Source organism: Morchella importuna, assembly GCF_003444635.1.
Source record: "Morchella importuna strain M04M26 chromosome Unknown Morimp01GS052, whole genome shotgun sequence".
In the NCBI taxonomy this organism is placed as follows: Eukaryota; Fungi; Ascomycota; class Pezizomycetes; order Pezizales; family Morchellaceae; genus Morchella; species Morchella importuna.
In genome coordinates, this window is record NW_025763449.1 from 63,712 (window position 1) to 265,726 (window position 202,015).

The following is a 202,015-nucleotide window of genomic DNA, read 5'->3' on the forward strand; positions in this document are numbered from 1 at the left end:
GCCACTCCAAATAACTCCATAAGTGCAACCTTTTAAAGTCACAGCCTAGTGAGAACACCATTCGAGTAGGTGCAATATCACGCTACACATACATGTACCTTAACCCCTCCCCCCCCCCCCCCCCACAAACTCTTAAGCCATAGCCTTGTGCCAGCTGCAGGTACACACATTTCTTCCACAGTTTCGAAAAATTGAGCCCTGCACCCCGCATGTCACAGTCCGGCGCGCGCGGGCGGTCATGCCCACAGTTATGAAACCTGGTAGCTGACTGGCAGACAGATCTGAGATAAAAGTGTTGCAGCTGACGTTGTTGCATGTTCCCAACAAAAAAGGGTCTTGTACTACTGGATTCAACAAATTTATTTTCTTATTGCGCAGGATTGGCGTATGACCAGTAGAGTATATAAACCCCGGCAGTAGTGAGCTGTAGTCTCGATTGCTGTCTTTTTGTGTGTGAACGAGCCTGTATCTCGCTTCGCTGCCGGTGTGCGTTACGCTACGCAGCTGCCGGCGGGGTCAATGATTAGGGCGCAGGTTATTTATTGGGCGCTCGGTCATACTCAACGACGTCGACCGAGACTTCTTTAGCTTCTATCATATGTTGCCCGATATCTCCATGGTACATCTCGCCCGCTTTCCGGATTTGGAGTATAAGAGGCAAGCGGAGGTCAGTGGCCTAGCTGCCGGTACTTGGAGGCTTTAAGCATCCGTGGTTGCGATTTTTATCTTTATGGCATGCAGGGTCGTTGCCAGATTTAAAACGATCTGTATGTTTGGTATCTGATCCATCTAGCCTTTTTCTTTTCTTTTCTTTTAATTAATTACTTGCATGCAGCCTTACGGCTATGGCAATTGATCTCCATCTAGCTTCCTTTATGAGGCCAATTATTTTATTTTGGTCCCAGGGCTTATGCCTAGCTAGCTTGACTCGTCTTAAGTGAACTAAAGATATATTTTTTACTTCCTCGCGGGAAATCTTGTTACCTAGGATGTAAAGTACATGTAGTTGATATCAAACAAAGCACCAACCAGAGCCGAGGGGAAATAATACATACTTCTCCGGTAAACCCTGATGGTCGAGTGGCGAATGTCTAGATGGGCCAGGCCGCTTTCTTAGGCCGAGGTGCTGCAAGACATTGTGCGTTCCAATGGCTACATATGACGAGACCAAACTGCTGGGTGAGATAATTTACTAGAGCCTCTAGATTTATATGATATTATTGAGAACAGGTTGTCGAGCCGCCTACATGCCATTATCCCTTGTCATAAGTATAGTTCCAGTTGTAGTATACGTAACTGACAGTCATATATGCCGTACAGCAGTATGGAATATTATACAGCTTAGTCCGCGTCCTGGCAAGCTAACCGCTATTTCAGATATTGGAAGCCATCCCGTGGATATTTTTGGAGGTTTGTAGGCGTTCAAATGTGGTCTGTAGATCCCTCAGGGGGGTGTATACAGAGTTGTTATGAGCCGTTTCTATGCAAGATCTGTAATTTATCTTCAAGGCTTCAGGTTTAACATCTCCAGAATATCCACGGGATGGCTTCCATTGTGAGGTTACGATCGACCTAGCCATATAGCAACGGAACTTGTCAGGAGTGCATGTTCTGCTACCAAAATATTTTAGGGTTCTTGATTATTCCTCTCCGTAACACATCAAGCCTTCACAAGTCACATTAATAGAGTCTCGATCAGTGTGAATAAATTTTAAAGCTCTAGATCTAGCAATATACAATACCCATGAGGAGCCTTTTAATTGTGTATAGATTTGGTGGTCAATTTGGTGATAGCGCGGTGTGGATTGATTTATACGAGCGTGAATATTTCGGTCCGAGCAGATTATTTTAGATCGTGATATATTATATTATTGGGGCTCTAATATATATATATATAGGATGACAAATATCACAAAAAGTGGTTGCTCAAACACTGCAAGCCATCCCATGGATATTTTTTGTAGGCGTTCAAATGTGGTCTGTAGATGCCCCCAAGGGGTGTCTACAGAGTTGTTGTGAGCCGTTTCTATACAAGATCTATAATTTATATATTTATCTTCATGATCAAGGTTTCAGATTTAACATCTTCAGAATATCCACGGGATGGCTTCCACTACCTCCAGAAAGAACCTCACATATTGTGCCAAGACGGCCGAATATCGTGATATTCGTTGAAACAGGACGCATTTCGTGCGTGCATATATGTAGATACTATTAGGCCACAATGTTACACCTTAACGGCTAGTTGCTAGTATACCTATAGTTGTTAAATTATATCATGAGATATCACTCGTGTGTCTAGGGTCCGATCGGATCGCAATACCGCTAGCTAGTCGCTTGACTTTTCCGTGGGTAAGTCTATATGACCCAGGGGGGGTTTCTTCCGGCCCTTGCCTTGGGAAACAAACCTATCATTCATATCAGCCTTATAATATCCCGTGCTGATCATGATAGTAATTGCCGGATTTTTTTTATTCTGTCTGATGATCTAAATCAGGCGAGGAGGCGAATATGTCGTAAGATAGCAAGGTGAATCGAAGCAAAGTAAGGAATCAGATAGAAGAAAAAATCAGGCGAGTATTGATCAACCTGAGCATTCTCCACCCTCGGAGGGTTTGGTGGGGGTTGTTCTTGGTAAAAGAAATCTTAGTGTGCTCAGCTCTTATCTTGCACCAAGCCACTAAATCTTGATATCGGGGTTCGTCGATCATATCATATTAGATACATGTAATTTCTCCGAGGTTAGTGAACCGTGTATGTACATGTGTAGTTGATCTGTGTCATGGATTATGACCTATATTATCAGAGATTGATCATCATGATGCAGGGTGGAGGGTTGATTGATTGATTGACTAATTTGTATGCACCGATGGGCAGAGGATAGCTGAAGGGGTACAGAGGGGTACATGAAGATTATATATATGGAAGTATTCTTGTACCCAGTGCACGTGCGGAATGTTAACATTCCGACAAATATCGGGGAAAAAACCCCGACACTCTCCACTCTATTTCCTATGTCGGTATCTGAAATACGATGCGGGAGTCCGAGTTATGATACGTATACCGGGGCCAGAATAAAGCTTAACTTTCGCTTCGGAAGCTAATTTTGTGTCGGAGCCTATATAATTATAAAAATCTTTATTTTTCGTATTTAAATTGGGTTCCGACAGTTCTCCGACTTCTGACGGAAAAAAGTTCTCGCCTCGAGTAGGAACGATAAAACTCCAGCTCCTCCGGATCCTGTAGGAGGCCGGCTGGATACGACTAGCCTAATGTCGAGGTTATATGGGAGTACTAGTACATATATATAGGGCACACAACATAATCCACGTACATAAAGGGCAATGAATGACTCTGGGCGTCCCGACACGTAATGTAACCTCATGACTTGCCGAGGAAGAGATCGACTCCGCTATCAATTGAAGGACATGTGATATCATATCACCATGGTTCAGCTGAAGGCCGGGGGGGGGGGGTATTATCTAGAAATGTTGTGCACGTGCAGTGGTTAGTATTGAACGAGATTAATATAACTATACTTTAGAGTATGCTGTAGCACGGGCTCTTGCTATAGCTAATTCTGTCATGATCTATATATGGTGGTTGGTACTATGCATCATAAACCATCACTCGCGTATCATGGAGTGGGAGGGCAGGGGGTGGGAGGAGCTAGTGCGAGATGGGGAGATGGAGCTAGCTCATAGCCTAGGCACCTCGTTCCTTCAAGCACTCTAATCCCTTCGTGAGTTTTCAGGACCGGGCACTAGTAAGTAGGGTTACCCTAGTGTGGCCGGCCCGAGACGAGTAGGAAGAAAAGCTTGACTTGACTCGTGATAGCAGCTGCTCGATTTGTCTCGACTTGTAAAAGCTCGAGTGGCTCGGGCTGAGCTCGGGCTTCTCAGTGGCCCAATATGGGAGTTCCAGAAGACATTCTAGATCTTTTTGGGTATTATATACATATGTTGTTAGGGTTAGGGTTCAATGCCTTAAGATTGTATAAATCAAATGGCGGAATGCGGGAGTATGAAGAGAGATAACACTCAAAAAGCTCGAGATTTTCAAATCGGGCAGTGAGAAAAGTTTGAGCCAACTCGACTCGTGAGGGTGGCTGCTCATGGCTGCTCGAGCTAATCCGTGTCATCGACCACAATAGGTTATCACTTAAAGAGGTGTTTTACTAGTGATGGACACAAGACGAAAGGTCTCAAGGCTTTGCCCCGAGACACGAGACGAAACAAAAAATAGCTAGACTTAGCTATAGATAATACAAAACAAGACAAAATAGGACTAGGAAAAGTCTAGTCTCTCGACTTTTCGAAACATACGAGTGATCGTCTATGAGCTACATATCTGCATCAAAACCTAGTTTTCTGGCTTGGGCCCTCAAAATCCCATCTTTAAAAAGTTTAATTACCGTCGTTTAAGAAAACACCATCTTATAATCACAGAAACTGTTGATACGAAATTAAAAGATCAACCTGATGACCCTGACACCTAACCCTCAGTCTCGAGACTTTGCACAACACATGACTCGAGTATTGACAATTCTGAGACCTCCTTCTGGAATTCACGAAAAAAAGACGGAACACCCTCAAGTATCTTGTTTTGTATTGCACCCATAACTGTGTTTTTAAACCTAACCCTCACCCCGCAAACCTGTTTTGATGTGATCACGTGAGGTCACCATTGGTGACTCCTCCTTTACTTATTCTAGCGATTCTGGAGTCTGGAAAGAGTTGTGTTTAATGGTTACCACCACAGGACGGATGGGAGTATCCAAGCTGCAAAGCTGGCTGCGCGATACTTTCTCTCCACGTATACAGTGATATTAGCAATGGCGTCCATAGTCTAGCCTAAGTAGACGTGTCATCTGTGCGTGTAAAGTAGATACATCTTGTAGGCTTTCATCCGATCCTCCTTCTCATATTGCCTATATTGAGTCTTCCTACTATATAGTACGTACACTCTTCCACATTCGTGTAGATAACGTAGAGCTCATCAGGAAGCGATCCATTATACATTATCTTCTGTTGATTGTAGACCTATCCATGTGTGAGGCCGTTCTCTCTCTTATTTGTAGCATATTAAAGAGGTTTGAATCTGACTAGCTGATGAATCACCAGCCATCACTCGTACCAAATTCTCCAAACCACACATTTCCACTTGAGCACCTGGAATCACCTTGATATCAAGCAGATCCAGAAACTACATGTAGAGCACACATCGTACAGAAACATCCAGGAATCGCATCACATAGCACAGCCCAACGGTCGAGTCATCCATAACGTCGACCAGTCACGTGGAGCCAATGATCAACCAGCCCTGCCACCGCGCTGTCTTAAGCTACAACAACAACCATCATATGCATCATCACCACAGCTCACTCACTCAACAACAACACTCTCTATATTCCACTCACGACTCACCCTCCATTCCATTGCGAATTCCCCACAACACGGCCACTCAACACGGTCCCTGCCAAGCCACCCACCTCCGGGTAACTGGCAGCACCCCCAAGCTCTCTGTCACACAACCATAGTTACCTCCGCCGCCGCCCGTCGAGAAAGCTGGAGCTCTAAAGGCGATTCTACAGCTCGCAAAACTCCCACAATGTCGGGCGGAAACATTCGAGGGTAAGTCTCTCTCCCGTGCAGCTCCCACCCACTCACTGGTAGGGCGCGCGCGTGCACACACAGCTAACACACTCTGTAGATTTAGCTACTTGGAGGTCAGTCGGTTTTCTCGGGGGTGCCGCGCCGCCGAGCGAGCGAGCGAGCAGGAAGTCACTTGTGAATGAGTTGAGATGGAATTGACACCGCTATAGAACCTCCCTCCAATAACGTTCCGCCGCCTGTACCAGCAGCCCGCAACCTCCCTTGCCATCTTCCGCCGCATGCTCCCAAATCTAGGTACGCGCACTCACCCACCCATCCGGGGGTACCTCTCACCCCCCCTCCCCCACTCAGCAGTACTAACTCCCCCCAACAGCCAAAGTGATAGTGACCACCCTCCTCTACAACGACAAGCCCATCCCCCTGGCGGACCTCGAAGCGCTGATCCGGCCTGAATCACACCGCCAGCGCGAAGACGCCTTCAGCAAGCTGCGGCGGCTGCACATCATCGCCGAGGCTGCGGACGGCATCAGTCTCGACCCCGTGTTCAAGAAGAACTTCCGCCTGGCGCTCACCGGCGGCGGGTCGCACCACTCGTTTGGCGTGCCGTGCAACACGCCCGACAAGAAGAACGTTACGGTGGCCTTCCTCGACGAGTATGCGCAGAAGAAGTTTGAGAGCATCCTGCACTTCATGGTGGGCACGCACAACGACACGAAGCCCGGCGACGGCGTCATTGAGCTGCTGTGTATCGGGAAGCTGATGGAGCGGCAGTATGACCGCCCCCGTACCCACCACGCTCCCGAGGGGACAAAAAGGCTAACAGCAGCAGAGGCAAGGGCACCCAGGCAACAATCACAAAGAACGGCTTCTCCTTCCTCCTCCAGGAAGGAAACTCCCAGATCTGGGCGCTGCTGATCCAGTACCTGGACTACGCCGAGGACCTCAAGATGGAGAAGACGGACGTGCTGCACTTCTTCCTGATGCTCGGATCGCTGGAGCTCGGGCAGGCGTACGCCATCAAGACGCTCACGCTCACGCAGCGCACGATGCTCACGGACATGCGCGACTACGGAATCGTGTACCAGCGCAAGGCATCGTCGGACCGCTTCTACCCCACGCGCCTGGCGACGACACTGACGAGTGAGAGCGGCGGACTGCGTAGTGCCAGTCAGACGATGGACGTGGCGACGGGCGCGGATAAGGCGGATGATGAAGGGAAGGGATTTGTCATTGTGGAAACGAACTATCGCGTTTATGCCTACACCAGTAATAACCCCCCCCCCCCCCCCCGGGGGGCCCCCAACTAGCACAGCAGCAGTACTAACATAAAATAGACTCCCCCCTCCAAATCGCCGTCCTAAACCTCTTCGTCCGCCTCACCACCCGCTTCCCCAACCTCGTCTCGGGGCGCATCTCGCGCCACTCCATCCAGGAGGCCATCAAGATGGGCATCACGGCCGACCAGATCATCAGCTACCTAACCGTGCACGCGCACCCGCAGATGCGCAAGAACCTCGTCATCCTCCCGCCCACCGTCGTCGACCAGATCCGGCTGTGGCAGATTGAGGGCGAGCGCATGAAGGCCACGCAGGGCTTCCTGTTTAAGGACTTTACGACGGCGCAGGACTTTGAGGATGTGGCGAGGTATGCGGGCGAGCTGGGCGTGCTGAAGTGGAAGAGTGTGCAGAAGAGGTGCATGTTTGTGACGAGGCATGAGCAGATTGCAGAGTGGTTGAAGAGGAGGGCGGCGGGGGGGAAGAGGTAGTGTGGGGGGGGGGGGGTTGCGCTTTTTTCTTCTTTGTTTCAGTTATAGCGGGTTTTTCTGTTCCTATTGTTTTTTCTCAGTTCTCTTCTTTCCTGTTCTGCTCAGTTTTTGTTACTCTTTTTTTTTCTTTTGGGAAAACACCGGGCATCAATGTACGCACCTATTTTTACGGGGCCGTGGGGGGGAGCGGAGTATATTAGATACGAAAATTTGGTAATTATTAACCTGTACTTTTACGTAGTAGTTATACTACCTATATACTTTCATAGCTAGTTCGATTCCTGCATACATGCAATGCTGATTCGATTATGGTGCACTGTTCAATGATTGATCATGACCATGGATCCATGTGGGGAAGCTTCACGCTGTAGCTTACAGCACCTCGATATTATATACACATGTATAACCAGCTTTTAAAAAAAAAAGAAAACAGGCCTCATTTATCGTGTTATAAGAGGAGGGTAAGCTATGATTTCGTCGTGGCTAGTATTTAAAAAACCTAGCGGTAAAAATGGCTCCGAGTGGGATCATAAGATGTCACTCGATTAATACCTGGCCGGGAGAGTAGGTCGGTGGTGGGCGGCTGCGGATGTTCCCTCGTAGTTCTACTTGGTCTCCTGGGGCCGGTCTGTAAGTCCGGATGTACATACATACACTGCCTGCACTTCAGCGGTGAACTAGTAACTTCAATAATACTAGGCTAGGTATGTGCTTGTAGACGAGGAAGGGGAAGTATGTTAATTTAGTTGGTATAACTTCCTCCTACGCATGACTGCATGGGGGATGGTGGTTTTTAGTGAGGAGCGACTCTATCGGGTTTGCCCTTTGTTTCAGATATAGATACCGAGCGTGTGTCCTTCAAGATGGTAGTTAGGGTAACGGTGGAGGTGAGGTCTCGCTGTCAAATAGGTGTCCTCAGCTATCCGGTCCGACTCTGCTATAAGCTATAAATTAATCAGCCTGCACATATACATATGTAGACCAATCTAATAATCCGTCTCAGCCCATCCTATATCCACCCCAACAGAGAAGAGGATAATCTCTCCTGCCAGCTACATGTGGCTAGGACAACTGCAACCCGGCCCTGAAACGGAGCTAGCCAGAAACCTACATACATACATGTATATAATCCTCCGCAATTCAACAGCAGCCAGCTAGTATTCTCCACCGAAAATCAAAAACACTGCCTGTTTATCGGGGCACCAGGTTCTATCACAAGAAGCTGAAAGTTAGTCTAGGAAATATGCCCATGATGCAGGTCATTCGCAAAGTTCAGAACTAGGACCTGCTATCTGGGTCTGGCCTCCTTCCATCGCGAAGCCGGCCGGCAATGTATCAAGTGTGCCTCTGTGCATTCATCACTCACAGCGAAGTCTTTTTGGCTAAGCGGGTGTACTCCAACACCGAGTGATAATCCATGAGTATGTTTTGTAAATTCGGGCCGGGGTTCATTGATCGATAAATTCATAATTCAGGCTAGTTTTTGCGTCCTATATTCCTTATTCTGTACACTACTATCATACCATTTCTCTGTCTATTTTTTACTCTGGATTACTACTAACGAAGGCGAGAATCAGTATTAAATGAAGCTCAACTTTTGGTCCCATAACTCCCTGGAATTGCAATATTTACAACCGTCTATTTATTTACCTGTGGACCAACCGCCCATCTACTTTCTCACAACCTCCACCACACACCTCCCCACCCCCACCTCCCTCTCCTCCCTCACCATCCTCGCCACCCACCCCCCCCTCGCCTCCACCACCTCCAAAAACTCCCCCACGCCCCCCCCAACCCCAAAATACATCCTCTTCGCCGCCACCAAACCCCTCCCCCCTTCCTCCACAGCCCCCAGCAGCACATCCGTAAACACCCCCAGCGTAGCCAGCGAATAAATCGTCTCAGACCCCAACACCAGCCCAAACCTACCACCACCCCGCAACAGCGCCAGCATCCCCTCCCCCACCCACCGCTCACAAACTCAACACCCACCCCGCAGCCCTCCAGCGCCGCCACAAACTCGTCCACCAGGTCCCGCGTCACCTCCAGGTCCCCCTCGTCCTCCCACGCCGCCCCAGCGCGCAGCATGCACCACGCCAGCAGCAGATTCGGCAGCGTCACTAGCCGCAGCACATCGACGTTGTAGTCTGCGAGCGTGAAGCAGCAGGGCGTGCCGCTGGCCAGCGCCGCCTGGAAGAGGTGCAGTGAGGGTAGCGCTGTGCCGCAGCCGAGCTCGAGGACGCGCGTAGGCGGGGGTGTTGGCGGGGTGCTGAAGAGGTGCTGGACGAGGTCTAGTGAGCACTCCCAGGACTTGAGGCCGCCCTCGTAGACGGAGGTGTGGATGTCGGAGGTGCCGATGAGCGCGGTTGGGGCGGTGGTGGTGGTGGTGGTGGAGAGTGGGTCTTCGGACATGAGCTGCATGCGGACGTCGTAGAGCTCGCGGCGGGGGAGGCGGATGTGCGGGGTGGGGTGGAGCGTGGTGTAGGAGATGTTTGGGGGAGTGTGCTAATCTGGGAGGTGTCAGCTGTGGGGATTGTGGTGGGGGGGAGGGGGAGGCCGCACTAGTGAGGCGAGTGTGTGGTGCTGCGCGGGCGTGGTGGGGGGGGCGGCTGTGGGGGCGGCGGCGGCGGGCGCGGCGGTCATGGGCGTGTCATCGTCGCTGTCGCTGTCGCCGCCGGTGGAAAAGTTGAATTTGAAGGCCATTGCTGGTTTGTGGTTTGGTCTGGCTGGCTGGCGGCGGGGGTTGGTTGGTTGATTGGCTGCGGGCGTTTTTGGATTTGCGCATGGAGTGGACGTCTTAGTCATCCAGCGTTAGGTTGTGGGAATCCGGGGGTGTGATCATTGACACCCGAGACACCGTGAGGGACCTTTGATTATGGCTGTGGGGAATTACCAACGAGTAGATGAGACGATGATTACTATGGCTCTAAACAGGTTGTGTGTATGGTTATTATATGTGCATCGCCCGCAGAGTCTCCAGTGCCAGCTACATACACTACATGTACTTGGCGAAGAAGAGATGGCGTGACAGCATGTCCTCAATCATGTCGTATAAAGCTCTAGCAGTGCTGTTAGTATCATCGTAGTCTGTCTTCTCGATCTTCTCCAATAGCTAGGTCTTGTTATTACCCACGGTAAAATTAATACACACCAATTACCCAGTGCGTCTCCTCCTCTCCTCCTCCTCCTCCTCCTCCTCCTCCTCCTCCTCCTCCTCCTCCGTCACGGCCCCTCACCCGTCTGCAGCCGAGTGATATTCCAAGACTCACTCGCCCCCTTCTCCGCCAGTGCCAATGGCCGCTTTGCGATGCATCACATCGCTGTGTGTGCCCGGGTTTCTATCTGTGTCTCGCTGTCACATGCAACCAAGCTTCGCTTCCCTTCCCAAGAGCCGCAGCCGAGTGGGGCCGAGTTATGGCATGTGGTGAATGAAGCAAGCAAGACATCTTCTTCTTTCTGGATTCTGTCCGAGACCCCGACGCAGCCGGTCGGGAAGCTAGGTTTTCCCACACCCGCTGCCCTCCTTTCTTTGCCTCTCTACATCTACGTCTATACACCAGCTATAAACGTCTACCAGCTGTATAGCTCAACGTCTTCGTCTCTGTTCTACGCGTCTCGTATTATATTCAGTAGTGCTCCAATACCCAGCTGTCTAGAAACCCCTTGAGACAGTACACACCCACCCACAGACACTATGGCCGCCCCTATAGCACCCTCAAAGCTTCAAGCCCTCCAGGTACCTCCCCTCCCCTCCCCTCCCCTCCCCAACCCACCCCTCCTCTCCTCCACCCACTAACCCCCCTCCCCCCAGGAAACAATCACCACCTTCCTCCTCGACCCCCGCAACCACGACCTCCTCACAATCCTCAAAGGCCTCCGCAACGGCCTCGTCTACGGCACCAAAGTCCGCTTCCCCCACGCCCTCGTCATGGTCCTCCTCTTCCGCACCGGCACCCTCCGCTCCAAAGCCACCCAGATCCTCACCGCCACGCGCACCCACGCCACGAACCTCGGCCTCTTCGTCACGCTCTACAAGACCACCATGCTGGCACTGCGGCACCTCAGCCCCACGGGCAAGGAGCGCAGCGCAGACAGCTTCGTCGCCGGCGCGCTCGGCGGGTACGTCGTGTTTGGCCGCGGCGGCAGCGGCAACAGCGTCAATATGCAGATTGTGGTGTATGTGTTTGCGCGGGTGGTGCTGGCGCTGGCGAAGCTGGCGGTGAGCGATGGTCCGCTGTGCGTGGTGAGGGCGAGAAGGCGAGGGAGGGGGTGGGCAGGGTGGCGTGGCCGCTGTTTGCGGGGGGGAGTTGGGCGATGGTCATGTGGTTGTTTAGGTGGTATCCTGAGGCGGTGCAGGCGAGTATGAGGAGTAGTATGGTGTATTTGTGGGTATTCCCTTGTGCTGGTTTTTGGAGAGTGTGGGATGGTGCTAATGTGTGGTGGTGGGTGTGATAGGTATGATAATGCGGAGACGTGGACGGGGATTAGGGACTTTTTGATACATAATAAATAGACGGGAACGGGCGGGCGTTTGGGGAAAGGGGGGTTTTGCTTTGGGGCACTTGGGAATTGCATTGTGGGTGTATGATAGATACATTTATACTTGGAGACGGCGCTGGTCCTTTATATTCCATAATGTACCACACACGCCAAAGCGCTGAGCTACTAACTGACTGTCTGACTGACTGGCTGGCTAGAATTGAAATGAGAAATAAATAAAAAAATATACAATACATTTAGAAGCAAGACTTATTTACAATACAAGAAACGATATCGTATACTCATTCCATCCATCAGTGAAAATAAACAAAAAGACTCGTACAGAAAAGGTATCAACAAGCTATAACTAATAGTAATAATAAAAAAATCTAATTTTAATACAAACCATTAACCTCCCCAGCTGCAGCTGAGTAGACATCAAGTCCAGAGCCCCCCCAGAGTCAAGCCCCCCACCTAAAACCTACAACCTCCGCATCTCCACCTCCTCCCCCCCGACTCCACACTCGCCCTCATCGCACTCGCCCCCGCGCTCGACCCTGGCCTCTGATAATCCACACTCAACCTCCCCCTATCCACCGTCCCCGTCCCCGTCCCTGCCCCCGTCTCAACATCCACGCTCCTCTTCCTCGCGCCAAAAAACCTATTCCGATGGCTCACCACGCTGCCCCCCGCGCTCCCCGCCCTCCGGCGCTGAAACCCCTCACCACCACGATACTCAGAGCTACTCCTTGACGTCGTCCTTGCCAGCTCCGCCTCCGCCTCTGCCGCCTCTGCCGCCTCCTCGCGCTCCCGCTCCTCGAGAACCTTCACCATCGGTATGTGCTGCTGCTTCCGCCGGTCCTCGAACACGTCGCCTGAGTCGTCGGAGGACGCAATGTCCTTCACGCCCAGTGAGAAGTCGACCTTCTTGCTTCCGCTGCGGCTCGATGAGCGGCCGATGCTGGTGCTGCGCGCGAGGTCTGGGGCGGGGGCGTGGTCCGGGCGGAGGATGCCGGATGGTGTTCCACCGCCACCCCCGGGGATGAAGGGCGGTACTCGCCGTCCTGCTTATCTGGGCCAGCGCCGCGGTCGAGTACGGACTGCTGCAGCTGGTCGTTATTGACGGATTGGAGGAACACGGGGTGGGAGCTCTTCTGTCCGGGCCAGCGCATGTTCGGCGACTCGATGCCGACGTCGTCGACGGCGACCATGAGCGCGCACATAAACTTGTTGCGGCGCTGCAGGCGCACGAGCTCGTTCTGCCAGTTGCTCTTGTAGAAGAAGACCACGTTGAGCTTGACGCTGTGCATGTCTGGGATGTCGCGCAGCTCCGTGATGATCTTTGGCTGGTACTCGCGCTTCTCGGCGGTGACGAAGGCCAGCAGGCGCTCGCGGAGTTCCTCAATCTGCTCGAGGGAGGTGCCGAATTTGCAGACGACGGGGATGGCCTCGGCGAGGCCGCCAGAGCGGCGCATGTTTAGCACGAAGAGCGTGTTGAGGAGGGAGTTGGGCGCTTGCACGACGTGGCCTTCGAGCTTTTTGAACTCGGTGTACATTAGCGCGATTTCTTTGACGAAGAAGGTGTCGATTGTGCCGGCGCCGGTGTTGTAGATGTCGACGCGGTCGCCGACGTCGAACGGGTGTTTGACAAAGACGAAGATGATGCTCGCGAGGAACTCCTGCGCGGTGGCGGAGAACAGCCAGCTGAGCGCCAGCACGGCGCTGGAGGCGGAGGTGAGCACGTTGGCGGTGGACTTTGAGATCAGGCTGAGGAAGACGAGGATGACGATGACGGCGACGATGAAGGTGAGCACGTCGTCGAGCTTGCCGATGACGCTGTCCAGGTCCTTGAGCGAGGCGGCGATGGCTTTGCGTTCGCGCCCGATCTCGACGCAGGCGAGCTCCATTTCTTCGCACGAGATGTCGCCGTTGAGGTCGCGGTCGAACATGACGAAGGCGGCGTCGGCCTCGTCTTCGGAGGAGAAGGCGTGCTTGAGGTCGTCGGCTAGGACATTTTCGCAGCCGTCGCGGATGAAGGTGCGGTAGAGGCGGCGGGCGAGCTATTGGCGGGGGGGTGGATATGTTAGTTATGGGTAATGATATATCATACATATAATGACGGTGTGTTATAGGTAGGGGTCAATGATCGGACTTACAGCTTGGCTTCCCTCAGTGGTGTACAGCAGCGTAAGCACGACCTGCTGCGGCGAAGTACTCTTCGACACCTGCTTCCCCGTAAAGTCTCCCGCCACCTTCCCAAACACATCGCCCACCTTATTAAACGTCTTCTGGGCGCCGGCCCTCGCCTGCTGCAGCCTCACCAGCGGGGTCCTCACACCACTCGCCAGGTTCGAGTCCCGCTTCTCGTCCAGGTCGCGCTCCTTCTCAAACAGCTTCGAGTACGCATACAGCTTCGCCAGCGAGCCGATCTGGAACTTGTTGAGCTCGATGCGGTCCTCGTAGGTGCGCTGGTGGAAGCTGATGGCGATCAGCTGGATGATGATCTTCTCGGCAAAGTTGAGCACCGTGGCGACGAAGAAGCAGAGGAGCACGATGTTGGCGCGGTTCTCCCAGTAGCGCGTCGACTTGTCGCCGTTGTTGTGGTGATTGGTCATGGTGGGGAGGAAGGAGACGAAGATGGCCAGCCACCAGAAGAAGAGTGTTGCGGGCACTTCGAGCATCCGTGCCATGTCTTTCCATTTTTTGCTGTTGTTGGTGAAGACGCTGGTGAGGAGGGAGAAGATGTAGGGGAGGCATTTGGCGATGATCTGGGGAAGGGGTGTTAGTATTGGGGAGCTTGGTTTTAGGTTATATAGGGGAGGGGTATTACTCGTGCGGCCCAGAGGGAGAGCCAGACTACTTCAAGCCAGACCATGAACCACATCAGATACACATCACCAACCGCAGCTTCATGAAACACCAACCCTCCCAAAAGCAGGGGAATAAGCAATATCAGCACCAGTGGAATGATATACGTGAAATACCGAATGATAACCGATGATTCATGCACCTATCAAAAAAAAATTTCTTTTTATCAGCTGCAATTTCATTGATCCAAGAAAACATCAATCCGGTATACTTACAGTCTTCATAAACTGCGCAAACCCATTCTGCGGCTTCTCCGGCGGCCGCCACACGCCCTTGCCATTATCATGGACGGGGTTCGTTGCAATATCAAAATCGTCGACGGGATCCACCACCTCGCTGACCCTGGACCTGGAGCGGTGTCTCCTGCTCCGGGACCTATCCAGCCCCGTGGCCGACGCGTTCGTCACCACGCGCTCCGCTTTCAGCAGTTCCAGGTCGTCGTCGAGCCGGTGGCTCTCCTCCCGTTTGCGGGATTGCGAGACATGACGGTGTGGGTTGAGGTCGTCGGAGACGGTGGTGCCCGTGGTGGGCCGAAGGTCGTGGAGCTGGTGCCGCGTGAGCGGCGGCGAGTCGGTGTAGGTGTGCGAGTCGGAGGATGCTTCGGGGTGCGGGGCGGGGGCGGGGCGGGATTGGGGTTGGTAGCTGCCTGGTGGGCCGAATTCGGGGTAGGAGGGTTCGGGGATTTCGTGCATGGGGGTCGACATGGCGGTGGATGGTGGTGGGAGTGTCAAACTCTAGTAGGCATTGAGGTTGGGAGTATATATAAAGAAGAAGAAGAAACAGTCGGAGAAGTATCGGCTTCCGGAGGGGCCGCTTCGTCGACGCAATTATAACGAAATATATCAGGGAACAGGACTAGATCGAAGGGAAGGATAGGAAGCGACTGTTCTAGGGATCAGAGGAGATCAATCCAGGGATCACTAGTTTGGATTTCAAGACAGAAGATGGGAATTGTGGGATTGGGATTGGGATTTTTTTTGTTTAGTGATGTTTTGGTTTCCTATGTACATGGACGAAGGACATGGCCCCGTCTTTATACCCTACTGGTAGTAGTAGTATCTGGTAGAGCATTCTGAAATCCCCCAAGCTATATCATTATTAGCAGAGGTGCTCTACTCCATACTTTCACAAAGGTAGATTGGTCTGGGGAAATGAGATGTAGGCATTTCTAATAGATACGCGTACTATGTGTGTATGTAGAATATTCAGGGGAGAGAGACGCGGGACTTGTTGATAATTAGATGCTCTAGATAGAGTACCTAGTTGCATTATTTTGGGTATTTTTTCACCTCTTCCCGCCGGAAGGCTCCCCATCGGGCACTGATGTACAGACAGCAATTCTCTGTGCAGCACAATCGGGGAGGGTTAAAGCAAAAGGGAGCACGAAAGACGATGATCATTTGAAAAAGTCCAAAATGGTACAGACAGGAGGGGACCCTTTGGGTTAAGTATGACGCCACTGTCGTCATAAGGTTTGTCGATCCCGGATTTTTGGGAGGTGGGTGGGTGGTGGTGGTAGGGAGAGACCAGATGTGCCGCCGCCGGCTGCAACTGCAACAGCGGAGGGCGTTCGTTCGTTCGATGGGATGGACCCGGTGTTGGAAGGTTGGAAGTTGGAAACGGGAAACCGTTGTGGATTGTTGACAGGGTCCACTGGAAGTCAGGTCCACCAGCGCCGGGAGAGGTCGATTCCGAGCTGTCTTCCCCCTGCCGAGCCATGTGCCTCGAAAGCCACCAAAAAAAGAGAGGCACCTTGATTTTATTTATCCGATGAGTAGGTCCGATGAAGGCTCTCTAACCTTCAATCTCCCAGATGAAGGGCGAAGAAGATAAATCAAGGCTGCTCGGTGGGCTCCGTTTGGCTGGCTGGCTGACCGTCTCTCTATTTCTTTGTCTCTCTCCCTGCGTCATATCTGACAGGGACCACACCACATGTAAAAATGGAAAGGGAAAGGGCTTGGATACGACTCGTCGATTCCTCTAAACAACGCAGAATGCCAAGCATCCCCGTTCCCCCATCTACTGATCAATCATCCATCATCCTTCTTTTAACTCCTCTATCTAAATTCTTTCTTCCTCTCTGGTCTCTCTTGAATTTTTTTTCTCTCATTTTTTTTCTTTCTAAATAACGAACTTCTCTCCTCCACATTAAATTCTCATATTATTCTGCTGCAAATAATGAGGGGTGAAGTAAGCAAATATTCTAATTCTAATTCTAATTCCAATTCCAATTCCGCATATCCCTGACCAACGATCGTCCTATCTATCTATCTATCTATCCATCTATCTGTTCCATATCCTCGCATATCGTGTCGCTTATGATGATGCTGCCCATGATCGGATCTTATCCCATTCACTTTGATCCCTGGCTTGTTGACAATAATAATAAGTAACAATAATAACGCACGCACCGTCATCTAACCTCAACTCTTCTCACCTCCGTAGATCCTCCACGTCCACGTCGGCCAGGCCGGTGTGCAGCTAGGGAACAGTGCGTGGGAACTGTATGCTCTAACCTCTCCCCCCCCCCCCCCCCATAGTTCTCCTCTCCTGCTCAGTGGGTTAACTTCATAACTCCTCCCTGTGTGTGTGCTGCTCCAGATACCTCCTAGAACATGGCCTGGGAATGGATGGTCGTCCAGACCCAAACACAACCGCAGAGGGCGGCGGCTCAAATGAGACGTTCTTCTCGGACGCCGGGAATGGGAAATATGTGCCTCGGTCCATTTTCGTGGACTTGGATCCCTCGGTGGGTTTTTTTTGTTTGCTCTTAGCTCTTAGCTGTTGCTGCTGCTGCGGGGGGGTGAATATAAGATAGTTACTGCTGCTAATGCAGAGTGCATGCAATGCAGCCCATTGATGAGATCCGGACTGGCCGCTACCGCCAGCTGTTCCACCCCGACCTCCTGGTCAGCGGGAAAGAGGATGCAGCCAACAACTGTAAATAGAAACAATCTCAAATTATATCATAGCAAGCCGCAACCCAAAAAAAACTGCTAACGGGGGGAGTAACACCCTCTAGATGCCCGCGGCCACTACACCATCGGCAAAGAGATTCTCGAAACCGTGATTGACCGCATCCGCCGCGTGGCCGACAACTGCTCCAGCCTGCAGGGCTTCCTCGTCTTCCACTCATTCGGCGGCGGCACCGGCTCCGGCTTTGGCGCGCTGCTGCTGGAGCGCCTCTCGGCGGACTTTGCAAAGAAGTCCAAGCTCGAATTCGCCGTGTACCCCGCGCCGCAGACGAGCACGGCCGTGGTGGAGCCGTACAACGCGGTGCTGTCGACGCACAGCACCATCGAGAATGCCGACTGCACGTTCCTCGTCGACAACGAGGCCGTCTACGACATCTGCAAGCGCAACCTGGACATCCCGCGCCCGGACCACGACTCGCTGAACCGGCTGATTGCGCAGGTGGTGTCGTCCATCACGTCGTCGCTCAGGTTCGACGGGCATCTGAATGTGGACCTGGGGGAGTTCCAGACGAACTTGGTGCCGTATCCGCGTAAATGACCACCCTTCATGAACACTTGTCTTTGTTAGCAGTCAGTTAAATACCAAGCAAGTTACTGACCACACACAAATAATCTCCAGGCATTCACTACCCGCTGATCAGCTATGCGCCCGTCATCTCTGCGTCCAGGAGCTCCCACGAGTCCTTCAAGGTCTCTGAGCTAACGTTCCAGTGCTTCGAGCCCCACAACCAGATGGTGGTCTGCGACCCCGCGAAGGGGAAATACATGGCCGTGGCCCTGCTCTACCGCGGCGACGTCGTCCCGCGCGAATGCACCCTCGCCGTCGCCTCCATAAAGGCGCGCGCCAGCTTCAACCTCGTTGAGTGGTGCCCCACGGGCTTCAGTATGTCACACATTCTTCCCATCCTGAATTGAATTGAACCCCCCCCCCCCCCCCCCCACAGAGGCTAATCATGGAAAAACTCTTTGATGGATGCAGAACTCGGCATCAACAGCCAGCGGCCCATGTCGGTTCCCAACGGCGAGCTGGCGTCAGTCGACCGCTCGGTGAGCATGCTGTCCAACACGACGGCGATCGCGGAGGCGTGGTCGCGGCTCAACCATAAGTTCGACCTGATGTATGCGAAGCGCGCGTTCGTGCATTGGTATGTGGGCGAGGGGATGGAGGAGGGGGAGTTTTCGGAGGCGAGGGAGGATCTGGCGGCGCTGGAGAGAGGTGAGTGTTTTTTTTTTTTTTTTATCCCCGGGCTGTTTTTGATATGGGGGCGAGTTGCAATTGCAATTAAGTTATATGCTGATGTGTGTTTTGGGGGGTGGGTAGATTATGAGGAGGTTGCGATGGATAGTCCTGTGGAGGAGCATGAAGCGGAGTATTAGTAGGAGGGAGGGAGAGGGAAAGGGTGTGACATCGGTCATTTTTTTTTGTTTTTTTACGGTTGTTCGAAACGGCACCCCCTTTGCAATTGCTTACTGCAAGTGTTGGGAGCAGCAATAATGATACCCGCTCTGTAATCTAAAAGAAAACGGATTCACTTGAAATTTATGCCCCGCGATAAATCAAATTTGGGTACTTGGAGCTAGAAGAGAGAATACCATGTTTTAGTGACATTTACAGTCACAGTCATTTAGCGATTCTTTGATCTGTCTTGTTTTAGCTAGCTAGCTATGTGCTTTATGAGTTGTTCTCTCTCTCTCTCTCTCGATCCAAGTGCAGTGCAGTGCAGCCTGTGCAGCCAGCAGGAATCGCACGTGTTGAGTGGTCGTTGGAAGACTGCAGGGGAGCGGTGGATGGTGGGGTGGGGTAGGTAGGTTAACTCTAGCTGTGGTGGTGTGTTGCTGCGGCAACGGGGGACGTGCCCGTCTCTGGCCACTCAAGCGAGACGTAAACAAAGGAAAGTGAGCGAGAAAGGCAAAAGGCCATTTTCTCGCTTCTGCTCTTTCTTTTCTTTCCTTTCTAAGGACAGAAAGAGACAGAACGAGAGAACGAGAGACAGCAGACAGCAGACAGCAGACAGACAGCAGACAGACAGCAGACAGCAGACAGACAGACAGCAGACAGACAGACAGACGACTAACCACGACCACGATCACGATCACGACCATCCACTATCCCACGATCACTACACCACTAAACCACTACACCTCCACCACTATCACTACTAACCACCACTGCTATCCTCTCTAACCACCACGACCATCCATCCATCCACCCATCCATCCACCAATCCACCAACCCATCCAATCCATCCCTCATTGCTATTCCAACTAGCCACCCCCCCCCCCCCCCCCGTGAATATACCCACATGTCGCTAGTCGATCTCTCATCTAATTATTAAAGCAAATAAAAATCGAAAAAGAATAAAACAGAAACATCTCTTTCACCACCCCCAACAAAGAAACATCTGCAGTAGCTGCACCCCAGAAAATGACATCAATGTCAGCAACAGTCTCCACCCCCTCACCCCTCTCAGCACTAACCCGCCCCGCCAAACAAAGACGCCAAAGCCCCTACCTCACGCACTCGCGCCGCAGCTCGCCGCTCTCAATTGGCCGCATGAACGACTCTGACGAGGACGAGGAGGATGACGGAAAGGCCCCGCAGCTCAGCGCACTCGCCCAGATGCTGCTCAACGACTTCCCCGAGTCGCAGTCGGACCGCGGATCGCGCACACCCACCGCCGACCCCATGCCCGGCGTCGAGTCAGTCATCCCCCGGAAGCGCATTAGCTGGGACCGCTCGCCGCCGCCGGCATACCGAAACGCAATGATGGAGGAGGAGGAGCCACACACGCACCGCCGCAGCAGCAGCAGCAGCATCAGCCCTGACTATTCTACTGCCCGCGAGCTGGTCACGCCTGCGCCTGGTGGGAGGTACTCGCGGCGCGTGCTGGCCTCGGGCGGGTCCTCGGGTAACTCGGAGGAGCTGAAGCAGCAGCAGCAGCAGCAGGAGGAGGGCCAGAGTTACTATGGGAGTGTTGCGAAGCCCAGCGCGAACCAGCTGACCATGACGATGCAGCCGTCTACCACGGCGTCGGCGATCCGGTGGAAGCGCGCGGGGAGGGGGCTCGCGGGGGGGCTTGCGGGGCCGCCGAGGAGGGGCCCGAGGAGGGGGAGTGACCCGCAGGATATGGAGGGGTATGAAGGGTATGCTGTGGAGGATGCGGGCAGCGAGCATAACCCGGTGGAGATCAAGGAGATGGATGAGCCGAGCTCGGGCTCCAGCTCAAAGGGATTTGGGGGGAATACGAGCATGCGCGAGGAGACGCCTGTGGGCGAGGGGTCGTTCTCAATGATGTCGAGGAGGTCCAGGCGGTCGAGTCCGGAGACGTCGATGCAGCAGCAGCATCCGCGCTCAATGAGCCTGTTTTCAAATAATACCCCAGAAGAAATACGGTCCGGGTCGCCAGACTCTTCAAGGCGCTCCTCTTCGTCGCGGGCTGCGGCGGTTGCGGCGGCGGCGGCAGCAGCGGTGCCCCAGGTTCTGGCAGCAAAGGACAAGGAGAACATGCCCCCGCCACCCACGTTCCGGCGCCCCACGTCCACCGTGCCAGCTTCAAAGCGGCTGAGTTTTGCCGCAGAGGAGGTCAAACCTGTCGCAGCAGCAGCAGCAGCAGCAGCAGCATCTCGCGCCCCGTCTCCTGTGGAGGAAAAGGAATATAAATCGTTCGCCCCGACTCTGGCAGCGGCAGCAGCTGGGTCGCCGGAAAGGAAAAATGTACTGTCGATGAAGAGCAATAACACGCCGCTGCGGCCGCCCCCGCCGCCGCCCCCGCCGAAAATGTCGATGCTTGAGGCGGTCACGGCGAGTGCGGGGGCGTCGGCGACGGCGGCGCAGCAGTCGTCGAGGAAGCAGCGGTCCGTAGTGCATGTCAATGGGAAGCCGTACAGACGGCTGGACGCGATCGGGAAGGGCGGGTCGAGTAAGGTGTACAAGGTCATGGCGGAGAACTTCAAGATACTTGCTATGAAGAAGGTGACGTTTACGGCCCAGGACGGCGAGTCGGCCATCAGGGGCTACAAGGGGGAGATAGACCTGCTGAAGAAGCTGGCGCATGTGGATCGGGTGGTGCGGTTGTATGATTGGGAGATTAATGATGCTAAACAGTGCTTGACTATGGTAAGCCACTTCCTCACTCATTCCATTTCCGCCGGCATGGTTTTCAGTGTCTAATCTTGGGTTTTTGGGGGACCAGTTGATGGAATGCGGTGAGACCGACCTAGCAAAGGTACTCATGATGCGCCACAACAACGAAGACTCACAAATGGACATCTCCTTCATCCGCTACTACTGGCGCGAGATGCTCCTCTGCGTCGACTCCGTGCACAAGCTCAACATCATCCACTCAGACCTCAAGCCCGCAAACTTCCTCGTCGTCCAGGGCCGCCTCAAGCTCATCGACTTTGGCATCGCCAACGCCATCGCCGACGACACCGTCAACGTCCACCGCGAGTCGCAGGTCGGCACCCTAAACTACATGTCGCCCGAAGCCATCGTCGACATCAACGCCGCCTCCGGCAAGGCCATGGCCACCGTCGGCGCACCCCGCCTCATGAAACTCGGCGCCCCCAGCGACGTGTGGAGCCTGGGCTGCATCCTGTACCAGATGACGTATGGCCGCGGCCCCTTCGCGCACCTCACGTCAATGTACCAGAAGATCAACGCGATTCCGGACCCGAACTACGCGATCGACTATCCGGCGACGGGGATTGGCGGCGCGCCCGTGCCGCCGTCGCTGGTGGCGACGATTGATGGGTGCTTGCAGAGGGATAAGGCGGCGCGGCCGACGATCGAGAGGATGTTGGCGCTGGAGGACCCGTTTTTGAATCCGGATACGTATCGGCCCGTGAGGGAGGGCGTGGTCGATATTAGTTATGAGGTGCTGAAGATGCTGATGGAGAATACGGTGGAGCATGTTAGTGTGAATGGCGCGGCGGATAAGGAGCGTGTGGCGGCGTGGGCGACGGATGTGTATGCGAAGCTGGAGAGGAGGATGTGGGAGTCGAGGGGGGGGCAGAGGTAGTAGCGGGGGTTGGGGGGAGGGGGGGAGCGTTTTTTTTTGTGGGTGCGATATGTACCTTTATATTTTTTCTCTTTTTGTGTGTGATAGTTTGCGGCCCCTTTTGGTTTTTATAAACATACCCAGTTCTTTTTTTTCTGTGAATTATGTCCTCTTTTTTTCATATTTTTGGTGGGAGTCGTTGTTTTTTAGGTTATGATGGATGGGTTTGGTTCCTTTTTTTTTTGTTAATGGTGGTGTTCTTATTATTACTTTACTTACTTGACGATATTGCACTGATGACTGCTTTCCCTTTATCATTATTTTTTCCTTACCCCTCTTTTTCTCCTCCTTTTTGATATATGTACGTTGAGGTGCGTTGAGGTGCCGTATTATTATCCTATCCCCCTTTTCTTCTTCAGGATTCTTGTTTATTACTTAGGTTTATTACTGCTGCTGCTGCTGCTGCTGCTAGCTAGGTGGTATACTATCACCATTTGCGCCGCCTCTGGGCGGTTTCTTCTTCTTTCTCTACCCTTTTCCTTCTTTTTCTTCTTTCTTTTTATTCGTTTTGTTTACTCTCCTGTACTGGCAGGAGTTATATAGGGAGTACGTACCTAGTAGGAGCTGTGGGCGCGCGGGGGGGGGGGGGGGGGCGCCGGTGTAGGTATTAGTTATTACGATTATTACGGGTTGGACGGTCGGGGTAGAAAAAAATAAAATCGTTACGAATAAATACGAATAATAATATATCTACTAGAGCGAGATCGAGAGTGCTGTCGAGTGATGCTGGATGACGCGGTCGGCGCGGCAACCAGCCAACCAACCAGCAGAGTGGAAGTGGAAGTGGAAAGTGCAGACATGCAGGTACGTACAACTGGCTAGGCTAGCGAGCTGGGCGCGTGTTGGTAAGGGGGCACGCACGCACGCACGCGAGCTGAGCTGGGTTGCTAGAGCTCTGATAGCTATTTACATATCTATATACCTCTCGAGCTCTCTCTGATCTACACCTCGACAACAACACCATCATCATCATGGCAGATACAGCTACAGCTACAACTCCCGCTACCCACGACCCCATGGCCACAGCCACAATACACTCCCCCAAGCTCAAGACTGAGGGCAAGACTGAGCATGAGGACAAACCCCATCCTCCCTCTCCTACAACCGACCCAGCAACGAAAACAGAGCCTCCAGCTCTACCACCACCACCACCACCACCAACGCCACAGACCGACACACCGCGACTCGCCCGCCTCGCCCGCCCCCCGCCCCCAAGACCCACGAGCTAAAAGCCAAGCTTCGGAACACCACGCAGCGGGTATGCCCCCTTCCTCCCCCTCCCCACCCCCTCCCCACCAGCTTCCCCCCACTGCACCCCATGTCTTCACCCCAACTAACACAGCAAACATATACAGGACGACATCAGCGCGCAAGAAGCGCTCCGGCGACAACTCAACAACGAGCGCAACCGGCGGACGCGGCAGCGCAAGATTGAGCGCGAGATTGCCAGTGGCGTGCGGCATAAGGACGGTGAGTCTCTGTTTTGATGAAGGAGGTGGTGGGAGAAGGGAGAAGGAGAAGGGGCTAATGGGTGTGTGTAGGCAGGGTTAGGAGGTCGACGGAGAGGCCTTGGTGTTGATGGGGTGGGATGAGGAGGGGGAAACTGGGGGGGGGGGGGGTGCGGCGGGATTGGGATGGGATTGGGATGGGATGGGCGAGTGATGCATAGTGAATCACTCGATTGGTGGTGGGTTGGTTTTGGGGGTTTAAATACTAGGGCTGCTTTTTTTGGGTGGATTGGGCTTTGGCTGGCGCGTGGTTTGGAGAGATTTTGTTTGAAGGTCGAGACCGATTAACCAAACAATAGGTTGGATTCCAACCAACTGAAGCACAATTGAGTGATACTAAAAGATGCTATAGCTAGCAAAAGCCGCTCTGGAGGGATCAGGATATTCTGCTTCTTTAATGATAATATTATTATAGAATATATCCATTGTTCTGTTCTCTCTCTCTAGCTACTCGCGGGTTGACCTCACTCCCACCGCCAAGCCATGCGGCTCTTCCAAACTCTTGGCACACAACCCACGCAAAAAAAACTTCCATATCCCACCACTCTACCTTCTCTCTCCCCCACCATCAACAATCCTACCCCACCACACAATGCCCCGCACCACCGGCACCCGCCCACCAGGCACTAACCGCTCCCGCGCCCGCAACAACCCCAAAACCCGCTCTCTAAACGCCTTCTCAATCGCGCAATCCACCACCACCGACAAGCCCAGCATCCCCAGCCGCCGCCTCGGACAAGCTCCGTCCAAGAAGCACAAAGCTCGCAAGCAAGACTCCGACGACGATGACTCCGACGAAGGCGCTGGGGGCAGAAGCCGCAGAGGCAGAGGTGGGGATGAGAGCGACGTAGATGGCGGCAGCGACTCTGACGGCGGCCACTGGAAGGTCGGCGTTGACAGCGACGACGAGAGCGACATTGACAGTGACGAGGCCATGGGCGAGAGCGACGAGGAGCGGTTCGCGGACTTTGCGTTCCGTGGGAGCAGCTCGACGGGGAGGGCGAAGAAGGATAAGGGACGCAGTGGCAAGGGGATTACGTTGGATGAGAGTGAGGATGACGATGATGACGAAGTGGAGGATGAGGATGAGGAGGACGGGGAGGGCTTTGTGGACCTCTCTGATATGCTGGATCGGGCGACGCCGAGCGATTCGGAGCCTGAAGACGACGATGATGAGAAGGTGAAGAAGACGACTGGGAAGAAGCAGCAGCAGACAAAGTCGAAGAAGCGTGCGGCGCCGGAATCTGAGTCGGAGGAGGAAGAGGAAAGCGACAATGGGCTGGATCTGGAGGAATCAGTGTCTGAAGACGACGACGATGAGGAGCCCTCGGACGGCGACGATTCTGATACAGACTCGTTTGCGCACTTCTCAGAAGAAGACGACACACCCGAAGACCCCGCAAAGCTCGAGGCCCTCCGATCCCTCATCACCGCCCTCCCCTCAGGCTCCTCCAAGCACGCCGCAAAGCGCGTCCGCCTTGACGACCCCAACGAGGGCAAGACGCCCAACGAATACAACCTCACCCTCAACGGCGATTCCCAAAAGCTCACTCTCGCCGACCTGATACCCACCATCGCCGACCCCAAGCTGAAAAAGTCGCTCAAAGTCCTCGACGACACCACCACCCCCGCCGGCACCAAGAGCACCGGCATACAAGGGAGGCTTTCCGCGCCGCTGGCCAAGCGCCAGCAGGACCGCATCGACCGCGCCGCGGCATACGTCAAGACGAACGAGACCCTCGGCCGCTGGGTCGACACGGTCAAGATGAACCGCGAAGCGGACCATCTGCACTTCCCGCTCCCCAATGCGCCCAACGCACCCATCCAGGCGCCCAAGCGGCTGCTCTCCATCGCGACGGCCACGGGCCGCGCGCCGCTGACGGCGCTCGAGGAGACTATCTCCGGCATCTTGAAGGAGTCGAACATGCAGTCTGAGCGCAAGATTGCCGAGTTTGAGGAGCTCAAGACAAACAAGCTGTCGATCGAGGAGGTGCAGAAGCGGACGGCGGAGCTGCGCATGGCGCGCGAGCTGCTGTATAGGGAGGAGCTCAAGGCGAAGCGCATCAAGAAGATAAAGTCGAAGGCCTACCACCGCGTACATAAGAAGGAGCGTGTGCGCCAGGAGCAGGCGATTGAGGAGGCGCTTGCGCTGGAGAGGGGCGGCGTCGTGGATGAGGAGGAGATGATGGAGCGGGAGCGCAGGAGGGCGGAGGAGCGCATGACGCTGAGGCATAAGCAGAGTAAGTGGGCAAAGGGGATGAAGGAGTCTGGGCGCAGTGTCTGGGACGATGAAGCGCAGGATGGCGCCATTGAGATGGCAAGGCGCGCGGAGGAGCTGACGAGGCGCATCAAGGGGAAGGATGTCCGCGGCGAGGGCGAGGAGTTTGGGGAGAGCAGCAGCAGTGAGGAGGATGAGGATGACAATGCGTTTGATAAGGAGGGCGTGGAGCTGAGGAAGAAGCTGATGAAAGATATTGAGAAGGCGGAGGCCTCGTTAGGCGTCTCTTCGTCCGGCAGCAAGCTGGGTGGCCGCTTGATGGGCATGAAGTTCATGCAGAACGCAGAGGCGGCCAAGAAGAAGGAAAACGACGCCCAGTTGGAGGAGCTTAAAAACTCCCTAATGGACGGCGACAGGCTGAGTGGTGTCGAAGATGAGGAGGACGAGGAGCCCAAGCAGGCCAGCGGCAGAATGAAATTCAAGCCCGGAAAGAAGGAGAAGCCCGCCGCCTTCTCCAAGGCCACCCACAAATCCGAGTTTGAGGAACAGGACTTCAGCGGCCAGGAACAGGACGACGAAGAGGGCGACGAAGAGGAGGACGAAGAAGTCACAATCGTCAATAAAGCCAACTCCGCCGCCTCCTCCACTGTAAAGAATCCCTTCACCGCACCACCCAGAACCACAGCCGGCCCAGCCGGCGGCAAGCACCTCTCCTTCGGCGCCCGCAGCGCCGACGACGACCAGACCCCCGCCGGCGGTAACCCGTGGCTCCCGCAGGACGCCGCCGTCCCGTACATCAAGCCCAAGCAGCTGACGCTCGCCAGCGGCAAAATCGAGTCCAAGACCGAGCGCAGCAGCAAGAAACTCTCCAAGGCCAAAAAGGCAGCTGGGCTAAAGAACGGCGACGACGCTGGCGAGGTCGAAATCGACACCTCAGTCACGCTCAAGCTGGCGCCGAAGACGGTTGCAGTCCCCCACGACGACGAGGACGAGGAGGTGGACGATAAGGACATCAGCCTGATCCCGGCCAACAAGGGCGGGAAGGCGGCGAGGTCGCAGCGGGCGCTGGTGAAGCGGGCGTTTGCGGGTGATGATGTGGTGATGGACTTTGTGAATGAGAAGAATGCGGTCGTGGAGGAGGAGGGCGATCAGGTTGTCGATGAGAGTGTACCGGGCTGGGGCAGCTGGATTGGCGAGGGGGTGAAGCCGAGAAACCCGGACCAGCCGAATAGGTTCCTTAAGACCGTCAAGGGGATTGCAAAGGACAAGAGGAAGGACGCGAGGTTGGCGAAGGTCATCATCAACGAGAAGCGGGTTAAGAAGGTATTGTTATTATATATTCCTCTACACTTCCTCCTCTTTCCTGTCCGTTCGTGTGCGCTAATTATGATGTTTTTTTCTATTACAGAACGTGAAATACCACGCCTCGGCCCTCCCACACATGTTCGAGACCAAGCAGCAGTACGAGCGGAGTCTGCGCGTGCCCATCGGGCCCGAGTGGACCACAAAGGCGACGTTCCAGGACTCGACGATGCCCAGAGTCATGGTCAAGAAGGGTGTTGTTGTGGAGGCTATCTCTGCGCCGTTTAAATAAAATAGGGCTGTTTAATTATTTTTTCTTAATTCCTTTTTTTTCTGTAACTCTATTTGTGGATAAAATTTCCCTTTATTTTTTTTCTTTTTTTTTTTTTTTGCTTTGGGATTTAAAAGTTTTGCGGGTTTGTTGTTGTTGTAAATACATACAAGTATCCTCCGGGTGGTAAAAAAAAGTTTGAATGCGTGATGGCGGTGGTGGTAGTGGGGTAATCATTTGAGGAGATGCTGCTGTAGCTACCATGAAACTATAGAGAGGGCTGTTAACTTGAGCAGTCCTGGTATATATGTACTCTAGTCTGTTCACAATTAAAGACCTCGATCTTATTCTCCAAGATTAACTCGTAGATAGATAGACCAATCTGCCTGGCCCGGATAACAGCACTAACGTAACGTTTCGGTATTTTTCGAATTGGCCACAAACTGTTTTACAAGACGGAGCTAGCCAAACTGCCGTTGAAGATGTCAGTATATGTGTAGTATCGGGGAGGCACTTGAGTATACATGTACTTATAGCACGTGTTGAAAAGGTTGATCAAACGAGGCCGACGAGACGGAATAAGTACGAGATCGACAGTTAAGTGACTTGATTCTGATCTCGACAAAGAAACTATGTAGCTACTTGTACTTGTAGCTATATAGTCTCGGATCGGACAGCTGCTGTCTTTGACATGACAAAGACATACAGGTCTCGACATGACAGCTCACCTGTGCCCGTTCGACATTCTTTGAAATCCAAATATCGAATAGCACGGCGGCGCCCCAATATCTACGAGTGATACCTGATGATCATAACCCACCCCACACGCCAACCACCCCCTCCCACCAAAACCATGTACAGGAAAAAAGCCAGTCAATGGAAACAGCCGCTCTACTACCTACTAGTACTTATTCTAGAAGAGTATTTATGTACCCTTTGGGTATGAATGTTCCCCGATCGATCACAAGTCAAGTGACATCGGCCCGTGAGTCCGATAGAGAATATCCTAAAGGCCCTTCGATCAAGCTCCTCTAGAAGTAGAGTACGCATGAATACACTACCAGAATCAACCTGTCCTCTACCGGGGAGAATTGGGGAAAACTGCCTACCTATCAGGGCCCTCCTAGCCTGTCTTTAATTCTCGGGCTCTTCCGGTACATGACTCCAGTCTTGGCGCCATGAACAAGAGGAGATTTGAGCCTCATAGGTATTGTCAATACCTCTGGGACTCATCCATGCGCACGTCCTCTACCGCCATAATCGCGGTGAGCACGGGGAACACCGATGTGCGATATGTATTAGAAATGCGGTTTTTGTGGAGATCACAGGGGAGGGTTCAGTGCCTACTCTGTACGTCTGAGTATGGTATATTTATAGGTAGAGGAAATGGGAGGCTGTTGGATGAGGCATATTGGTCTGGTTTATATCTTTTGATAAGACCATAGAAAAACACAGTTTTTCCAGTACATACATACATGTATGTTCATGGTATGGACCTTTCAATGACTGCCTGCCGCGGTCTAAGCGTTCATCTAGAGTATCGATACCGATGCCTCTATCCACTCAAGGCAAAGTAATTAACACCCCCAGTTATCCATACTATGCTTGTCGTCTAGCATAGAGTACCTGTAGCTTCGGATTAACCGGCCAGCGGCGGTCGCGGGATGAGTTAATTATTTCGTAGGTCTCATCCCACGCCTAATTCCGAGAGACTGATGATGGGCCATTCCAGAAGTGTTTCTCCTCAATGTCATTTGCCAGCTGGGGTGAACCAGAAACCGCATCCCCAGAAACCTAATAACCACTCCCTGGTGGGTTGCGGGAGGCGCCGAACCTGCATAAAACTCAGACTTGGAGACCTCAGTTGCTAGCGATGATGGGAACAGATTAAATACTCGGATACCCAAAGTCGATTGATTCCAGAGCTTGATTTGCAAGAGCATGGAAGAGTTGAGTTGCAATTATAATTATGCATAATACACCGCTGATAAGTCGACAATTCCTCGTCATTTGAGGCACATGGATTTCGATATATGTATGGGAATCCAATTAAACCGTGGTAATCTAATAAATGACTTACATTGCGACTAGTCTCTAGCTAGTAGTGGCTACTAGCTATTAATATAGCCCGTTTTCTAGATTCATCATATGGTGCTCAAGGCTCAAGCGCAACACTCTGGGGTTGTTTCGGTACTCGGTACTCTTCTTGGACTTCGTGGTAATTGGACGAGGTCAATGTGTAAGTGCGCCAGGGTATCCCTTGGATATTGAAGACTGCGAAGGTTGAAATTCCTGTCCATATCGGTAGAATCTGGTATTGATAGTTATGTATGCAGGTATGGTGGTTAGAGTAGAGTAGAGTATGTAGAGTGAAGTAAACACTGTTTTCTCAAATATTGTTATCGGAGTTTGGGGGCGTAAAGTGAGGTGCAAACATGCTTGAAAGTGCAGTTATAGGGGCCCTTGCTTAACCTTGTTTCTGAGCCGCTGACGTCCGAATGGAAGACGACGAGAAGGGCGCCCTCGGCGAAGGGAAAGAGCTAGGGAGGGAACATGCTAGATATTGCGGCAGTTTACACTCCTCAGTAGAAACTGCTCTCGCTTTCTTTCTCCCAGCGTGATCAAGGGGGCTCGTGGTGTCATCCAAACGTTCAACGCCCAACGTCCAACGTCCAACTGTGAATATCAGACGTTGAAACACCTGCCCATATGAAGCGTTGTTCATACACAATGCACACATGTAAGGTACACCGTACATACATAGATCTTCAACCCACCACCCATCCTTCAGCGCTTCTGAATGGGCAGAGGCGCTAAATGAAGCCCTTGCTCTGCTGTACTCAGACATGTCGCCAAACCAAGCACAGGAAGGAGCCTATCGGCTTGGCGTATCTGATACAATGTTTACCCCTGGCATATTGCTCCTGGCCCCACCGATCAACAGCGCCTTCACCCTTTTGTCTGCCCTCACCGGGCCATGATTGGGCAGTGGCATCCCCACGCTCGCCTGTTGGTTCATAAACCGACATCTAAGGCCGTTTTTTGCGCGCGGGACCTTTCCTGGGTCTTTTCCTCTTTCTCTGCAGGCCCCCTGGACGGAGCTTAGAGAATTTCATTTTCTGTCTCGAGTCTTGAAGACCGAACACCACCACAGACTTCTCCCCTCCACACTCCCTTAACATCTCACGCTCTTTTTACCTGTGTTGTTGCATAACAGTTGGCTACCCAGTTTTTTCTCCCCTCCAACCCGGTGTGTTGGAAGAACCGTCCGTCGACAATCCACTTGAAATCCCCGTGGCAATAAACTATTATCACACACTCTTTTTACAGCAGCCCGCTGTCACTGATTTCCCCTTCCACACGGACCGCCCATGAGTAATGAGAAATACCGTCTCATGAGGCTCTTGTAAATCACCTTCACACTCATTAACTACTACTGTTTGGACCCACGTCCAAATATCACTCATTAACAAACAAACTACAACTCTGTGCCGGTCACAACAAATTATCACCGCTTATCCAGCAAACATGTCAGTCCTGTCGTCGAGTGAAGAAGAACAGTCCCTTGGGGTCCATATCGCGGATATGGATATGGAGGATGAGGCGGATTATCGCAGCCCGTTGTTTGAGAAGTATGGGGCGGAGATAGGAGAGGAGGAGGTTTTGGAGGAGGAGGACTTGTTGAAGAAGGCGGATGGAGAGGTCTCGAGTAAGGATAGGAAGCAGCTCTGGCTAATCTACTCGTTGCATTTGGCGGAAGCGTATGTTCATCTCTCTCCCCACTGAGTTGCTCCAATATACTTACTGACTGACGTATGGGCAGTATTGTTGCATCGAGTCTTCAACCGCAGCTATATATCCTTCTTCGTGATAGCCAGCTGTGTGGAAGCGTCAACTCTGCATACTGGACTGGCTTGGTTGAGACGGTTTTTGCTCTTGGTTCAATTGCGGGTAAGTTCCTTTTCTTGAGGATGTTGGTTATAGTGAGTAAGAAGCTAAGACATTTTTAAGGGCTTTACTGGGGATGGATGGGAGACAAGTTGGGCCGACGACCTGTCGCCCTAGTTGGAATGTTGGGATTGTCAGTATCATGTGTAGTCATGGGCTTTAGCAACGGTCTGTTGAGCTGTTGCTTGATCCGCGCGTTTGGCGGGCTCATGAGCTCTTCGATCCGTGTGTCCACAGCGACCATGATTGGAGATGTCAGCGAGACGTCAAGCGCGAAGGCTCGCAACTTCTCCAGACTACCCCTTGTGGCTACAGGTGGTGTTATTGGACCTCTTATCCAGGCACTTCTTGCTCATCGTTTCTCGTCCGAAAATGAGATTTGGAAGAGATTCCCTATTCTGAGCTCCCAGCTAGCTTGCGCAAGTTTGATGTTTATCATTTTCCTCATCAATTTGGTTTTCTCAAAGAGGTACGAATTAATTTCGATTTGTTTTTTCCCTTCAATTATTTTCTATTTCCTTACTTACTGTGAGTACAGACTCTACCAAGCACCACTGCTGCCGAGAATCTCGATGAGGAAACGCAACCGTTGTACGGTCGCCGCAGCGATTCGTCTGACTTCTTGACCGAGAAGGACACTTTCCTTGGCCAATCAGAGACGACGTTGGCGACGCCGTGCCGCAGAACCACGTTTTTCAAGAACGACAGACCGGACCCCATGAGATTTAGTGAGATTATGAAGGCGCCATCGTTGATGATCCTCTTATGCTCCTATTCTTTCCTTTCGCTTCACTCGGCATCTTTTGACCAACTACTGCCACTCCTTGGCAACTCACCGACCGAACACGGTGGACTTGGGCTGCCTTGCTTCTTCCTGTCATTCGCTGTTTTGTTCGCCGGTATCGCTGCCGGTACAGTCATCTATTTAGGGTTCGCCAAATCGGTGCAACGGTTAGGATTACTGAGACTCTATCGCCTATGCTGCTGGGTCTTCCCCTTGATCTACATTGCGACACCTCTCGTGTCTAAGGTCGCCCGGAGTTCTGAGATCGCAGTATGGGTTTCATCTGCGAGCTCAATTTTCACAAAGACACTAGTTACTGGATTTGCACAAACACTTGTCGCATTTCTCGTCACAAATGCTAGCCCTGATGCATACAGCCTTGGAAGCATTATGGGCTTCATGCAGGGTGCGACTGCGTTCCGGTCTCTTGCGGTTGCAGGGACTGGGGTTGCCTTCTCGCTCAGCGATGATGTCTCGATCGAGACGACAAACTACAGCCTATGGGCAGCGATGACCATCATCTCGCTCGGCGGCGCTGCTGTTGCATACTTTGTGAGGGACCACCCTACCGTTAGGGACTATGAGTCGAGTCTCAAGTGGGAGGTCTGCTATGAGAGCACCGAGGATCTTTCTCTATAGAGAGCGTTTGCATCCCAACGTGGTATCTCCACATAACGGCCTCGAGTCGGGCTTTTCTTTTTCTTTCCTTCTGTCTGTACTCGGGTGGCCTTTTTTATCATGCCGGGGCAAGCTGCCGCGGTGCCTCTTTTTGTTGATTAACACGGTCAAGGATTGATCAGGGGATGTTTGATACCACTTTTAACTTGAAATTTTCTCAATTTCTTACTGGGGGAACCTTTGCTTTTCTTTTTTCGTTGTTGGGTTAGCGGGGTCGGAACATTGGTGGGGTAAGTAGCGGAGCCGGGGTGTACCGGTATAAATATTTGCTTGCTTGGTAGGGTTAGTGGGAGGGTTGGTCCGGTGTGGTACGATTAAGCTTTCTTTAGTCTGGCTGGTTGGTTGGTTTGCTTGGGGTTCTTATTTTTTGGGTTGGGAAATTGTGGATATTGTTTTCGCTGTAACAAATATATGGAGTGGAGGGCTGCTGCTGAACTTTTTAACACTTACTTTTTATTCCCTAGTTATCTTTTTTTTCTTTTGTCAAGTTCGGGTTCCCTTTGTATCTTCTAGTCTGTATTGCACCTCAGTTAGGGTGCCGATAGAGAATCTTGCAATGGATTTTCGATCTTCCTAGTACCAAGGCCAAGGTATGTTCGTGACACTTATTTCTTAGTAACGGGTTTGAAAGCCATCAAGCCATCAAGCCATCATAGCACCAGGATCTTTTATATCACAGAGTAGTGATGATACTCTATATAAGATCAACATTGCAATGTGTATCGGTAGATGTATACTCGGTATTTCTTTTTCAGGGAAGAAACATGATTCATGAAGCGGGAAAAAAAAAATTAAAGGTGGCCAAGATAACTTTAGAGTGTGTATGTCTCCTTGCATATGGGATCTAGAGTGGAAAGTTACTCTATTTTGCCGTCATATGGAGCGTGCAGGATGCACTATGCAGTGCGCCGCGTGCAGCAACCCTACTTTATTTCAAGGGTCACCGTATGGAGTTAAGTACTGCCGGGCCCTGGCAAGCCATCGATGGTTGATATGCTCGTGCCTAGTACTGCGCATATCTACGAGTAGATAGAGTTGCGGATATACGATGGTTACCATCGGCTAGATATCTTATGAGTTCTCATTCGACCGATAGACACTATCTCTCTATGCCATGCACTGGTAGGAGATGTCTCTGTACGTGGTTGAAGCTTGAGGGTCTAGAAGGTAGGACCGTACCTATTCCGGAGAATACAGTGAACTGTTATGTATTCAGTACAGACAGCAAGGGCCCGGCATGACCTCCACTGACGTCTATGGAATACGAATTTACTTCTATATCAGGCACTTCCAAGATATACTCCTGCGCAGAAGAGTTGTGGTGGTGGTGAGGGAAAATGCCTGAGTTGTTGTAAAGCAGGTACGAGTAGTAAATTGTGGATTTGTCAGGTGAACTGATTTGTAAGGGTTGTTACGGACTCGGAGGAACTCAACAACGGGGAAGCGGCGGGGAAGAGCTCTAAAAGTTGAGGGTGTGTAGGCAAGGCTTGATGTGTGTTAGGTTTCTAACTCCCGACGGATTCAGTCGGAAGCTTCCATCAGCTGCTCCCGAGATGTCGCCATCGATTGGTGAGATCTATTTGAGAAGGGTGCAGGAACGAGCTTCGATGCATACATGTAGCTACTCCATACATTGTCAGCTACTTGGTAATACAATTTTCTTTTCCTTCCCACTCCTACGTGAGTCTTATAAAGACCGGCATTTTTCTTCGTCTCATCTTCTTTCTCCCTCCCATCTACCAGTCCCTCTACTACACTTTCTTCCTTACTCGAATTCTCTAAAGATCTCTTTGTGTGTTTAAGAATTTCTTGCGATTGTACCGGTTTTCTTCACTTTCTCACTTGGTTGCCAGCCTTTTTACCCTAAACGCCACCATCTACCCTCAAGAAGCCTCACAAAAAAGCCAATTCCTCACTAAAATAGACAATGACTATCCAATCGATTCAAGATGTACCTGCCATCGATGAGGAACCCCGTTTCGCTAAGGACAACCGTGGATTTGGTACCAGGGCTGTTCAGGCCGGTTCACCTCACGACCCTGTAACTGGGGCTGTTATCGCACCTGTATGCCCCCCTTACCCCGCCATGCCCTGTTTGGGAGCAATTAAAAATAAATAAAATACTAAACAACGCTCTATTGCAGATTTCCCTTGCTACCACCTACGCCCAAACAGCAGTAGGAAATCCAATCGGTCTTTACGAATATTCTCGTTCATCGAACCCCAACCGTGACAATTTTGAGAAAGCTGTAGCTGCACTCGAAGGCGCTAGTTACGCTCTCGCCTTCTCATCCGGATCTGCAACCACTGCTACAATTCTTCAAAGTTTGGCAGCTGGTAGTCATGTCATCTCTATCAGTGATGTCTACGGCGGTACCCATCGTTACTTCACAAAGGTTGCAGCTGCCCACGGTGTTCGTGTGTCGTTCACGGGCGCCATCGAAGTCGACGCAGAATCCATGATTGGCCCAGACACCAAGCTTATCTGGATCGAGACCCCAAGCAACCCCACATTGTCGCTGGTGAACATCAGCGCAATTGCAGAAATTGCGCATCAGCATGGAATTCTTGTGGTAGTTGATAACACTTTCTTGTCGCCATACATCCAGAATCCTCTCAACCATGGAGCTGATATCGTCGTCCATTCGGTAACCAAATATATTAACGGCCATTCTGTAAGATTACCTTTATTGTTAACATCTTAATATTGAAACCTCGCTGACCTGATTGTTAGGATGTCTTAATGGGTGTTGCTGCATTCAACGATTCGCAGCTTAACGACCGCCTCACGTTCCTCCAAAACGCAATCGGCGCGGTTCCCTCTCCATTTGACTGCTGGCTTGCCCATCGTGGTCTGAAGACTCTTCACCTCCGTGCAAAGGCCGCAACTGAGAATGCCACTGCCATCGCTACTGTCCTTGAGTCCTCGCCATACGTTCTTTCTGTCAACTACCCCGGCCTCAATTCTCACCCGCAGCGCAAGGTTGCCGTATTGCAACACCGTAAGGGTATGGGTGGTGGTATGGTCTCGTTCAGAATCCAGGGTGGGCGTCGCGCCGCCGAGAGGTTCTGCCAGGAAACCAAAATCTTCACACTTGCAGAATCCCTCGGTGGGATTGAGAGTCTTTGCGAGTTGCCAGCTGGCATGACCCACGCTGGAATCCCCGTAGAGGCGAGGGAGAAGAGCGGTGTTTTCGATGACCTCATTCGGTTGAGTGTTGGTATCGAAGATACTGAGGACCTGGTTGATGATATCGTCGGCGCACTCGAAAGAGTCAACAACTACGTCCAAGGAAATAAGGCTTAAGCTGTCTACCAGCTTGCTTTTTCCTTTCTTCAAAGTTTCGGTTTGTGTGTTTGCATACATAGAAGGGCTTCTTTTTTTCTTAATCGGGAAGGGGGCGGGGCTACCTGATAGATCATTAATTGCCTTTTTCTTCTTCTGTGCTTTATGTGGTTGATAGTTTTTCTTGTTTTTTTTTTCTAATTTCTTCGGGCTTTATTGATTCGGTAATGGCGTTACGAATTTTCATTATACTGTTAATATAAGCAGCTGGGGATTGGTCTCTCGGTTTTACATAGTACTTGATAGTTACTCTACTTAGAGATTAACAATAAACTGGAGTCTTCTATTGCTGAATGACGTTTTTGTCAGGTATTTGATATGGGTGTACACGGGCCGATTCCGGAACATTTCTCGATCAACCGTGTGGTTGGCGAATATTTAGAGTTTGTTGGGTTTCCCGAGGATTTACATAGGAATTTTGGGGCCCAAAAATATGCCCGGTCCGTTAATAAAATGTCATATCACCTCGTATTACCCTTCCAAGCATCAATCATACCAGCGACGGGGATAGTCTGTTATACGTTCTGACCATTGAAAGGATCATCTATCAGCAGGAGAGTTAGTGAACAGAGTGCAGAATAGAGTTTGCGGGTTTAGCAAATCTTCACAGGTTTATACATCGTCGGACGAGCTATAAGCAAAGACTAAATTCTCGCCAAGCAGCCGGTTGCCCCAGACGTATGTCGGTTTCCTTTGATACCATACGGGTACTTGCATGCAGCCATGACGAAAGGTGGGTATCAACTCCATTTTGGCAGGCTGCCGTTTATTTATAGTGCCAGAAGTGAGGGTAAACTGAGACCGCGAGTTTGTCGCTTTATCTCGGTATTAGTACTGCGGGAATGTCAAAATATTGTGGTAACACGCTCACACTCGTTTCACTATATTCAAATAGTAGAACTGACCTCATGTTCGATGGGATCGGGAGTCAAGAGTATTTGTAGACATGTTGAGCGTGTCTTGATATGTCTCAGTGGCACTTACATACATGTAGTATTTATCTCAAGAAATGGTCACTCCAGTACTTTTTGTGGCATGTGAATTTCCTGATCCAAAACTCTGTACTTGTAAAGGTGCCGGTGGTAGGTCTGGTGGAGTCTACCTATAATGGAGGGTACTCGTACTTTAAAGGACCTCTGTTTCAGTTCAGAGAATCCGCCCTATACAGCGTTCAAGAACAGAAACTGTTCGGGTGTCGTAAGACCAAGAGGTGTTTGGTGGAGAAAGGAAAGGTGCCACCAGACTCAATCACAGCTCAGCACTCACTTTCCAGTGCGACAAGAGGGTGACCAAAAATCTACATCACCAAGTTGCGAGAATTGGATACTTTTACGCGTTCGCATAATCGAAAAAGAAAGAAAGAAAAATGGGCTCTATTGGATATATATCATTGTCCTCAAGATCCCTCGAGAAACCTAGTAATACAGACAAACCGCGCGCGCCTGAAAAAATGCCCTTCGAATTTCAATTAACCATACCATTCCGTCCCCTGACCCTGAATGTCATTATATATACGCCCTAGCTAACAAACCAATCCCACGTCAGTCCGTGAAGTGAAAACCTTTTTAAACTTCAATTCTTGTTGTTTTCCGTGCCCAAGGTGAAATAGTTGATCGTTTAACTGAATTCCTCGGCCTTTCCGGCAATCAACAATCCGATAATCAATCCAAATAGTCCCAATACACTGCCAAAGATCTCAATGACAAGGATCTTGACGAACAGGGCCGCGTCGGCAGCATCGGCAAGGGCTGCAGAAGAACCAGTGATACCAACGGCAATACCGCAGACAAGGTTGCAGATACCAACAGTGAGGCCTCCCCAGAAGATAGCCCAGCCTGTGTAGTAGTTCTTCTCGGTGAAGAGAAGTTCTGCTGAGGGTACGTTGCCAAGTTTAGACGAGAAGACAATACCTGTTTACGAGGCGTCAGTGGAAGATGGCAAACAGAGAGGCTCTCTAAAGGAGTACAAACTCATAATAACCCCATAAATGGCGACAACTTCGCAGAAAATAATAGAAATCAAATTCTTAGTGCGGATGCGCGGTGCCCGTACTCCTCCTCCAATTATGCTGGAACCAGTGACGAAGATACCCCTGCGACGCCATTGTGAGAAGTGAACCTGTGGCAGAATGTGAGGTGCCATACCATGCTGCTCCCACGACACTAAGGCCTATACAAAGGGCCACTCCCAGCGAGGCCCATGCGTATGGTGATGTTTCTTCGAGAAAGCGACCGACCTGGATTTGCGTCCGTAAGCATACGTCCACTTAGGCGAGAAATGGAAGGTTGTGAGGAAAATAGGAAGAAGGCGTACATTAAAAGCTTCGCCGTCACCATTGAAGAGCATATCTATCTTTCTCCATTAGCTATCTAGACTAGTGACGACACAAGCCCAACTGGATAAACTCGAGGGGCGCGGCAAACAGGACAAACGTACAAGTTCCGACAACGACCACCGCAGTGGTAAGGCCTCCATAACGAGAGTAAGAGCCGTAGTACCCCATCGTTATTATATTCGTAAAGAAGGAAGTCAAAATGTGTAGGGTCTGTAGGCGGTTTTCTGTAGAGGACGTGTTTTCGTGGGTGTTCCGGGGGTGATTCGTGATGTAGAGACCGTAGCAATCAGCTTTGGTCGACGTGATGTGAGGCTGGGTGATGTGGCTAGTGCGGTATTATGTCATCCGCTTCAATGAACTGTGGGTCAACCTCTAGGACCTCCTACTCCATCTTCATCTACATCTCCATCCATCCAGCTGCGTCTTCATCTCCATCCTCGTGGGAATCTCCATTAACGCAATCTTTCCCATCATTTCCATCTCAACAGTGTCTAGCTCATAACTTCCCCCGCCTTTTAACGAAAAACCCCACGACCCCTCCAACATGGGTTCGGACCCTCAATATGCGTCGTATCCCAACTTGCTCCTCTCGCAACACATATTCACTCTAAAAACTGCCTCCTTGAGCTCTAATCATGCCGCTGCTCAAAAAACTTTGACTGCATCCATCAAGGAACACTCCCAGGCGCCGCTGTATCGCTACTTGGCGCACCCAGTGGATGGTATTCTCTCGGGCAAGATTGATTGGGACGAAAAGTTCTACGAAGAGCTTAAGAAAAGCAACGATGATGAGCTCGAGGGGTATGAGAAGGAGCTAAAGGAGGTAGAGGAGAAGGCCGGAGAATCAGAGGTCGTTGAAGCTATGGGAAAGAAGGCAGAGTTTTGGGCCAGGGTTGTCGATAAGGTGGGCTATTACCTTTATCGATATTTCCAGATTGATATCATATCTGTGGCTACTTCCTGTGATCCAGGAAGTGCTAGTTATCTAGCTTCAAGTAAATCTGACTCTTTTCATTCTTAGGAGAAAGCTCTCGCTGCCTATGAAGAGTTGTACACAAAAACTCCAACTCTTGGTGCCAAGATTGACATAGTCCTTGCCATAATCCGCATGGAGATGTTTTACGACGACAAGATGGCCGTAAAGAAGAGTGTTGAGCGTGCTAGACGGTACTTAATCGCTCAAATTTAGCTTTCCCGCGGGAACTGGCATCTAATTTTGTTTATAGGCTTATCGACACTGGTGGAGATTGGGATCGCCGTAACCGCCTCAAGTCCTACACTGGTCTTCATCTCCTCTCAAGCCGTCAATACGCCGAGGCCGCGCCACTATTGCTTGATTCACTATCAACCTTCACATCCACCGAAATCTGCACATACTCCTCGTTAGTCCTATATGCGGTTCTCGCCGGTACTATATCATTAAACCGTGTTGATTTCAAAGCAAAAGTTATCGATTCGGCTGAGGTTCTGGCCGTACTTGGATCCAAGAGTGGTGGGGCTGTATCTGTGGGTGATGTCGAGATGATTGACGCCGACATGGAGAACACAGATGGATATTCTTCGCTAGAGACACTGGTAAACAGCTTGTACCTATGTGACTACAAGAGTTTCTTTGTGGCACTTGCGGAGGTTGAAGAAAGATTCTTAAGTAAGGACCGCGTATTGGCTGAGCACAAGGCTTGGTATGAACATCACCCAGCTCCCAATAATTTTAGATAAACTAACATGGATACAGGTACGTTCGTGAAATGAGGAGAAGATCTTATGCACAGCTCCTTGAATCATACCGTGTTGTCGGACTGGAAAGCATGGCTAATGCCTTTGGTGTTTCCGTTGAATGGCTTGATCGTGACCTTTCGAAATTTATCCCATCCAAAAAGCTCAATTGCACCATTGACCGTGTAAATGGTGTCATTGAGACAAACCGGCCAGACGATAAGAACAAGCAATACCAGGATGTTGTAAAGCAGGGAGATCAGTTGCTTACCAAGCTGCAAAAGTTCGGTCAAGCTGTCAGGTTGAGGGGTAGCGAAAGAGCCTAGATTAGATCATAGATCACGTTGTACTTATTTGGGGATTTTGATAGCGAATATCAAGCATTTGCTCTTTACAGCCTGAATCAATACATTAGGATGTTTGTAAAAAGGGAAGGAAGGTGCTGGTGTGTTGAAGTAAGAGCTATTAAAAGGTATTGTTAAGTTACCTTTGGCTCTGTTAATCTTATTAGATCCAATTCATCCTTCATTAAAAATCCGGCTCTAGCTAGTATTAGCAATTAGAGAAACGAAATACTGCGGTAGTGGGCAATGGAATCAGCTTGTGCTACTTCTTAAGATAAGATTTATGCCTACCTATACTGAATTAGTAAATATATATATCATGTTGAGGGGATGTATCTAAAGCTACTCTCCAAATGATGTTCATGTTAAGAGGATACGTGACTTACATCAGAGCATCACAGCCATTTTAAGCTTAATGCTCACTAATATCAATATAAACTTATCATATCAATGGCCTCTTTTTTTTACTCTTTTTTTGGATGGAATTGCCATGGCCGAGCACGCGACGTTACCCACATTAAGACTATAGATAATATGATATTTCCCAATGAGTCTTTGGGAGATACAGGCAGTTGTATGTTAATGCTTAACTTTATTGAAATCTACGATTGTCGAATACTGTTGATCTGTCGCTACTTGTAGATACCAATGCAGTATACCTCAAAAAGCATCATGGAAGAAATAAGAAGTTGATAAGGTTCCTAGTCGATCATGAACACTTTAGATATTGCTGTAGCATGCAAGGGCCCTCTAGCTCCGCGTTCCAGCTATATGTACCAGCTCCCAAATATGATCTTTTGGGGTCAGAATCGTATAAAGAGGCCTCGAGGCCCAATTGAAACTTTGGCGATTAAATCTTCTTTCTGGAGGTATGTTCAAAAGAAAATAAAGTTTTAAACTCTATGTAGTTTTCGCTAACCTACTCCAACCACTTCTCAAACCCGGGCCCTTTCCTCTATGTATTGTGATTTTCCGGGTAGGGACAGAACCCTCAATTGTGATAAAACGAGCCCCTTCTATCAGCTATATCTACGCAGATGTAAACTTCGTCTGCTCACTCAAACTCTCTGCTCGGTGGCTCTTCTCTGATGCATAGTATGCCCATGCCTTCAAGCTCTCACTCTTGTCTCTTTTACCATCTGAACCAAGGCCGTTACAGCCACGCTGATTAAGTATTACCTGTCAGTTTATATTCCGGGTCCGATACTCGCGCGTTAATTAAGTCCTGAGAAATTTTGTGAGGTCGTTGCTACCAAGAATTCTCAGAACTTAATTAACGCATGAGTAAATACCATACCAAATTCTATTAGCTATGCGATTCCGAGGACACCTAATACTAAGCTCCTTAAAGGAAGGCGGTTTCGGCTCGAGAGCTACATTCCTTGCCACTTAAGGCTCCAATCTAAACCTTATTTAAGGCATAGCGCTCTAGACCAAAGTCCTGCCTCCCAGTGCATTCGAGCCGTATTTCCCATCACCATATCAGGGTTACTTTGGTACTATCCTCACTAAGTGTATCAAGGCCGTCTAATTCTAGAATACGAGGGACTTCAAGATACACCATACAGCCAATTGCAAGTATAGTACCAATACCACCCCAGTTTAAGCTAGCAGATCGAAGTGGTCTCCATCCATCTTCGTTTTTGGGTAGCACCAGCATCCCAGAAGTACGCGCTTCCCGAACAAACCACCGAAATAAGGCCGTCAAAACTGGCTCTATTATCCCGAGGATTGTCCGTTATCGTATCCACCACCCCTCCGGTGGTATCATCCTCTGCTGAAACGCGTGAGCGTGTTGATCTTGAACGGATGGATGAAATAGCGACTAGCTGCTGAAAACAAACCCCGACAAATTTGGAAGTTTCGACGCCGCGCCTGGAATAGGCATGGATTTGGAAATCTGTTCTCGGAAGATCGCTTGCTTGCCGACAGCGGGGAGGTATCCAACATTATCCACGCCCACGTGGCAGGCCCTACTATTACTGCGAAGTATAAGACTATAACCGGTAAAGTGTGCCTATAGTTGAATTCGCGGTATCATGGAGGGGTTTTGAATTAATGGAATTATGAGTTCGGACGTCCGATCTGCGGTCCACTATGCCATACATGGATCTAATCAAGAAGCCAACCATCACCTAGACGAGTTAACTATCATTGGTGGCAGGTCACTATAAGAATGCTAAAGGAGGATGTTATTCGAGTATAAGGTTCTTTAGAGCACGTGTGGTTTCGGGAAGTTTCTCACCTACCTTAACGCTCTATCCGGCGTGTGATTATCGATGCCAAAGAACAATGTCCAGTATTGTATCTTGACGTTGTCCCGAACAAAGACCAGTGGGTGTAACTAATTACTGTAGTAGTGAGCCGTATCGACTGGTGGAGTTGGGCGGGGTGGTACGCCTGTCCGGGAGAACATGTGGAGAATATCGCAGTGAGAAGGCGGATTCGAAGTTTTTAAAGAGCGCGCGCGATTTCTAGAGAGAAGCTAGATGCCTACTGCTAAGATCGGCACTTTCGCGGCCACATCCCCTTCTCTGGACATAGTGAGAAGCACTGGCCGCCCAAACTTTTGAGGTTACAAGCTTCAAGAGGCTCGCTTTAATATTACCAACATTATTAACGGAGCACTGGACTTGTTTCCTAGATATGGCCTAGTAAAACAACTAGGCACGAAGTCAAAAGAGTAGATGACTAATCAAATATTACACGGCCATCTCAGGATTAGTCTGTAGATCTGACAGCGCTAGCCCAAAATGTTGGTTACTACAGACCTCCCTATGCACGGAATTCACCAAGATATCTTTAGCGTACCGGACATCCCCTATTTATTTCGCAATCCGAATCCCCCGGCGAGCATTCTGGAAGTTCTCCGGGTTAGATGTTTTCCTCGGCAAATACCGTCCCGGTCTACGGATGCCCGAAACGTTGCGGTATGATATAGGTGGCTTTTTTTGCTTTCTTTGAGTGGCTGAGAATAATGTAAATCGCCAGCACGGGATATCGCAATACAAAACCGAAACCGAAACCGAAACATACGGACAAGAACTTCTAGGGCTTACACTCACATACGGCACATTTCGGTTGGCCAAGCGTGACTCGGGAATAACACGAAGGAAATAGAGTCTTTCAACAAGGCAAATGATTTCTCTTTCTCTTAGGAGTGATGATTTGTGTTTTGTGTTCAATATATCACGCCAGCGACATGGTTGGCCGACCTCATACCCCTGAATTACGGGGATCTTGATACATCCTTAAGTACCCCGAGTACAACTCAGTTAGTCTAAGGGGTAGCGAAAAATCAAGCTCTTCCAACCTGTAGATCGGGAGCTTGCGTTTCTCTTGGAGGCGCCTTGTCGGTGAATGTTCACCCTGGAGTCATCAGCTTGGCAACGGATTTCTCCAGTTCACGGGGATCAATGAAAAACCCTGGTGTGTATTCATGTCGTTCGTCTCCCCTCTGGATGGGAGGTTGTTGTTGATATCGGCAAACTTATTTGTCATAACACTTCGGTATGTGCCGTAAAAGCTGGGGTAAAATGGGGGATCTCAAGGAGATAGATTGTGTCAAGAACATGATTTCCTCTACCTTAAGCCTTACGTTACCAAGATAGCTTTTGGTTATCATACAGTGCGTACATCTGCAGTTATAATTCCGTGAAGGCCCTGGATAGGAGATAAGGCCGACCCGTGGATCACAGGGAAGAAGAAAATTTTTCTCGACCTCCAACTCCCATCCGATCCCACTACGCTTCAGATTCCCGAGCCGCCATGCAATGCGCTGCAGTACGAGTCATGTGATTCGGGTGATATCCTATGATCTCAGTTGCTTGACGATCCTAGAGGAAACAAGAAAGCATTCTCCGGGTCGAAACAAAACAAACAAGAGTCTGGGCTATTCTATGATATTGGTGCTAGATCGTTCTGTACGTGTACTCTACTGTCCGAGACATTTATGTCGGTCGGGTTCACAGACCTTTCCTCCGGATGTTCTATCCTTCCCCCTTCTTTTTTTTTCTTTCTTTCCTTCCTTTTATACTTCCGGCCAAACATACTTGTAGGGTGCTGGCCCCGTGAAAAAGGGCCCCCCAACTCCTAAGCTTCTCACTTCCTCCATCACCTCCCCCGCCCCCCCACCCCACGATGGCACCTCACCATCTGGCAGGGTCCGTGATCTGAATCAACTGTAGTCCTTGGTAGATCACTGCTTTTGTCTTGACATCAGTCAGTTACAAAATTACACACATAATTATATAACCGCAACTACAAAAATAAAAAAGCTTAAAAATAAAATGAGGTATGAAAATGATTCGCACATACATTTAGTGGTTGTGCACACTCCGTGAACTAAAAACGGGACAATATGGAAATAGGCTCAAAACATTGTGCAGCGTTTCTCACTTGCGCACAATTGTCTATGAAGCATGCAAGGCGTGTTGGATAAAAACATGTAACAATCCGTGGCCAGCCCAGGTGGGCGTATAGTTTTCGTCGATTATACATGCGTAAACAGACATGGATTAAGATACATGTATGTCGAGTATCATATAGATGTCTTAGGATACTACATGTATGTACATACATGTATGTGCTCTCTACCCTTGAGGCTTTAAACAAGCATTCACAGGCGAAGGTCAGTCGGTAACTTGCAGGAAACGGGGCAGTTGAAGTATCAGATATCAAAGGGCTAGTAACTACTGTAGCTTCTTAAATATGTATATTTTTTTTAGATTCTCTGTGGTTCATCCACACGATCGATTGAGTTTCTCCTAGTCTTTCCCCATCGAAAGCCATCCGGCCCAATTACCCTGTCCTACGGTGACAACCTATGAACCTTATAAACAAAAAAGAAAGTACCCCGCCTAGAGATAACTCAGAGAAAGGGTAACTTAAACCAGAATTTTTTACATATGCAAACTGAAAACAAGGAATGCGAGTGAGGAGGAGGGGAACGGGCGGTGAGAGGAATGAAAACGCATAATACGCCAACCTAGTAAAAAAATTCAAGAAAGACACCAAATCGCTTGCACATATGCAGCTAAATCAAGATGAAGAAACCCGAAACAATAGCAAAACGCATAAGAAAATGACTCGGTCTCGCAGACCAACGCTGCATAAAAAATGAGCAGCCCAATAATATACCGGATTTCATGATAGACGTGAAGTTAAAGAGAATATAGCCACAAAAGAAGAGGAAAACCATGCGCCGCCAACCCTGATGAAAATAAAAAAAAAAAAAAAGAGAGAGATTTTAAGGAAAGCGAAGAATTTCGATGGATGACCGCTGTAGTTCATGCTACAGGGACGACAGTAGGAAAAGAAAATAGACATGTGAAATAGTATAATAAAAATAAAAAAAATAAACTCGATTCCAAGCGCCAATCGCTTGTATCACCGACTCCCTCCAGTGATTCTTCGCCAAAGTCGTTTCAGCCCTGAATCCGAATCCTTCCCTGCATTTCCCCAATCGAATTGCCCGGCGTCAGAATCACTCACTGGAGGTAATTCTTCAAGCGCCAGAGGGTCGGTATCCTTTTTCCATCCGTACAGCTCATTTTCATCCGCTCGCAAATCCTTCCTTGTGAGCGTCATTCTCAAAGTCATCTCCCTGTTGCCGGGCTCGGCGTGCAGGTAAGGATCGAACAGAGAGCCATTGTTCATGCGCGAAGGCAGAATATTTGTACCCATCAATGGCTCACCAAATTCACTAAATTTATTGTCCCTAAGTTTGTGATAGGCAAGCAACTCATTCTGCGCCGAAGATGTCTCAGTATCGTCGAAGTTGTCGAAGAGGGGACTATCGAGGGTTGAATAATCATCAAGCCCGGGTTCTACCCTGCGAATAGTTGCCGAAGTGTTTGGTCGGCACTTGAAAAAGTCCTTGCATCCTGTTGCTGAGGGGAAACCAAACTCAATAGCCTCATCAAATTTCTGTGGAGATGCAAGGTAAACACGGAGTTTCAGTCGCGCTTCTGGGTCTTGATAGTACGCCGCATCTTTATCGACCGAATGAATACTTCTCTGTCTAGAACCGCCCATACTGTGCGACGCTGGACGACGGGCTGATCCTAGCGACGGCCGGCTGGGAGAAGATGAATGCGATGAAGGTGCTCTATATGGTCTTGAAGACAATGACATTGCCCTCTGGATAGAAGGCTTCCCCAAGGGTTTTGCTACTGTATCGCTTGATACTTGGCTGTAAAACTCATCCAACCGCAAATCCAAGGTACCATCTTCCTCCATCCACCTAAAAGACTTCCTAATTTCTTCCACTGCATTCATCCCATCCAAGTCCAGGGATGATGCTCGGGATGTTGAACTTGATGACAAGCTGTTTAAGGTATCTAGGCTCCGGTTTGCCTGTCGTCCAATCCTGTAGATAGTTTCATCTGCTGCATCCACAATTATGCTCTCGCACTTGCTTGCTAACAAGATACGTTCCTCTCTCGAGAAGTGCTTCCTCCTAATAGTCTCGGGAAGCTCGAGATACCACTTAGCATCTGCTTGTGACAAAATGAACTCGTCGGCTGTTGTACCAGGCGGCCTGTTTAATATAAAATTCGATGCTTGAGGCAGTGAGGAGTTGCTTCGAAAGCTATCGAAGGATGGCCTGGCCCTTGATTTTGGCTTGTTGTGCTTTGCGCTGTGTGAGCTCTGGCTTCTACCATGGCTAGAAGGTGGTAATGAGGAACCAGTGTGTTGCTGCTGTGCATAACGAAGTCTTTCAAGCGACGAAAAGTACTGCACAAACGAATCGTTAGATCGAGATCCTCAGTAGAAACCTGTACAATTGGATCTTGGCCAGAATAGGAGCTAAATTTCAATGAAACAATATTAAAATATTATTTTTGGACTTACTTTACGTCGAACAGCAGGCGGTAGGTTGTCGAAATCAACAGGATCCATTGCGGGAATAGGTGCCCTCATCTTCATTTCTGGATTGTTTGAACTTATTCCAGCAGTACAGCACGATACACGTTTGAATGTAGGACGAGGACCTTCGTCTGATGAAGAAGAACCGTCGTAGAGAGAACGCCTTTTGGAGATCTTACGAGTCACTGCCGGGGTATGATGCCTCGGTGGGCGAGCAGGATGTGATATAACTGGGCGTGCAGAAGGCATTTTTGTGGGAGATGCACGTATTGTGTATTTTTGATATCCCTCTCTCGTAAAATGGTGGGTGTGGGTGGGTGGGTGGGTGGGTGGGATGAGAAGGAGGGATGAGGAGAAGGAAGTAATGTTGGATGATGATCGGATATCAGACTGATAGACGCTGGAGCTTACTAGTATGGTTTGACTTGCAGTTGAGGGGGGGGAGTGAAGATCAGTAGCTGTTGCTTCTTTTCTTGCGTATCCAAGGACAGACAGGCTCCAATCTGCATCAGAGTGTTCCTCCTTTGCTGCTGCCTGGTGTTAGTTACTGCTTGGTACCGTCCCGTTTATGGTCAGATGCTGCTCTGCTGGTTTCCCCAAACTTGAATCGAAGAACGCCAGTGCCCTATCCCAAGGAATTGGAAACGGGAAGGGAGAGGGGGAGTAAGTAGGTGAGATATGGGTTATTCTCGCCACGACTGGAGGAATGGGAATGAGATGGGATACGGCCTGCAGGAGCAGAAGACGTTCCTGTGCTCACTCCGTAGTGTCCCGTTGGTTGAGTTGAGCTGTAGGTAATAGTAATGCAGAGTAGTACGCTTGGCTGCTGCCGAGTTCCCTTCTTGACACTGGGACTGGTGGTGTAGGTGGTGGTGGTGGTTGTGGAGGTGCTGCCTGCTGCCTTCTGCTTTCTGTCTGTCTTTCCCACCCCGGTATGTATGTACCGGTACCAGATAGAAAACCCAACTCGATGTGTAGGGAGGTAGCGTAAAATGGCTAGCTATGTCTGTCTGTACATGACAGTATGTATGAGATGTCCGTCTCGGGGGCATTACCACAGTGCTCTCGGCTGAGACACTCCGTTGAACGTCAGGGCCCACCTGCCAGCGAGTGCAATTTTCTGCATCGTTTTGATTTGTTCGTGACGCAAACGCCCTGCACGATGCGGGACCGAGCCAAACATCGCGCACAACGCCCACACTGGTGACCTGTCGTCCCACAGCTCGCTTGTTCAGACTCCAGGTTGGTTAACCCGGCAACTCCCCAGGCAGAGTAAAGCACTAAGGGCTCGTACCTGAGGCTAGATCAGGTATGTACCTTGGGGCATTAACATGGAGTACTCTAAAGGTATGGAGTGGAGGTAGCTATCTCGACAGGCAAGGGGACCCCCCTCTTCCCCATAAGACCCGGGGAACTATTTTCCTTTAATTCCGAATTCTACAAGACGCATAGCCGATGGGACTCTGCTCTAGAGTACCTACATGTTTTCATTGCCGTACTCTACGCACATACAGCAAAGTACTATTAGTAGGCACGACACCTGCCCCAACAGGAATGTGTATCTGTAGCCTGTAGGTAGAGCACATACTCTATGTGTGTAGGTACAACCAAGCACTCAATTGGTAAAACAAAATCGCCAGAATCAATTTTTCCAGGCTCTTAGCCAACAATTGCTGCGAGATTCCCTTCGAAATAAGTAAATAAGTATACGCAGCGTGTATCTGTATGGGGGATTGTGGAACGTTAGAGCGCGAATCACAGTGGTGCTGCCGTCTATCACTAACTACATTAGTCTAGCAGTCCTAAATTTGGGCAGGGGTAAACTACCAGGTATACTAATTGAGTAAAGTGGGGTGTGTTGAGATGCAGTTTAGGTCAGGGGCACGACTGGCTCGTGCGCATACAGAAAGTAATCCGTCAACGACGGCGGTGCGCAAGCCGCCAGCGTTAATTGTTCCTATTTTTTGATTCCTCAACGACAGGAGGATGGTTCTGAAAATTCAAAAAAAAAGGCTGAAATGATGTCTGGCAGTATGTGTCCTGTGCACAGTACCGCGCATATAGGTATATATTTCACCAAAGGCGGCACTGAAGTTATCATGCGTATGTATGTTCTAGATATCTGATAATATTTTTTGTTTAAGCACCTTATCTAGATCTCCCTGGTCCATACTGTAATCACCACAAAGTACATGAAGTAAGGCTATAGGTTCTATCTCCTACTTCCCTTACCTACAATGCAATGGGTACTATTGCAATTATTGACAAAGGCATAGAGATATTCACCACCATGGCCACATAGGCCCTATGTATGCATCATGGCATCACTGACTCCGGCTTCTGGATGTTCCTTCCCCCCCCCCCCCCCCCCCGGTCAATTTTTGCGCATATGTTTACTCAATTTGGTGTAGAAGTCTCGACTTTATCGGCGCCGATATACCCAGCCCTAGACCATCCCAAAGCTTTGAACACTTTCGCGTTTGGACCGGGGTTTCGACACTAGGAACAAACAGATCCCCACTGTAGAGCCTTAGTTTTATTAGGCATCATGCCACTTTCAAAACTCCTCATCTCCACGACTGAATTTGCGGTGGAACCGAGAGAATCCCATTCCCACTTTCTTCCACAACCTCGTTCAGTGAGTGTAGCCATGCAATAAAAGCCACGCCGCCGCCGCAAGTTATAAAATGTCTCAAGGCTCAACTTTCCCCCATAATACCATGGATGGTGCTTACATAGCCACGTTTTTGCCTGCAAGGCTAGCTCGGCTGCAAAAAGGGAAGGGAGGTGGGAAAATTGTTTCGTTTTGAGATATGGCGCGGAAACATTTTTCGTCATGAAGCATGATCTTGATTCGATGCTGCCGCCGGACCCAAATTGATATTGTTACAGCACTTTTACTGTTGGCAGCAATTGAACCCCGCAATTCATATCCTAACCAGCTTCGATTACTTTCGGTGAACCTGTTTTCGAGGTCAATAGGGCGAGCGCCTAAACCAACCAACAGGAGGCCTTCCCCTCACAGCCCTATAAACAGGAGATCACTCCCTTGACAAATCTGGAGGTTCGACCAACCACATGAAAAGTGTGCCTTGAAATCAAGACGCGTTTTTTATTCCTGACAGCTATGAGGGGCATCTGCATTATCTGTGATCTGCCCAATTAAAAACCTGGCCGATTGGTTTCCGGGGAATCATAATCTCGGGGCTCGTGTCGAGATTCGAGCATGAGCGAAGAAGCAAACAAACAAATAAACAAATTAATACTAACTGGATGAACTCTCGCTTTTTCTCGAAATACTCCCCCACCATGAGGATCCTAGGAACTACTACCCACATAGGCATCATCATGCGAGAGCTGAACATGCTTAAGGTACGGACTCAAAGAGAGATCCGCCGAAACACCCCTAAAATGGTTGTCTCAACCCCACGTGAGCACGTTGGCTATTCGTGATGCGTTGATACGTGACTTTTCGGGAAGAATAGGTCGATCCTTGCTCTTTTCCTTCACTCTACAATAAAGAAGCCTAAGCCCCTGCAGTAAAAAGCTCACGAAATATTCCGGCGATAAGCGACCATCTTTTTGCTGGCGGTGACCGCAAAAATACCCCCTTAAAGAACAGGGAGGATGAATATTCAAGAACATGCTACGCCGTAGCCTGGTACCTGCTTAACCTAGGAAGGCCCCTGTATAAGTGCGTTTTTCGCGGTGAATGTAAGATTTACAGTAAACGTCACAGCCGTTTGAAAAAGTTAATTACGGATTGTGTAAAGGCTGATATGGCTTTTTTGTAGCACTCATTGAAGATCTTAGCATATACGAATTTTGGCCCCAAATTTGGCCTGCTTTGAAACAAATGTGTCGCTGATCATGGGTCATCGATGGATGGATCGTGCTACGTCTTCTGGCGGCTAACTCGTATGTATGGCGCTATTCAGATAGGTAGAAAGGTAGATAACTCTACATTTATCATTGACTCAGATATTACAGGTTTAGAGGTCTTTTTTTTTCTTTCTCTTCCTTGTCTTACACCTGGGACCTACCGGTGCTCCAATTATTGATCATTCCCTATCTACCTAGTGCCTCGGTATCCCGTAATATCACCGCTCTCCAGTGTCATGGCGCCGGGTACACGTGAGCATAATTTTTAGTTGCTAGATGGTTTTGGACAAGATGTGGAGCCTTAAGAAACGACGAGCCATCTGAGACTTTCCCAACAATCATTTTGACCTTGGTACTCTATCACTACATGATGTTCCCGTTCGCTAGCAGTATTTACCTCCGATTTCCCCGCTCTTGGATTTCTAAAAGATTTACTAGCATCGAGGCGATGTAAGCCACGATATGCTGTGTAATGGGTTCTTCCATTGGGACGCTGATATTACCTAGGTAAAAGTTAGTTATGCGCACAGACCGACAATGGCGACAATTATCTAGACATATAATTTGACGAAATAACTGCTAATCGGCGGTATCTACCCAGAATACTTGGGTTTATGTGTATTGGGCCTTTAGCTCCGGATCGACGGGTACCAAGAGCTGTCCGTGATATGGGTTCGGTGGGAGGCTCTTGAGAAGATCATAGCTGCACGGTCGTATGACCTGCCTGATACAAGTCAAGATTATGGTGCACAGCAAGACATATGAGACTCGAATGGTTGGTAGTTGATGCATAACTTTAGAGTGAAGAGGGTCATCTTGGAAATCTGTGCATGTGTGGTCTCAGGATGGAGATGGTGCAGCTGCAGCCGCCCGATTAGTAACAAAAAGTATCGTGCAGAAGACCTCGCAGAAAAAAAAATGCGGGATGATGTAGGTAAGTTCCTTAGCTGCAAGTGTTTCAAACGGCCTCCCTAACTGTTTGGTTGCTCAAAAGTTAATCGTGAGAAAATGCGAGTGATAATCTGTGAATCTATATATATGGAGGATTTATTGCTTCGTCATGCGAGCTGTAAACCTGTTGGTACGACTTCTGTGCCCCATCATCTACATATGCAGTGGTTTATATCCAACGGGAATCGGTACTTTATTATACGTCTTTGCAGTTAGTATCCCGACTCTACCGATACGCTGCGAAATCTAGGACGATCTGTTATCTGGATTTTTCACATTAGCATATGTATCTTCGCAGCATCATGTAGGTACATATGTATGACCGTGCTCCATACAGTGTGATGGGGCCTTCGAGTGACTGCCATGTGTTGCCTATCGATCTTTTCGCAAGTTGCTGGTAGTTGATGCGATTTTGGTACCTTTCCTAGTCTGGGGGCCATCTATCCAAATTTGTGCGCCGAGGTTGTAGGATCAATTAAGTGATACGTAAAGTCTCTTTTGAGGACGTGCATAATTTTGGGAGTCATTTTACTAAGTTACCCCGTGGGTCTAGTAGGTTACTTGGCACCCTGAGACTGGCCTTCTTGATGGGAAACACCGCTTGAAAACCTAGACCTGTGTAGAACTTAATCACCGACCCCGAGGGACAAATTAGGCAGTAACATGATTCGAGTGATAATAAACGGATAATAAACCTAATTTTAAAACTACCGACTCCCTATCTAAGTTTTTGCACAACATCGCTCTGGGTCTCGACCTGAAGAGTTTCTAGAGTACTCAAAGGAGGACTAGCGATCTGCAATTGTGCGCATCAGTACTAGTGCTATCGTGACCTTACTTGATTTACTTGGCAACATAGATTGTCTTTATCGGTAGCACCGACACCCAAGCAAACCCCACCCACCACCAGCTCCGACTGCCTATAGAATCACTCTGTACATTTACTCCGCAATCATGAGCGATCTTATCCACGGACTGACCAGCATCGAAGTCGCAGAACTTACAAAGCGGACCATTGCAGCTAAAGACGTCGCATACTGTAGGTGTCTTTTGTACTGCTGTTGCTGCCGTGGTTAAGCTTCACGGCAGCTTTCTCGGAAGCCATGTTGATATAAGTCCTTCCGAACCTAGGTCCGTACTCAAACTTCCAGGTCGGTTGCGCTCTGCTTTGCGATGATGGCTCGTGGGTCATTGGTGCCAACATTGAGAATGCCTCATACCCGGTCACCATCTGCGCCGAGAGGGTGGCTCTGGCAAAAGCGATTGTAGGTTCAAACTTGAGATTTGCAGAACGCCTTGGCCTGATACTGACATGAAGCGAGGGGAGTTGTAGACAGAGGGGAAGAAGAAGTATAGGGCAATTGGTGTAGCCACAAACATTACCCCACCAGCATCACCATGCGGTACGTACGAGGCTCTACTTTTGAAATTTTCACGCTTGGAACTACACAAAAAGTCTTAATCTAATCGGATCAATAGGAATGTGCCGTCAATTCATTCGTGAATTTGTGAGTCTTGAGACGCCTATTTTCATGTACGACAAGAACGCAGAATACGTGGTCAGGACACTAGAGCAGGTGAGAATAAAAGAAGAAGTCATAATCACTCCTGGAAGTTTTTAGAATCATACACTGACAAACTCCTTTCACTTTGTCGTCGTCAGCTCCTGCCTATGTCGTTTGGCCCCGATGATCTCAACCATGCTTCGGAGCTCCCCGGCCATAGCGATAAGAAATAAGTACAGAAATTAGAGTACTTTACAGCTTGGACCATTTGATGATATTGTAGCGACGTCGTTTATATAAAACATCCCATTTATGTATTTAGGGTAAAAATGATTCCTAGTTAAACTTGTCTGCCTAAAGTTTTGGGTCTTCGCTTTCGAACAGATTCTTGAAAGCTTGTCCAACTTCCAACGAAAGATCGAAAGCTTGTAGAGCCCTCCCCTTTTTCTCATACGCCAGCCGTGAACAATTTCTTGTCATGGCTGAAGCACCAAATGCTGACAATGCAATCAATTCAGAATCAGATAAAGAGTTGTCATGTCTAATATAAAAAAAATCCCGTCAATACTTGAAATAACCGGGAGTATGTGGGTCGTTTACTTACTTCCAAAGTCTATCTTGATATGCCTTTTTCCAAGCCAGAAAAGTAACCAAACATCCTGTCAACGTATCGCCTTGACCTCCACTTCTTTTCAATCCCCCCTTGAGATCGCAGACCATTGTATGTTTCCCATTGGATATATAATCCTTCGACCCTTTCTGGATAATAGTAACCCCCCCAAACGCCTTGGCAAGCCTTGAACAGACTTCCGTCTCGTCACCATGAGAAGGCTCGATCTTCATGGTTTTACACAGTCGCTCAAACTCGGCTTTGTTCGGTGTTAAGATTGCGTGTGTATAATTTTGGACTACCGACGGATGATTCTGGACTAGGAAAAGTCCATCCTACCGCAAACTGAGTATCATTTACTGCTGGAACAAACTAGGATACTTACGGCATCTACAACAAAAGGCATTCCTTTCTTCTTCGCTGCTTCTATGATCAATTTGGCCGTATCTTGCATCAAAGAGTCTCTCCCTAACCCTGGTCCAATGACGATAGCATGAAGCCGGTCCAGCATTTCCTCAATCTTGGTGCTAATCTCCTCGGCCGTATCTGTCCCTTTCTCGCGGTGATGCGACTGCCGCATGTAAGGATGTACCATGATATTAGGAGAATATGCTTTGATCACCTAAGGAAAAGTTATATGTCAGAAGGTAGTTTTGAATTTTAAGATATGAGAATATCACTTGAGCAGCTTGAGGTTCGCATATAACGTGGGACATATCCGCGCCTGTAATTCAAAATTTAGCTAAGATCACCAGTGGTCAGTTCTGTGTGTAATACATGTACCCACCCATCAACGCAGACGCATTTGCAGAGAAAAACGGCGCGCCCGTGTAGCTAAATTTGGCAAGTAAGCTGTTGTGACAAAGTCAACGAAAGTAAGGGTTTCGAAAACTAACTCTTCAGAACCACCAATTACGGCAACTCTTCCCTGCTGTCCTACGATAGGTGAGATTTATTGACCTCCTGTGTTTTGATTTTTACTTATGGACGAAAGATAAAACCTTTGTGCATTGTTTCCAATAGAGGAGGAATGAACTTCCTCACCCTCATGAGGAGCTCTTTGGGCGTTGGTGTAGGAAGTGGTGGCATTTTTGCTGGTGTTTAGAGGAATCGAGGAAATTGGTATCTGATAGCTTCAAGTCAATGAGGTTTGTGGTGAGGTTTGAGAAAGAAGGTTTGTTGTTTGGTTCTGCTTATTGCTTCACGGAAACGGCGTCAGTATGACGTAGGGACCTGTGCGGGGTGTTCCGATTATCACGTGAGAGCATTTACAGTGAATCATAGAATATCACTCGATATCTGTTTGGTGTTGTGTTTGAATTAGCGATTTTGATAGGCCTACATGTAGTTTATTGGCTGGGACAAGGAAATATTCTTTACCCTATATGTGATTGTAAGTTTGCAATTTGATAAGCTCAGTTAGGATGTGTATGCGTATTTCAGGCACGAGCTTAATCCAGTAGTATCTACTGATAAGAGGCTTTAAATGATATTTAATGAGCATTCTATATGCATTCAAAAGAATGCAGATTTTAGTAGACGTACTTTAGTGGCTTGAGAGTTTGACTAGTTTTTGGTGCCACGCATATATCCGATCCCATTTATTTTCAAGGGTTCTTGCAAGCTTCTAGATATTCGATGTATTCGCAACTCAGACCAAGCGTACTTAGTGAGTATGAATGTCGTATTAAAAGCTATCTTATTCCTTTGAAGTCAGGAATCAGGAATGACGCTCATCCCTGTGTAACTGTGATGGCTTTAATCAAGAGAATATACCCGTTGACAAGGATTGGGAGAAAGATGTCCTGCGTTTGCAATCTCAGTGGCCTAAGGCATCACAAGCCACATTAATTATTTGACGATCTTCTAGATCTACCGACTGAATCCTGTTTGCACCCATCTCCCAAGAGCGCATTTTGGTCATTTGCCATAGAACCTGTAGCTAATCTTCTAGAATGCCAAGAATTAATTAAGTGAGCTGCCGATCACTGACGCAGGGCTACGGCAGGATCAACAACTTATAACTAGTATCGCGGGTATTCAACATTCGAAAATCCTGCAGCCGGGTTCTATGACGTTTATCACTCAAGGTTACTTTCAATGTGATTGAACACAGTAGATCTATATAATAGGCCGGAATCTGACCCTCATCCCGACCTCTTTTGTCCTACATCTTCCCAGAAACCTTTGCAATACAATACTGCATCCAATCTTATCGCAACTACAAATATACCTTTACTTTTATCTCAAATCATAATCAACAACATGCCTTTGACTACCCGTCGCGCACATGCTACTCGTAGCACTACTGTTGCTAGAAAGCCATCTTTAATGTACCGCCTTACACACCCTGCGGGAACCAGAACAGTAGGGACCAGGTCAACAGCGGGGACTAGAGCGACCCGCAGAAGAACCAAGGCTACTGGTCCAGCCCCAGTATCGACCCATCGTCGTGCTCGCACGAAGCCTACCCTTGGTGCTAGGATTCATGGTTTGTTACATAACTTTATTTAGTATCAAAGCTCTACGTACTAACATTAGAAAAGGTATGGCAAAGAAAGTTGCTGGAACTCTTACAGGGTCCAGGACCAAGAAAGCTCAGGTAGGCACTCCCCTAATCAGCTAATCAGGTTGTATCTTTATTATTCCTTGCTAACAAGCTGCTAGGGAAACGCAATGGTGAACGGTAGAACTCCCGGATCTCGCCGCAGGAGACATTTGTAAATTTTCTAGTAGCCGAGTTACTAGAGTCGAGACTAGACATTAATTGCAACATGGCCTGCAACAACTTCCGAATTTCTTATCTTCATTATCTTTTACACTGGTCTTTTCTTCTCTTCTTGGTAATAGTTTGTTCTCATTTGTATTTGTACGATTATGTAGTTTTATAACGAATCAATGAATCACGAGAAATCCTCTATAACCTATAATACATGCAGTAACGGTAACTCTATGATTATGGTTAATGATATTTGGAGCTCAGGCCAATCCCGCACCATGAATACATGTATCTACAGTACTAGCAGTAACGGCAACGGCCGTCGCCGAAGGTCATCTGTCCTATATGTATGTACATGTATTTAGAGCAGAGTGCTTTACTTACACAAGTACACACATGGGTATGCCAGAATCTCGGGAAACCCCTACAAACCAGATCGGCTACAGGCGCCTCATAGCTGATACTGCGCTACAGGATATATTTTTCGCTTCTGGTACGCATTCAATCCCACAGTGACAGACGGTACATACTGTATGTAGGTACAGGTACTACATGTTCTACATACATATTCTCTTGGTTTCACCTCGTTTTCTAGTTCCGTGATCTCGGCTGCTACTACTTATGGCAAACCCACCCGGCATGCGCGTGAGGTTCAAGGTATTTCAAGTTTCAAATGCCATGGACACAGTTGGTTTGTGGTTTAACAAAGAACTAGGTGTCTCAGACACTTTGTTTAGTATCTCGCTCAAATATCTTGAGCTTCATCAGCACCCTTATAATTATCCTCGAACACTACCGTAGGTACAATATTTCCAGAGATCGAAGACAGGTCTGATGACCACTATCCAGTGATGTACCGTGATACTAGCTAGGAAGCACTGTAGCTATCAACCCCATCCATGTAGGTACAGTGTAGTTACTTATCGGTGCCCCACCATTTTTCCGGGCGGGGCCACTTGGCGCCGACTCGAGAAACGAATCAAAAGACGGTGACCTAGTCTTCATCTCTGGGGATATTCCCCGCAGGTACAGATCCGTACACCTACTTGAAGTACCTCCTCCTACATAAGCTTTCGACGTTCCACATTGCACAGAAGCAGCCCAGCTTCTACCTCCCCCTCTTGACATTACACCGCCGTAGAGTCCGATTGCATCTTCATCCCCAATTCCCCAATCATTTATCGTAACTTGCCTTTTCTAAAAAGGACCGTCCTCAGCAATGCCATCTCCCGACAATGTACCTTTGGTGGCTTCCCCGGACGGCTCGGAAATAGATGAGGATGCATCCATGCATCGTGAAACATCCACTGATGGTGGGAGTATCGACCAAGCGAATAATGATGGGGTTCTTTCATCGTCGCCCGAAGATGATCACGCGGAAAGAAATTATAACGGCGGGAGGGATGGGGAGAGAAAATCTGCTTTTTTTGACTACAAACAAGAAAAAATATTGAAGCAAACAGATGCGAAGCTGTTTTACCAACCGCAGCAACCAGGGGGCAGTGGGTGGAATTCACCTATAATGCGAGCTTCGACCTGGGGTGGTGGAGGGAATGTAAGTAGAGCCGCTAGCGTCAAATCAATCAACTCTTCATACCAACACCCTAACCCGCATTCACACGGACATCAATATTTGGGACCGGCAGCAGGAGCAACGATTGGATCCAGTGTCGCAGGTGCCAGAGGTATGGGTGCACCAGTAGCTCCAGTGGGATTGGCCTCCCTCGATAAGCCCAAGGAGCACGAAGGTATACAGGTACCAGAGATGAGCCGTTTTGACCCTCACGGCGTCATATCAAGTGCCCAAGATCTGGCACAGCCGCATGACATTGCTTCTTCGCATGGAGAGGCCCCAAGTGCTCCAAAGGGATCATATGTAAACAGTAGGTACCCTTGGATCAAGTATCCAGTATTCCAATTTCAACCAGGGGACAATATCAGTAACTCGCTTTCAACTGAAATAGAAGATCCTGTACTTTCTAACGAGCTTACAACTATCTATACCAATGTGCAAAAGATCTTGGACCTTCGCCATAAGTATTTGCGGGTTTCCCTCCAAGGCCACGCCGATAATCCTAAAGACGACCCTAGCTGGAAGATTTACCCACCCCCACCAGCTCCTGTCTGGGTTGAAGATGCACAACGTCCTTCGACTGCTCAAGGCGAAGGTTCTAGCAACACTAACTGGGGTACTAGTAGTGGGGAGTTGAGACCAAGAGCTGAGAATGAGAAGAAGGGAAGAAAACCAGGGCACAATATCGGGGAAGACTTTGTGCTTGAAGAGTGTGAAGTCCCTACGGAAGATGAGATGGAATTTAAGCTTGATGATCAAGGCGTATACCAGGTGTATGAAAACAAGAAAGGTATTCATCGAGCTTCTCATGATGTAAACTTGGGCCGTAGATCTAATGTGGCATTAAAAACAGCGCTTGATGTTGGCATGCCAATTATTGCTATTCCAACGCTCCGAGAGTACTATATGGATCTGGATCAAGTACTTGACATTTCCAGTGATGGCCCAAGTAAAAGTTTTGCCTTTAGGAGATTGCAGTATCTGGAGGGGAAATGGAACTTGTACATCTTGCTGAACGAGCATCAGGAAATGGCCGATTCGAAGGTAAGGGACTTTTCGGCTGAGAATCAATAGTTTCAATCCTGACATTAATGTCAATTGCTAAACTTTTGGATAGAGGGTGCCACACAGAGACTTTTACAATGTCAGAAAGGTCGATACGCACGTTCATCACTCGGCCTGCATGAACCAGAAGCATCTTTTGCGTTTCATCAAACATAAGATGAAGAAGAGCCCTGACGTTAGTTGAAATCTCACTATTGGTATCGTTCTAAGTGCTGATTTATCATTGTAGGAGGTTGTGTTGTTCAGAGATGGAAAACATTTGACCTTGGCGGAGGTGTTCCAAAGTATCAATTTGACTGCCTACGATCTCAGTATTGATACCTTGGATATGCATGTTAGTAAAAAATACTTGGATTTTTCTTACCAAATCTTTACGGCGAGGCAACTGACATTACCACAGGCTCATACAGATTCCTTTCATCGGTTTGACAAATTCAATCTGAAGTACAACCCAGTCGGCGAGTCACGTTTGAGAACCATTTTTTTGAAGACAGACAATGATATCAGGGGCCGCTACTTGGCAGAAATCACCAAGGGTATGCGTAATTTATACAACGTTCCATTTTCAGTACTAACAGTGATATTCAGAGGTTTTCGTCGATTTGGAAGCCAGCAAATACCAAATGGCTGAATACCGAATCTCAATTTATGGCCGCTCTGAGGATGAATGGGATAAACTAGCTGCATGGGTCGTAGACAACAAGCTCTTCTCCCACAACGTCCGCTGGTTGATCCAGATCCCCAGACTTTACGATATCTACAAGTCTACCAACCTCCTCAGCTCATTCGATGAACTTATTCGAAACATCTTCAAGCCTTTGTTTGAGGTTACCAAAGATCCAACTTCTCATCCAAAGCTTCACATCTTTTTACAAAGAGTTATTGGTTTCGATAGTGTAGACGACGAAAGTAAAGTAGAGAGAAGGACGTTCAAGAAGTTCCCATTCCCCTCAGCTTGGAACTTCAAGACAAACCCTCCTTACAGTTACTGGCTCTACTACCTTTTCTCCAATATTGCCTCTTTGAATGTATGGAGAAAGCAGCGCGGATTCAACACATTTGTTCTCCGGCCTCATTGTGGAGAAGCAGGAGACACAGATCATCTTGCTGCCGCGCTTCTTTGCTGCCATTCCATCAGCCACGGTATCCTGTTGCGCAAGGTCCCGCTCTTGCAGTACATCTTCTACCTTGACCGTATTGGAATTGCCATGTCCCCTCTGTCTAATAACGCACTTTTCTTGGCGTATGATAAGAATCCCTTCCTCTCGTACTTCAAGCGGGGATTGAATGTGTCGCTATCAACAGACGATCCCCTTCAGTTTGCATTTACAAAGGAGCCATTGATCGAAGAGTACTCTGTCGCCGCACAAATCTACAAGCTGAGTGCTGTTGATATGTGTGAGCTTGCCAGAAACAGTGTGCTGCAATCTGGATTTGAAGGTGCTGTCAAGGCGAGGTGGCTAGGAAACGACTTCCACCTGCCGGGTGTTGCAGGAAATATGATGGACAAATCGAATGTTCCCAACATCAGAATGGCTTTCAGGCATGAGACCCGGATGGAGGAACTTGCAATGTATGTTCCGTTCACATCATAAAGCTTACGAGACATTTTAGCTGATTTATATTTATCTAGGATCGAACGTTACACGTCCCAGGCGAGTTCCCAGAAGCCTTCCCACGCCACTTTGCCGACAAAGCTCCTACTCCCAACTTCGGCCGCACAAGGATCACGCCCTCACTCTCCCACAACAAGCATGCAAACAAACCCAACCTCTGTAGCCAACTTCTCTACTACCGCATCAATGGGAGGACGACCAGCTTTCTTCGAAGCTATTTCCCCGGGATCATCTAGGCTGAGCACATCATTTACGCCTTATGAGATTTTCCAAAACCCCATGAATACTGGCCTAAACATTGCCGGTACCGATAGAGGACAGAATAGCGTCGATGGCACTCATACTCCCACCCACCCAACCCTTTCAAGGGCCAACACTCTCGCCACCAGTACGGCGATGGAGGGTGGGGGTTCCAGGAGCCCCGGGGGGTACATTGACGGCATGAAGGATCTGCATATCAGTGGATCTGAGCCGCGTGTTTGGCCAGGGGCGTTTAGCAGACGTCAAACCGGTTTGTCGGAGAAGGAGGGAAGCATTGCCAAGGCAGAAAGGTCTGGGAGTGTCGTTGAAGAGACTCCAGACGAGGCTTAAGTTAAGGCATTGTCGATTACCAGGCGTAAGGAAATATTCTTTTATTTCATTTTTTTTTCTTGCCGTTTCTTTTTTTTACTAGGCACAGTTGTCATATCTTGCAATGTTGCGCAAGAAATACCACGAATGATCATGAACTTTCTTTTTTACCCCCATCTTTCGTTTTGGTTTGTCTGAGGTTGTTAGCATAGCATATCCGGTCCGGACGAGGTTCAAGGCGTACGTACGTAGTTGATTGGGAGAATTGGGTTTACTATTTAGAGAGTTTTTCAAGAAATAGTTACATTGATCGCGTATACACGAGTAACTGTTCATATGCACCATGTGTTAAACATAAGATTTATCCAGACCTCAGATGTGCGGAAAGAACACGTTCATTAGCAGCCTGAAAACGTGTGACTATTCACACATGCGAGTGACTATCCATGATGCCAGCCGAAAAGGCCTTCGGGACAAAATATCCCGGGATACCGATCATTTCCCCCGGAAGTCTCGGCAGCATAATTGGCAATTCTGGTTAATGAGCAAAGGGCAGATCTGCGGGTATTAATAAACATTTGCTGTTTTATACATATGTGCACCAGCATGTTCCTGCAGATGAACTTGAACAATCCTGGGTATGCATATATGGGGACATATAGCCCGAAGGGAGCACGGGCTCTTGGAAGAGCTTCCCTTGGGCCCGGCGGAGGAGGAGCTGTGTTAGTAGCATTAGCACCAGTAAGTAAAGTACCGCTTCGATAGCTAATATCCAGCTATAAAACCGTTCCCCACATCCACAATGCCAGTCCAATAACGATCCCCCAATAACACCTACCAGCAACCTACCTACCAGCCAAAATGGCACGCCTCCACCATCTCCTCCTCCTCTCTGCGCTCCCCAGCGCCCTCAGCACCCTCACCCCCTACTCGGGCCCCCCACCGGCGCACCTCACCCGCACCCCCCTGGGGTTCGCGCAGCACAGCACGGGCGGCGGCCTCCCCCCCGCCGCCAACAGCTCCTACATCGTCACCACCATGCCCTCGCTGCGCGCCGCGCTGCAGCTCCCCTCGCCAAAGACCATCTACGTGAACGGCACGCTCCACGGCAACACCATCTTCGACAACGGCACCTCGGCCGACTGCCAGTGGTACATTGACCACTCCGCGTCGCCCGCGTTCAACTTCACCATGTACGTGCTGAGCCTGAACGAGACGTATGTGGCGGCGGTGAATGCGGCCGTTGCGGCGAACGGCACGTGGGAGGGCGGGAGTGCGAGCGAGTATCGGGTGAGGCTGGGGAAGATGAATGGGTGGCGCGGGCAGGCGCAGAATGCGCAGAAGGCGTGGGAGGCGGTGGAGGTGGCGGGGGGGACGAGTTTGGTGGGGTGGGGGGAGGGGGAGGTGGAGGATGCGCTGGTGGGGGTGAATGTGAAGCTGAGTAGTGTGGATAATGTGCATGGTGAGTATTGTGCTGTACTGGAGGGTGGAGGGGAGTGGTGATAGTGAGGGAGGGCGAGTGGTTAATTGGTGTGGATTGTTGTAGTAAGGAATCTCCGTATCGTGCCGCCGCAGGACTGTTTTCCGGCGCCAGAGACGTATCCCGCGACATGGTATGTATTTAGCAAATCTGATCATTGACCACCCCAACCCAACCCAACCTTCCTATCAATGGTCCGTAGTTAACCCGCATGTAGGAACGCAAGATACGACGCAATCTCGGCCGTCACGGCGACAAACATCTGGCTCGACGGGCTGATCCTCGAGGACGGGCCCGAGGACGTGCAGCCGCAGCCATTCCTCGACGGATGGCTCGTGGACAGGTTTGATGGGCTGTTTGACGCCGAGGATGGATCGGATAACATCACCTTCTCGCACGTAAGACATCCCCCTCTCTCTGTGACTGCAGCGCAGTGTAGCTTCGAGCCCCGATGACCCCTGACCTTCTTTTGGTGCATGAGCAGAACATCGTACGCAACCACCACAAATCGCTCCTCTTCGGCGGCGGCAACAAAGAGGCCGACCGCGACCTGGGCAAGATGCGCTTCACAATCTACGGCAACCACTTCAACAACAGCGACTCGCGCAACCCGCTGATGCGCTTCGGCACCTTCCACATTGTCAACAACCTCTTTGACTCGACCAACAACAAGGCGCCGCTGTTCCCGGCCTCGAACGCCACGGACGGCGCGGACGCCGACACGGACGTGCACCCGTTCCAGTACCACCTCGGCGTGTACAACCAGAGCAGCGTGCTGGTGAGCGGGAACGTGTTCCGCCAGGAGGGCAAGCATGCGCAGGACACGAGCAGGGTGTTTACGTATAGCGATTTGACGCGCGCGGATATACCCGCGAGGCTGTGTGTGAGGCCGGATGAGGGCGGGGTCGGGGACACGTTTAATGGCGCGAGCGTGGATCTGGAGGAGGTGTCGAGGGGGATCTTTGAGTACCAGGTCGGGCTGGGGAAGGCGGTGGAGGGCGGGCTGGTGTGGGGGTGTGACGGCTTTGGGGAGACGGAGGTGGCGGGCGGGTTTGCGAGTGCGGAGGAGGTGGAGAGTTATGTGTTGGCGGAGGCAGGGAAGACGGGGGGCGATTGATGTGGAATATCTGTTTTTGTTTTTGTTAGTTTATTAGTTTTGTTATTCCCGTATTCGACCTTGATATGTGATATGGTGTTGAAGAGTGTGTGTATTTGATGCTTGACCCCCCACTCTCGCTTATCGATAAGGCCCATCCCTCTGTCTGTAATATCCTCAGCTGCACGAAATACCCCGCGGGCAACCCCACCAAAAAAAACCGTCCATAAGTGATAATACTAATAGATACCCCATTTATTCACCCAAAACCCCAATTCTCCCCCCCCCCCCCCATAGCATATCTTCAGCCATGGACGCCCGCCTGTACATGCTCAACGTCGAAAAGGACCCCACCGAGGCCACCCGCATAGCCACCCAGTCCGCAAAACGTATTATTACTTCTCATTACCACTATACCCCCCCCCCCCCCCCCACAGACAGCGCAATCCATAGTAACATACATATGCGCACTCCCCAGGTATCGAAAGCAAAGAGCTCAAGCTCCTGGACGTCGTGCAGTCGCTCGGCGAATACCTCATCGACGAGGACAGGACCGTGCGTGCCAAAGGTCTGCCCTACCATGCCCTGCCCGTCCTGCCCCTTCCAGATGATAATTGCATGATTGGTTAACTAACACCTTCCTTACAACTACAGCAATCTCCTACCTCTCCGCCGTCCTCTCATCCCTCGACCCGAAAACTCTCACCCGACAACATGGTTCGCCTCTCCCTCCCTTCCCGTACCCAAGAGCTAACCACGCAATGCCAGTGGCGGTAATCGCCCAATTCCTCTGCGACCGCCTCGACGACGAAAGCGGGCTCAAAGAAACCAGCACGGGCCTAATTGCGCTGCAGGCCATGGCGCGCTTCGGCAAGGACGAGGCCGTGGCCATCACGGAGGCGCTGTGTAAGGTGGACCTGGCGAAGCACCCGCAGGGGACGCGCTTTGTGGTGCTGACGCTGCTGAACGGGTTGATGGAGAGGCATAGGGACGGTATGTTTTTTTCCGAGCGCTCTTCATGGTAGAGTGGTAGATGGCAGGGTGCTTGCTGACTGTGGATAGCGCTGAAGAGTATGGGCGGCAAGTTCGTGACGGGGCTGGTGGACCTGGTGGGCGGGGAGAAGGATCCGAGGAATTTGATGATTGTGTTTTCGGTCGTCAAGGTTGTGCTGGTGGAGTTTGATATCGTGATGCATGTCGAGGTGAGCATAAGAAGAAGAAGAAGAAGAAGAAGAGAGATTATCCATAATACTCAAACTAACCAACACCCACCCCATCCCGCAGCTGCTATTCGACGTCGTCTACTGCTACTTCCCCATCACCTTCCGCCCGCCGCCCGACGACCCCTACGGCATCACCGCCCAAGACCTCAAGAACCGCCTCCGCGCCTGCATCTCCTCCACGCGCTACTTCGCCGCCCAAGTCTTCCCGCAGCTCATCGAAAAACTCGACTCCACCTCCCCCAGCGTCAAAAAGGACGTCCTGCAGACCATCGCCGCCTGCGCCGCCTCCTATGGCGCCCCCACCATCGCAACACACTCCGTCCAGCTCTGGGACGCCGTCAAGTTCGAGATCCTCAACTCCACCGACGAGGACGAGCTCGCGCAGGAGGCGCTCAACGTCGCCCACGCCATCGCACACACCCTCTCCTTCGGCCTCAACACCGCCCCGCCGCCAACAACCCCGCTCGCGCGCTTCCTCAAGGGAATCGTCAAGGAGTGTCTAAAGCTGCTGCAGGAGCCGCAGCAGAAGCAGGCGAAGCCCGCGGGGCAGATACTGGCGAAGGTGGCGACGGCGAGCGCAGCGGCGCACGCATATGTGGTGCAGACGACGATGCCGGCGCTGCTGCTGATCTACAGCGACGCCGAGGGGATCGCGAAGCAGCGGGCGCTGCTGGAGGTGCTGAATCTGCTGCTCGGGAGCTCGGTGGAGGTGTATGGCAGCTGGGGGGACATGGCGGCGTACCCGGCGCTCGAGAACCCGATGGGCGAGTTCCGCGAGAAGCTGTTTGAGATGTACTCCAAGGCGCTGATGGGGTCGTCCAAGGAGGAGGGCGGGTTCCGGATCACGGGGCTGCGGGGGCTGGCGCTGCTGGCGCGGCTGAGGCGGCTTTTGGAGGAGGGGGAGGTGGGCATGGTTGTGCAGTATTTGGATGAGGTTGCGCTGGAGAAGGGGGAGAAGGTGGAGTTGCGGGAGGAGGCGTTGAGGGGGTTGAAGGATGTGAGCAAGTTGAAGCCGGCGCTCATCATGAGCATTACTTTCCCGGCCTTTATGGCGCAGCTGCCGGATTATGATGATGATGAAGCGGGAAGTGGCGCTTATACGGGCACGCTGGAGGCACTGGCGAAGCTGAGTCTGGAGCGAGCAGTGTTTGAGATCCTGCTCACAAGGATGGTCAACAAGCTAGAAGTGATCCTGCACGGTATGTCACCCCCAACCAACCCCCTGTAGAAACAATCATTGACCCCCCACGCCAACACAGGCGGATGCGGCCCCGCCTACCCCCGCGCCATCCTCTCCACACTCCTCTACGTACTCCAAAACATGCCCGAGCGCAGCAACGCCGACATGAAAGCGCACTTCTCCCGTCTCGTGCCCTCACTCCTCACAAAGACCGTGCTACCGCTCATCGGCGACGAGGGCTCCCGCGTCATGGCCGATGACTCGGTGCTGGACGTGAGCGGACGACTGATCAACACCCTTGTGCGCGCGCTGGACGTGGAGCAGCAGACGGAGATCATCGGGCAGGTGTTCAACCTGTTTGTGCGCAGGCAGCCGTGCGAGTACATCCCCGCCGCGAGCAGGGAGCGGGTGGCGGCCGAGTTTCGGCCGTTTGATGATGAGGCGGCGCCGAAGGAGCAGAGCGGGTGCTTCATCATCTTTGCGTATGTGCTCGCGGCGATGAGACGAGAGGTGAGTTTTGCCCCAGCCAACCCCCCAACCCAACCCAGTCAAGTCCAGTCCAATTTTCATGAGTGAACAATCATTGACCCAACCCCCCACCACCAGATCCCCCTCCCCGTCGACTCCCTCACCACCTTCCTCCGCACCACCATCCACCAAGCCGCACACCCCAAGTCCCCCGCCCACCGCATGAGCCACCTCCACACCGCCTCCCTCCTCACCAACAAATGGCTGCGCACCCCAGACGACACCGCCCCCTTGCAAGACCTAACCAACACCCTCCTCGCCCCGCTCCTCTCCGCGCCCCCCACCGCCCCCTACGACGACCATCTCGGCAACAACCTTCGCATCCTCTTCTTCCTCGCCAAGGCCCTCGTGCTCCGCGGCGACAAGCACGGCATGGACATCACGGCCGACCTCGTCGCCTTCCTGTCGCACCCAACCTACGGCGCAACGGCAAGCAAGGGCTTCGCCGCGCTGCTCGGCGACGACGACGACTTCCTCACGAGGCCCAACCACGCCGTCGTGCGCCTGCTCACGAAGCAGCGCATCTTTACGTTCTGTGTGCCCAGGATCGTGGATGGGTTTAGAGCTGCTGATTCATGTACTTTCCCTTCTCCCCCTAAAAAGAAAACCTCCCCTCTGTCTGCCAAAAAAACTAACAACCCACAACAGCCCTAAAACCCCCCCACCTCACCGCCCTCTCCAACATCCTCCGCAGCGTCACCCCCGCCGTGATCCTCCCCTCCCTGCCCACGCTCCTCCCGCTCCTCCTGCAATCCCTCGACCTGCACGACCCCTCCGTCAAGCTCGCCACCCTCGACACGCTCATCGTGACCGTGCACGAGTCCGCCGACGCCGTCAAGGAGCACGTCGCCTCCCTCGTCGGCCGGCTGCTCTCGGCGTGCTGCGACCGCGGCGTCAATCCGCCGCGGGTAAGGGCGAGGGCGCTCAGGTGTCTTGCGGCGTTCCCCGGTGCGCTGAGGGGCGAGCTGGTGTTGCCGTATAGGCGGCAGGTGGTGAGGGGGTTGGTGGGCGTGTTGGATGATCCGAAGAGGGGGTGAGGAAGGAGGTGTGTATTATCTGGCTCTCTTGTTTTTTTTGTTTTTTTTTGTGGAGTGAGTGTGGGCTGACTTTGGGGGGGTGTGGTGGTAGGCTGTTGATTGTAGGGCAAAGTGGTTCGCGATGGATGAGCCTGAAGCGTAGGTAGGTATAGCGGGACCATCATCTGTTTTACACATAGATTGCGGGGGAAGAGGGAAGAGGAAGGTATATTATTGTAATGGACACAAAAGTTAGACTCAAAAGTGTATTATATTCACAGCCCATCACTCAACTGTACCCTGAAATCATCTGTACCCCAACTACTTAGCACTAACTCGTTTACAGCCTAGCGCGTAAACTCGTGCGGAAATCATGAATCGGTCCGGAAAGTGAAGCACCCGTAGTAATCAAATAAAGAATAGCAGCGGCTCCTCAGGTTCTTAAAAGCAAAATGACTAGAAAAACAGACGAAAATAGCAACCAAACATATCGAGACCCCAAGCGCCGCCAATAAACTGCTACTAATACAATTCTTATGGGAAAGAAACTCCTTATTCAAACAGGCCTTTACTCATCCTCAAGCTCCTTTGGTTTCAGGTGGTCTAGCTTCAAGTATTCGCCATTGAATGCTCTGATAAGCCACTGGCTGAGACGATCGTAGACCATCCTGTTTGCATTATCTGTGATAATAAATCATAACCAGTTAGGGTTTTGCAACACGTAGGGGGCGATGAATGGACTTACGGAAATAAATTGAATGGTCAGAGTCGGGGAACACGTGAACATCATAGTTTTCCACACTAGCAAGGTCCAATTTGTCCAGCAGTGTAAGGGAATTCTGGAGATGGACGTTGTCATCGGCAATACCATGCATCAAAAGGAAGCGAACGTTTTGAGAGATTGCCGTCACATTGTTAATTGCCGAGCTTTCGTAACCGTTAGGGTTGTTTTGTGGGGTATGCATGTAGCGTTCGGTATAGATCGAGTCTGTTTTATCCACAATAAGCTCTAGTCATGGGGAATGCATAGCCGAAAACTGGGCTAAAAAAAGGACAGCTTGGAGCTATCATTGAGTATGGCTCTAAATACTCAATTTTGCTGCCAAGATGTGCTTTTTGTTTGTCTAGTCCTAAGGGCTTTAGGATTATAGGGAATGGGAAACGGGCTTACCATAGAATCGCCAGTCGGTAACGGGTGCGACTGCCATACCATAAGAGAATGTCTGGCCAGCATCTTGTTCCAGAGTTTTGAGAGTCATGAAACCGCCATAGCTCCATCCCCAGATGGCAATTCGTTCCTCGTCAACATAGTCCTTGGCTGCCCATATCTTTGCAGTCTCGATCTGATCATTTGCTTCCCAAAATCCCAAGTCATCTCGGACAGCGACACGAGCCTTCCTCCCGATAAATCCAGTTCCTCGCCCATCTACAGTAACGACGATATACTCAAGGGCTCCAGCAATATAGGCTTGGAAATCTATCTGGAAACTCTTGGTAACAGACTGGCTGCCTGGGCCACCATAAACTTGGAAAAGGACAGGATACTTTTTCTTCGGGTCAAAGTTTGGGGGGCGTCGCTCAACAACTTCCAAGTCGAAGCCATCGATATTTACAGTCGAGTAGTGGAAAGTGGGGAGTGCATATGCCGCTGCAAGCTTTGCAAGCGCTTGATTCTTCTCAATATCTTTCTCGAATGAATCGCCTTTTTTGGACTGTGTGCTGACTACCTTTTGCCAAGGAATATCGGGTCCAGAATATGTTAGTAGGGCATAACCTGCCAGTTTTGAGAAGGAAACATCATAACGGCCGTCCTCAGATACGTTCGTCAGAGCGCGTTTGTCAGACCCGTCGAGTTTGACACTATATACGTGTCTCTCGATGGGGGAACGCTCAGTAGAAACATAGTAAACCAATCCGTTTTCCAAATCAATCGCGGAAGGGGCGTCAACAACTTCCCATTGACCGGATGTCAAAAGTACGGGCGCTGGGTTGTCAAGAGGAGTAAAATATGCCAGATGATCATATCCTTTATGAATGACTGTGTCAATATATCCGTCATATTTCCGGCCTTTAGAAGGATCCGCAGGAATATATTTCGTATTTTGTGTCTATACCATGGTTTAGATCTTGTTGTGTTTCAGAATTCGGTATAGAGATTTTACTAACCACTTCAAGCCAGCCCCCATCGAGCGATTCAACATCTACTTCTCTCACAACCTTTCCGGTCCGTGTACTAACATCAATCAAAGCCATTTTTAGAAAATCACTTTCGCGATTGGTTTCTTTAATGAGGACATTTTCCCCCCCAGCCCACAAGACTTCTGTAATCAATCTATCCTCATCAGAGAAATCGCCTTCAATGTCAACAGAGAATATTTGCTGCTTCTCCACATCGTAAAAACGCAGATCAACCACAGGGTTGGGTGCGCCAGCTTTTGGGTACTTGATGAACTCGAGTTCAGGATAATTTTCCTGGCCAGGCTCAGGGATCTCGCCTGAAGGACGCGAAACGAAATACTGAATTGGATATTCAGGGACCTCTGTCTCATTTGTTCGCAAAAAGGCAAGGTGACCTCCGTCTGCGCTCCACCAAAGTGCTTTATTTCCAGAGAATACTTCCTCTTCATAAACCCAATCAGGAATACCATAGAACAACTCTGTGCCGCCATCTCTAGTAATTTGTGTGACTTTGAATACATCTGATGTGGTCTGTAGGTCTAGCTGATGGATGTATAGGTTGTTGTCAAGAACAAAGGCGATAGAGTTTCCCTGAGGAGACCACACTGCCAACGCACATCTTGCCTCTGGGTCAGAGGGTACAAGAGGCCGAACAACTTTTGTGGCGACATCATAGATCCAATATACAGCAGTGTACGAGTGGCGCCAATTCTAAACAATTGTTAACATAAAATAAGGCCTAGAGTCACAAGACGCGAGAGAGCTGTACCGATTGAACATCCGATGCCACGAGGACGCGTTTTAAATCCGCACTAGGCCACACTTTGGAAACATGAATCGGTTGTCCATTGCCATGCAAGGACCTGCTTTGCATTAACACGATCGTATTGCTGGTATTTGTAACATCGTGTACCTCAAGGAAGCTATTAGATGAAGGGGGATTCTGTGTTAAAAGCAAGCCGTCCTCCGAGCCAGTAGCACCGTCGATCCATTCAATCTCATGTCTCCTACTCCTCCATTGCCCCCCATGACCTGATCAAGTGTGATAGTCTTCCCCAAATTTGATGGTAGTGTTGAATCGGGGTTATCTGCCCATTTGTAATGATCTCTAGCGATGTATACCACAAGGGCCAGAGCCCAAGCTCCAACCATCACAGCTCCAAGGATATACACTGCTCTTCTAACTCTCCTTTCAGCAGGCTTCAGACGGGTTTTTCCACCCTCAAGGTCATCATCACCGTGCTTTTCCCTGTGAATGGGTGCCGCTGGGTTGTAATCTGTGTCATCTCCATCACGGTTTATCCTTTCGAGAATAAGGGAAGTGGTTGAAGTGGAGTCTATAGAAGACCTAGGAGAATCACTAGCTTCTCCAAGTACTCGCGATGGTTGTCCCTCCACGTCCCGATAGGGTGCTGGATCGTACATTTTGTATAAGGTGTTTAGGGTGAGTTGTTCTCCAGTAGAGCACAACTCCAGGTGGAAGAAGGATCTTAAGTTACTGGGAGAAAACTTGACCCCTGAGGATGTGTGAGGTGGCTTAAGCCTGTCCGGTGAGATCTACTAAATACATATGCTTGGAGCTTCTCAGGCGGTTAGGCATTTCATTAGGCGATTATCGCTAGTTACATAATCAACGCGAGTCTGAATCGAGACTATGGAGACATTTGATTCAGTATTAGAGTTAGGGATCATTAGTAATCTTTTGGGGGTGTACATACATGCACATCACACTTCATTATTGATCATGATAAACCCATTCGGGTTCGTGTGTTTCTTTACCCCATATTGGAAGGTTCCTAGGACAGCTTTTTTATGTACATGCACGATTCCGGTACCATCCACCTAGCTATCCAAACATTTGCAAATGCCGTCCCTTTGTTTCTTGACATCAACCTAGCTGGCAACGGCAATTGACTAGATCATTATAGTTATATATTCTTCCAATACCCACGGAGATCCACCAAGTTCCTGGTATCCTTTTATGCTCGGAGTAATCAGTATATATATATTGTTTACGAAGCCTTTCTTTTGACAGTGGCCCGTTCTGCTGATCTGTTATAAATTCGCCCTACTACAAAGGTAAATAAATACCTTCAAACAACGGGATCTAGCTGTGAATTTACCCTGGCGAAGTGGGCCTTCACGGCCCATCGTGTCCTACCACCCGAGTGCAATGGGCCCTTGGTTGGCATGAAAATCCTTCAATGACATCCCTAACCTCTCAAATACACTCATAAAATTAATATCTCTATAAATCCATGTTACCATCTTAGGCGCTCCTCTCCTCAAACCTTCTAGCACTTATTCCCACTTACTAGGTGCATTTGGGGCCTTTTATATAGGCCTAGAGGTTTGTAAACTGATGATGAAGACATTTGGATTCCATTAAATGATGAGGGTGCCGGATCATGTAAGGTTAAGTGTGGTTTTTCATTTTTTCCAAGTGAAATTACCTTTATTACGTAGATGTGCTTACATTACCTGGGACTTACATGTAGGTACATGTGCTTGTATTCAGGGCCCCGTGTAATCATTACCAGCAATGAGTAAGCTATGATTAAGCATTGAAATACATGTAAGTACTACTTTTGACCAAACTAACTGTTGAAATTCACGGTAAATACAACAACCCACTGCCCCCACATCACAACTTTTTTCTAATATCTTGACCAACTAAAGAGACACATAGATTTTTACTTCATTCGTTCAAACATATATTTTGTTGGGGAAATACAGTTTATGCGAATGGGGAGCAAAGTAGCAAAGAAAGGGTGTACAAAAATGCTATGAAGCCAAATTTACCATGGGAAAAACATGAAGCTTATGTCTACAAGAAAGATTTTACGAAGCTGACAACAACGTCTTTCAGCTTGGCCTCAGTTTCCTTGGACAATGCACCCTCCTTGTTAATTGTGTTGATCAGTCCGGACTCGTTGCTCTTAAGGTGGGCAAGGAAGTCTGTATGGCTGTTAGCTCGTACTCCTATATCCATTTATACCATATACCGGAGATACATACCTTGTTCGAACTGGCCAATCTTGTTGACTGGAATGCTGTCAAGGTGACCGTTTACACCAGCATAGATCAAAGGAACCTGCTCCTCAACGGCCATAGGGGAGTATTGCTTCTGCCTTTAATGGTGTTAGAGAGCGACAGTACATCAGCGGGAATATATAGAACATACTTAAGAAGCTCAGTGAGACGTTCACCACGGTTCAAGGTGGACTTGGTGGACGCATCCAAATCAGAACCGAACTGGGCGAAAGCAGCGACTTCACGGTACTGGGCCAAGAACAATTTCAGGGAACTAACTTCATAATTAGTGACTGGTTGATAATGGTTTGAACGACCTGAAATGCATACCCAGCGACCTGCTTCATGGCCTTAACCTGCGCAGCGGAACCGACACGGGAGACAGAAAGACCGACGTTGATAGCGGGACGGATACCCTTGTAGAACAACTCGGACTCCAAGAAGATCTGTCCATCGGTAATAGAAATGACGTTGGTGGGAATGTAGGCGGACACATCTCCTCCCTGGGTCTCAATGATAGGAAGGGCAGTGAGAGATCCACCACCGTGGCTGTTGTGCATCTTGGCTGCACGTTCGAGGAGACGAGAGTGAAGGTAGAAGACACTAGGATAATTAGAACCCGAATAAAAGCCCTAAGAATTGTGATCCACTTACTCTCCGGGGTAAGCCTCACGTCCAGGGGGACGACGAAGCAAAAGAGACATCTGACGGTAGGCAACAGCTTGCTTGGACAAATCGTCATAGATAATGACCGCATGCTTTCCATTGTCACGGAACCATTCACCAATGGCACATCCAGTGAAGGGGGCAAGGAACTGCAGAGGGGCGGCCTCGGAAGCTGTGGCGGCAACGACGACAGTGTACTTCATGGCATCGTTCTCCTCAAGGGTTTGGACGAACTGAGCGACGGTGGAACGCTTCTGACCGACAGCAACGTACACGCAGTAAAGCTTCTTCTTCTCGTCGGATCCGCTGTTCCAGCGCTTCTGGTTGAGAATTGTGTCGAGAGCGACAGCGGTCTTACCAGTTTGGCGATCACCAATGATAAGTTCACGCTGTCCACGTCCAATAGGAACCATGGCGTCGACGGACTTCAATCCAGTCTGGACAGGCTCCCTGACAGACTGACGGGGGAGAATACCAGGAGCCTTCACTTCGGTACGTCTCCTCTCCTTGGCGTTGAGAGGGCCCTTTCCATCAATGGGGTTACCGAGGGCATCGACGACACGTCCAAGAAGTGACTCTCCAACAGGAACGTCAACCTGATATAAAATTAGTAAATGCAATCGTCAATGCAATAGTATAGAATAATATGGCATTTGAGAGGATGAAAGTGCAAAAGGTACTCCATACAATTTCACCGGTACGCTTGACAGTCTCTCCTTCCTTGACAAGACGATCGGAACCGAACAACACAACACCGACTTGGCCAGCCTCCAAGTTCAAGCACATACCCTTGACACCTGATGCGAATCTAATAAAAAATGAGTAAACATGTTTCATGTTTCATCAATATATGATTGTACTTACTCAACCAATTCTTCGGCCTGAACGTTGGCCAAACCGTGAACTCTGGCAATACCGTCACTATCGAATAGCCGATTTAGCGCTGCTTGGTACAGGTACATGATAGATTTAAAAAGTCATAATCCTACCCAATAGACAGAACTCTTCCGGTCTCAGCTAGGCCGGCTTCTTCAGAGACACCTCGGATCCTCTGTTCAAGGATGGAAGAAACCTCTGTTGGAGATGCCTTGGCCTCCCCGGCATAGAAGCGGACATGGCTAATCATGGCAGGAGCGACATTGCGTGCCTAGTTACAAATAAACCAAACATCAGCATTTTATCGCTTGATCAATGATTGAAACAATTCAGAAATATCTCGGGTTGTATCTGAAGTCAATTGGCTATGAATATGGTATTTTCCGGATGAAAAAAAAACCGGTTCCGGAGGGCCGAGGATGAATTGAAATGAGAAAATTCGACAGTAGAATCAACGTACCGCGACGATTCTGCCAGCAGAGAAAGCCCCGACGGAGCGGGTAGACTGACGCAGGGCCGATCTAAACATTGTTAATGATGATGGCGATGATGATAATTAAGGTGGGTGGGAGGGTGGGGGGGAGGTGTGGTTGAGGGGAGAGTTGAGTTCTGAGACCACAGAGAACGGACGGCGGGGGAAAGAATGAATTTTGCAGACGAGGACAAGCCAGGCGGCGGGATGGACGGACGAGTGGTGGGCAGCGGCAGAATTCGGAGCGAGCTGTGATTGGGTGTGGTAGTGTGGCATAACTAGACTAATAGAAATACAATAGAATTGTAGGTACAAGATGTACCTATATCTGGCAGTTACAGTCAGCCATCGAAGGTTTGGATGCTGTCCTAGTGCAGCCAAGATTCTCAGTCCTCCTCTGATGTGAAATTGTACCTACATGCTGTACCTATATGTACATTACTATGGGATACTCTAGCTCAAGGACTGATACATGTCTCTAACTCGAGTAAAGGATTATGACTTTGTACTTACTCACGCATGCGTCATAATAGAAGGGAATGCGTGCTATCGTAGTAATGATACAGTAATAAGTGGTGTAGAAATATATGCTGATTTACAGTAGTTTAGTCATTTTACATCTAGCCCACTGAAGAGAAGATTATTAGATTTATTTTAAAGCTGAAACCTTTCAAGATCTGTCTGGCAGCCTGGACCCAAAGTATATGTGGTTCCATATATAGATTTTGAGGTTCTCCATCTCTGGGTGTTATGTAATTCCAACCGACCCTGCAACAAAGCCTTTGTAACTGGGATGGACTTAGTGCATACGGTACTGTACCTACATACCTCACATCATCAGTGAAAGCTTCAAAACGCGTTACCTACCTGCTATCTCCATAGTATACCCTCACTCTCCTTCAACCCCCCAACACCTCAACCCTCCCGTCGGCAGGAGATTCTTTTCAAAGGAACAAAGAAACTACCGAGTACCCTCCAACCAACCGTTACGACTAGCTACAATGTTCTTCATACACGAGCTTCAGCGTACTATCACGCTCCACCCATCTTATTTTGGCCCTCATATGCGCGAGTACCTTATCCACAAACTTCATGCAGATGTAGAAGGCTCTTGTACCGGTCGATACTTCATCATCTGCGTGATAGAACACGATAATTTTACTTTAGGGAGAATCATTCCAGGCAAAGGAGATGCTGAGTTTACGATCACTTACAAAGCTGTTGTATGGCGGCCTTTCAAGGGTGAGACAGTAAGTTCACTTTGCTCTCCTGTGATATGTTCTCGCCAGAGCGATATTGCAGTCAACTCACCGCGCTGTTTTCTCCCAACAGGTTGACGGAGTTGTGAGCTCTGTCAATAAGATGGGATTCTTCGCCGAAGTCGGCCCTCTTACCGTCTTCGTGTCTAGCCATGTAAGTGCCGCTGCTCTCTTTTGCAACGTTCCTTCTCACTAGCCAGCTCATCCCTCGGGAAATAAAATTTGATCCTACCTCGAACCCTCCACAATTTTCGGACAATGGCGACCAAATTATCAACAAAGGCTCCCAGATCAGAATCAAACTTATGGGGACAAGGAGTGATGTTGGGAAAATGCATGCCATCGGCAGTATCAAAGAGGTATATTATTCAATTCGGCTACCGTTGCTTGTTATTCTAACGTGCTAATCAAATCTCTAGGATTACCTTGGGTAAGACCGATGAGAAAAATCCGAGCCCGATCCAAGTATTCATACTGACCGTTTGATAGGGTATTATAAACCATATGCTGGTTACGGAATTCGGCATCACTGTCTTCGATGTGGTCTATACTTTCGGTTACCATTTATAACCATATCCCAATTTCTGCACGCTCTTGGACGTTTCAACTCTCACGTAGGCCTGGTTATCTGACTCAACAGGGTTTCCCTACATGTTTTGCTTGTTGATACTCCCAGCGTCGCAAGCGTGTAAAATCGTTTTCCTTGTTGGCAGGAGGTTTCATATATTTCAGCCATCTTGCTCAGGGTGTTGGCTATCCTATTTTTTTCTTTCCTTTTTTGATACATCTTTTTGTTAGCCAACCGCTCATCATATCCTCGTGAAGGATCGCAGCTGGCCGAGAAGTGCATCGAGTTTGAATTGGTTTAAACTCGGTGGTTTTTCTTTCTCTTTCACCCCTCTACGTCTAATGCCCGTGATTGGTTATCACTGTAAATTATATATCTACTTCCCCCCTTTGCCCTTTTCCTTATCTATTTTGGAGTTTGGAACGAAAAGCACAGTTCAATGTCCCTGTTATGCCTGGGTCTTTATGGAATTTTCGAGTTTCTGAAAATCAGATCCGCCCGCTTAATATGTTGTCCTATCGACTAGCAATATGTAGTAACGTCTGTAACACTGAGAAGACGGGTTAAAGTCAGTGGTTCAAAGAATATATTCGAGCTCAAGGAGGTAGATGTAAATATAAGGGAATTTGGACAATGGATATGTCTTCAATAGGATCCAAGGTTCAGGTTCTCGCGGGTGTGTGGACCATAACGGCGGAAGTTTTCAGTCAGACAATTACAATACGAACAAGATAACGTCAATTTAACGAGTTAAATATCAATCTAATTTCATATTCTCAAAGGGCTTGAAAGGCTTGTTCGCTTCGCCCCCATATACATGATTGATTAGCCATAACCGAATTTATTTATTCAGCTATAGCTACATACCTATCTATTAATCTCCTTAATTGAGAAATCCGCAAGCAAACCAGCTAAATAACTTGATTTGCAGGCCCAGATTTTTGCAGACGAACGAACACATGTTGATATATAGAGGACCAGACTGTATGGGTTGCAACTAGCAGATAACCATGCCAATGATTGATTTGCAAGTAAAGGTACAAAAAGCTCTAATGGATTTTTGCATGCCAGTTTTGGGCTTAAAGTTATAAAGCAAAGTTTTAGAGACTCAAGTACATGCAAACGTGGTATGTAGATTATGCTGTAGTTGATAGGGAATCTAAATTCAGGCAGAAAAAATTATTCAAGGCTGGTAGGTATAGACATACATACGTACCTGGCAGTAATAAAATTTTTTTTTAAAAGAAAGTTGAGCGTGGCCTGAAATGAATGGAGAGAAAATAGAGAGACAATAGAATTGTGTTTCAACACCACCAGCAAGAAAGAGAATTGAAAAGCAAAGAAAGAAAGACAAGTGGTATTATTATAGCATGCTCGCTGAAGTGGTGATGCTAAGTTGAAGTGAACAAGAAAAGAATAAGTAGAGAGGCCAGAAGCAATGCAATCGGATTAGATGCAAACAATTAATCCTCCAGAGATTAGTCAATACCGATCAAAACTACTCTTGATACTTTTATCGGCGCCTCTCATATCATCGATATCTTCAACTTTAATTATACCCCTCCTCCCCCTTCCTCCCCGGCCACAAGACTCGCCCTTCCCGTACGAGCGATCAACCATCTTCCTTTCGGTCCCCTCAAATGATTTTACTTGTGGCCAGCCTGGTACTGACGGGGTCGCGTATGACTGATGATAATCTCTATCTTTATTCCATCCACAGCTAGTTTTATACTGGTCATGTTCAGAGGTGACATGATCCCTATGCAAAGACACGGGCTCTGTTTCATAAGAAGGAGCCATTTCTTTATAGGAACACCTGTTTGAGACCACAGGGCTTCGCAGTCTTCCTCTATAAGCAGCCTCTCTCACTGGCGATCGGAGCGGCGGGTAAGGGCGGTATTGAGTTGTTGTAGACTGAGGGGGAATCAAAGGGTCCCTGGATGTTGTTGGCCCTCTATAGTCAAACTCATACTGAGCGACATAACACCCACCTGAAGGTATGGTCGAAGGTAATGGCGGAGCAGGATACACCAATGGAGGTATATGGGACCACTCGGTACCCCGATAACTCTTATAACTCTTCAAGCTATAATAGCTGCTTGGCAGTGGCTGTGGAGGTGGCGGGCGAGGAGGAGAAGCAGGGGAAGGAAGAGTATATTTTGTGTCATAGTATTTATTGCTTTCCTTAAGGTACAAAGGTTCACTATACTTCTCTTTCAAGTATGCTGACTGTTGTCGAAGAGTTTTATAGTCGTCTATGTCATGGGACCTCTTGCTAGTATGGCATGACGCAGTGGGCGAATTTCTTAAATATGATATTTTGTGTAGCGCTGTCTCGGGCAACCTAAACATATTCTGACTAATGGGACATTTGGAGCGTGCACATCTAGGCATCGACCTTCGGTCATGTTGGTTACTACGGGATGCTGGTGGTTCAATCGGAAGATTGTGCTTCCTGGGCTTGTTTGGTGTGATCTGAAGACTAGACCGGTCGTGTTCGAGGATATTATCCCTATCCCCCTGATAATAGGGATCAGGCGAGTAAGCTGAAGAGTCATGTGCTTTTTCTGAAATGACCACCGAGGTATGTGCTATTTCTTCTTCTTTTTTGCGATCTAGTTGTAGATTATCCCCCGTATTTCGAAGGAAATTCTCGAGAAAAAGCTCTGCAGCGGTCATTTCTGATTTGTCGGCGCACTGAGGTGATTTTGTTTGCAGTTCTGGCTCATGAATTTTCTTGAGAGATCTACATCGATGTCCATTGCTATTAACGTATGATGGACGTTGGCAATCGATTCCAATGTGTAAGTCTTGCTGGGGGCTGTGATTCGTTCTAGCGGGGGCTGTAGACATTTCCTTATGATTGTTCAGCCGTATACCTAAGTATCAATATCAAAGTACCGTTAGTTGACCAGCTATTGATTGGTATACATTCATGATTAAATTCTAAGGGGGACTAGGAGGAAGCTTTATATGAAAAACTTTCTAAGGTAAAACTTTACCTTTCTGCTCTGATCCTATCTCCTTGAGTGGATTACAGATATCAATATTAATATGACCTTCAGACGGAACCCCACATGTTGCCTCATTGATTATACCGCTAGAATTCACTCCATGGAACGGCAGAGGAAATGCTAGCGGGAAAACGCTTTTTAGTAAGCTGTATTTCTCTACGTCCATCCCTTGTGCTTGGCTTATCATTCCAATAACCCTTGCTTCAGGTAACTTCACCATTTCTGTTTTCCAGTCCGGTTTTGTCATGGCTCGATTTCGCAATATATGGATAGTTTCGAAATGCTGAAGTAACGCTGAAAATGTGAAAAGCCTTCCAGCTCTAATATTGCCTTCGGCTGTGGGCGGCGGAGGACTCTTGTAGCACTCAAGACAGAGGAGACCATTTGTATTTCTTATAGGCTTCAAAGATTTATATTCCTTGAGTGCCTCAATGAACACTGCTAATGACGGCTCGCAAGAGAACTTGTTCTGAAAACTAGGAACGATTTTGGAGATGAGATAATGAACTCGAACAGACGATGGAAGGTCCTTGATGCCAGAAAGTTGAAACCAGGCGCTCCGAGAGTCCTGAGCTATTTGCTCAAGATAGATACAGTGAGTTTGACTGATGGATTCAGACTGTGGGATTCCCTGATGCGATTGTCGGTGATGAGGAGGATAGTTGTAACCAGAATAATTTGAGAAATTATAGGCTGCATGCGATGTATGTAGACCGACAGACACTGGGGCAAAGATTCCCGGAAGTTGGTGCGTTATGGACGTTTGAAGAGACGGGTAAAATTGCCATTGACTAATATTCATGTCCGATTGGAAAAAAGGAACAGCTGTGGGGTAGGAGATTGGATGATCAAGTTTGAACGGCAGCTTTTCTGGCCAATCAGCCCTCCAGTGAACAACTATTGACCCAAAGCTTAGCTGCGAAGTGTGTTTAGCAGCATAATGCTGTATAGCACCTTCAAAGGCGTAAAATCTCGAGTTGTGCTCGCACCCACTACAAGCAAATAGTTCCCTCCCAAATTGGTCTGTCAATGGCCTGATCTTATTATCAAACACGAATTTCATGTTCTCTAGTGTCAACCTTCGAATAGTAGGCACTTCTAAAGTTGCTTTACCAACTCGAGTTGTAGTATCAAGAGGATTAATACGGTAGGGATCATCTGTGGAGTAAGGGGTTTCCTCATAGAACCGACGCCTGCAATAGCTCAAAACATCAACTGCGAACTTCGGGGCAGTGTCTTTTGTGATGCAGCCAAGCCAATGTTTGGTAATTTCATCGGCGTATATTATCAGCCTTGCACGCACAGGAACCTGGAGTTCATCCCATTCAATTTCTTTTCTTTCCTTTGCTTCTTTTTGCTTCTGCTCTAGAATCTTTCGATCTTCATGCAGCAACTTTATCTTTAGTGGGCCGGTTTTTCCATAGCCCTGTTCATATTCATCTGAGATTTGTTTTAATAACTTAACTTTGAGGTTTTCCCACGCGTGCTCAGTGAGAGGAAGTGGTATCTTGATGGCAGCTTGAAATGCCGGTAACTGAGCCAAAAGCTCGGGCTTTAGAAAAGGTCTCATTTGAAGACAGCGGAATTCGATGTCGGCGCGACGCTTAGATTTCACTTCTAGTGCTTCGTGGACAGTATGCTCTACTTGGACAGAGCCCGAAACCTGAGAAGAATCAAACTGTTTGAAATCTGTGAAAGGCATTAGCAACCAATTATGGACGCTAATTTCACTGCGGTAAATGTAGGACGATTTTCGATGATAGTAGGGCCAATGATAGGTAAAATGTAGGGGGAAAGCTGGGATCTCAATAAAGGGTCCATCATACAGTTCTTAACTCCACTAGCACTTTCCGGTTCACAGAGCAGAAGGCCAGCTTTTGACTCTATACTCACGGCACTCGATTTTGTAACTGAGTTATTGTCGAGATTCACGCTTGGATTTTGATGCAGGGCAGGCCCTTCCCGGCACTGGTCATCATTGTGAATATTCCCAGGCTGCACAGTATATTCTTTCTGTAGAAATTCTCCCTGTAGCAAGCCAAGCTCTGCGCTGTTTCCACCTGGATAGGAACCACCTGCGTACGCTGATCGGGAATCTGACCCGTTAATCTGCATATTTTCGAATCTTTCAATTCTTATGATATCTAGCTTATGGGCCATTCCTTCAGCTTTCAGGCCTTTCAACCATTCTTCCTGGGCTCTCATATCCTTTGCTTCTTGATATCTTTCGAGCATGTCTTGAATATCAGCATTCCAAAATATTCTCGTTAGACCGATATTTGGCTGGTAATGTGTCGAGTTGGAGATCCAGTTATTGCGCAAGTCAACGATTCCAAATGGTAAAGGGGTCAATAAAACGTCAGGGAATGACTTAGATGAGTGAAGCAAAAATTCCTGAAGAAGTACAACGATCAACACTGAACGCTTGTAGGGGCGTGGTAATCTTGCCCTCACCTTTGTAGTATTTTCCTCCAAACACACTTTACAGCATCTCACCCGGAAAGGCCAATAAATCACTGCCTTTCTAACTTTGACGTTTGGTGGGCTGCTACTATGTTCTCTTCTGGACGCACCTTTTTCACAAAGCATGCACCCAGTTCCCAGAATAAGACTTAACATCTCCCATTCAGCCAATCCAAACACGGGTTTTGGGTGGTCTGGGAGAAATCTTTTTCTGCTCCTTTGCCAGATATTTTCATTATCCAAATAGCACTTAAATAACTTGCAGGTACGACGCTGGCGGCCCAACTCGGCCGGGGGTAGCAGGGAAAATATATTGGCCCATATAGCTTCTGGAAGTATAAAACAAATGGGCTGTTCAAGGGGCGTTTTCGGGTTGAGAGAGGTAGTAGCCCTTGCTCGCTTGAACTCTGCGGGGCTCCTATTATATTCGCAGTCGGAAACAGCACGTTTTCGACTCATAGCTTCAAGATTGAGAGCTTCCGACGTATCAGGGCTGAAAGCAGAAGAAGAGCTCGACTGTGAGTTACCAGTATATATATCCTCTTCGGAGCGGTAATCATCCCCTTCTTCGACGCTCTCGTAAAACCTCTGATGGACAGTAGTGCAATTGGGACTAATGTGAATCTTGCGGAAGGCTGTCATATCCAGAGTTTTCTCTAGGGGAGTGCCTTAAACTGTGGACTGCTGGCTTGGTAGAGGAATACGAGAGGAACTATAGAGGATGAAAGAAACCTCTTAGAGAGTCGAGAAATGAATTTGACAAACCAAAGCTTCAACCACCGAAAAAGTACGTACAGTCAACACAAGAAAGCTCAAGGAGTTGGCAGGGTATTTGTATTGTAGGCGCCGTTTGTAGGCGGGAAAATTGTAGATACCTGTGCCAGTATGGGGCTACGAATTGATGTAAAGGGTGAGTAGGACCAAGAAATGTGTAAGGATATGTACAGCTTACAGCTAGCTAGGTCTGGGTGGCCTGTACCTTCATACGTCAGAGCTCATAGCTAGTGAATCATGGTAGGGTAACAACTATAGTCCTTTCCGGGTCAGTGGCGAACCTGGTTCAATGGCGAGTTGCACTTATTGGAAGGACCTCACTCAGTATACGCGCAAGAGTCTATCTTCAACGCATTGTAGGATTATAATATTGGGTATATAATTAATCTGTCCTTAATTGGGTCATGCAATATCTCTACTATTCTATATATGTTCAATACAAACAAACGTACAGGTAGAGAGAATCATGACTTAGATCCCAAGAAACTTTAGACACATGTAATAAGGAAGTAACTAGCCATTTTGCATGGCTATTATTCGCATGAGACAGCATGATCTTGCATTACCCGGCTGGCTGAGTCATTTCACTCAACCAGTTTCGCCATTGTCCCGGAAAATACTGTAGCCACTTCACGGTAGTTTCCGTCTTGGCATTAAACTTTCGACTGAGCCTCAATCTAACCTTCAATACCGTCATCGCGATAAATCAATTAACCTGACCAGAATGCTCCGACGACTGGTCATACCATAGCTACAACACCGTACACACAGCTAGTAGCTATGTTTATACTTGTGCGACTTCTCCAGGCCCAATCCCTAGAACAGGAGCAGCACTGACGGAGAAAATTGTAGTCCAGCTTCACTGACCTAGTCATAATCGATCCCCAGGACTTCTCAAAGCCGACTGTCGATGCCCTTGAGGACCAGATCAACACCAAATATGCGAACAAGGTTCATTTCTACCGGGTTATGTAGCCTTGTACTAAGCTAGTTGGCTAATAGGTGTGGGATGTGTACAGGTCGTCTACAACATTGGGCTCTGTATCTGCCTATGGGACATCCTCAAAGTCAGCGAGGGCATGGTAGGGCACGGGAGTGGTTCTGCCCACGTCAACGGTATGCTAACACCACTCAATCTCTGGCTTCTCTTCGATACTGATATTGGGGTGTAGTTGAGTTCCGACTGGTCGTTTTCCGCCCGTTTAAAGGCGAAGTTCTCACAGGCCGTATTTCCTCCTCCACAGCACACGGGATCAAAGTACGAACAGATTTCTTCGACGAGATTTTTGTTCCTCACCGCTTATTATTTGAGGGCACGACCTTCGATGGTAAGGAGCAGGTTTGGATATGGAATAACGACGGGCAAGAGTTCTACATGGACAAGAACGAACTCATCCGGTTTAGGATTGAAGAGGAACAATTTGTTGACCAGCTGCCGATTCCACCCCATCTAAAAAACGATGAGGCGAGCTTGCATAAGAAGCCACCATATTCGCTTACGGCTTCTTGTCAACAGGCTGGGATGGGGCTTTTGCAATGGTGGTTGGATGATGAGGGTGAGGGCGAGGAGCAGGAATAATGTTTTGGAGTTGTATGTAACAAGATAATATAAGCCTGTATTTTTACTTACAGGTTCTTATAAGCCAAATTTTCTGGACTTTGCGTTCCCTCTCAAATTACATATGTCGTGATATTGATGTCCATCACGAAGACTATCCTACGAAATTAAAAGATTGGTTCGGAAAATAGTTGCCAGAAAAAACTCCCCAAGGAAATATAACTAACTCGGATTTTGTATTATCACTAGGGTTTGAGACTATTGAGTCAAAACACGCATGCTGAGTATAATATCATAAAGAACAAAAGAAAGCTCGACGTTTTCAAAACTAATATCACAATTCGAATTGAAACAAGTCAATGGTTCTTGACAACCATACCTAATCCCATGCACAAAAGGCTAACATGCAAATCACATCATTCGTTTCTCAAAGCTCATCATCATCATCACTTCCCAACAGCTCGCCTTCATCGTTGTTGACAATCGAGTAATCTGCCCCTCTCGTAAATGACTGTCTGCTAGTGTACCGCCTCGTCCTGGTAAACTTCCCACCAACCCAAGTGCCAATTGCCTGCAATATTGTGGGAATCGACACAACAACCGCTACGAGAGCTGCAATGACGATGATAGGATATCTAATAAAAGGGCTCTGTCCGCTTGAGTCTTCCCCAAGCCTAATAGCACCAAACCGACCATCCAATATTTTTGTCCAGACGAACCAACCGATTCCAAACGCGGCCGCAATAGGTGTAACCACAGCGAGGAAGAGCATAAATCCCTTAGCGCCGCGCCCCCGTTTTTTCTCGAAATCTTGTTCGTGTCCAGGACAGGGTTTTGGTGTGGTTTTCTCGAGTTCATGGCCACCCTCGCAGGTGGAATAAGGAATGCGGCGGTAGCCAGTGGGTTCAAAATACTCTATCGCGTTTTTGTCCTGTGTACAGATGGCCTTGTGATCTGGAGGACTGTAGCCCTTGACCAAACCACAAGTTCCATCATTTTGTCGTTCATAATTGAAATCACTATGCAGTAGCACAAGTCAGCAATCAAGCCAAGCCAACACAACCTAGCAAAGACACTCGGATCACAGACCATTCAAAATCTCGCTTCTCGCACGGGCAATTCTTTACAAATTTATGCGAATTTTCGAGTGACCTCCCAATATAACAGTTGTGTGATGGGATTTTACGGGCGTACTCTATTACGCGCCCAAATAGACAACCGGGAAGGCCTGCAGGGTGCTTCGGCGACCAAACTTCGAAATCGTCACTATTCGCTTCATCACCCTCCTTTAATTCACCTGTATAACATGGTTAGATATCAATATCTAGGGTTAATTAATTTCCGCAGAAGACTTACATTGAACATCCGTGATTCCAGTAAAATCAAGTTGAATTGTCAAAAACTCGTCGCCGCCACCCTCTTGTCTACCCCAAAGGATAAACTTTCTACTCGTATCAGTCGGCAGCGTTGAGATATCTTTGACAACAACCTTCTCGTCCTTGTCCGCAAATATGTACTCATGCCAGTTTTCACCCTCGTCAAGGGTATACACTACACGGTCTGTCGCAGCCATCACATCTACGATGACAATGATGGAACCTTGGTCACCATACTCCCACATATGCTGTCCCTTTCTAACCTCCTTCCATGTGATGCCGCCGTCCCTGGTCATAAAGGTATCGCCGTCTCTATAACCTGCAAGTTCTCTTCCGACGTTCCCAACACCCAACATTAAACCAACAGCAGAGCCAGATGCGAATGTGTCCCTAGGATCAATTCGCTCGGTGTAGTGGTGTAGATTTAGATGGCAATCATCTACATTTTTGGGATTGCAGGAGTAGTCCTTGTTCTCAGAGTCTTTCCCCTCGACTTGAATGTATTCCCATGTTGCTCCATCATTATGGGTAATCAAACTTTCCAGCTTCTTTCTCTCCCCATCTAAAGCTTTCTCCGCATTAGTAACACGGTTTGCGATGGCAACTCCCTCAAGACTGTGCATTTTCTCGAAATCGACGAAACCAAGTTCGTTTCTATTCACGGCATCAAGAGAGAGGACATAGTTTGTGCCGTTGGAATTTGACTTCAGAAGACTTCCGTATTCGAATCCTTTCTTCGGGTTGACAGTTACATGCAAGAAAACGGAATGTGTATTCGAGTCCAAGACTGTATATGCCGTTTGGTGGGGAACATTGAAGTTATGTGGGAACTTAGCTTCGGCGAAGTTATAACCATCGACCGATGCCGACGCCTTTAGAGAGGTTTCATCCTCATTGATACTTGCAACAACAATAAATTCGGCCATTGTCGCATAACCGATAATGTCATCGAAGTGCTTTTTTTCATCATCGAAAAAGTTGTCACTAGCAACAAGTTCAATGTTGCCAGAGCCATTCTCCTTCGCGTCATGTTGACAGAAAATCAACTTCTCGGATTGGACCTTTTGCTTCTCGCCACGAACCCACTTGCAAGCTCCAACGTATTCAAGTAATTTATGCCACTCAAAACCGTTGTCTTTGGTATAATAAGCAACTGCATGACAAGTTTCTGATTTGTCGCAATCTGCCTGGCCGGTCCAGATGAGCCAATTCTTTTTTGTTGGGTGAAAATCCATTACTTGAAGGTTCCGCCTGTTAGGTTTTGAAGGGACTTTGTCCATTTTCTTAAAATTGCGGCCGCGATCTTGGGTGTACCAAACTTCGGCATCTGGCGTAATAAAATAGACAGAATCGTAAAAGTAGGTGTTGGGGTAGATCGACACAACCTCGACATCTTCGAGAATTCGCTCCCATTTTTCACCATGATCATGGGTGAGCCAAATCTCTTGCTTCTCTGTTCTCATTATAATAGTCTAGCAAGGTCAGATAGGGTTAGTTGTATTCGACCCGCAATAGCTAAGATGCCCTACCTCATCCTGGTTACTAGAGCTATCTGATTTCTCAAGATAGTAATACTCTGCAACTTGAGAGCCCGGGAACGATTTCTTTCTATTAACGATATCACCGTTGGACGGAGGCGCAGTAGCAGCTAGTTATGTCTGGTCAGCCTTTGCACAGGAACAATTCTGAGAGATTTTTACCATCTTTACAACTTGTCTCCACCTTCTTATCCAAATCTTTCCCACCCTCACAATTATTGCCTGGAATTTTACGGTAACCACTAGATCCCATGAATGTGTCTTCAGGCTTCTTGCATTCCCCGGCGGGTGTGGAAAATTTTGCGCCCTTCGCCTTAACACACTTATCCTTTCTCTTTCCATTTTCCCTGACATAATTGAAGTCACACTCAAAGTCTTCTTCTGTGCACTTGCAAACATCTTCTTGAGGTTCGGGATCCTTATAAAGATCGTCAATATAGCACTTCGCGTTTTTCTTCCGCCTCCAGAAAAACTGTTTGTGACCCATCAGGCAGTCTGGCTCGCCATCCTCATCAAGTCGAGCGTACCACTTTTCGAGGTCGTCATTTTTGTCGCTCTTATCAGACTTACACTTACGATCAAATACGTTAGAAAAGTCAATAGAGAAAGCAATAGTTTTTCGGTCTCTATTAGTTCCAATAAGTGTGAAGAACAGAGATGTTGAGTCCGGCGTCGTTGTAAGCAACCTTGCACGGACTTTTTCATCCAGCTTGACTGAATCCCAATCATCGCCGTGGTTAATTGAGTAGAAAACCTCGTCGGTCATCTCTTCATCGTTGATAGCGACAATAATTGAGCCAGAGCCTCCAAACTCATACTTGTGGGCTTCCTTACGCACACGGTTCCATGTGAGACCCGCGTCATCTGAAAGATATAAATCACAATCCGTATAGCTTTCGAGGTATTTGCCAGTATTTCCAACCCCCATCAGAATTCCGGGGGCTGGGCTGGAGAAAATTCGCCCCCCATTTGCTAATGCGGTGACTGAAAAAAGGTGAAGATCATCACCACCCTTCGTCTTAAGAGGCTTCCAGGTATCAAACTTTCCGTCATCGAAAGAAATCCTTGAAATGACTTTTTTCTGCGCGGAGCTACTCTTGGCAACTTCATCGGCGTTATCCACTACGTTTGCTAGGATAATACCCTGGATATTCTGTACTTGTTCAAAGTCCACATAGCCCTCAGGAGCACGGTTGGTATACTCAAGGTTTTTGGTGAAATATGTTCCGTTAGAATTGCTGGTGAACAGGGAGCCCATGGGGTTCATAGGCTTCGTCGTGAGAACGTCTACCTGGATGCTATATGGTGTTGATTCCAAAATGGTATAAGCATCCTCTTTAAGCCCGCCATGGTCATGGGGGAACTCTGCACGGTCCCAGTTAATTGTGTCATCAGTAACATAGCTGCATAGCACTTGTCAGCGTCATAATATATACCACTGAGACTCAAGGAGATGTGACATACAGTGCCATCTCATCTGTGCCTTTGCTCTTGACAGCGGCAACAATAAATTTCTGTACTCCTGCGATACCAGCCAACCCATCAACAGTGCTATAGCCATTTAATTTGGGCTCAACCTCAGTATCAAAGAAGTTATCCGAAACTACTAGTTTGCGATGTTCTGCGAAGCTATCTTTGCCATTAACAATACAAACTATCGTGTAGTCCTTCGCTTCACTGAAGATTTCGGTTCCGCGAGCAAAGATACAGCTATGGGTGTCATCTCTAAGCTGCTTCATATCGCTGTCGAAACCATCCTTTGTATAGTATGTCTGCAAGCCGACATACATCAGCACCATTTATGCCGAGAGAGCCCTAGGAATGAACTAACTCACCACTTCCTTGCAATTGAGTCCGAAGAAATCATCATCTTCGCAGATTCTGCCAGCGTAAAGTATCAAGTTCGGTTTTTCCGCATGAAATGAGAAGGCTGGCTGAGTATAAGACGCTGGGTATTTGGCCTTGAACTTCTGCCAGCTCTTGCCCTGGTTTTTGGTGTACCAGTGCTCGGTATCTTGTCCCAGAATGAAGGCCCGCTTCTTATCGAACGGATGCTCGATCAGATCCCATGCATCACCCTCTGGGATATCCTGTACTTTTTGCCATTTCTTCCCATCATTATCTGATCGCCAGATGTTTCCCGCTTTCGCATCTAATGTTAATATAACCTGCATCACAATCAGCTTATAATCCGGCAGAACACAGAATAATATCTCTAATGAGTAATACCGAACTATCATCGAAGTAAAAGAAGATTGCGGGTATGTTCTCAAATTCCTTTGAATTCACTTCCGGACCTTTTGCATAAGCAGCCTAAAAGCGTGACATATTCTGTCAGCTATCACAACGATATATTCAATCCATTATCAAATTCTTACAGTAGATAGTAACGCAGCTGCGAGCGACCAAACCCTCAGCAGTTGCATATTGGGCGATATGAATGGAGGAGAAGAGACGTTTTTAGGCCGCCGATCACAGAGGTGACGCTGTTGGTCCGAGCACAGATATCGATAAGTTTGAAATGGTGGCGAGGTTCACTCCGAGATGAGGACACGGTTTGATAAAAAGCTTGATAAACTCTTTTTAAAACAAGCAGATAGAAACGAACCTCACACACAAAGCATGGGGAGGTCGCAGTGGATACAATGATGAGGATGAAGATACGTTGCTGGAGGTGGGGGGTCTACTGATAGAAGGGGGGCGGTGGGTTCGAAGTTGCTTGAGTCTTACCTAGCCTGCGGCTGAGACCATTGGTGGGACGCGTGTATTGCGACTTTGACTAATAACAGCTTAGGTGGCCGCATCTAGCGATCTGCAGCAACAGTCCTCTCATGTTCATGCCATAGATCCTGGCCCTGACATCGCCAGTGCACATATCTAGGGTAAGCCGTCAGAAACTCGTGTTTCGTTATTTCCCTTTACCTTGCTTTTATTTTAGGCCAGGCGCTGTTTCAACAGTACATGTATGTACCTGCATGATATTGGAGCGCTTACATACAAGCATCAAACGTTACACTTAGTACTGCCATTGTAGTAAAACAGTTGAATTGATTGCAGTGACTCATCACTTGAGGCTGTTGATACTGTTCTACTGTTCTACTTAGAGCTTTGCTTTCCCCGATATGTATATGTATATTAGATTTTTTAATAGCTATGCATACTTTGCATAAGCAACAAATTACGAAGGCAAACATTGAAAGATTGATTTAATTGTGATACAAAGATTTACTTTAACCACTAATATTTGAAGCGATTAATGTAAGGGATGAGAGCGAAATTCTAAAAGCTACGAAGATAGCTACCCGGAATGAAACACAACGCCTACTGAAATGCCCCCCCAGCATGCGCCATAAAAAAACAAACAGTGAATATTTAAAAGACCCAGAAGGACCAGGCAGGTATAAGAAGGAACCAAAGGCTTATAGTTCACGAGAAGCTCCCTCCGAGAGAAATTTAGCTTCTGAGGTAGATGATTGACCACCATATACCCCTTGTATCGTAGTAGGTTCTTTGGAGGCCTCATGGGCCCGGGGCAGTTCTACCTCATTTCCAGCTGTAGCCAAAAGCCATAGTATCACTAGTATAGATATGAAGCCCCACAACAATCGTATCCTCCCTAGGGCAACATTAGCGACATTTCAAACAACCCACAAGGCTATTTGGAGTAAAATCACATACGAGAAGCCCTCTGCTTCCACACAAGCTCCATCTCCTGCTGCTTATCGATTTTACTTTGTACATTCTCTAATCTCTTCCTGTAAGCCTGTACCTTCATTTTCTCTGCTCCGAGCCGTTCCTGAAGCTTTTGAATCGAAACCAGTTCTTCTTGGAACCTTTCGATCCCTTTTATCTGAGCCGCAAATTCTTTCCGGCAGCCAATATCGCCGTTATCGAATTCCCGGAGGACATCCTCTGCTGCACTTCCAAGATGCTTAAGCTGTTCGCCCATCGAGCGGATCTCCTGCAGTTTCCGCGACACCGCGGAGTACGTGGTCTCTAAACGTTGCATCTGCCGCTTACTTGTTTCCTGAAGGTCGCGAACGGCAGTGGAAACCTCTCTGGCTAGAAGATTAGAGTGCGAACCAACGAGGCAAACAGACATCACGGAGACCTACAACTGCTGCTCCGACTGTAACTGTAGTGAAGGACCCCTATCTCTTTCCCAGTCTCGTTCCCTTTCCTGCTTCTCCGCCATATCGGCTTGCAACGAGTCTTTCCAGCTCATAGGCTGTGAGCTTGTATCTCTATGATCCTCCATTTCTAGTTCCGCCGCTACTCTGACACGTTCATCGTGGTTTCTGTGATGGTGGCGTTTGAAGTTGAGTGTGCCTGCGTGAGTGTTGGAGCGTATCAGAGGTGCAGGGGGCTTGATCTTGAAGTCCCCCATGTTCGTTGGCTATGGTTTGTTTGTAGGTGTTGCGAGAAACGACAGGCTGTTATTCAACTCCAGGGGTGCCAGGCACATGCTCTTTCGGTGCAGTCCCACAGTCTCGGTAACTAAGCCTTTGCAGGTTGAGAGCTGGCCACTAAAGGCCCGTAAGGGGAAGTAATGCAGGTCCGGCCGTGAAGAGGCTCCTGCCGATGCTAGTGAAATCCGGGGTACCAGATGCAACCTAACATTTCGGATCTCAAGCACAATACTGCGCACAGTGGTACCATAGCCACTTTAATGTTGCAAAAATAGCTTAGATGTTCTCTAGAATAAATTACAGCTGTATCTCGCGAGTTCCAAGAACTACGTGCATACACCTAAGAAGCATTCCGAAAACATTGATGTCTCACAACGATTTTGACACAGGGATACATGTTTTAATAATGCCCAATATTGATTGCGAATCTTGTTATGTACATCTTCCTATATCTAGCCTAGCTACACATATATATACAAGTAGGTACAATTAAAGGCAACACAATGTCTCTAGACACACATATTAAGCCACTGTTCAAATTCTCGATCACATACATACATGTAGTTATGCTGAAATTTGAAAGTGGATTTGCGCGAGTTTACGCCTGCTTATAGTTCTGACTAGTCATTTTTCTGGGCCACATATAAACCCAAGATATAGCTTCGACCGAGTATTTTTCAACGTAATGTGTTCTCACATAATTTGATAGGTCCACCAACGACGTATACTGAAATTAGGGATTTAATTTGCATAGCGTATTAGAGATTTGTCTCCAGTTATGGCGATGTGGACGAAACCGTGAAGGTAGACCACTGGGGATCGTCTAGGGCCACTAAACAATCACTCTCTTCTTTCACTAGAATTCTTATTTCACAGATTTATATCTCAACCAAACGAGAGTAGTTTTCAGTAAATTTTCCTGGTAAATTATCCTGTTCCGCAACAGGAGATCATACAACTTTTCGGCATATCGTACAAAGGCAGAGAGACAACGACGCGCAAGGATCTAAAGACCAAGTAAAAGAAAATAGAAAAGGAATGATGAAGGATGGTATACGATCACCTCTCCTTCAATGCCTTGTTTCTCTTCTCACGCCTCTTCAACCTCTCTACTCTCTTGGCATGCATCTTCTCCGCAAGCTTCTCATATCTCTCCTTCTCCGCCTTTGCTTCCCTCTTTGTCTTCAAGGCTGCTATCCGTACCTATATACATTTTTACTCGTAAGCTTTCATGTCCTTAGCCTGGGATAACTGATACGCACCACTCTAGCAGCTTCCTTCTCTTCCTTGAGTTCCTTCTCCCTGGACTTCATTGCGGCCAGGGCCTTTCGCTCTTCAAGGCGGGCTTCCCACGTCTTGCTTGTGCCAGCTTTAGGCCGGAAGGCTTGCTTGGCGGGTTTCCATTGCTTTCCTAGTTGATTGATAATATCTTAGTATTGTCATATTTCTGTGTGAAGAAAAATAATTTATCTCCGAATGCGCGATGAGAAAATGGAGGGGAATAAGAGGGGCATGATGATATTCATTAGCATAGAGAGGTGAAATACCATTCTTTCGGGCACCGGCGATGGGCGCAATGGAAGCACCGACGATATCCTGCGCTGCGGGGGCAGCAGTTCCTACTGTCTCAGCCATAATTCGTTTTCTTCAGTTGTAGTCCTCGTCTAATTTCTTCTCGGTAGCGATCGGAAAGTGAATTGGAGGGCCTGGTGGGTTGTAGTGGTAGTGGTCCTGGTGGGGGGGCAGTGGAGAAAGCTTGCAAGCTCGATAACTTTGTGTGAGGTAGAAATTATTTTAGAGATGTTGCTAATAGAATCTCATCAGATGATCAGATTTGATATGATTAACCAGGATCTGTGCCGTGTTATCTGATTGCATGCATCGTAGCCTTTCCATTTGTGGGTGGGGGGAAACAACAACTGCCAGGAACTGAGAAAATTTGCAAAGTGGCTTACAGAAGTGGGACTTTCTTCTCCATTCACTTCCCCGATGAGTACTGAAAAAGTTTGGGGGTCTCCCTAGTTCTGCTCTATATATTACGGATATTCATATGCTTAACTAAACTCGCACAATCCTCCGTTTTTGACAGCTGCTGGTCTAACAGAGGCAAGGTCAGGGTTTATTTTCCTGCACAAATAATCCCTCGAACTTGTCGTCAGCACCGTCACTCATCAGAGCGACATTTCGCTGCCAAAGCGTCCCTTCTCCTCCTCCAGCTCATCAAAACAAAAAGGAGAGGGCTTCTCCTTTTCCTGCTCCCATTGCATCTATTCTTTCTTTCTTTCTTTCTACTTTCTACTTCTGTTCCGTTACATCAATATTACTATGACATCCGCTCGATAGCTTTCTTTATTCTCTTTTTGTTGTGGTAAAATTATTACCAGCTCTTTCAGTCCAAATTTCCTATACCCTATCTGCAAGATAACTGGACTCCCGTAAAGTACCGTACCAATGTCTCAGGAACCCATTCTTCTCGATGTCGCAGCGGCGACCAGTATTCATTCAGAGGCTGCAGCCCTTACCGGCTTCAAGGACCTATTGTTCGGCTCGGTGAGTTTGCTGGTACTACAAATTCAAGTACTTTTGAAGCTCATAGGAACTGCGCTCAGATTGCTGGAATGATTGGCAAGACCATTGAATACCCATTCGATACTGTCAAGGTATACCTGCTGTCAAAAATTCAGATCACAGTATGACATATTACTCACCTCCGGCCTGCAGGTACGGTTGCAATCGCAACGCGACGACGCCCCACTGCGATACCGTGGACCACTCGACTGCTTCCGGCAAACAGTAGCGCAGGACGGAATCCGAGGCCTCTATCGTGGAATCTCGTCGCCTCTGGTAGGAGCTGCTGTTGAGAACTCGGCACTGTTCTTTAGCGTAGGTGGACTCTTTGCGCCCAGAGGTTGGTTGCGTCATAACTAATCATATGAGACTTTTAGTACAACATCGCGCAAAGCTTCGTCAAAAAGACCCTCTACCCGGCGATCCCAGAGAACGAAAAACTCCCGCTAAATGCGCTAGTCTTCTGCGGTGCCGCCTCAGGCGCCTTCGCCTCCTTCATCCTCACCCCGATTGAGCTTATTAAATGCAAAATGCAAGTGCAGACGATTGGGTTACAGCGCCCTATCTCCTCCGGAGCCATTCCTAGTGCAACAGCAGGAATCCATACTGCAGCGGTCCGCCATGCGGGGCCTATTGCGCTTATTGGAGAGGTGTACCGCGTGTATGGGGTTCGCGGGTTCTGGCATGGTCAGTTTGGAACCTTCCTTCGGGAAACCGGAGGTAGCGCAGCGTGGTTCGGAAGTTATGAATATATGAGCGGGATGCTGCGTGGGTTGAGTGGGAAGAAGACGAACTCTGCTGGGGAGCAGATGATTGCCGGTGCTACGGGTTTGTCATCTCCGTTTTTATTTTCCCACCCATATGTCACGATGATGCTGACGGTATACTAGCGGGTGTAAGCTACAACTTTATGTTCTACCCTGCAGACTCAGTTAAGTCTCGTATGCAGACCGAAGCCATCGGCGCCAAGGGTGATAAGATGGAATCCTTCTTCACGGTCGCAAAGAAGATGTACCAGGCCGGCGGCATCAAGCCTATGTATAGAGGCTGTGGCATCACATGCATGAGAAGTGCGCCCTCTTCAGCAATTATTTTCTTGGTCTATGAGAGCTTGAAGTCGTATTTCGCTTAATAGACTTTAAAATTTTGATGGTTTCATTGGAGCATGGGCCGGTTACTTGATCTTATTTTTCATGCGAGCTGGCTGGCTGGTTGGTTGGTGCATATCATTTTATATTTATTCTGTTGTTTGCAGTACTGGTTTTGGCGTTAAAAAGGCACCATGGGAGTGGAGCACAGATGTATCAAGGTTTTTAGTTAGGAATAGACAAAATTTGGCTTCTAGAGTATTCTTCCAAAGGTTCTTCATATTGCATGTGACAGAGGCAGCCGAGTGATCGCCTATGATCGTAAACTCTTAGCATAGTCTCTATTAATAAGATAATCGTATATCAATATGGTGTGCTTCTTATGAGTATAGTAGCACTTCGCACAGTTTAGACGTCGGGAAAAATAGGGACCCTCGGATGGTCATGCAGCGTTACTATTGGCAGGAGGTACGCAAACCAGAAAACTAGTGTGGTCCATGAGCCGATCCGGCTCGAGCTTTCGGCTCGAACTTTCGGCTCGAGCTCAGCGAGCCTCACCCTCCAGCGAGCCTGAGCCGGCTTGAGCCGTTTTCTTTAAGGCTCGAGCTTGATCTCAAGCTCAGTTTACTCGCTCTGAACTAGGCTCTAGAAGCCATCAAGGAAGCCAGTAGGAGATTTATGCCTACTAGAATGCTGAGTTAAATAATAAATCCTTTCTCACGGTATTACCCCATGAAATGAAGCCTATATCTGCCATTTTACTACACCTAGTGTAAGAATAACCTGTTTTTTTCATCATTGACCACCGGCTTGAGCCAATTTATGAGCCTGTCACCAAATCTCGAGCCTTGCGAACCTCTGTCTCACGAGCCGAGCCAGCTCGAGCTTATATGCCGGCTCGGCTCGGGCCGGCTCATGGACCACACTACAGAAAACCCATTAACAGAGGGAGGTATATATAGCAAATATATCGTAAGTGATCAATTCTAAACATGCATATTAAAACCGAGTCCTTCGTTGATTGAAGAATTCTTAGGCGGAAGGAAAGACATATGGGGTTCTGGTGGGCTCAATTCTAGTCCCTAGGCCTACTGATGGTGACCCCTTGTGGTAGAGATCCACGCTGGTACCATCCATAGATCCCTAGACCCCTAGCTCCCCACCACTTGACCGTTAGTCCCGATGTTTGCAGTGGCCGTTTCGATAGCCTTAGCTAACCTTTGGTTTCTAATCTAAGCTGGCAACGCATGATGGCCCGTAACGAGCGGCTCAGTTCAATGTTAAAGATTAATCTTAGGGTATTTCGTGCCATATATATTCAAATAATCGAGTTATCACATTGCTCTCCATTAGCGTGGTACACCCATCAGCATCGCATATTGTAGCTATAGTCCGTAGGATGTACTGGCTCAAGCTTTGACTCCACTAGCTGAATTGAATCTTCTCACCTAGTGAGTTGACTCAACTTTAGTCTTTTCCCTCAATGCCGGGTACGTCTACACTCGAGCTGTCTGCATGCGAGTATGAATTAAACAAAAAAAAAATACACTCGAGCTGTGAGTGCAAAAGCGAGTGATATACTATGATTAACCTTTGTCAGTGGCAGTGATTTTCTTATAAGATCTGGCGTAAACATCAAGGGTTTAAAGAATGGGGAGCCCTGGTACGGCCCGATAAAACTGGCCAAAGATTGATATGTCTCTATAAACGGCAGGCCCCGGCCGGCCCCGAGTTCGTTATCCTGAGAAGAGAACATGTAGAGACCGTCATATTTGAATCCGTCATCTCTAGTCATACATTGTTACTTAGGCTTGATATTGTTAAATCATAATCAAATCTACCGTCCTAATTCCCGAATAAGACCGTCACTACTAAAATACACTCTAATCTTGCTAGTTGCTAATATAAAAGTCTCGAAGCTTTACGCGCTTTAGCGTACACCGAGCCGAAGGACTCAGGCCTATGCCCTGAATCACCGGTGGAATGACTTTTTTACACAGCTTTTGAGTGTTATTCCGGATCATCCTATATATATTCCCTATCTAACCATATTGTACAGCGGTGGGTATTAAGTCATCGGACGGCCTAGCCACAATTTTGCCTGCAAACGCGTATTTTGATGGCGTTCTGTCTGATCACTTATTACCCACCGCTGTACCTGTATATATTAATACTGGTAACCTTCACTACACGTAAATCCTTCCACTTAATGTCAATTGACATAAAAGTTTATAGATAGATTTTCAGGTCAAGGAGAAACTGTGATATCTCGATTGAAAAGAGATTCTAGCTCTCGGCTTGATCAATGGTTTAAAGCATAAGGGTAGCAAGGATAACGCGGGGCCGGGGTCACTTTCAACTAGATTGTTGCATGCTGGACTACGTTTTTAAGTATTAAAGTGCTCTTTTGATTACACCTTTGCTAAAAACATTGGCGGAGGTGATCCGCCCTGTCCAGGCTGAGCTATAGAATATACATATACTTATACCCTAAGGTAAGGGATATACATAACAGTCATCAACAATCTATATACACAATCTCCCTGTCCCACCAGCGAAGCTAGGCAATTCGGAGAGAGACACCTTGTTCTAGAAGTAGCTGCTTTATATTAACAGGGCGGCATTGCAATTTAACAATTTAACTTTTCTTGAAGGTGGCACGCCAGCTGGACCCTGGTGGGTGACACCATCCGTAAAAATATCTCTAAAATAAAGGAATAAAATCGTTCTTATAAGATTATAGAGATTTAGTATAATGCAATTGGTTCAGGGTTGATTTAGCTCTGACAAAATAAATTGCACAATCATTTGAATCATGAAATGTCACGCGGATTAATCTCTCGAGGCTTTTTCGTATCATCTTAACCGCCATACCATTCCAACCTCAACAGACACAAACGGACCATGAATTTGCGGTTTATCGAACCCCAAGCCTTTATAGAGAAGCTCTAGACGACATATATGGTCATATCGATAGCTCCCTACCAGTCTTAGTGAGCGAATTGACAATCTGTAGGAGGCCCCTGTACTGGCCTCGTCAATTCTTAGAGAAATACACGGGGTCCCAGAGCTGCACGCGAGAGGCATGGGCAGCCTACCAGTGAATGAACCCGCGCGCAGAGCCCCTTCTCACAAGGTAGGTATTCATAATAGAGCAGGTGATCATATCCTCTCGACTGTTCACAGGTTATGCTGTGGGATGTATTCTTATGAGCTCCAGCCTAACTCCGACTCGCGGTGCAGGGAATAACCTCTGCTCAATTTTGTGGCTAGAATGAGGCTTGCACTTACTTCATATCCCAGATCTCTACCTGCGCCGGCCCTAAAGTCCCAGAAACCTGGCCCAGACTTAGCTAATAAAGGTGGGCTATATCCCATCCTGACTCAAGAAAAAAGGTCCAGACCGCCACCGCGCCCCCATATAACTCTAGGACCACATACTAGTCAAGATCACGACTCCATAGATATAGTAGGGATATCAGTACATGTAGCTACCTAATATGCCGCTCTAACGAGGCATTGCAACGGCGACACTGTGGCAAAAGAGTGTTCGCAAAGCGGCTATATACCTCCCAGTCTCTCATATGATCATGATATTCTGGATACGGCACAGGCAACAGCGGGGATCAAGTTGAAGTTAAGATGAGAGTTTAAGACCGAATTGCAAACGGACCTAGGCCGGATGCGCAGCTAGCCGTTGGAGGAAATCAGTACTGCTTGCATCGCTCAACTTGTGTCGGATTTACATACCACTGGGCTGGCATATATCACTTAGCTCCGACTTCAGATAAAATCAATTGATCCACTTAATGTTTGGGCTTACATGTATCTAGATGTAGTACACGTACATGTAGCTTACTGCATGTGTATAAGGCCATACATTACCTTCAGTGTACAATGTACATGTACCTACCATAAGGCGATGACGCAAATTTCCACTTCCTGGTAGCTCGACGGAGGATGCCTACAGCGAATCTGTATAGCCAGATCTCAGATCCGCACTTTTTTCATTATAGGTGTTAAACTGGTACTGTTTGACAAGCATTTTACAACATCTTTGGGGTCTTGATCTCCATTTCTATTTTTCACTTACATACGTACACTCTTACCTCATCATCAACAGAAACAGCACCGTTATTCATGTCGTCGTCGTCATATATCACCTCTTGGCCATCATCATCTAAAACGGATGCCTCTTTCCTACTCCCCACTTTTCCTACATACGCGCTCTTTGAAGAGAAATACACGGCTAAAGCTACTCAAACGTCCCCCGCTGCGTAAGATTAGGAGTTGTATCGGTTCTGCAATTAACTGGTCTGCTGCTGTTACGCTTCACGGCTTATCACTCGTTTAACATGAATATCAAAATTGAGGTAGCTCATGATCAGGGAATGAGGTTCACAGTTCACAAAATCTTCTTGCTTCTTACAACTCCTGATCCCTGATTCTTAGTCTTACAAACTTCCAAAGAGAGTACAATGAGCTGATCCCGATATAATGGACTAAAGAATGGCGTTACTCTACCTAAGGGTATCCCTTAGAGGCAGCCATCTCTAGGTTTGCTATCTAAATTGGGACGTATGTTCATGCGGAGAGCCCCAACGCCTAGGCGTCGACTCAATCGACAATCCCGCCCTCAAGACCCTCAGAAGGCATTAATAAACTATCCGATATGTTACCGACGGCTCGCTTACTTATAGTCTTGGATACATGCGGTTGCTCAGGGCAAGGATAGTTTGTATGGAGTGGCGCCGTTCTCTCATACAAATAATCCTGTTTCCATCACTTGCATTTTCTGGTTCTTTTGCTGGTAAGCAAGTAGTTGCGCATGGGTCAATCTCGGTGGCTGGGAGATTTGAAAAACACAGGCACTATATTCGGGATTCAGTAGGTGCTTTATTCGCAGAGCCGCTACTCTGCCTTCTCTAACCTCAGGGCAGGGCAGAATAGGCGGTGAGGTTCCGTGAGATGATTCGGATGGAGTTCAGGGATGAAGTAGCTCAGACTCCAGAGTATTACACCATATGTATGCTCTACCCCTTCTACCCAACGGCAAGGATCATAAACCCTGTTGGCGGAATATGCCTTCGGTATATATCGAGTTCCGACCTTTAAATTCGTCTGATGGATTTTATGCCGCTTATCTGCATAGCAGGCGGTTAAAGCTGGTCCGTGATAAATGCCGTCAACTAGCTGCATATCATCCTAGTCACTTTCCTCATGGCACGTGAGGAAACAAGAGTAACAGCCGAAACCGTCCTTTGCTTTACAGCTATATTTATCTTCGCAAAGTTGCCTGCATCGTTGAAGCTGTCCTACAGGAAGTACCTATGGCGTGTGGCAGAGTTTGTACCACAGGCGACATCTACAATTGTAGTTACATCCGGGGAACCAAATGTGGCAGCGCGCCTCATTTAAGAGGGAGAAAGCTTGGTGAAATTCGAAGAGATCAGGCATTAGACTAGTGGGAGTATGATGCAGTGAATTCACTTGCATAGGCGCTAGGGTTCATAAATACATGTACCTACTCGCGTCTAGGATAAAGAACCAGAACATGCAAATGCCTACATGTACTTGTTTACCACGAAAAGAACCAGAAAATGCAGTTGCTCAGGGCAAGGATTATTTGTATGGAGTGGCGGTGATCTCTCATACAAACTATCCCTGTTTCCGTCACTTGCATTTTCTTTTCGTGGTAAACGAGTAGTTTGTATGGCAGCTCAGCACCACTCCATACAAATAATCCCTGCTTTCTCACTTGCATGTTCTGGTTCTTTTTCCCTGACGCGAGTAGAGTACTTGGAGAAAAGTTTATTTTTTGCACTTGCAGCTTGATTTTGCCCTTGGTATTATGTGCTTCTAGAGTACGGATACTCTACTGTGGAGTGGAACAGTGGAATAGTGGACAAGATTTATCCTGCAGTCGATCAAACTCTCCAATTTGAGTTTGTGAAACCTGGTGTGCGGGTTTGGAGAAAGGCCTGCCGTTGAACACGAAGATTCCCAATACCCCTTTACGACTACATGATGTAGAATAGAAATCTACTCCGGAACATCAAAATCTATCTCAACTAGAGCAGAATTTCACTAAGAGTTATCTACAAAACCTTTTAAAAGAACTTTGTTATTACAAATCTAGATAACAGCACGGGCCGAGTAGGTCAATTAAGCTAGATTACATGCGCCACTTGGTAAGAAGAACCAATTCAGGAAGTCAGCAACTTCATTTTTGGTTAAACAACTCGACAATTTTGGCGTAGCATCGGGGCTGCATCCGTTTTCTGTATGTACAGAAATAACCGATCAAATGACCTGCCGACCCTATAGATCTAATGGCATGTCTCGCAACCTTATTTATGTAGGCGAATTTACAGAACAAAAGGTAGGTGGAGTACAATATGTATGTAGTTTTGTTGCCTTATAATTAACATAACACAACCGTATTGCAAAACTAATTTACTGTAGGTATGTATAGTTCTAGGACATAAATCATCGTATGGGGCGGCGTAGCAACGGGTTTCGACACCTCACGCCCCATCATGACTACCCACCCAGCAACCACAATTGACCCTTTGGAGAGCTGTTTTTTTGTATAGTTGTTCAATAGTAGCTAAATAAAGATAATTGGACATTTAATATCTTGTATACCAACCCCTTGCCTTTATAACAGCTCTATTCTCCTAGACATGCTCTCAACTAGCTACCAAATCTCTAGAGAATAAATCATCAGGTAACAGTTCCCAGCAATGAATTAGACCTTCCTCCATGAGGGGCTTCAATACTTAAGGTGATCTAGTATCATATCCCAAATGGGGGTAGTGTTGATGGTAAAGCTTCTTGAGATGTACTTAAACATGTTCAATGGGATTTAAGTCAGGGGAATAGGTAAGCTAGTCCTCCAGAACATCTACCCCACACTCCTCCAACCGCTGAGTTGTAAGGGTTGTGGTGTATACCTTTACAAACTTAATAGTTGTAGGAGCATGGGGTACACTGTCTCTGGGCGCCATCGGTGGTTGTGGAAAAAATTTGTGGTCAGGCATTGCAGTCAGGCGTTGCGGCGTTGCGACCTCACACCTTCCGATGATTTATGGCATCGCGCTGTACATATAGCGCGCGGAATATTGGTATCAAGTTGCGGTTTATTCCAAGAACTTTGTCTTTAATTGCCGCCATCATTTCGTTCTGGCGAATTGAATCTTATAGCACTGAGGATTACAGGGTTTTCAATCTCCCTATGAAATCAAAGGAAAGGGGTGTCTTCCATAGGGCTGGGCGGCGGCTTTTTATCTTGATGGTCGGCTGGATATATGATACGATGGCACCTGCATGAGTCAAAATTCAACACCCCGAAGACCATACTACCCATACAGCTAGACCCCTGCCAGGAATGCTGGAGTATTGGTGGTTGTCACTATTTTGGACTTCCGGTGAGCATTACACCTGCAGTACTTACTTCATCCAGCATGGTGGTCCAACTATTATACCAACCAGGGAGTTACTTGGCAGTAACAGATCAGCCCTATGGGCCTATCAACCCTTCCTTTCCAATTCTGAAACGCTACGATAAATATCTACAGAATAGAAAGGAATTGAAAATTAAGAGGGGAAGAGGAAGAGGAAGAAGAAGTCTTCTCTTATGCTTTGATAACAGAGACCAACCCGAGAAATTAATCTACTACTACATAGTGACACTCGTGTTACTGCCACTAGATGTGGCACATACATAATTTCATTTCATACTAGTTGCCAGGAGCGTAATCCCTTAGTAACTGTATGATCAACACCAGGAAAGGAAGCCAACACAGCCGTCCATCCACCCCTAGCCAATCCAACGGGCCCTAATTTATATGGTGGATAATAATAACTACAAGCGATCCCGTGCTGAGTGAGGATACTTAAGAAGAACCCTTGGTGCTTCTACTTTTATTGCTCTGGTTCTTTCTGTTGTTGGTTCTTTCTTTCTACGTTTGCTTTCTTGCTTTCTTGCTTTCTTGCTTTGAATTTCTTTGCACGAATATACGAACGGGGCAATTAAAACAAGAAAACAATAATCATGAGAATCCCAAGTACTATTTTGCCCCGGGCGACAACTCAAGCCAATTCTACAATATCAGTTGACTTTGTACACCCAACACTCGAGATGGAGGATCTCTACCTATTGCCCTTAACAGTAAGTACCCAAGGACCAAAACAATAAAGTAACAATGAACGATACTAATGCTCCAAACCAAAAAAAGGTCTCCAAGCCCAGCGTATCTTTCCGGACTATGCTATCAAACCGTCTCACCACCAGCTGGTTCCCCCTCGCCGAAGCCTGTAACAACACCGGTCCCGACGATACCAAGCCATGGTACAAGTTTCTTGAAAACTGCTATGAGAATCAACTCCTTGACCCTTCAAAGTCCACAACAATAACACAGACACCCAACGGTGCATTCTCCGTACCCAGCACCAGCGAGCGTGCGGATCAATGGGGTGAATTCTACCAGGGCTCGGGAGGCACTGGGACTGATACTATGACGATTGCTGGGGTTGATATTCCGGATCTTGAGTTGAACTTTGCGACAGGCATAAATAGCTCGCATGCGCATGTGGGGTTGGCAAAGGGTTCGACACTGCTGGATAAGATGGTTGAGCAGAAGCTTATTAACGCGAGAGCCTTTTCGTTGTTTGTGGGGAGTGATGTGAGGTATTTGCAGAACTGGGATCCGAATGCGAAGGTACGTTGATTGCATATGGAATCTCTCATAGGCAGGGCCAGGGAGAAAACGCCGAATTTTTGTTTGCGGATATTGGGGGCCGGGGTTGACATGAGATGGTCTTTACTGCAGGATGCGAATTATCCTGGATCAATCGTTTTTGGAGGCCTCGATTTCGCAAAACAGAGCCAAACGTTCATAAGAGGTGACCTTGACACGGATGGGATTCCTCAGCTCGATGTCACAGGCATAAACGTCCATGCCGAGCACGCGGTATACGACATTATGGGGGGTCTGGGAGTCGGTACATATGATGCAGAGATCGATGTCTCGAGCCCTTGGATTTACGTTCCCCAGGTTGCTGCTGGTACGTGCCAATGATCCCACCCTCTTGTATTTTTGCTCGAGGACTTTTGCTAAACCCGGGTTCTTTGCAGAGGCTATTCGTGCTAAACGTGACAATGACTGGAACTCCTCGGGTGATATCGTGAGCAACCCTGTACACCTGGGCAATATCTCCATGACTGTGAAGGTGAAGGGAGTTGGAAATGGGGGTGCATCGGAGGTCAACATCACATTTCCAGAATCAAGTACGTACCCGCACCGATTCAATCCCAAAATCGAGAAATCCGAACGTCTGCTAACAGATTTGGTTGTAACATAGTTTGGGGATGGGACAGGAGTTACTACACGGTGCCCCAAGTCACAAAGGACAAATACTTCCCGTTCCTGATTAACAAGTCCAACTCCCGCGCAAGGGTTATCCTTGGAAGGCCATTCCTGAAAGCTGTCTATCTTGTGAGTTTTTTGATATACTATTATTTATATATATATCTCGGGCGAGTGTACTCACGATTTGGATCTTCCCCCGTAGGCAATCAACTACGACAGCAACGAATTCCAAGTCGCCCCCGCCAGCTACTCCTCCAACTCCCAAATCAAACCCTTCAAAGCCGTCGCCGCCGACGGCAGCGACAGACTCGAATCCTTCCCCAGCCTAACCGAAGAAGAGATCGAAACCCTTGCAACGGCAACCGGCACCAACCCGACGTCGACCGCTACAATCATTTCCGACCCCAGCAGCCCCAGCAGCACCTCCCTCGCCGACTCATCCTCCTCCGGCTCCAGCACCCCCACCGGTGCCATCGCCGGCGGCGTCGTCGGTGGAGTCCTAGGCCTCCTTGCAATCGCAGGCCTCATCTTCCTGTTTATGAGGCGGGGCAAGAAGAAGTCGTGGGTCGAGAACAAGGAAAATGTCCTGTCCACGCCGTCAACGGCCGGGCTGAGTCCCGACGCGATGGGCGCCGCTGCCGCTGCCCCCCACCACCAGGGGCAGCAGCTGGAGTACTTCAAGGCGGAGCTCCCGGCTAGCACCGAGAGGCCTGGGGAGTATGCGCCGCTGGGAGAGCTGCCGGCCGGGTCGCCGACGGAGGTGAAGCAGGGGTACTATTATGAGCCGGAGGTGGACCCGCAGGAGGTGCCCGCGAGTCCCGTGGTGCCGGGGGCGTTTGTGCATGTGCCGAGACCACCGCAGTCTGCCGTCCCCGGACAGGAGACGCATGAGTTGCCGTAATCGGGAAGGGGTGTGTGTTATAGTGATGGACTTAATGTTTAGGGGGTGTGGATAGTTTTGTATAGTACGGCTTTTTCTTTTTTACTTGCTGCGCGCATGCATGTAGATCCAACGCTCGTTTGTTGTATCCTTTCTTTTGTCTGTCTGGAGCGGCGTTTTGTATATACATACGATAACCTATAATTCATGATAAAGGTAAATACAACCGAATCTCTCTGTGGTTATGCACATGTATTCTTGAGACATCTTAGCTAAGCTTAAGTGTAGCTTAAATGCACCCCCGGAACCTAATATTTGGCCCTGTCCTTGCTCCCGAGAGGAGTGTTCTTTGCATTAGTACATATGTACGTGTCCGCGGTTCGCTCCGGGCCGTGCATGGAATTCAGTTTGCAGTCGTGCGTATGTAGGTTACGGAACCTGGTACCTTGATCATTGCAGCTAGCTGTCTTGGAGAGGAAAGCTAGCAAGTTTAAGGTTCCTTCCATGCTGCTTGTTCAGGTACCAATGACTATACGTAGTTATGAGCCGGTACCGATACACGGGATAATACATGTAGTATACAGTGAATTCGCTCCCCCCCAAAACCTCAACGAGGTGGATTCATGGGATATCACTCGACCTCCCGATTTTGGAGACGATGTCAATGTGGCCTTCCGGGTGTACTGTGCCGGGCGGGTCAAGTTTTGGTAATATTGCTCTAGTCTGGCCATAAACCGGGTCATCTAGAAGCATCCCAATGTATTTCCGTGTATGTACCGGTAGTAACACTTCGCCGAAAGTTTTTCTCTTCCCTTTATTGTGATATTGTCTACTTTTTTTTCTTTTTTCTTTAGTCTCCCTGCACGCCTTTGTACGTCTACTCACTTTTTGTCTGCTATGTCAATACCACCACTGCGACCTCCAGGCTCTATGGATTCGGAGATATATATTACCGCCCATGCCAGTAGTAGGTCTTCAGCCCGTCTGACCCTCTTCTCTTAGCAGCAAGCGTGAATTAAACAAAAACAAAAACAAAAACAAAAAGTCTTAGCAGCAAGCGTCTTGGCGCACGAGTGACACTCCATGACCCCACCTCACCAATCCTCATCTAAAGTCCTAAATTTCGCCCCATCCTTGGCACTTCCAGCATGAATAACACACTCCCCAATCACCTCTTCCCTCCCTTTCTTTCTCCATAAACACCAGGGGTCAGTGACCCCACCAAACCATCCCCCGAGCCTCAGGGCCGGGTGCGAGATGGGGCGGGGAGGTCACTGGCTCCTGGTGTTTGTGAGTTCCCCCCCTCTCTCCTCCCCTCTGAGGAGTAGAGGGAGAGGAGGGTGGTTGTTCTCCCCGTCGCTGCTGGACAGCGACGGGGGATTGGGGCTTGTGCTTGCCGGGGAGGGGAGGCCCCCCCTCATGGCTGGAAGCCCTTGTGTGCTCCCTCCTGCGCTCCGAAGGGAGGAGGAGGGTTGAGCAGGGCTCGCCGAGGGGGGGGGATACACCCTTCCATGACTAGGGACTTTGTGTCGGCCGGGGGGAGGGGGGGAGGAGAGGGGGGGAGGGCCGGGCAGGGAGGGGGAGGGAGGGGAAAGGTCCTCCTATGTTCTGAGCCGCTGTGCTACCTCCCGCCCTCGAGAAGAGGGGGAGGTCGGCCGGGCTCACCTGGGGGGGGGGGGAGGTCGGCCTCTCATGGTTTGAGGCCCTCGTCCTCCGAGGAGAGGAGGGGGAAGGGAGGGAGCGCGCGTTCGCCGCGGAGGAGGGCCCCTCCTTGGTGAGCCTGGCTCATACCTCCTCTCTTTGAGGGTAGGAGGGGCGCAGAGGCTTCTAGCTGTGTGGTGGGGGGTTCTCCTTCCTATGGCTGGAAGCTTCTATGCCCCCTCTTGCCCTCGAGAAGAGGAGGCGTGGGCCAGGCTCGCTGAGTGGGAGGGGATGCTCCTCCAATGGCTGGAGGTATTTGTGCCCCCCGTACCCTCGAAGGGCGTGGGGGAGCGGGGGGAGGGGGATATGAGGGAGGGGATAGTACGAGTGCGCGGGCGAGGGGAGCTCTGAGGAAGGGGAGGGAGCTCCCTCTCTTGTGGCTGGAGCCCTTGCCCCCTCCTGCCCTCGAGGAGAGGAGGAGAGTGGGCCAGCTCGTCTGGGGAGGCCTCACCCCCTCCTCCTACCTCTGAATAGAGGGCGAGCCAGGGGGAAGAAATCTCCCCGCGCGGCTAGAAGCCTCTGTGCCCTCTCTAGAGGTCGGGTGGCCGGCCCGCTGAAGGAGGAGGGAACCCCTCCCTATGCTCAGCAACGTCTCTGCTCCCTCGTCAAGGGAGCAGCCGACGCTCTCACCCTGTTGGGTTCCTGGGCGCTGCCGAGGGCCCAAAAGGGATGAAAACGTCGGTTTTGGCGTAGGCTGGCTGGTTCGCGGGGTCGAAGGCCCCGAGGCTATTTGCCCGAGGGGAGACCGACGAGGTCATTCTCTGCCCCTCCACCCCCCCTCCTTTTAGCTGTAGTATTGGGGCCGCGGGGTGGGCTTTACGCCCCGCCTCACGGTGGTGCAGCAGGGCTCACACCGGGGTGTTTCGTCTGCCCCTCCTACGGTACGGGGAGGGGCTCTATTTCACACACCGCGGGGGTAAGAGACAGCATTTCTTGCGTCCCTGTTGGGTCTTGGGCATCGCTGAGGGCCCTAAAGGGATATTTAGTGTTCTCCCTACCTCCCGCCGGCCTAAACATTGAACCGCGCCTAGGAAGTAGTTGGTAGCGTATTCCGCCTCCTCTTAGGCTGGGTTTGGTGGTGAGGCTGGATGTTAGTATACGTATATAGATACCGCGGGGAAGCATGGATCTCCGAGGGGTAAGAGCTAGAAAATGGCCGGAGGCTGTCGGAACGATCGTTCCAGGATAACCGCCATTTTCTTGCTTCTACCCTGGAGAGATATCCTGCAGAGTGTGTTCTTTCGCAGGGATTTCTAGTTAATGTACTTGAGGCTCGCATATATGTTCGAAGGGGACTGCATATATGGCGTATTGACATGTTTCCGGCCCTTAATTAACGATCTCCGTAGGCAAGCAAAAGTAAGCTGGTACGTACGTACGCGTACATAGCCTCAAATCCCGTGCCCAGGAGTTTAAAGTCACCCACCCCCGTAGACTGTATTGGTCTGTAGGATTTTTTTTTTCTCTGCGTGGGATTGTGAGATTGTGAGTCTATCTAATCAATACCTCACCCCCCCCCCCCCCCCCCCCACGACCACCACCACCACCACTACCACACCAGCTTAAACCACGGGCATAAGATGGAGGCCGGGGCATGCCAAATATATGCCACCACTAGCTTTGTCCGTGACCCCATCACCAGTACGGAGGAAACTATATTTATTACTTTAAACCACGGCCAGTAAATAAGTAAACCCACAAATGTGAAAACAGGATACATTCCATGCAAGCACATGTACTACTGCATGTCGACCGTTTCGCACGTCAGTACTCTGGTCATAGGCCATCACTCGGCCCAGTCAAACACATATAAAGTAAGTACGGGTGCTTATCCATGACGCGGCAACCAAAAAAAAAAAAAATTGTGCCCGACCCAACAGAATCCACCCCGCGGGGGTTCAGAGGGGGCTGGGTCACGGGTAATCACTCGGTTAGGTTTAATGAGGTACTGTGTGGAGGAGGGTGTTTTTGATTGTTTAGGTTACAATACCGGAAAGGGGTAGAAATTCACTACCGTATTCCAGCCAATACGCTAGTGATGCTGTAAGAATACGGTATTGATACGGTATCGATATGGTATTCTACTTACGAAGCTGGTTTAAACCAGTATTCTTGACTCAATACCGTAGCCCCACGGTAGCAATTTTACCCTCATTTCCGACACTGTAGGTATGCGGGTACTGTTTATAGAAACTACAATTATCCCCATACCCCCTCCTCCCCTCCCCCCCTTTCCCTGCCGCCCCCAAAATAGGAAAATAAAAAGTGAGAAAAACAGAAAACAGAAACAGAAACGCCTTTATTGTGAGACACGACAAAAGAGAGAAGACAGGGGAGACAAGACAAAAGAGAAGTAATAGCTATCTGAGCAGGCAGAGTAGATATAACACTCTTCCCCTCATATAGCCCTACGGTAGTGTGTTTTTTCACGGTCTTCTAAAGGTTATTAGGGTTTTGAATTGGGACTGGGGGGGGAGGAATATATCCCCCAGTAAAAAGACTCCCACCGCACCACCACGAGCAGCTAGTTACTGCGTCCCCGCCGCCCGCCTCTTATCCGCAACCTTCTTAATCGCTACCGCACCCCCGCCGTCAGCACAAACCCTCCAAAAACCCCCAACCCCCCAACCCCCCAACCCACCCTCCGCACCACCCACCCCCCAAAACCACAAAGAAGAACACCTACCAGCAGCCCACTCCTCCCCCCTCGCGCCATTCTCCAACGTCGCGCCCCCCACCGCCACCGCCGGCATCGTCGTCGCGCCCGTAATCGCGCCCCCGCCCGCCGCCGCCGCCGTCATCACCACGGCCTCCTCGCCAGGCACGCCAAAGCCCGCCACGCGCCGCATCTCGGCCGCCTGCGCCCCCTTCATCCACTCCACGAAGGCGTCCACGGCGCGCGTGTCCTCGTCGTTGCGGTCCGTGAAGATGTTGAGCGGCCGTAGTAGCCCAACGTGCTCGAGTGCCAGCCGGACGTCGGGGAGCTCGGCGTGCGTGCGCCCGGAGGACTCGGCGAAGTCGCGGGTGGTGCTGCCGAGGAGGGTGAGGTAGCGGGAGAGGATGTCTGGGGGGGGGGGTGTGTTAGTGGGGTGTGGGGGGGGGAGGGAGGGAGGAGGGGTGGGGGAGGACAGTGGGGGAGGGCATACCAGTGACAGCATCCAGCACCGAGGGCTTCGCGGTTGTGAGGCCGGCGGCGCGGAGCGCCTGTGCGGCCGAGACGCGGAGGAGGGCGAAGAAGAGTTCCTGGTCGCTCATTCCGGGGGTGCTGCTTCCTGGTCTTGGTCTTGCTCTTGGTCTGTGTGTGTCTGTTTAGTTATGGTGTGTGGAGAGGAGGTGTTTGGGGGTTAAAGATGATAGATTGGTTTGCAGCTCACACCGGGAGGGGCCCTTTCATGGTTTCCCGGGGGTGTTTGGGGGGCGGGAGTGTTGCTTGCGGGTTGTGTGAATCGCGTTCTGTCTGTGATTGATTGATTGGGTGCGTGCGGTGTGCAGCAGCAGCGGTGGTTGAGGGTTGGTTGAGTGAGTGAGGTTTTGGTGGAGTTGCAGTGGCAGTGGCAGGGGTGTGTGGCTGTGTGGGTGGTTGCTGTGGCTGAGACTCTCGAGTGTTGCAGCAGTCTTGGTTGGCTGGCGGCCGATTATTAACCACAAGGGTCAACGATTGATTTGCAGCTTTTGGAGACGGTCGGTTACTACTACTGCTAATAATCACACTGACTCGATTGGACTCTCAATGCTTGTTGTCTCTGTTTTTTTTATTTCCTTTTCCTATTACTCAAAGAAATAATTCATAGAAAGCACACAATCATAAATAATAATAATAATAATAATAATAATAAAAAAACGACTAAACAGGCTTAAGAAACAACCCAAAAGAATGATTACCAAAAAAACGAACTAAAACACCCTTGATTCCACAATATTTTCTCCCCCCGACCACAAAAAAAGGAGACCAGAAGAACAAAAAAAGGACGTCAAAAAAGAAGTCCAGGAAAATAAAATAAATAAATAAAACAAAGCCAGATAGGCCAGAGATCAAGGAGAGAATCTCTCCCGAATTGCACAAGGCCCCAATCAGTACCCAACAGCGCCCTGCTTCTTTGAGAACAGCGATGCAAGCGAGTCCTGGACCTCAAACTCCTCAATGACGGCGCCAAAGCCGTGGCACTTGACCTTCAGCACCAGGCCCTCAGCCAGCGAGTTGAAGTCGTTCATGTCCAGGTATGTAAACTGCGGGTGCTGCGTGACGAGGACCCAAACACTGTATTTCGTCTGATAATTAGAAAAAAGACCCCAACCCATATTTTACTACTATTATATCCTCGAGAACGTGGTGGGACTAGTAGTAGAAAGGAAGGAAGGAAGGAAGGAAGGAAACACTCACGCAATCGGCGTCAACTCCCCCTCCAGCTCAAACCTATCCTGCATATTAAAGAGATCCCACAACTCGTTCGCCGCCAGATCCCACGTCTGCGCGCCCCACGGCACCTCCGCATGCATCTGCTCCTGCCCCTGCTGCTGTTGTTGCTGCTGTTGCTGTTGCAGTTGCTCTTGATGTTGCTTGAGGTACAGCGGCTCGGGCGGACACGACACCATCAGTCGGTGCCCGTGGAAGTCCGCCTCGGGGTTCTTGTCAATATTCCCAAACATCAGCTGGATATGGTCCATGCACGGCTTCTCCAACCTATAGAATCGAATCACGACCCGCACATCTTAGCCTCACTCTCACTTCCCACTTTTCTAGCTCCGCCTTCTCCACCACCACAGCCGCCCCCAATAATATATACAACCCTCCTCCTTCTTCCCTTCCGCCCAACCCCCACAACTCCCACCTCTTCCTCATCCCCACAACATCCCCCCCCCCCCCCCCAAACCCTCTCTCTCCCCATCCACAAACACACACACACACACACACACCCAAACACACCCCCTGGCGGTAAGACTTACGCCAATACAAAATCAATGCCAATCTCATTATACGTCCTCCCGAACCTTGCCACCTCGGGCGGCGGCGGCGGGGCGCCGCCCTGCTGGCCCAACACCGCGGGGCCCATGGTGTACCCCGTCTGCGGCGTGTACGCGATACCGTGCGCCTCGAGGATGGCGCGTAGGCGTGCCGTCTCCTCGTGTAGCCGCTGGTTCTCGGCCACGACGGCGGCCTTCTCCTTCGAGATGCGGGTGAACTCGGCGGCGAGGCTAATGCGGCGTAAGGATTCGCGGTAGAGCAGGTGGGCGGGGGAGAGCGCGGCGGGAGGGGAGGAGGAGGGAGAAGAAGAACAGGGGGGAGGAGAGGGGTATGGGGAGCGGGAGTGGGGATGGGGATGGGCAGGGGCGGGGGCAGGGCTGAGGGTGGTGGTGTGCATACCGTGTGGTTTCAGCCTCGAGGTTCTTGGTGTAGGACTCCTTCCTTTCGCGATGCGTCCTGTGGGCGTGGGGCGGAGGGGGTGGTTGTTAGCCGGCATTGCTTTGCTTATGGTATGACTTTTTTTGGAGGAGGTAGGGGAGGAAGGAGCTGCTGAGGAGGCTTATGGGGGAAGGAGGAGAAGGGGAGAGGTGGGCTGTGAAAGGAAGGGGGGGTGATTATAAAGAAAGAAGGAAGGAGTATATGATATAGCTAGACTGGGGGGGAAGAGGGGGGAGCGTACCTTTGCGCCTGTCTGTTCAGTTCCTGGCGCCGAGTGAGCGCCGGCTTGGAGTCGGGCTTGGGGCCCCGACGCTTCGGTTTCTCGCCATCTGCCAGCAGCGTGTCGTGTCAGCGTGCAAATCCAAATAGCCCATCATTTTTTCCCCTTCTTTTCTTTCTCTCCCTCTTACTGTCTGCCACCCTCAGTCTGTCTCTCTGTCTCTGTCTCTGTCTCTGTTCCTCCCCCCTCAGGCTATCTGGGCTGGGTATTTGATATCATCTAGCCTAATAGTAGGCCAGGCCCAATATCAATAATACCAGTATAATAATGTAGCTAGCTTAGCTAGCTAGGCCTATGGGGTACTGTCCGCCGCCCCCCGCCGCCCCCTCCCGTCACAACCCGTCACCTTGCCGCAGAGTGAGGCGTGGTGGTTGGGTTACTTCCAAATACTTGCATGCCCACCCAGGTTCAATCACCCCCCAAGACCAAAACCACAATTAACCCCAACCCACACACCTCACGGGCCAGTAGGTGGACCAGGTAGGCATGCAAGACATTGCAAATCACCCAGAAAAAACTCAAATCACGAAGGAGGTGATTGGGCGGGGTCGGCAAAACCTGCCCTCCATGACATAAAAAAAATGCAAGTAAGGTACGGCCAGATCCGCAGATAGTTAAGACAGCAGCAGGCAGGCAGGCCGGCCCGGGATGGGAAGGGAAGGGGTGCCAAAAAGGAAAAAGGGAAAAAAAAAAAATTTAAAACAGAAATATCAGTTTGTAGATGGTAAATACCTTTCCTGCGAGACCCAAGCCCAAGCTTAAGAAAGTCAAGGCTAAACCTGCCTGAGTTTGAGCCTTCGGAGCTCGGCTCTAGTTACAATTAGTTAGCTCTTTTTCTTTTGTTGGGAGGGGAGGGGTAGGGGAAGGTAGATTCTTTTTTTCGCATTTCGCTTTCTTTGTATGGATGGGGGCCGGGGATACCGGTGATCATGATGTTTAGGGCTGATCACGGATAGGACGGTAGATGGGGGGTATGACATATGTAGAGTAGGGTAGTAAGGGTAAGGGTAGGTATTTGGAATTCATAGATAGACATGTAACTGCCATCATTGGCTAGCTTTTGGGGGGGGGGAGGGTATAGTAGTAGGGCAAGTTATAGTATTGTATAGGCAGCGAGTACTGTAAGGTAAGGGTTCTTCGATCTTCTTTTTCTTTTGTTAAGAAAAAAAAAAAAAACTACTCGACTCACGCTCTGCGGGACTCGTCTGATCCGAGGGCGGCGGTGACATGCCCAGATCGTGCATATGATTTACAACATGCGGAGCAAGCTCGTTGTTGTCCGACATTTCAGGAATGGGGGGGGGGGGGGGTCGAGCGGGTTTTGGAAGGGGAGGGGGTTATTTGGAATCTTGTGCTTTTCTAATTTATTTTTTGCTAAAAAATTTCTCTTGTTAGGCTAGATTTGGAATTTTTGATAGGGTGCTGCTCTCTAGGCCCGGGGTGTGGTGTGGTGGTGGTTTGTGATTGTGGTTTGTGGGTTAGCCGTGGGTTGCCGGTAAGAAAAAAGGTTGAGAGAGATTTGAAGTAAGTATTTGGAATTGTTGTTGTTGCGCTTTTTCGGTTGGTAGAGAGCGGAAACTGGTGCGTGCGCGGTAGATTTGGAAGGGAAGGGGGTGGAATTGGAATCAAGGGGAGAGATAAGTAGTCGGTGTTTCTCCCGTGTGCCCTTTTCCTTTTCCCTTTATTGCTAATTTGAAGCTGAGCTGCGAGCTGCGAGCTGTGAGCTGTTGGCTGAGCTGAGCTGAGCTGAGCTGTAGTGTATATATCGCGATAGTAGATGGTAGTGGTAGTGGTAGTGGTAGTAGTAGTAGTAGTAGTAGTAGTAGTGTAGTAGTAGTACTGCTAGATCACTGAACAGCCTTTTTTTTTTGAGTACTGATATTTTCCCTCACAAAACCAACGAAAATGAGAAAAGTTTACCCACACAATTTCAAAGCAAGTACGTGTGATGCCGTAGATAAATTCTTCCTTTTTGTTTTTTATGGTCGCTGCAAACAGAATTCTCTCTCTCTCTCTCTATGGTAGTATTAGATTGATAGAGAAAGGGATGGTCAGGTCAGGCAACAGCAGAGCTTGAGGAGAAAGGGCCGGGGTGGGTCGTGTGGGGGGGGGGGGGGGGGGGAATAGGCGATGCGATCTTCTCTTAGCAGGCTCGGCGCATATGCAAGTTGACAAATACTCGAAACGCTGTTTTTGGGGGCGGGTGTGTAACCCAGAGTTGAGTTAGGTGGATTTGTGTGGGTGGGTGTTACGGACAGGAGTGTGGGTTGTGTTATGTCTATCCTGGATCCCTTTATATACCGCCTGACCCAAGGGTTCGTATTCTTCGTCCTCCCCTCCCGTGATCTGGGGTGGTGGTTGAATGCAGAGTAGAAGGCCGGGAAAGCTCGAGAGAGGGGGGGGGGGGTGCCGGAGATTATTTTTCGATAGAGTTCAGCAGCGAAAAGCAACGTTCGGATCGATCTGATCTGATCTGGGCTGGATGGGATGGGGGGTGGGAGGAGGGGCGTGCAGTGAGTGAGGGCACGGTTAGAGTGTAAAAGTAAGTTACTTAGTGTCCTCTTAAACCCGTCCTGTCTCTCTGTTTTTCTTCTGCTTCTTCGAACTAGATACTCCGTCGGCCGCCCTTCATATATAAATACCAGAAAAAACCTCTGCAGACATTCGAGGAGGGCGCAGCAAAGCAGGATTATATTAAGACCGGACCGGCGTGTTTGCCACCCATGCAGCGTGAAGCTTCTTTTGACGTCGGGAAGGAAAGCCATACGTGGGGATGGAGGGGGATCCGATCGAGAGAGGGCGGAGCTACCTAACTCTGGGGGGAAGGAGAATGAGGGTCTGGATCTATGGCGTCGCACCGCCCCTGCCGGTTTTGATGCTCGGGAGCGCGAATTGTAAGTAAAACCCCCCCCCCCCCCCTGTGCATCAGGAATCAGATTCAGGATGGAGATATCCGAAGCTGCCTATGTAGTGGGGAAATTGGATAGGACGGTGGAGGGGAAGGGGGGGAGATTTGATGACGGTGGTGGCTCTACTGCTACATATTCACACCTAATTCTACTCTATTCTACTGCCATGACGCCGGTGGCCATGGAGGACTGATCTGATCTGAGAGACAAGTGTGTTTCTGGGGACTTGCGTTCTGGAAACACGCAGTAATTGCCAGCTACAGCTTCAATTGTAGAACACATGCGCACCGCCAGCCAGTAGGAGGAGGAGGAGGAGGAGGGCTTCCTCTCTACCCTGGACAGTGAGTGAGTGTGAAGGCTCCCTCCCCATCGTGGTCTCTAGAGTGCCCTTTGGAATCTTGCACATTGTTACATACATCTCAATTATTGATCTCCAGCCAGAATGCATGCAGTGGAGATCGACCATGCGGCCCGCGATCTGTCCTGATGTGCCCAAATATCATCCCAGATCCTTGGTGTTTCCAACTAACTCCATGTATTTAGTTGCACCTACAAGCTCTGACAGCTCCAGCATCAAAGCTCCATCTCCCCCCTCCCCCACCTCCTAATTAAAACAAAGCCAAAATAAACTAAAGTTTCCCCACTCCCCCCTTACAAATGATGGCTCCATCCACAAGATCCCCGGCAGCCATCCTTCGAGCCCTCCTCTTTTTCATCCCCTGGCTGCTCCATCTCATACTCGCAAACATCCTCCTGACGCTCACCCTACCCTTCTCATGGCCGTTCCCCGCCCAGATCTACGCGGCAAACTCGCAGATCGCGTACACCGTCTGGGCGCACATCCAGCGCTGCTTTGAGCGCGGCCGCGGCGCAAAGATCACTGTTTCCGGCGATGCCCTCCCGCGCGGTGAGAATGCGATAGTGATTGCGAACCACGTCTCGTGGACGGACTTCTACCTGGTCCAAGCGCTGGCTGTCAGGGCGGGCATGCTGGGGAGTAGCAGATACTTTGCGAAAGCCTCGCTGCGGTGGGTCCCGTTCTTGGGGTGGGGGATGATTGCGCTTGGGATGCCGATGGTCTCGAGGAATTGGGTGAATGATCGTAGAGAGTTCGAAGCTCTTTTTGAGGGTATCAAGAGTGCAGCTCTGCCAATCTGTAAGGAGGCCCCTTCACCCCCGCACCACCACCAATTGATCTGACATGTTCTTGATCGATGGACTGACACCCCATATAGGGTTAATTGCGTACTCTGAAGGCACTCGCTTCACGCAGAAGAAATGGGAGGAGACCAAAACCTTCTGCGAGAGCCGTGGGAAGCCAGTCTTCCCGCACGTGCTCTACCCGCGCTCCAAAGGGTTCGTGACGGAGGTGCAGAACCTGCGTGACAGCAGCTCGCACATCAACCACGTCTACGACCTGACCCTGGCCTACTCCAAGGCCGGTGGCAGTGGGGTTAATAAGGGGTTCATGGATGCTCCTACGATCTGGGAGACGTTTGCCATGGCGCGAGTCTCGCCGCCGTGGAGGTTCCATGTGCATGTTCGTAGATTTGAGATCAAGGAGCTGCCGGAGGATGAGGAGGGGCTGAGGACGTGGCTGGAGGAGAGGTGGGCCGAGAAGAGCCGGATTTTGCAGGGGATGGAGGGGAGTGGACGGAGTTTGGAGGGTTGGGGGAGGTGGAGAGCTTGGTTTGACGGGATGGGACGGGATTACTTGCGTAGCCTGCGGATTAGATTGAAGCTTTAGTATTCATTGTAAGCCTGGCTATTATTCAAGACCCTGGTAGATCGGGAGTTGGTAGTAGAAATGATTACTACTGCAAGAAATATTATTAGCCAGCCCTCTTTGCAATCACGCCTCCTCCGAGTGATTACTCCTGATGGGCCCTCAGCTCATGTACTCTCTACTAGCCACCGTCGTTACGCAACACACACGTTAAATAACTCTCCCCCTTGAGTGATTGCTCCTGACGGGCCCATAACCAACATGTTGGTTTTCGCTGCCCATTCCATTGTACGACCACTGCCAAGCACACGCTGCCAGCAACAAAACCCCACCGCACCAACCCTGCCTACTTGTCCCACAATTGACAAGACATCAACAGAATTAACCCGAACCAGCCTGTGCCAGAGTACAATCAGTCCCGCACACCTGGACAGCATGTCTTCCTCCTCCTCCACCTCCCCCCCCGTCCCCAAACCGCTCTTCCACGCTGAGCTCCTCCCCCTCATCCGCTCCGTCACAATCTGCATAACTCTCCCCACGCCGTCCACGCCCACCACCCGCCTCACCCTCACATCCCCCACCGAGCTCCTCCTCGCCCACAACGGCACATCCACGCCCCTCCCGCTCCCTGGCGCCGTCGCCATCCGCGTCGCCGCCGCAACCCTCCGGGCATCCATCCCCGCCGGCGAAAAAACACTCTCGTACCGCCTCCCCATTGCAGCTCCCGCCGCTGCCGCACCCCCAAGCACAGAGCCCGCCGAGAACTATGTGCCGTGGTCTGCACCTGTCCTGGTACAGGCGGGGAAGAGCGTCTCGCTCATGTGCAAGGCGTGTGCGTGTGTGATTGTTGACGGTACAAGCGTGAAGAATTGGAAGGATCTGCCGTCGGGGAATTGGGCGGAGATGATGGAGTTCTGGCATTGCCATAAGCCGGGGCCTGATAAGAAGAAGCAGCAGCAGCAGACTAATGGGGTTCATACCAATGGTGTTCATGCCAATGGTCATACCAATGGTGGTCATACTGCTGCTACTGCTGCTCCTACCGCTGCAGCCGCCGCGACGAATGGCGAGGGGGCGAGGTATGGTGCTCTCCAGGGAGGGTTTGGGGCCGAAGCTGGCACGGTGCTAGTGGATTTGACGTATTTTTTGGTTGCGCAGGCGGATTGTGTCGGTGTGCAGGTTGTTGAGGTAATTTCCCATTCTGTTTGCTTCTGTTTTTCCCTTCTCTTTCTTTCTTTTTTTCCCCCCTTCTCCTTCTTTTTCTTTTGTGTTTTCTTTGTGGAAAGCAAACGGGGGGCAAAAAGAAGGTCAGTAGCCCACATCAGTGGCTATCTGCATCGATACAATTGCCCCAGATCAATTGTCTCTCTCCTCCCCTTCTCGCGGGGCCTGTCCTGTGAGGATGCTGTGGTAATGGCCTGCTCTGTGTTACCGGGGGAAGCAATTCCCTCAGGCCTACGCAGGCGGGCGTTTCCATGGCGCCCGGGACTCTTGCGGGCGGGGGAGCGGCGAGAGAGCGGCGGTCACCTCTTTCCCCAAGGGGAGGTGGTAGGGCCGCTGGAGAATCCCTCTTGGTTTCACCTCGCTGCTGTAAGCTGCAGGCAGCGGGGGAATGTTTGTGAGGGACATTACGCTTTTTTATTTGTGGTCTTCTCTGCAGCTCGAGCTGTCATTTCCCTACCTAAACAAAAAAAAAAAAAAAAAAAAAAAACGTCCTCTACGATGATAACTAAACTAACTAAATGATTTTTAAATAGTCAACCCAATACCCGCACGGCCTCTACTGCACAAACTGCAAAGCCCACCTCGGCGCCACGGACCCGCAGACACACAGCTACAGCCTCAACAAGTGGAAGCTCAAGCTGCACCTCTCCGCGCACGGCATCAGCGAGGAGTACTCCTACCCAGTAGAGCCCTTCCTTTCCGCCAAGCTGCTCGCGCTCGCCGAGGGCGAGGGCGTGCGGCGCATGCTCATCTCCTCTTCTTCCTCACCTGAGGAGAAGAACAAGCTGCGTCTGTGGCTGTTTAGTACGGACGTGAGGTACACGAGTAGCGCGGTGGAGAGGCCGATGAGGGCTGTCAAGGTGTTTTATCAGGAGGATGATGGACAGGTGGGTGGAGATGGACAGCAGCAGCAGCAGCAGCAGCAGCAGGGGACGGCGATGGGGAGTGGCGGGTTCGAGGAGGTGAGGTTGCAGGGGGAGATGGTGGTGGGGTTGAGGGAGAGGTTGGAGGAGGGGTTGGGGCTGGAGGTTGCGGCCGGGGTCGGTGTTGGCGGCTTTCACGGGTGGAAGGTGGGCTATCTCATGAGGTTTGAGAGGGAGAATACGGTTGTGAGGGGGTTGGTTGGATAGGATGGTCCATGGGTCATGGGGGGTTTGGGTGGGTGGGGTTTGGGGGGGTTGGGGGGTTCTTTTTCTGGGCTTTTTTTTCGGTTTCTTTTTCGGTTTCTTCGGTGCTGGGTTCTGGTTCGGTGACTGGGTTTCTTCTTCTCCTCCTATCTTCCTGGTTGGTTGGTTTTGCTGCTGTGCTGCTCCTTTCTGTTCTGGTCTTTGCTCCTCTTTTCGGGTCCGGTATCTTTTTTTTTTCTTTTCTTTCTTTCTCAAAAAGGGTGTTTAGATGGATACTGTAGTTAGACAAAAAAAGATAGCATTAAAAATAAAAAGTAGCTTCTGGTAACTATCTGACTCTGGGCTGCTGTGCATGCGTAGTAATAGTAGTAGTGAACATCAGTAGTACTAATGATGGGCGGGAGGGTCAATGATCGAAAGACATCAACTACTGGTTATGTACTTTGTTTGAAAACCACATTTTACTATACTAAGAAAACGGAAATGATCACCCCACATCTATTCCCCCCGCGCTCCAAAAAATCTATCTAAACAACGTGGTATCTCAACTGCAGCAACTCTCTATCCTCCCCCTCCCCCCTCCCCTCCCCCTCCTCATCAATCCACCTTCTTCCCACCCGCCGCCGCCGCCTTCTCCCTCTTCACCCTCTGCCCCTCCAACGCATACAGCCCGCCGCCCGCAAACACCACCGCCGCCCCCAGCCCCACGCCCCACCCAACACATTCCCAAACACCCACACGCTCACCACCACGCTGACCAGCTTCCTTACATTCAGCACCACCGTCACCGTCAGCGCGCTCGACCTCGCGGCCAACAGATTCACGCCCCGCGAGCACACATAGTGCGTTGCGGCGTTGGCGAGCAGGTACCAGCGCAGGCCGCCGAGGCGGTTCCATTGTGCGCGGATGGAGGGGAGGAGCGGGAGGAAGAGCGGGAGGGAGAGGAAGTGGCTGTAGAAGAGGCCTTCGCGCGGGTGGTGGCCGAAGGTGTGGTAGGTGCGCTCGATGTAGAGGCCCATGAAGGCGGAGAGCACCTGCGCGAGGAGGAGGATGAGGAGGCCGGTGATGTAGGTGCTGGTGGGGGTGGGGGTGGGGGAGGTGGAGGTGGAGGGCGGGGGAGGCGGGTTGTCGCTGTAGGCGCAGAGGGCGATGCCGAGTGTGAGGATCAGGACGGAGAGGAGTTGCATGCGGGTATATCTACGCCGTGTTTATCAGAAAAACCGATTCACTCCACCCGCACAGCAACAGCAAGAGAAGGAGAGGGAAACACAAACCTCTTCCCAAACACCCATCCCACCACCAACGTGGTCATGCTCCCGCCGCTGCGCAGGATAATGTGCACGGGCACCGAGATGCGGAAGCCGAACGCATAGTTGTTGAGCACCGACACGCTAAAGTACAGCAGGATCTGCACCGCCCAGCGGTACAGCGGCACCGCGTTCTTCTTGAGGAGCGTGGGCGAGTGCCGGTCAAAGTGGTGGTGCAGCCCCTCGAGCGCGACGAAGAGGAACTGCGCGAAGGTGAGGAGGTGGCCGCTTTGTGGTTCGGTTCTGGGGGGGAGTTAGTGCGGGTGGGGGGAAGGGAGGAGGGGGAGGGCGCACTTGATGATGGCTTCGAGGGCGAATACCTGTTGCGCCGGGGCGGTGGTGGGTTTAGCTTCTTCTTCTTCTACTTCTGCATCTCCTTCATCCTCTTTTTATCCTTCCCCTCCTTCTTTACTCGCTCCTCAGCGCCGCGCGCACAGAGAGGGCCAATGATCGGAAACTCACGTTTGAGCAGCACCCCCCAAAGATCAGGCTGACCATGACCGCCGTCTGCACCCACGCCGGCACCGTCGCCTGCGCAAGCGCCGACAGCGTCGACACCCCGCCACCGCTAGTTGCGCCGTCGAGGCGCGCGCGGGCATCGATCTTGTTGATATCGGCGGCGGGCTCGGAAGAGGTCGCGCGGCCTTTTGCCATGCTGCTATGTAGCTAGATGACTAACCTATAAACGGGGTGTTAGAAAAGAGCAAGCTCAGGCAGAGTGGGTGCAGGATGGATCGATGCTCACCAAGTATGTGTTGTATTTATTATATTAGATGGGAAATGATCGCGATAACTGGAATAGAGGGAGGACTGTAGAGATATAAAAATTCGGCAGCTACGTACTGTAGCTAGCTAGGCATGTAGTAAGAGGACACCTGGCTGGCTGGCTGGCTGGCGAGGTTTTGCGCGTTTGTGCAGGGAACAGGAATTGGGCGTCTCGCTTATCGGGCCCAGTGAGTGGAGCGGGGTGAATTGAAAGGGTCTGCAGTACCAAGAATAGTAGAAAACCGCATATCAGGCACTGTATGTATGTATGTACCTAAACCAGTTTATTGCACCTACATGTACTTCTGCATACGATAATTTAGCCAGCAGCTGCGGACCTGAGTGGTGGACCGAGTTTTGCTACTCCTCAGGGTTGCATAATTATAAACGCCCAAGTACATAAGGTGCATGTAGTTTATATCTGTGCCCCATTTACTTACAGCTAGACCCCGCTCCCAACTAACTACACCATACCTCAACCATGCCCGCCGCAATAGCAGACCTACCAACCACCCCCAACGGCAGCTCCACCACCACCGAGCTTGTCGCCGTGACGGGCGTGTTTGAATTATCTCAGGTGAGGTACACGCAGTTGTACGTTCCTCTACCTCTTCTTTTTTTTACTCGGGGTGTAGTTCTGACCGGGGGTGTGCCTGTAGCTACTGCGAGGAGAACATATACCACATGATCCGGGACCATGTGGCGCCCGAGCTGTGGGAAGACTTCTATGTGGTCTTTATCTCGAACACTGAGAAGCGTTAGTTTTTTTTTTTTTTTTTTTTTTTTTTTTTTGGCTTGCCTGCCTTGCTTTGTGGGATATGGGTGCTCGTGTGGTGGCTGGCTGGCTGGCTGGCTGGCTCGAGTGACAACCTGAGAGAGAGAGAGAGCTACAAATGCTAACCCAGTCAAACCTATTCCAGGCGTCGCACTGAACTTCCAGAAAGTAGATATACCTCCTCACTGCCCCCATTCCCACAAAAACAAACCCACTAACCCCCCCCCCCCCATAGGTCTGCACCACCCCCACAACCCCCATCTACTGGGTACCTCCCCTCCCCTCCCCTCCCCCTCCTCCTCCCCACCACTAACCCCCCGGGGGCCAGGACTACCACGTAATCCTCCTCCACCACCCCCGCGCCACCCCCCACACCATCACCGTCTACGACCTGGACACAACCCTCCCCTTCGGTCTCGCGCACCACCACTACTTCACGCACACCTTCTTCTCCACGCCCCCCGACACCACCGCTCCGCCGGCAAGGTTCAAGCTCGTCCCGGCGGCGGACTACATGCAGCTGTTTGCGAGCACGCGCGCACACATGTGGCGCGAGGAGGTGACGGAGGAGGGGGACCGAGAGTGGCGGTGGGTGGCGGAGCCGCCGGGGTGGGCGGCTGTTGTGTCGGAAGGTGAGTTTGCTTCGTTCTCTGTTCTGTTTTTTTGGGGGGCGTTGCGGGATGGGGATAATGATGGCAGCTGATGAGGTGTGTGCGGGGCAGAGGAGGGGAGGATACGTTGGAGAGGTTTTTGGACTTTGGGCATGAAGGGGATCGGTTTGGGAAGGTGTATGGGGAGGGGGAGTTTTGGGAGGTGTTGGAGGGGATGGTGGGGGGTGGAGGGAGTAGTTAGCGGAGTGGTTAGTGAGGTGTAAAGTGTGGAGTGGAGAGTGTGGAGAGGCTGTTTTGAGGGTTGTTGCTGTGAGGATAGCTATGTATATATATATACAAGCTGGTGGTATGTAGGGTGTAAATGGGAATGTCTAGACTTCATATTATTAATAATAGTCTAATAATGAAATCGAAAAACTGGCTTGCCTGAACTGGAGAACTGTGCTTCGTGCTAACAGTTTCACTGGCATGGGTGTAAGCTCGTGACAGCGAGACGAGTCTATATGCTAGAAGAAAAAAAAATCCTAACATATCCACTCGATGTTTAGAAACTGAGCCAACAACCAGCTTCCGTAGAAGCAAGCTGGCTCCTGGGGGAAAACAACTAACGAAATAAACGGCCCATATAAGTTGAACCAATGCGAGTGACATCTCATGATTCACCCGGTGCAGTACACACCCCCCAACAGCCACTCACGGAGACAGATACGGCGATGAATCCATTTCTACATTAACATTATATAGGAGCTTCTAACGGTCAGCAAACTCCTCTGGAAGACTAGCGGTATCGAAGCAGCTACGAAAATATGGAAATAGTTCGCGAGATGGAGACATGAGAGAGGCGGACAAGACGAAAGCGCGGAAGAAGAAAGGAGAGAACTAGGGTACGGATGGGGAGCGCTGAAAAGCGCTGAAGACGAGGAATAGGACAAAAAGGATGATTTCTAGTGTTTTTTATTTCCTATGTCAGATATACGTGAGAGGAGGTGGAAGAGAGTGGGCAGTTCAGGGGTTATTGCCATAACTGTAAGGTTGCATGCAATTAATGCATTAAACAAAAAAAAATAGGAGCTTCTAGAGAGACTCTACAGCTACGTACGTACGGAATCATTGGAGGAGGAGGCTTTTAGAGGGTCACTTACTTACTACATGTAAGATTAAGCCAACATCACAACACATTACCACACCTAGCTGAGCTCGGGTCGAACCATAAAGTCAAACCGGGGTGTGTCTACTCATGAGTACTCTAGTCTGCCTTACCATCTTTGGCATTCTATGTCCTCAAAGTATTGTACCTCTTACCTCTACCTCAAAGCACCACGGTCCACGGGACAAAGCCAGGTACTTACCCATAGAACATCAAGACTATGGGCTGAGCAGTCAAATCTATATCACCCCCGAGAATCTCCCAGGCACAGCCCGCATCACAACCAAAGTTTTAATCCCCTTCAGGCCCTCGTCATCGCCCAGAGCCCAACAGGCACCAAAAAATTGGCTATCTTCCTCTCAAACATAGGGCGAAGAAAGGCCCCTCCTCACAGGGGGGGGGGGGGGGGCGTTCTGTTCCCCTGTTTCCACATTGTGGCCAGGACGGCCTCACTCGACGAGCACTCAGTGAGTGCACGCAGCCAAGCACCAAAGCAAAAGTCCTGATCCCTTTCAGACCCTCGGCAGCGCCCAGAGGCAAACAGGGACCAAAACTCTAGCTCTCTCCCTTCCCCGTGAAAGGAGGGAGAAGAAAAGACTCCTCCTCGAAATGAAAGGCCGCCCCCTCCCCCGATACCCGCGTGGCGGCCCGGGCGGCTTCACCCAACGAGTGCACGCCGCCAAACCAGTCACAACAGCCAAACCAAGGTCTCAATCCCTTTCAAGTCCTCGGCAACGCCCAGGAACCAAAATTCTGGCCCTCCCCCCTCCCCTCACCTCCCCCGCCCCCTTCCTCTCCGCCCCGGCCTCCTTCCCCTCCTCTTCCGGCCCCTCCGCCTCCCACCCCACGCCAAAAAAACCAGACCACCTCCCCTCCTCAGCAAGCACACCCCCCACCAGCAATTGCCAAGGTTGCCTCGCCCGCGAGCTAGCCAGCCCTCTCTGGCGCTCACGCAGCCAGACGCCTGCAGCTCTCGCTGGCGGGGTCGTGCCCGCCGGGAGGGGAGGGGAGGAGAGTCAGCCAAAGTTCCCCTCGTGTCCCCTGTAGGGCCCTGGGCACTGCCGAAGACGCCACAGGGGGAGGAGAACGACCGACTTTGTGTGGGTGGGGGGATTTCTCCCACTCTGTCCCCCCACCCAGAAAACTCCTTGTCGGCCCTGGGGTCCCTCCCAACCCCAACCCCAACCCCAACCCCAACCAGCCGCGGACACCGCCGGCGCAAACACACCCCTTCCCCCTTCTCCCAGGGCACTACCGCCTCCAACCACACCCCCAACCACACCCCCAACCACACCGGAGAGTCAAGAGGGAACGGAGTATAGTGATCTGCCTGCCGCCTAGGAGATATCGAAAACGAATCTGGGTCATCGAGACGGGGAGGAGCAACATTTAAGCTAGCTTGGGGTGAATTCGTTCCACAATAACGAAAGACGGGATTCTAGAGAGCTACATTTTTTTCTTTTTTTTTTCTTTATTTTTTTTATTTCTCAAGAGGGCGGGGGATGAGGCGAGATGAGGTGAGGTGAGAGCGAAGTGCCACAGCCGTAAGGCTGCATATATGCACTTACATGTATTGGTCAGACCAATCAATCTTCGTATAGTCATAGACCATCACTCGGATGCCAAGAAACCCCCCTCCAGTCAGCTTCCACCTCAACGTTGAGGCCGTGGACACACCACCACTTACACCATACCCACAACTCCCGGTTTAAATGGGCACAAGAGCTAACTAACGAACCACCGAACCAGCCTATGAGGACAAGCGAGTGACGGTCCATGAAGCCACCACACCATTGCCACAAGTCTCACCTTAGAATCGGTGTTTCACTTGACCAACTACCCGCAGCTCCCCAGGCGGCACGCACACATCACCCGCCTACAGCCTACAGGATGGACTACATAGCCCTTAGGTTCAAAATAAAACATAAATTCCCTTTTAAACTTTTATTCTCCAAGAAGGTTCAGACATGCAAAAGATAAAATCATATAAATTTAGATACCTCCCCCTTCCCCTTTCCACACACACACACACACAAGAGCGCACACCAAACCTTTCCCAAAGATCTAACCAGCTGCCATGACGGCAATGCATCCGTTCTTCCCACCATCCAATCCAATCCACCATATCCGTCTGTACATGTAATGCTGTCCCAAGATAAAAACCCTATTGTTATGTAATGAAAAGAAGAAAAATAACGTTGCCATGCAATTTAAAAGGGGGCCTGATCAAATTAGTCATAAAGAGAAATATGGAAACAAGGGAAAAAAGAGGAAAAGAAAACGATATCATCGATCTCCCCAGTCATGTCTGGTCTTATGCTTGGTTCCCGGGATGTGTGACGTTCCATCTCCTCAACTCCTCCTACCGCCAGCTACTCGGCTAGGGAAAGAATAAAAGGACAAGGAATTTTCCAAATAGCTTATCCCACCAACCTACAGCAATAGGGGGAGGGTTTGAAAAACACGAGCAGTAAACGACAACTAAAGAGTAGAGATAAAGAAAAGGTCCATGCAATTGATAGAAACAAAAAGCAAAAGCGAAAAAATAATAAAAACAAGCATACGACACCGAACGACCGAGGACCAAGCAGACCAAGCCAGAACAACCCTATCAAAATGACTCCCTAAAGGGAGAGAACCCATAGAAGAATTTTTACGTTAATTCTCGTATTTCTCTTTCAATGCCATCACTCCATCAAATACAAGTCAAACTTTGCGTAGCCCTCCCATTAAGCAGTAGTACCTGATGGTGGTCCCTCCAACTCAAGTTTCATCACACCTCCCTTGTGCTCACGGGCCTCCCTCAGAAGATTGCCAAAGTATTTGACAGCCACCTCACTCTCCTTCTCAAGCTTCTTCTTCTCTTCTACTGTCCTGCCCTGCTTCTCAATACTTCTCTGGAAAGCTCCCCTGAGTTCCTCGGCGGGGAATCCAAGAACCTTTCTGCATTCCTTCATAATTCTCTCAGAGTTGGCGTGGATGTAATCAATGGCTTCCAGCTCCTTGCGAATCTTCTTAGCAAGCTTTCGGGGGACAGCGTTCGGAATATCGGCGATCAAGAACCAGGCACCGGCGGCGCCAGCAACAAGAAGAGCGGGAACTATCAGTTTACGGGTAGTGCGAGGGCCGAGCATGCTAGTGGCCTTCCACAATCCGTCGATCCAGCTGCTCACGCCGAAGAGCTGCCCTCCAGCCATAGTGGCAACAGTGAGACCCATGCTCATACCGGCAACTTTCTCCTGCTTGTCAAAGTCGAAGAAATCAAAAATGTTGATCTCGGTTTGAATGGTCTTGCTCAATTGGTGCCTCTTGCGGGAAAACATCAACTCCTTGCGGAAAGCCTTCTCAACATATTCGTCCCCGAGGTGCATGATTCCGAGGGCCTTCATTGAGTTGATACCTCCCACAGTCTGATTTCTGGCGTATTCTTCGCAAATCGTAACTGACTTTTGAATCTTTTGTAGCATAGCCTCCTTTGTCTTCTCTGCGTAAGCAAACGCCGAAAGAACTCCATCGTATTCAACAATAGCCTTGTCGTCGATGTGGGCAATTGTGGCGGAAATGTTCTTGCGTGAGAATCCATAGACGTTGTCACATGTCTCATCAATAGTGACTTCAACGTTATCCGAAACAGCAGTACGTGCTTGGACGGATTTCTGGAATTCAGGTGTGATTGTCGACAATTCGTCTCGAACTTTCTCAAGTTCCGCTGAGGTAACGTTGATGTTTACTTCTGCTAAAGTCTCCAAATCGCCAAGAACGTTCAACAAGTAATGCTTGGCTGGTGCCAACTTACTCCTCGCCCTCTTCTCTAGCACAAACCTCCTCAAGCTCTGCTCCAGCTCGTCAAACTCCTTCAACTTAGCACCATCCTTCCCTTCAATAACAGCATTTGACGATACAAAGTGCACGAGCTCCTTGGCATCTTGGTGAGTTCTGGGTGATAGCTGGGCAACTTGTTCGAGGATAAGTCTCTGACATCTGGCCTTGTCCCTGATGTTGTCGAATCGATTAACAACGATAAAGATGTATGCTTTCTCGTTAGCAGCAGCCTGGATGAATTCCTTTGCTGACAGAGTAAAGTGGTTTTCGGCGCTGACAACAAAGACGACAACATCGATTTCCTCTTGTCGTGCAAAAACAGCTGTAGTCTTAATAGAATCAAGGTTAAGACCTGGTGCATCAATAATTGCAATATCAACGACCCCATTACGCAGGAGAGACTCGTCGATTGCCCGGACATCTTCAACATAAATCTTAACCTGGCAGTACACATCGTTCTCTACAACAATCTCTTCCAACTGGTCGAGGGAATAGACATGGTATGTGCTGCTATCATGTCGATTGTAGAGAGCACCATTGATGGGAATAGCATGAACCTCCTCAACCGATGAGTTTTCGCGGGCATCGAGTACTTCACAGAAGATACTGGTGCATGGTTGTTGATCTTCAGGGAGTACCTTCTTACGGAGAAGGGCGTTACAGAAAGTCGATTTTCCAGCGTTGAGATCACCAGTAACCAAGACCTTTGAAGAGGTATCCTCAATACGATCCCGGAGGAGCATCAAGTGCTTTACGGACTGCCCAATCTTTCCATCCAGTAACGAGGCGATAGATGACTTCTCGAGAGAGTGTACAAGTTCGGAGGGCGAGAGAGCACCAAGTTTTAGATCAAGCTTGAGGACGTTAAATTCCTGCGCAATTTGTGGTGTAACAAGACGGGGTTGCTCGGAGGTTTCGGCCTCTTCAGAGAGTGCCTCTGCACGCTGCACTGCTGGGTAAGTGGCGGGCCATTTGCTATTCGCAGTTTGGAAGTTCTGCATATCAAACATTAGCATGTCACATGCGACCACATTGTTTAGCCTGTTTCAACCTCAAACTTACCTTCAGTGTCTCGACAGTTCGGCTGATCCATCGTCCAAGAGCAACACGATTTTGGTTGCTGTAATGAAATGTTAGAAAAGGCTCGAAGTAATAGATTAAAAGGTTTAGAGGATGGGGTTCGTACAAGTATAATTGGTGGACATGACTTGCCCATTGTCTTCTTTCGGGATCCGCTATCATTCACGTCAGTATCGCCACACCTCGTATGCGATCGCATCGATGCCACTGGAGAGGCAAAGAAAAAGGGAGAAAAAAGCAGTCACATAACCACACAGGCAACTTACATGATTGTCCAGGAAGCACTGAAACCGAAAACTCGCGGTCGCCATCCTCAACAGATCCACCGTAGCCGGAATCACTGTTAGCGGGGCGTTGCTGCTGACTCGGGGTTTGGGCATATCGAGACGACATGTTGTAAATGTTTGATGAGAGTGAAGATTCTTCTCTCAAGTTTGACAGACTCTTGTAGGTCGTCAGTCGTCAGGGGGTGGAAGGGGGGGGGGGGGTTGGTAGTATAAACGAACGGATTCGTTTCGATTCACAAGCGTGAGTGATAAGTGGACTGGGAAGAAAGGAGGAGGAGGGGAGGAAGGGAACAAAAAACAGATCTAGGGGAGGGAGTGGCGATGAGTGGGTGGGGTGACGAGAAGGTGCAGGGTGAAGGGAGGAGGGTGGCGCCTTGCCCTAGAAGGTGAAGGTGTGTGAGATTTTCAATGGGTCCACCATCCAAGGTTTTCACTCCGTTCTCCACCAACGAGAATCGCTGACAGGGTAACCTTGAAATCATGAATGTGACGGTTTTGCGAATGTGTAAACCCCGCAGTCAGGTTATACCGGTAAGTGAGAAGATTTCCAACAGAATTTTTCGGGCAACTGCTGCCGCTCTCCCCTCGGCCCTTCTGTTATATATACTCACTTTCATGCAAGCCTGAAGGCTCTAAGAGTTCATACTCCAGATCTATTTACAGCTGCAATAGACAACTAAAATTTTAAACAGAGTGGATTTAGGGTAAGTTACCCGAGTTTGATGGATATCATAATTTCGGTTGTGGCCGGAGCGGCGAGCGGGTTTAAGAAAGCGGGCAGGGCCCATGCCTCTCATCCCTTCCCTAAATTAGAAAACCACTACTCACGCGAGGTATCGTAGTGCAGAATAGTTATGTAGTTGACAAAACGTCATAAGATACATTGCATAGCATCCTGTCCAAGGTATGTAGGTACTCTACTCTATTCTGGAGTAAATCTAACTATCTCCAGATGAAATCCCATCTGCAAGCATGATCGATATGTTCAAATAAAATGATCACCAGATGATGAGATCAGCAGTACGTAGGGCTAGGGTTTTTCGATTCTTCCAGAATTCCCCCAACTTCTACCGGAGGAGGGAGGCAGACAGCTGTGATTGGGCACATCCAGCCCCACAACGATTAATTCGAAACACACTTGTGCTCATGGTGTAACTTCTATCTAAGCCAAGGAAAGGAAAAAAGATAAACACCCTTTCCAAGCAACCTCCGGGCAGCATTATTATGCACATAGACACGCGCGCACTTTTCTAGTTACAGTTCATCATGCAGACAAGGCGCGCAAAACAGAAGAGTACATAAAGGGTATGGGGAGCAGAACATCAAAAAAGAAGCGAGAAAACCAGAGTGGATATAATATAAAAGGCAAAATGAAAATGAAAAATAACAAAAAGGTCTTTAAAAAAGGGTAAATTACACATGACGACGATGACTGATGGTGCAGAAGCATGCTCGGAATCCTCATAACTCAATACACCAGCACTTGTGGCCCAGTCTTGAATCTCGCCTTTTTGATGAGCCTAACTTCCCCGGTCTTTACCCCTCCTTCCTTCCGACCGACCTCTCCCCCCCATCCCGGCCAAGATTCAAACATTCAAGTGCCGTGCCAACCAGAAATTCGACTCAAACAAAAAAATAGAAGAGAAATGGAGTTGAAGACGAGAGGAAAAAGAAAAAAATATTCAAGGTATAACGCAAAAAGAAACTAAAAAACATGAACAAGTGAAATTGAGGGGAAAAAGAAGTAAACACCAACATATCCACCAAGCCCCGCTCCCCGAATATCCAAGTATCGCATACCATACTCCAATCCCAAATGCCAAAAAAGAGAAAGAAAGAAACTAGGGAAAGAAACCAAATAAGTGGCATAGAACAGTTTGTTAACAAACCTGGCTCCCCAAATAAGTGCCACAAAACTCGCCTGTGTAAGTAAGCATGAAGGGTAAAGGGAGAAATAAAAACGGCCAAAACGTCCCAAGCCATGAATGAAGAAAGGAAAGGGTTGGTTATCAATGAATTAAAATAGAGAACCCATTAAACGAAGGTTGAACAATAATGCTCTGAAAATAAAATACTTTTTTTTATCCATTTGCCAATATCCCACCTTATTACACCTACTGAATTTGGCCCTTAGATTAGGCCAGTGACACCCATAGTGCCTTGTTGCTGCTGTTGACGGCCTTGATGATTTTGGCTCGAATGATTTTGACCTTGTTGGCCTTGTCGGTTACCCCATTGAGCTTGATTCTGACCATTTGGGGGATGATGAAGGACGCCATGATGGTTAGGGCCGTTAGGACCATTCTGACCACCATGGCCATTTTGTATAGTGTTCTGACCAATATCGCCCTCCTGGCTTGAACCGGAATTCCCACGACCATGCCCTCGGTGGTACTGGTTAGGATTACCACTTGGGGCATGGGCGTTCGGCGGAAAATGTTGGCCAGGTTGGTTAGGTTGAGGCATACCAACATGTCTAACTGAAGATTCTTTTTGGATCGCAACATTTTGAGATGGATCGGTATCTACACGATGGAAGACGGGGGTTGTTGGGGCTCTACCATCCTTAGACCTTGGTGGTGAACTGGTGGTTTGAGGAGTTCTCCCTGGAGCCGGTCTATTAATAAGGTCGCCATATCGTTTCAAGATGTCTTTAGTTGTAACATCCGCGCCGTTGGCAAAAAGATTGGAATCGTTCAGTATTGATAATAAGTCCTCAGGAACCTATTTAGACAACCATTATTAACAACCACCATTTAGATATGCCTATAAGCTGGTTTCTTACCTCGCACATAGTCTCATTACATGCTATTAGTGTGTGCACCGCTTCAATAGCTAGAAAACTATCGTCCATGCCAGCTTCTTTCTTTTGGGAGTATAGAATATTCGGTGTGATAACAGTAGATAGGTTGTGGACGTCCATCTTACTTCCAGACTCTTCATCAATGTGAGAGAAAGACGCAGCCCAATTTAGGAAAGAAAAAAGAATTTCCATAGTATCTCTGTGGCTTTTGGGAAGCAAACAACATGTGAGATGAAGTATGCGACGCTTTTTCTCTTCATCCATGATTTCTATCACGCTGTCAGCAATCCCAGGTGATAATATTTACTACAGGCTATTACTTACTTTGAGAAGCCACGAACAAACGATGGAGCTTGAATGTTAGTAACGGATCCGGCAATTCTCTTAGGAACTTTTTCAAAAGCGCTGCTATTTGGACAGGGCCCCAGCCGCTCATCTCTACTTGAGTCTCACTCCGATCTATTTGGTCTGCGAGTTCTTTCAGTTTTCTAATATTGCCATTCTTTCGGAAAACACCCTCGACAGACATATCTGAGACATTCAGTAGGAGACCTTTAACCAGAGTAACCGAAGTATATAGTATGATAGGATCTTACCCATTTGACGCATAGCCACCACGGCGTCGTCTAATATTTGAGGTATTCGTAAAGTTCCGGGGCCAACACCCATGCTCGATTCAGCGCCGTCTCGCTCGACTAGCACGTCTAGCGCCACGCCAAAGACACCTAGTGTTTTTGTAAGCTTCTTGTTTGACATGATGTTCCTGACTACGGCGGCAAAAACACCTTTCTTTTTGGCACCCTTTTTCTTGTCAACTGGTTGGAATGCCTTTCCGAATTTCCCCCAAAATGTTTTTTTGTTGGTTTCTATCAGTCCTAACAGTTCCTCCAAATTAAAATAACCTTCCACCAATGGTTCCATTGAAAGAACTGCAATATGTCGCACGATAAAATAATCGATTGCAGATAGTTCCGAAAAATATCTTTTTGTCCTAACCGGTGGTGGCGGAGGTTCTTGTTGGCTTCCCATATCTCGTAATTTGTCAACTGAGAGATCTCTTTGATGCCCATTAACAAGTTTTGGCTGACCTGGTCCATCCGCTTCTCCATATGGATTGGGCCGGTGGTGCTTGAACGCGTTTGGCCGTTGTTCCCGGGCTTGCTCAGCGGCAACAATTCGCGGTATATCGTCAAGAGTTAGCACTTTATCATCGCCAAAAGTACGAGCCTCCTGCTCATCTCCATTATATTCCCTGTCCTCAACTATGTGAAATTGCCCTGTATTACGGCGCCTATCAACTTGGTGTCCATCCGAGGATCCTGGTCGCACACTGTCTGCCTCCGGCCCTTCGATTATTCGGGACTGACGGGCTTTCTTCGCCGAACTTCCAAGCTGCCGGTCTAGGCGGGTCGATCGTAACCTACGGATGTCGTTTATCGTGTTGGTGTAGGCTTCAGTTTGTTCCCCGCGTTCCCCGCGTTCCCCACTATACGACTTTGACCGCGTATCTGATCGAAGTAGCGGAGGTTCAATATTACCAAGCTTATGACCCTCGCTGGAATCGTAACTCCGAAGATTGGGGTCATCTACCAAGTTACAACTTATTAGATATTCTTTTTGGAACCAACAAGCATATAATTCGTACCTGATGTATGCGGGAGTGTCCCTCCTTGCCTAAGTCTCAGTAATAGCCGGGCAAGTGCCACACGTAGAAGATAGACGTATTGTTTTAAGCGTGTTACACGCTCAAATGGTCCACGGGTGTCCGATACTTGAGAGGCACAACTAGTGCAGAAAACACATTGTTCTGCTTCAAACCACGTGGTCTCGTCAAGATGGCCCCTCAATTCCCGTTTACAGTTTGAACATGCTAGGCAACTCATGTGCCACCTCTTATCATCAAATTTGGCACACTCCTCCTCAATGGTGGTGCGGCAAACGGTACAGAGATCAGAATGCTGATCTGCTAGGTTTTCCGACAATCCCTGCGTCGATTCAAGAGATTGTTTTGGTTCTTTGGTGGACTCTAAGTCAGATAGCTCTTCAAGAAACAACCTTAAAGCATCAATGTTGTTGTGCTCTCGTTCCTACATACCGGTACGTGGTTAGATGATTTTCCGCTAGACGAGCTTTCGGGTGGTGCATTGGGAAGCGGGAGCTTAGTACCAATCTTAAGGAGCCTTGCAGAGTGATCCGTATCAGTAGCTTCAGGTAATGTGCAAGGCCAGTAACAAGCGATAATAGCTCTTGTGTAACACCGAGTTTTCTTACACCGGTTTCTTGAGTTTTCGAGAGAAGACTAAAAAATGCAACTATCTTCTTACACAGTAGCTTTGCTTCTCTGGAGTAAGACAAACCTGTTTCGTGTAGTAATCAAAGAGTCAGCTTTATGACGTATGTCTAATAAAAATAGGTATTTGTGGTGGATTCCGCGAAAAAGGGCCAAGCGCTGTGCATCACAAAAGAACGTACCCTTCACTGACATGCCACTGAATTGAGCATCCAAGTTATCTGCGGAACCGAAAAGTATTTCGACATGCCAAATGAACTTTTCAGCCACGAAGACGCCGTCTACATATGCTCCATTAGAGACATGTAAAAGCATGTCACTAATACATGCTGCAGAAGATTCTTCGAAAGATGATAATACACTCCAGATACGATAGACCTTGTCTTCCATTTTCTCCTCGGCATCCCGAACCAATGAGCGCCTCTGAGTTGAGGGGTCCTCTACAGATGGCGACTTTGGTTCTCCGGTTTCCTGAGGCGCAAGCCGAACATTCCAAAACTAAAAATAAACCAAATAACATAATATTAGCGGTTATTCTTGCCATTTGAACGAAAATATTCCGCAAAAATGCCCAGAAAAGCACACAATATTATAATAAAATTTGTAGAGATAGTATTTGCAAAAATCCCCCTCCAGCTTCTCGGAAAAAACCGACCTTGTGTATCATATAGCACTCCGGGTGCCAGTGTTGATTCTGTCCATTCCGAAAAATTTCCACAAATTGCTTTAGAATTGCGGTTTGGCATCCGTTGCACCGGGCTGCAAATTGGGTTGAGTAGTGGTAATGACAGTAAACTTTGCCGTCATGCTCATAGTAGGAATCCTGTGGCCCAAACACTGTTGGACAAACACAACATGTAAAATGCTCAATATGGTATTTCCGTTCTAGGGCAGTAATGTATGAGCCCCTTAGCGCTCCACCACATTCATGACAAAGAAGGTCTAGGCGTCTGAAATAATCCGTTTCGCACAGTGGATATTGGCCTTCTCCTTCCTCCTCGTCCACGGGGAAAAACTTGGAGGCTACTGTTACTCCGCAGTCCTAAATCAAATTAACAGCAAACTCTAGGAACAAAATCACATAAGGCTGAACAAAACTTACCCTGCATTTAAAACAATCCAAGTGAAATGTTCCGCCCAGAGCACGCACAAATTGACCTGTTAAAGGACCCTGACACTTTCCACAAATTCGAGTAGTTTTAGGGGAGCTCCCATGAGTCGGTCCGACAACAACACCCCCTCCTACAGGTACAGGCTCAGTTGGGGATGTAGGAGAACGATCATCAAGCTGTCTGTTTCGTGATTGGGAGGTTGAGGGACTTGGTAATGTGGTCGTGAGTTGAGGGAGGTCTTGCTGTGAATCGATTACAGGACGCCCAGGCCCGTCTGATGGTGCAGACATGTGATCTTTAAAAAAAGGTTGGCTCGTAAATGTGGAAGCAATTTCAATATTCTCGACGGGGTTGCCTAGCTGCTCAGTTGTCGAAAGACTGGTCTAAAGCAAAATGAAGGGAAAAAGTAAAATTAGAAAGAAAATAACGAGGGAGCCCTAGATGCAAAGCTTCGGTTGTAATTATTTCTCGCTCGGCGACCGATGAGATTGGTAACAGAACAGAGTTGTCACGCACGCCGAGTTTCTGGGAGCTTAAAAATTAAAATTTAAGCGTTGCTATTTTGACGATACTGGAGGAGGTCGTCGAGGAGGAAAGGGGTGGTTATGGGAAGAGCAAGGGAGCCGGTGACAAGCCCTCGGCGACAATGGCCCATGCACACACACACCCAAAAGAGCGGGGGGGGAATCGTGTAGGTATGTACGTGAGAGGGGGAAGGCAATGCTAAAGGAGTGGTCAGTCTTTCTATCCACCAAACAACTATTCTATGGCGAAGGATGTATCTATCCAGAGCAGCGGAGATGGGATGCAGCAGCAGAAGCACCAGCGGTGGAGAAGGGATTGCGGAGGAGGAAGAGTGGCTATTTTGGGGCTGCGGGAGAGGTTGGGTGTTTGAGGACAACCAGACAGACAACCAGGGCACGGCTGCGTTGTGGGGAGAAGTAGGTGAGACTGGAAAATGAAGCTAACAAATTCCACGACTGGAAGAGCAGAGCAGAGAACTAATCGACAGCGGGCGAGGCCAGAATGCAATTGCAACCGGAACAGCACCGCCAGCCGCAGGTACCTAACGCCTAGCACGCGACAACCAAAAAGATCGAGACACGAAGAGCGTCGACCTTTTTTGTATATTCGTCTACGGTTTTTCTAGATACATGCCAGGTTCTGTTTCAAAAGGTTCTCAGCTAGGTAGCAGCGCCCGTAGAACTGGTGCACTGCAAGGGACAGAAGGCTGCAACTTTGATATCACAACACTGTAAGCGGGGGTTCAGAGGATTAAGCAAGTATTGAGCCACTGAGATACAGATGGAGCGAGAGATAAATCCATCTGGAGGCTGCTGGTGAATCCCCAGGGACGCCGGTTGCTGAAACTCACTTGTTTGATGGGAGTGTAAAAATAAAGATAGATCGGCTGTTCAGGTTACCCATGGTACTTTAGGTGGTTGATGTCAATGGAGATAGAGAGGCGGTGCGAGACGGCGAGTGCTCACTGCATGAATGATGGTCGCTCTACGAGGTTGTTTGGAGGAGAAGACTTGAAGGGTCCCTCCTCTCCAAACTCGGCATCGCGGGTGTGGAGGGGCCTCTTCCCTAACCAAATACGGAAAGGCCTGCTCTTTGTCATCTGCCAAGGGCAGAGCTGCACGATGGGTGATGCTTGTGTAGTCGTGCTGCACTTTCTACAGCTGTTTGCTGTCTGTGAGTCTTCCTGCAACTCTGAAAGTACTAGATTTGCACCTATTGGAAGCAAACAGTGAACCTACTACTTTTCTCCATCTCCCTGCTTACTTTTGTGTCTCTTCTCCACACTTCAGCCTTGCTTGACCCTTGAGCTTGGTGCCTCGCCTCTTCCGCAAATACCTCTTGAACTCCCTTCTTTAGGTTCCCAGCTCTTGAACTAATCTCTCTTACGACTACTTTGTATCCAGCCAACATGAACCAATCTATCATACGTCTTACTAGGGTTTGTTACTCCTCTGAATCAATAATTATTCTTATTCCCCAAGAACCCCTCATTAACCCCGCCTTATAGGAGCTCAGCGAGATCAAAAAGTCAAACGACCTATGTGAGCTACTTCCCTGCTAATCATTACATCGCTTCGAATGCAGTTTTAACATCGGGCTTTCAGCTATCGCTGTGGCATGTAAAGACTCGGATGTCCGAAACGTCAAAGCCATCATCTTGGGACCTCCAGACACGCCATACGAGTTCGGTTTCTTCGAGGTTTTTATCCCAACTCACGCCTCTTTTTCCTTTATGTTCTTTTGCTTCCATTCCTCAAGCTTCATTCAGCCCCAAATAGCAGTAACCTCCTAAATATCGCTCCATTATTTCACGCTAACTCCAGCTGCTTTTTCAGTTTTCACTGAAATTTGGTAGAGGTGAGCTGAAATCAATACTAACACCCTATAACATGTGCCATGTCTCCAAAAAAATGCAACCTTGAGCTCATAATGCTACTTCATAGATTACCCTGCAAAGGCCCCGGCAGTTAATTCCTTAACAACAAATTCTGGAAGGTGTCGATTTAATCCAAATATATATGCGGCGGGAAAGGTTTGCTTGTAAGTTCGCCTATATTTATCGACTTTGTCCTAGAGCTAATCTTACTACAAAATCAGATCGATCTTAGGGTAGGAATTTAAAATCCACTACAAGTAAAGAGCGTTACGCTTACAGTTATCAAATCAGAACATGGAGAGGAGATCGTGGAGAGGAGTGGTCTTCAGCACAAGGGCTTGAATCCATTCTAATCTCAATCCAGAGCCTCATGTCCTCTAACCCGTATGAGAATGAGCCCGGTTTTGAGAATGCAAACCAAGATCACGATAAAGAAAACATGAAGGCGTATTGTCTCAAAGTAATTCCCAGATTGTTACCTATGTTATAGACAAGGTGCTTATTTATGTTTCCAAATTTCCAGATTCGTCACGAAACACTCCGTGTCTCTGTGATATCCAGGCTTGAAGAACATCTTGGCATCAATCCAGACGGCACAATTCAATCCGTGCCTAGTCCAATGGAACAGGACGCATATGACGAAGACTCTAGTATAGTTGATCCAGAAGCCCCCGCAGTGTTTGAGCCTTTCAAGGATCTCTGTAAACGCCGCTTTCTTTGGTATTATGACTCTTATGTCGCTTCCATCGCCACAGAGCGTGAGAAGGTCACGGAGAACCAAGTATTCGCTAGGATGCCGTTTGAGCACTCTGGAAATGCAATGGAAGGGAAGTTCTTGTACTCCGAGTTGGAAAGAAGACTTAGATTTATCAAAGAGCGGCTTGAAAAGGAGACTAAGGATTGGGCGGATGAAGGGTTGATTCTGAAAGGTAAGGAAAGTGGTGTTGCGGCAAACTTGCAGAGGCAGTTTGAGCAGACAGTGGAACACTTCAAGAAAGAAACCTCCGTCACACTAGACGTTGAATTGGTTAATGGAAATCCGTTCCTTTGGCGAGTTGTGCGTGAAAATTCCAGACATTATAACGCATATGTATCAAACGACTAATATATTCATCAGACCTACTTTGGACGACCGATGACAAACCTAGATGGCGGTCTATTCACTTTTGAATTGGCATTCAGTCCAAGGTTTCCAGAGGAGCAGCCACGAGCGAAATTTCTTACACATCTTTATCACCACAGGATCACAAGTATGGATGGCTTTAAGATACCCTCGAAATATAGCTTGCTAACGTATTGCGAACCTAGCCGATGGTATTCCGTGTTATTCCCCCCGAAGATATGATGATGGGCGTCATCACATTGATGCTATCATTCATCTCATGGAGGAAGAAAATCCACCCTACGATCCACGTACGCAGGTCAACCAAGAAGCCTCAAAATTATATTGGGGCTCTAAGGAGGATAAAAAGGAATATAATAAGAAGCTCAGGAGGTAATTTTTAGTTCCCCAGCTCGTTCTCTTTGATAAATCTCTAAGATGTCCTCACAGATCCGTCCAAAGGTCCATGGAGTGTTAGAAAAATGGTGACATTGAAGGTGCCCAACATGGAAAACAAATACCCATGATATGATTGATGTTTAAACCCTGGAAGGAAGAACTTAACATCGCAGGTTAACAGGTCTAGACCCTGGTTAATTCCATCTATAGATTGCCCTTCAATTATTCTTATTTCAAAAGTGCTGGGAAAGTATTATTTCCGTAGTAAAAGCTAAATTGTGCAGAATTCGGGATTATTGCTGGAGGGGTTTTTTCTTCTTGGTGAAATATCGGTTTTTTTCTAAGGGATGGTGGGTGGCGTTGGATTCATTTTTACGGTCTTTCTGTGTTGAAAGTTTTGCGATTTGAGATGTCCAGATAAGTAATTTCAATCAGTGGTTTTCTCAAAAGGAAAAATTGATGTCCTAAGCCACCCTCCCCTCGTATAACCTGAGTAGTGACAAATGAGAAAGCTGTCAAATTTCCCTCAGTACTACATGTATGAAATTCCCTTCAAAGCACATACATGCTATACAAAGACAGGCCAGTTTGCGGTCCATATCCCCTGGGTCTACATTGCACGCATATCAACGTCCTTGGTGGCTTTGAAATGCCCCGAATGTCGGGTAGAATAGTACAAAGTTGCCTATATAAGTTTAGCTAGCAATTATTCAGCGAGCCAAATTCATTTTGCGAGCCTTGGAGCTTTGTCCGGTATATATGTCATAGTCGCTGGTAGTCAGTCTTTGGCATATATCTGGGTATAAGAGCGCTCTACGTCTGCACTCAGCCTGAAGCTACATTCCCATATTATGGATCAAAGATGTACCTGACTATATGTACATATACGCATAGTATACTGTATGCATATAGTGAAGCGAATTAAATACCCTGGAAACTGGAGAGATCGAGCGAACCTCTTCAATAACTTACATTAGGTCCATTGTTTGTATGTTATGTATATATCCAAAGAAGAGCAGGATCATTCGGGGCCGAGCCAGCCTGCTGGTAACTAGTTCACTGAATAAAACGAAAGGTAGGCTAGATAGGAGGTCATCGTGCTGTTTTAAGTTTAGTAATCATGGGGTAATGATAATATTTACGGGATCAGTGTCCAGAGACGGCTTAGCGCCAGGGTTAGGTCTAGCGCAGCTTTAAGCAAGATTTATTAATACCGTCTAAGGCTTAGTCTACTATATAGCCATTCGCTGAGACTAGACGGTCTATCATGCTAATTCGAGAAACATATGTACTTAGGTGCAACTCTGACTTTACAGTTTCGGTCAGTTAAATTACTAGCAAAGACGCAAAGTCCTCGGGTCACGTATAGGCTATTTTCTAGCATTATGGTGGGAGGAATAAGGTTAAGAATCACGGGACCCGGAGACTTTGGGTCTTTGCTAGTACAACTGGTTAGTCGTGATGGGTGGCTGGCCTCGTGCGACATGCGGGCGAGGTTTACTAACAACTTACTAATAGCCAATAGGTCGAGAATTCAGGAACCATATCATGTCTATATATATGGCTAGTAGTGGTTTAACCCTCGGAATGCTTTCCATTAAAGTTGACTACACGGATGCGTTCACTGATCGGACTATCATACATGTAGTACAGTGAGAATGCATGTTGAAATCTTGAGTCAGCCTGTAGTGTATAAATTCAGATGTGAACAGGGTAGTAAAACCACCTAGACATAATAGTGCGTTACTACCTAATCGGAGATAAACTCGCGGTGGCATCATAGAGCTTCGGAAAGGGTACAAAATTATCCTAGCGCGTGATGTATGATCATATATTATCACTCGTTACAGTTCAAGCGAATTTCATGACTTTTTTTTTTTTTTTTTTTTTTTGTTTAATTCATTAATTGCATGCAACTTTACAGTTATGGCAATAATTTCATGACTTACTACAATGGAAATTTTTGAGAGATTGAAAAGAGTAAAGGAATAAGCTAAACAGTGGTGAGAAAAGAAAGTATAGGACTATTCTTACGCGAATTCCATCTCATCCGGCCCATTGTTATTGTTAAACCCGATATCATCAGTCTTTTTTAGCATTGTGAAGACAAGCGACTCTAGACTTCTAAAAATATTGCTCTCACCCTCGTTATATCTACCGATGAGATCGCCTGTTGTCCACAAAACCTCTTCACCAATCTCGAGGTTTGTGTTTTGTTGCAGGGCCCTTTCAATCCTGGTTGGAATCAGAGCGAACGAATAATGAAGCATGCCAGAATACACCATGTGCAACCTAAACGATATGAGCATAATTCGCTAAAAAATTAAGATTAAGGAACTAGAGAAAGCTGTGTGTGTAGTCCACGAGGTCATCAGGTCGGGGCACAAAATTCTCTTGTTTAGACCCTTGGCTTCGTCTGGCTTCGGGATATTAAGCCTCGGTGTGCCTCAAACCCTTGGAATCAATGCGAACTAGAGGCCTCGTGGGCTACAACGGGAATGGTTTATCTTACCTGTCATGAGCGACGGCCTTATATTGCTCGGGTACTCGCTTGCTACGCCTGATGATCATCTCCATTACTTCTTTGCAAACAAGGTCGATATCTTGTCCTTCTGTGACCTTTTTACTAATGCACGGGCGCCGAGTTTCCCGCTTGACGATAACTCTGTCGACAGAAAAGTCTTTGCCCCTCACAAGAAAACTGACGTTTGGAATATCAGAATCACCTGGAATCCAGAGACTTTCGAAAAGATTCTTGAAGACGGGCGTTTCATTATCAATGATCTTTCTCCCAACGAGAGCAAATCTGGCATCCCATGACCTAGAACAAGTTCAATCGATTATCCTCATATGAATTCGAACAGACAAACCTAAGAGGATGGGCCCAGTAAACACTACCAAATGCTTGTTGGTCGCCGTAGATGGTCGCCTCAAAAGTTCTGGCATTAACCTCCATGATACTATTACACAGATCAGCGACAGTGTCCAGTAAGAGAAAAGAAAAGAAAGAGAAAAAAAAGGTGGGGGGGATTAGAAGTGAAATCATACTAGTTTTTCCCCTTATATTTACAATGAAACTCGTAGGTAACCGTCTTTTTGATATGGTCCGGAGAAAAGAGCATTTCGGCCTTGCTCATTTTTAAGTCGGAGATAAACTCCATGTCGAAAAATTCGGTGGTGATTCTGAATGTGTGTCATATTAGCACTCATATCTTCAACATCATAGGCAACAAATGGCTTTACAAATCAGTAAATATCGTTTTTATCTCCGGGGCTTTCGTTAACGATTGCCACCACTCAGTCCAGTCAATACTGCCCCTGGAGAGTGACTTGGGAACATCGGCTAAAATGATACGTCCTAATCTTCATAAAGTAAGCACTCCAGGGTATTCAAACGTATATGTGGTAATTCGACTTACGAAGCTTCGAAAGTAACGTGGCCCCGCCAACTACGAATATGGTCAAAGCTACCAACATGAATATATCAGTATATTGCCACGGCCAAATAGATATCCTAAGTTTTACCTCTTGCTAATTGTATCATAGAATTTTAAGCTGTTTGATTGTTTGAGCCTACATCTCGTCAATATTGTAACATATGTGTACATGCATGTAGCTGGGGATAGATGGTAACTTTTTGCTTTGATCTTGCCCGTCAAATAAGCCTCTGTGGCTAGGCGCCTTCTGTCTCATAGTGCTCCGAATTTCTCGAGTATCTGCCTCTGAGACACCTTCCTTATCAGAAGCTTCGGTGTTTGTTTTTGGCTTCCTCGTTCTTGGTTGTCTGACTGTCCTTGAAGCAACAGCGCCTATTTGTTCCCTTTCTACAAAGGAACCATGTATATTAACCGCCCTCCCAATACCAGTTCCAAGATGCCTCTCTGGAAGACTGAAAGCGTTAGATATAACGCTATGAGTTTTCAGCGAGGTGTCGCCCTCGCCCTCGTCCTCAGCTTCGACAGTACGATCGAAAGCAGCAAGTTCTTTATATCCGCTAGATATCACACTAGCTTTTCTTCCCTCTTCTTTCGGGCTTTCATGTTCTTCGAGGAGCGCTTCTTTACCGGCTCTCACTCTAGGAACACGTATGGCACCGGTCATGGAGCGTTTCGATGCCCTTTCGTCCAAGTCTACACTTTCTGGTCGATCACCAAGTTCAAACCCACCACCGACCCTAGGCTGTGTTTGACGTGCAGGTTTAGGGGCAGGCACGTCTTTGGTAATAGTCTGTGCTGCTGCACCTCCAGGAGTATTGTATTGGCCTACAAGATCTTCGGGGTTGAGACCTGAGAGGTCAGGGCTTTCCGGTACTTTCTTAGAGACTAGCCTCTTAGACACATTGGTCGGGTTCATATCCTGACTACCCCAGCCATCAAATATATACTCCGCCCAATCACGTGGTGCAGATGCAGATCGTGTGAATGCTGCCCAAATGGGTGCTATTGCAACATCACATGGGAAAAACCGATCCAAGTCAGGATCGTATTCCAGAAGTCGAATAAGGAACATCTTATCAGCGCCATATGTTTGCCATTTAGACTTGTCATAAAACAGTGTCGTCCTTTGCAGCTCACTCTGCTTCGATAATGGGACTAGCTTGAATTCAAACTTCCTCTTTTCCTCGGGATGAACCAAAATTACAGAGATTGGCTCAAATCCGCGTTTCTTCTTGGGATTAGTCAAAGCTTAATTATATATATATATTTTTTAGGGAGAACCTACGAAGAGTTCTTCAATTTTTCTGAGTTTCTTGAGGACTTTCTCGATTGTCGGGCGACTGTTGGCGCCAATCTTGACATTCCTCTTTTCCCAGTCTGGGAAAACAGCGCAATAGCACACCTTTGCAATTTCATTCGTGAGACTATGTCCATCATGGAGATGTAACATCAAACTAAAATCCGCCGCTGTAATCCTTGGTTCCCAATATTCGATGCATGGATAGTTGCCAGTCATATCCGCTAACGTAGAGGGGTTTTGTATGGTATATCTTGGATCTCTCGAAGAAACCTATTCTAAATTCAGTCCCTGCAATAGCTCTCCTTTTAAAATAGGCTTACGATGTCATTTTGCTTCTTATAAGAATCTCTGGGTTCATCTTCTCTTTCTGACCATTCAACAGCTGGTGTATTAAGCTTCGTGAGCCTAGAACGGTGGATGGGCGCATATTCCTAGACCTAACTCAGTTATTGCGAGGTATGTACAAGAGGGGGCCAATACCTTTGGTGTACGGCGTTTCGATGTCTCTGTATCGATGGCTTTGCGGATCAACTCCATGAAATTCGTAAATGCAACTTCAGCATGACTCCTATCCCCTTCTAGAACGAACGTCTAGAGGTGGGTTAGCTTGTTATTTCGGAGATTAACAAACATCTCTAGGGAAACTACGTGATTTATAGGGTTGAATTTGCACTCAACATAGTTCGCATAACTCTCTTGCCTATATATATGAACTTAGGAAATGTCCGCAAACAGAGAGATTAGGTTGGCTTACTTGTAGGCATTGATGAGACTGTCTACAGCAATAGGGCCATACTCAAAAACCTAAATTGTTGATTTCTTCAGCAAACTTCAACTTCGTATAGATCTCAGGACTTACCGTGCGGATCGTGACAACTATACTAGGGTCGTCAGCCATGGCTAGAATATAGAGCGCAACTAGAAATCCTATTTGAAACAATTGTTAAATACGAATTACCACTGGTGAGAGGTAACGAGCGGGGGCTTTTACTTCTGGTGATGGAAAGATAACTTGTAACTTAGTAAGTTGAAAGAAGGCAGGGTTTGAGAGGGAAAGACGTTGGGTAGCTACATGTAGCTTTGGTGTTAGGGCTGGACGCCTTATCCGCCTTGGCGTTATATTGAGCCTCAAATTTAGAGAAAGCACTACATGTAGTAAGTACATGTACTTGCCGGATTCTTTATTGAGTCTGACTCTTTTACTACTCCAAATCCAGCAACTACATGTAGGTGAAAGTAAGGGGAAGCCTCCTTATGAGGCCGTTTCCCACTACATGTACTCTAATTCCAGACCCAGTAAAAAATCCAGCAAGTAAAGTACATTAGAACCCATGCACAATCGAGAAGAACACCCAATAAGATAATTATGGTTATGCCCTACTACAAAGAAAATGTGGATGTTCATTTCTACAAGTAGTATAAAGTACATGTAATGCCTTATTACAGTGGAGTCTCGATAATAGCATATGGTCGGGAACGTATTTTCGTGTGCCACTATCGGGGATATGCTTGTATCAGGAACAACTTTGCCCGTACCGACTCGTTTGAGATTGCCCAACTATATGCTACTATCGAGGATATGCTATTATCGAGGTTGCTACTATCGGGACTCCACTGTATCTCGGGAACGCCTACATTCTAAGCCCAGAGCATTACATTACTTGGCTTGATTGATGTCATAAAGGGCACGGGTGGCTCCTTGTAGATACATACGACACGGAGGATACAAGCTCAGAAACCCCACTAAGAACTAAATATATTTGGAGCTCCAAATATCTCCTTGTAGCTTGTAGCTCTAAGCGTTCTGAGGCATTTCTGTTATAAGATTTCCGGATCATGGGTGGTCACTCGAACCGTCTAGACAAAGATAATTTTGCGCCAAGGCTTGATGAACCTCCTCGCAAAATCGATATCCTCGTCCTGAGACTAACTATATTCCGTATGACAGTATTCTAGCTAGAGATTACCAACGGCATAGTGATAAGTAGGAGCTTAGATCACCTCGTGAATTTGGCACACGTGGGAAATAGAAAAGTAAACACAAGACATGTACAATAGCGATGGAGATAAGCTGATCTGTATGTAGTATCTAGTTCTACGATGCGTATCTCCCATAGATGTATGCGAATAATTAACTAGTTTAGTCCTATCCGCAACAGAAGGTCGCAATATATACAGAAGAATAGCGGCACTAGCTACAATATTTGCCAAAGACCTCTAGATATGAAGTTGTTAGATTAGAATGAAATACTTGACTTGGGTGAGTGATATAGTTTCTTGAGAAAATACCAGAAGAAAAAAAAGAGAAAAAAATGAAGTCCCGAAATGTATAAACAGAAGCCTTAAGATACTGGAAGAGAAGAAGAGACATAAAAGAAAAACAGATGTTGAAGAACATAGGGTGTAGCTAGGGGAATAGTACGCTCGCCAAATGAAGGTAAAGAAAGTACTAAAACACTACATGTAGTAATCATTACCGCAAGATATACTGACAAAGAAACCAGAACACACGAACAGATAATAAAATAAAAACATTGGCACAATCTCCGAAATATCCCTGTAAGAAAAAAGATTCCGCCTCTTCTATAGTACACATGGGCATAGATTGATCAAGATCCCACCTACCCCTCCTGCAAGTCCTCCTCCGTGCGATCTAGACAATGAAGAAGTTAAAGCAAAATGTAGTATAAAAGTGTAGAAATAACACCAACTTGATCCCTTCAGAATCCCATCCAACACCATTCAACCACCGTTCCCCTGACCGAGCTGGGCACTTTCGATATCCAAAAAAAAAGTAAAAAAAACGAAAAGCAAGAAACGAGAGAGTAAGAGACGAAAACAAAGAGAACTCCGTTTTGTGTGCTGTCCAGCCAAACCCCGTCCCAATGCTCCTAATTGATCATTTCAATTCTGCAGAACCGGTCTGTCCCCTAGTATGAAAATCACTAGATCGAACTTAAACATCAACAACCATACAGTAGTCGCCAAACTCCTGCACCGATTTATGAGAAATACACCATCTTGCACATGCGTGATGTGACTACCCCTCACAATGCAGAATTACTCAAGTCTTCCGCAAGTCCCTCTGAACAGCCATAACATGTCGTAGCTTTCCAAGTGTCTCTTTTGCATCAGCCAGAATCTCATTTGCTTCCCTCCCGGTGGCCTCCGCCCTTATCCGTATATCACCAACCTCTCTCTCGGTATCATTCATGGTCTTCGTGTATTTATCGGAAATCCGATTCTTGGCGACCCGCAGCTTTTCGACCTCTTGCCTTTGTTGTTCAATTGTGACCTCGAGCCGCTTCAGTAGTTGGTGATCTCGCTCTCGCTCCGACTGTAAAGCTTCTAGCTCAGCTCGTAACCTATCAACTCTTGTCCTATAACCTTCGTCTAAATGCTTCCAACTCTGTTGCAGAACTTCATATTGATTCACTGCCTTTTTTCTTTCCGATGTCTCATTGCTTAGGGTTGTCATCAGCTCCTGAACCTTCACGTCACTTTGCCTAACAAGCTCGTGAAGACTCGAGTCTGCTTCCTGACGTCTCGACATCTCTCGTTCCTTCTCCGCCTTCAATTCTTCGATCTTGCGATCCTTTCGAGCAAGCGAGGTTTTGTCGACATTGGTCTGATGTATGAGATTTTCGTTTGTGCTCTGCAGCGAATCCCTCGATGACCGGATAGCCTCCTTTTCCTTCCTCTCCTCCTCCCTCGCCGTGGTCTGTGTCTTCAGGTCCCTTTTCAACCGATCGTTCTCCGCCATGAGCCTCTCAATCACCCGTCCACTCTTTCCGGTCTGAATCCGATTACCCGAGCTCTGCTGTGTCGTACCATCGAAAATGTCGCCATTCGGTCCCGGAGAGATTGACAATAAGTCAACCGCGTCTCGGCCGTCAAGACTTCTCCTTTGATCTGGGGTCCTCTGGCCATCCATATCACTACTGTTTCTCCCGTCGGGGGTTACAACACCGGGCGGCAGCGGCATATCATCGTCGCCAGAGGTGGGCGTGTTGCCGTTCATACCGGAAGTAAGTTGTTCAAGTTGAAATATCTCTTCAGCTCTATCGTCTGTTTATTTCTCCGAACAAACTCGATTTTGTCGGAGAGGTTCTCGCGTCAGCCCAGAGTTTCCCGAATTCAGTATGTGTTCTGTTCTTGGTAATTTTGTTTTCCTTTTTTTCCCTGGGGAAGAGAGTATTTGTTTAGATGTGTGTAATTTGGATTGTTTATGGACAGACTGAGAGAGCAGCAACAAGCAACAGACAACAACCAAGGGAAGGGAATTGGTAGGCACCCCCCTCCTTCCTAAATTCCCTACCTGGCCGGGATCTGCTACTTGCCTCACTATTTATGGTCGCCCCAACCGCACAGACATCTCTTGGGGCGAAAACGCGGTAGCGAGGATGATGATGATGAGGGCAAGAGCAAAAGATGGGAAGGGATAATACATGATAGGTAGGAGATAGGAGAAGATGAGGTGAGAAAGGGACCAGGAGTGGAAGAGTGGAGGATAGACTCACCAATATCGTTCTGCAGAAGGACTTGTAGACACTGCAACTCTTGGAATTGTTTTGTCATGATATCTCTGGGCGGGTGTAATAAAATAGAAGAAAGAGTAAATTTACGTAGAGGAAGTGGAAGATATGGCGGCCATGCGGTACTATATCTACATGTATCACTCTCTCTATTTCTTCGCTTATGTATGCCCCTCTATCTACTTGAGTCCTTGCTGCGCGCTGGGACACTTGCCTGACAGGCTCAAGGGGTCGGAACCAGTCTGGGTTGAGACGTCGGCGGGCGTCTGTCTGACTGTTCAGACTGAAATTTAAATCCTGTGGTGAGTGAGGCTCGTTCCCGCTTTCTTGCACTTACATACACAATCTTAAAATAATCACCCCCGGCCGACAGCCAATCCCTGAGTCTATCTATCGTTGAAACGTCTTCCAGAAGATTTTTATAAACATTATCTCATGCAAGGACTGCAAGGGGATGAGCAGAAGGGGCAGTCCCATGTCTTATATGCAATATGCCCATGATTTCTCCACAGTTTCACTCCACTGGGATGATCATGAATATCACCATCGTCATCATCACCACCGCCATATTCTGGTTAATTGTTTGCGTTATTACATGGCATTACTAAAACGCGAAGAGGAAATAATAATAGTAGTAGTGATACAAGCTTCCCGATGACATTTGTAAGATAGGAAATAGAGCAGAGGAAGAATATAGGTATCAGCACATTCAACCATCCTCAACCAGTGACAAGTAGAACATCAAATCAATAATACGCAACTCCGGCCCATGCTTTTCAGGAAATAGTTCCACAATACTTCTACACGGAATCAAAAAAGAAGCAGATGTTAGGTAGGGGAAACGAGTAAGATATAGAACGTAAAAACTAAGCTACCATCCCCCAAAGCAATTATACGGTAAGGCTTAGTGCTAGTTAATCGTGGCTGTTGCACCATTCCTCTGTACCAGAGTGGCCGTCATGCCATTTGCATTCTGGGTGTTGTTCTGCGCGTTATCTATGGCAGCAAGGGCCTCCGGTCTCCATTTTTGCAAGAGCTTCTGAGCTTGAACACGGACCTCGACGTCTGTAGGAGACTATCAGTTCAATGTTTTTAGAGTTCTGGTAAGAAAAGTTGCAACTTACGGTTCTGGTACAAATCTTCGAGGACATCCATGCACATATCCCTGACCGGGGGTCTCAACATCGCCAAATAACTGCCATTGGTCAGTATCCACCATGTATATTCAAATGACGAGAGTGATTACGAACTGTAGCATCTGAATTCCCAGCATAGCTCTATCTGGGTCCAAACACAGCATTTTAACCTTCTGCATGAGCTCTACCGTAACCTCTGGGATCTCTGAGAGCAACCTCATAAAGAGCCTATCTTTACTCTCTAAAAATGGAAAGATCCCATCCATAACTTTCATCATCCATTTGCGGTATTGCGGCTCCCTATTAACCCCCGCGCGCGACATCACCTGGTCATTATACCATTCCTCGTTGAGCCATGACACAGCAACATCCATCCTGCCTCTGAAATCGGCGATGACAAAGTTGTACAGTTTCTCGCGGATCGCTGTGCTTAGGGCAGTTGGGACTTGCATTTGAGCGATTTCTCCATTTTCTTCATCTTTACCCTTCACCTCCTCCTTCACAGTATCAGGCGCAGTATCACCCATCCCACGAGTTGCTAGTCTAGTAAGGACAGCGATCCAACCCTCTCTATCCCAATTACTAGCCGCTAGCCTATTCGCTCCCAGCTTACTTTTCCGCGAGATGAGAGAGGTCTTATCAAACTGGTCCACAACGGAAAACATTCTGTCTATGGCCTGGATAGCTATATCATGCATTTCCTCCGGGGCAAGTGAGGTTGGAGGAGGGAGACGGAATTTCCCGAGTTGGAGCTCACGTTCCTCTTCCTCCTCCTCTTCGTCTTCTTCTTTTTTTTCGATATCTCTTTGCTCTACTTGCTCACCTTGCGTTTCCTCAGCCCCCGGTTGAGCAGCCTGGCTTACTTGACCATCTTGTGGAATTGGCACGGAAGCTGGTGGTACATACGCCATAAGCGCAGTATACCGGCTGTTAACCGCCTATATAACCTGCCAATCAGCAACCTCCCTAATTCGTAAAAGGGAGAAACATAAGAAAACATACCGCGATCGCCGTCTGTAAAGTCTGCTGACTCAAACTGTTGATACTGCCTACAATGATTTGTAACACCAAATCAATTGGCAATTGCTGCCCATCAAAGCTAGTCATGGCTACATCAGTCGAAAGCGTATAAAGCTGTCCATAAGTCATTGGTCCAGTGATAACAGCAACAGGTGGTGGCGGGGGTGGTGTAGCTGTGGGTGTGATTACAGCCTGCGCCTGCGCATTCTCCACCTTCATCCTCTTGATCGCCTCGGCCTCAGGCTGGGTCTGGGTAGGGGCTGGTCTCTTTCGAGATAACTCTTCGAGGACCTCAGCTTTTGCTTGCGAGAGACGAGTGATGTGTTGAGAGATCTTGGCCGTGTATGGGCCGTTCTGGTTCGCACTATCACCGAGGAGTAGAGAGTCAGTGATCCCCATCGCCGCATTGCTCCTTCGCAACTAGAATATGTGGGGGCAATACCGCGCAATATTCATCAACAACACCCGTACCGTCTTCTCCATGCACTGCATCATGAGACGGTTTTTTACAGTATTCGCCTTTGCGATGATGGCCAGCGGGTTGAAGTTCATCACGGCACTCAAGATCTTGTGTGCGAGTGGGGCGCGCGTCTTGACAATTACCGACAAATTATTCAAGGTTGCCGTAATGAGAGCAGGATCACTATAGACAGATTGTCGAGAAATTGATCATCAATACCTATAATATTATCTACTGAGGGGTTTGCGAAGGAGGGGGGGGGGGGGGGGGGGGGGGAGTAGTAGATGAATGAATGAATTGATGAACTAAATGAGAGTTTTGTCCAACCTTGGATCCTCATGGAGAATACTTAGAAGCCTATCGAGTAGACCTTGCGCCTCCGCATCCAGTGCAGGCAAGGAGAGTACAGGGTGGTTAGTAGGGACCATAGTCAATGATATCTCTGACCTGTCTGCAAGCTATACACCCCCGACCAATTCAGCTATTAGTGACGTCGGGAAGTATGGAAGGGAGCATTATCAAATAAAGCTAATACAGAAGAAAAAACACTCACTCTAGGGTCCGTGACTCCCCTCGACTGCACCAATATGACACGCTGGACAAACTTGATACACCCTAAGCGCACACCCACTGGCCCTGAATCCCAAAGACTCAGAATCTTGGATTTGATCATGTCCATTTTGTCCCATGTAGCTTGATCATCTCGATTATTGCACCTGGAAATTTAATAAGGGCAAGAAAAGCACTCGGTCTCAGTAAATCGTTCCCCATGTCATTGCCTTCTTTTCCAGAAAAGCAACACCAAATAAAAACAAAAAAAGAAGAAAAAAGCAACATGGAGCGCAGGAAATCAAACTCAAGTGGACGAACTAGAGTCTTTCCTTGATTTAGGGGAGTAATGGGCTGGACTGGAAATAAAATAAATGGATAGAGTGGATAGGCAAAGGCAAGAAACTTGAACTTCAAAAAACCAAAGCAGTGGTGGCAGCAGCACGTACATATACCTGAACACCAGCGGATACACACTCGCACTACACTGGACCACACTCTTGAGGATGCCCGCCTCCTTCTCGTCCATCAACCTCACCATAGTGTCCAAGCATGTCACGGCCAGACTCTGCTTCTCGTTGATATCCACCACGGGCGTCGAGAAGGTCTCTGCAAGGAAGTCAGCTCCCCAACGACGTAGCTCCACGATAGGTCCAGACACGATAGGCAGGATCCCGTGGAGGACTTGCGGCCAGTAGACAGGGTCGCCGAGGACTAGAGCGCGGGCATCGCCCAGTTGACGGAGTTGGTCGGCGACGGGAGTGGCGGCCATTATGAGTGATTTCTTCTCTTTGGGGGGGATGTTTTATTTGGCCTGCGAAATGTACTTCTTTTTCTTCGAGCCTTATGGCCTGTTTCTTTTCTTGGCCAGACTTGCCTGGCTAGCTTCCTGTTCTTCTCTCTCTGTTCTGGCCTGCTCTAGCGGGTATGGTACGTTGCTCTATTACGACGCGAAAATGGAAAAGAACTGGGAGGTTGGAAGGGGAGGATGAGATTACAGGGGCAACAGTGTAGTAAGAAGTGAGGTAGGTAAATAATAGAAGCCAGCACTGGCAGTGTAAGAGGAAATTGAGCCGCTTCCTTCAGCCTTCCCCCCTTCTTAGCTTTGCTCCAGGAAATCTTATCTCCTCGAGGGGTTAGGAAGCAGAGGTATTATTATGTTAGTAGTTTACCCTCTGGAAGAAGAAGAAAATGGATCGATTGCGAAAAGATTGAGATTGATGCTGTCGGACGTCGCTTTGTTGAAGGTTCGCGAGGACGTGTGCAACACCGGGCAACATATTCTATTGTTGGTGTGGCGCGTTTGTTGGAAAATGAAACGCCTGCCAAGGAAATGCTTTTTAACCAGCCTCAAATATTGAACGATACAACAGACTAGAGCTACATGTAGATATGAAATCGCAGATGCTAAGTATTATTTGGACACGAGAGCTGTACTAATAATTTATACAGAATTGAGCGGGGAACTAAAGACTGCTCCGTTACTACACTAAATTTATAATGTCTCCAAATTAACCCCTCCCAACTTATCATCCATAACTCATTTTCCTAAAGGTCCACTTGTGATAGTACTAGTGCCCACATTCGGTGTCTTTGCAGGCTGGGTGGGTGCATCTGGTACTGTTACATCCTCAAAGTTGTCCTGGGCGACAGCCTTGATTGTGTAGAGGTCTATATATTCCTACATGTCAGCAATCGTGCGTTACGATTCTCTATCTTGATACGACCAGGGAACTCATTACAGATTGACCCAGTCAGCGCCAGAATAGCGGCGCCGGTGAGAAGGTTCTTGACCAAAAAGGGTTTCCGAGCACGAATGAGAGACGGCCCTTGTGTATAGTCGGACTGGTAGTATGACGAGCGAGGGGCTCTATTTGGAGGGACATGCGTAAGCTTCCTCACTTTTATTCACATCGAAGCAGGGGGGGCGGGGGTGTTTACACTGGGCCTAGGAGTCTTCGTGTAGGTATCATTGTAGGTCGGTCCGTCCGTTCAGTTTACAGAATATGTTTGACTCAGTCTCGGTGGTGTTGGTTCAAACGTCAAGAGGTTTTAGTGCAGCGGCGGTCGCCGACGTTGCGCCATTACTGACGCAAGTCTATGCAGACCTCAGAACGCCAAGCTTCATCTCTCTACTGCTCACGTGTTTGGGAACCTCGACAGGCGGTTGTCAGGCACATGTATCTAGCCTTACGAACGCTTAAAAGTGTTTTAATAACGTCACTGGAGAAACAACATTATGACGAGATGCCCCCCATGAACCATAAGCGTGCGAGTGATACTCTATGACGGAGATCACGCGGTGCCCCTATGTTCTATATCCCCACGGGAGCTATATACATGTATGTAGGTGCCTCGGAATTTATATAATTCTGTGACCGTTCTGGAAGTTGGGAGGGAACCCGAAAGTCCAGCGCGTTGCCGAGAAAAGCCGATAAATGATTTACATCATTCACCCCGGCCCAACCCAACTCAAGACATCCAAGCTTTGCGGCTCTTCTTCAATCCCTGTCTGGTAATACAACCGAGCTACAAGCCAAGTTTTTTTTTCTTCACAAATCTCTGTAATTAACTGAATATAACAAAAGATGTCGGATTACATATATCGCCCACCACCGCCCCCACCACCACCGACATCTTCCAACAGCTCCGGGGGTAACGCAAATCGCGGGGGATACAATGCGAACTCACAGCGCGGCTCTGGAGGCAATCGCGGCAATAGAGGGGGAGGCGCACGTAGCGGAGGCTTCAATCGTGGTGGCAGTGGTAGCGGTGGTGGAAATGTTAGTATTGGGGGAGATTCTAGTCTATGTCAACAGTACCAGCGATCCCCCCAACAGCAGCGGCAACCACATCCACTACCTCAATTACCATCAGCTGCACACTACAATCCAGCCTTTGTAGTACAGCAGCAACATCAGGAGCACCATGGGAATCAGCAATGCCAGCAATACCCACTATATCAGCGGCAGCCACATCAACCATATCAAAACCACTATTTCAACAACAACCCAATCTACACAAATCCACAGTATCAGTCATCACTGGGCCCTCCTCCTCCTTCCCTCCCCCAGCAGCAGCCACATAACCCATACCTCTCATACTCTCAAGAACATTACCAGTCCCAGCACTCGCAATCCCTACCCTCAAACCACCTCAAATGCAGCAGCATCCACCCTTCCCCGCTGCCGGCTGGCCTACTCACTCCTCCTATGGCCACTTTAGCCCGCCTCCCCAGCCGCCTCCTAGAAAGCAGCAGAAGCGGGAGCGTGATGATAAACCTGATATGGACGAAGCTACATGGCTCTCTCTCAACGGCGGGAAGCTCATCGGGACTAATATTGCCCCTCCGGAGACGCCGGAGGAGATTGAGGCCTGGATCGCGCAACGAAAGAGTCGATTTCCGACTGCGAAAAAGATTGAGGAGAACCTGGAGAAAAAACAGGAGGTAGCTGCGAGGGCAGAAGCAGAGGCGAAAAGGGTTGCTGCGCAGCAGAAAAAAGAGAGGGACTTAAAAGCTCATGCAATCGGGGGCAAACGAAAACGTGTCACCGCTGATACTGGAGATGGAGATGGCGCGCCACTATTATTAATGGGCTCAGACATCGACAACGACTACGACACCAATGCCTCTGACTCCAACTCTGACAATGATGGTGCACCGCCTGAAATCACATCCTCAAAAATCAAATCTACAGTCCCCGAATCCGCAATCCGAAAGCCGGAGGGACAGGGCTCCAAGAAGTCAACTGGGCACTGCCGTGATTTTCTGCGCGGAAAATGCGCGAAGGGCGATCGGTGCAGATTCCGGCATGATAAGGAGCCAGCTAAGAAAAGGGAAACTAAGATCGAGGAGAAGAAGACTTTATATCAGCGGGTATGTGTTCTTTATTAGTTATGGGGCTGTGAACGTATGGGTTAGGGTTTGATGTCTAACGTGAGTGATAGCTTGTGGAACACGATAGGGAGAAGGAGAATACTCTTATGCTACAGATCATTCAGTACCTGATTGACAAAGGGCAGCTGCCAGAGGAAACATGACCCCGTCAGGTATAGCAGAAGACTTCATCCGACACTAAGTAGTATAAATTTGCTGTTAGAGTGTTTACCGCGAGGGTGCCCTTTCTTGTTCTTAATAATTGTACGATAGCCGCAATATAAGATAGAATACATAAAAGCCTAGTAAAACAACAGAAACCAAGTAATTTTTTTTCCATCAGAATCATTTATATTACAAACCTATTAGACCGTATTAATCCGTTTTTCTACTTCGCATTCTTTACCTTCCACGCCTGTGATCTCACAACCGCTCTAGCTCTCGGCTTACCAGCCTTCTTCCCACTCCCCCCCTTCTTAATCCCACTATCTGTATTAGCCGTAGCTCTCAACCCCTCAAAAACGTCACCTTGACTCTTGAGCTGTGCCGCTGCCGCACGTCCAAGAATTTTACTTGCACGGTTCAGCTGGTCCCGCTTGCGGGGATCGACTTTAGGTTGGTAAATAGATCCCTTTATGTTGTCTCTTGGTCTACGGGGGGTAGGGTCAGGGCGACGATCACGATCATTTTCAGTTGACCTTTTTGCGTTTCGTTTGATAGCTCTAGCGCGCGTGACGCGAAGTTTACGATCATTAGGCATGCGTTTTTCATGGAGCAGAAGGGCCTCGTCGACAGCCATTACGTCCTGTGACCATGTCAGTGGGTTGGTGGTGGTGTGGGCGAATGGTTGATATACATACCTCAAACTGAACATAGGCAAATCCCTTTCCAACGTTTGTTTTGGCATCCCTAACAATCCGTACACTTTCAACCTTCCCCGCGGTGGAGAAATGCTTCCAAAGACTTTCCTCCTGTGCCTCGAAATCCAAATTTCCAACGAAAACACATCGTTTGGCATCGTGAGGGGCTGGGTGTGCAACGGAGTCGACACGGATGTGGCGGTCAAGGAGAACAACGCCGTTGAGTTTTAGGGCTTCACGAGCTGCAGCGGCGGTTTTAAAGACAATGTAGGCGTTCAAAGTTTGTTGCTTCTCATGGAACTTATGGGTGATAAAGGCAGCCTTTCGGGGAATTTGTTCAGAGAAGGCGATGGAGCGGAAGCGGACGCTCTCGATAGGGCCAGCGCCAGTGGTAAAGTGAGATTTGAGGAGTTTGTATTCAGGCTGCTAGAGGTTAGTTATTGGGATTTAAAGTGAGGGTAAGGTGGGTGGATTTGACTTTTGAGGAAACCACTGTAGAGGGGACGTTTCCAAGGAAAACAGTCCTTGCAGCTTTATCGATCTCGATTTGCTTTTCATCTCTCAGAGTTTCGTGCTTAATTTGGAACTCTGACTCTTCTTTCCTATCACTTTCATCCCCTGAACCATCCTTTTCACTCTCCGGAACACTAATCCCGGCCTTCTTTGCAAGCTGTTTATTCCTCTTCCGTCTCCTCTCTTCTTCTGCTGCATCTTCTTCGTCCTGAAGCTTTCGGAGGTAGGCGTCCTCAAGTTCCCCGTTCTCTTCCTTCCGTTTCCGTTTCCGTTTCTTATCTGTTATTGTTACTTTGGCTACTTCCGGGATTGGGTCGGTAGGATCCTCGGTATCCTCAAGATCGGCAATCTCTTCATCAACCTCCGAAAGATCGGCATCGGCATCGGCATCGACATCATTCACCTCATCATTGTGCCCCTGCTCTTCACTTCCCTCAGATAGTATACGGGCAGGCTTTGCGGGGGGCTTTACAGCACCAAACTACAGTAACAAAGAGTCAACAATGTATCCTTATTGAGTAGGATTAAAGGTGAAATACGCACGCTCGACTCAAAGAGAGAAGCCAATGAGGGGTCAATTTTCTTTTCAGGAAGAGTCGCAGTTGAAGTCTTTTCCTTCTTGGAAAGTTTTTCTGATCTGTCCTTCTTTCCCATTGCTGTAAAGTTTACGGCGGGGTAAATATGTTGATTGGAGGGAAGCAGTCTGGTTGTGGGAGCGACTTCTTTGAATTTCTCCGGCTCACACTTTTTTTTTTCTTTATCGGCACTCGGTGTTGAAGACGGGCAAGGGTTCCTGGCGTGTCAGGTGGAGCGGGTAAAAAAAGTTTTGGGATAAGTGCAACAAAGTGCGCGTGACAATAGCGTTGTTGAACTGACAGATTGGCAGGGCAGTCAGGATATTTTAAATACATGTAGGCAAGGGCAGGCACACAGCAAGAGATTTGGCGCAAAGGTTTGGTTTCAACGTGAATTTTCCTCTGCCCCCGGATTTCTTGGCACTCAAGCCGGCAGCAATATCAATTTTCGACCAGTTCCGCACACGCAGAACTGTTACTGGGATGCGTGTGTGATATGGGCGGGTGTGAGTGAGGGAGTGAATGAGGGTGGGAGTGCGTGAACGATATGTGGGTGTGCAGTGGGCGCGGTGCTGCACTACATGGTTTGTATGTGTGGATTATTGGTATTGTGTGTGAAGCTCAAATTGGGCAATAGAGAAGGTATTGTACATGTAGTTTTGAGTGAATGAACGATGATGATGGCCGGGAGAATAAAAAGCAAGCAAGCAAATAAGCGTTATATAAATAACATGAAGTAATTAAAAAAAGTACATGTAAAGTACATGTATCTATGTGGAGTGAATGTAAGTGATTTTGAAGTGGTAAAAGATGCGGCTTCATGCTTACTGCCAGAAAGGTTGTGGACAGTGGGGGGTCGCGCCGTCCATACATGTAAAGAGTTGCTTGCTTGTTGGTGCCGGCGGAGGCTGGGGGGGGGGTACATGTGGTAGGGTGTAGGTACTGCGGTGTAGCGTAGGTATCCCTCGCCCTTCTCCGCCGGTGTTTTCCTCTTCTCGCTCACTGTATGTACATACCTGGACGCTTCCACGAAACAACTTTCCCCACCAGCAACATCCACCTCCTCGAAGGTCGCCCCATAATCGCCTTCACGGCCCAGTGTTCGCCATCCGTCCGTCCGTCGTCGATAGGCTACCTGTACATCTTCCTAGCCGTATCGTTCATTCGAATAATCGAATAAGTTGTCTTACTACTGCAAACTCTTCAGAACGCTCCATCTCCGCCTCTCGCTATCTGTGTGTGTATCTCTGAGGCCTGCCTCCTTCGAGACGCTCCACCCACTCTTGCTCGTCATAGGAGAGAAAAGGTGCCCTTTCCCCTTCCCCTCTCCCCCGGCAACTCTCGCACCATTCCGAAAAGAGTCCGATCTTGTTCCCTTATTCTTTTCATCTGTCGCCGTAATCACTGGTCCTTCTGCACCCTGATCCTTCCCCTACTCACCAATACCCATTCTCACTCACGCCCACTCTTAATTTCCTCATCTTTCCCTCCTCACATTATTCAACTAACTCAGGCCCAGTCTGTGTTCCCCCCCCCCCCCCCCCGGCCGTATATTCCCGGCACGAACGCTTGTTTGGGGCGGCTCTTCTGAGTCCCTACTTCATCTTGGTGTCAATCGTTCCATTAGACGTCACCATCCTGCTAAACACAACAACCACCACCTCCTCCTCTTCCACGGCTCTCACTTCTACTCTTGCATCTACAGAGTCCGTCTCCCTGTAGACATCTCGCTTCATCCGCTGCTCATAGCATGACACCAGCTCTAAAACGCGGCAGCAGATCTCGTCCCTCCACCATAGCTCTGGAAGAATCTGGTACCACTCCTCCTCGTATTCTCCTTCTCCCTCAAAGCCCTCACTCTCCCCGCACATATTCCCTGTTCCTATTTGGATATCCTCGCATCTGTCTATCCCTACTACCTACCATCCTACCCCCTCCTTCTCCTTCTCACAAGTCGGCCAACCTCTCAGGAATCTAACCAAAGACTCCCCTACCTCCTACTACAGCAGGACGGCGGCCCCGAAAGCGAACGCGTTCAACTAACTCGTTGCCTTTATCCTCCGAACCACCTTCAGGCGTCCTATCTACCCTCAACAACCGCTCTCAATCACTTCCTCGCTCTAACGCAACGAAGCTACTCGACCGCCGCGTTGACGGCCCCTCAGAAGACTCAAAAGTGCCGATCCTCTCTGATCAAATGGCACCAGACGCTACAGCTGTCGAAACACAACCCCTCTCCGCCGGAGCTCTGGAGAATTTGAACGGCCCACCCCGCCCCTCTCTCTCAGGAACAAGACGAAAGCATAACGGTCACGCTTCGGACCGCGACTCCGAGTCTAGCCTCAGCGACATTGGCGAGGATTCGGAGGCGGAAACTGAAAGGCTACACAATTCCCCGCTAAAACAGAGACCGAAATTTGTGCAACACAGGAAAGATTCAACATCCACAACACAAGCAATCGCGATCGAAATGCCGGTTAGGAAAGAGGTGTTGCTTGATCAAGGGGATGTTTTTGCAGATGACGCTGCTGATGATTCTACACCCTCTACACCTACACAATCTAGCCCCAGCAAAAAGCGGAAAAGAGATTTTCAAGAATCGCCTATTGTACGACCTACGGAAGAGCCGAAAACAAGACCATCAACACCACCCCCTAAGAAAAAAGTACACACCCCTCAAGTACCATCAGAAAATGGCAGTGTGAGCACGCTGGAAGGGAAAAAACCAAACTCGGACGACGATGAACATCCTGCTATAACTAACGGAATTCGCCAGGAGACCCCAGTTCCAATTGTGACTAACGGTAAGGACGTTCGGCCAGTAAAATCAATTGTCAAGGTTGCTACATCTGCTGTGGAAGAATCCGATAGCAATCCGGACCAAGACCAAGAATCTGAGCGTGCTATTGGAATTGAAATTGAAGAGAATACAGATGTCGCGGCTCCCATAGTGCCAGAAGAAGAGCATGGCGATGCTGTTGATACGATCGGGGTGGATGACGAAGGTAAGCTGTGTAGTGGTAAGAGCATTTTCGGCCGGCTTTTTTTTTTTCTAATAACTCAGATTTAGAGCGCGCATTAAAGAAGAAAGCTGCTATGGAAGAGCTCGCGGAGATAGAACGTGTTTTCGCACACCTCAAAGATAGGTTAGGACTAAGCGAAGCCGCCTTACTATGACGTAAAACGTTTTTGCTGACACTTGGCAAAGAATTTATTCCGAAAAACTGCGCAGAGTTGAAATCGAAATGAAAATGATACAGGATGGCACCCACCCTGAATACGTCGCCCAGAAAGCTTGTATCGACCAGAAATTAGATGAAAAAGAACGTCTAGCCGACGCCCAGTACAAGAATGGTATGGAGTCTCTAGAGATTGCCACCCGAGTTACCAAGGCCCAGGTGCATTCACAGTATTATCAACGAGTAAGAGAATTACGAGAGAATACCCTCAATAAATGCAGTGAATTGTGGTATCATATTCAAAGAGAACGGAGGGCTGGTGATACATTAGTTTCAGGTTTGTCTTGCCTCGTGGTTTTTGTTTGCTTAAGCAGGGAAGTAACATGGAACTACAGAATACACCTATCGGATACCAGATCGTGCAAGTACAAGGATACAGCACCGAAGACAGTACAATTGGGAAGTTGCACTTCTGACAGGAATCTCTAAACACGTTGGTTTTCCAGCTGCCCCTGACGTCTTGGGGGCATCTGAAGAAGAACGGGCGGAAGATTTGGAGGCCATCGGAGTAAGTCGTTTTTTTTTTCTCTTTTCGCTCGGTGTCCTTCTTGGAGCACGGGGGATGTGTAGCCACGGGTGAAATTCTAATGCTTCTTTGCAGATCGCTCCACGTGTACCTGTGAGGGCAAGTGCAACCGTACAACCACCTGTATTACGCGACCGACTGCTTGATGATCATTACGAGAGGCCTCAGCCTATTCATTGGTCCCAAGTCCAACGACACTCGCCGCCATCTCCTGCACCCCAGCCTGTTCAGGCCCATTCGCATCCCCACGTACATATTCACCATCATCATAATCGAAGACATGCCGCGTCTGGGGTGTCCAATCAGCCTGACCAACCTCTTTTCCTTAAACAGCGTGTTCCTTCTGCAGCAGGTTCGGCAAACCCTAGTCATTCCCAGCCTTCAAATGTTCCATTATCCGCATTGCTGCAAAACGACATAAAGCAAGAACATTCTTCACCACGACCTCCATCTAGCCTCGCACTTTCCATTCATGGCGGAAACAATCAAAATCGTTCTCCTCAACTAGTACACAATCACCCCCAATCACATCCCTCTCAGCGTCCATTACAGTATAACTACTCTGGACATCCGATGCCGTCACATCCACTGCAACCACCACCTCATCAACACCATAGTTTGTACGCCCGTTCTAGTAGTATAGAATCACATCCAGCTCCCCCACCAGCACAAAGGATAATTGATTTAGGGAGCCCGGCCCCTGGGGAAAGGATATATGGGAGAGAAGTCGAAGCACCGGATGGAGGATTGAAGAGGCTGAAAGAAGAGAGCGATGGTTCACTTGGAATGCCCACGGCAACTATGAGGTTTCCCTCACGGATGAGTGGTTTCTAATATGACTTGGGTATTGCACGTAATGAGTGTTTATAGGGTCACTGCGGGGGTCATGCTTAAAGATTATGGTCGGGTCTGATTTACTACTGGCTTTTGTCTGAATACGGGGATTTTTTTTTTTTTACACGTTTGGGAGGCGAATTGTGTTATGGGTACAGTTTACAAGGAAAGGGGATTAACACCAATCCCCCCTCCTTTGTGCATTATTTATTCCGTCTGGTTCTTATATCTTTACTACTCCGGCATATATCGGGTTCATCTATTATCTGCTAGCTTTTTGTCAGGCCTTTTGTGTAAATCGATTTTCCTCGGGGGGTCTTGTTTTGTTTTATTTTGTAAACGTGGGCGGGTGATATTTTGGTATTATCTTCCTTTTTATTTTCCCTCTTTCTTCATTGTTCTCCCATTTCCTTCTTTATACTTAGGTTACTCCTCCTCTTCACACATCCATTATCCCTAACCCTGCCTCTTTTTATAAGACAGGACTGACTTGGTTTTTGTTTTGTGTTTATTTTTTAATGTGGAGTATGTGTCTGATATCGTTATGATGGCTTGGTGCGTGGTGAGTTGGGGCTGTTGGAGGCATTATTTGTGCGGAGGAGTTGTACGTATGGCATGGGGGCTAGAACCTGGGATTTTGTACAATCACTCCATATGTGAAGCATATCTCTTTTGAATCTGATGCATAACGGCTAGAACAAAAGAAAATGGACACGACGTAGACAAAAGATGTGGGACAAATCTACATTGGTATAAAATTACAGCCATTGTTGCAATGAAATGTTATCCGCCAAGCAGGCATCGAGTATTTCTTTCTAGGAATATATAATACCGTAATCTTTGACTATCCAGTCCAACGATTTTGACTTGTGGGTTCAAGAGGGTTGTTTTACCGGAAGCACCGCAAGATCGATTTCAACCTGCTGGTTAGAACTATAGTAGTATTAACCTACACGTAGGTATAATTAAGATAACGGCACTGTAGGGATATATCTAAGTCGGGGGCATTCAATGAGTTATTAGATGTAATAAGTAACATATATAAGTGGAACTGTCGAGTGACAATGCATGATGCGCTTGATTACATTTTTTTGGTTTAATTCACTAATTGCATGCAACCTTAGCGCTTGATTGCCCATAATGTTCCTGCAAAAAAAAAATAGTGAATTCGTCGTAATTGACATGTATTTACTACCAAAGCCAGCATTTATAGCTGTAGAAAGATTGAAAGGTATCGAGAGGATGAAGTTTGACAGTCTTATACAGTGCGATCGCCCTTAGCGGTACAGAAAAGTTGCGAGGTTCTACCCTTATGATAAAGCATAAACCCTTACAGGGAATTGAGGGTTAGGGCTTAGGTTTGGAGAAGGGTGCAGTCACGGCAATACTTTTGAACATAAAACAACAACCATAGGAGCTATGGAATAACAGAGTATTCCAAATCAAGCCCAAGATGGTGACTTCCAATCTGGGAGCTTGCCGGTTCTCAGGAACTGTTGATTGGACCACTCGAAAATTGATCTCTGTGAAGGCCCGCCTCTTTTCAACCCGGGAGTGTTTGAAGTCATTGTTGTTAATAGCGGTGGGTTAATGAAGAGTAAAAGGTCCAAATTTCACCTAACCCTTCCTTTTCTATGGGGTAACGCAGGTACTCTTATAGCAAATAATCGGCAATTTACCTTTAGAGTTGCGTACGAATTATTGGGACCGGAACCCTCTATCTCTATAAGGCGAATACCCTTATAAGCCGAACTCTTATAGGGAGATCGTAGAGTACAGGGACTTTAAAGTGTTTTCTGTGTTGACTATTTGAGTTTTATATATGTTCGTTCCCATACAAGAGATGAAACTTCCGTTCCGGTTCCATAGCTACATGTATATATGGAAAAGGGGTAGACTACAAGTCTGTTGGCGAGTATGCGATGGTAAATACGAACGTAAAATGAGTATAAGGCTTACAAGTTGCGTTCTGCAGCAATTTATTTAGCAGAGAAATGACGACACCGAATGAGACTACAAGGTTATTATGACTCTATCTATAGAATTCAGTAGTTTAGATCAAAGCAAGCAGTAAAGTCTTAAAATGAGAAAGGGAAATTTGTTATCAAACATTTGCCTTTAGGAGGCCAGACGGGGCCCCCGTGAATGAATATAAAAAAGTTGCAACCCTAAACACGTACCAATTACACCGCCAACGTGTTGGCGAGGTTTAAACAGCACAAACTCCCGCCTGATAACCCCAAACATACCCCGAAAGTGGAGAAAGAACACAGGTACTATAAAGTACACCTACCGACCTGTAAAGAACTCAATAAAAAGTAGGAGGGAAATGAAATAAAACACAGATACACAAAACTCCCTTATAAATCCCCATCTTGACGAAAAGAAAGGAAACAAAAAAAAAAAAAAAAAAAAAAACGAGAACACCCATGACAAAAGAAAGCTGGGAATAATGCATAGTCGGGTAACGACAGGAAATAAAAGCGAGGGGAAACGCATGATATGGTAGTTTAATGAATGAAGATAACTGAGGAAATAGTCATCTAGAAATCAAGGCCGCACAATACGTTTGCTCAATAGTAAGTGCCACCAATTCTTTCCGAAAGGTTTGGCGATGAACAAATGCAGAAGAAAAAACTCCGCCGAGATATACCTAATTGATCCGCGCCACATCCTAACCCCATTAAAACGTTAACCCGATCTCAGATCGGGACTAGATTATTTCTTGGTCGTCTTTGCGGCCATTATCTTCTTCTTTGCAGCGGCCTTCTTTGCAGCCAGCTCTTTCTCCCTCTTCTCTTCTGCTTGATCCTCTAGAATAGCTACTCTCCTGCTTCGCTCCTCCTCTTCAAGCACATCAATACCTGCAGCTTCCATATCACTTCCCGAATCATAATCAGATTCGTAGTATATGTATCTATGTGACGATTGGTTGATTAGTAAGCCAAATTAAAAATCATTTGAGCGAATGTATAAACGTACTTTTTTCCGCCGCCACCGTATCCACCACCGCCATATCTCGGCCCGCGTGCGGGCACGTCGTCTTCATCGTCAACAACGAAATCGTCTTCTTCATCCTCCTCGTAGGTGTCATAGCGTCTACCATTATTTTTTTTGGAAGATGTAAAGCCACCGGCTCTACCGCTACCACCACCATATCCGGTGTCTTCACGCTTTCTTTTCGTCCCAGCTTCTACAGGGCCTCCATTCTTCCCCCTATCTGGGAGTTTTCCTTTCCCAGCAGCTCCCTGAATATTCCCTACAGATGATCTGCGGCTGTCAATACCTCCGACACCTTTCTTCCCAGCTGTCGTCTTGACGGTTTCGCCGGATTTTTTCCCGGCAGAGGTGCCCTTTTCATTGCCCGAAGCAATGCCCGGGCTCTTACTATTCCTATCATTCCCAACCACTCCTGACTTTCCAGCCTTCTGCTCTTCCAGCTTCTTCTGCCATGCACGTTGTTCCTTCACTTGAGGTCGGGCTTTATGTGTAATTGTTCCCGAAACCGACTTCTTCTCTGCTTGGGCCTGTGCTGCCCTAGCCAAGAGTTCTTTATAACCAGGCTTTTTAACAGTCTCTGTTGGCGTGTTTCCAGCAGAATTTGTGCCAGGTCGTGTTGTACCAGGTCGTGCACCAGTAGTTGAAATTTTTGGAGCAGTTGGCTTATGAGTACTAGCTGATGCTGCCGTTGTGGAAGCCGGGGTTGTTTTTTTAACTTTAGCTAGAAGCGCTGCCCGCTGCTTTAACATTTCCATAGAACTTTGTTGAGGGTCATCTACTTTGCGTTTTTTAACGATACCGCCGACATCTGTTTTTGAGGATGGCACTGAAGAGATGCCATTAGTTCGAGTAGCAGTATTGGTAGTACCGGTAGTACTAGTAGTAGTGACCGGTTTTGATATTGATGTAATCGGAGGCCGGGATTGTATTGTACTTGTACTTGTCGTAGATGTAGTTGTTTTAGAGGCTGAAGAGCCATCTATAAAGCCACCCAAAAACAGGATATCGTCAGTGACAACCAATTATATTTTAAGTGTTTACTCATGCGTTCATTAAATGGTCGGAATTCTTAGTAGGGATTTGGTTGCAACGATATCCGACCATTTAATGAACGCCCGAGTATAGTTTCATAAAAATAGAACATATACAGGAAGGGGGCAACAGCAGAGCAACAACGAAAAAGGCACTCACTCTGCTGAGCAACCAAGGGCTTCTTATCGCTGTTAACTCTTGACGGGACTGGCCGTGAGGCTGCAGAAGAATTTGTTCCAGCTGCCACCGTAGGGTCAAAACGGCTAAGGAGCGAGGAGATGCTGAACTGGATTACGAATCGGGCGATGACCGCGCGCCCAGCGAGTTAGCCCGAGTTGACGCTGAGAGTGAGAGGAAGGAGGGGTGAGGGTGTACCGTGGGGTCAGCGTCGCTAAAAACCATCGTGAACTAGGGTTGCGGTGGCTTTCGTAGTAGTAGTAGTAGCAGTGGTAGTAGTAGCTGTTCTATCTTAGTAGGTGGAGGTTGAAAAGCTGATGTGGTGTTGGTTATGGGGAGGTGGTTCGGATGTTGGAAATTTCGAGGTGGAAAAGCCCTGATTGCTGGCAACAGCGACCACGACCACGACGGACAACCAAGAGAACAGCAGAGCAAGTCGCGTCAACAACAACGCGGAGTGACGCTTTCGAGAGAGCCTATGTGGTAATAGCTGGCGATGTTAAAAATGAAGAGCTGATTGGCGGAAGAGGATCCTCTCTTCGGTGTTGTGTATGAGCCGGAAGGGGGAGTCTTCCTCTCCCATTCAATTTCTTTGTTCAGTCAGCCACAACTTTCCGCCACATGAGTCAATGTTTAGCCACATTTGGAAAGCCACATCGACAGAGCCACAGACGCAAGGGCTATAACCCTCGTAAAGCTTGAAGCCTTCACCAGTCACACCCCCACCAAACACCATCATCAGTCTGGAAATTTCCGGAGTGAATTGTTTTCACCTCAACCTAACATCACGACATTTCCGAACAACGAAGAGCTTTCCCCGGTCCCTTGCGGTTAAACTGATTGCTTCTCTTGTTCATTCCACTGTAAGTTTTTCACAATATTTCTACTAGGTAAATTGTCACTAATATTCGCCAAGTGACAAAATAACACAACCACAAAAATGAAGCACCTTGCTGCCTACCTCCTCCTTCAGATCGGTGGAAACGCCTCACCCTCTGCCGATGACATTAAGACCGTCCTCAGCTCTGTCGGTATCGATTGCGATGGTGACCGTGTCAGCTCTCTCCTCAAGGAACTTGAGGGCAAGGATATCAACGAGGTCAGCTATAAATCCTTCCCGATGGCGTAGTAAAGGCGGATGCCGCCCAGGAATAGAGTTAAAGACTAGAAATTTGCAAGGTCTTTTGACGGTGCAATTTTTCCAGTATTGATCTCTATACCCGTGCATGCGGTTTCATACATGACTTGGAGAATTTTTTACTAATTGTCCAACAGTTGATTGCTGAGGGGTCCTCAAAACTCGCCTCCGTCCCATCTGGTGGCTCTGGTGGTGCTGCTTCTGGTGGTGCCGCCGCTGCTACCAGCGGTGGTGCTGCCGCCGAGGCCCCCGCCGAGGAGAAGGAGGAAGAGAAGGAGGTCAGTACTAACCTATTATCCTCATTTACCACGTATCTCAAATTTTCTAATGCTATTATAGGAGTCCGACGAGGATATGGGTTTCGGTCTCTTCGACTAAGCGGGTCGCCTTTACGAGCACCAATCGAAAGAAATAAAAAAAAAAGTTCTGGAATGTGGCCGGAAGGAGGGGAAGTTGTGTCTTGTGGATAACCCACGGATCTGTACATTTTATAGATTTGTGTGTGGGAAATAATACAGCGGAGGCGCCTTCTGACCTACTAAGTTTTACGTGCACTAACGATTTTGCATTGCCGGTTTGAAGTTAAAAAATGAGTGATAACTGGTAGCTGACTCCCAAAGATACAATTATCCCCGTGGATTCATCCAGGCTTCATTTTAAGACAAACAGGGAAATCATTCCTAATTGAATTCCAAGTTTTTTTCAGGGAAATAATAGTACAAAACTCCTTACGTACACTTCCCAGCTGTCCACCCATTGCCGTTCACATTTCTGCCACCACTCCCATCCCCCCCTCTTGGACTCTCATAGTATGTGTCCATTGTCATACGCCTAGTCTCTGCCTTCCTTAGACGCTTGGCCAATATCATCTCAAGCGTTTGACCCAGCGCTGTCGAGTCATATAGCATCCCTCTTCCCTCAACTGGATTTCTCCTCCCATAAACCTGAAATGCATCAATGCCAAGCGCTTTCAGTTCGTCATCATTGACCATTGGTGCTCCATTGCCGACCAGGTATATGACATGTGTCAGGTATCTGTTCCAGTCCTGGGGTTTCGGTTCCTTATCCTTAAAGGCAGAATCAGAATATGCGCATGCTTGAGCTACTGCACGAACAAACTCGGCTGCCGTGAAAGAAGCGCTATCAGGCCCCGTTTCCCGGTCATGAGAACCGTTTAAGAGAAGAATTTTTGGAGTATTACGCCCAGTGGCTGCGAGAGCCATGCCAATGTTACGGAGGACAAGACAAGGGATAAGAGAAGTGTATAAACTCCCGATACTGTAAATTATTGCCTGAGAGTTTTCGATGGCCGTAAGGACCTTCGGATTGGCATGGGGCCTGATCTCTTGGCCGTATGGATTGATGTACCATATCCGTTCAATCCTAGACGGCATTGCAGTTTCTTCGATTTTACTGAATTCGATATTCTGGGTTCGGAGGGAAGCTAGAGAACCGGGGAGGTTCGCATCTTCCTCTGGCTCTTCCGGCTCCTCTTCGAATACATCAAAGTCCTTTTCAGAGCCATTTTTAGAGCTTGGTTGTGATTCTGCAGGGATGGGCAGCGCAGACGGGTTGGATGGATGGGAAATCTGATTTTGCCCGATAATAACGCTTTTATCTGCCAATCCTGCAGCTATATGGTGGGCAAAGTTTGAGTTGATGGCTGGAATGACTTGCACATTTTCCGGGATCCCGGTGATGGAGCGAAAAAGATATATAGCCGATTCGAAGGAGCCAAAAAAGATACGTGCTCCAGTCAGGAAAAGGTTGCCAATTGAAGCGGAATGAAAGTTGAAGGAGGATTTGGGACGTTGACGTTTGAGGAGTTCGAGATTCAGGAGGACGAAGAATGAGCGGAGAAGTTCACGTTTTTCGGACGATATCTTAGAAGGAGATTAGAGCCTTTATTTAATTTAACAGCAGGAGAACTAACATGCTTCCAAAGGCCGTGTGTGCCTTCGACAAGGGCAAGCCACTCAAAACGAGCTTCATCGTTAGAGGGGGGAAGACGGTAATTAAGAAGACTCTTAATCGCTATTAACTCGACATCTTCTGTGTCTTCGGGGACTAGCCTGATAAGACGACCTATAAGTAGCAGCCAATAGATAAGCTTTGAATCATTGGGGTTGAACCCTTGCGTCCACGCGCCCAAAGGAACCAAAAAATATGCAGGTACGGGTACATACTTCTAACATCTCCAATACCAGGGCCACCAAATACTCTCAGAATCTCAGAGGTGCTACCACCATTATCTGAAATCGGGAGAACAAAATCCAGTGCTCGGTTGCCTTTGCTTGCAAGGGTCTTGAAAACATCGATAAGATTATTAGCTGCGCTGCCTCCACTAAAAACAACGAGGTGTTTTTTCGTCGACATCTCAATATTTTTCCCTGGAAGATGTAGTAGCCAAATAGGAAGAAGCGAAAAAAAGAGAGAAAAAAGCCAGGTTGAAAGGAAAGTTCCCGCAAAACAATACCCGAGCATGGCCCGGCTCTTATATAGGATAGAGTAGCTAGCAGGGGAAACCTAGGGGAGGGGGAGATAAACCATTTTACGGAATGTCTACTTTTAGAAAACGCCATGGTCTCCTGTTCGCACGGTTGAGGGCGAAACAAATCTAATCTGGCTAAATGTCGCGTGGAATCTCAAGGGTGCAGATTCATTAAGGGTTAGGGTGGAGCAACCATGACAGCACCCGTGTCCTTGAACCAGGTCAGAGACCCTGGATGTGTGATATTCTGTAACATTGTTCACGACCAATAGTGCTACACGGTGATGGATATTTTAAAGTACTTTCCAGAGTAAGGTGGAAGTGTATTTCTGGGCTAAGCAGGATAGAAAACTCCAGCCGTTGCTTCGTCTTCATGGTCATTCTTCTGGGCTTAATATAATTATAATCACAGGAGTACCTCAGGCGCAATGAAAGGTTCTGGATTAGTCATGCTACATATCTCACTTAGCTAGTCTGTATCATGTAGGACATCAATACCCCGCCATAAACAGCAGAACAACACCTACTCCAAGATGCATTCTTCGCTGGTCCGTGTTCAAAGTGTCTTTAGTTTCTTTACAACAGTTACATTCTGTGTCGCTGCCTTTATAGCATTGTCAACTGTTCTTTCCCCCACAAACCCAACAGCTACAGTCGATGTTCGCAAGTTTCGTGTGTAAGGACACCTTTCCATACATGTATTTACTAATTACTTAAAATCGAATTTCCTCCTAATCATGACTTTGATTATAGGATAAAGGGCCGGGCTCACCAATATTATGCCTCAAAAGTGCAGGAATACGCATTCATTAACTTTGATCTTGATGCTGGTACTTTTTTAACTTGATTTACATGTGAGATGCTCGGGTTGGCTTACACCCGTAGATCTAGGATCTCTCTTCAACTGGAACACAAAACAAGTATTCACCTATATATCTGCCTCTTACCCGGGCTCTAAATTTGTCAATCTCTCATTACCTCCGTCCCTTGATCTACTATCCCTGACAGCTAATCTCACATCTATTCGATAGTCTGAGAATGAAGCTGTCATCTGGGATGCAATTCTCCCTCACCGCTCAGCTTCGAGACTCCACCTTAAGAATGAACGCGCAAAATATAACATCAATGATATAACTGGGAAATTTTCTGATCGTGAGAATATCACACTGAGCCTTTACTGGAACGTACAGCCACATGTTGGTGTGCTGACCTGGGGTTCAGTCGGACTGTCTGAGGCGTTCACGTTACCGCCTTTGGAAGGTAAAGAGAAGGTCTCGGCAAAGAACTAAATTATGACAGGCGATGAGAAAGAAGGATATGCAAATTTCTGGACCTTGATTTGAGTTATTACTACCAGGACTGGTATTATTTCATTATTTATCAATGATGGGTATTGGTATGGGTTCAAACTAGGAGATTATACTTATGTGTTTATTAAAGAGGAAGTACTACTAGTAGTATTGGCAATGCCGTCTGGAATACATTCACGATGTACTCGAAGCTCCGGGTATATAGGCAAGAACCCTAGAATTAGAATCTGGAGTAACCCATTGTGATTTAGGAGACGAGCTATATAGGGGCCCCGCTTTATAAAGATTAGGCCGCCTGAGGCTAGTAAGCAGTGTTACTCGCCTCAAGAATCTCTAGGTTTATACATGTGTGTATAACGTGCAGTAATGAGGGATTTACGGGTATAACATGTACATGTAAATACTTAAGCAGTTGTGTTGGTCCCTTTTTTATTTTATCCTCTAGAAACGCGATTCTTGAATTTGATGATCATGAGGGATCTAGAACTATTCGTGCCGGGGGCATGAGCTCAGATTTATAGATTCCATATATTAACAGTAGCTACATGTATTTACAGCTAAATACATTTATATAGAGATCTCTGATCACGCCGCGCCGGAATTCCCCCAGAATGCCCCAAGGCAAAGATTTTGTAGCCATGTTAATATCGAAACGGGCATCCCGAGAAAGCCAAGACACGAGAGTCTCTTCACCCCTCTTAATCATAACTGATACCATCATAGACTACAATTCATCCCGAACTCCGGATTTGTCGTCCGACCAACGAACCCAGTGAAAGGTGCGCATGTTTTATGGTTAAAGCTCACGTATTGAAGTGATATGATCGAAGGGCCAGCTAGAGTTATATTTGTTATACAAACTACATGTAATTACATGTAGCTATGTTAATATTTTTTGGGGAAAAGACCATAGCGCTTTCTGGCCTGCCATTTCCTCTAATTTAAAGTAAATTCTATGGCCCTGATCTTCCCACCAACTCCCGTTCTTTTATGGCGGATCAGTTGATGGGCGAGTGATATTACATGATTTCAAACCTGGTCTCCTATCGATTCTGATCGCTCGCCGATCGCCGGGTCGCAGGCCCGATAGATTTTTCCGCCCTGTATCGAAAACTCATATGTATGCGGGGTACCTTCTCATCCACATGAATCCCGCCCGCAAGTCAATATTTGGGGGTCTGGATTTTGAAATATGTACCTCACAAAATTTTTTTGCCAACACTTGAAAATATGGAGAAATATAACTACACGGAAATGAAGAAAAATAAAAGAAACGCCCATTCCAGTGCAAGATACCCACAAGAGACAAAAAAGGAAATACGCTTTCATGGAAACAAATCCGCAGAGAGAGCGTCATCACGAAAAAAAGAAAAGACGGTGCTGAAAAAAAGACTTTAGAATACATATAACAAGTGCTTAAGAAGAGTAAAAATTCCTGTTCTACCATGTCTGGGAATCGTCTCCATCATCCATCATGGCAAGTACTGCAACTTCAGTCTGTAACATCCTCTCAAACTCGTCCCTCTGAATACCTGCAGCCTTGGACAACCGGTAAAGACTTTTGATTGTGCTTGAAATGTGTTGCTTGACCCCAAGCTCACTCTGCACTTGTACTGCCGCACTCTCCTCTAACTTTGTAATCGAGTTTCTGGTTGATGAGGAGGAGGACGCAACAGATATAGGTCGGGGCGCATGTGTTACTGAAGTGTTTTCATCTTTATTCGATAGGAATGACGACGAGAGTACCATTGGAGGGGTCGTTGATGCTGTATTCGCAGTAGTCGTTGACAATGGGGAATATGATTGTGAGTTTAAAGGCATTGTGATTGGGTTGGAAGATTCAGCCGAAGTAAGTTCGGGTTCAAGGGCCGGCTGTACATCTCCATATCTTGCGTAATATGAATCCTCAGATGGCATATCTGTTTTTTGCGGGACCATTGGGGTACGTGCAGGGGTGCGGTCATACATATCCCAATAATCATCATCCTCACCCTCGCCCTCGCTCTCATTTGCTACGGGTGCCTGTTGTGAGGCAGTAGCAAAGGATGCCGACGGTACCACTGGAGACTTGTAGGCATCGGATTGATCATAGAAGGCCTGATCAGCTTCACCGACCGATGCGTACCATTTTTGGTTTTCAGAATCTTCCGTGAGTCGGACATCTTGGATTTTCCAACCATCATCCTCGCCATCTGGATCGTTTCCAATCCAAATGTAGGTGACTTCTACATCAAGCTCCAAAAGTTCTGCACATGCCCTTATGGTTTCTTTATCTTGTCGATGGAATCCTTTCAAACTTGTTTCGCCAACCTCAAGCTCACCAGATGATGGATGGGGAATGAATTCTTGTGTTGCCAAATGCGCAGAGAGTTTGGGCCCTGCTGTAGCAGACCATGTCAAAAGAGCGAGCCAGGTCTCTTCGACACTAGAGCTCGAGTTGCGAGCAGGAGCAAGGAGTCGAATTCGTTGGCGAAGAATTGGGGACAAAATAGGGAAGAGAGATGGTGGAGGTTGCGGGGATGTGAAGGCGGTGGGAATATGTGCCAGGAAAGCTGGAAGCAGCTCTGACAAGATCGGAGGAGTAATGAAGTTAACCATTGTTGCAACGGTGAGTATCTAAATAGGTGAGACTTTGCAGGAAGAATTGTCGTGTGGGGGAGAAAGTAATTTATAGAACTTTGAGAAGTACTAAGATCACAAGGAAACTATCCTGCAACAAGGTTAGCTAAGTGCAGATACAGTAACTGGGCTATAGGGCTATTTGATACCGAGGGTTGATGAGTCTCTGAAAAGCAAAAGCAAAAAAAAAAAAAAACGGTCCTATTTAGGTTGAAGGCTATTTAACAGCGAAAAATATGTATACCCGCTGCGGCTGTTTAATAGGTAATGTAACTACGGAAGATCTGACCGAGAAGCACAACGACGCCCGGGTTCCCAGATCTGCTGGTGGAACAAGTGATGGGGTAATCCTTGCACGAGTTAACGCAAGAGATAGAGTAGATGCTAATTTTCCAGGTGCTGTAGGGGGGAAAGAAGAAGAGGATAAATCCTTCGTTTGTCATAAGAAATAAGGGTTCTAAGGAGGCTCACCAAAGTAAAGGTGTAGAAGATTATTTCAGAGCACGGTTGGTAGGAAGGATTAAGAGCATTGGTTGCTCTGCAGAAGATATTGGGTGAGTGGATGCTTGTGTCCGGACAAATGGAAGATGCTCGCGACGAAAGCTCGGTGCAAAGGATCCTAAAAGGCGGGGGAAGGTCCTTCATAAAAAGGACATCCGGATGAGAAAGCCATTGGCGTCACACGGGCATATCATCACCATGATGCGGCAGTGCACTATATACATGTATTTTACATGTGAACTCGCTCGACGAGCGAAATCAAGCCCATAAATATGCAAACTCTTCAGATCTGAAAGATAATCAGAGGTATATGTAGCTATATGTACTCTACAAAGATTATATTTTAATATATTGTTACTAATAAAGGCCTTTCTCAGTTGTATCCCATCTACTAGTAGAGATATCGACACCGGCACGTGATTTTGTTGCCCTATCTATTTCACTCGGGGTCGCAGTATTTGTTTGAACATGGTCCATTACATACATGTATGCACCGCAGGTTGCATGTCTTGAAAATCTGAAACTCATCATAGTACGGCAGTGTCAGCACCTCAGGTGCCTAAGCTTACTCAATTTACCACTACCACTGCAACCGCTGCAGGGCGAACAAAGCTATGGCCCAGGGGAGCTTCGAGGTCTATTTGGTTGGTGTGGCTTGTGGTGGCAGTTGTGTGGCTCAAGATTGGACGGAACTGGCCAGATTCTTGGCCATCCATAACCAGGTATCAAATCCTTAAGGAACAGAGAGGAAGACGAGGAAAAAGGAGTAACATAAACAAGTATTTCAGCTGTTGTCTATAGCTGAAAATCTTTTCTGTCTCTAATTCTTGCTTACTTCGCATCCCCTATTTCCTATGATCTTGCCTGTTCCTGCATCCCCTGCTTGATCCCGATTGCCGGAAAGCTAAACGTCAAAGTTGGGCATCAACCACACACACAACATCTTCCATCCCCTCTCAAGTTCCCTACTGCTTCGTCCATCGCCATCACCCTTACTTTTTTTTCCCTACCTTCTCTTTCCTCGTTTACAGTAGAGTATCATGGCGTCTCCATTCTTGGGAGTGTATACTGCTAGTTACGCGTACACTCCCCAGGGAGAAGGGGAGTTGGCCCTAGAAGAAGGTGACCTTCTCTATGTCCTGGAGAGATCTGACGATGATTGGTGGAAAGTAAAGAAGAAGGTCAACAACTCTGATGATGATGAGCCCGTCGGCCTTGTGCCTGCCACTTATATTGAGGAGGTGAGCTTTCTTGTGCACTTGGACATCATGTCCGCCGAGAGGGGTTCTTTGAGGAAATCTCCACATTATCGAAGTCTATAGAGCTAAGCTTCTGCCCATGATAGACCAAACCTGTCGGGAAATACAAGGCGCTATACGAATATGCTCGACAAACAGAGGAAGAGATATCCTTCGACGAGGATGTAATTCTGGATGTATATGACGCTACGGATCCAGACTGGTGTCTCGTGGGTCGTAATGGTGAATATGGGTTCGCTCCGGCAAACTACATCGAGAAGCTAGAGGGACACGATGCGGACGATGCACATGGTGTAGAAGATACCGCGCCATCACCTGCATCTGAGCACGCCCCGGTAGCTGCAGCAGCTGCAATAGTTAAGCATGTTGCGTTTTCCGCTCCCCCAAGAGAGGATTCACCACCACCCCCTACTCCTCCTAGACCTGTATCAGAAGATTCACGCCCTCGCGAGCTTCCTTCTGCCAATCTTGCCAGTATTATGCAGCATAGGCCAAATCAACACTCCGTATCTTCTAACAGATCCCCTTTGGCTTCACCAACACTGGCGGCACCGCCGCGAGAGTCAGCTTCCGAGCGACATCATGACCGCGGCTCGGGACGTAGATCGAAGCCAGCGCCTACCTTTGCGCATTCGGATTCTGAATCCGATGGACCCTCGCTTCCCATCCGGCGTCCCGGTCAGCCCAGATATACAGGGGAGAATACACATAGCGCTGATGACACATATGCAATTCCTCCAGGATTCCAGACATATCCAGTTCAAGAGGTTGATGAGAAGAAGAAGAAGCGAGCTGCCACATTTGGAATCGGGGCTACTCGTGTTATTCTCTTGCCCGATAAGAGCAGCCGTCCAAGAGAGGAGTGGTCTGTACAGCACCTTAAGGGTTATAACTCAGAAGGAAAACATGTTTTTATCGATTTGGAACAACCAACTCGCAATTTAGATCTCCATGCTGGTTCTAAAGATGCAGCAGAGGATATTATCAATGCACTTTCAGAAATTCGAGGCGCGTATAAACAGGCCGGCCTCGATGAAGTCGTCGCAGCGGCGACAGGTGGAAGGAAGAAAGACATCGGAACTATTCTTTATGATTTTCAGGCAAAGGGTGATGACGAAGTTTCGGTAATTGTTGGCGATGAAGTTATTATCATTGACGCTACTAGCGAGGAATGGTGGCTAGTCGAGCGGAGAGTTAACGGGGAACGAGGGGTAGTACCAGCTAGTTACATCGAAAGGGGAAGAAACACGGCTATCACCCCGGGGATCATGGCCTCTCCAGCCGACCCTCGAGATAGAGTTAGGTCGCAGCACTCAAGCAGTGGGAATGGAGGACGAAGTACTGGGATACCTACTAGGACGAGCAGTTTGGCCGGAAACCAACACAGGCCAGAAGGCAGGAGGAGTAGGCCAGACAGTACCACAGTCTCTGATAGGACACAAGCCACGTCCGGAAAACAGAGTAGGCTTCAACCATCTCGTTCACGTTACAGAAAGTCTGAGGCTTGGGGTGCAGTCCTGCTGACAGCTACAATCACAGAGCCAGATAGTTCTCAGGTCCGCCAGTGGACCGATCGCACAGGGAACTTTAAAGTTGAGGCGCAATTTATTGGATACAACGATGGCAAGATAAACCTTCACAAAAGTAATGGAGTTAAAATTGCAGTACCTGTGGGTAAGATGTCACTAGAAGATTTAGAATATGTGGAAAGAAAAACCGGCATCTCTTTGGATGAGGTTAAACCCGTGAGTGCCTTCACGGCGAAGAATCGGAAGCCACAAACTGGTATTAGTTTTGAGACAAGTAAATCTGCGCCAGCATCATCCGCATCGCCTTCGCTTCCATCTTCTACTTCCCCAACGAAACAAACAAACGGAGGCTACGACTGGTTTGAATTCTTCCTGAGTTGTGGTGTGGATGTAAACAATGTTCAGCGGTACGCAACGGCCTTCGAAAGGGATAGTATGGACGAATCAGTTTTGGAAGACATCCAGCCGGAAGTCATGAGAATGCTTGGGCTGAAAGAGGGTGATATTTTACGGGTAAACAAAAAGCTGGATGAGAAGTATGGAAGAAAAAAGAAGAGTGTCGCACACTTTGACGAAGACAGGGAAGAGGGCACAGGATTGTTTTCAGGCCCTGGTGGTGCCTTGAAGAATAATACACGAAAAGGAAGACCAGCCCCGGCGGTGCAGACACCAGGTTCGGTGGACCCGGAAGCTTTCAAACAAAAGAGCGATTCAAAATCACCAAGGGCCTCTCCGGCACCTGCTTCTCAGACCCCACCTCCTGCTCAACCTGCTGAAAAGGTGGCTGGTGGTTTTGATGATGACGCATGGGCACCAAAGCCGACTACTTTGAAGCCAGAATCACCCGCACCTCCTCCACAGCCCCCTCGTGTAGCCTCCCCAGCAACGCAGCCAGCCCCTGTACAACAACCAGCGCCTACTGGGGCCATGGGCGACTTGCTATCATTGACTACCCCTCCATTACAACCAACTATCGCAAGTCCTCCTCCTCAACCTGTTCCTGTTCAGCCTGCCCCTGTTCAACCCACCCCACAAATCCAACAGCCTCCAGTAACGCAACCTCCCCCGTCATTTATGACTAGCCAGGCCACTGGGATCAATTATGGAGCTGGTAACATTCCATTGGCTCCCCCCATCCCCAACCAGTTTGGAAACCAGTTCACGGGAATCAATCAGCCCCAGAACCAGTACACAATGGGAAGGCAACGACCTATGGCACCAACTATGACAGGCACAAGCGGGTTATCAATACCCCCTCCTCCGCAAAGGCCAGGATCGGCGCCCCAGAACTTCACCCCTGGCATGACCTTGCCTCCACTCACACCCTCGTTCACGGGTCAGCCTGGTATGGTGTCCAGTTACGGACAAATGGGAGCACAGCCAATGCAATTCCAAAACATGGGCATGACGGCCCCTATGGCAATGCAATCTACGGGGCAAATGTACCAGAACATGAACAATGGCATGATACCTCAAAACACAGGAATGCCATACATGAATATGGTCAGTCATGCCACAGGCGGGATTCAGCAGCCTATGCCACATAATCCATTACAAGCCCCACTCATCAATCAACCAACGGGACAATTGCAGAGCTTCGGCCAACAGCAACAACTTGGCTATATGTCTGCGCAGCCTACTATGAACACTGGAAGAGGCATGAGCGTTAATTCACTCTTGCCACCGCCATTGGTACCCAATGCAACTGGTGCTCAACAATTTACAGGGGCTAGGCCCCTAGTTGCACAACCAACAGGACCTCCGCCTAATGTGAAATTCGGGGTTAATTCAGCGAAAAAGCTAGTGCCACAACCGACAGGAAGGGCAGATTTGACTAAAGCTAGTATGTTATTACCGTTTATTTTCTGGAATTAACATCATCGGGTACATTTACTAACTAAGGTATTTTGTTTTTAGCTCCGGACAACCCATTCGGATTTTAAGTTTCGATTTATGCGCGGGTCTGCCCGTTGGAATGTGTAGGTTGATTGAGAGTATCGAAGACAGTGGAGGGCGGCAGATGGTGTTCGATTAGCTATGATAATGTTTCCTTTTGTCAATCGTTGACTTTATATAAACTCTCTTCTATTAATCTGTGTGTACGCCTCTACAGCGATTTTCATCAATCATGAATGGAAGAACTTGTGTTTTGGTAGCAAGAAAGTAGCACTCCTTTTTCTTCTTGTCTGTGTTGTGTCTTTCGTTCGTTGATGCTCACTTTATACACGCCTATTTTGTTGCCTTTTTTGGACTGATGCTTATATTTATAAGTTGATTATGTGCATGTCATACCCTATTTTTGCATCTGAATTTGGTTTTTCTTTTTTCTTTTATTTTTTTTCTCCCGACAAAGTTTGGTTTACATCTAGCGATATTTTAGTGAAGGCGTAGCATATAGAGGTAAATGCGTTCTAGGTATAATTTTGAAATTTTTTTACTGCTTGCGGTGACATGTCGAGTGATTTTCCATGAGCCTTGAGGTTTCGGAGCGTACAGGTGCTACATCTAGTTATGCCTCAATTGTTGATAGCGAAGCGATTATCTTGCTCACACTAATCCCAGACTGGAATCTTATCAGTATATGCCTTTATATATCGTGTTCAAAGATACACTTCGGTATGAGCGTTGCGTTCTCGGACCAATGATAATGCGAGGACCTCTTTATAAGGAAAATTTGGTATTCTATCGTCTTATCGAATAAATTCGACCCGCAAGACTGGGGTTTGAATTAGCTACGGGTTATTTAATCCCGGAGGGAGAGCATATGAATTTGAAGTAAACGTCGTGCAGTCGGAAACACCTTCGGGAGCTAGTCTAGAATTAACGCTTTGTGTTGCTTCTAGAACCTCTGTTGCAAGTGGGGAAGCCAGATGGGGTTACCTCCGCATGCACTCGGTTAACATGATGCGAGCAAGGATCGGGGTTGGGATGTTTTTCTCGGTAGACGAGTGACTTTCTATAGTTGTAGGTCCACACTTGCCCGGAAGGCCTAGGGCAGTGGGGGGTCTATCTCTCTTCCGAGGTTAGAGAACGGAGGTTGCGCGGGTGCAACCGGAAATCGTTTCGTCACAGTTTCCCTGCTCAGTGTCAGTGAGGCTGAGGGAACTGTCAGTTGACTTCCGTAGGGTTCCTCGTTTAAGCTTCCGAGTTGCATTTAGTTCCGTAGGTAGCTTCATATTTAAGCTTCCCCTTCTTCCCTCCTTCTCTGTGATAATTTGGTTTGATTTTTGATTATCAGTTCTGAGGAGCGAAATCACCAGCAATCTACTTCCGACATATGTAAGTTTGATCTTCTTGCATTGCGTTGCGTTACTTGCAGCTTGCTTCTTGCCTCCCCTGTAAATAGTGGGGTACATGTCTTATCAGTAGTCCTTTTATTGTTTACTACTAGCCAGGAGCTCGAGCTCTAGGATGAATTATAAAGCTAACCAAGTACAGAAATAACCTCTAGACCATAAAAGTTCGCAAAAATGGGTGTTCTTGATATTTTGACCAGGAAGAAGGGTGTCATCGTTGGCGACGATGTCTTGAACGTAAGTTACTAATTGTTAGACCTAAACCTTTAATTTTTAAGCTTCTATCGGAGTTCAATTACTGGTATACTGATAAATTGCTTTTGGGCGATATATAGCTTTTCAAATATGCTAAAGAGCACAAGTTCGCCATTCCCGCCATTGTATGTATTTTATACAAGTGATATACCGAGGATGATTTTGGTTTCTGATCACAGGTATAGAATGTCACATCCTCCTCAACCGTCGTTGCGTCCCTGGAGGCCGCTCGTGATGCCAAATCACCGATTATCATCCAGATGTCCCAAGGAGGGTCTGCCTACTTCGCTGGAAAGGGTGTTTCCAACACTGACCAATTTGCGTCAATTTCCGGTGCCATCTCCGCCGCTCATTACATCCGTAGTATTGCCCCAGCATACGGGATCCCCGTCGTTCTCCATACAGATCATTGCGCAAAGAAACTGCTACCATGGCTGGACGGTATGCTTGACGCCGACGAGAAGTACTTCGCCGAGCATGGTGAGCCTTTGTTCAGTTCCCATATGATCGACCTGAGCGAGGAGGACAAGGAGCACAACATTGCCACAACTAAGAAATACCTTGAGCGGGCAGCACCGATGAAGCAATGGCTAGAGATGGAGATCGGTATCACCGGCGGTGAGGAGGATGGTGTAGATAATACTGGCGTTGACAACAGCTCCCTCTATACGCAGCCCGAGGATATCTATGATGTCTATGCTGCCCTCTCCTCAGTCTCACCCTACTTCTCCATTGCCGCCGCTTTCGGAAACGTCCATGGTGTTTATAAACCTGGTAATGTTAAGCTTCACCCCGAGCTGCTTGGTAAGCATCAAGCGTACACAAAAGAGAAGATCAACTCCAGCGAGTCGAAACCTCTGTTTTTGGTCTTCCATGGTGGCTCTGGCAGCTCAAAGGATGAATTCAAGCAGGGCATTGAGAACGGCGTGGTGAAGGTCAATTTAGATACCGACCTGCAGTATGCCTATCTCACTGGTATTCGTGACTTTGTTTGTAAGTAGCCTGGCCCAACTCTGCCTTGAGTAGGTGATTTCTGACTAGCTGCCTAGTGAGCAAAACCGACTACATCATGAAGCAAGTTGGCAATCCTGATGGCGATGACAAGCCAAACAAGAAATACTTTGAGTAAGTGATAAAACTCCATCTTTCTAACATGCGCTTGAACTAACTGAGCAATTACTAGCCCTCGAGTCTGGGTTCGCGAAGGTGAAAAGACCATGTCCGCTCGTGTTAAAGAGGCCCTAGAGGACTTCAACACAGCGAATCAGTTGTAGGGAGAGTAGACAGAAATTGTTTTTCTCGGGATGGATCTAGAGGGATTATGCGTGTTTTTCTGGTTTAATTCTTGTAACCTGGCCTTTTAAAAATAGCTTTTTGACATCGGTTTATTAGTGCGCTTCACGTATAATGTAGATCACCATTGTAGATTATCTCTGGCGGCTAAGTCCGGAGGTTTACTGCCGTATTCCGATGAGGTGCCAGAAGCATTCGAGCATGGGGCGGATAAAGATATATCCTGGTCATAAATTATCACTCGTACCATGCGTCTTGACACTCATCAGATATCACTCGATATCTATCCAACGGTAACCACGTTTGTTTGTTGTTTGATTTGTTGACTCATTGATTGCATGCAGCCCCGAGACTATGACAATATCTGAAGTTTCATCTCCAGGATTAGTGTTTCGATCGCAAAAGTCTAACCAACTGGCTGATTGGTTGATTCACATGCAGCCTTCCAGCTAGGATACTACTCTGCTCTCCGCCTCCTTCCTTCATACCATAGGAGAAACAAAATGAAAAATATAAAAGTAAGAACAAATAATAGAATCTCGCTTCTTTTCCTTGGATTTCAGTGGGATCATGATTTCGGTATGTGCAGCGGCATCCGTATTGCTCGCCATTCACGACAAGGCTAGAGTCTTAAAGGGTGTAGTCATCCCATCCAGAGAATGGTGACTATATTCAGAACTGCAATAGTAATGACCCGAATTTATGGTATACTACGTATCTACAGAGGCTGTTAGCGGTCGACTCCTGCCCTGCCGCGTTGGTGTCAAGATTTGGGTTGGGAAAATAATTGGAAAAGATCGTTTGATATATTTTGATAGACTTCTATGTTCCCTTGGTTATATAAATACATGTATCTATGGAACGATAGTCTAAAACTCAAGGGTAACGGTCAATTGCCTTTTGGATGACAAATGAAAGTTTTACTCGCACGGAATACATGTATCATTGTTCAAATGTACTTATTATATCCAGTATTGTATTAACCGAATATTTGTAACGGGATAGGCTACATATTACGCCTATATCTACAAGTAGGTATCGCCATCTGTATATCAATATACAGACTTGCTCATATATATAGGTTCGTACTTGTTGAAAGGAGAGCTAGGAAATGGCTATATATGCCGAGTGGGGACATTAAGATTATCGTTCAAGTATACCAGCTGGGAGAGTTAGGTTCCTACAAGTGCAAAGTTTAGTTAGGCCCTTAATTAATGGTCTCCTTCCTTTATGGCCACGTGAGATGGCCTACTATTATTTTCGAGCAAAGCACTGAAACACCTGGGCTCTGAGGGTTAAACTTTAAGCAAAGGTATAAATACGCTGGTAAGTGTATACTAGAATACTATTTGGCTGATAAGGGCAGACTTCAAGCCCAAAATGCGTTATCCTACTAGAATTAGTGTTTGGAAACTGGACACCACAAAAAAAGAAAAAAGGGGAGAAAAACACTGCAAGCATCACCGGCGAATGGCTTAGCGATAGCTGACAAAGTTTCGCTGACGCTGCTAGCTGGCGTTCAACCCCCTGTAGGTATCTTAGGGCGACAAAAGATGTATCGGTCCCGGGTACTACATGTAGTCCATGATTAACTATAAAGCGGGTTAGGTTTGGGAATTTTTGCCTTTTTGATGAGCAATAACTTGAAAACCACCAATGGAGAAGGTGGAGGTATTTGTTCGTATAGTTCGGTGTGTTCTTCATGATTATAGTTAGAACAGAGATAAAATCCATATCAAAGTACTTATAGTGGTAGTATATAATTATACAAACGTCTCGACCCATGAGGGTACTTCAAGAGAAGATAAGAAATAAAAGAATATAAGCCCATAATGAAAGAGAGAAGGAGATACAGCCATAAAGAAATCCGTCATCAATCATCTATTTCTTCGAATCCCATGCAGATCATTACGGCCAACCATACCTTGACCAGGATTTAAGAAAAGTATAGAAGCGCTGGCTATAAAAACAGAAAATAAGTAAGAGCAAAGTAATGACCAGATAAATGCCCCACCCAAACAAGATAGTATATAGAAAAAGGCGATAGGAAGCGTGGTAATGATCGATGGAACAAAGGAAAGTATATCCATACAGCCAGAGATAGGAAAAGGAGACGAAATGTAAGAAGCTTTATACAAAAGCATATCAAAAGTAAAGAAAAGATGTGAGAATAATCGGCGCAGGAAGAAAGCTAACGGACTCAATCTTTTGCAATGATGGATATTAAAGCTTGAAGTGGATAGAAGAATGGTAAAACCCTATGGACCGTTTCGACCGTTCTGACGTCCTTAAAATGTGTATGAAGCAATAAAATAGAGGGACTGGAGTGAAACACAACCGCCCATTAACCGGTGAACCGACTGCATTTCCCCAATCTAAGAATAACCATACTGGACGCTACCATTCCGGTTCGAAATCCAAGCAAAGAGCCATACTGCTCAATCCCTTGATCCTTGTTAAAACCACCAGATACCTGCCATCTTCATCCGTATCCAATCCCCCCATCCCGCCAATTTTTCCGCCGCCGCTACCACCCAAGAAAATAGTAGGATTTGTCTTAACAGACATTAAGCCCCAATCTTCCTCTTCCTCCCCAAGATTCTGTCTACGTCTTCTACGCATGATCTCTGGCTGTTGAAGTTTATGCCTCGAAGTTTGTCTGAACCATCGTTCCCTCGGCGGAGGTGGGGAGGTCGAAGATGTAGAAGAGATTGCTGGGAGAGAGTCGCCGGCAAAAAAAGTAGACGGGGTAGTGGCCGAAGATGCGAGGGAGTTTACCGAAGACGAGGAGTTACTTGAGGCTGTACCAGGACGATCCATTGAGATAGACTCACGTTTCCGCTTCAGATTCCTTGTTGCGAGTGGTGTTTCTTCTTTTGGATTCTCAAGCCACGGGCCAGTCCAACCTCCTTCGGGAACCTCTTCGTATCCGACTGTATCGATCCTAGCCGTGACAGGAGTCTTTGTTCCAGGGCCTGTCGGAAAGTGGTTCCATGCTCTTATAACCGGAAAGGATGCTTCGGAATCGTCATCGCTTTCGTCATCGCTACCGCTAAGATCGCTGATGGTCGAAGTTTTCTCGGGACTCTTATTTTCGTCGTAAATAACCCAGCTAATACCACTATCAACATTTAATGCCTCCATTCTTGTGTATTCGGCCATTGGCCCATAGTGAAACCCCTCACGACTCTCAATCGTAGGTCGATTTTCTATTATAGGACGCATCTCATCATCTGCATATTTACTCTGGTAACGGCGGACCTCGAGGATATCAAAGTTCAGTGTTTCGAGGGTCCAGACCGAGAGGGTGGGATACTCCAGCTTTTCGTTAGCGTTGCGAGTCTTAGGTGGTATAACGTGAGGATGTGAGGTGGATTCAATAAGTAGAAGATTAGGATAGCCCTTCTGCGGGCTTGGGTCAGAACTAAATTCCATTCGGATAGATTTCTCCAATAGATTCGTTCCTATCCCGATACCACTTCTTTCCAATTCAATATCTTTGAGCAGTGTTGCGTCCTCTCCGGAATCGTTGGCCAAGGAGTAGACCAGAACCTTATATGCAGCTTTTTTGGGAACTTCTTCTCCCGGAATCTTGGAACCCCTGTCCTCGAAGGCAACAACCATTTTTTCAGGCTTGCCTTTCCTGAGATTTGATGTAGGGAAAACGGTGTAGGCGCCTGGGGGTTCGGGAAGAAAGTTTGGATAACCAGGACGCTTCTGTGTCGGCCATGAATCACTTAGGACGGTTCTAGAAAGCATTTTCCCGGTGAGAATACAGTGAACAACAAGCATATATCTGTACTCCTGGGTGATAACTCCATTTGGTCCAGGAACTGTAGGCATTTGTGTTTGTGTTAGGTAATGAACCCATCCTCTAGTTCGCTGCAGTGAATTTGGGTTGTCCGCAAGGGAGACCTTCCACACAACCTCATCTGTCTCATAATCCAAAGCGGCCATCTCCAATCCCCAGGTTAGAACCTCTCGAAATAAGAGCACCACCAGACCACTTCCATTTCTTCCAGGGACATTTTCGACAGCGGTAATTTGGTGAACATGAGCGATTCTATTCCCGACACTTCCGAGCTTTAGACCACGACGACCGCTGATCCCTTCTCCAATCTTTTGCTGCCAGATTTTCCTGTTCGACTCGCACCAGAAAAGGTATCCTGCCGTGGATGTAAACCCTCTATCACATATATGGTGTAGACGGTATTTGTGAACTTTAGTTGGTTTGGCTATAGCCCTGGCATGAAGTCTAAATGTAGCGCGGGAAAAGCTAAGACATACTTCTGAAAGACCTCTATTTGCAGCAACCTTTTTTGGGCTTCCAGAAATTGATCGAAGCTCATGCGACATTGAGGGCCTGCGCTTCATTTTGGACTTTCCTTTGCCTCTGGCAACCTTTTTGGGGGGTTCTTCCCCATCCTCTTCCTCCTTGATGACTTCTTCCTTAATGATCTTAAATCCTGGCCTGGTGGGGACGATGGTTGTAGCATTCATCTCATGCAGCCGTTTTGTCTCCTTTGAGCGAGGGAAGTGCGCCTGCAAGGCAACCTTGCAGATATACTCAGAACTCAAGATATTGTTCCAGGTTCTCGAGACTCGACGAAGGCGAATGATATCGATGGGGGGCAAAAGCTCTGCTATGATTGCAAGCTCATGGATATTGAGCTTACGGAAAGGATCCGTTCGGCCCATCTTTGATTGTGCTTTGTTGTAGAGGTAGCGGATTCTTTGTTTGCAGATGGATTTATGGGTTACAGTTGAAGTATTGTGGGTGGTGATATTTGTGGATCACTGTGACGATAGAGGCAAAAATAGAAAGTTTACCGACGAGACTAATGCGGTGGGGGAGGGGGCGGAGAGCAGGAGCGGTTGAAGGAAAGATGGGATGAAGCTAAACCCTATAGCAACGGTGAGGATCTAGGAGGAAGGAGAAAGAGCGAACTCCGTAAGGATAGCAATGATTATGGTGAGGGCGGGGCGGGGGAAAGGGAGGAAGGTGGAGAGAATGAAGGAGAGGATAGAGAGAAGGAGGGGAGAGAAAGTCGGAAAGAGAGCTCGACCGCAGGGCAGACCCGCACAAGTATCAGCAGCGAAGCAGCAGACCGTTGTTGAGTGGGGCAAGCAAGCCTGACGATGACAGCAGACAAACAGATAGGCGGATGGAGAGTTAGACCAAGAGGCAAGGTGGGCAGCATACTCTAGGCGTCGGAGGAGGGGGGCGTCAGTGCAGTACGTAGAGTAGCTACATGTACATAGCTGTCTCTAAAGCCTGTAGAGCACCATACTCTACCGGTACTCTAACTTTGCGTGCATATTATACAGGCAGTAAGTACAGTGGCACCTCGCTATGCTGAATGGCTAAGATACAGATAATTTCGTACGGGATAGCAAATCGATTGTGCAGCAAGAAAAACCATACTCCCAGAAGATCTTGTACACAGCAAGGGAACGTCCGGTACATACGTTGGGTTCCGGCATATCGAGTTGCGACTGTATTTACTTGCAGGCGCTTCACTAAACTCACTCACTCCTCGCTCACTGCTCGGCAGTCACTACATTATGGGTAGGGGCGGAGTAAGGGTGTTCTTTCTGCTCGTCAAAGCTATGCAAAGTGCGCCCAAACGAACGAAGGAGTTTAGTGAGTGAGTTAAGTGAGTAAATAGGTGAATGAGACCACAGGCCTACACCTGGCCTCTTGGCCGAAGTCGCCATGTGGGTAAAAAAAAAAAAAAAAATGTATGTAACAGTGTCGGGGCTGCATAGTAAATGACTTGCCGGAAGATATTTAATCGAAAATCAACCGATGGATGGATGGATGGATTGGATGGCCATGGATGGATATTGTGTCTAGGAAGGTCCAAAAGGCAATAACAGTCCAATACCCTGTCCTGTCTGTACCTTAGACATTGGTATTGCATGCTGTAGGTATGATATACATTAGTCAAAATAACCCATTCAACTCGGAAGTGCAAAAAGCCATGCTTTCGATAATAAGCACTTTTTTGACCAATTCAGGTGGTGAACGACATGCTGAGTGTTTTGGTGATAGCAGGGGGTCCAGGCGATGAATGAAGGGAGGGACATGGGAGGGACATGGGTGAGGGAAGATGATAGAGAGACGGCGGGGCTCCAACAGTCACACAGAAACACACAAGACTTCCTGCAGAAAGTAGAAAACAGTTGAGAAAAGTAAAAACTTATTTATTTACAAGTTCCCCCCCCCCCCCCCCACTGAGTCCATGCATGCTAGTTGTGAACCCAACTAACCAACCAACACGGTTTCCCCCTCCCGAGCATGGGACGGGAGGTGGAAGAGGTTAGGCTCCCCTGTCGTGCTGCAGCCTCGATTATCTTGGGAAGTTTTCAAATCTGGGAAGGACGGCGATCTTCTGATGCGATACATGGGATTTCTCACCCACTCTCTCCCCTATGAAAAGAGCGAGGTTTCCCACAAGTAGGAGACTGGAATTCGTGGCTTCTGCCGGTGCACGTTGGGAGAGGATCGTGCACGTCGAGCGAACCAACAACAACATTGACACATCTCTCTCAGTGGGTAGACCCATAGCCAGAATACAAACGTCCAGCACCCCTCATCCTTCATGGAGAGGTTCGAAACATCCAAATCAGTCGAGAGACGCTGCAGAAACTAGCTGGACTACGCACCCGCTCACCCAACCAACAGCAATACATACATACATACCATTTACTTACCTCACTTACAAAACCACCCCACCATAACCAACGAACAACCGCGACAGCCGAATAAACGAACACCCGCGTGGATGGATATCTCATCGAAACACGCGCACAATCCAGAGCAGTCACCTGGGCTTTCTGCATGGATCATATGGAATAAAGGAATAATCAGATTTAGGATTCACAGATGCTGCCATCCATCTGCCCCCAACAAAAGCACTACTCTACATGCCTATCCGCAACCGCAGGCACCAAGGCCTATGTACCTATCGATCCTCGATGCGGCCCTGCAGCGCCCAAGAAGACTCTAGCTTACTGCATGCTCGTATGTTGCCCCCCCCCCCCCCCCCGCGTTCGCATTGCACACGCAGCATGCCCGCCAGGCCGCTCCTTTGCCTATGGTTTTTTTTTATTTCTTTCCTTTTTCCCCACTTTACTTCAACGCCCCCCACCCCCCACTCACTCGGATCAACCATGGATACATAGCGCTGGACTTATTTGAGTGCATACCTCGCTCACTTCAGAGTAAGCGGAATCAGAGTACCTGCTCGCAACACAAAACAGACACATATACTTTGCGAGTCGCCTCGGGCAGTACGGAGCGAGTGGCCTTCATTAATTTGTCGAGGAACCAACGGGAAAGTGTACGGCTTTGGAAAGGCGCCCAACAGAGCGCCGTTCAATGGCCACTAATCGCATATATGCTTTCCACTGGAGAGAAGTGACATATTTTCTCCATCTTTGGAACCGAGGCATCAGAGGATACTTTTATCTCCCTCTCGGTTACGAGGTTCCATTAAGTTAGTCCTACTGGGAGCTCATTGATTCGTTCAAATACCATAAGTTACTGCACCTGCACGACTGCATATTCATGCTGTACAACCGGGGGACTAAAAACAGTATCCTCGAAGAACGTTATTTAGCAAAGGAAAAAAGTTCACAGCAAAATAATGCGTCATCTCTAATCCTTACCGGCAGAGTTGCTTTCTCCGGAAATACTGACCTACGTCAGTCGATTTGGACGAAATATCTTTCTGGATGGACTAAGCCCCGTCTTTTTTTTAACTTTATTTTTGGAGCCGATGAGGCTTAGACAGACATCTGATATCACATCAATGTGGTGCAGCAATACGACGGCTATTAGGACCTGTACGATTGTCTTTTCTTTTTGGCCTTGGGAAATCATTTGACACATTGGACTGTTCGAGTAATCTTCCTAGCTGACTGAAGTCGGGAATAGAGTACCAATCGTCGAAGATATATTCGGGCCGATGGGTGTCCTGTACATTATTCTGGATTGGAAGCCCGGAAAAGAAAATCTGCTGACAAGATGTGCTATGCACTCAGCAAAACTCGGGTTGGTAATCATGAATGTGGAAATATTTGTTTCAATTTACATATCCTATGATATGATTGGAGGCTAAGCCGAGAGGTGTATCGGGGTCCAATTATTTTAATCCGAACGTGAGGCTAAAGTTAATTGGGTGAGCATCGGCTCGCGGGAGTCTTTATTGGGAATCCCGATATCAACTGGATTATCAGTTATCACGCTCAGCACATCTACGCATTTGCCTGCCATCATGACTCTTTCTTATCCGATCATGATCAATCACTCACAAAAATGCCAATTTCAGGGATGTAGGAGGCATATAATTTTTCCAGACCAATAATACGCAATGAAGAAACCCAGTGGAAACAATGAGAATCGCATATTTCATCACCGAGAATCCTAGCGAGGCCAATTGAACCACAGCAGTGTTTTGGTGCCTGGAAACTACCCCATGTTTTGAGCCAATTTGGCCCTAGCTGGTAACGGAATAAGCTTCTTTTGCTCCCATGGATTGTCGATCATGATACCCGCTAAATGCTGCATGATGCGGCAAGGGCTGAAGAATTTTAAGCGCGACCTAGCGCATCGGCAAAGAAATGAACCGGTAAAATGAACCTATATCTTGGCAACAAGGGAAGCTTGGAGATCCGCTAAACAAAACTATCCTCGGGTTGATAGGGCTTCAATATCCCTAGCTGGTCTCGTGCTCCTCCTACTTATTCCGAATGAAGACGATGCCAACCACACTTCGATTTGAAACTGGAGGTACATTTAGTATTGTAGCATCTTTCTCTCTCCCACTAATTTCCTCAACAACGAACGTTACCTTAGCAGGCCTCTTCACCTTGACACCTTCCTGCAGAAGATAACACTTCGAGAAAGTAGAATTCGAATGGTTCCATATAGTTTTTACGTAATGTATCCGAACCTTGCTAACCCTTGAAATCACTAGAGATCTTCCAAATGTGAGACAAAATTGTGTGCTATCAATAGACGCCTCCATCACTCACCCGGACAACCCCCTCACCCGGGCAGCTGATAGTGATTGGTTGACAAGAAGTATAGAAGCCAGTTATAAGGCAGATCTTGTTGTTATGGCAACCGTGCCCGGGGTGAGGGTGTCCGGGTGAGTGGTGTAGTCGTCTATGTAAAGTACTGGCACCTAAATGCATGTATGTACCTTTAGTATATATGGTCATGAGAACTCACTTCTTTTAGTCGATTCTGTTGAAAAACATCCTATTGAAACGATTACTACGTATCTTTTAGATAGAGTTCACCTTGATGCATGTGAAAGGGGAGACTATGTTCTTAATCATAAAAGATCACTCGCTATATCACTTGTCGACCGTAGGTTTTTTTTTTTTTTTTTTTTTTTGTTTAATTCATTTGTCGACCTTAGATCAATCACAGAATTGTTCGACCCCTCTATTTATTAATATTACAGAATTCGATTATTTGTTTACCTATTCATTGAGATTAATTATAGAGGGATTATACTAGCGGACAGCAACATAAAAGCCAATCTTTCATCAAGACCATGTCAGACTAGCATCGAAATTCCTTTTTGAGGCCTGGGGGAAGATTAGCCATGAACATAGTAGAACGGTTTGCGCCAAAAACCACTGGCACTTAGTACCTATGTACTTACAGCTTTTTGAGGTTGAGAAGGAGGTACATGTACACGCAGTTGCCAGTACAGGGTATCAGCAAAAGATGGCTTACATCCGACTGCAACTAGGGTGACTCGTTGGAGACGCGTTATAATTCCATGCCATTTATATACGCCCATACGCATACATCCACATCTCCCTGATATATGCTACATATACATGTAGTACCCGCCGCTTATTACACTTCTTCATCGAATATCTCTCTGTTCTCTCCTTATATTATTCAGTCCCTGCGTCTCTAAATCCCCTATCGGTATTAATCCACCCCGCCTCAAAACTACCATGTACCAGAAGACAATTTACATCATCCGATTATATATCTAGGGAAACATTACACATATCATCGGCTAAGACTGGCGTTCCGACTGCACCGTTTACCAGTACTTAGAGAGACCTCCATTGAGTCCTACCCTACCAGCTAACTCTTCATACTATCAAAATATTATCAACGGAAATATCATGGTGTGCAAAGCTGGGGGCTTATGACGACCCTGTTTGAATGCCATAGCTTTCAAGTCCAGACGATGATATCATGCAATAAGTGCCTAAAGGTCGGGGTACCTTGAGACTCATATCTGGCTTTAACTTTATTCAAGGGTTCTCGGAGCTACCAAGGAGTGGATGATATATATACGCAAATTTTGGCACAGCAAACTACGATTAAAAAACGGAAACGGTTCACTGGGCAAAGCCAACACCTGATGAATGCACCATGAAACCACCCGCCTTAAGTCCATCCGTAACTCATTGTGAGAGGACCCAGTTACCACATTGCCGTGTTAAGCTACTCGCGACCAGCAACAAGAACCCGAATATGCAGCTGCAAGTCTTTGGTGTATTTTTGACTTCTACTCCAATGGAAATTGCAGATTAGGACGTGCATTTTTCGGGTTCTTGTTGCTAGTTGCGAGTAGATGTAATTTCTTGGCTGTCTCAGGCCAAATCTCAGAGTTCTAGGCTTGGATAAGGCCACGAGAGGATGAAGCCGAGTGGGTCGAAGGTCGGAGTGATATCGAGGCAACCTCGTGTCTCAGCCTCGAGCAGCCTCATGTACCACAGTACCAGTCAGAGAAACCATGTAAGTATTTTATCATAGTACTCTATTTAAGTGTTGACTATGTGTATTCTAGCTCTATATAAGCGCTAGTTTAATACCTGCATTCAGTGCGTGCATGCTATCTATGTATAAAACTAAATGTACATATTAGGGCCTATGACGCAGATGTCCATTCCCCGTTAGTCACTTCCTACATGATTCTTATCTACTACTTCATGTGCATTCGCCTAACATTCACTGAGACGCTTACATACATCCAGTCTCTACCTATCCCTTCGTCTGTTCCCGGTAATCACAACATGGTAGGCCCCGACGGCGCCGTGATAGACACAATTTTAACAAAAACAGTATACTCCGCTATATACCTTTTAGAGAAATTTGCGTGATAAGTGGGTCAATCTTGCACCGCCAGTCGACGGTTCAGCTAGCTTCTGCAATTTGTACGGTGAGCAGATGTACAGATCCCCACATATCCTGAAACATACAAAGGGATATAACCAAACCAGTTGCCCCAGTTCGTTACCCACTTTACTACATCTTATACTCGCGCGTGAATTAAATAGTCGGATATCGTTGCAACCAAATGCTTACTAAAAATTCCGACTTTTTAATTAACGACTTCCCGTGGACGTTTAGAAGGTGTTTAGAAGCAGTTTGGATGAAATTTAGAGTAATAAAATTTGATGGCAACGCTCCAGATTCAGAATCTGAATGGGGGGGGAGGGGGGTACGTTTAAATTTCTAAATCTTTAAGATTTGAAAGGGCGAAATACGATTGGTTAAGAAAGGTTCCGGGTGGGTCCTGATGTTACGCACTAAACCAAAGCAGTACTTAAAAATCTAGAAAATATTGTTCTCCATGGGAAGGCATTCGCATCCAGATTCAGAAATCTATTTCCTAAACGCCTTCCAAATTTTCACGGGAAGTCGCCCAATGACTGAGTACACTACCAATCTAAACTTATCTAGTATATATATACATGTGTTTTAAAGGGGCGCTAGGAGATACCCTTAGGTGTTACATGTATGTAAGTACTCGCGACCAGCAACAAGAACCCGAATATGCAGCTGCAAGTCTTTGGTGTATTTTTGACTTCTACTCCAATGGAAATTGCAGATTAGGACGTGCATTTTCGGGTTCTTGTTGCTGGTCGCGAGTATGCACGTATGCACATGTGCTCGTATCTTCCTGACGTTTTTGAACTGGGCCACTATTGCATACACCAAAAATCATGAGCTTGGCGTATTTTTGTATGGTATATAATGTTGGTTGCGTTCCGTCAGGAAAATACATGTACTACGCGTGTAGGGGTAAGTCTGTAGACAGGTGGCGGTGCATTGGGAGGAGATTCCTGAATATTGCTTGTGTGTCACCGCCACCTGTCTACAGACTTACCCTCACAGGCGTAGTACATACGAGTATGTAGTAATGTCTTGTTTGCCAAGGCTTGTAGCTATTGGTTAACGTCTGCCAAGCTCCGAGTGATACGCTGTGGTTGAGTACGCACATGTATATAAGGATCCGTACACCCGCAACTAACTAGATAAGGCAACAACATCATACGAAAACCGAAGTTTCTGGATGGCTAAGCTCTTATATTTGCTTTTATGGGGCAGTGTTCATGAAGTACTCGAGGCGGTGCCAACATCTTGCCACCGTTTTTGCACTGTAGCTTTAGATATGAGCCAGACCGAGGATGTCCTCACTAATATGCGCATACAACCTATGGTAGGCACATACATGTACTTATATACAAGTACATATGTGTTCATGTATTTTATGAGTCGAATCACCTTTTTAAGGCCCCATCAGATTGATGACTCAATTATGACTAAGAGGGTCTAAAGCCAATTGCGGTCCAATTGCGCATGCGCAAACGAATGTGCTTCTCGATAATTTATATTATGGAATCGAGATTTAAGCAATCTATAAGTACTATGATTTCCTAGGACCCCTTGCCTATATGTGTAAGCGGCCTCCTTGCATATTATGCAGGTATTTGTAAGTTGTTGCTATCGATATCGCCATGGCGGCTACATTAAAGCAGCCTATTCCGTATATGTATCTAATAGCGTCCGGCACACGCTGATTCTGTTCTTACAAAAATTTAATAATACAAACTCCACCAAAGTCCGCAACATAACCTCTTAAACCGATCTTTGACCCTCAGAACGCTGGAAGAAAACCGAATATCATGGCTCAACAACTATCGCTCGCCGAGATCCGAGATCTTATATTTGGGTTATTCCAATTCAGTAAGCTGAAATTATACTCCTCTTTCGCCCTAACAGGCATCACTAATAGCAGGCATAGTTTTGCAAATAATCCAGTACAAGATTATCAGTCTCTTGGGCATTGAATTTTCTCTGGCTCGAGAGAAAAATCTAGGTATCTTCAAGATCGGCTATGTCTGTCGGCGCTTCTCGATTCGGCAGATATGGTGCGTCAATCCACCATTGCTCACCCTTATATCCATAGCCGCAATTTTTCTCTGGCGTGTATGTGCATCTTGTGAATTGGGGACTAACTTGGGACACAGTGCGATAACTGGAGAATCCAGTACTCGGCCCACATACCTACGCTACTGTGAAAGCCGAAATATCAAACCCTGTATCGAGCCAGTGCCCAATGGTGGGCATGCGCTCTGGGTAGATAAAAAGCAGTCACCAGAGAAGGTTTTTGTGTTCATTCATGGTAGGTCGATATTTCCTCTAGCTCTCAATTCTGCCGCGCTAATCGGCTGGAAAATATCTAGGAGGTGGATTTCATGTCGGGCTATCGAGCGGTCATATCAAGTTTATCGACTCCGTAATCACCGAGGCAAAAAAGTCCAGAGTTTCTTTATCCACCGTAATCCTAGGGTATGGTTCGTCTTCAATTCCCTCCATCAGCACGTCCGCGTGACTAATAACAAGAAAGATCTGGCACCTGAAAGCAGATACCCGACACAACTCATCCAAGCAATTTCACTTTTCAAGCATATTCTCAGCTCGGGTATCAGCCCATCGCAAATTATCTTAGGCGGTGAGTCTGCAGGCGGAAATCTAATACTAGGTCTCCTCTCACATATCCTTCATCCCAACCCCGAGTTACCAATACTGCCCGGACCGGTGCCCCAGATCAGCGGAGCAATTATAATCTCCCCATGGGTGTCGTTCGACACAAATAGCGAGTCTATGCAGGGCTATAATTCTGAGCATGATACTATCTTCCCGGGTATCATTGATGCGTGGTCAAGCAGCTATCTCGGGTCGCAGGAGGCAAGGAATGCATATTCGGAGCCCATGAGAGCGCCGGAAGGATGGTGGAGTGATTTGCAGGGCGTGGTAAAGAGGATTCTTATTACCGCGGGGGCGGAGGAGGTGATGCTTGATGACTTGGTGAAGCTTTCACAGATTTTGGAAGGTATGAAGGGAGTAGAGTTTAATCTTGAAAAGGGGCCACACGCGGTTCCAATACACTCTAATGAAGAGGGTGGGCCAGAAGGATCGGTGATGTGGAGTAAACAGGTGATGTGGGTGGGGGAGACATTGAAGGAGGTTTAGTAGGGGATAAGTGTGTGGTAATATGCCGTCTACGACTACAATAAAAAATTGTTTTTATTATACCAATTTAGATGATATATATATCTGTAAAGAACCTATTAAACGAGAGTTGATATTTTATACCATGACACCAGAAACCTGACTGACTATGAGGAAAGCCTATATTTACACTAATCAGACCATTAATATAAATGGTGTTCCAAGCTCCTCAGCAGAATTACTACGGTATAACAAGTCACAAATACATAATCGCAATGATCGGTTGATCACAAATACGAATATTAAGCAGGATCGAGTGATTTATCATGATCGTTATTAACGCAAGGTAGAAAAAGGGATCAGGGCCGGGTAGGATTTGTATTGTTGGTTGGCCAACAAAATTGCTTTGCATCTCTACAAGAATTCCATCACACTATAGATATATATGTTTATAAAAAAATAAGATTGTTTAACTTGTGTATATAACTGCATAATTTGAAGTAGCTAAATGTAACTACTAACGTGCGTGAATAAGCTTTTCCATTATGTAGCGGTAGTTGGATGATGAAAAGATGGGGGTGGTGGAAAGATAAAAAGAAAGACGCTAAATCACTAAAACCTGTGCTTGGAAAATCAACGTATGCTTGGTTGATTTCAAACAAACTCTGTCTGAACGGAGCCATATTTAATACCTTTTTACAACCAAGAAATTGATTAGTCCCACACATAAATCATTAACGGAGTGCTCAAAATAAACATACCATCGATAAGCATCACAAAGCTTATAGATGCCGAATCCATCGTCATCTCCAGGTCATATGAGATCTGATATTGATCTGGATCTCCCAATGTCTTACTCTTCCTTCTCGTGAGTTTCGATCTAGGAATGGTTGACAGGTCCGCACTCAGCCTGCAAACCTCTGTTGTATTCCAGGACTTGTAACTTGGCGCATTTTCATCATCACAGCAGTAGATGACGACCTCTTCTGAGGTTAAATTACTATTAACCCCCATGGTCCTCGACCAATTGAGTGTCACGGCCTTTGTCTCCGACACAGAGTCCCCCTTGTTGAGATACCATCTCATCAAGTTGGTACACTTGTAAAACCCTTCAAAGGAAGACCAGAACTTGCTGGATTCTGGGTCGACACCTTCGCGAAATTTGCTCCAGTACCTAACCCCGTAGTGGCGGCGGGCTTGTCTTTGGGAGATGAGAGGTCCCTCTAGACCACGTTTGAGAGCTCCACGGACAACCGCAGTCCAGCTGTGTTATAAACACTGTCAATAAATGAAGGGAGACTTAGGAGGGTCAGAGAGGGTTACATACGCATTTTTGGGTTGCATTATTTCAGCATCTACGCACGCAGACAAGCGCTTTCGAAGATAGTCGCTGGCACCAAACCCACCAACAAGAAGAACAGCAGCGATGTGTCCTCCCACCCTCTCTACATCTCGTATTTGGTTGAGAACGAGTTCTTGTACTTCTGAGACAACTGGCTCAAATATTGTTCGGACTTCTGCGCGGGTTATGATTAGAAAGCCGTCTTGAATACCGTTGGCTTCAGTCGGTTCAATTCCCGGAGTGGTGACAAAGTATTCGTCAACCTGAGCAAGATCGGAGAAGTTGGGTTTGATAAACTCATCAAATTCTTTGATCATTGATGCTTTGGCCTCTGGTCGAATTTTCGCCATAACACCTGCCCCGATCCTATTTTCTAGATATTCCTCGAACCTATTGGCAAACTTTAGTACCGATACTCCAGGACTTACTTCACATATCTACCTACCTTCGATTCAAATATGTACTACCACAGAGTCCACCATCGCCTACTGCACTTTCCTCCACTTGTAATGGATCCAATTGCGTCACCTTATACGTGATTAGATCCACAGTTCCGCCCCCTGCATCGCACACAACAAAGTTGTCACCTAACCGCAGGTTGTTTGGTTGAATCGCGCTCAGTGTATATATCGCTGCGGCTTCTGGCTCACTAATACATGAGATACGGGTCATTCCTGCTTTCTTTGCACATTCGAAAGTTAAGTTGCGAGCTCTGTCAGACCATAGTGCCGGGATAGTAAGGATATATTCAATGGGCGTGTCATCCACGAATTCTGTTTGCATAAAATAGTTTTAGCTTACATACTTGTGCTAACCGCATGGAATTGAAGGGTTTGATTATACTTTGACTATATCTCTTAACCAAAACCCCCATCGTGTGTTTCATCAAGGCAGTAAGATAGTTCGTTACATGTTGTGATATATCTCCGGAATAGCCTGGGGGGAGTTCTGTCCTACTTGGGTACCTTCTTGCCAGGCTCGATGCCTTGGTTGCTAGTTTCTGGGATGGATCGAGTTGCCTGCTCTCGGAATTAATCGATGTATTCGGAGCTAGCCGGAGATTTATATATATACAAATAAACTTACAGTTTGAACCACTGATGTCTTTTCTGCCCTGGCCTGATGTCGAATCCCCATCTGTATCCTCCAGGTGCCCTGTCATCGTAAGAGACCTCGGTAGGGACTTTGTCGGATGTCCTGTTTCCTCCACTAGGCCAGGCAGATATGACTTCTTTATCATCCGGCTCATCTGTGTACGCCTTCATAAAGAGAATTAGATAGGGATATTCTATATGGAGAGATAGATATATCGCCAAAAGTCGGTTAAGAGGGGCTCACAAAAGCTACACCAGAGAAAGTAGTACCGAAATCAACTGCGACGATAATCTTTGGCTCCGAGTGGGCATTCATGACTGTAATAGGAAACTAAGGACTTTCGTAGTAGTAGTTAATTCCGTTGAGCTGTGCTGCTGCTGTTGACACAAAACCGCCGCCGAGCTATAGCTAGGATTGATTATAGTATCGATATTGTATTTTAAGGCGGGCAAAAAATACAGAAAAAACTGTATAGGTAATCAGTTCTATTTCTTATCATGAGGGCGGCGCCTTTCTCATATTTATGAGGTCAAATCAGAATATGGCGGGAGCAGATGGTTGGTTATATATGGTTGCAATTGGCCGCCTGAACTGGGGAAGACCTTCCCCGCAACAAGGCCTCCCACAATGGACATGTAGGCCGATAAGTTTTATAATTGGCCGTGTGGCTAGGTTGTGTAATAGCATTGACCTTCACGAGTACCCCGCAGAATCAATGGATTACATGTGTTGGGTATCATCCTCCTCTCCCGTCATAGAAATTTTCGTTCAATCAAAAACCACAATTTATACGAGTAAAACCACTGTTGGCCCAATTAATCAAACAAGCTTCTTCATAAGCACCACAGCTATATCAGTTGATATCATCATCGGCAATGGGACGGTACAATAATGGTATGTGCTCCTTCACGACCAGACTTTAAATTCCTACTCATAATAGACATAGACGGCCAAGATCATAAGATGAAGGATGCCGATGACCATATTGATATGAGCCCAACCGACCCTATGCAGCTTTCCGAAGGGTCAAATGAAAAATGGCAGACCGCTGGGTCAAGATCTTGGACACAA

General features: G+C 48.0%; 58 protein-coding genes across 58 annotated transcripts; 30 read left to right on the forward strand and 28 right to left on the reverse strand.

Annotated features, from left to right (window-relative positions):
- Window positions 1-5,610: 5,610 nt before the first annotated feature.
- Window positions 5,611-7,380, forward strand: LAJ45_10863 (uncharacterized protein; the record flags this gene model as incomplete). The annotated part of the gene is made up of 6 exons (XM_046120378.1): window positions 5,611-5,633; window positions 5,713-5,728; window positions 5,825-5,909; window positions 5,989-6,385; window positions 6,445-6,881; window positions 6,950-7,380. The coding sequence occupies 6 exons, from the start codon at window positions 5,611-5,613 to the stop codon at window positions 7,378-7,380; spliced, it is 1,389 nt and encodes a 462-aa protein (XP_045966387.1).
- A 1,669-nt stretch (window positions 7,381-9,049) lies between these two features.
- On the reverse strand, window positions 9,050-10,083 carry LAJ45_10864 (uncharacterized protein; the record flags this gene model as incomplete). Its single annotated transcript, XM_046120379.1, has 3 exons — window positions 9,050-9,305; window positions 9,362-9,885; window positions 9,943-10,083. 3 exons carry the CDS (start codon window positions 10,081-10,083, stop codon window positions 9,050-9,052), a joined length of 921 nt encoding a protein of 306 aa, XP_045966388.1.
- A 991-nt stretch (window positions 10,084-11,074) lies between these two features.
- LAJ45_10865 (uncharacterized protein) lies at window positions 11,075-11,893 on the forward strand (the record flags this gene model as incomplete). Its single annotated transcript, XM_046120380.1, has 4 exons — window positions 11,075-11,116; window positions 11,192-11,616; window positions 11,715-11,765; window positions 11,836-11,893. The coding sequence occupies 4 exons, from the start codon at window positions 11,075-11,077 to the stop codon at window positions 11,891-11,893; spliced, it is 576 nt and encodes a 191-aa protein (XP_045966389.1).
- A 440-nt stretch (window positions 11,894-12,333) lies between these two features.
- LAJ45_10866 (uncharacterized protein) lies at window positions 12,334-15,431 on the reverse strand (the record flags this gene model as incomplete). The annotated part of the gene is made up of 5 exons (XM_046120381.1): window positions 12,334-12,826; window positions 12,916-13,919; window positions 14,016-14,627; window positions 14,690-14,869; window positions 14,943-15,431. 5 exons carry the CDS (start codon window positions 15,429-15,431, stop codon window positions 12,334-12,336), a joined length of 2,778 nt encoding a protein of 925 aa, XP_045966390.1.
- Window positions 15,432-16,905: 1,474 nt separating this feature from the next.
- LAJ45_10867 (uncharacterized protein) lies at window positions 16,906-19,079 on the forward strand (the record flags this gene model as incomplete). The annotated part of the gene is made up of 8 exons (XM_046120382.1): window positions 16,906-16,917; window positions 17,173-17,231; window positions 17,329-17,476; window positions 17,580-17,667; window positions 17,750-18,232; window positions 18,322-18,585; window positions 18,682-18,918; window positions 19,024-19,079. 8 exons carry the CDS (start codon window positions 16,906-16,908, stop codon window positions 19,077-19,079), a joined length of 1,347 nt encoding a protein of 448 aa, XP_045966391.1.
- Window positions 19,080-20,136: 1,057 nt separating this feature from the next.
- LAJ45_10868 (uncharacterized protein) lies at window positions 20,137-22,723 on the forward strand (the record flags this gene model as incomplete). Its single annotated transcript, XM_046120383.1, has 2 exons — window positions 20,137-21,819; window positions 21,896-22,723. The coding sequence occupies 2 exons, from the start codon at window positions 20,137-20,139 to the stop codon at window positions 22,721-22,723; spliced, it is 2,511 nt and encodes an 836-aa protein (XP_045966392.1).
- Window positions 22,724-23,492: 769 nt separating this feature from the next.
- On the forward strand, window positions 23,493-24,341 carry LAJ45_10869 (uncharacterized protein; the record flags this gene model as incomplete). Its single annotated transcript, XM_046120384.1, has 4 exons — window positions 23,493-23,566; window positions 23,888-24,020; window positions 24,118-24,232; window positions 24,304-24,341. The coding sequence occupies 4 exons, from the start codon at window positions 23,493-23,495 to the stop codon at window positions 24,339-24,341; spliced, it is 360 nt and encodes a 119-aa protein (XP_045966393.1).
- Window positions 24,342-24,862: 521 nt separating this feature from the next.
- LAJ45_10870 (uncharacterized protein) lies at window positions 24,863-28,082 on the forward strand (the record flags this gene model as incomplete). The annotated part of the gene is made up of 2 exons (XM_046120385.1): window positions 24,863-27,811; window positions 27,897-28,082. 2 exons carry the CDS (start codon window positions 24,863-24,865, stop codon window positions 28,080-28,082), a joined length of 3,135 nt encoding a protein of 1,044 aa, XP_045966394.1.
- A 3,507-nt stretch (window positions 28,083-31,589) lies between these two features.
- On the forward strand, window positions 31,590-33,432 carry LAJ45_10871 (uncharacterized protein; the record flags this gene model as incomplete). The annotated part of the gene is made up of 4 exons (XM_046120386.1): window positions 31,590-31,822; window positions 31,885-32,012; window positions 32,073-32,464; window positions 32,548-33,432. The coding sequence occupies 4 exons, from the start codon at window positions 31,590-31,592 to the stop codon at window positions 33,430-33,432; spliced, it is 1,638 nt and encodes a 545-aa protein (XP_045966395.1).
- Window positions 33,433-35,398: 1,966 nt separating this feature from the next.
- On the forward strand, window positions 35,399-36,778 carry LAJ45_10872 (uncharacterized protein; the record flags this gene model as incomplete). The annotated part of the gene is made up of 3 exons (XM_046120387.1): window positions 35,399-35,536; window positions 35,616-36,146; window positions 36,206-36,778. 3 exons carry the CDS (start codon window positions 35,399-35,401, stop codon window positions 36,776-36,778), a joined length of 1,242 nt encoding a protein of 413 aa, XP_045966396.1.
- Window positions 36,779-38,434: 1,656 nt separating this feature from the next.
- Window positions 38,435-39,320, reverse strand: LAJ45_10873 (uncharacterized protein; the record flags this gene model as incomplete). The annotated part of the gene is made up of 5 exons (XM_046120388.1): window positions 38,435-38,727; window positions 38,788-38,909; window positions 38,962-39,053; window positions 39,131-39,165; window positions 39,254-39,320. 5 exons carry the CDS (start codon window positions 39,318-39,320, stop codon window positions 38,435-38,437), a joined length of 609 nt encoding a protein of 202 aa, XP_045966397.1.
- A 376-nt stretch (window positions 39,321-39,696) lies between these two features.
- LAJ45_10874 (uncharacterized protein) lies at window positions 39,697-41,194 on the forward strand (the record flags this gene model as incomplete). The annotated part of the gene is made up of 4 exons (XM_046120389.1): window positions 39,697-40,056; window positions 40,174-40,319; window positions 40,379-40,834; window positions 40,888-41,194. 4 exons carry the CDS (start codon window positions 39,697-39,699, stop codon window positions 41,192-41,194), a joined length of 1,269 nt encoding a protein of 422 aa, XP_045966398.1.
- A 5,406-nt stretch (window positions 41,195-46,600) lies between these two features.
- Window positions 46,601-48,331, reverse strand: LAJ45_10875 (uncharacterized protein; the record flags this gene model as incomplete). Its single annotated transcript, XM_046120390.1, has 2 exons — window positions 46,601-47,950; window positions 48,068-48,331. The coding sequence occupies 2 exons, from the start codon at window positions 48,329-48,331 to the stop codon at window positions 46,601-46,603; spliced, it is 1,614 nt and encodes a 537-aa protein (XP_045966399.1).
- A 5,538-nt stretch (window positions 48,332-53,869) lies between these two features.
- LAJ45_10876 (uncharacterized protein) lies at window positions 53,870-54,653 on the forward strand (the record flags this gene model as incomplete). The annotated part of the gene is made up of 5 exons (XM_046120391.1): window positions 53,870-53,954; window positions 54,047-54,180; window positions 54,249-54,318; window positions 54,395-54,492; window positions 54,579-54,653. 5 exons carry the CDS (start codon window positions 53,870-53,872, stop codon window positions 54,651-54,653), a joined length of 462 nt encoding a protein of 153 aa, XP_045966400.1.
- A 121-nt stretch (window positions 54,654-54,774) lies between these two features.
- Window positions 54,775-56,119, reverse strand: LAJ45_10877 (uncharacterized protein; the record flags this gene model as incomplete). Its single annotated transcript, XM_046120392.1, has 7 exons — window positions 54,775-54,961; window positions 55,025-55,365; window positions 55,416-55,652; window positions 55,711-55,754; window positions 55,818-55,864; window positions 55,927-55,966; window positions 56,032-56,119. 7 exons carry the CDS (start codon window positions 56,117-56,119, stop codon window positions 54,775-54,777), a joined length of 984 nt encoding a protein of 327 aa, XP_045966401.1.
- A 1,176-nt stretch (window positions 56,120-57,295) lies between these two features.
- Window positions 57,296-57,754, forward strand: LAJ45_10878 (uncharacterized protein; the record flags this gene model as incomplete). Its single annotated transcript, XM_046120393.1, has 3 exons — window positions 57,296-57,521; window positions 57,577-57,632; window positions 57,698-57,754. 3 exons carry the CDS (start codon window positions 57,296-57,298, stop codon window positions 57,752-57,754), a joined length of 339 nt encoding a protein of 112 aa, XP_045966402.1.
- Window positions 57,755-58,968: 1,214 nt separating this feature from the next.
- On the forward strand, window positions 58,969-62,594 carry LAJ45_10879 (uncharacterized protein; the record flags this gene model as incomplete). The annotated part of the gene is made up of 8 exons (XM_046120394.1): window positions 58,969-59,632; window positions 59,714-60,112; window positions 60,176-60,366; window positions 60,440-60,562; window positions 60,617-60,721; window positions 60,788-60,923; window positions 60,976-61,960; window positions 62,021-62,594. The coding sequence occupies 8 exons, from the start codon at window positions 58,969-58,971 to the stop codon at window positions 62,592-62,594; spliced, it is 3,177 nt and encodes a 1,058-aa protein (XP_045966403.1).
- Window positions 62,595-63,434: 840 nt separating this feature from the next.
- On the forward strand, window positions 63,435-65,170 carry LAJ45_10880 (uncharacterized protein; the record flags this gene model as incomplete). The annotated part of the gene is made up of 4 exons (XM_046120395.1): window positions 63,435-64,035; window positions 64,120-64,186; window positions 64,271-64,451; window positions 64,538-65,170. 4 exons carry the CDS (start codon window positions 63,435-63,437, stop codon window positions 65,168-65,170), a joined length of 1,482 nt encoding a protein of 493 aa, XP_045966404.1.
- A 289-nt stretch (window positions 65,171-65,459) lies between these two features.
- LAJ45_10881 (uncharacterized protein) lies at window positions 65,460-69,473 on the forward strand (the record flags this gene model as incomplete). Its single annotated transcript, XM_046120396.1, has 11 exons — window positions 65,460-65,538; window positions 65,628-65,717; window positions 65,804-65,866; window positions 65,918-66,142; window positions 66,212-66,351; window positions 66,434-67,571; window positions 67,632-68,062; window positions 68,159-68,657; window positions 68,729-69,113; window positions 69,209-69,259; window positions 69,443-69,473. 11 exons carry the CDS (start codon window positions 65,460-65,462, stop codon window positions 69,471-69,473), a joined length of 3,132 nt encoding a protein of 1,043 aa, XP_045966405.1.
- A 191-nt stretch (window positions 69,474-69,664) lies between these two features.
- On the reverse strand, window positions 69,665-72,699 carry LAJ45_10882 (uncharacterized protein; the record flags this gene model as incomplete). Its single annotated transcript, XM_046120397.1, has 6 exons — window positions 69,665-69,777; window positions 69,842-70,084; window positions 70,268-71,204; window positions 71,263-71,985; window positions 72,044-72,217; window positions 72,286-72,699. 6 exons carry the CDS (start codon window positions 72,697-72,699, stop codon window positions 69,665-69,667), a joined length of 2,604 nt encoding a protein of 867 aa, XP_045966406.1.
- A 1,402-nt stretch (window positions 72,700-74,101) lies between these two features.
- Window positions 74,102-76,378, reverse strand: LAJ45_10883 (uncharacterized protein; the record flags this gene model as incomplete). Its single annotated transcript, XM_046120398.1, has 9 exons — window positions 74,102-74,232; window positions 74,293-74,405; window positions 74,459-74,581; window positions 74,638-74,910; window positions 74,962-75,569; window positions 75,661-75,781; window positions 75,838-75,894; window positions 75,963-76,120; window positions 76,310-76,378. 9 exons carry the CDS (start codon window positions 76,376-76,378, stop codon window positions 74,102-74,104), a joined length of 1,653 nt encoding a protein of 550 aa, XP_045966407.1.
- A 944-nt stretch (window positions 76,379-77,322) lies between these two features.
- Window positions 77,323-78,079, forward strand: LAJ45_10884 (uncharacterized protein; the record flags this gene model as incomplete). The annotated part of the gene is made up of 5 exons (XM_046120399.1): window positions 77,323-77,571; window positions 77,654-77,734; window positions 77,781-77,939; window positions 78,000-78,010; window positions 78,070-78,079. 5 exons carry the CDS (start codon window positions 77,323-77,325, stop codon window positions 78,077-78,079), a joined length of 510 nt encoding a protein of 169 aa, XP_045966408.1.
- Window positions 78,080-80,073: 1,994 nt separating this feature from the next.
- LAJ45_10885 (uncharacterized protein) lies at window positions 80,074-84,267 on the reverse strand (the record flags this gene model as incomplete). Its single annotated transcript, XM_046120400.1, has 5 exons — window positions 80,074-80,084; window positions 80,140-81,027; window positions 81,151-82,851; window positions 82,989-83,556; window positions 83,617-84,267. The coding sequence occupies 5 exons, from the start codon at window positions 84,265-84,267 to the stop codon at window positions 80,074-80,076; spliced, it is 3,819 nt and encodes a 1,272-aa protein (XP_045966409.1).
- Window positions 84,268-85,179: 912 nt separating this feature from the next.
- Window positions 85,180-85,978, forward strand: LAJ45_10886 (uncharacterized protein; the record flags this gene model as incomplete). The annotated part of the gene is made up of 4 exons (XM_046120401.1): window positions 85,180-85,191; window positions 85,252-85,350; window positions 85,419-85,515; window positions 85,572-85,978. The coding sequence occupies 4 exons, from the start codon at window positions 85,180-85,182 to the stop codon at window positions 85,976-85,978; spliced, it is 615 nt and encodes a 204-aa protein (XP_045966410.1).
- A 406-nt stretch (window positions 85,979-86,384) lies between these two features.
- Window positions 86,385-91,297, reverse strand: LAJ45_10887 (uncharacterized protein; the record flags this gene model as incomplete). Its single annotated transcript, XM_046120402.1, has 9 exons — window positions 86,385-86,976; window positions 87,047-87,254; window positions 87,314-88,805; window positions 88,863-88,981; window positions 89,034-90,274; window positions 90,336-90,643; window positions 90,707-91,039; window positions 91,101-91,184; window positions 91,250-91,297. The coding sequence occupies 9 exons, from the start codon at window positions 91,295-91,297 to the stop codon at window positions 86,385-86,387; spliced, it is 4,425 nt and encodes a 1,474-aa protein (XP_045966411.1).
- Window positions 91,298-92,290: 993 nt separating this feature from the next.
- LAJ45_10888 (uncharacterized protein) lies at window positions 92,291-93,258 on the reverse strand (the record flags this gene model as incomplete). The annotated part of the gene is made up of 3 exons (XM_046120403.1): window positions 92,291-92,487; window positions 92,550-92,929; window positions 92,987-93,258. 3 exons carry the CDS (start codon window positions 93,256-93,258, stop codon window positions 92,291-92,293), a joined length of 849 nt encoding a protein of 282 aa, XP_045966412.1.
- Window positions 93,259-94,339: 1,081 nt separating this feature from the next.
- Window positions 94,340-94,915, reverse strand: LAJ45_10889 (uncharacterized protein; the record flags this gene model as incomplete). The annotated part of the gene is made up of 3 exons (XM_046120404.1): window positions 94,340-94,483; window positions 94,543-94,691; window positions 94,828-94,915. 3 exons carry the CDS (start codon window positions 94,913-94,915, stop codon window positions 94,340-94,342), a joined length of 381 nt encoding a protein of 126 aa, XP_045966413.1.
- Window positions 94,916-95,731: 816 nt separating this feature from the next.
- Window positions 95,732-96,980, forward strand: LAJ45_10890 (uncharacterized protein; the record flags this gene model as incomplete). The annotated part of the gene is made up of 5 exons (XM_046120405.1): window positions 95,732-95,830; window positions 95,890-95,940; window positions 96,002-96,163; window positions 96,226-96,676; window positions 96,739-96,980. The coding sequence occupies 5 exons, from the start codon at window positions 95,732-95,734 to the stop codon at window positions 96,978-96,980; spliced, it is 1,005 nt and encodes a 334-aa protein (XP_045966414.1).
- Window positions 96,981-104,992: 8,012 nt separating this feature from the next.
- On the forward strand, window positions 104,993-107,211 carry LAJ45_10891 (uncharacterized protein; the record flags this gene model as incomplete). Its single annotated transcript, XM_046120406.1, has 6 exons — window positions 104,993-105,109; window positions 105,177-105,659; window positions 105,771-106,005; window positions 106,076-106,228; window positions 106,303-106,436; window positions 106,513-107,211. 6 exons carry the CDS (start codon window positions 104,993-104,995, stop codon window positions 107,209-107,211), a joined length of 1,821 nt encoding a protein of 606 aa, XP_045966415.1.
- A 4,208-nt stretch (window positions 107,212-111,419) lies between these two features.
- Window positions 111,420-112,146, reverse strand: LAJ45_10892 (uncharacterized protein; the record flags this gene model as incomplete). The annotated part of the gene is made up of 3 exons (XM_046120407.1): window positions 111,420-111,466; window positions 111,578-111,955; window positions 112,038-112,146. 3 exons carry the CDS (start codon window positions 112,144-112,146, stop codon window positions 111,420-111,422), a joined length of 534 nt encoding a protein of 177 aa, XP_045966416.1.
- An 816-nt stretch (window positions 112,147-112,962) lies between these two features.
- LAJ45_10893 (uncharacterized protein) lies at window positions 112,963-115,858 on the reverse strand (the record flags this gene model as incomplete). The annotated part of the gene is made up of 7 exons (XM_046120408.1): window positions 112,963-113,149; window positions 113,273-113,572; window positions 113,836-114,084; window positions 114,254-114,310; window positions 114,534-114,621; window positions 115,305-115,382; window positions 115,762-115,858. 7 exons carry the CDS (start codon window positions 115,856-115,858, stop codon window positions 112,963-112,965), a joined length of 1,056 nt encoding a protein of 351 aa, XP_045966417.1.
- Window positions 115,859-118,138: 2,280 nt separating this feature from the next.
- Window positions 118,139-119,228, forward strand: LAJ45_10894 (uncharacterized protein; the record flags this gene model as incomplete). Its single annotated transcript, XM_046120409.1, has 2 exons — window positions 118,139-118,637; window positions 118,717-119,228. The coding sequence occupies 2 exons, from the start codon at window positions 118,139-118,141 to the stop codon at window positions 119,226-119,228; spliced, it is 1,011 nt and encodes a 336-aa protein (XP_045966418.1).
- Window positions 119,229-119,642: 414 nt separating this feature from the next.
- Window positions 119,643-121,561, forward strand: LAJ45_10895 (uncharacterized protein; the record flags this gene model as incomplete). The annotated part of the gene is made up of 2 exons (XM_046120410.1): window positions 119,643-120,395; window positions 120,965-121,561. 2 exons carry the CDS (start codon window positions 119,643-119,645, stop codon window positions 121,559-121,561), a joined length of 1,350 nt encoding a protein of 449 aa, XP_045966419.1.
- Window positions 121,562-122,300: 739 nt separating this feature from the next.
- LAJ45_10896 (uncharacterized protein) lies at window positions 122,301-123,519 on the reverse strand (the record flags this gene model as incomplete). The annotated part of the gene is made up of 5 exons (XM_046120411.1): window positions 122,301-122,319; window positions 122,429-122,755; window positions 122,833-123,108; window positions 123,160-123,185; window positions 123,328-123,519. 5 exons carry the CDS (start codon window positions 123,517-123,519, stop codon window positions 122,301-122,303), a joined length of 840 nt encoding a protein of 279 aa, XP_045966420.1.
- Window positions 123,520-124,111: 592 nt separating this feature from the next.
- Window positions 124,112-125,108, forward strand: LAJ45_10897 (uncharacterized protein; the record flags this gene model as incomplete). The annotated part of the gene is made up of 5 exons (XM_046120412.1): window positions 124,112-124,224; window positions 124,290-124,387; window positions 124,551-124,573; window positions 124,641-124,673; window positions 124,734-125,108. 5 exons carry the CDS (start codon window positions 124,112-124,114, stop codon window positions 125,106-125,108), a joined length of 642 nt encoding a protein of 213 aa, XP_045966421.1.
- Window positions 125,109-128,892: 3,784 nt separating this feature from the next.
- LAJ45_10898 (uncharacterized protein) lies at window positions 128,893-131,458 on the reverse strand (the record flags this gene model as incomplete). The annotated part of the gene is made up of 4 exons (XM_046120413.1): window positions 128,893-130,980; window positions 131,048-131,105; window positions 131,172-131,220; window positions 131,332-131,458. 4 exons carry the CDS (start codon window positions 131,456-131,458, stop codon window positions 128,893-128,895), a joined length of 2,322 nt encoding a protein of 773 aa, XP_045966422.1.
- Window positions 131,459-133,482: 2,024 nt separating this feature from the next.
- Window positions 133,483-137,847, reverse strand: LAJ45_10899 (uncharacterized protein; the record flags this gene model as incomplete). Its single annotated transcript, XM_046120414.1, has 11 exons — window positions 133,483-134,076; window positions 134,138-134,424; window positions 134,480-134,686; window positions 134,752-134,880; window positions 134,941-135,186; window positions 135,244-135,741; window positions 135,801-136,242; window positions 136,322-136,512; window positions 136,628-136,943; window positions 137,101-137,487; window positions 137,548-137,847. 11 exons carry the CDS (start codon window positions 137,845-137,847, stop codon window positions 133,483-133,485), a joined length of 3,597 nt encoding a protein of 1,198 aa, XP_045966423.1.
- Window positions 137,848-139,008: 1,161 nt separating this feature from the next.
- On the forward strand, window positions 139,009-141,538 carry LAJ45_10900 (uncharacterized protein; the record flags this gene model as incomplete). Its single annotated transcript, XM_046120415.1, has 12 exons — window positions 139,009-139,255; window positions 139,486-139,520; window positions 139,590-139,623; window positions 139,687-139,781; window positions 139,918-139,939; window positions 140,026-140,122; window positions 140,180-140,191; window positions 140,250-140,418; window positions 140,482-141,015; window positions 141,076-141,208; window positions 141,267-141,453; window positions 141,511-141,538. 12 exons carry the CDS (start codon window positions 139,009-139,011, stop codon window positions 141,536-141,538), a joined length of 1,593 nt encoding a protein of 530 aa, XP_045966424.1.
- A 1,951-nt stretch (window positions 141,539-143,489) lies between these two features.
- LAJ45_10901 (uncharacterized protein) lies at window positions 143,490-147,529 on the reverse strand (the record flags this gene model as incomplete). The annotated part of the gene is made up of 16 exons (XM_046120416.1): window positions 143,490-143,751; window positions 143,972-144,280; window positions 144,330-144,419; window positions 144,508-144,642; window positions 144,703-144,822; window positions 144,879-144,926; window positions 144,985-145,032; window positions 145,094-146,124; window positions 146,182-146,466; window positions 146,517-146,627; window positions 146,677-146,787; window positions 146,845-146,896; window positions 146,951-147,000; window positions 147,056-147,123; window positions 147,188-147,189; window positions 147,477-147,529. 16 exons carry the CDS (start codon window positions 147,527-147,529, stop codon window positions 143,490-143,492), a joined length of 2,775 nt encoding a protein of 924 aa, XP_045966425.1.
- Window positions 147,530-149,260: 1,731 nt separating this feature from the next.
- Window positions 149,261-150,774, reverse strand: LAJ45_10902 (uncharacterized protein; the record flags this gene model as incomplete). The annotated part of the gene is made up of 2 exons (XM_046120417.1): window positions 149,261-150,264; window positions 150,717-150,774. The coding sequence occupies 2 exons, from the start codon at window positions 150,772-150,774 to the stop codon at window positions 149,261-149,263; spliced, it is 1,062 nt and encodes a 353-aa protein (XP_045966426.1).
- Window positions 150,775-151,641: 867 nt separating this feature from the next.
- On the reverse strand, window positions 151,642-154,668 carry LAJ45_10903 (uncharacterized protein; the record flags this gene model as incomplete). Its single annotated transcript, XM_046120418.1, has 8 exons — window positions 151,642-151,796; window positions 151,856-151,926; window positions 151,982-152,805; window positions 152,870-153,251; window positions 153,330-153,530; window positions 153,675-153,805; window positions 153,901-154,063; window positions 154,346-154,668. The coding sequence occupies 8 exons, from the start codon at window positions 154,666-154,668 to the stop codon at window positions 151,642-151,644; spliced, it is 2,250 nt and encodes a 749-aa protein (XP_045966427.1).
- A 768-nt stretch (window positions 154,669-155,436) lies between these two features.
- LAJ45_10904 (uncharacterized protein) lies at window positions 155,437-155,869 on the reverse strand (the record flags this gene model as incomplete). The annotated part of the gene is made up of 3 exons (XM_046120419.1): window positions 155,437-155,567; window positions 155,639-155,766; window positions 155,838-155,869. 3 exons carry the CDS (start codon window positions 155,867-155,869, stop codon window positions 155,437-155,439), a joined length of 291 nt encoding a protein of 96 aa, XP_045966428.1.
- A 1,187-nt stretch (window positions 155,870-157,056) lies between these two features.
- LAJ45_10905 (uncharacterized protein) lies at window positions 157,057-157,937 on the forward strand (the record flags this gene model as incomplete). The annotated part of the gene is made up of 2 exons (XM_046120420.1): window positions 157,057-157,773; window positions 157,845-157,937. The coding sequence occupies 2 exons, from the start codon at window positions 157,057-157,059 to the stop codon at window positions 157,935-157,937; spliced, it is 810 nt and encodes a 269-aa protein (XP_045966429.1).
- A 224-nt stretch (window positions 157,938-158,161) lies between these two features.
- LAJ45_10906 (uncharacterized protein) lies at window positions 158,162-159,800 on the reverse strand (the record flags this gene model as incomplete). Its single annotated transcript, XM_046120421.1, has 4 exons — window positions 158,162-158,578; window positions 158,634-159,056; window positions 159,112-159,627; window positions 159,690-159,800. 4 exons carry the CDS (start codon window positions 159,798-159,800, stop codon window positions 158,162-158,164), a joined length of 1,467 nt encoding a protein of 488 aa, XP_045966430.1.
- Window positions 159,801-161,316: 1,516 nt separating this feature from the next.
- LAJ45_10907 (uncharacterized protein) lies at window positions 161,317-161,592 on the reverse strand (the record flags this gene model as incomplete). The annotated part of the gene is made up of 1 exon (XM_046120422.1): window positions 161,317-161,592. The coding sequence occupies one exon, from the start codon at window positions 161,590-161,592 to the stop codon at window positions 161,317-161,319; it is 276 nt and encodes a 91-aa protein (XP_045966431.1).
- On the forward strand, window positions 161,472-164,320 carry LAJ45_10908 (uncharacterized protein; the record flags this gene model as incomplete). Its single annotated transcript, XM_046120423.1, has 6 exons — window positions 161,472-161,535; window positions 161,728-162,726; window positions 162,786-162,867; window positions 162,930-163,237; window positions 163,296-163,468; window positions 163,562-164,320. 6 exons carry the CDS (start codon window positions 161,472-161,474, stop codon window positions 164,318-164,320), a joined length of 2,385 nt encoding a protein of 794 aa, XP_045966432.1.
- Window positions 164,321-167,038: 2,718 nt separating this feature from the next.
- On the reverse strand, window positions 167,039-168,754 carry LAJ45_10909 (uncharacterized protein; the record flags this gene model as incomplete). The annotated part of the gene is made up of 4 exons (XM_046120424.1): window positions 167,039-167,237; window positions 167,303-168,299; window positions 168,512-168,638; window positions 168,728-168,754. The coding sequence occupies 4 exons, from the start codon at window positions 168,752-168,754 to the stop codon at window positions 167,039-167,041; spliced, it is 1,350 nt and encodes a 449-aa protein (XP_045966433.1).
- Window positions 168,755-168,860: 106 nt separating this feature from the next.
- On the forward strand, window positions 168,861-169,448 carry LAJ45_10910 (uncharacterized protein; the record flags this gene model as incomplete). The annotated part of the gene is made up of 3 exons (XM_046120425.1): window positions 168,861-169,012; window positions 169,227-169,392; window positions 169,446-169,448. The coding sequence occupies 3 exons, from the start codon at window positions 168,861-168,863 to the stop codon at window positions 169,446-169,448; spliced, it is 321 nt and encodes a 106-aa protein (XP_045966434.1).
- Window positions 169,449-169,469: 21 nt separating this feature from the next.
- Window positions 169,470-170,045, forward strand: LAJ45_10911 (uncharacterized protein; the record flags this gene model as incomplete). Its single annotated transcript, XM_046120426.1, has 3 exons — window positions 169,470-169,628; window positions 169,805-169,945; window positions 170,007-170,045. The coding sequence occupies 3 exons, from the start codon at window positions 169,470-169,472 to the stop codon at window positions 170,043-170,045; spliced, it is 339 nt and encodes a 112-aa protein (XP_045966435.1).
- Window positions 170,046-170,395: 350 nt separating this feature from the next.
- On the reverse strand, window positions 170,396-172,043 carry LAJ45_10912 (uncharacterized protein; the record flags this gene model as incomplete). Its single annotated transcript, XM_046120427.1, has 3 exons — window positions 170,396-171,550; window positions 171,601-171,752; window positions 171,854-172,043. The coding sequence occupies 3 exons, from the start codon at window positions 172,041-172,043 to the stop codon at window positions 170,396-170,398; spliced, it is 1,497 nt and encodes a 498-aa protein (XP_045966436.1).
- A 648-nt stretch (window positions 172,044-172,691) lies between these two features.
- LAJ45_10913 (uncharacterized protein) lies at window positions 172,692-173,447 on the forward strand (the record flags this gene model as incomplete). Its single annotated transcript, XM_046120428.1, has 5 exons — window positions 172,692-172,834; window positions 172,912-172,988; window positions 173,044-173,120; window positions 173,190-173,310; window positions 173,380-173,447. The coding sequence occupies 5 exons, from the start codon at window positions 172,692-172,694 to the stop codon at window positions 173,445-173,447; spliced, it is 486 nt and encodes a 161-aa protein (XP_045966437.1).
- A 1,461-nt stretch (window positions 173,448-174,908) lies between these two features.
- Window positions 174,909-176,066, reverse strand: LAJ45_10914 (uncharacterized protein; the record flags this gene model as incomplete). The annotated part of the gene is made up of 1 exon (XM_046120429.1): window positions 174,909-176,066. One exon carries the CDS (start codon window positions 176,064-176,066, stop codon window positions 174,909-174,911), a length of 1,158 nt encoding a protein of 385 aa, XP_045966438.1.
- Window positions 176,067-176,136: 70 nt separating this feature from the next.
- Window positions 176,137-176,530, reverse strand: LAJ45_10915 (uncharacterized protein; the record flags this gene model as incomplete). Its single annotated transcript, XM_046120430.1, has 3 exons — window positions 176,137-176,178; window positions 176,237-176,253; window positions 176,377-176,530. The coding sequence occupies 3 exons, from the start codon at window positions 176,528-176,530 to the stop codon at window positions 176,137-176,139; spliced, it is 213 nt and encodes a 70-aa protein (XP_045966439.1).
- A 1,098-nt stretch (window positions 176,531-177,628) lies between these two features.
- Window positions 177,629-181,319, forward strand: LAJ45_10916 (uncharacterized protein; the record flags this gene model as incomplete). Its single annotated transcript, XM_046120431.1, has 4 exons — window positions 177,629-177,829; window positions 177,934-179,308; window positions 179,387-181,219; window positions 181,294-181,319. The coding sequence occupies 4 exons, from the start codon at window positions 177,629-177,631 to the stop codon at window positions 181,317-181,319; spliced, it is 3,435 nt and encodes a 1,144-aa protein (XP_045966440.1).
- A 1,527-nt stretch (window positions 181,320-182,846) lies between these two features.
- Window positions 182,847-184,201, forward strand: LAJ45_10917 (uncharacterized protein; the record flags this gene model as incomplete). The annotated part of the gene is made up of 5 exons (XM_046120432.1): window positions 182,847-182,909; window positions 183,008-183,052; window positions 183,113-183,920; window positions 183,977-184,052; window positions 184,111-184,201. The coding sequence occupies 5 exons, from the start codon at window positions 182,847-182,849 to the stop codon at window positions 184,199-184,201; spliced, it is 1,083 nt and encodes a 360-aa protein (XP_045966441.1).
- A 2,416-nt stretch (window positions 184,202-186,617) lies between these two features.
- LAJ45_10918 (uncharacterized protein) lies at window positions 186,618-188,918 on the reverse strand (the record flags this gene model as incomplete). The annotated part of the gene is made up of 1 exon (XM_046120433.1): window positions 186,618-188,918. The coding sequence occupies one exon, from the start codon at window positions 188,916-188,918 to the stop codon at window positions 186,618-186,620; it is 2,301 nt and encodes a 766-aa protein (XP_045966442.1).
- Window positions 188,919-197,177: 8,259 nt separating this feature from the next.
- LAJ45_10919 (uncharacterized protein) lies at window positions 197,178-198,528 on the forward strand (the record flags this gene model as incomplete). The annotated part of the gene is made up of 5 exons (XM_046120434.1): window positions 197,178-197,238; window positions 197,297-197,423; window positions 197,523-197,677; window positions 197,739-197,849; window positions 197,903-198,528. The coding sequence occupies 5 exons, from the start codon at window positions 197,178-197,180 to the stop codon at window positions 198,526-198,528; spliced, it is 1,080 nt and encodes a 359-aa protein (XP_045966443.1).
- A 633-nt stretch (window positions 198,529-199,161) lies between these two features.
- LAJ45_10920 (uncharacterized protein) lies at window positions 199,162-201,259 on the reverse strand (the record flags this gene model as incomplete). The annotated part of the gene is made up of 9 exons (XM_046120435.1): window positions 199,162-199,199; window positions 199,269-199,365; window positions 199,426-199,771; window positions 199,835-200,239; window positions 200,295-200,498; window positions 200,571-200,622; window positions 200,693-200,868; window positions 200,936-201,108; window positions 201,188-201,259. The coding sequence occupies 9 exons, from the start codon at window positions 201,257-201,259 to the stop codon at window positions 199,162-199,164; spliced, it is 1,563 nt and encodes a 520-aa protein (XP_045966444.1).
- Window positions 201,260-202,015: the final 756 nt, after the last annotated feature.